At 31.6% G+C, this 288,358-nt stretch overlaps 3 protein-coding genes and 1 long non-coding RNA gene across 8 annotated transcripts; 2 read left to right on the top strand and 2 right to left on the bottom strand.

Moving 5' to 3' along the window:
- Nucleotides 1-14,966: 14,966 nt before the first annotated feature.
- Nucleotides 14,967-19,102, bottom strand: LOC134705378 (uncharacterized). The gene is made up of 3 exons (XR_010105548.1): nucleotides 19,016-19,102; nucleotides 16,890-17,139; nucleotides 14,967-15,084 (listed from the first exon to the last, which is right to left on the bottom strand). It is a non-coding gene; the product is annotated as an uncharacterized LOC134705378 (long non-coding RNA).
- A 6,357-nt stretch (nucleotides 19,103-25,459) lies between these two features.
- Nucleotides 25,460-106,243, top strand: LOC134707919 (choline transporter-like protein 2). Of its 3 annotated transcripts, none has more exons than XM_063568083.1 (23): nucleotides 25,460-25,695; nucleotides 40,008-40,056; nucleotides 47,206-47,279; nucleotides 48,147-48,225; nucleotides 49,171-49,258; nucleotides 50,989-51,096; nucleotides 54,470-54,530; nucleotides 55,706-55,853; nucleotides 57,515-57,598; nucleotides 58,848-58,960; nucleotides 59,931-60,047; nucleotides 60,683-60,782; nucleotides 63,444-63,536; nucleotides 64,712-64,856; nucleotides 67,186-67,238; nucleotides 71,329-71,505; nucleotides 90,101-90,229; nucleotides 95,929-95,998; nucleotides 97,562-97,635; nucleotides 99,031-99,101; nucleotides 100,673-100,761; nucleotides 103,056-103,140; nucleotides 105,761-106,243. In XM_063568083.1, exons 1-23 carry the CDS (start codon nucleotides 25,644-25,646, stop codon nucleotides 105,889-105,891), a joined length of 2,190 nt encoding a protein of 729 aa, XP_063424153.1. In that variant the 5' UTR covers nucleotides 25,460-25,643; the 3' UTR covers nucleotides 105,892-106,243. The 3 variants fall into 3 exon arrangements, with proteins under 3 accessions (XP_063424153.1, XP_063424154.1, XP_063424152.1); XM_063568084.1 differs by lacking the exon at nucleotides 25,460-25,695 and adding an exon at nucleotides 29,710-29,875; XM_063568082.1 differs by lacking the exon at nucleotides 25,460-25,695 and adding an exon at nucleotides 38,412-38,772.
- A 9,400-nt stretch (nucleotides 106,244-115,643) lies between these two features.
- On the bottom strand, nucleotides 115,644-158,643 carry LOC134707920 (choline transporter-like protein 2). Of its 3 annotated transcripts, none has more exons than XM_063568085.1 (23): nucleotides 158,340-158,643; nucleotides 153,278-153,326; nucleotides 152,467-152,540; nucleotides 146,158-146,236; nucleotides 145,647-145,734; nucleotides 143,341-143,442; nucleotides 138,743-138,803; nucleotides 137,468-137,615; nucleotides 131,174-131,257; nucleotides 130,890-131,002; nucleotides 130,176-130,292; nucleotides 129,326-129,425; nucleotides 128,155-128,247; nucleotides 127,731-127,872; nucleotides 127,121-127,173; nucleotides 126,338-126,514; nucleotides 124,692-124,820; nucleotides 124,028-124,097; nucleotides 121,946-122,019; nucleotides 121,247-121,317; nucleotides 119,128-119,216; nucleotides 117,376-117,460; nucleotides 115,644-116,503 (listed from the first exon to the last, which is right to left on the bottom strand). In XM_063568085.1, the coding sequence occupies exons 1-23, from the start codon at nucleotides 158,368-158,370 to the stop codon at nucleotides 116,391-116,393; spliced, it is 2,142 nt and encodes a 713-aa protein (XP_063424155.1). In that variant the 5' UTR covers nucleotides 158,371-158,643; the 3' UTR covers nucleotides 115,644-116,390. The 3 variants fall into 3 exon arrangements, with proteins under 3 accessions (XP_063424155.1, XP_063424156.1, XP_063424157.1); XM_063568086.1 differs by lacking the exon at nucleotides 158,340-158,643 and adding an exon at nucleotides 154,850-154,988 and having other exon boundaries at nucleotides 115,645-116,503; XM_063568087.1 differs by lacking the exon at nucleotides 158,340-158,643 and adding an exon at nucleotides 154,883-154,982 and having other exon boundaries at nucleotides 115,645-116,503.
- Nucleotides 158,644-164,621: 5,978 nt separating this feature from the next.
- LOC134707922 (E3 ubiquitin-protein ligase UBR4-like) lies at nucleotides 164,622-282,374 on the top strand. The gene is made up of 119 exons (XM_063568088.1): nucleotides 164,622-164,775; nucleotides 166,931-167,028; nucleotides 168,008-168,111; nucleotides 168,758-168,890; nucleotides 169,590-169,956; nucleotides 170,597-170,840; nucleotides 172,216-172,275; nucleotides 173,002-173,156; nucleotides 173,431-173,539; nucleotides 173,961-174,098; nucleotides 175,160-175,289; nucleotides 176,039-176,226; nucleotides 177,118-177,203; nucleotides 177,599-177,681; nucleotides 178,113-178,198; nucleotides 178,423-178,663; nucleotides 179,238-179,361; nucleotides 180,835-180,937; nucleotides 181,467-181,599; nucleotides 181,970-182,043; nucleotides 182,735-182,857; nucleotides 184,705-184,887; nucleotides 186,579-186,701; nucleotides 187,334-187,471; nucleotides 188,868-188,959; nucleotides 189,461-189,686; nucleotides 190,176-190,336; nucleotides 191,081-191,171; nucleotides 191,943-192,171; nucleotides 192,815-192,910; nucleotides 193,252-193,370; nucleotides 193,930-194,012; nucleotides 194,784-194,975; nucleotides 195,776-195,839; nucleotides 196,146-196,222; nucleotides 196,571-196,616; nucleotides 197,000-197,065; nucleotides 198,211-198,281; nucleotides 199,004-199,151; nucleotides 200,089-200,322; nucleotides 200,847-201,017; nucleotides 201,481-201,732; nucleotides 202,288-202,377; nucleotides 202,826-202,918; nucleotides 205,993-206,052; nucleotides 207,096-207,320; nucleotides 208,464-208,548; nucleotides 211,880-211,952; nucleotides 213,101-213,278; nucleotides 213,805-213,852; nucleotides 215,107-215,424; nucleotides 215,874-216,005; nucleotides 216,507-216,591; nucleotides 217,195-217,402; nucleotides 218,221-218,284; nucleotides 218,734-218,868; nucleotides 219,276-219,441; nucleotides 219,854-220,015; nucleotides 220,585-220,706; nucleotides 221,162-221,270; nucleotides 222,509-222,556; nucleotides 222,680-222,756; nucleotides 223,234-223,401; nucleotides 224,087-224,143; nucleotides 224,423-224,612; nucleotides 225,097-225,226; nucleotides 225,741-225,837; nucleotides 226,118-226,225; nucleotides 226,656-226,769; nucleotides 227,172-227,291; nucleotides 228,465-228,632; nucleotides 231,348-231,425; nucleotides 233,163-233,210; nucleotides 233,396-233,566; nucleotides 237,804-237,882; nucleotides 238,288-238,479; nucleotides 239,856-240,027; nucleotides 240,583-240,816; nucleotides 241,032-241,119; nucleotides 241,711-241,839; nucleotides 243,968-244,032; nucleotides 244,541-244,601; nucleotides 244,994-245,172; nucleotides 245,512-245,650; nucleotides 246,484-246,606; nucleotides 247,051-247,188; nucleotides 248,038-248,198; nucleotides 248,475-248,586; nucleotides 249,461-249,643; nucleotides 250,089-250,173; nucleotides 251,570-251,682; nucleotides 252,261-252,390; nucleotides 252,737-253,022; nucleotides 253,481-253,622; nucleotides 254,420-254,501; nucleotides 255,259-255,432; nucleotides 256,890-257,011; nucleotides 257,589-257,742; nucleotides 258,635-258,678; nucleotides 258,999-259,082; nucleotides 259,529-259,616; nucleotides 260,370-260,451; nucleotides 261,717-261,870; nucleotides 262,316-262,441; nucleotides 263,035-263,225; nucleotides 263,625-263,697; nucleotides 265,041-265,150; nucleotides 265,639-265,738; nucleotides 266,356-266,484; nucleotides 266,908-266,997; nucleotides 267,316-267,438; nucleotides 268,850-268,983; nucleotides 269,829-269,954; nucleotides 270,131-270,325; nucleotides 271,137-271,221; nucleotides 271,627-271,766; nucleotides 272,346-272,439; nucleotides 278,660-278,819; nucleotides 280,254-282,374. The coding sequence occupies exons 1-119, from the start codon at nucleotides 164,666-164,668 to the stop codon at nucleotides 280,316-280,318; spliced, it is 15,414 nt and encodes a 5,137-aa protein (XP_063424158.1). The 5' UTR covers nucleotides 164,622-164,665; the 3' UTR covers nucleotides 280,319-282,374.
- Nucleotides 282,375-288,358: the final 5,984 nt, after the last annotated feature.

Genomic DNA, 288,358 nt, shown 5'->3' on the forward strand with positions numbered 1-288,358 from the left:
AAACTGTTGGAATCAAAACTCCCAAAATCAATCCCAACCTTTCTTTTGTGGTCATAAACCTTGTGTCAAAATTTCATAGATTTCTATTAACTTAAACTAAAGTTATAGTGCGAAAACCAAGAAAATGCTTATTTGGGCCCTTTTTGGCCCCTAATTCCTGAAAATGTTGGGACCAAAACTCCAAAAATCAATCCCAACCATTTTTTAGTGGTCATAAACCTTGTGTTAAAATTTCATAGATTTCTAATCACTTTTACTAAAGTTAGAGTGCGAAAACTAAAAGTATTCGGACGTCGACAACGACGACGCCAACGTGATAGCAATATATATGACGAAATTTTTTTCAAATTTTGCGGTCATATAAAAATAATTCCAAGTTCAAATAGTAGCCTGTTAATTATGTTACAACGTATTTTGACTATTGAATTTTATTATACCCTTAGATTCTATCTAGTAATTTTTATAATTATAAAACTGACAACCACAAAAAAAAATAAACCTACTATTATGAGGTCCACTTTACCATCATATACAGGTCCCCATGTGACTTGATATGGTGTGTTTGATATGCACAAGCTTTTAACATCATCTTCATGGCTCCCGCTTGATAAACGTTGATGAAATTTCCATTTCTGAACATGAGTCTGCAGCTGTCTTAAACGGAAACATCTGTACCCACAGAGAGAACAATAAAACGGCACTGTATGAATAGGAGCGTGTTCTTTGACCACATGATATATAGCTTCACCTTTAACCCCATCAAAGTTACATCCTTTTTTGACACACTTGAATCTTGCTGTTTCTTCATTCATTTTATATCTAAAATAAAAACATAAAAAGTTCAGGCAGGATTATCTTGCTGGGTTGAAGACCCATTGGTCATAGTTTGTGATGGTTTTCTGTTCGTTGGTCTGGTTGTTGTCACATTCCCTGTTTCCTTTCTCTACTCTTAAGCTTAAATTGCATAAAATAAATACTGTAACTTGTACATACTTTGTATTTCGCAAACCTGTAGATGATTTAATAGGTAACGGAAAAAAAGTCACAGGAAAAAACACAATACATAAAATTGAGAAAGGAAATGGGGAATGTACATCATTTAGTGTACATTGTATGTTTGAGTAAAAATTATTTTTCAGAAGAATGTTTGGATGCACATGAAACAGTTGCTACATTGTATGTACATGTATGCATCTAATAATTAAACTGGAGTATTTGAATGCATAGAAAAAAGTCATAATAAACTTATATCAGACCAATTACCTTAAGTGTAAGGGGTAAATTTCCAAAACCAATAGAGAGACAATTTAACTCATTACATGTGACATAATGTATAAACTAATAAAAGTGTAATACAATATAATTATGTGGTCATGCCATATACTGAGTTTCTAACTTTGACTAAAATTAGAGAAAATTGTTGCTGTTTAACTCACATCTCCTTCACGTGCTTCATAAGAGATATTTAACAAAATTAATTACAAAAAAATGTACATGTATCACTAGTACAACAGCATGTATTTGTAATGCATATCTCAATTTCCAAAGCTAAAGAGTATAAAACTGTATTAAAATATGTTCATTTCCATATAAAATATATATATTGGGAATTTTTTTCCAAAAATATGTTTATATAAATATATGAGGTCATATGACCATTTCATCAAATAAATACATGTATGTGCAGACCATAATGACTGTTTAATACAAAATATAAATTGTAACTTTTTTTTTTGTGACTGCTTTTCTTGTGACTTTTTTTTCTACATTCCTTTAATTGTGTTTTTGTTAGGGTTCGTTGGTTGGTGAATAATTCCCCCTCCCTACCTCCTCTGTAATATTGTAATTTTCATTCTTTCATTGACAATTATACAGTTGATCATTGTTGATAGTTCACATTAGACATTGCAAATTGAAAATAAGGGTGTGATACATTGTAATATGTTTTCACATATGATTTCAACTCCAACCCCTGGCCCTTGCATGTTTATTTCCCCAATTTTATATTTTATTAAAATTGTAGTTAACTCTAAACTGTAAAATATATTTCATTTTTGGACTGATGTAATTTTTTTAATTCAATTAGACTTTTACAATGTTTTACATAGAAATGAAATGTACATACATTTGTAGCTGAGTTTAAGTTTAAGTTAAAAAGTAAGTTTCTACAAGATTCTTCAACTTTCAAGGATTTCTCTACATGTGTGTTACTGTATAAACAGTATAAATCTTTTGTTCATGTAGGATTCAGGAACGTTTATGATTGATAGATACGCACTCATGTATTTCTTTTGGCCTTATCCTTTCGAAGTGTGCTGAAAATATTTAGGTCTTGGAAAACATGATCTTTTTATTTAATATAATAGTAGACTAAGTCTAAAGGGGGTCTCATTTGGGGGGTTCTGATCCCGGATCCCGCTTACACTAAGTCTAAGATGTAAGCAATTGTCATTTTTTTGTCATTTCCTGCGTCCCGCAAGACCTCATTTCCCACTTTCCGGACACAATAATGAAGTATTTGCATCATTATAACCACAAACCATACAGTGACATTATCAATATTATACTAACTGACTTAAGTACACAAGAATATCAGCAAACTTGAATACAAATAACATTCTATGATTTTTAGATTGAAAAACTGAGGCCTGATGGGTTGGGTCCCCTAAAGTACATGAAACCTAGGACTCAGCCCGATTACATTCGTTCGTCTTGTAAGTCCATTCAATTGACGTCATGTTAACAAAATTAATTAACTTCATGACGTGTGAAAATACCGGATTAGATAAAATATAGGACTGCTAAAAACATAAACAGACAAAAGTCAAAACCCTTTTCTGTTGTAAATCAGTCAGCTTTTATATTTTTTAAAAGCCAAACAGGGTTTTGTGTAGATTAATAAGTAATCTTAAGTATTTGGCTGTATACTTTCGTATCTTTTGTAAACCTAAACTATTCAGGCTCTCTTTTCAGCAAACAATAACAAATAAAATGCTAAGACATGGTCGCCGCCATTGTTGTAATGAAGGATTTGTTAAAACGCGGAAACGTAAAGGAATGGAACGGAATGAAACCCGTAATATTTTAAAAAGCTCTGAGTTTTATTTCCATTTGGGAAAAGTATACATGTACGCTAACTTAAACACTCCAAACTTTCATTATATGTATATATCTATATATAAAACACATTAGTTTCGTGATAGTGAATCCTTAAGCGTGGGATTTTGCTGGTGTCGTTCTCCTTTTCTCTTTTAAAACTTGACATGATCTTGTGTTGCTTGATATCCTCAGAGACTCTCAGAGACAAATAATTGTCTTTAATATCTGTTACAGAAGATTCCATTGAGTGTGTTGCAAAAAGTAATATATTTGGTTAGCTTGCTTGTGAGCTGAACCGTGAAGTCATTATTAGGTCAGGTATATTACCCTCCTTTCAAAGTAGCATAGTCCAACAGACAGATCGATTGGTTTTCTGTCGGACCTGTCTATTCTTAAAGTAGGATAGTTTACCTACCATAACAATTTGACTTCACGGTCCAGCTAACAAGCGAGGTAACCAAAGATATCACCTTTGGTTACACACTCAATGGAATCTGCTGTCATTGAATATAATAAACTCATCATAAATACCAGGACTAAATTTAGTATATACGCCAGACGCGCGTTTCGTCTACAAAGACTATAAAAGATATTTACTTTTTCTTTAAATCCTGCTTTTAATTATGTTTTACTGCATCAAATGGCTCAATTTATTTGTTTTTGTTTGCGCTTTTTTTCAGTCAAAACTGATTACAGACGCACTATGATTTGTATTATGTTTTTATATGCAGTTGTGCTTTGTCATGATATATGCTTATCATGTGTTATGCTCTTCTGTCTATACTGTAGTTATTGTTTTTGGTTTTTTACTATTGTTTTGGTATTTTATTATTGTTTCGGTTTTTTATTATTGTTTTGTGTATGTATATACACTGATAATGTACGTAACATATTTAGAAGATGAAAAACATTTTCCATTAGATTATGAATTAAATTGGCATGATAGGGAACTGAGACTTTTTTATAATTTGGAAATAAACTTTCTGTTAAAGATTTGTCTGAAATGTCTAATGAAGAAAGAATGATACTTATACCAATCAACACCATCACAAGTAAATAAATTTCAGTGGGGTCCTTAATTGGACCTCATTATGAATATACATTTAATGTTTGTCACTCCCCAGTTCTAATGACTTCATAAATTTGAATTTGAATTTGAATTTGAATTTGAATTTGAATTTGAATTTGAATCTGACTGATCACTTACATGATATAATCAAAAACTTATGCAAACAATGGTGGATTAAACCTGATTTTATTTATACCAACGTCAGTACTTAGAATATAAATTTAATAAATCAGGCATTATTTTGAAGTTGATATAGAATATTTACCAGCAATGTATTGGCCGGTATCTTCCGATGAACTGTTTTTAAGAAAAAGAACGAGACGTTCTTTGACATAACTATGGGTTATCTACCATCTTATTTGCAATTAGTTGGAAAATCTATATCTCATATATATAGCTTATTCTATAGTATTTTCCCCAGTTTTAATTCAATGAGTGAAGAAAACAAATTTGATTTTATATTTTCCTGCGAAGAATGTGATATTTTACTGATCATTGTTAACTATATATTAAAGTGAAATGTATAATATTAAGTCAAACAATTATAATGTCAATATATGAACTATGTAATTTATGGCTCAACTTATAATGTTATATATATATATAAGCATACTATTTGAATTAATAATTTTAAAGAGGAGGCATGCTTTCAAAAATAGTATTATAACTATTATTAATAATCTATATTTTTTTTCTTTCAATGCTACATGTTTGTAGTGTTTAATGTCTATCGTTTTGTAATTAATATGCCTGTCTGTCTGTTTGTTTGTTTTTGTTTTTGTTTTGTATTTTAGTAACAATCTTAATGTTTTGATTTTATACTAATAAAATTCTTATTCTTATTCTTATATATGTAGGCGAATTATTTGGTATATAATTGCTGTCCTAGATTCTGTTATACGGACCACTAAAGTCAAATTCGAGGTATGAGATTATAAATGAGTCGGAGGAAGCTGTGTCTGTAGTTTCTATTATTTCCAGCTCATTATTTCTAGTTCTAAAAGATATATTGATGGAACCCAATAAAAAAAGTTTGGACTGTTAACAGAGCATGCAGAAAGAACATCATCAATATATTTGTATGTGAAATCGATTGATCAGTCTTCGGGCTTTGATTTTTTTTACAAGTGTCTGAGGGAATTCTGACTTATATACATATGAAACTATGAAGAGGTCGCTGACAAGGATAGGGGTGCATGCAATACCTTCACATAGATGTGCTGACAATTTGTAGAAAAAGTCTACCTCCAAATCAAGTTAAACAAATATGTATTCATGCAATAAGAAACTATAGCATACTGATTTTTCGCTCATCAGTGTGGTATGTTTTGAGACTTATAGACACTTGTTATTACCACAAAACTAGGTGTCCATGAGTCCGTTCGTCGTCAGCATGTCGGATATTATATCTAAAACCCTTTAACCAATTTGCATGAAACTTTGGCGAACTGTTTATATCTATTGACGTGAGCGCCCTTTCGGTTTGTTTGGATTTTGTTTTTTGTTTTTTTTAGATTTTAGATTTTACGTTTCCGAGTTATGGGGTTTTATTCATTAAAAAAGGGGGATTTCCAGTTTTTGGACAATAACTGAAAAAACTTTTTAACCAATTTGCAAGAAACTATAATATTTTTTTTTTATATCTATTGACATGACCTCCCTTTTGATTTATATAAATTTCAGAATTTATGTTTCAGAGTTATGGGTTTTATTCATTAAAAGGGGGGGGGCTCTGCAATTTCCGGACAATATCTCAAAAATGCTTTCAGTATTTTCATAAATCTTTGGTGAATTTTTTATATCTATTATTGTAAGGTCCCTATCAATTTTTATAAATTTCAGATTTAACCTTTCCAAGTTCTGGGGATTTATTCATTATAAGAAAAGGGGTTTTCACGTTTTTCGGACAATAACTCAAAAATGCTTTTAGAAGCGGTTCTCATGAAACTTTGATAAATTGTTTATATCTATTGTCACTAGCTCTGTTTGGACATCTGTATATTTTAGATTTTACGTTTCAGTGTTATGGAATTTTATTCATAAAAAGGGGTGATTTTCCCGTTTTCTGACAATATCTTTAAAGTGCTTTCAGCAGTAATCAACTTTTGTGACTGATTTATGTCTTTTAAAATATAACCTTTCATAAGTTTCTGACTTTGAAAAGTTATTGAACTAAATATTCTTTGAAAACGGACATGACGGGTGTATCGTGCGTTCACTGATGGCACAGCTGTTTATATGAGACTCTCAGTGTAACACTGCCGCATTTTGTCAGTATGTGCCTTTCCCAAGTCATGAGCCTGTAAGTCAGAGGTTGCTGTTATACATATTTGTGTTTCGTTCATTTTTTTTACATTAATAATAGAAAAAAGAAGATGTGGTATGATTGCCAATGAGACAATTTTCCACAAATGACCAAAATGACACAGAAATTAACAACTATAGGTCACCGTACGGCCTTCAACCATGAGCAAGGCCCATTCCGCAAAGTCAGCTATAAAAGGCCCCGCTAAGACAACGTAAAACAATTCAAACGAGAAAACTAACGGCCTTATTAAAGCTATAAAGGGACATAACTGAAGAACGGTAATTTAAGGATATCCAGATTAGTAACTGATCTGAGTTTTGTGTTAATAATCAAATCAAATCAAATCAAATAATTTTATTGCCATATAAATCAAAAACATGATCTGTGACAAACATAACATATATACAAAAATACAAAAATACACAATACAATATTAGAATATAAAATGTATTAGATCAAATTACTTTTTTGGGTCTCCCATCCTCAGTTCTAATGACTGTTTTATAAAGGAAACTGTATTTTTGATTTGACTGTGAGATGTGGGGTTTAGTATTTTTTTAAGTTTAAGCATGTCATCTTTAACATTATCTTTCCACTCTGAATTGGTTTTTATTAAGTTAAAATAATTGTCTCTATAAAATTTATATTTAGGGCATTTGAGAAAGAAGTGTTTTTCGTCCTCTATCTCATTACAAAATTTGCAATATCTCTGATCTCTAGGGATCTTAAGATGTCTACCCTTTTCTATTCAAAGAGTGTGTTCGCTAATTCTGAATTTTGTTAATAGTTTTCTAGAGTCAGAATGGTTATGTTTTAGGTAAAATTCTTGTTTCAAGTTAATCTTAATATTTTTGTATAGGAAAATTTTATTATTTTCATTTAAGTCCTCTATCTTTTTTCCCAATAGATTATTGAAAAAGACATTGCAATAAGATTTAATTTGCTTTTTTATGTTATTTATTGCTGTACCTGTATTTTGTACAGTTTTAATTATTTCTGGATTAATATCTAATTCTGTTAAAATATCAGTAAGGTAAGTATACCATGTATATATTCCTTCTGAGTGCATTTTTTACACATTTCAGACGCCTCTTTTAATAAGGGGTTTACATTTTGGGTTTCCAGACGGGGAAAATATAGCAAAGTTTGAGAGAGTATATACTCTTCAATGGGGAGACGACCAAGCTCTGTTCGTGTTGCTATATTTGAAGAGGATTTTCTTACCCCAAGTATATGTTTACAGAATGAAAGGTGGACTTTTTCAGTGGGACTTTTGTCAATAAAAGATAACTTATCAACTGTCTGATTAGTTTTCTTTGCTCTCTCTTTAGCTCTATAATAGGTTATAACAAGTGTCTATAAGTCTCATAACATTTTGTTAAGGCAACTTAAACAAGAGAACTGAAACGAATAATTCAGCAGTTTTTCATTTGTAAAAGGGGTTTAACTCTAGAACTGTCAAAGCAACACCACCAATATTCAATATTGTTCTGTATTTTGTTATTTTTGCATTTTATAATAGTTTCATAGCATTTGGTTGAGGCAAACTAAAGTAATAGCGATAATGAAAACTTTTGTAATTTGTCCAATTCACGATAAAGAGGCAAAACTCTTAGTATGGTATGATTAAATTGACGCCACCAAATTTAAATTTGATCTGTATTTTGTGGTTATAACTGATGATTTGGTATCAAGGACGGCGCTTCTATGTTATAGGTATATGCGTCACACGTTTTCTTTTTTTCTGTTTGATCTAGCGTAACACTGAAGAAAATCTCTGGTTTGACTACTTGGATAAATTGGATAAATATACATATAGATACCAAACGATCGTGAGTATATTTTGATTAACAGATGGTGACATTCAAACCTAATCTAAACGTAGAAATTCCAAGAGCAGAGGCTGTCTCAGGAAAGTATTTGTTCTCACTAAACTAAATGTTTCGAATGCCTCTATGTTTTTCGGGTTGTGGATTTCTTGTCCTCTTTCTTGTCGTCAACAACATAGCGGCCATCTTTCAAATATATTGATTGTTGTCTACTCCTCGCACTCTTTACTCGGCTACAGTGAGTATGTGTAACGTGCAACCTTGAGAAAACCATGTCCACCTCCTTTGGTGTCATGACGCACCTTGGCGAAGTACTTGATTTTACACGATTGGTTATTAAATCTGAAATTCTCGGCGTTTGTCGGTACACATGGGCGCTCTCCGGTCTGTATAGTCTCTGTACGATATCATACACTGTATCTGAATCAGTTTCTCGGAAAGCAGGAGCTTTGGGCAGATCAATTCCTAAATCCTTGTCGTAGTAGTTCAGCCGATTGTCATATTTCGTTTTTACGGACACTTTCTTCTTATTTGACAACATGTCCATGAATATTTTTCTTCTTTCTAAAAGTCTGTCTACCTTTTTCTCTTTTAACAGCATTACTGGAGCTCTTTCATTCCCGCTGTATAGATTTTGTAAATTACGTGAAGTGCATTGTCTATATGAATATTGAAATCCAGCCATTTTGTCGGTTGTTTTAACATACAATAACAAATATTCACAGCCAAATACACAGCTAGTTCACAGCTAAAATACACAGCTAGTTCACAGCTCAGATACACAGCTAGTTCACAGCTCAGATACACAGCTAGTTCACAGCTCAAATACACAGCTATTTCACAGCCAAATACACAACTAGTTCACAGCTAAAATACACAGTTAGTTCACAGCTCAAATATACAGCTAGTTCACATATAAAATAAACAGCTAGTTCACAGCTAAAATACACGGCTTGTTCATATTCCCTTATAAAAATGTGCTTGTCCGCGGAACTTTCTTGATGAGTAAACGATTTGTATCTACGCACAATTCTTCAATTTCATTTTAATATATATATATATTCGTTAAAAAGAAAGTTTTCCTTTATTTTCAATTATCAATAGGTTCTACAACACAATAGCCTCTCATTTACAATGTATTGCTTATCGATCCTGTGTTACTTTAAATCTATTCTTAAAGTTTGTCTTTTGTTTTAGTCAAATGTTTTGTTTGGCAGTTAATAGAGAATGACGACTGATTTACAACGTGATAGAATTTCTCCCGCTGCATAATAGTAGACATGTTTAATCCTAATTTAATTGTTTAATCGCTTTACATAAAATTTAATCACAAATTAACGAGAAGAATGTCGCAACAAAATTAATAATCATATATATTTCATAAGGATTAAATAAAATGTTATAATCCTGGTACCTTTGATAACGATTAAGGGATCGAACGTCAAGGGGCAGAAAAAGGAAGATTATACAATCCAATCAAATAGCACAACATGCTATTGGTGTTCCCTGGATGAAAGAACAGATCTTTTCTACTATCAAGTTCAAGTCATATAGTCGGTTATATTAATTTTGTTCTAATGTGAAATATACTTGCAGGAGCGGTTCAAGCCATTTCTAAAATGGGGAGGGGTGTTCCAATTCAGGATAAAAGGGGATGTTGCATCCTTATGTCCTCATTTAAAAGTATTTTGGGTCTGCCAGTGACGGGTACATTCATTAGGTTTCATGTGACTGCATGAGATCGTAAAAATGTTTCAAATAGACGCCACGTTAAGTTGGGGGGGGTCTTTTCCACACTTTTACTCCTCTTTTGCGTAAATAGCATAGTATATCGCTATTTGTGGAATGTTAAGTCCTTGGGATACCACCAGCTCACAGTGGTGAATCCAAAACTTTTCATAAGAGGGGCTTGCAGACCTAAAAAAAAAAGGGGGGGGGGGGCTCCAGTCATGCTTCAGTGAGATACCCTATATAACCAACCAAATTTTCAATCAATATATATAAAGAGATAGATACTAGCAACTTGAATTTGATCTTGATAACAAAATAGCCGTCATCTAAGCATTTCACATTATCATTTTTGGTGCCCTTTATGGTTTGCTGTTCGGTGTAGGCTAAGGTACTGTGTTAAAGACCGTACTTTGACCAGATAATGATTAACTTTTAAGATTTTTTTACAGATTGTGACTTGGATGGTCGGAGAGTTGTCTCATTGGCATCCATACCACATCTTCTTATAGGATCTAGGAGCGAAACAAAATGTATATTTTTAAACTGTTAGTTTAGCAAATAACATTATGTATCCACAAAGCGACCACGTGCAGTTGTCATTATTCGACTGATTCGGTTTTTTTTCTCTCAACTTAAAAACAGTTGGGAAATAGCTTAGTTATTTTAATTGACTTTTAGTAATTTACCGTTTTATTCAATTCAATTCAATGATTTGAAAAAGCTCAATAGAAGCGTTATCCAAATACAGCAACAATATTAAAAAAATGAAATATAGATGCATGTATTACAACAAGTCATCAGTAAATTCTATAAGAATCATAACATTCGAAGTATATTATATGAACACCATTACATTTTAAACAAAATTTTCATAATTTTACTTAAAACACACAATCACCTATAAATATAAGATATATGAGTATATGCACAAACTACTATAAAGGATAGTTATTATCTGATGAAACAGTATGGTGGTCTACAGGCACTAGACGTTCTGTCAAAAGAAATAAAATATTGGCAATGGAACTATTTTCTTCCCATTGCCGCCAATATTTTATTACTATTGGCAGAACGTCTAGTGCCTGTGGGTGGTCTCTGAACTCAAGAGCTTCTTCAGTTTTATAGAAATATCTTAGTTGAAAGACTGTACAGATTCAGTTTGACTAAAACTATATTGACCGTTAAAAGAAAAAAAAATTGATTTAAGGCAATTTGAAAGTTAGTTGACTCTTATCAGAGACGTAAATCACTGTGTCTAAACCACACCGGCAAAATTTGCTCGGACTCGATGCTATCTAACATCCGGCACAATGACGGAACACCAATAAACAAAAGAAACGTAGGTTTCTCCTTATTTTTTTATTCTTTTTATGATATCGAAGAATATATATACATATACAACTGTTTCCATTGTGAGATGCAATATTTTCTACAACCGTTCTCTATTAACGGAGAAATAAGTCAAAATGCATGTCAAAATGACGAATTGAGTGAACCTTGCCTCGAAATTGTTTCATTTCTCGTTAAATTGTTCACATTGTACGGAAAGAAAGGCACGGGAAGATAGATATTGACACAGAGATTGCAAATTTAGTTATTATGAGCATCTCAATAATTGTAACTCTGTGTATGGAACGAAAGAAATGGGTCTGTATGGAACGAAAGAAATGGGTCATGTCAAAATCGAACTGGCCGGTTTCGTCAATGTATACAACGCGGTTTCGTCATAGATTTCAAAATGCATAACCCGGTTTGGTCAAATAAAAAAAATCATAAACGCATTACATTAGAATTGATTATTTAACTTCAGCGTTCAAAAGGAGTTTTGTGGGTCGTTCGAAAACAAGTTCGTTCACCGGACAGCGGCTTATTATTTATATGAGTCTCAGATTCATATAAATAATAAGCAAATTCATACTCTTATAGCCGACACAAATATTCTAATTTTACTTTGCATTCCGAAATTTTTAACAGCATATTGAGATTAAAGCTCTCTAAATATGTTTTTTTTATATGAGTGATAGGAAAATATGTTGAACATTTTTAAACTTGAAATTAAAGTTTACGGTCTTAAAAATCGAAACACACAATTGATATGTGAATTTCGCACAAAAGAATGGACACCTTTATAAGTAATCTAATCATTCCATGTATGTTATCTTTTCTACCATCGCTAAAAATAAATCTTCTTAAGGATAACAATAAGACAAATGTATATGCATGCATAATCGGCATAGAAAATGAATGTAGGGTTACAACTACCATGCATTAAAATAAAATTTATTTATCACTATAGTACAAATTAGTATAATAGTCTCAGGTCATCGATACAATTTAATAATAATTATTTTGTTAACATTATTAAAAAAAAAACGAATCTGCACTGTCGTCATTGTGTTATGATGACCGTACACTGATGTTGGTCAATATATTTTGACAATATATACGGATAGACGGATTCAGTTTATTTCAAAGTGAGCGTATTTCCAATCTAATTGAAATGTTGATCTCTGATTACGTTATACTGCATATGAGATCTAACAACTATCAATATGTAGTTTCACTTCTGAGGATTTCACACGTGACTTTTTAAACCAATTAGAATCAATCTTAACAAATCTTTGCAGTCCATTCGATACCTAAATGTATAATATGGCTTATCTATATCATGAGGATATGTCCAGAGAACATCGAAAGATAAAGCCCGACAGTTTGTTACTCGCTTCAAAAACAAAGTCGATAAATAAAGCAGTTTTGTAGACATTGACATCGAATTAACATTACAAAATAACATTCAATTGAGATGTTTCTCTAAGTGGGAAGCTTAAACAGACATGAATAATCTTAATTTGTTCCGCTCAGCCCCCCCCCCCCTTTTTTCTCGATAAAACGAACCCGTGGCCAACTTTCAATCGCAGGGTTTTGTTACAATTTACCGAGTTTACGAACCCCGAAAAAAAACCATGGTTCCATACTACAAATGAAAGGCAGGCATTGAGTTTGGAGGAAATTATTCCAAGGGGGTGGTGTTTTTTCTCTCCAATTTCTTTAAGGGGTTTATATTTGGTTTTTTTTCAAGAACTATGACAACATTTGCTTGAATCCAAAATCAGGCAGTATCAACTGTTCAGGGTTTGCTCAGTGTGGCATTTATTATAGTTTAGAATTAAGATGGGCAGTTCAATTGATGCATATTTTTTGTGGTGGAGATTGGAGTTTCTTAAGGGCAAATTATTGTTGCAGGAAAAATGGGACACCAATATCACAGACTAGGGTGAAGATTAAGACACCATAAAGCACAAAGACTTTAGGCGTGGTGATAAGTGTGGGCCATTTTCTGCATTAACCGAGTTGTCCAATTTTAAGATACCCTATTATATTAATCTGAAAGTATAAAAATTGTAAACTAAGTTTACAATTGTGTTCCAATAAATATGAACAATATATTTGACTGAAATATTTGCATGCAACAGAGCTCTATTCTGTCATTAACTTGCATACCAAAATGTGGCTTTCAAGCCACACTGAATTCTATATATTTGAAAAACCTTAAGTAACTTTACTTTAATTGAAACATTTTAAACAAGGCTAAAAGAATATATAAAGTTACAAGTACATTTTGTACCTGAAGCGGTGACTTTCGTCTTCCACCTTCCTGAGTGTATAATATGGACCAGTGACTATCTCGAAAAGTGCTTATATTAGTGTACATGTATATATGGTTAATTTTGATGCGCTTTGAGTTCATGCACAACTCATGCCATTTGAATATATATAAATAAAATTTAAGTAATAAAGAATTGCTTTAATTTTCTATTGTACTAATTTAAATATTCAGTACGTAAAACCAAACATAATGTACAAAGCAATAAATTGTTTCAAAATATGCAGCACAAAACTATTTGTCATCAATCGTCAAGAAACATGAATATGATATGAATGTGAAACATATAACACTGATAACACAAATAAAACAATATGTTCAATAATGAAACAAAATTGATACATGTATCCGGTGACACACACCCCTACCTGCAAAAAGTTCCGTCTCAAAACCAATATATCAAACCTATGACACTTTTGAAATTTGGGCAACCTAGATGTGCATGTGGTTAATGCCTCTATACCATATATAAAGCAATGACCAAAATTTAGGATACTTAATAGGATTCAAACAAATAACAACAACAAAAAATATTAAAAAGTCAAATGAAATAAAAAAAAAATTCCCTCATTACTATGAATTGTTGTTGACAAACGATCAATCCAAATTCTTGCAAATCAAATGAAGGATGTACCTTATCCACTAATCAGTTGCACAAATATCTAAATTTCCCACTCTTACATATATATCATTTAAATAATAATAAAGAGTTAGGTCCGATCCATATTTGAATACTTTTTCAAAATATGCTTATGGTCTGAATGTACACTTACAGTCTGCCAGATTATAAGACGTTGGTCAAGTTTATTCGATACATATACATGTATATCATTAAAAGTATAAACATCACAGTTCAACATAACCGAAATCTTAAATTAATATAAAAAGTTCAATTGTAATTGAAACAAAAAATTAATGTTATTTAAAAGTTAATCTCCTGTACAGTATATCACGGAAGAAAATGGACATAAATTATATAAAAATCTGTTCCAAAAAAACTAAAAACTATAATAAAATAGTGTTAAAAAGTAGGCAAAGAATGAAAAAGTTTTTGTAGATAGTCGTCTCATTGGCAATCATACCACATCTTCTTTTTTATATTTGTTATTGTGAGAAGAGTAACTCTGGATGTAGGGTTGCTGATATTATTATTAAGGATGCAATTTTATACAAACTATTATTTGGCATATTGTTAGGTTATGAGTGCAATAGAACTTTTGACATACAAATTGAAAATGTAATTTGTAAAACAAAAGGAATTTCATTGCATGCTGCTGCAAAACAAGCATGGGTGCAAATGCAAAGGAACAGGCATGAACAAAACATGTAAATGTAAGAAATATGATTTTCCTTCCGTCAGCAAGTGTCACCAGGGACGAGAATGCTAAAATAAGATTGAAACAGACAATTAAATACAGAATTATTCAATTTCAATTGATGTAATGTTTTCCACTTTATTCCTTTAACTGTCTTATATTAATAAGAAATACTCAATAAAAGTATTTTGATGAATATGTGTCTAAAATAAACCCATATGTTCCAAATACATGTACAGTCAAGCTCGTACTAGATCATATGAGTATACTCGTACTGGACCGTACAGGTACAATCCAAATACTTATATGGTCTGGAATATATAAGCATAGGTACTTTCTCCTTGTAATTAATGATGTATGAAAAAAAGTAAAAACACAAAAATACTGAACTCCGAGGAAAATTCAAAAAGGAAAATCAAAAATCAAAAGTCCAAACACATCAAACAAATGGATAACAACTGTCATATTCCTGACTTGGTACAGGCATTTTATAATGTAGAAAATGGTGGATTGAACCTGGTTCTATAGCTAGCTAAACCTCTCACTTGTATGACAATCGCATTAAATTCCATTACATTGTCAACAATGCATGAACAAAACAAACATACTCAAAGAGTAAAAATGTCAAAAATAGGGGTACAACAATCAATATTGTGTTATCATCTTAATATCACTATAGTAAAAAACAACAAATGTAACGAAGAAGCACAAAAAGGCATACATCAAATTTAACATACTCATATTGCTTTTCTTATACGACTTAATTTATCTATGTAAAGTCTACCCGTGAAGGATAGAAGGTTTTCAGTTCTGGTGTAAAATTGTGCGCTTGAAATTCACACAGGTAATCATAAAAGTAATTTTGTCGTTCAATTGACGGCATACATAAATGCAGAGTCACGTAAAGTAGATATAACAAAAAACATACTTAACAGTAGAAGTAATAATAATAGATAAAATAATTCTGTGGTTCAAAGTATGACGGGATACATAAGTACAGTTTCACGTTAAATGTATGAAAGTATAACAGTTATTATTTTTCAGATCATTTCATTGGATGGACCTATTCTTCAATGTAGTAAATCCCCATGTATGATTGGAAATTTTGTTATGTATGGCCATGTAACATTGTGTAATTACAAATGACTTAAAAAAAAATAATTACATGTTTAGGAACATTCTTTAGATATCATAATATTGGAAAGTATTATATATATATATACCATGTATACATGGGATTTGCTCATTGTTGAAGACGGTACTGTGACCTTAGTCCTATAGTCATAATTTGTTAATTTCTGTGTCATTTTGGTCTCTTGTGGAGAGTTGTCTCATTGGCAATCATACCACATCTTCTTTTTTATATAACATACCATGATCCTATTGAAGACTAAAACAGACCAGCTGCAATATAACATTTTTATTCCATTTCCATACTTCAGGACTATGACGATCCAGCAACTTTCAGCAGCAGTACATGATGTAAATAAACTCATTCAAAATAATTAATTACAATTGCAAACTGTTTATTAAGAAGCAGTTTGACAACTGAATAACCATCTTGAGAATGATTTATGGTCAAGTTTATTTTCCATGTTTTCAGCACATCAATTCATATCTAATAATAATTTATGACAGAATTCTGTAAAACAAAAAAAGACAGAAAATTTAATTCATTCAATCATTAATGAAATTGACAGTTGATATTGTGATACATAATTTTTGGTATATATATATCAAAAATGTATTTGAGAACAAACTTAAGATATAAATGAAATAAATAGACAATAAACTAAAAGTCTATCCAGATACTTTTTTTGTCTTTATCATCATGATCATAAATTTAAAGTATTATATCATACATTATACATACAATACATGTACCATAGGCTAAGATCTGTATGTTGAAACTCTAGAGCTGGTTCACAACCTATATCTGTAGTGCCATTCTCAGATTCATCTTCAGATGCTTGTAGTGGCTTTTTCTGTGTCACTGTCTGTGTGTTTTAAGAGTTCCCTCCACCGTGTTATTTGTTTGGCCCAGTCACAAATTGAAAGAAACATTGTCAGAATCTAGGGTTTTTCAGACTGGAGTCCAAACTACTGTTTGATCAGACACTAACCTGAAATTAAAGAGTTTTATAATTGGTCTTCATTAATCCCATATAATTGTGTTACATTTTTATATGTAAATGTCCAAAAATAATTTGTTGAAAAGCTGATAATCATCCCAAAATTTGTAATTTATATTGTTGACTATGTACATGTATGACAGGCAAAAATTTCCATAACAAGTTGTACAATAAGCTGTTTATGGGAACATGACAACTCAACCTTTTCCAAAATAAATAAAATTTGTAAGTTTACATGTACATGATGTACAAGTATATGTGCAATAACAAGCCATTAATGGCGCACTGACACAACAGTGTTTATCATTCCCCTTTCTTAACTTCTCTGCATCCACCTTTGTTAAATTTACCAACCTTAGTCTTGATTTGAGTTTTCAGAATGGAGTGTATATATAGTTACAATGTACACATATGAATTGAGAGAGATTTTAACTTCTATGTAATTTTAGCTCTTGTGGAGAGTTCACAGGCACTTGTTTCTATCCATTGGAAGAACCACTATCAACGTATATTTACGTAAATATACGTTGATAGTGGTTCTTCCAATGGATAGAAACAAGTGCCTGTGGGAGAGTTGTCTCATTGGAAATCATATTTTTATAGCGAATCACTGAGCATGTCTGGAGCCCCCTCCCCATAGGTAAGTCAGCAGGACCTGCACACAAACCTGAATTTAGTTACTAAGCTATTTTTACTTGTTCTGCTTGTATTTTTTATCTATCTGATGAGTTAAGCCTTTTTCAACTGATTTATATAGATTGATCTTATGTTGTACTGTCACATGACTGTTATACCACTGTCCCAGGTTAAGGAGAGGGTTGGGATCCAGCTAACATGTTTAAACCCGCCACATAATTTGTGTATGTGCCTGTGTACTGTGTTCTAGATATTCCGGTAAGTCATTTATAAAGATAAAAACAGTATTGGGTCCAATACTGTTCCTTGTGGTTCACCAAATGTTACTGGTACAGAGGTGAAGAAAATGCCATTAATGACTACTGTTTGTATTCTGTCCTGTAAAAATGCCTGAATCCAATTAAGTGTGTTATTTTCAACACCATAGAATTCGAGTTTGTAAAGGAGGTGATGATGTGAAACTTTGTCGAAAGCTTTAGCGAAGTCCATTATGATTAAGTCAATTTGTGTGTTACTATTATTTGATTTTGATCGTGCTAGTTCGTGAATGAAGTCTATTAATTGTGTTTCACGTGACCTTGATTTTCTGAAGCCAGACTGAAGATCATATAATATGTGATGTTTTTCAAGGTGAGACATGATGTTACTTGTAATAATTAGTGGCAGATCTAGAAATTTTCATTAGTGGTGGCCCACTGACTGACCTAAGAGGGGGCCCGCTCCAGCGATCCCTATATATGCAACCAAATTTTTTCCCCAAAGGGGGGGCCCGGCCCCCTGCCCCCCTCTGATAAATATATGTTCCATTAGCTTGCAACATACATGACATATGCAGGTTAAAGATATTGGCCTGTAGTTTACGGGTTTGTATTTTTCCCCCTTTTTGAAAGCTGGGGCTACATTATCATGTTGGCATGTAATTTAGTAATACCTGCTTCAGTGATTGTTATTTTTGGCATTTTAATGGGTGGGGGCTTGTACTTTTGTCTGGGATGCTCCATGAGCTTGCAACGTATGCAGGTTAAAGATATTGGCCTGTAGTTTACAGGTTTGTATTTTTCCACCATTTTGAAGTCTGGGGCTACATTAGCATGTTTCCACTCCTGAAAATTATAGGTGTATCTCCAGTTTCAAGTGACTTTTAAAATGTTAAATTAAGTAAGAAAATTTACTTAAAAACTCTTTACAATCTCTGTGCTTCAAAATACCTGCAAACTTTGACTTTGCTCACAATTTAGCCCTTAAACTTTGTGATGAGGCAAAATATCTGTTTATTCGTTTTCCAAATCCTCTTTCATCCTTCGTCGCCATCTTCAAACATTCTTTTGAAGCCCTTTCATTAGGACGATTTTGATTAGTCAATATAAATACTTTCTAGGGTCAAAAAAAGGTTACAAAAGCGAAACTACATATTGATAGTTGTTAGATCTCATATGCAGTATAACGTAATCAGAGATCAACATTTCAATTAGATTGGCGTATTTCGAAAAACTTTAACATACCGCCGAGCGTAACGAGTCGAACAATATTTTGATTATTTTTTGCTTTACAAAATCTTTAAATACAGGAATCAATAAAGTTTTGGCAACCAAAGGTGGGGTCGGGGCGTGCAACATATACGTCATTTAGATTCGCCACTTATCTTATAACGTGTATACCGAATTAAAATATTGTAAGAAATGAGAAAACAGGGACATCCGGGAAATCAGATTATGCCAGTTGGATTATGTTTCTCATAATAAATGCCGAATATCAAGTTCTTTTTATCGATTTCTGTACATTTTTTTTCTTCAGATATATATAAAAGTTATATAGGAAAATGATAAGGCAGACAAATATAAAAATAAATCGACTTGGCCGATATCCTAATAAAAATTATTGACCTTTAATTACGATTTTTTTTCTCCATTTCTTTGCGTTTTTTTACGCCCGTCCCAATTTTGACAGGCAGTATTATTGTATACACCCGTCTAACCGTCCGTCCGTCCATCCGTCCGTTCCTCCATCTATCAGTCATTCTGTCCGTCCGTCCGTCCGTCTATCTATCCGTCTGTCCACCATAAATATGTCGCACCGTAACTTCAGGACAGCTTATCTTATTTTCTTAAAATTTAACATGATTTGTAAACCTTTTAGTGAAAATCAAATTGAATCTTTTTGAGTTACAGAACATGTAAGTGAAACAGGAATGTTTTTTTTTTTTAACATGTCGCGCCATATCTCAAAAACGAAGTATTATAACTGCATCAAACTTTATACACTTCTTAGTTATATAAATACTATAAACTTCTGTTTACTTTTTGGTGATGTTTAAAATTTTGGTTTAGAGGGATTGATTTTTTTTTGGTAAAACAAAAACAAAAAGGGGGGGGGGGCATTTAAACATGAAAAGGTCATACAAATTCCAAGCGACAACAACCCGACAATAGAGCAGAAGACAGCCGAAGGCCACGATGGGTCTTCAATGAAGCGAGAAACTCCCGCATCTGGCCCCTTAATAAATATGTATACTAGTTCAGTGGTAGTGGATTTCATAGTAAAGTGCGAATACATGTATATTTATCATATTTAATGGATAATTTTAACTATGATACAAGTTTTGGCACAAATCGCGAATTTACTATAAAGGCTCTGTCATAGGACGAGTTAAGGTTTATTCCGCATTTTTTATTATTTGTACTTTTGTTGTACTGTTTTTGTCAGCGACAACACTTTGACTTAGTCCATTTCCCGAGTCACAGGCTTGTAATTCCATGGTTTTCTTTGGTTGCTTTATACCATATGTGTTTTGAACATAAAATAGGCAGGTAGTTTTCTTGTTTGAATTGTTTTACATTTATAATTTAGGGCCCTGTTATAGCTTGCTTTCATGCGGTTTGTGTGTTTTTCTCATTGTTTAAGGCATACGGTGACCTAAACTTGATTAATTCAACATCATTTTTGTGTCTAAAAGAAAGTTGTCTCATTGTCAATGTGTATGGGATAAGTGGTTACCGTCACTTCTTCTAAATAAGACCTAGATATAAATGACGGTCATGTTTTGCAAACCAACTTTTATTCACATTGAAAATACAAAACTGTCAGATATTGTTTTCGAAACATATCTTGAAGTTTCAATTGAATTCGAACTGTAAAAAAGATGAATTTGAACTGTAAAAAAATGAATTTGAACTGTAAAAATAATGTGAAAAACATGCCTATAGGAAAATAAATGTGCTTACCAGAAACGGGGAGAAAGTTACAAATCTCATGCTATGTTATGGATGCTTAAGTGTGAAAACTTGCTTTAGTGCGCAAGGAACACAGTATATATAGTACCCGAGAAAATCTGGCAGGACTGCATGCATGATAAACTTGTGCAGAACAGTATAGACTATAGTCGGTTTGGGACTGTTCGTCAATGATTGAATGCATAGTGTATATAATTTAGTATAGTAAATTAAAATTATGGCACAATCAAAACACATACTTTTATTTTTCATCTTTACATACTACTATTATAAACAAAGAAAATATATTAATGTTACAAAATAATTAGGTACCAGCGTTTGCTATTGAGTATCTATATTCCATTTAAAATTAGTTTGAAGTTAAGGGAAATAAGGGATACGCCTTTCATTAGGAAAATGTGTATTATCATAATTAACTATGTCCAAAAGTACCTGTTTAAAATAGATTTTTAACACGCCAAGTTTACCTTACAATAAATATATATTTAAATTTTAGAAATACAATGTTCAGATCCGTGCCAAAGTTGCTTTTCATAAATTGTTTGTTAAAAAACAAACCAAACCGGGTGATATATATAGACGAAACCGGGTGATTGTGTAGTAACAACATTGACGAAACCGGTTTATTTTAATTTGACATGATCCTTTTCTTTCGTTCCATACACAGAGATACAATTTATGAGATGCTCATAATAACTTAATTTGCAATCTCCGTGTCAATATCTATCTTCCCGTACCTTTCTTTCCGTACAATGTGAACAATTTAACGAGAAATTAAACAATTTCGAGGCAAGTTTCACTCAATTCGTCATTTTGACATGCATTTTGACTTATTTCTCCGTTAGTAGAGAACGGTTGTAGAAAATATTGCATCTCCCAATAGAAAATAGTTGTATATGTATATATATTCTTCGATATCATAAAAAGAATAAAAAAATAAGGAGAAACCTACCTTTCTTTTGTCTATTAGTGTTCCGTCATTGTGCCGGATGTTAGATAGCATCGAGTCCGAGCAAATTTTGCCGGTGACCGTGTGGTTTAGACACAGTGTAAATGTATATTTAGTATAATATACATATTTTTCTGGTCGTTAGTCGTATCTTATGAGAAAAGCGCGGGAAAATTACCAACGATAAAAAAATGGGTGTGAAGACAAGTGATTCATTAATTGAAGATCCTGATGAAGATAAATTGGAGAGTGAAGGTAAATGTTGTTTGAAAGAAAATCTTACAGATAAAAACAATAAATATTCCTGTTTTTTTTGTGTGGTAAGAATCAGCCTTTTTACAGAAATCGGTGACTATTGAACTGTTGAACAGATTTGCTAGAGAGTCGAGTTCACCGAATAGAGCAGCGATGTTTTATACCAAGATTTTTTTTTATGATTTAATGATGCCTACTTTAATATGGTTCACAGCATTGCATATGTCGTTTGTTTTCTTTTGGGTGAACGTCTATTTACAAATTTTTTTTCTTCAATGCACTGCTTCTGATAGAACAAGAGTGTATGAGTGCATTCTGAAATGATTAGCTTGATCAAACTTTTCCGATGTCTTGTGCCATTTCTTCAGCATAACAGCAATAATTCATGTGATTATGAAATGATGTTTTGAATTATATGGACACTGCAAAATAGACATTTACAGCTCATGGGTGGATCTAGTCATTTTTGTCGAGCCTTCGACTTGAGTTGAAAAAGCGAGACTAAGCGATCCTACTTTCCGTCGGCGTCGGCGTCGTCGTCGGCGGCGTCCACAAATATTCACTCTGTGGTTAAAGTTTTTGAAATTTTAATAACTTTCTTAAACTATACTGGATTTCTACCAAACTTGGTCAGAAGCTTGTTTATGATCATAAGATAGTATCCAGAAGTAAATTTTGTAAAAATAAAATTCTATTTTTTCTGTATTTTACTTATAAATGGACTTAGTTTTTTCTGCGGGGCAACATTACATTCACTCTGAGGTTAAAGTTTTTAGAATTTTAATAACTTTCTTAAACTATCCTTGGTTTGTTCCAAACTTGGACAGAAACTTGTTTATGATCATAAGATAGTATCCAGAAGTAAATTTTGTAAACAAATAAATCCATTTTTTCTGTATTTTACTTTTAAATGGACTTAGTTTTTCTGCGGGAAACATAACATTCACTCTGTGGTAAAAGTTTTTAAAATTTTAATAACTTTCTTAAACTATCCTGGGTTTGTACTAAACTTGGACAAAAGCTTATTTATGATCATTAGATAGTATCCAGAAGTAAATTTTGTAAAAAGACAACTCCATTTTTTCTGTATTTTACTTTTAAATGGACTTCCAGTGAACATTACATACAGTCTGCAGTTAAAGTTTTCAAAACATTTATTAGATTCATTAATTATTCTAGATTTTTACCAAACTTGGACAGAAGCTTCTTACAATCATAAGATAGTATCAAGAGGAATATTTTTATTGATTTTTTTCCTCATTTTTGTGTAGCCTGTGATTTACAGCAAAAGTAGGCGAGACACTGGGTTCCGCGGAACCCTTACAAATTTTAATTAAAACCATATGTCTCAAAGCATTGATTGTCCAAAAAACCAGGGTGAGGTCCTTCACCAGAAACCACTGGTTTCGACACTATCTTGCATTATTATATCATACACATAAAATATTTGACACAGTTATATCCTATATATTACTGTAAAAATATAATGTTCACTTTTGAACAAAGAAAATGAGGTCAAGGTCAGAATTACTCTGCCAGATTGACCATTCATCTTATCATTATTCTCACTATCTTGAAAGAATCTTTTGAAAAAATTTTCACTGAACTATTATATAATGCTGAAGTCAAGTGAACCTGTGTAACAGCCATCATGGCGATTATACAGTGCTTGCAAAACCATATCAAATGTAATTGTCCCTTACCTAAACAGAAAACAAACAATGTGATAAAATAAATAACAGTGGAATGATGGTATATATTTCCTTGGAAAGAATTTGCATATTCTTTTACACACTGAAAATTTACTACATGATTAAACACCTTTTTAAAGGAATTTATTGGTGTATAAACTTGACCAATTCACTCACAAACACATAAAAGTCTAAAGGACTATATTTAAGACTATCAGCATAATATCAAAGATAAGTAAAAAAGGCGAGACATTTCAGCATGTGTACTCTTGTTTTTTTTTCTACCAGTAAAAAAATTAAAAAAACATTCCAGTACACAAAAAAAATCTATAAGAGTTATCTCCCCAAGTTGAAAAGTTGAATCTAAAAAACTCAAATATTTATTTTCATTTTAACAATTTTTATTGCTCAATAAAACACTTAGTTTTCTTTATATATACCAATAAATGATCTTCTATTTAACTGTAAATCTGTCTCAAAATTTGCAAATTTATTCAAAGAACTAGACTGATTGTGTACTGCTATTTGACAATGTAAGGGATGACATCAAAAGTTCAATGTAGGATACAAAACTTAATTCACATAGTTTTTTTTCGCTGACCCCCCTACCCCTCTTCTTAATTTAATTTGGGAAAAATTGATTTACCTATATGGATATATGTAAAATCGATTTTAGATTAACAAACTTGCAGCAATGTTGACCCACCCCCATGGTGGCATACTGTGAATCTACCTCACCAAATCTTTAAACAATTATTATAAGATATCAAGGAAACAGACTTGTGTCTGACATGTATTTCAAATCATAAGGAAATCTACTAAACACGATACATTGTATCCAGGCTAGCAGGATTTTACCTTCAGAAATAGAAAACTTTAAAAGCAAAATTCATTGACACCGTTTTGGGCACTAGATTAGTAAGAGGGGCAAGAGATACATGAGGGACAGTCAAACTCATAAATAAAAAATAAACTGACAACTCATTCTGCAACAGACATGCAAGACAATAATGCACTTATTCTGAACGTTCAAATGCGTTTCATACCTTTTTCTCGATTTAGTATTTTAATTTTATCATTCTTTTTGAAAAAACACACAGGTAGACATGTACATTTAACAATCATACTACATTATCTGAGAAATGAGCCTTATAGAAATTTTACATTGATCTCTGATCTTTGAAATGAGGTCAAAGTCAATTAAACGGAAGGTACCCAATCTAACAGCCATATCATGGCCATGTGCTTTAATATATATACCAAATGTATTGATTTTTATAGTTGACAATAAGGTATTAGTTTATCTCATTGTTGAAGGCCTAAACCTACTGACATTCACTTCATTTGATCTTTGTTGGATAGCTTTCTCACTCGCAATTATACTTCATTTCTTTATTTTTGATTTGAGTGGTTGTTTTTGAGATTCAGAAATTGGAAATTGATTAAAATCTATCCGAAATTATTTTTTTTAAAGATGTCCAATTATTTTTCAATTATTTTTTTTATTTTCCTTGTTTTTAATTATTAAAATTGAAACATGATAAATTACAGGTAAACCGATCACCTGTTATCAGCTATGGTTAAGATGTTTATTTCCTGAGTGGAAAGCCCAGCAAAATACACCTAACTTAGATAAGCTGAAAAATTTGGCCTTGATTGGCTTTCATGTACCTGTAAAGGCAGTGATTGATTTTAAGGTGTCGTTTTTTTAAACATGGCCTAAACTTGTAAAAAATGGGGAAAAAGGATGTAAAGGATAATTCGGTAGAATTGGAAAAAAAATCAAGTGAGTGAAAATGTTTTATCTTCATAATACATGTACATGTATGATCAATTTTATCTATTCACTTGATAATACATTAAGTATTTGAAATTGACTTATATATATACTCTTAATCCTAGATACTAACATGACCACAAAAATGAATGGTCAGTAATGGATATGTCGTTGTATGTGTCTGATCTGTATATGTTTGGTGCCTCTTCAGTAGTATGATTTTGAGGACAATATTTTGACCAAAAACTAAGTTGTAATTTTACCAACTAATGAAACTGTATGTGATGTTGTTATTATCCAATATCGATAATATATTTTCAATCTGTCCGGATTTCATCATAAAAAGTTGATTTCTAACAAAATTTTAAACATTGTAACATTGTTCCTATAACACTATTATTTGAACTTGGAATTATTTTCAATTATAGAATTTGCATAATTTCTTGTGCTTGAAATTATTTGATTCCATGTTTATTTGGTATATTAATGTCTTGAGCTGTTCATAACACTTTCCATACAATGTATTACTTGTTTAATTTGTGTTAGTCACATATTTTTACGAATTTTGTTATCAAATTTAGATTTATAGTACAAAAATTAAATTTCATAGAATTTAAGTGCCAAATTAAGATGGACCCTTTGTGTACCAAAAAATAGACATCCACCTAACACTCACATAAAACTTTAATGATCTTTCCCTACATGCATGCATATCTTTGAGGGGGTCAGAGGGGTCCTGATCCCGAAATAACGGGCTTAAAAACATGAAATCCAGAGGTCCTGAATTTAAGGAAATTTATATCCAGACATCCCAAAATTGGAAAAAAAGAATCCCGGACTCCGAAATCCTGGGAGTCCCGATAAAGGTCCGATTTGGATTGAAGTAAAATGTCACATTTACAATCATACCATATTTCCTTATTTTTCACATTGTATGCAAAATTTTCAAAGACATTCATTGAAAAGATTATTTATCCCTTTGCATGAAATATTTGCCACTAGATGTAGAATAAGCAACAAATCATTTTATATGCCCCACCTACGATAGTAGAGGGGCATTATGTTTTCTGGTCTGTGGCTCCGTTCGTTCGTTCATCCCTCCATCCGTTCGTCCGTTCGCCCTGCTTCAGGTTAAAGTTTTCGGTCTAGGTAGTTTTTGATGAAGCTGAAGTACAATCAACTTGAAACTTAGTACACTTGTTGCTTATGATATGATCTTTTTAATTTAAAAGCCCAATTAGACTTTTGACCCCAATTTTACAGTCCACTGAACATAGAAAATGAAAGATGGAGTTTCAGGTTAAAGTTTTTGGTCAAGGTAGTTTTTGATGAAACTGAAGTCCATTCAACTTGAAACTTAGTACATATGCTCCCTATAATCTTTCTAATTTTAATGCCAAACTAGATTTTGAGCCATCCATGGAACATGGAAAATGATAGTGAGTGGGACATCCATTTACTTACTCATTAGAAAAAATGACACAACTCCCTAAAAAGACATATGACCATACTACTTGCAAGTTTATAACATCCCATCCTCAAAAGGAAATTTTCTTTACTTTATGAAATATATACCAGTATGTGTTTTTGTCCATATTTATTTAAAAGAAAAAACAATGAAAGCAGTACAGAAAGTTGACATCCTGGGTCCTCCACCATAATACAAACTTGGGGAGACATGCAAATTGCTCATGCCTTTCAACTAAACATAAATTGAGATTAGCAAAATCATGTCAGATGCAATTGCACTTTCACTAAACATAGGGTCATAATTCTCACGAGTTTACTGCAAAAACACATAAGACCTTTCAACATACACGTTCAATAAATTCAGATATTATTGCAAGGCTTTTAAAAATGCAAACAATACAACTTCTTGAGTATCACAATTTCAATCACCCAATTTCTGATATCGGTACATTTGTATTTTGCTTTTCTAAAATCGCAATTTCTCAATATTTATTAATCACAATAATTAATGCACTAAATAATAAATTAATATATGAATTAAAACAGCATATAATGTTAATACTCCTTTATGTATTACACAACATCTCAAATCTTTCAATTGAATATATTTGAAGTAAAATATTACAGGTATAAATATTGATACAAATATAACAGGATCTTATCTGAAAAAAAACCATTTTGTTTGATTTAAGAAAAAAATACATATTACATGACATAAATTAGTCATTTAGGTATGCTTGGATTATGTATTGAGGACTTCGAACATTGAGGGAAATTAAGTGTGAAACAGATGTTCATATGCAGAAAATCTTTTCATGATAACAAATAAAACTACAAAACTTTTATCTCATACACAGGTCAAGAAATAATGTATATATTGCCTCTCTGTTTCTATCAAAAATATATATGACTGGATAAATATTTAAATATTCTAGATAAATATTTAGACCATGGGTACTATACTGCATGAATGAGCCATTTTTCAAGAAAATCATTATGTAAATTTGGCTTAGTCCACATTTCTTTCTGAATTGATTGACATTTGAATAATTATTATGAAATACCTCCATTTTAGTATAGACAAGGATTTTAATAATCTTTAGACAAACTGTAATAAATTATAATTGCAGAAAGCCTGCACCAAACTCTTGATTCTGGTGAACCTCTTGTAAATGGTTTGGGTGGAGGTGGTGTATATTTAGCCTCTTTTTTGGTCACTTAAAAATTTATAGTTTATAAATTTATTCCTTTAAAAAATTATACTTGAGTCTGTCTGTCTGTCTGTCAAATCAGTTTTCAAGACTTTTTTTCTTCATGCTTGAAGATATTGATTTGATATTTATGGTATTGTTTTATCAAGACAAAAGTTACAGGTCAAGTTTGCTTTTAATGATTTTAGGGTTCAGTTAAAATTTGTAAAAGCCATTGTGTTAAGATAAATGACATTTTGGATGTTTTCCTTTTCTATAGTAAATTGTTTGAAGAATTTATTGGAAGGTTTGTTGGTCTTTTTATACACCATGACAAGTTATAGATCAAGTTAGAATTTGTTCCATTAAAATGAATTTTTAACTGGTAGGGGACTATGTATTGCCATGCAATACTCACATAATGCTTGTTAATGCTATTTTGTGCATTTTTTCTTTAATCTAAATTTTTTGTGATATTTTTCTAATCATGCTACTTGCTTGAGATGGAAAATTATTGCTAGAAACTAAGCAGGCACATGGCGTTGCTAATGAAATTGACAACATCTTCATAGGTAAAATAGCGATAAATTATCATAGGTGATCTCAACTCGATTGCCTTTCCCACTTTTGCGAGAAAATCAATTTCATTGAGATGATCAACGATAATCTATTTTGGTCATCTCAATGAGATTGATTTTCTTGCTTGAGTCTTTACTGCAAAGTGAGAAAAGCAATCAATTATAGACGGCCAACAATAATTTTACCCTTATTTTACTGATAAAGACACAAGACGAAATTAACAGCAGCCATGTGTGCCCTTTGTTTCTAGCGATAATTTTTCATATCACTCTACTGTGATGAGAAAATAAATTTAGTCAGTAAGATCAAAAGAAAATTTTGTAAAATAGCAATAATAAGATGTATTATTGTTTTAAAAAAAATTGGTTTTTTTTTTTTAATTGTTAGAGATTTCTATCAATGAGAAATTAATCTCTTTGAATTTTTTTGCATTCAAAAAAAGTTCATTAAGAGCGCTGAGGCTACAACAGCTTGTATTGATGTTCTACAAATATACATGCATTTGTCAGTATACATTTTCTATTGATTTACTTTTGAAAGGTGATAATTTTTGGATGATTTGACAGAATTGTGAGATAAAACATTCATTGATCTTGTCCGTCATTATCTAAATATTTGGTCTTTTATTTGACTGACAGCTAGGAGGAGACCTGCATGTCTCGATAGATCTAAATACACAGACCTCTAGAACTTGAAAAGAATATCCCCATTGTTTTTGATATCAGTGTATTAGTGAATATTAGATAATGACAACTGATTATCTTGGGGCAGTTTTAAATAAATTTAGATAATAATACATGTACATGTGATTATATGCTTGAAACTGTACTCAAAATGGACAATGTTGTTTATATATATGGATTTTCATACATGTTTATGAATATGGAATACCTATAGGAAAGACTTAAATTGAAGATTCGTAAACATGACACAAATAGCTCCTGACGAAGGCAAGTTTTACATTCTAACTGAGGCTCACAACAAGAACAAAATGCCCTGGGAAATGATAATGTAGCTCTGTACGATTTTTTGCTATTTAGACTTTATAAGAATTACTTAAAAAAGAATGTATATAATTGTTTTCTGCCTTTTTACCAAAAATTGTCAGTTTTCTTATCGAAGGACAGTGAGTGGTTTTCGTGGGCTGTTTTCCTCCACCAGTAAAAACTGACCACCACAAAGGCATTAAAACAAAAAAATCAGAAATAAAATCTTAACAAAAAATAGAATAGGTAGGCCAATTTTTTCTCTCAGTTATTGTGACTGTGTTTCAATATTTTTCATGAATTAAATAAAGTTTATAGTACAGAAACACAAGATATAATGTAGGTTATTAATAATACACCGGTAACAGTTACAGTTGTACACATTTTCTATCAACAATGTCTGAAAGTATAAAAAATCTGAGAGCCCATCAACAGTAAGAAAATATCTGTCCCTTTCATTAATTGTATGAAAATTTTATTGTTAGAGCTTTCACACCTTCATTTTTCGAACATTTTTATGAAAATTATTTTAAGATATATCGAACAACAAATTTTAAAGAAAAACACAGGTAGCAAAGTAACTCTGTTGTTAGTGCATCAGACTTTTAACGAAAAGGTTCCTGGTTTGATTCCCATTCGGGATGAAAATTTCAGGAACTCAATTTTTGGCTCTCCCTTGACACATAATTTGCACGTATTGTCTTGAGGAAACGATGATACTCCTTCGGAAGGGGATGATAAATGGCGGACGCGTGCTAAGAGAGAGCCATATCTCTTGCACATTAAAGACGCACCCTTGTAGATTTGGAAAAAGAGTAGGCTATAATGCTGCTACAAGGCAGCACTTGTTCCCGCAAAGTGGAAAGGGATTAATAAAACTTACAAAACTTGTTTCCCAATCCACTATAAATAAATATGTTTAAACTAACTCTGTTCTTTTATTGTAAGTGGGACTATACTTGTTTGTAAACAATATATTTTACATATAATGTATATATATAGTTCTGATTGAAGTATTAAAATGAAGTTAAACTTATTTTTACTTAATATTTTTGAAATTTCAAGAATATAAATCAACTTTCAGCACGTTAGAATATAAACCATTGTAGGTTCATCAAAATAACTTTTACTGATTGTATAAACAGCATAATCAGTGACTGAAACAAGGGACATGAACCCGAGCTCAAAGAATTTTTGAATTTACAACATCCAAACAGTTTTGCTATTTATTCTATAAGGAGTTGGACTTTTTTTTTCTTTTTTTGCAGATAACAGTTAGATACAGCCTATGGTCATAAAGTTTTTTTAGACATCATAAAGTTTCCCAAACCTTTGTAGAAATTCATGAATCTTTGGCAGATGGTTTTTAAAATTAAGAAATAACGCCTGAATCAAAATTTTCGAAATATATAATGCTTTTTTCTTCATCTTTTTCTGTTTTTCACTGGAAAAAGGACTAAAGATTTGACAGTTCTTAAAATTTATAGAATTTTTATCCTGGAAAATAAAATAATGACTTTCATTTTCAGTTTCTAAATTGACTTCTTGTTTAATTGACCAATTTTGAAATTGATTTAGCACTGACCTTTTAATTATAACTTGAGGTTGAAATCTTCCTTGTCACCGCTAAAATGAAAATGTCCCTATATTAAATCTGCATAAATTTGAAGTTTTTGCTCAAAACTTAATATAATTCCACTTATTCGAAAAACAAGAAATTCTTTAACTATCGGATATGGAAAGATGTGGTGCGTAATTTTTAAAAGAAAATGTTAAAATGTAAAACAAATTGTCACTGCATAAATTTATTGTCCTCTCCTTAACTTGTTAAGGGGGGGGGGGGGCATAGAATCACTAGGCATCTGTCTGCCAGGCCTTGTTAGCGCTCTGACTTTCACAGTTTTTGACAAGTTTTATATATATGATAGGTTTATTTATATCAGCTATGTGACAGACACTTTTGAAAATCAGTGTTGATTTACAATTTTTTAAAGAGTTGAAAACATTAATTGTATGGAAATTTGAATCCTTAGTGATCATGATTTTTACACTCTATGCCACATTTTTATGAAACTTAGATTGTAGGTTTAGATTAGCAAATTGTCTCGGGTGAACTTGAAAATCAGTGCCTATCTATTAGAGTTCTGCCCCTTAGAATTATTATTTACTTGGAATATTGATATGTTAGTGCTCTCATGATAATAATTCTTGCCAGATTTTTAAGAAACTTGTAACATAGGTTTATAATTAAGCAGAAAAATTTGAAATCAGTACTTATAAATTAATTATAAAAGACTTGGGTACCTATTAGTTTTATGGAAATTTCCATTGTATGCACTCTCCCATGTACAATTTATTCCAGGTTTTATCAAATTTATTTCAAAGGTAATTATCAGCCTATGTCACTGAAAATTTCAAAAATAACAGCTGATGTAATATTTTAATGAGCTACGCCCCTTGGAAAAAAAAATCAAAACAACTTTTTAGGTCACCTGGCCCAAAGCAGTTTTTGGCTTATATCTCTGAAACAAATGCGATTATAGCAAATTTTACGATTTGTAAAAATGTTCACAGGTTTAGATCTATCTGTCCTGTAATTTTCAGAGGAATCAGATAAATGGTTGTTGGGTTGCTATCCCTGAATTAGTAATTTCAAGGAAATTTTGCAGATTTTGGTTATTATCTTGAATATTATTATAGATAAGAGATAAACTGTACACATCAATAATGTTCAGCAAAGTCAGATCTACAAATAAGTCTACATGACAAAAGTTGTCAATTGACAAAGGAGTTATTGCCCTTTATAGTCAATTTTTAACAATTTGCATAAATTTTTGTAAATTTTTACCAAATATTTTCTACTGTTATTACTTGGCCAAGTTCATTATAGATAGAGATAATTGTAGCAACAAGTATGTCACCATCACCAAAACACTATTTTGTCATGAATTTATCTGTGTCCATTGTTTAATATCATGCAACATAGACCAGGGTGATAGACACAGGCTCTTAAGAGCCTCTAGTTTGTATATCTTGTCTGGCAGAAGTCCAGTATGAGTTTTTATTATTTCTTGGATGTCCTTCATCTGTTGTCCTCATACATTCAAAACAGCTCGAAATGGGGATGCAAAACATGCAGAAAGTCATGTATAAGTATTGTCAGCCAAGCATCTGTCAATTTTGCACTTATTAGACCTTGTAAATTCCAGTCATACTAGATATGATTCGTCATCTTCAATAGCGATTTATGTATTATTGTAATTTCCTTTTCATTCAATTGACTCAAAAGAAGGATGAAAGAAATCCAGTTAATTCATGAAAAGCAACAGCTGCTTCTTTATAGTTGAGAAGTAGAATAATAATGAGATGCAGGTACGAATAATTGTATTATTGCAGTCATGTACCAAAGGTTACTATCCTGATGTGCATAATAGAGGGGCAGAAGGACTTCATTTAGGATTTGGCTTTTATTTTTTGTTCAATTTGGGATTGGACCTTTGTTTCCTTAAGAATTAGGGACTTGCCCCTTTCAGGACTCAGGAATTAATAAATGCCCTACATCATACAAGATCAGCTTGCATTTATATGAGAGTGAAAACAGTTTCTATAAGATTGCACTGAATTTTAACTATCCTAACTCACTTTTCGATTAAAGAGAGTTTTTTACAACTCTATAGTTGAACAGTGCTCTAGAGAAGGGCTGATTCAGATTACCTTTGGTGGAATTCATCAGTTGTCAAACAGTACATTATTGACACATGCTAGGGGGCTGACAAAAAGCTTCTCTGCTGGAGCATAACTATATATTGCATTGTGAGGTTGCTCAAAATTCTATAAAAAAGGGTTTCCTTGGTTCGAACATTCAAAACCATTATATTTATTTCAAAACAGTTTTTATGCTCTATTTATGAGCATTATGTTTTCTGGTCTGTGCGTTGGTTCCTTCGTCTGTCCGTTCATATCCACCTGTTCATATCATTTGTCCCACTTCAGGTTAAAGTTTTGGTTAAAGTTTTTGGTTGAGGTAGTTTTTGATGAAGTTAAAGTCCAATCAACTTGAAACTTAGTAAACATGTTCCCTATGATATGATCTTTCTAATCTCTATGCCAAATTGGAGATTTTACCTCCATTTTCTGAACATAGAAAATGATAGTGTGGATGGGGAATCTGTGTACTTTGGACAATTTCTTGTTCTTGAAAGTTTTAAAGGTCTGTAAATAGGTCCCAGTTTATCTGTATGAATGGCTATTATACATCACTGCAAGATAAACTGCTTGGCACTATGGGGCAGGGCCAATAGTATTTCATATTAAGCCAGGCCTTTCTGATAAAAAATGTGAAAAATAAATATGACCAAAAAAGAAAACTACATTTCTTTGATGAAACACATTAGTTTTTAATTGCTCAAGATACATTTTTAACCGGATTTTTGTGACAAAAATGTCGGTTATTGATTTGGGGATGTACGGCGGTTGGGCGGGTGGGCAGGCGGGCGACAATCAAATGTTGTCCGTGCATTAACTCATGAACCGTTCAACCAAAGCTTTTAAAATTTTAATATGCTGTTACTGACATTTAAATGAAGGTCAAGTTTAATAATGGCGATTTTGACTTTTACTGTTCAGGAGTTATGGTTCTTGAAAGATTGAAAAATGGTGTTTCCAGTCATGTCCGTGTATTAACTCATGAACCGTTCAACCAAATCTTTTGAAATTTTAATTTGTTGTTACTGACAACTAAATGAAGGTCAAGTTCAATAATAGCGATTTTGACTTTAACCGTTTAGGAGTTATGGTTCTTGAAAGATTGAAAAATGAAGTTTCCAGTCATGTCCATGCATTTACACATGAACTGTTTTACCAAAGCTTCCCAAATTTTAATATGTTGTTACTGATGACAAAATAGAGGTCAAGTTCAATAATGACGATTTTGACTTTTACCGTTAAGGAGTTATGGTTCTTGAAAGATTGAAAAATGGTGTGACCAGTCATTTCCATGCATTTTCTCATGAACCAGTCTACCAAAGCTTTTGAAATTTTAATATGTTGTTACTGATGACAAAATAGAGGTCAAGGTCAATAATGACGATTTTTACTTTTACCGTTCAGGAGTTATGGTTCTTGAAAGATTGTAAAATGGTGTTTCCATTCACGTTGTTGCATTTACTCATGAACCATTCAATCTAAGCTTTTCAAATTTTAATATGTTGATACTGATGACAAAATGGAGGTCAAATTTGATATTGACAATTTTCACTTTCACCATTCATCAGTTATGGTTCTTGTGATATTGCCAGGACACAAACAAATGTTAATAAATCAGGTTTGCTGTCGTTGTGACAGCCTCTTGTTATTCATGGTATACTGTAGAAGTTGGTTCACTAACTAGTAATTTTGGCCTCTAAAAATTTGATGAAAACATATGTTAACATTTCAAATTGTTTCAGGTAAACACATTCAAATTCACATCATGACATGGCTAGCCAATGGACCAGTAGTTTGACTATTAAGACCTCTCAGCCACCAAGGCCCCTTTTTTGTGGATATAGGTCAACCATAGAATGAAATTTCTTTAGGAATGTTACATTCAGACTGTCAAAAATATGAAATCAAGTATCCTAGAAAATACCATTTTGAAATTCCTGTAATCCTCAAAAACTGATACCTACAAAAATAAATGAACCCAAAGTATTCAATCATACCCAACAAAATAGATCACTTAATTATTAGGATCATTATAGCTTAATCAAAGGGAGATAATTGATCAAATGAGACAATTTATAAACACTAATGATAGACAACTTGGTGACATAATTGTTTATTTAGAAAATATAAATGAGTTAGATCGATTTTATATCCCACAGAAATATTTGTTATCTACAAGGAAGTGTTAAAAATACATTTATTATCCGTTACCTGCCAATAATTTGAATGTTTTGTATGTAAAGGTGTTATGTAGTTATATGTTCATGTATATGTATCAGCAGGTGCATTTCAAATTTTGTTTCCACCTGTTTGATGTTCATACATGTACCTGTATGGTTTTACAATCCCCATATCAGCTTAGAATGTTTAACAATACTTAGTTATACTATAACATACATTTACTGACATTAAAGAAAACTATTATGGGCAGCTGTTGTTTTTATACTGAACATTTCCAATACTGAATTTATTTTATTTTATTTTGAAGCTGAAAATATTAAAACTTTGCTTCTTATGAAAAAATGCAGCATTAAATATAAATATATATATGTAAATGAATTTAGGAGGCTTAAGAATCCGCTAAATGGCATACTATTTAGATAATTTATGGACACACCTCATATAGCATAATAATTTTGAAGCTTAACATTTATCTTTCTTAGTCTTTTAGGTAGGCTGGTCAATTTAAATGCTGGCAGTTGTTATTTTGATTCCGTGCCCGATTGATCCAAAGATTTGAACATTTGGAATCTTTTGATTTACCTCTTCCCATGCAGCTGAATATAATAAGAGAAATGACATGTTTGGGCATAGTTAATAAATAGAAAAAAGTGCTATCAACTAGGAAGTGGTTGATGTCTTCCTGGTACTGATGTAGTTTGCCATTTGAGTAAAATTATAGTACAAACATTACCAAGAATCTAAATTATAACATCTGAATAATCGGGAAAGTTACTTCCACTTGTGTACCATAATAACCAATTAGGTCAGAAACCAAAGAAGGCGAGTGGCAGAAACATATGAAAAAGGTTTAATTACAATATTATAAATATGAATTTCTGCACAAAACTTAATTAAATGTTTAAAGAGTTCATATTCATAATATTTTGACATGCTTTTATCTGAATATATACAAGAACACACTGCATTGAAGACCCATTATTGGCCTTATAAGGCTGTTATCTGCTCTTTGGATGCGTTGTTGTCTCTTTGTCATATTCTCCATTTCCATTCTCAATTTTATTAATTGATTTCTCAATTTGATTAATTGAATTCTCAATTTTATTAATTGAATTCTCAATTTTATTAATTGAAGTCTCAATTTTATTAATTGATGCACAAATGCTACAAACCGGATAGCTTTAACTCCAATCCAACCATCCATCTTGACACTCTTTAACAGTGTTGTTAAACAGTCTAATGGTTAAATCATGGAATTTCTGTCAATAACAGTCATAATTAGGTTATTGGTCTCTTGTTTTGTATAGTAATAATGTTTTAACAGATAATCTACATATTGAATAATGATATAACATAGAAAAATATGTCTTGTCCAACTATAGATCTGTCAAGTGTTAGATGATGTTATTATTCATTTATGCTTGCAAATCTCATCTAGAAGTAAGCCTGTCCTTTGAACCATATTTGTGTTATCATTTTGAATGATCATGATGATATATATATGTGTCAAGAACTCTTTTTTACTGAATGGAAAATCTGGAAATGCAGTGTCGATTTAACTTTTTACAGAAATTATATCCCTTTGCATTTGAATTTGATAAGAAAATAGCATTGTAAGCACTCTTACCCCAACATTTTTAGTTGAATTTTTATAAAACTTATATCAAAGGTATATAGATGTGTATCATCAATGTATTGGACAAGTTAAAAAATTAATGCTTATCATATACACTTAGGATTTTAAAAGCTCCTTGAAAATAAAAATTATATATTGAAAATTGCATTTTGATAGCACCCTAACTCCTATTTTTGAAGGACATTTGTTTTTACAAAAGTTAAAAAGAATCTGAAGAATGCTTTTGAGTTATTGCCCCTGGACAGATCAAATAAGTTGAATTTCCTGTTGGATGAAGAATATGCAATGGTTGTAAAAGAATAATAAATGATGCAAAAAATGCAAAAGGGTGGAAAAAAGAATTGAAGTTCAGAATCAACATGTACATATATTTATATAAACACACAAAAATGTTTTAATATGATATATTAAAGAAACGGTTAAAACGTAAGTTCAACCTTGGAGTTAAGTTTCTCTACTTCTGAAGTAAAGGTATACATGAATATTATGCTTTTTGTGTCCATTTGGTAATTTATTTTTCTTTGAGCATCTGAGTTTTTAGTTGTTGTTATTTTTTTTTTGTCTACATTTTGCCTCATTGTTAATCTTCAAAAATCTAATAAACTTGGGCTCATAATTGGTTCAAAAATTTGCAGGAGATTACAAATAAGATTGCCTGAAAATAAATTCAGTGTTCCTCTTTTTTTTTTGTAATGTCAAACAGTATGAACTAATTGAACTATGGACTCTCCAATGAGATACATCATACATAAATTCTTTTAAGGGCTAACTTTCTAAGAACTGGGATTGAAAAGTGATTAATGTGAACTAAATAAATGTTACTAATTTCCATGAATAGGAAATGTAACATATTTATAAGATCAAAAAATGTAACATATTTATCGCGTAGATTATAACGTAGAGGAAATACAGTAAACTATTGATATATATGTATTGAAGGTCTTTCAGTGAATTTGTATCTTTTTCAACAACATGTACTTATAAAAAAAATTCAGTCGACAGGAAAGAGTAGCTAACTTTTAAAAGTGTTGTGTTTTTTAATTGTCGTTTTTTATCTACTTTTTCAAAAGGAAGTCATAATTTTTGTTTGTCAACTTTAACTTCAAAATAGAGGTTATGTTTATGCTATTCAAAGTGGTGATGCTGGAAATTTATGTGTTTATTAAATGTGATGAGGCAATGATTTTAAGTTAAATTTTAACCTTTGATGATAAAGGAAGCATGGAAAACAATGCAGATGAAATTGAAATTAACAATTTAGATGTGAGAGCTTCAAATAATCTTGATAGTGTAGATGAGATAGATTCAAAAAATTTGGATGAGGCAGACCCAACACATGGTGAGAGATTTTATATCACACTTGTAAAATTTTGATTGGAAGGGGTTTTAGCGTTCAAGTGGTGGTAACTAGCTTCTACCACTGTAATCACTAGCCAGTCAACACTGATGTTGAGAGTTCGAACTCCGCTCGTGCAGGTGCACTTGACTCCAATCTAAATTGATTAGGATTGTCATTTTTCATATCAAAGGTCAATAGTTTTTTCTGGACATTCCGGCTCCTTTCACTAAAATAACAAGCGGCCACAAAATAGCCCAAAAGGGGCACTAAAAAATGGCCTTAAAACGCAAACAATTAATCAAATGATTGTACATAAAATAACTGAGCAGTACTGTATTAATAAGTTGTTTGCTGTTTATGAAAAGGAATACGCCAAAATTAAAAATGCCAAAAGCTATGCAAAAAAAAGTTGAAACTTAGTAGTTGGTTTTCGACTCTGAAGCACTTCGATCCTTCCCATACTTTTCTCCCCTCCCCCTTTTGCTGAGCCTGTAACCTTTTAAGTGGGTTGGATGCAAGACACTTATCTTACATTCCAACCTAAATTGTCTCCACTGTCATTACATTGTTCGTTGTTCAATTTTTTTTTGAAACATCAATAATATGTTCATTCCCTCAGAATTGTAAGAAACCTTGACATCTTCTGCTGTTTACAATAATAAGAAAGTATTGACATGGAGAGCAAAATTTTTTCTTTTTGTTTCTGAAATTTTTGCTGATTAATGGACAAAATAGAAAAAAGATCCATTGAGTTTTTTAACTAATCACTTGGTGATGTTTTCTGTTAACTCTTACAAAAATCTTCTCCCCTGAAACAAATCGGTCAAAATATAAAAAAAACTTGCTGCAATCATTATTGGGGTACCTTGTATGAATAATGTATCAAAAGATCCCACCGTAACCATCCATGGATAAAACTAATGAACATAGTTAGTTTTTTTCTGCTTCAGGTTAAAGTTTTTGGTCAAGTTAGTTTCTGGTGAATTGAAGTCCAATCAACTTGAAACTTAGTACACATTCTCCTTATGATATGATCAAAATTAGAGAATTGACCACAACTTTTATGTCCACTGAACATAGAAAGTGAAAAGTACGATTGGGGCAACCATGTACTATAGACACATTCTTGTTGTCTATTATTTAAAAAAAACTTTAAAAAGAGAAAATCTGACAGGGGCTGTTATTTTCAAAATGTTAGCAAAGGTATTTAAAATGATATTATTTTTTATTTGCAGGAACTCCATTAAAGTATGACCCAAACTTCAAAGGGCCAATCAAAAACAGGTATGTATAGAAGATGATTTTTTGAACACTCCTTTGGGTAGTAATTGGCAGCTTAGTACAATAGATTGTATATTTTCATTTGAGTTTCAATTGCAATCTTTTCAAAACATTTCTCTAACACCCCTTTTTGGGATACGATTGCTGTCAAGCAATCTGTAGACTTTTACCATTGGCCCTATGACACACTCCCTCACGTCATTCGTTTTATTCTAAACATTCGGCATCATCTCAGATTCTTATGATTGTCTTGCTTTAAAAGGTAAAAACAAGCAAAACAATTGAACATAAACAACTTTCCTGTAATGTTTTACTCATAATCTTCATGTGTGATATTTTCCTTGACTTATATGCGTGTTTTTAACAATACGGAAAATCAGAATTAAAAACAGTATTTATATTTAGTGTTTTTATAAATTTAGAAACACGTCAGAGGGAATTCCCAAATTTTGATAACTTGCGAGAGTTCTCTGAAAGCCGATCGATAATTCTATTTCTGTCACAAGAACTGAAGTGGAGTATTTCTATGTTTTACCGTTATGAAACTGATATTTGATACTGTACTCTCATAAAGAAATGGAGAACCATTCATCATATCATTTAATAAACGTTCTTGTTCCAAATCGCAAGTCGCGGTTTGTTTATGTATTAATGTCCATGCGTGGTCCCACTAATTAGAGACAAAAAGAAATGTAGAGACAAAAAGCGTCAAGAAGCGACAAGAAGAATAATATTAGCAACAAGAAACTATTTAGCGACAAGAAAACATTTTTTTTATTTATATTACTTATTCGAAATAAATATTAAAAAAATATGCAAAAGAAAACAATTTCAACGACAGGAAAGTTAATTTTGATAGGGGGGAAAATGAAACTTGTAAATCTAATTCAATTGCTACATTTATTTACATGATATTTTATAAGGTATCACAGGAAGTATATTTTGTCTTTTTATTTGTTTTTAAAACCATTTTTGTACAATATATAATTAACTTGCAAAATGCAGTATTTGTGCATAGTTGTCCAGAAAATACATACACAAATTAAGAACTGAAATCCAACAAGAGGAAAACATAATTAAAATGTGAATATTTTTCATCATTTTATTTAGTGTATTGTCTCATTTAACGATATTTATCATGTTTATGCATATAGATTGAAGATTAAAGGAAACTGATGACAATCTTGCGTTTTCAACAGGTGTTCACTATTCGGTACAATAATTTTATATTCTGGTGCGTGTAATTGATGAAGGTGTTAATGGATGTTATTGTTGCAATAAAACAAAGGACACGCACCTAGTTAATCTCATTTGTTGCTCTTAATTGTGTATTACCTTAGAGTGAAGCCACAGCTAATGTTGGTCCTATCAGGAAAAATTAATTGTACAGTTAGGAAGGAAATAATATTTCATGTTTTTGTTTTATTAAATCCCTCAAAAGGAAGGTGACAAATCTTTGTTTTTATTTTCATTTTATAGCGTTTACATTTCCTTTGCTCTTACACATGTTTAATTTCTACATCTATCAATATGATAATAAAAAAGTACACAATCTCTTCATCGATTTTTTTTTATTTCTTCATCTTTCAATATAATCCTAAAAAATATTTTAATGTATGTGATAACAAAATGTATTCTTGTCGCTAAATAGCTTCTTGTTGCTTTTTGTCACTTATTATTTTTCTTCTTGTCGCTTCTTGACGCTTTTTGTCGCTAATTAGTGAGACCCCACATGCGTGTAGTTTTCCTGATTTCAAGGGGTATCAGATTGAGTGATTCCCCGCTTCATTGATTAATTTGAAACTCATGGGATTCTTTCTATGTCTGTCTGCTTATGGAGGGCTATTGTTGTTGCATAATTTTAAATCACATGCATAATTTTAATTAAAATAAATGTTTCATCGTAAAAATTACCTATAACACCCCTTTAGCAGAAATGGAATCTTCCATGTTATCGTTTCGAGTTGTCTCCCTTTTCGAAGTATTCGTCAAGAAGAATTAACTCGTTAATGCCGGTAAACGTCGTATTATATTAAGAACGATCTCTATGTAAACAGAGGAGTGTGTACGGAAAGGAGTCATGCCCTCTGACCCAAAGGAACTTCAATAATTAAAAGAGTAAGAAATGGGGTTCCTCCTAAACTGGTCCGCCGTTCTATATATAGCTTCGCACCGAAGGCCAGTGTAGCGATAAGTGAACACAATAGGGGTCCAGTTTAGGGTTCCTCCTAGAATTACGGTGATAAGATACGGAAGCAAGTTAACTCGTACCACGGCATTGGAACCAAAAAATTTAACTTGTACTACTGGGAAGTCGTAACATTAAGAAAAATATATAAAAAATATGATGTTTTATGGGTTTCTGTTTGTAAACTTAATAGAAATAAAGTTGAATTACTTGAATTTTACACAGGAGTTAAATGAAAACTTAGACAAAAATAAAGAATGTTTTAAAGCATTAATGTTTTAACTGATCTTTCAAACTAGAACATAGGCGGATCCAGCCCCCCCTTTTTTTGTGGAAAAAATTTGGTTGATAATAAAGGGAATCATTGAAGCATGACTGGAGTGGGCCCCCTCTTAGGTCAGTCAGCGGGCTCCCCCTTAGGAAAAGTTCTGGATCCGCCACTGTAGAACTTAATCCAGAGGAAAGTTAAAACATTGCTTTAACTGTACCTTATTAAAATTGAACATGTTGAATATGTATATATCCAATTTAAGTTAATTAAAGCTGTAATCCATGAATGCTGTTTACAATTGTTGAAAGCCATGTGCTTTTTTTGCGGGGAAAATGCGGACCCCCTTAACAGGAATCAGTTAAATTTCATTGTTACATTTATTTATAGACAGTAAAAATAATTTTTGCAATCATTTTGACTAAACTGCTAAGATTTAATTATTCATGAAAAATTTTCTTCGGGTGAAACTGTATATACCTTAATTATCGACATCTGCCACAGTATTTTCTATCCAATATACAAGGAACATAAGCTACAAATTGGTCATTGTACTTTCAAATTATATACATTTTACAGACTTAAGAGGTATTGGGTGAAAGTAACGTATATCATGTATATTCATCATTTAACACCATTTGAATGCATTTAAATAAGTTGGTACGAGTTAGCAATGGTACGAGTTTGCATTGGTACAAGTTTTTTTTAATGGTACGAGTTTACAATGGTACAGGATAACTATAATTCGATAAAACACAATAAGTACATGGCTCATACATGTACACTTGTAACGGGGATTGGCTATTCTTTAAGTTGAGTGACTATTAAGATTGTTACATTTTGCATGTGCAGTTGAATTAGTTTAGAGAATAATACTATCCAGCTGTACCAGGGTTACCGGCCAAAAATGCTTGAGACTCGCGCATGTTCATGCTTTTTTGGAAAGATTAGAACTTGTTCTAAATCTTTACTTAGGCACCACCCTCCCTAACAACAGGACAGGTTAGCTTCTGTAACAAAATGTATTCACACTGAAATATAGTTCCCTATGGTTCTCATGTATGTGCACATAATACACATAAAAACTGAAAAAACTGGGTATATTGGAGCAGTTTATTCAAGAATGTATGTCATTAAGGTGTGTTGATGTGCAGGCTTTTTTAAAAACATTTTGATTAGGTAAGTGGGTATTGATTCAACTAGTATGATTGACAACTGTCATTATCACTAAACAATCAGAGACAAAGTAGACCTTTAATTACAATGCCCCACCTCCTAAACTGCCATTCAAATTGACCACATTACCTATCAACCTCAGTCTTACATAATTATACAGACCACTCAGTATACACCTAATTCTTAATACACAGTCAAGTATTTGACCTCATAATTGAATACACAAATGTGAATATTAGATGTTTGATATTTATAAGGATGATAGATTTATTTATTGCCTATTACTTTTGATCTACATTACATTAAGTGATACTGTAAATTATATCTGATAGATAAATGATTAATGGATATGGATTAACAAGATCTTAAAAAAATGAAATATGAATATATATATAAATATGAATAGATAAGAGGTGTTCAAGTAAGGCCTATACTTTACTTGATAAATTTCCAATAATCATCTGTAATTAATCAACAATTTAGATTAGTTCACTTTATTTTATCAGGAATTGGCTTGAAACAGTTTAAAATTTTAAAACTTTTAATTATAACAAACCATTGTTTATTAGTTTATTTCCCATCAATCATTATGTCTATTTTAGTCATTTGAATTTTTATTAGAAGTGAATATATATTTTTGCAATCGAGAAAAATCCACATTTCAATAAAATAAGTTTTTGAATTGGTTTTCGTTGAAAATGTACATTTTCAATGCCCTGTGTTGAAAAATATTTAAAAAATTGATCAAAAGGCACTTTAACACTTTTAATCTTCAATGCCATATAACCTCTGTTTCAACTTACAAAATGGCCCAAAACAACATTTTTAGATTATTTTTGTTGACACTTTGAAGTTTTTAGCTGTTGGTCTAGATTTATGTTGTGCAAGGATAGTTGGTAACATTTACTAGAAGTATTTTTGATTTGCATTATTATTTTTTTTTTAAGCATATTCAAAACTGGCAACATAATTTCTATAATATATAAACTATGTAACACTCAGAAACGTGTCCTTTCCCCCAAACGTGTCCGATTCCCCCAAACGTGTCCACATTGACGTCACTAAACTGCAAAACATGTCTAGTTAAAAATATCGCCAAAGCGTGTGATTTGTATAAACGCCCAAACGTGTCCATTTCTCAACAAACCCACAAATGTGTCTAATCCCAAAAACGTGTCCAAATCAAGCGTTATTTGGTTATTGCTATTCCATTAATGTATATACTAATTTTACCGTTTCATTAAAAATATAGATAAGGTTCTTTTTTAAACCGGCAGAAAAAACAGGGTAAAAGTGGGGCGTCATTTCGGCTATGTCGTATGTAAATTGTAAGCAAACATGTTTAGATAAACTGTACAGTTAACGAATGAAATTGTCCCTTTCTCTGCACATTAAAATTTGTATGTTCTCTCTAAATATTGTGAAACACCGACAACTGGACGATCAACAGTCTAAAATAAATGTATCAGTACAAATGTAAAAACATAAAAAGGAAGATGTGGTATGATTGCCATTGAGACAACTATCCACAAAAGACCAAAATGACAAAAAATTAACAATTATAGGTCACCGTACGGCCTTTAACAATGAGCAAAGCCCATACCGCATATAGTCAGTTATAAAAGGCCCCTATGCCCTATGTTCTCTCTAAATATATATAAAACACTTGCAACTGGACAATACACAATTATCAGTTTAAAGATAATTTAAACAGTATATAGAAAACAGTAAAATCATTAAAACATGTACGTTCTCTAAATATGCATGAAATACTTGCAACTGGAAATACGCTATCAACAGTATAAAGTTAATTTATACAGCAAATGTAAAACTGTTTCGCTCTAAATATCCATAGAGTACTTGCAACTGGACAATACGCTATCAACAGTCTAGAAAGTGAATTTATACAGCACAAATTAAATTTGTAATTACGGTTACCACTAATAACCGGCGTTGATCACATAACATTCATATTGATAAAAAGAATCTATAAAACCAATGCATGAAATATTTGGCACTGGACGTTATGTCTCTTGATCGTGTGTCTTTAGTGATGCTGGAAACCTAAACTGTATTAACAAAAACCGGATAAACAGTTTATCATTTGATGAGTTTTTGAAATACACACAAATTCAGATGGAGAACTATTAACAAAAGTTTAAAAAAAAAATGCTGCTTATCTCCCCCCAGGCAATATTCGGATAAATTTAAAACGTATCATTGGAGTTTATTAGTAAAAAATAATTTACAAAGTCACTGATTAATTCAACTCTCTAACTATGTGCAGGTTCGCTCTTAATGAGTTTGAAATACTTGCAACTGAACAATAACCATTATAAAATTGTCGTCAACGTTAGCAGCGATTTTATTTAGGAGATACATGTATTAACGCTAAAAGACATGAGAAGTTTTGGCGTTAAATATTGGACACGTTTTGGCGAATAACATTTATCGGACACGTTTGGGGGTTATGAATTCGGACACGTTTGGGGAAATCTGTACATTTCAAACACGTTTAGGGAGAAAAGACACGTTTGGGGGAATCGGACACGTTTGGGAGTGTTACATATAAACTGAAGTTAAAATAAAATTGTGCAAATTAAGAGACCCATATTATTTAATTTGAGCTCATTTTATCCTCATACTGGAAAAGCAAGTTTCCTTCTAAAGACCTGCTGTTAATGCAATTTTCAGCAATAGTGCTTTATAAATGTTAATTTTTCCCCACCATACCTTAATATGAAATAATTCAAACTACTCTTCTAATCTTTCCATGAGTGATATCCATCACTTTGATTTGCAACAGTATTCTTGGATCTATTTCTTTCCTCTTTGATCTTTTGAATTTTGGCCAAATCTCATGCATTTGTTTAATGAAAATTTGGCAGAACTGCTATACATGTGTCAATGAAAACTATGGCAATCGTATCCCTCAGAGCATTCTGCTCTTTGATTTAATCTATCACCACTGTTTTCACCCTTTTTATACTGTGGGCAATTTTGAGAATTTATAAAATTGAATTATAATATTTATGATAATAAGGTTGTGACATTCACAATATATGTACAGGTTTGCACATTTAGTTATTTCTAACTTGATTTAAAATTATTATAGACTAGGTCTCGCTAGGTGTTTATTAGTGACTTGTCTTTAATTAAGAACGAAGAGATGTGGTACATGTATATTGCCCATGAGATAACTTTATCCACCAAATTCAAATGAAGTGGATGTAAGCAATTATACGCAACAGTATGACCTTCAACAAATAGAAAAACCCATAGTGTATGGTCAGCTTTAAAAAGCCCTGACATAAACAATTCAATTGAAAAAAACTAATGCCTACAAAAAACAGTTTAGGAAAAACAGAAATGACAGACATGTCTGATTATCTTAATCTTTAAAAATTGTGCAAAGCTTTTAGATCTTTTTCTTTTTCTGATCTGTCTGTTATATACTACAGTGGATGTCCATATATATTTGATTTCTATTAATCTTGAAAATTATCCTTATAAATTACAGATCATGTACAGATATTATATGTTGTCTTTTATTCCTGATCTTCATTGGTGGTTTGGTTGTGGTAGCAATCTTTGGTGAGTCTTGTTCATTATATCAACTTTTTAAGTAGAAAAATAAGAAATATTTCCATGTTAAACATGCATAAAATTTTATTATTGTATTTTATAAGAATTAATAGATGTATACACAAGGTACTGATATATGCTTTTTTAATGCCATACAATGCATATATTTGAAAAATTAAATAGCAACTGCCAAACAAATAAAGCTAAGGAATGTGGAGCTAGGGTTCTCCATTAGGGGATGAGATATGGTGTTTCTTATGCAGCCATGGTGTGCAAGATCTGCATGGGGGATAGCCCATGTGTTAGGAAAGAAGCAGTTAGGGGTCTATGATACAGGCGCTGGATTATATTTAATAAAATTTGTCCCCAAAAATGAATGAAATTCTAGAAATAACCAGTAATAAAATTTCATCAAGGTCCAAAAACTCTGATGGATCAGAGGAGTGCCCCCATCATGCCCATTGATACCACTCGTGGAAAACCCAATGCTCCACTTGCCCATGCTGGAATATTGTTATAAAATACATCTCTTATGACATGTATGATGTTCAAGTTCTATTCTTTATCTTTTAAATTCAGAAATTTACTGCAAATGAACAGTCATGAATAAAGGAGGATAACTCTAATTCAAATTTATAATTCACCTACATGTATCTAATTACTGTTTTATTTTTAATTCACAAAATAAAAAAATGAGAGCAATCTTTTTACCATGCAGTGCCCAAAAGCACTCCCATTACTTTTTCAATGTTAAGCTTGTAGAAACTTACTGTTTAAACCCTGCTTCAACCTACTATGATAAAGAATTCCTGCTGTATAAATTTCATCTCATTGTCTTAAAAGGGGAGATAATCATTCAAGTATTTTTCTTTGCAGCGTTTAAATATGGAGATCCCAAACTGTTGTTGTATCCAGTGAACTCAAACAATGAGCTTTGTGGCTATGGAAAACAGATGTAAGTCATTGTCTTTGAAAGATGAATAGATTCCCTGTTTTTCTAAACTGTTAATAATTAATGATGCTTTTTTGTCACCTTGACAGTATCAGAAAGCAAGAATAGTGCCTGTTCTTTCTTGTATCATCCTACAGTGCAGTTCTGCCATCTTTTCATGAATCAAATGCATGCAATTTGGCCAAAATTTTGTGGCCATGGAAGGCAGATGTAAGTCATGTCCTTTGAAAGATGAATAGATTTCCTGTTTTTCTAAACTGTTAATCATTAATGATGCTTTTTTGTCACCATGACAGCATTAGAAAGCAAGACTAGGGCATGTTCTTTCTTGCATTGTCTGTGGTGTCAACAATTTGTTAAAGTTTGGGATCTACTCAGTTTGAAAGGAACCACAAGTATGCAAAATCAATTATAATTGATATGCAGTAGTATTAGTGCTAACACATGATATTTTGCTCCACAGCCTCAGTCATGGTTTATTGACATTTATACAACTCCTTAGTTTAAATGTTGAAAGTTTGTAACAAATTATTTTAAGAGTAGCCACTTATGATAAGACTTCATATGGTATGCAATTGTAGATTTTTAATGGCACATCTCATTTTTCTCAGATTGAATAAAATGTATACAAGATACTGTTAATTCAGAAATTATGGCAAAGTTTTTATTAATGCTAATTATATGACTGGGTGAGTCTTGCAATAATAAGAACCAGAATTATAATATCTGTATGCACCTTTTCCTGATATTTTTTCTGTCATTTTTGGTCATTCTGTAAAAATCACTTAATAAATGCACGCAATAATTCCTAAATTTATGATATTAATTTTTTTTGCTTAAAAAATATGTTTTGATTTTAATGGAAAGAATTACTAACAATTATTATATTGTGGCCTATTGATAATCAACTACAGGGAAATAACTCTGTAAAACATGTTTTAATTTTAGTGGCAAGAATTACCTGTTCTTCTTCGACCTTGTTTCTTGTGGTAGAATGGGGGTAGGAGTATTTGTTACAGGATGTCCCACACCTCAGGTAAGGAATAAAAGAAGGTGAGGGGTAAACATCAATGGAGACAGCAACCTTACAACATGAGAAAAAAACTTAATAGACATAGAGTTTAGCATACAGATTTAAACTATAGAGAGGTGACTTTTCTTAATTTAAAACTTTAAAGTAAAAAGAAATGGATAAATTTATTATCAAAGATCTGCATGATCTCTTGAAAATGAGTGCTTTAGGCTTTTGGTTTGATCTCCAGCCAGGTTAAACCATAGAGTTTGGAATTGTTGTTTGCTGTTATTAGTATTAGCATACAGCATTAAGGAGTAAGTGTAAAGAGTGTTCAGCTTGTAGTCAAAATAATATGTCTGGTAGGGTGACTTGTCTTCCTTCACTTACCTACAACTATAGAACATTAAAAATGTTGCTCGCCATGTGGTCCAAGAACACAGTTTTCGTTCTTAGGTTTTCGTTGTCTACGAATATAGTCCCCAGTGTAAACAGTGTATAACTTGCATGTTTTATTTGATACACTTTCCCAATTTATTTCTTGATATTAAATGCATGAAATATTAAAAGTAGGGGGATGTAATTACATGTTAAAAGAATTTGGGTGCTGAATCTTTATGTTAAGTTGTGATTTGGTCCAGTTCAAAAAGGTCAAATTTGTATCTCTTATGAAGCTGTCAAACTTAATTTTAAACCCCCCTAACACAGAATTGTCAATATTTAGAAGTTTCTATAATTTTGATATTATTTGTCTCACTGGTAGTACACTACACTGTTAAAATCTTTTTGAGAAAGAGCAGGGGTGATTTTTAACCGGATTTTTGTGACAAAAATGTCGGTTATTGATTTTGGAATGTACGTCAGGCGGGCAGGCGGCAATCAAATGATGTCCGTGTATTTACTCATGAACCGTTCAACCAAAGCTTTTTAAATTTTAATGTTGATACTGATGACAAAATGGAGGTCAAATTTGATATTGACGGTTTTCACTTTCACCATTCATCAGTTATGGTTCTTGTGATATTTGCAGGTCACAAATAAATGTTAATAATATGTTGTTACAGACAATAAAATGAAGGTCAAGTTCAATAATGACGATTTTTACTTTTACCGTTCAGGAGTTATGGTTCTTGAAAGATTGAAAAATGGCATTTCCAGCTGGTTCGTGCATTTACGCATGAACTGTTCAACCAAAGCTTCCTAAATTTTAATATGTTGTTACTGATGACAAAATGGAGGTCAAGTTCAATAATGACGATTTTTACTTTTCCGTTCAGGAGTTATGGTTCTTGAAAGATTGAAAAATGGCTTTTCCAGTCGTGTCCGTGCATTTACTCATGAACCATTCAACCTAAGCTTTTCAAATTTTAATATGTTGATACTGATGACAAAATGGAGGTCAAATTTGATATTGATGATTTTCACTTTCACCATTCATCAGTTATGGTTCTTGTGATATTTGCAGGTCACAAATAAATGTTAATAAATCCGGTTTGCTGTCGTTGTGACAGCCTCTTGTTTTAATTTGAATTTATTATCTAAAAGAAATGCACTACAAAATAACTGTGTTCTCGGGCCATGTCAGTTTTGTACAGATCAGGGTTTATCTTCATATTACATTAACATGCTCTTGTCCTGAATATGTATTTAATTTGCCACTAGAAATGAAACAGCCATCCATCATTATAAAATCCAAAAAAAAAGTTATGTTAAGTGTATATACACTTCAATGAATTAGATTGTTTTGTTTACAGATTTGTGTAACTGAATGTCCTGGAAGTAACTTTATATACAATCCGGTTGGAAGCATTAGTCAGTTCGATGAAAAATATTGTAAAGCTGAATTTGAAGGTACAAGTAAGGTAAGAAGGACTTATTTAAATGAACCAAAATGGCAAAATAAGTTCAAGCATTTCCACTGATCTATTTCATTCAAAAGATTTGTTTGTTTGCTTCATATCCTTAATCCACTCCATTGGGAGTGATTATCATGTACTTGGCAAAAGGCATTATCACTGTGCTTAAACGGCCGTGGGTAACTTAAGTTACCCACAGCCCAAGATGGCGGTCTCTAAACTTGTTGAGATGATAGTTGATAAGAAATCTACATTTTGCAACGTTTTTCATGATCTATGTAAATATTGATAAGACTTTTGAATAAAGAAATCACTCACCATCACTACAAATTTGTTAATTTTGACTTCATTTAAGCGCAAGGCCAACTTTTGAAAAAAGCATAAGATGTCCGTATCTTATAAGTCAAAAATAATCAGACTGTCCGTAACTTTATTTTCGGATGTGGGTAACTTTTTTTTCAAAATTGTAAGATTAAATATTTCAACACTTAAAGGACAATAAACACTATCAAACCCCTTAATTATTACATAGATTTATACAATAACGATATGCTTCAAACTAAACAAGAGAAAAAAAGCAAACAACATCTTCTTTTTTATATAAGAGTGTCACAGATTTTCTGTTAAATTTAAAAAAAAATATTCCCGGGATAATACGGGATCTTACAGTACGGCGAAATTTATCTAACATCCTTCTAGCTTTAAAGATTGTTCACTGATGAGTCCTTGGTCGGTGTAGCCGCGGAGAAATTGATAGCCTTTCCTTTAAATAATTTCTGAATTGTTAGCTAAAAAAGTACGGTCACTTCACTATATCTAGTGTGATGTGTTGATTGTGAGAGAAAAAAAAATGCCAATATCTAGGAATAGATTGAAGGCTATATTGTTGAACAGGATTCAGTTTATTATAGCAATAAAAGTAGTTTTAAAAGCTTCTAAAAGTTTCATTGACCTCAGGGATTCAATAAGATCGGGTATCAAATCATACATTCATGTATCTTCTTTAGAGGTTTGGACTGATATAGCTATGTATTTCTGCTAAGGATTGACCTCCGAAATTGTTCTCCTAAGGACTTTTACATATGTTCACTTTCAATTGATTGATTGATTGTTGGTTGCTTAACGTCCAGTGGAAATATTTCATGCATATTCAAGACGAGAACAAGTTCACAATAAATAATATAGGTATGCCTTGAAATAATAGAAGCCATCTGGGATGATGGTCGGGGAAATTCGGACTGCCACTGGAAAATAAGGGTATGTTGGATAGGGACAGAAATTTTGCCTAGCAACAGGCCACCTACGAACCCCTCAAAGAAATGTTGCAAGGGTTCTTAACGTGCTCTCCTTACACGAGGCATCAGATTTAACGTCCCCAATCTGACCGGGACACATCCCGCACCGCCAAACCGACGCCTCACTTCGACAAGCGTTTTACTGCCGGTCCGAAGAAGACCAAGATACCATATTTCTATTCCCCAGTCACCCTTGGGGTGTTCACTATTAATGTAATTTCTACAGTTGGAAATGGTGAGATTTATAACCTGCATGTCATGATTTATCATCTAAAACTTAAGCAGTTAACAATCTATAAAGCCAGTATCTCTTTGAAAGTTACTGACACCATGCTAAAGTTACGGACATCCCTATTGGTATTAGGAAAAAAGTTACGGACAAGTTGTTTTGAAGTTACGGACATCATAAGTGTTTTGGAAAATCGTGCTGTAATCGTTTATTTTGTAGTAACAAACCACGTTTTACATTGCAGAGTTTTCTTAAAAGATTTATATAACTTTTTAATTACTGAACATTTCTTTTGTATTCATGGTATTGTAATTATATAGGAGCAAACTTCCTAACCGAAGCCAGGCGGCTCCATCTTGGGCTGTGGGTAACTTAAGTTACCCACAGCCGTTTAAGCACAGTGATTATGGTAAGTCAATGATATTTGGTGTGCAGTCAGATTATCAGTGGCATGTCTAATTTCCATGAAAATTAGTTGGCACTCTCCTTCAGTCATGGTCTTTTGACTTCAAAACTTAAGCACAGTTTGTGATTAGGTCAGTTTCAGGGGAACCACTTATTACAAGCCAATGTATTTGGTATGCAGTTCAATTAGCATATGCATTATCGGGGCCTTTTATAGGTGACTATGCGGCATGGGCTTTGCTCATTGTTGAAGGCCATACAGTGACCTACAGTTGTTAATGTTTGTGTCATTTTGGTATTTTGTGGATAGTTGTCTCATTGGCAATCATACCACATCTTCTTTCTTATATATCTTATTTTCTAGGAAATTATTTGGCCCTGTAGCTTTTATCATGTTTCATTGGCTTCATAAGTTTACATTTTAAATAAAGTATTGCTATTTAAATGTTTAAATTTTATGATCATAATAGAAAAGAGGTGAACCTTAATGTATTGTGTCATCAGTTTATATATTATGCAGAGGTAAAGATAGTTCCAATATATTTTCATTGAAACATACATCATGGTAGAATCAAAGGGAGATAACTTTTGCCATTTAAGGTGGTACCTAACACTACAGGGAGATAACTCTGTAAAGTCAGCTAAACGTTTCAATTACTTTGTGTTGTACAAGGAATATTAAGCTTCTCAATGATCAAAATTGGTGTTTGTCAAACTGCTATATAACCAGTGTAATTTTTCTGACAAAACGGTTGGTTCAAAATTTTAGAAATTTTAATATTTTTGTTAAAGGGTCAAACAAAGTAAGTACTTTGTCAAAATTTTATGAAAATTAAACGAGCCAAATTAATTTTAGTGCAAGTGTTGGGTACCACCTTGGGGCCATTCAGAAAATATGGTTAAAGGAGAAATAACATCAGAAAGAAAACAATTGGATGGGTTGAAGTCAAATTCAGTTAGACTTTATATACATAAATTAAGTGGTACAAGAAAAGCAAAATGAGTATGTTAATTTTGATGTATGCCTTTTTGTGATTCTTCGTTACATTTGTTGTTTTTATAGTGATATTAAGATGATAACACAATAATGACTGCTGTACCCCTATTTTTGACATTTTTACTCTTTGATTATGTTTGTTTTGTTCATACATCGTTGACGATGTAATGGAATTTGATGCGACTGTCATACAAGTGAGAGGTTTAGCTAGCTATAAAACCAGGTTCAATCCACCATTTTCTACATTAGAAAATGCCTGTACCAAGTCAGGAATATGACAGTTGTTATCCATTCGTTTGATGTGTTTGGACTTTTGATTTTGCCTTTTGATTTTGGATTTTCCTTTTGAATTTTCCTCGGAGTTCGGTATTTTTGTGTTTTTACTTTTTAGAAGGGCTTTTTGAGTGTGTAATAAATCTAAAAGTAATATTTAACTTTCATTTTTCATTCCAGAATTCAAAAGAAGTTGTAAATGGTGACATATGCTCTCCTTATTATTTCAAGAGTCGACCAGGTATGTAATAGGATAAGGATGTCTTATTCATTCCTAGTTTGATCATTCAGGAAATTATTTGGTCGTGAATTTCTTCAGTTCTTTTAAAAAAAGTTTAATGTTGCCCTTGTTATTATGCCTGTTGTTTAAAAAATTTGAATGTTCAATTTATTTCTCAGTCTGCTGCTGACATGAGACACCTGCACACTTCATTCACTACAACATCCATCATGATTCAATAGTGTGAATATTCTTTTTGTTAAATTCATTGGCAGTATATTTAGTATAAAAGGATACTATTTTTAAGCTTTTAAGGATTAATAGATTACATGGTATGATCACATACAAAAGGAAAAAAAAATCCTTGTTGTAGTAATAAGGGCTCAGCCAAGAAGTCAACACCACACTATGTAGATATCACTCTGTATGTATGTCTGTCTGTCTGTCTGTCATCAATATATTGATACATATGTTAGCTATACTATATAAAATTTATTTTCAATGTCTATGGCCCTACAACCAAGTTGTCGGTGCCATATAGTTTTACCCTTGTCCGAAATGTCGAAATTCTGTCATTCTGCAACAAACCATTATAGAGTTTTTTTCTAAACGCCTTCAGATATTGGTCTGATTTTTGGTTTGTGAGTTAACCATGATGAGTTACAGATCAAGTTAAAGTTTTGTTCCGCTCTGCTAATTTTTGCTGAAATTACAGGCTTTGGGCTTCGATAAATTGTTGAAAGTCACAGATATACAGAGTTTTTTTCTAAACGCCTTCAGATATTGGCCTGATTTTTGGTTTGTGAGTTAACCATGATGAGTTACAGATCAAGTTTAAGTTTTGTTCCTCTCCAATAATTTTTGCCAAAATAAAGGGTTTACAACTCTGAAAATTGTTGAAAATCACAGTTATACAGACTTTTTTCTATAGGCCTCCACATTTTGAGCTGAGTTTTGTTAACAGTTAATTTATAATTATGAACACATCAATGTGAGACTACCATCATGTTTGTGTCCACATGTGTTATTGAAATTGCAGATTTTTCAACTTTTTCGGATGGGGCCATTTGTGTCGCTTTGACACATCTAGTTGTGATAATTTCAGGTTGAATTTGGCCATGAAAACAAGTTAGTCTTATAAATTAACAACTTCCATTGCAGTTAACAACCAATATTCATTGATTGTTCTTTTTCAGTTATAAATCGATGTGTTCCATCTTTTTTGTTTGATTTCCTTGATAAAGGCGGAAATCTTATGGATAAGGTTAAAAATGAAAGCTTAACAAATGTAACAGACAGTGCTGACAATGAATTAACAGATGAAATCATCAAAGAAGGATTAAAGTAAGTTGTAATATATCTACATACTGTAAATAAATTATAGAGTCCCCAAATCCCTTACAATTTACATCCAATTTTTAATAAACAAAATAATGCTCTCGGGTCCATAGCCAGGAATTTCCAAGGGGGTGGGGAGGGTTACATGGACATGCAAAGCAATCATACTCAACTTTAACAGTTACAATTCAGACAGAATGTCGACTTTAAGTATGCTTATTTGTTTTCAATGGCGAGTTCAACTATCCCCTTGAACCCCTCTGGTATAGGGTATGACTAATTCTGAGATAATAGGAAAAAAAAATGATATGAGGTATCCATGGATGACACAAAATCAGTACAGGCGCAGCAAAAAAAAATGTCCAGTTAACATCCAGTATTAGAAAACATGCCTTAAGGTGGTATGGGTGTCTTTCGCCATCTTGGATTGTAAAAAACAGAGAATCTAAGGTCCATATTTTCTATCAAGTTAGCAAAATTTGATGCAGGAATGCAGAAATTTAATGTGAATTTTCATTTAAAAGAACCAATTTATAAGAATATAACTTAGAAATAATAATATTTTTACAAGTGTAGATTAATTTTGGTTGTTTTTGAATATTTTCAAATCGGCATTTTAAGGGGAGATAACTCTATAACAGTGCATTTTCTGAAGGACTCTACATGAAATTTTCCTATTTTGTCATTTAGCCGGAAAAAACGTACAGTGACCCTATCTTTTCTTTTGATATTCTGAAAGCATTGTCTGAAAGCAATCTTTTCCTAATTTATTTTACAATTCTATCATTTTGTTTATTTGCAATTCACAAAATGGGGTTTTTTCCTGTATAATCCATACAAAATTTGTCATTTTGTCACAACCTGGTGTTTGAGAAAATGCACGGTGACCTATCATTTTTATAATATTTTTGATCATGTATCAATAGATACTACATTTTGGCAAAGTATGAACAAATTCTATCATTTTTATTTTAGACTCCTATACCACCTTAAACTAAAATATAAGTAAAGTGTATTGCAGAGACCTTTACCAAAACTATCAAATATATGCAGAATCGATTTTCAAGTCAAAGTCATTTGCCTTGATTACCTTAGTTTCTTAGTCAAAAGAGATTGAAACAAGATTGAAAAAACGCCTGTTATGATTAATTTAAAAAAAAAAATAGTAGGAAGTAGCACAGATTTTTAATTTGATTTTACTTTGTTAGTAAATATATTTACAACTGAATTGATATTCAATGAAAATATTGAGCTATGGTTTTTATGAGCAACAAAACAGGTCAACATGAACATAATCTTGATCATTATTGAGGTCTACTAAAATTGTACTGACTTAATTAATTTTCCAACCCCTTCTGAATTTTTCACTTCTGACAAAGTTGTTAGAAAAGCTTTAATTTTTGTCATTTTAAAATGACACTTGATTTTAAATGCAACCAAATGCATCAAAAACTATGACAGTAAAATATATTAATGAACTTTTATCTACAATATTGCAGATTGATGTACATGTATTTTTAAACCTATATTGTAAACTTCAAATTGAATTACAAAGTAAACCTTTGACACCTAAAATGTGTCAAAAAAATTGCTGACCATTGAAAGGACATATTTCCTTAAAAAAAGTATAGTTCTGTATATTGTATGTGGTTTTTTTTTATTTCTAGTGTATATGGAATATTTCTGAAGGCCAAAGAGTATGGAGAGAAAATTGTTGAAGATGTTGTCACCTCGTGGTGGATGATTATTATGTAAGACATGAATCTTAAAATGGTGCAAATTAAAATTGTTATTTGCTTCACACAAAGGTCTAAATACAAACTAAGTTTTGTTATAATAAAATCATGCAACTATTCAAAGACTTGGGGAAAGTTGCAGAGGTAAAAGTATATGGCTTAAGTTGATATTTGAGACTATTTTGAGTTGTTTATTATTGTCTACGTTATGCCTATATGCATTAGCCTTTAAAATATAATATAGTTTGAATTTCTCTATAACTTGAAGGTCATGGTTAAAAATATAGTTGTTCATATAACAGATGCTCCTAGCTAGGTTTGATTAATTAATTCTTACACTGTCAGGTATAGTTCCAGAGGCGGATTTAGGGGGGGGCCCAGGGGGCCCGGGCCCCCCCTTTTTGGGAAAAAATGTGGTTGCTTATATAGGGAATCACTGAAGCGTGACTGGAGTGGGCCCCCTCTTAGGTCAGTCAGTGGGCCCCCACTTATGAAAATTCCTGGATCCGCCACTGAGTTCAATTTTATTTTGATGGCCCACCTACAATAACTTGAATATTACAAACCAATTGTCTTCTCTCCAGGTTGTTTCTTTTCTTTCATCTCTTCTGTCTCTCTCATCCAGTTGATTAACTCTCCTTCTATCACCAGGATTAGTATGTCTGTCTTGCTGTTGAGTATTTCTTCTGTCAATTTCTTGATTTCCTAATCTTTCATCATGTTTTCTAAAGTCATATCTCTCAACTTGTCGATCATTCCTCCTGTATTCCTGTTTTTTGACATCATAACTTCCAATTTGAGGATTGTCTTTTTTGTCATCCTGATTTCTGACGTCGTACCTCTCAATTTGTCTGTCTTCTTTTCTGATGTCATATCTTTCAATTTGTCTGTCATCTTTTCTATCATCAAATTTTCTGATATCACTTCTGTCAATATGACGATCATCCCATGTTTTCTGGTCTGTGCGTTCATTTGTTTGTGTTTGTTTGGCTGTTTGTCCGGCTCCTGGTTGAAGTTTTTGGTAAAGTATTTAATGAAGTTGATGTTTAATCAACTTGAAACGTAGTACGCATGTTACCTATATAGCTATGATATGACCTTTCCAATTTTCAGGCCAAATTAGAGTTTTGACCCAGTTTCACGGTCTACTGTACTTAAAGAAATGATAGTACTAGTGGGGCATTCGTGTTCTATAATGGACACATTCTTGTTAAAAAATAACTCAAATGGCACTAAATTGCCAATTCCCTTTTTGATTTTTCAGCGGCCTGTTTATTGCCACACTGTTGTCTTTAATATGGATCTTTACGATGAGATGGTTGGCTGGTATCATGGTGTGGTTCACAGTCTTAGTATTTATAGCTCTGTTTGGATTTGGTTCGTATGCTTTTTTTTGCACACTTAAATTTTAGGTTCACCAACACACATAACATTGATGTTTCACAAAGGAGTAGGTCCGGTAAGGACTCATTTTGGCCTCAAATTTCAGTTTCATCTGACAAAAGATTTTGACCCCTTTTTAAACACTTAAGTGTCTATTTCACTTGATTCAATTAATGTATGTGTAAGATTTTAACTGATTTAGTCCTTAAAAACGATCCGATTCAAGCTCAAATATGAAAAATCTCTCAAATGTGCCAAAAAACGACACTTTTCAGATGGTTTTTGTCAAAAACGAAAGTGGCCGCATCCGTGTTCATTGACAACCTTTATATATGTTATGTATTATCATGAAATACAACTTACATTTCAATATTAAGGATGAACACGAATGCGGCCACTTTCGTTTTACACGGAAACCGTCTAAAATTTAACTAAAATGATAGAATTTTGAAGATGTCCGTAATTTAGCATGACTTAATGGTGCTACAACCCGAAACATGTGCATTGTATTGTCAAAAAACAGCCCATATTTATGTAGCAGAATCTTTTAACTGTCAAATAAATAACTAAAAGCTTACATTTTAACAATTTTGTAAAACTGTTATATTTTGGGGCCAAAAAGGGGTCTTACCGGACCTACTCCTTTAAAAAAATGAAACGGATTTTTTTTTATCAAATATAACAAAAATTTTGAAAATAGAACAGAAAAGAAAGAAAACGAAATTCTGGTCATTTAAATCTATTTTTTTCAGGATATTTCAACACTTGGTTTCTTTTTACTTATTTTACAAGCCAAACCGTTCTTCTTTATGGATAGTTATAGTTCCAAAGCCAACAACGGAATTTTAGCAATTTATGTTTTGAATCTAAAATTGAAGACTAAAAGTTAAATGATCAGGGGTATTCTCAAGATACTTATAACAATTAATGCTGACATGTTTTGCATTGTTATAATTTTTTGCAGCCACATGGTACTGTTTCTGGAACTACATTGACCTGAAGGACACAGATGCAAGTTTTACTGTACATTTTGCTGTAATCAATTTCAACTTTTCCAAGCCTAAGATGTTTCTGACATTTGGTATGTTGGAATTCTGAAAATTTTTCTTCATGATTTTCATTCAGACTTCTTCCTAGAGAATTTTGTTTGTAAAAATATCTTTATACATATGGTATTTGGCAAACTATTTTCTGAAACTTTAAACAATCTTCTTCACACTCGTTTAGTTCAGAAAGAAGAAAATTAAAACAATGACTTTAAATGACTTTTAAAATATGTAACAAAAAATGTTATTCAGTTATAATTATTGAAAACAAAGGATAAAAGGCATCTATCTTTCCATGATGCAAAATTATTATATTGGATCAAAACACACTTGAAGCAATAGAACAGTGCTTTTATTAATGTTCTTCATCTCAAAGTCGCAGTGAAGCCTTCAACACAGAGAAAAGAAAAAAACGAAGAACTCTTTTTTGGATATGTATTAGGCTAGATCTTTCCTATTATATATACCAATATTGAGTTGTTTTTTACGAATGAATTACACAGATTTAATTTAGGTTAAATAAGGTCATTGAACGATTGATTATACTGCAATGTAATATGACATAGGAAATTATCAGAAAAGAGCATAAATTCAAAGTTAAATTTAAACAAGAACAAAACATGTCCTACAGCATTGATTTTGTTTGTAGTAAAACATTTTTTTTTTGCAGGTATAATTGCAGCTATAATATTAGCCGTTGTATTACTGATATTGCTTATACTGTGTGAGAGAATCAAAATAGCCATAGCTCTAATCAAAGAAGGTAGTAGGTGAGTTATAACCATTTAATTATGATTGCAGAAGAGTTGTTTCCCCTTGGTCATGTAGGTATATTTTTTCTTCAGTATCCATATTGAGCACACATGATCCATAGTATTTGAGCTTATTGTCATTAAATCCTCAGTCCATCCAGTATTAATAGATAACTAATAAGTTCTATGTATTTCCGTCAAAAACTTTGGTTTTAGTGAACGTCATTCGTGCATTTAGGTGATTCCTGACACTTCCGTTTCAATGTTGACTGAGTGATTGGAAAAGTATATTGCTATATTTGATGAATTAATTGGCAAAATTGAATTCTCAAAATCAGCACTACTGTCATTGGGGAATTGTAGTTAAGTACCTACATAAAAACCATTATTTTTAGTTTATCCTGCACAATGACGATCACTAAGACGCTTGATAAACGTAAATAGTGCAGGGCTACAGGCTATCCACATTATCTGGTAAAGGTTCGCATAAACGACGATTTTTTTTCTAGTGAAGGACAAACTTGAAAGTGGTCGACCTATTAAGTTAATTTTTTATTATTGTGCTTTAAGTAGCTGTCAAACAACTTCTCCCTACTTGCAGATATACTTCAATTTTCCAATACATTACAAAAATATATATAATTAATAGTTCAACAGTTATTTCCACAGTATTGCTTACTAATATCTGAATGACTCTCATATTTTATAATTAGCTTGACAGAGATGAGTTATAACTGTGACAGCTAGCTAATTCCTGTTTCAACAGGTTAAAGAACTCTATGTATTTGTTATACAAATATCTCATATATACAGTATACTGCTGAACTGAACATCTTCATAATTTGTAATTAGCTTGACAGTGATGAGTTATAACTATGACCGCTAACTTTTCAGATCTATCTGTCATCTCAGTTACTTTCTGTTTGCTCATTCTTTGAATTTTTCAATAGATTAAGGAACTCTATGTATTTGTGACACTACTTTTGATATATGCAGTACTGCAGACAGGACTACTTCATGAATTGTAATTAACTTGACTGAAATGAGGTTTTAGCTTTGACTGATTATCTGATCTGTCTGCCATATACTTCCTGTTTTCTGACAGATTCTTTGAATTTTTCTACATGTTGAATCACCTCTATATTATTGACACACATATCTTCAGTACTGCTGAATAGGATGATGCCATGAAATTTGATATTATTAACTAGTAACTAGTAACATGTAAAATGCTTTTGGATTTGTCTGTCAGATACTTCGTTATACCGTTTTCTCTTATTAAGCTCATCTGGTATCAGCTTTGGCTGTCATTTGTAAACAGTCTTCCAGAGATCTTTCTCTCTAAGTTGTTCATCTACTGTGTCTTCAACTTGAGGTTGTGATATAAAACTGCTAGTTGCAGGTGCACATAATTCCAATGTAATTGACAACAACTCTGTCACCCACCCCCTAAACACAAGGAAAACATGCTGGTAATTGTCTATTATCTCACCAAAAAAATCTGACATGACAAAAGTGTTCTCAAAGTCAAGATTTTGGCTATCTATTTGTTCCAAAATTAACAGACAACTCCATATAGGAGTTACTTCCCTTGCATGATTATGTTCAGATATTACTTAAATTTGTATAATATTTTTCTTGGTCCTATAAGTGCCATGCATGCAAATAAACTCATCATAGATACCAGGACTAAATTTTGTATATACCCCAGATGCGCGTTTTGTCTACAAAAGACTCATCAGAGACGCTCAAACCCAAAAAAGTTGAAAAGGCCAAATAAAGTATGAAGTTAAAGAGCATTAAGGACCAAAATTCCTAAAAGTTTAGCCAACTATTCTTTTACTTGGCCACAGTTGTATTTTCTATTTTTCAGAGCTGTTGGTAGTATAATGATGTTTACACTGATTTTCTATTATTTAGAGCTGTTGGTAGTATGATGTTAACACAGATTTTCTATTTTTCAGAGCTGTTGGTAGTATGATGTTTACACTGATTTTCCTATTTTTCAGAGCTGTTGGTAGTATGATGTTTACATGGATTTTCTTTTTTTCAGAGCTGTTGGTAGTATGATGTTAACACAGATTTTCTATTTTTCAGAGCTGTTGGTAGTATGATGTTTACACTGATTTTCCTATTTTTCAGAGCTGTTGGTAGTATGATGTTTACACTGATTTTCTTTTTTTCCAGAGCTGTTGGTAGTATGATGTTCACACTGATTTTCCTATTTTCCAGAGCTGTTGGTAGTATGATGTTTACACGGATTTTCTTTTTTTCAGAGCTGTTAATAGTATGATGTTCACACTGATTTTCCTATTTTTCAGAGCTGTTGGTAGTATGATTGTTTACACTGATTTCCTATTTTTCAGAGCTGTTGGTAGTATGATATTTACACTGACTTTTCCTATTTTTCAGAGCTGTTAATAGTATGATGTTCACACTGATTTTCCTATTTTTCAGAGCTGTTGGTAGTATGATTGTTTACACTGATTTCCTATTTTTCAGAGCTGTTGGTAGTATGATATTTACACTGACTTTTCCTATTTTTCAGAGCTGTTGGTAGTATGATGTTTACACTGATTTTCTTTTTTTCAGAGCTGTAAATAGTATGATGTTCACACTGATTTCCTATTTTCAGAGCTGTTGGTAGTATGATGTTCACACTAATTTCCTATTTTTCAGAGCTGTTGGAAGTATGATGTTTACACTGATTTTTCCATTCTTCCCATTCATCTTAGAAATAGCAGTGATTGGTTTTTGGATAACTGTGGCTGTGTATCCTTTTCTGATTACCAAGATGTAATAGATTAAATGTCTTCATAAAGCCTTCAACAGTGAGCAAAACTGATGCTGTATATAATGCTTTAATTTTTCGTGGTGACTAATGTCTCATATCTTTTTTGAAGGAAGTTCTTCAGCATTAATCTTACATGAAAATAGCATCATAGTAGATTTCATCTTCCCAATTTAACTTTGTTAAATTGATTTTTTTTTAATTCCTAAAACCCATAGATTTTGAAATTTTATGAATGAAGCATTTTTTTGTATTTGATGTTTTAAATGATTGTAGGATGTTTGTCTGACAAGGTTCATCTGACCCTGACATAATTTGTATAGATCATTGATAATGATTTAGTTGTGCTATGCTTTAATCACAAAGTTTTTCAGCTTAAAGTTCAATTATAATTGGTAAGACAGATAAGACATACTTTTGTGGATTAGTTTAGTTCTGATACCTTGATACGTATAAGAGGCCTTGGTGGCAGGGTGGTTTTAGGTATTATATAATATATATATATATATATATAAATTTGTTTATTAAAGAGTCACATATTGATTGCCATAAAACATATACAAATGTACAACAATTATAATATTTACACATAAAACAATCAATATCCAGCCATAAATACTGATTTATGAGACACTATTCAAACTACTGTAACACTATCCTATCAACACTGAGGTGGTGATTCTGAATCCCTCATGGTGCAGGTGCACTTGGCTCAATTTTAATTTACAAGGATTGTCAGTTTTTCTAATGAAGATGGTTCTCCCCAGGTACTCTAGCTTCCTCCACCAAAAAAAACTGACTGCCATGAAATAGCACAATAGTGTTGAAAATGGCGTTAAATAGCAACCAATCTATACCTGCCAACTGTCACTATTTGCGGGGCATTTCCCCCATGGAGGCTCCCATTTGGATATTTTGAAAGCACAATTTTAAACAAAACAATTAATTTTACAATGGCTATAGGCTTGTAAAAGTATGAAGAAACCAAAAAAAAACATTAAAATGTACTTGAAGGCCCCTTGAAGGTTTTGTAGGACTAGAAGAGTGATCTTGCACTTAAAACCCCCATGGCCATTTTAAAAAGTTGGCAGGTATGCAATCAAATCAATGAATGGATATGCTTAAACCATTTGTTCTTCCTTAATACAGTATACAGCTTTTTAGCCAGCACAGGAAGAAATCAGACATTTGAATTCAACAACAAGACAGAATATCAGTTTGGTAATCATACATGGGATTACTCTAAAATTCAAAAAGCATCTTCAAAGTACTTAGGTGATCTTGGTTGTAAAGACCCATCAGTAAGTATTAGACACTCCGTTATACTGAAGTATGAGTAATAATTATATGGTTTTAGAATAGTGATAAACATTATCTTGGGACCATCAGTATATACTGTAGATTAATTTATTTTCGTGAGTACCAATGTGTGTTGATTTTTTTAAAAATTGTAATTTCATGGCTATTTTATTGTTGTAGTTTTTGTTGAGTCTGCGACTTTTGTCGCAGAAAGCTGGACATAGGGAAAGTGATACGGCGGCAGCGGCATTAGCTAACTTCTTTAAGCTTTATATTTGAGAAGGTGGAAGACCTGGATGTGCTTCATACTTTGTATAATGTTGCCTCATATTATGGTTAAGTTTTGGTGGTCAAGTCCATATCTCAGATACTATAAGCAATAGGTCTAGCATATTCGGTGTATGGAAGGACTGTAAGGTGTACATGTCCAAAGGGCAGGTGTCATCTGAACTTGACCTCATTTTCATGGTTCAGTGGTTATAGTTAAGTTTTGTGATTGGTCTGTTTTTCTTATTCTGTATGCAATAGGTCTACTATATTTGATGTATGGAATGATTGTAAGATGTACACTTCTGACCTTGACCTCATTTTCATCATTCAGTGGTCCAATTTAAGTTACGATAGTAGAGGGGCATTATGTTTTCTGGTCTGTGCCTACGTTCGTTCGTCTGTTCGTTCGTCCCACTTCAGGTTAAAGTTTTTGGTCAAGGTAGTTTTTGATGAAGTTGAAGTCCAATCCACTTGAAACTTAGTACACATGTTCCCCATGATGTGATCTTTCTAATTTTAATGCCAAATTATAGTTTTGACCCAAATTTCATGGTCAACTGAACATAGAAAATGAAAGTGCGAGTTCAGGTTAAAGTTTTTGGTCAAGGTAGTTTTTGATGAAGTTAAAGTCACATCTACTTGAAACTTAGTACGCATGTTCCCAATGATATGATCTTTGTAATTTTAATTCCAAATTAAAGTTTTGACCCCAATTTCACGGTCCATTGAACATGGAAAATTATAGTGTGAGTAGGGCATCCGTGTACTATGGACACATTCTTGTTTCTTATGCTATATTTGGTGTATTGAAATATTTTATGATCTATATGTTAGTCGTGCAGGTTTTATTTGACCTTGACCTCATTTTCAAGGTTTATTGCTCAGTGTTAATTTTTTGTTATTTGGTCTGTTTTTCTATAAGCAATAGGTCAACTATATATGTTGTATGGAAGAATTGTTAGCTGTACATGTCTGCCTGGCATGGTTCAGATGGGGCAATATGCGCAATTGTTATTCCATAGGCCGTAATGGTAACGTTTGCTTCTGTTGCTCAGCCCATATCGTAAACTTGTATATGTATGATGGCTTGTTTAGAAGCTGAGACATTTTTACATATGTGGTTAAATTTTCGGGGTACGAAGTGTGATTCATTTTTCCGTAATTTAGCAAACCCCGAGTATCCTTTTGCGATGTCGCTCCTCATGGTAAAAGATCCCAATTTTAACACAATAAGTTCTTTGAAATTTTAATACTTTGAACACATTTCATAGCTCCATGGTTTTTACACATTTATTCTGTGTTCCCTTATTTTCTAAATTAACACTAATGGTTCAGCTCAGTCATTTGTTTATCATAGAAATGTGTCAAATATCACTACACAGAGATTTTTTGTTTACACATGACTTTTGTGTTCCTCATTTCAAGGCGCATTAGGGGTATTGTCCCATCTGACCTTGACCTCATTTTCATGGTTCATTGTTCAATGTTTAAGTTTGCTGGGTAAATGTTAAGTTTATGTGACAGTTGACTTATAATAAATGAATCTTTATATTTAGGTCAATCAACATTATATCAATGATTAGTAAAAATGGCGAGACATTTCAGCGTGTGCACTCACTTGTCTTAATTAAAGTTTGTAAACATGCCTTATAATAGATAACTTACATCAGCAGCTATCATCTCACCTTGACATAATTTGTTTGATTCATAAAACAATGATAAGCTTTTGTGTTTGGTCTGTTCTTCAAATACATGATTTAATAAAAATAGGTAAGCTATATTTGGTGAATGAAAACATTTATCTTTAAAATCAATGGTCACTAAGGCTAGAAGACATTTCAGTGTATGCATTCTTGTCTTCAAGATGTATTAGTTTAACCTTGTCAATGAACCATATTGTACATGAAAAATTAACTTGTTTTAATGTTTAAAAAAAAATGTTTGGACTAAAAATGAAAAAAATGTATGATTTTCGTTGATTAAAGTAAGAAAATAAACATCTTTTCATCTTGAAATTTATTTTATGAATAATTTTAAAAAGAATTTATTTGATAACTACAGGTAAATGAAAGCAGAAGTGAGGTGTGTCAGTTTTTGAAGAACCAGGAGGAAAAGTGAGTTGTTTAAATTAAAATTTTAGTTGTTTCTTAAAAAAAACTTTGCCCTTTAACTAGCATAATGCCATTGCCTTTTTTCGATAACAATTTTGTTTTTGCATAAACCCCTTTATAGACTTTATTGAAGAATAAATATCAGTTCAGGAGAAATGAATTTTAGCTAAAATGATGGGGGAAATTTTAGAATTTGGTCTAGCATAACAATTTGAATTGTATTACATAAGCAGTTTTATAGATCTGCAGGATGCACCTACCATTACCTGACTGACATCCATTACTTGTTAAGGACGCCCTGCTTGATTTTGTGCATTTGTACAATAAAAAAAAATATTGTTTCTGATTATGAACTTTACCCAAGGTAGACAATCACGATCAACCAATTAAAATGATTGATTCTTGTTAATATTGGGATGCGTTGCAAACATGTTTAATTTTGGACTTGTTCAATGGAACAATCGAGTTGTACAAATTGTGATTAGGGCAGAATTTTCTCCTGGAAGAAGGGGATTAGAGAGCCCAAGAAGAAAATCATGGCTGATTTACAAAATTCAAAGATGTAGCATTTCCATTAACTTTTGACTTATTTTATCACAATGTCCAAGCAGGAAAGACGCTTGAAAGATGAATGAGAAAAAGTAAAGGAACAAACAGGTGGTTGAATGACTTTTGTACGACATGAGTGTTAAAAAATTAAAAGTATTTGAGTTACAATCTTTTGTAGAAAATCATCAAGCATATTTTATACGATGACTTCATTATACTTTGAAATGAAAATTAATTTCTTTATCTTAAAATCTGTTTCATTAATTTTTTTAACCAATTATAAAAATTAGAAATGAAAGGGGCTAGCCTTATCCAGTTCCCAGATTTATCGACAGTTAAGATGCATTTCATGAAAATTTCAGAAATCAGTCCCATCTTAAATTGTTAAATTGGTATGTATGAACGCATGATTCTTATTATCAAAAACTACAGTTTTGTAAGAACACTCTTGGCAGGAAAGTTGAAATCATTAAATTCAATGGTTTAATTTTAATCATTTATGATATACTTAAAATTAAAAAAAGAAGCATTTAATAAAGAAAATAAAGCCAGGTCCGTGCATTTCAGAAAAATTTCCCTCACTGATAGTGGAGAGCATCCAGGAAAAACCCTATTGTTTTAATTGTGGAAATCTGTACCCAACAACAATGCACAAGCCTATCTCTGGAAAAAGATAGTTGGACCTCACATACTATAACGAGAGAGATGACAGAATACAAAAATTCTTGAAATGAATAAAAATACTTGAATAGTATATGTATTCATATATATAATCGCAAGAAAATACTAATATACTCTCTTAAACAAATAGTTGTAAAACTCAATTCTGTCATGTTAAATAGTTATCAAAGGTACCAGGATTATAATTGAGTACGCCAGACGCGCGTTTCGTCTACATAAGACTCATCAGTGACGCTCATATCGAAATAGTTATAAACCAAACAAATACAAAGTTGAAGAGCATTGTTTAGACCTCCTGAAGTAAAAAAATGAGTTTACAACAATTATTCATAAGTCAGTTATTTAAAATCCATAAGCAGCAACTTCACAATTTATGTGAACAGTACTGGGTAGATTTCACTGTCCTTCCAAAAAAAAGCTTGTGTGTTTCTACTTCATTTTTTTTCATCTTTCTTCATGTGTACCTCAATTGTTTAGGTGTACCTATAATTGCTATTTGATAATCTGCACCGCTTAACTTGAGAATCTGCGTATCTTGAACTAGTGACGTCATACAACAATTACTTTTCCATTATGTCAACAGATATTTTCTATTGTGACGTCAAAATTTTACAATAACCTTGGTGATGTCCAGTAATGGAGGACAAAAAGCAATACAGCGTATTGTACTATATGTTTTATAAAATAGTAATTTTCCAATCTAATTTTATTTCATTTTAATCTCATTTTGAATTGACACTCAAAGAAATAGACAAATAAAAAAAAAATCTTCAGTATAACCTCTTGAAAATTAAATTGTAGTGGAAATTGAAATGGCTTCTTTTAAACAAATTTAATTGAAAGATGAATGATCTATGTTGTAGGAAACAACTCATCAAAGATACTTGGCTTATAATTTTGTACACCAGAAGCAAATTGTTAAGTCTACTTAAGACTACTGTAAATTCAGAAATTATGGCATGCATTTATATTTATGATTTTGTCATTTTAGAAGCAAATTGGGTAGATTTTTGTCATATTGAGAAATTTCCTGTTTAATTCATATACAATAATTGTAATGGGAGTTTGAATTATTGCGATTATAACCCTGTCACATTTTTTTTTCGCTTATCTGGCCCAAAGGGTGAGCTTTCCCATCACTTGGTGTCCGTCGTTGTTAACTTTTACAAAAATCCTCCTGAAACTGCTTGGCCAAATTTAACCAAACTTTACCACAATCATTACTAGGGTAGCTAGTTTAAAAATGTGTCCGTTGACCCGGCCACCCAACCAAGATGGCCACCATGGCTAAAAAAAGAACATAAGGGTACAATGCTGATTTTGGCTTATATCTTTGATACAAAAGCATTTAGAGCAAATCTGACATGGGTAAAATTGTTTATCAGGTCAAAATCTATCTACTCTGAAATTTTCAGATGAATCAGACAACGGGTTGTTTGGTTGCTGCCCCTGAATTGGTAATATCAAGAAAATTTTAACGTTTTAAGCTCACCTGGCCCACAGGGCCAAGTGAGCTTTTCTCATCACTTGGCATCTGTCGTCGTTAACTTTTACTAAAATCTTCTTCTCTGAAATGACTGGTTTAAATTTAACCAAACTTTGCCACAATCATCATTGGGGTATCTAGTTTAAAAAGTGTGTCTGGAGATCCGGTCAACCAACCAAGATGACGGCCATGGCTAAAACTAGAACATAGGGGTAAAATGCAGATTTTGGCTTATAAATCTGAAACCATAGCATTAAGAGCAAATCTGAAGGGGTAAATTTGTTAATCAAGTGAAGATCTATTTGCTCTGAAATTTTCAGATGAATCAGACAACTGGTTGTTGGGTTGCCTCTGGATTGGCAATTTTAAAGAAATTCTGTCGTTTTTGGTCATTATCTTGAATACTATCATAGATAGAGATATATACGTGAACAGCAATAATGTTCAGCAAAGTAAGATCTACAAATAAATCTCATGACAAAATGGTCAGTTAACCCCTTAAGGAGTAATTGCCCTTTATAGTCAATTTCTAACCATTTTTCGTAAATCTTAGTAATCTTTTACAAAATCTTCTCCTGAAACTACTGGGCCACATTTAAGCAAACTTGGCCACAATCATCATTGGGGTATCTAACTAAAAAAATGTGTCCCTTGACCCCCCAAACCAACCAAGATGGCCGCCATGGCTAAACACAGAACATAGGGGTAAAATGCAGTTTTTGGCTTAAACCTCAAAAACCAAAGCATTTAGAGCTAATCTGACATGTGTAAAATTGATTAATAGGTCAAAATCTATTCCTTTAGAAATTTTAGATGAATCGGACAACCCGTTGTTAGGTTGCCCCTGAATTGGTAATTTTAAGGAAATTTTGCTGCTTTTGGTTATTATCTAGAATATTATTATAGACAGTATAGACAGAGATAAACTGTAAAAAGCAATAATGTTCAGCAAAGTTAGACCTAAAAATAAGTCAACATGACCAAAATGGTCAATTGACACCCTAAGGAGTTATTGCCTTGAAAGTCATTTTTTAACATTTTTTATAAAATTTGTAAATTTTTACTAACATTTTCCATTGTAACTACTGGGCCAAGTTCATTATAAATAGATATAGTTGTAAGCAGTAAGAATGTTCAGTAAAGTAAGATCTACAAGCACATCACCATCACAAAAACACAATTTTGTCATGAATCCATGTGTGTCCTTTGTTTCATATTCACATAGACCAAGGTGAGCGACACAGGCTCTTTAGAGCCTCTAGTTTCAATTATAAAAACATGGCAATGATTTCTGAATTTACTGTTATCATTTGCCATTCAAATAAAAATTCATTTGATGATACGCGACTAATTGATTTCTAACATTTCTATTTACAGTTTTGTATTCTACTCCCAGATTTACAACCTGTTTATGCTGTTTTGGTTGGTCAACTTTTGTATAGCCCTAGGTCAGATGTCACTGGCCGGAGCATTTGCTTCTTACTATTGGGCATTCCACAAGCCTAAAGATGTTCCTACTTTCCCACTGATGGGATCTGTATGGAGAAGTTTCAGGTAAGTTCTTTTGTCAATTTTAGTCGACAGGAACTTTAAGGTTTATTTGAAATTAGTTTGCCTTAACCAAGTGTTCAGAAACTTATACACAATACTTTTTTTACCGGTACCATCAAATACAGACCAATTTCAAAATTGTGTAGTATCACTCACTGTTATTGAGTTATGTCCCCTCATAAATGGAAAAATTGCTGAATTTGCAGTGTTATACAAGTGGGTGAATATGGTATGCAAGAGCCATTAAGTGTCATTCTTGATTGTCCTTCTATCTGTCCCATTTTCTTTTCTGCACCGATAACTTGTTGACTCAATAATTTAGATTGTGTACAGTAAATAGTAAGCTGACTCAATATTTCAAATTTTGAACCAGTAATCTGTTGCTTTTTGAAATTTGAAACTTGTAGACTTTGTACTGCAGGTTGTATAACAGAATTTACTTTACACATATTTCATATTTTAAACCATTTCATTTTGTGGGTGGAAAATGACAGTATTGACATTATCTAAATTAATCTGATGACAATATCTTCATTAGCAGCGCAGGATATCTTTTTGATATGATTATAGTTCTAGTAGGTTGATGGCTTAGTCGTCTGACAGATAACAGCAAACATTTTACTTTGTATAATGGTCTTGATTTAAAGAAAGTATTGATACTGTAAATTCAGAAATTATTGCGTGCATTTATTATTGCGATTTTGTTATTTGAGACTTAAATGCGATTTTTATTTTTACGATTTCAAGAAAAATCTTGTTAAATTCGTATAAATTATTTCAAAATGCGAGTTAAACTATTGCGTTTACAACTCAGTTGCATTTTTGGCAATAATAAAAACCTCACATTCATTTCTAAATTTACAGTATTGATTTATTTTTAAAATCTTTTATCTAAGAAAAGAAGCTAAGTTATTCTGAAATAATCTTGATTTAAAATAGAAAAAAAAATATATTCAGATTTTGATTTTTGTCTTGCAAATTGAGGTGTGCTATTAATTTATTTTTTTTAAAGTTTGTGATTAGGTCAGTTTAAGGGTTAAACTACAATTAATGTCAAAACACTAATATTTCGTATGCAGTTGTATAAGGGCTGACACATTTCCATGGAGGTTAGTTGGCACTGCTTGAATCCTCAATATATTATCATGGTTTAGTTACTTTGAATTTTGCATAATTTACATTTTAGTGTATTGCCATTATCATCATTTTCATTTTACTATCAAAATTACACACAGGGGAGACCGAACTCAGTTTCTATATAATTATTTTTGCAGAAGACAAATAATTGAAAAGTAAAGTAACAAAAACATTGAACTCCTAGGAAAATTCAAAACAAAAATTCACTAATTAAATGGTAAAATGGAAAGCTTCTACACATCATAACAACTGTCATATTCCTGACTTGGTACAGGAAGGGGTTGAAAGCTGCCTGTTTGAAATTAATATTTGTGCTCTTTGAAACCTTAGAAGCGATGATTTAATAAGTAGAACTGTCAATTTAAATTTGTCTTAAAATATAATGATACAAGCGTTGATTTAATAAGTAGAACTGTCAATTTAATTTTGTCTAGAAATATAATGATACAATAGAAGACTTTTATTACATCCTTTCTTATGATATTATTTGAGAAACGAGGTTTCCCAATAGACATTTATTTATATTGATTTTGGGTTGTACAAAGGTAAAGAGGTAAATCAGCTTCAGTTTTTTCTTTACAATATTAAAGTTATGAACTACCAGTATTTCGCCAATGCTTTATAAATTTAAAAATTTTGTTACTGAGGTTAATTTTGATATTGATCATTTTCACTTCAATTTTAAGCCATCAATGAAGAAAATCTGATGAGTAAAAGCTTGAGGAATGAATTTCAAAATCAGTAGTATCTTTGACACATAGTTTTTTTGGCAGCCATTTTTTTCAAAACATCTCCACTTCAAACAGGTTTTTTTTATTGTACCAAATCACTGCAATACCAATAAAACATATATATTTAGAAAGATAAATGTCTGGACTTTAATTACATATCAATTTGTTGCGCATACAATATATTTTTCAACTTTTTCAAAGCAATTGAAGTTGGGTAAAATCCTATTTTTTTGCCGTCGCAAGGAAATCATTAGTTACGATAATTGCATTGGTGACCTCCCTAACACTTGCTGTTAATTGAAGTTTTGGTCTATGCTTATAATTGTTAAAGGGTACTTTATTGTCTTTTCCTTGATGATGCAATTACTTGAGAACTTTTCAACCAACCAATACTTTTCTAATTTTAATATTCTATTACTGATGACAAAAAAGAGGTCAAAGCTCAAAGTTGACAATTCTATATTTTTCATTCAGTAGTAATGGTCCTTGATTGTTTTGAAATTGGTTTTTAAATGATGTCCATGTAAAAATAAGTTGAACTGTTCAACCAGTACTTTTAAACTTTTGATATGCTGTTGCTGAGGATAAAATTGTTGTTATGATTTTCTGTATTGATGTTTTTCACTTGCCATTCAGGGTTATGGTCCTTCATTGATTTGAAAATGGCACTTTACCAGTAAATTTGTTTGACATCAGGAAGTTGAAAACATTCTATCAATCCTATTTAAAAACAAAATTCTAAACATACAGCAATACCTAGAGTAAAACTCAGTTTATAGGCCAGTCAATCGAGCATAAATTTGACCCTTACCTTGAAGTAATTGCAACAGAAGATTTTAAAGTTTTAATCTTGAGCAGTATATCATAAATATGCATAGAAAAAAGTCCCCTAAAAACTAACTTAAGGAAAACTGAAAATCATGATTTTAAAACTCCTATGGAGAATTGCAGTGATAAGGGAGACAACTCTGCAAAAATGGCAGAAATAGCAATAAAAATTGATACAAAATTATAACCTCAGGCTTCTATTCAACAGAATGTACTGATTCTTGATATTTTAGACTTCCTTTAGGTATAAAAAAACAACTCTATAGGTGTTTTAATTTTTTATTGAGCTACAGCCTAGATTTCATAATTCATTAATTGACCATCATTAGATTTTTCAGCAAGTCAAGGTAAAGAATCTCAAATTGAATAAAATTCATTAAGCATAAATTCTTCTTTTTGTGGTTTAAAGTTTTTTTCAACAAGGTAGATGCTTTTTTAGCTCACCAGGCCCTCAAGTGAGCTTTTCTCATCACTTGGCGTCCGTCGTCCGGCGTTAACTTTTACAAAAATCTTCTCCTCTGAAACTACTGGGCCAAATTAAACCAAACTTGGCCACAATCATCATTAATGTATCTTATTTAAAATTTGTGTTTTTTGACCCGGCCAACCAACCAAGATGGCCGCCATGGCTAAAAATAGAACATAGGGGTAAAATGCAGTTTATGGCTTATAACTCAAAAACCAAAGCATTTAGAGCAATCTGACATGGGGTAAAAATGTTTATCAGGTCAAGATCTATCTGCCCTGAAATTTTTAGATGAATCGAACAATTGGTAATTTTAAGGAGATTTTGCTGTTTTGGGTTATTATCTTGAATATTATTATAGATAGAGATAAACTGTAAATAGCAATAATGTACAGCAATTTAAGACTCAAAAATAAGTCAAAATGACCAAAACGGTCAATTGACCCCTTAAGAAGTTATTGTCCTATATAATCAATTTTTAACAATTTTCATAAAATTTGTAAATTTTTACTTACATTTTCCACTGAAACTACACGGACAAGTTCATTATAGATAGAGATAATTGTAAGCAGCAAGAATGTTCAGTAAAGAAATATGTACAAACACATCACAATCCCCTAAACACAATTTTGTCATGAACTGTCTGCTTCCTTTGTTTAATTCACATATACCTAGGTGAGCGACACAGGCTCTTTAGAGCCTCTAGTTCTATTTACATTAAGAACTTCAATATAATGCTATAGTTTAGATCTAGAATATTTTCTGTTGCAATTAGTTTGAGGTTCAAACTTAGTTTGACTGGCCTATTAAAAGAAGTCCAAGTCTGATGTCAGAAAAGGTAATAAAAGAAATGAAGGGACTTCTAGCAGATACTGACATGCCAGTCTCAGACCTGATTGAAAGATTCATCAAATATATTCTGTTCAAGGTTCTTATTTAAAGAATACTGAAACAAATAGCCTGGACTTTGAACAACTAGCAATCAATCAATCTGATATCAAATAAATAATGTTCAATTTTTAATTTTATGCCCCACCTTCGATAATAGAGGGGCATTATGTTTTCTGGTCTGTGAGTCAGTTCATTTCTCTGTCCAGCTCAGGTTAAAATTTTTGGTTAGAGTAGTTTTTGATGAAGTCCAATCAACTTGAAACTTAGTACACATTTTCCCTTTGATATGGTCTTTTTAATTTTAATGCCAAATTAGAGTTTTTACCACAATTTCATGGTCCACTGAACATAGCAAATAATAGTGCGATTGGGGAATCCATGTACTATGGACACAATCTTGTTTTGAATAATATACAGTGGAAAATTATAAATGAGTATTTTAACAGGACTTTATATATAAAAAAGAAGATGTGGTATGATTGCCAATAAGATAACTATCCACAAAAGACCAAAATGACACAGACATTAACAACTATAGGTAACCGTACGGCCTTCAACAATGAGCAAAGCCCATACCGCATAGTCAGCTATAAAAAGCCCTATAAGACAATTTAAAACAATTAAAACGAGAAAACTAACAGCCTTATTTATGTAAAAAAATAAACGAAAAGCAAATACACATAAACAGTCTACATTGATAGAAACTGAATACTTGAAAATACAGATTAATGGCATACATCTGTCAATATTGAAGATGGATTAAAATTTGATACAACAGAACAAAAAGGAAATTATATTGCTGGAGGGTTTCTGCTTTGTTATTTGATATTGATTCACAATTTTTAGAAATATCCAGTCCTTAAAAGTCATCATATCCAATGTCTAAAATTTAAAAAGTGCGTTTAGCAAGGTAAAAATTAAAAAAAATATTTACTCCGGATTTCCCTCATTTTCTCAAAAAGTACAGCAAGGACCATTTTGCTGAGAATTTTTATGCCTCAGCCACTGTGTAACTACTCACAAAAGATAACATTTTCTTTTAAGTTACATAGTGTATATGTTATTGTTTATAATAATATTATTTATATATATATGCTATATGCCCTCCAGGGGCCCTAATTTGGCAAATAAAAATATTCTAATTTCTATACTGTGGATTCATTAATATTCGTTGGATTCTAATTTTCATGGATTTCGTGGGTATAGGGGAACCACGAATTTAAATGTTCAAAGAATTACAAATTTTTTATAGGAATTGATGCCAACTTTGCCAAAACCACAAATTTAAATAACCACAAATAGGCTAGTGTTCCTCAATCCATGAAAACTGGTAACCAAGAAAATAAACAAATCCACAGTATTCTATTCATAGCTGTCAGTACATCTCCGTAAGTAAACCATTTAGGGGCCCCAACCACTTCATCAGATTGTAATTTTTGTTAACTTTATGCTTACAGGCGAGACATTTTTCTGTGTCAAAGTTTTTTTATTGCTTATTACAGCTGGTCCCGTAAGCAGGTTAGACTGTAATTGTTTGTGTGACCTTACAGTTATCTTTTGACATCATCAAATTAAAATAATTAAAGGAATAACAAATTATTTAATTGTTTTAATTTTAACATATATTTAGCTGATGATCCTATATTTGCCATATACTATTGAAAGCTGTTATATAAATCTGTTCTTTGAGCTGAATTATTTAAAGACAATTACTGCACCCAAGTCTTTAATGATCATATTACTTTATCAGTGTTAATCTGAGAAGATGGGGATAATGATTCTTTTGTATTTAAAAAGCTTGTATTGTGTCTTATTATACTGAAATAATTGCTAAAAACAATATTAGAAATATGGTTTATGACGTTGCCAGATATCATTGTCATATATATAGTTTCAAAATGAATTTCTTAACCCTTAAATGCCTTACCTAATTTTAACGTGAAAAAATATCAGAATGGAAAATAAAGTCTCTAATTTTTCGCTATTTTCAAGTTTCCTAACTGATTGTGTAAAAAATGTTTTGAATATCTTATTGTGAAGTTGTTTATAAAGAACACAGCTTTTGGCACATATTTGAAAGAAAAGAAAAACATCATTAGCACTTCCTTCAGATTTTATTCATAAGGGTATTTTTTTAGAAAAAAAAATCGTCCAATGACCCTGCCTACCAACCAATATGGCATTAATGACTAAAAATAGAACATGGGGGTAAAATGCAGTTTTTGGTTTATATCTTGGTAAATAAAGAATTAAGATCAAATATGACAGGGTTAAAAATGTTCATCAGGGTAAGTTCTAGTTATCTACCCTGAAGTTTTTTTACCACTCAGACAACAGATAGTTGGGTTGCTGCCCATGAATCAGTAATTTTAAGGAAATTTTGCAGTTTTGAGTTATTATCTTGAATATTATTAGAGATAGAGATAAACTGTAAACAGGCACCAATGTTCAGCAAAGTAAAAGCTACAAATAAGTCAACATGATCAAAAAGGATTTATTGCCCTTCATAGTCAGTTATTAATATTTTGAAATCTTTTACAAAAATCTTCGCTGAAACCAGTATTGGTAAAATGCAACTTTTGTCTTTATTTATTTGAACCGTTATGGATGGAGAAAATGAAGTGAGCAAAAGTGTTTAAAACTGCTTATTATTAACAAATTTTACCTCTTTTTTTTTTTAAATTTTGATGCCTATAATTATGTAAACATTTTTTTCTGTTATGCCTTATATGATTTAGATTTTAATAGATAGATAGACACCTTAAAATCACAAAAAGGATCAGCAAGGCAAGATCTATTAAAAAGTCAAAATGTTGTGTAAATTGTTAGTAGAGTGTCTCTCTTCATAGGAGTGATTGCCCGTAAATGAGGATTATTTTTACCCTCTTTTGCGTTTTGAGCAAAACTAAAGAAGATAAATAGAGAAACTTAAAACAGACTAAAAGATCGGTTATGAAGATCAACAAGAAGTGTTTTTGAATTGGCGGATCCAGAACTTTTTGTAGGAGGGGGCACACTGACTGACCTAAGGAGGGGCTGGCTCCAGTCACACTTCAGTGATTCCTTATATAATCAACCAAATTTTTCCCACAAAGGGGTGGGCTCAGGGCCCCCTGGATCCGTCTATGTTTTTGTCATGAAGTCTGTCCTCGTCCTCAATGTTGGAGAGTTTGATATACATAGACCAAGGTTCATGACACAAGAGCCCAGGGTTGGCAAAGTATTACCCGGGCTGGGCAATACTCCCAGAAATTGGTAATACTGGGCATTACTGGGCAATATGATTTTTTAAGCTCATTTTAACACAAAATAGTTAAGACTTGGTGTAGTTTCACAGTATTACAGCTAAATATATACTTTTTATACAGATAACCATTGAGTCCTTTCTAGAAGAATAAGAAAATCAATTTCATTTAGTTCTTCATTAATTTTATATGCAAGCAGAATGCAAGATTTGCACATTTAAGGATACCATGTTAATTACCAAGCATTGTTTTGATAATCAAATCTTTGATAAAAATGCATTTTTTTAAGTGAATTGTTATTTTAATTGTTATACATTCATATTGCTAAATAAACAACCTAAGGGGTCATGTCATTAAAATTTATAGAATTGAAAGGGCTGATTATTGTTACATAAACAAATATGTGTTGTTATCTGAATAATTACTTATTAATTAGTGACAGTACATATACATAAATTTAAATGTGTTTTTCTTACTTCTTAATAAGAGTTGTACTTATTTGAAAAAAAAGATTTTTTACTTTATATTTACAGTCTGACCAATATAGTCAAGTAAAACAAGTTATACATATCTTAAATGTATTACATTTGTGTTTGATCACTGAATCCTCTATGAAATTTAGACCAGTATTTTATATTACCCAGTATTGCCCAGTATTACCCACTAAACAGCGGATTTTCTGGGTTTTCCCAGTATTTCCCACTGGGCTGGGCAATACTCATAAAACCCGGGTTTTTGCCAACCCTGCAGGAGCCTCTAGTTTATAAACCAACAAAATTGCAAAGCGGGGGCATTAATGTTCTCAGATACATTCTTCTTTTATCTCTATTGTGATATTTTTATTGAAAAATGTCAGACAAAAACTAAGGTTCTACAACAAGTTTTTAATCCAGAAAAATTTCCAGAGAGATCTAGCTTACTATTTGTGGGGTTTGAAAAGTTGACACATATTAGACAACTGGTTACACTGACAATTCATAAGTAGCATAATAAAGGCTTTCCTGTAAGGCTTAACGGTTAAAAAGCACATGATTGGATCAATGAGGTAATTCAGGCACTGTAACAGTACACCGTAGTCGTAAAAATGATCTCTTGTAACATTCGTCAGTCTGACAATTACCACCATTACAACTTGAGGGATAAATATGATTACATGTATTGTCACTAGTAAAGTCAGCACTTTGAGAGCTTGGATTTTAAGTTTCATGTTACCTTGGACAGTTGGAGGCGGATAAATAGCACAGATATTTACTTCCGAGTCATTTCTGGTTCGTTGGTAACTTATTAAATTGATATGAACTCCAATGATAGTGCAGGCTTTTTTGATGTTGACAAATGTAGCAATGCAAAGTGGAACTTCGACCAAAAATATACCGATAAGTATCCAAAATCCTGACAGCTGACTTATCAAACCTGTTGCATTGCCGTAAAATTGTTTTGAAACACAGTTATCTGTTCCGCTTACGCCACCTATAATTGTGAAGATGAGTAACACAGATAAACATAGGATGATCGACACTTTTCCTAATTTTGTTCGTCTTCTATGAAGAACAGATTTAGTCAGAAGTAGTGATGCCTGGAATCGATCAGCCGCAACTATGCCTGTTTGTAAAATGGATGCCATTCTCATTCCTGATAACAAAACTGGAATAACAGTACACAGGATCTTGACATTTGTTTTGTAGAGAAAAATATAGTATTCTACAATAATGGCCAACGAACTTAATCCATGGAACAGATAAATAACAAATAAAAGTCTGTAAAATAAGTTTATACGCAATTCTTTTGATGTTATAAAGATTGTAAATACGGTGAAGTTTAGAATAAGGGCTAACACACCCACTCCAATATTTATTCCCATAATTGGAAATGATTGTGAATAGTTGTTATTTTCACTTATATTCTTATCATTCACTGGATCCATGTTGGAGCAAACTTTGCTATTTTGATGAGGTAAATAAAATATCTCCAAATAACATTAATCCACCATTCTGCCTCTGATGAAGGTCCTTTTTGGACCGAAACCGGTCAGGCTATGAAACATAATTACCAGGCGCTGTTAATTATGTGTACTGGTATATATTCTATATTGTTAAAAAATATCTCCTTTTAAACTTATAATAAATTGTTATAATGGCTACCTTTTTTCCAATAATTTCTAAATTAAACAGTCATTACTTAATTAATTCAGTAACTTTCACTAAACTCACTGGAGCCATGTTTGAGTTAATTTTGCAGTTTTGATAAAACAAAAAACTAAAATCTCTAGCTCATAATCTTCTTTAATGAGTTGTTGTTATGGATACCTTTTCATCCAATTAACTAATTGTTAATTAGTAAGTGTCATCTTTTATAATAACATAAATAATTGTCCTTTAACACTTATTTCTTCTGTTACTTTCTGTATATATGATCAATCACAGGTTCCATGTTAGAAATAATTTTTCTGTTTTGACAAATGATTATTCAATTTTTTTCAAATTATTTCTTGAATATAACGCTTATTTCTTCTGTTACTTTCTGTATATATATATGCAGATCACAGACTTCTATGTCTGAACAAATTTTGCTAATTTGATGAAATTACTAAAATATCTTTTTTTAAACTTATAATTGTTATTATGCATACCTTTTTACTTCAATTATTTTCCTTATTCAACACTTAGTGCATCAGTTATCTTCCATATAAATATATCAAGCACAATTCCATGTTTAAGCAAATTTTGCTGTTTTGATAATTTCTTTTAAAACTAATACTTAATTGTCATCATAAATAACTTTTTTCTCCAATTTTCATTTCTTCAGTTTTTTACTGTATATATAAGCACATATTTTTAATGGAAAATCAATGGTTTTCCTCCTTTTACAAACTAAATTAATATCTTCCAGTGGGAAAACTTCAGTCATCAATAACAGCTGCTTCTATAACAGATCTATGTTTGAAATGTTTGCTAATTTTGCCTAGTATATAAGTATAAGACAATTTAATGTCTCTTGATTGGTTATCTGGAAATGACAGTTATGTAGGTGGCTCTATAATTTTAAAGGTGTAATACCACCATTGATTTTCCCCTATTAGTCTTTGTTAATTTGCACTTTTCAAAAAATTGTGCAGAATTTATCTTTGTTTCAAATAAAGAAATACTTGGCATGAGTAAAGTTTTATTCTTTCCAGTTCTATAGAAAAAGTTTCAGATAACATTTCATTGCATATAAGAAAATAACCATCATTGGAAGTTAACCAATCAAATTTCTCCCCTTACTCTATCTGTGTACAAGGTTTAGTCACCATTTAACCTCAAGATTACAAAATTTTCTATAGAAATCACAAATAAAAAATAATGGTGTTTTGAAATACCCAAGACATATGTTTATGACACAGAAATAGTTTAACTGCAATAAAATGTAGGATTAATTACCTACAACGGTCAAATTCAAGGGAATATTTTTTTATACCTACTTTTGTATGCAACCGGATGTGACGTACCATTATTTGGTGGTATTACACCTAAAGAAGACCTTTTTGTTCAATAAACTGAATGTGACTTTTCCCCTTTGTAATACTGGTTATTTCAAGCATTTCTGTCAAGTTTTGTCATAATCAGTTCAATAGTTTGAGAAAAATCTAGTATATTGAAAGACGACATCTACAGCCATTCGAGCAAAATTTCTTCGACAAATCCAAACCAAGCCGCATCAAGATAGAATAGAGTGTGGACTAATAAATGATCAAATATCTATCTTATCTGCCTACAAACAGTGAAAATGATACAAAAGATGATTTTAGGAAGATAAAATACCACTAATAAACCTCCTTGTCTTCTTTATAAGGTCTCTTTGGGTCAATTTATACCTCTCATTTCCCTCCAAATTTCTACTTTTCAGGCCAATAAATAAAAATATTTGGGTAACTTTCACTCATTTATGGTAGAAATGTTATAAGAAATGAGTAGTTGAAGCATTTTAGCAGAATGAACAATCCATATAAAAGTTTACTGTCTCCATGGAGGTTTCAATAAGTCCTTACGTAAAAATCAAAGAGGGACATAAAAGGCTTCTCTTTTAGTGAATAACTTGTCGTTACAACATTAGAAATAATTTCATCTACTTATAACTATATATTTATTTAAGTATTACCTAGGAAAATGTTATATCATAGCAAAATATAAGAAATAAGGAGAAAAAGCCCAGCCCCCAAAAAAATAAATATATGCACTTAGTATGGCTTGTTCTGTCAACTGAATATTCATGGTACAGTCCTATTTCAAGACAATTTTCTCATAATATGTGTTTAGGAGACTCAATCCACTCAGAATATTTCATTTTTATGCCCCGCCTACGATAGTAGTAGGGGCATTATGTTTTCTGGTCTGTGCCTCCGTTCGTTCGTCCGTCTGTGCATTCATCTGTGCGTCCGTTCGTCCTATGTCAGGTTAAAGTTTTTGGTTGAGGTATTATGATTGGGAATTTCTAAAAACTACTACAAATTTAGGTTTTGGTCCACATTTCATGGTTCATTGAACATGAAAATGAGATAGTGTGAAACAGCTCTTTCTCAGGTTAAAGTTTTTGGTTGAGGTAGTTTTTATGAAGTTATAGTTGCATCCATTTGTAACTTTGCATACATAGTCATTATGATTGGAAATTTCTAAAAACTACTACAAATTTAGGTTTTGGTCCACATTTCATGGTTCATTGAACATGAAAATGAGATTGTGTGAAACAGCTTGTGTGGAAAAGAATGTCAACATTGAAAGTGAAACAAAGGTAAATCATTTGAAGACTGATTCTATCCACAAAAAATCTTTCTTATACAGGTAAAAAGGATGAGAAACATATTTTAAATCTATAAACTGAAATTAAACAGACCAATAAAAATCCAATTGCATGAGTTGGCTTAATCTATTTATATCTATATTTATGTTTACATCGCTTATGGTCATCTAAGGTCAACTTGATAGTTAATTAGTTTGTGTCTAGACTAAAATACACACAAAATGAAACTACATATTATCGACCCTATGTATGCTCTGTAAATTGTTTTCTTTAGACTTTTGATAGCTTGGATAAATGTTTTACATTGTTATGAATGAAATATGAGAATTTGAGTCAAATCGGTGACCATGAATTTGGCAGCTAGTGTCCCTTTAAGGAGTTATTGGCCCTTTATTATAAATTTTTGTAATCTTTTGCAAATATCTTCTCTTAAACAACTGAGACAAATTTAACCAAACTTGTCCTCAATCATCATTAGGGTATCTTGTTTAAAAAAATGCGTCTAATGACCCCACCTGTGAACCAAGATGGCCGACATGGCTAAAAATAGTTCAATAAATAAAACGCAGTTTTTGGCTCATATTTATGAAACCAAAGCATTTAGAGCCAATCTGACTAGGGTTAATTGTTCATTAGGTCAAATTTTATCTGCCCTGAAATTTTCAGACCATTCAGGCAACCCATTGTTTGGTTGCTGCCCCTGAATTTTTGCAGAAAATTTTGCAGCTTTTGGTTATTATCTTGAATATTATTATAGATAGAATTAAACTGTAAGCAGCAATATTGTACAAATGGTCAATTGACCTCTTAAGGATTTATTGCCCTTTATATTCAATTTTTATATTCAGTTTTTGGCTCATATTTATGAAACCAAAGCATTTAGAGCCAATCTGACTAGGGTTAATTGTTCATTAGGTCAAATTTTATCTGCCCTGAAATTTTCAGACCATTCAGGCAACCCATTGTTTGGTTGCTGCCCCTGAATTTTTGCAGAAAATTTTGCAGCTTTTGGTTATTATCTTGAATATTATTATAGATAGAATTAAACTGTAAGCAGCAATATTGTACAAATGGTCAATTGACCTCTTAAGGATTTATTGCCCTTTATATTCAATTTTCAACAATTTTCAAAAATTTTGTAAATTTTTACAAAATATTTCCCACTGTAACTTCTGGGCCTGGTTCATTATAGATAGAGATAATTGTAAGCAGCAAGAATGTTCAGTAAAGTAAGATCTACAAACACATCACCATCACCAAAACACAATTTTATCATGAATCCATCAGTGTCCTATGTTTAATATGCACATAGACCAAGGTGAGCGACACAGGCTCTTTAGAGCCTCTAGTTTTTTTAATTGACAGATTTATCCTTAATTATTGTACTTTAAGATCATAATTTGATCCTAAATAACAGCAATTTTCCACTTCTCTTTGATAAAATGATAACCCTTTAAGTAGTGATTAATGTTGGATTAATATCCAATGTCAGCTGTGATCAGCCAGTTGTTGTCCCCAGAGGGTATTCAACTGAGATGTTTAGGAAACTCGTCTTTAAAAAATCATTAAGTCAGCAATAAGACAAAAGAATAAAATTAACCAATACAAATTGATGATAATGATGATGCTTGTCTGCTAAGCCTCTAGAGGCTAATAAATGTGTATTCAGGATAGGAACATGTTACAGCTTTTACATTAATGCTAGCAAGACAAATCTTTGTTTGGCTTGCTTGCTTTGCTTGTATCAATGTTTGCTCAAGCATGGCAATTAAAATAGGCGGCGCTTGAGCTTGTAAACATCATACTTGAATTTTATTGGACGTTATGTATGAGGTTAAGGACACTTGATTCAATTTTAAAACATCACAAGATGACAAATATAAAGCGCAATTGTAGAAATGGAAGCCAAAAAATTGTATTTGTTTTTTCTCGAAGTTATGCATTTTTTATCATCCAACTTAAAAAGACTGTCGTCAAGTACTTTTAGTAAAACAAAAAAGCTTTTCAAACACACCTACTCTGATTTTGTGATTCATTACATAGGTATTTCATTTGACCCATATATTTCATCTTTTAGTACTGTGATTTTTTCATGTAATAAAGTCAACCTGATGCTTTGCTATATAAAAATGATAGAATCTGAAGCAAGATGATGTATCAAATATTCTTGCTTTGTACGTTTTCAAGAAAAAAAATTCATCTCTAACACACCCTAACAGAAAAAGGTGCACTTGATTTTCTAAAAAAAGGGACAAATTAAGTAGGGGGGAAATGACTAAATTCATCCCTTTTATTTATTATGTCAATTGTTATTGAATATTGCACACTTTGGAATAATTTTTGCTTGTTAACCTTCAAACTGATTATTCTTTGTTTATAGAGAAGGCGATAAATGCTTTCTGTTATGTTTACTATAGTAACAATTTTTTTTAAAGTGAATAGAAACAAATAAAATAACAATTTTCTTCTCAAATATGAAGTGTTTTATTGTAAAAAAACAACCATTTGCATAAGTTTTCAATTTATCTATTACATAGTAATAAGGAGAACAATTATTTAGCAAGTCAACGACATGGTTATCTATCAAGTTGGATGAAGAAAATGCATAACCTCCATTTAATTTTTTTTTTATTACAGACGGAGAACATATCAATCTATAAGTTTAGTTATTTCCGTATCTGTCCTTCCATGATGTGACTCAAGAAAAAAATCAAAAAATTGGTAACAATAGTATCGAAAATAGAAAATCGAGTGAACCTTCTTATGTTAGGGTGTGTTTGAGATGAATATTTTGTCTTAAAAATGTACAAAGCAGAACATTTGATACAACATCTCGCTTCAGAATCTATCAATTTTATATAGCAAGGCTACAGGTTGACTTTATTACATGAAAAAATCACAGTACTAAAAGATGAAATATATGGGTCAAATGAAATACCTATGTAATGAATCACAAAATCAGAGTAGGAGTGTTTGAATAGCTATTTTGTTTTACTAAAAGTACTTGATGACAGTCTTTTAAGTTGGGTGGTGTAAATGCATATCTTCGAGAAAAAACAAATACAATTTTCTTGCTTCCATTTCTACGATTGGGCTTTATATTTGTCATCCTGTGATGTTTTAAAATTTATTGTCCTAAACTTCAAACATGACGTCCAATAAAATTTAAGTATGAAATATACAAGCTGAAGCCCCGCCTATCTTAATTGACATGCATGAGCAAACATTGATACAAGCAAAGCAAGCAAGCCAAACAAAGATTTGTCTTTCTAGCATTAATGTAAAAGCTGTAATGTAATAGGTATATTTACCCTGCTTTGTACTTGGGACATAGCTACTGGTAAGGGATCATTAACGCGCTAGTTCATACTTTGGACGATAGCTAAGGGATCATTAACATGCTAGTTCATACTTTGGACGATAGCTAAGGGATCATTAACATGCTAGTTCATACTTTGGATGATAGCTAAGGGATCATTAACATGCTAGTTCATACTTTGGACGATAGCTAAGGGATCATTAACATGCTAGTTCATACTTTGGATGATAGCTAAGGGATCATTAACATGCTAGTTCATACTTTGGATGATAGCTAAGTGATCATTAACATGCTAGTTCATACTTTGGATGATAGCTAAGGGATCATTAACATGCTAGTTCATACTTTGGATGATAGCTAAGGGATCATTACCATGCTAGTTCATACTTTGGATGATAGATAAGGGATCATTAACATGCTAGTTCATACTTTGGATGATAGCTAAGTGATCATTAACATGCTAGTTCATACTTTGGACGATAGCTAAGTGATTATTAACATGCTAGTTCATACTTTGGACGATAGCTAAGTGATCATTAACATGCTAGTTCATACTTTGGACGATAGCTAAGTGATCATTAACATGCTTGTTCATACTTTGGATGATAGCTAAGTGATCATTAACATGCTAGTTCATACTTTGGACGATAGCTAAGTGATCATTAACATGCTAGTTCATACTTTGGATGATAGCTAAGTGATCATTTACGTGCTAGTTCATACTTTGGACGATAGCTAAGTGATCATTAACATGCTAGTTCATACTTTGGATGATAGCTAAGTGATCATTAACATGCTAGTTCATACTTTGGATGATAGCTAAGTGATCATTAACATGCTAGTTCATACTTTGGACGATAGCTAAGTGATCATTAACATGCTAGTTCATACTTTGGACGATAGCTAAGTGATCATTTACGTGCTAGTTCATACTTTGGACGATAGCTAAGTGATCATTAACATGCTTGTTCATACTTTGGACGATAGCTAAGTGATCATTAACATGCTAGTTCATACTTTGGACGATAGCTAAGTGATCATTAACATGCTAGTTCATACTTTGGACGATAGCTAAGTGATCATTAACGTGCTAGTTCATACTTTGGACGATAGCTAAGTGATCATTAACATGCTTGTTCATACTTTGGATGATAGCTAAGTGATCATTAACATGCTAGTTCATACTTTGGACGATAGCTAAGTGATCATTAACATGCTAGTTCATACTTTGGATGATAGCTAAGTGATCATTTACGTGCTAGTTCATACTTTGGACGATAGCTAAGTGATCATTAACATGCTTGTTCATACTTTGGACGATAGCTAAGTGATCATTAACATGCTAGTTCATACTTTGGACGATAGCTAAGTGATCATTAACATGCTAGTTCATACTTTGGACGATAGCTAAGTGATCATTAACATGCTTGTTCATACTTTGGACGATAGCTAAGTGATCATTAACATGCTAGTTCATACTTTGGACGATAGCTAAGTGATCATTAACATGCTAGTTCATACTTTGGACGATAGCTAAGTGATTATTTAACGTGCTAGTTCATAATGAAGATCAGTAACCATACCTGGACACAGATTGAAATTTATTATCAGTTCAATAACTTATATGCCTTATTTGGCAATAGGATAATTAATACAAGATAATATAATGTTTTCCATTTTGGGGTCAAAACCCTTATGACTATTCCGTGATTGACCTTGTAATTAGAGATCCATTTTTATGCCCCCTCTGTAACAGGGTAGGCATTTTAAAACTGCTACCCTGTTCCATCTGTCCAGGTTTTCCCCAAAATCAGATTCTGCTCTCAAACAAATGTTATAAAACTTAAACAAAATGCTTATTAACATCTACAAACACATCACCATCACCAAAACACAGTTTTATCACGAATCCATAGGTGTCCTATGTTTAACATGCACATAGACCAAGGTAGAGCCTATAGTTTGTTTTATTGACAGATTTATCCTTAATTATTGTACTTTAAGATCATAATTTGATCCTATATAACAGCAATTTTCCACTTTGTTTTGATAAAATGATAACTCGTTAAGTAGTGATTAATGTTGAATTAATTATCCAAAGTCAGCTGTGATTCATATTTTTCTGAATCCTCTTCAAATTTAGAGGATGATTTTCATTTGTTAAAATCTTAAATGTTTAGAAAAATCTGAAAGAGGGCCTGTTTTTAGTGGAGGGGAACTTTTATAAAAAGTATCCTTCTATATGACAAAACAGTCATTATTAGCAGAGGCTTGGACGTAACATGATGTTATCTAATTATGACAGAAAGTTACATAAAATCAAAATCTACCTTACATTTAGAGAAAACAAAATGACTAGCTGCTATAGATTTATGAATTGTTGGTGTTTGGAACTTCTTATTTACCTTAGATTAGAACTTTGCCATAGATGGAGAACCCATCAAAGATTTGAATTCTACATATATTTTTCAGCTTTTATGGTACACAGATTATTTAAATTCTGTTTGACATAAATACTTCAGAATCCATTGACAAACTGGTGATTGCAAACACATTGATGTAAAGAGTTATCTCCCGTAACCACCACCCTTATTTTAATGGGCTACTGCAGACTACAAAAAACACAACCAGAAGCTAATAATTTTGTAGTACTTATTTATGTGGTTATATTATGAACAAAAAATATAAATGTTACTGTGGATTTATTATTATTCGTTGGATACTTATTTTTATGGCTTTCGTGGGTACACTGGTGAACCACGAAATGAAATATTCTAAAATAACAAAATTTATATAGGCTTATATGCAGACATTGGCAAACCCACAAAATTAAATATTCATGAATATGCATGTTTTACGTAATCAATGGAAAGTTGGTATCCACGAAAATAAATGAATCCACAGTATTATAATATATATAGCTATGTGCTGAAATACACAATACAATAAAACTGAAAATGAAATGTGTCAAAAAGACGACAACAATCAAAGAGCAGAAAACAATCCAAGGCCACCGATGGGTATTCAACACAGCAAGAAAATCCCCACCCAGCAGTATTTGACAAAATATGTATCCGTATAAGCTTGTAAGAAGCATTTGTTATTATTCACTGCCATGAAGAAACTTTTCCTCAATTGTCTGCAGTTAACTTACATTTTACTTTTTTATGACATTTCATATATTAAAGTTTGACTTTTATTTCAGGTACCATCTAGGATCTCTAGCATTTGGATCTCTGATAATAGCCATTGTACAGATCATTAGAGTCTTACTGGAATATGTAGATGGAAAATTAAAAGGATCTGATAACCCTGTTGCTAAATTTTTGGTGAAGTAAGTTTTTAGCTCACCTGGCCCGAAGGGCCAAGTGAGCTTTTCTCACCACTTGGCGTCCGTCGTCCGTCGTCGTCGTCGTCCGTCGTCGTCCGTCGTCGTCGTCGTTAACAATTTACATTTTGAACTTCTTCTAGAGAACCACTGAATGGAATGGAACCAAACATGGCATGAATGTTCCTTATGAGGTGCTGACCAAGTGTTGTTACTTTGTAGCCGATCCATCATCCAAGATTGCCGCCAGCGGGGGACTTAGTTTAACATAGGACACTATGGGAAATGCATACAAATGACTTCTTTTAGAGAACCACTGAATGGAATAAAACCAAACATTGCATGAATGTTCCTTATGAGGTGCTGACCAAGTGTTGTTACTTTGTTGCCGATCCATCATCCAAGATGGCCGCCAGCCGGGGACTTAGTTTAACATAGGACCCTATGGGAAATGCATACAAATGACTTCTTTTAGAGAACCACTGAATGGAATAAAACCAAACATGGCATGAATGTTCCTTATGAGGTGCTGACCAAGTGTTGTTACTTTGTAGCCGATCCGTCATCCAAGATGGCCGCCAGTGGGGGACTTTTGAATGAAATTAAACATGTTCCTTTTCTTATAAATGAGGTTGTGTTGTCACTTTTAGCCAAATTTTATATTTTTTTATATGATTTCAAAAACCCAAGTAGAATCAGGTGAGCGATACAGGCTCTTGAGAGCCTCTAGTTTTCCGTTGTTGTATATCAGAAAAGTTTTAAGATAAAAAAAAACTAGCTGGTCTACTGATTGATAGTTTTATCTTAAAAACAAAGATTCTGGGTATGAAATACATTTTTTCTACTAACAAAATATTGGTGCATCTCGTTACTATAATAGTGCATGAAATTTTTGTTGTCCTGCTGGACTTCGTTTCCCATTTTCATGCGTAATAGATCGACTTTCACTTGTCACACTTTGCCCCTATTAGACCCACTTCATCTGGTCTTGACATCATTAAAATGTAATAATTAATTGGAAATGTTAAGAATTTGTGGTTAGGTTTGTTTCTCAGATACTAGAAGATGTATGTCAGCTATCTTCCTTCCCAATTATGAACCGGCCTTTTGCAATTGCGCCGATCTGCATTTCATTTGCGCCGATTTTTGTACAGGTTAATTACAGGTGAAATCAGACCTGCCAACTATCCCGATTTTCGCGGTATCATCCCGATTTTTACCCCTCAACCCCAATCCCGATATCGGGATCGTAAAATTAGTCAAAATCCCGATTTTCAACAAATATACCCGAAAAAATTATTGTTTACTGATTTTGAAGTTTTTCTGATCAATTTAAAAAAATCAATAATTTTACCTGGGGACATATTATGACAAGTTAATGACCCTACGCTAATCAACAGTCACAACAGGTGTCATGATTAGTGGTTGTATGTAATCAGATTACCAAATGGGTCGTAACAGTCCTCACAATTAATTTGTATACAAATTTGGTCAAACAGCCTTTCAATTTTAATCAATTTATCATTCAAGCACAATTTGCAACATTTGCCGTAGTTCCACAGCAAAATCATAATTAATTGAAAGATGAGAACTGTAAAGAACTCTCAAGAAAACATCGTTTATCTTGAAATTTGTTTAATTTTTGAAATCAGACATCATGTCTGTTGATTTAAAATCGACGCCATTTGTATACACTTCTACTGTGTTACTGTATAAGCCTCCGCCGGTAAGAGCACCTCTGAATACAAAGAAAGATAACTCAAATTTTATCCATTTTCTCATTGATATTGACAAGACCATGAGTAAGACTAAATCAAAATCTGTCTTCATCCTTCTTACTTTAGGACATGTAGAGGGGGAAAAAGGGGGGGGGGTCTCTACTTTGAATCTTTTATTTTTAATGCCATTTTCTCTATTCCTAAGTTATTTTGTCAATTTTATAATTTAATAGTACAAGAATCATGCAATTAAAAGAAATCAACGAAGGCCTATAAGCTCATCATTAGTATACTAAAAGAAAAAAGAAGAGAACTTAGACTATTTTAGGAGTAAAAAACAATGCTCACAGAAAAGTCGCTAAAATTGTAACCCTTAAAAAATCTTGTCGCGCACTAAATCCCCCATGGAGATTTTCAAAAGTTGGCAGGTCTGGTGAAATGATATAAGAAGATGTGGTATGAGTGCCAATGAGACAACTCTCCATCCCAGTAATGTTATTTTCATTTATCATTAAAGACCTCTTCCGTCAGCCAGTTGTACATATGTTATGAATTGTCAATAACATGTATATAACTGTTGTCTCCTGTTTTAAATCAAGAAGTAAAAACCTAAGATAAAAGCACTTTGTTTATACTAAAATGAAGAATTAAAAATATATGCACAGCATTCAAATCCATAAAAACGGAATAAATTCAAATCATAAATCTGTTTTTGCCGAGTATGTATAGAAGGCAACACATCTAACATATTCCTTTCTTATGATTTCGTCTCTTCTATATTTGGCGTAATTGTCGATAAAGAAGGCCATCTTTTCTTTGTCTGGCATACGTTCTGGTTGGGGCATTTCTAGAGTTCGCATTTTCTCACAAGGGAGCTATTATCCAAGAATTCCACATGGTGAAGTTGAAATCATCCCTTCGTTAATTTTATGGACGCCATCACGAATTTGTTGACCGTTATGGAATGTGTACTTGTACGTTGTCTACGAATGTATGAAATTTGTCATCAGAAGGAGCGGAGCATCAGACAATGTCAAACGTGAAGAAGTCATCGATTTCATTAAGGGGAAGGACTGGTTACCCGAAACATTGGGATAGCCATTTACCAATTGCAATTTGTCTTTATACTCTGTGCTAGGCCAATTAAAAGTATGAACTTACCTGTAAATCCAATTAGGAAAAAATATATAATCGGCGCAAATGAAAAAAATGAAATCTGCGCAAATGAAAGAATGAAAATTTTCAAAATCGGCGCAAATGTCATACGCCCTTATGAACTTTGACAACTAATTTTTGAAATGGTTAGAGGATACCTTTTAAAATGCAGAATTGTACAAGGCCGTAACTTGCCTTGAGGCAAGTGAGGCAATTGCCTCACTAAAATTTCGACACTGATTTTGTTTTTATTATAAATTAAAATATGATAGTCATTTGTTGTTCTGTCTCAACCTTAATTTCTTGTCATCAATTTATTTCTTTAAATCATTCCTCCTGGATATAACTCAGCATCTGAATTGGTGATGTTTCTCGATAATATTAACCTAGTAACGATAATCAGCATGGATCTCTGGTTAAAAACAGGCTCTTGCATGCAGAAGAAGGAAAAGCGATACTGAACGTAAAGAAGGAATGATTCTAATAAACTAATTTTAAGAGTCTGAGTTATGAATATAACTTGAATAGAACTAATCCACAAACGATAAGTAGACTGACAAATCAAGTACTGGGCATCGCAACTTTAGGGGGCAGTCCTGTCTGCGTATTCATTTCTCTGTTTCACCAACTTCAATCTTTCTTTTTACAGATACATATACTAGTGAAACATATAAATAATATGAAACATGCATGGATTAGTCTTTATCCATGTTTCTTTAACGTTAAAAATTGAAAGAACATCCCATATTCTAATTTGACAATATTGAGGAACGGCCGCACCTTTTTAAAAAACGGGATTTTGTCTTTACTTATTTTTGACAACTGACTTTCGTGTCTTTATATTCGGTGTTTCGGAATCGAACACCCCCATACCTTAACCTGTAACTTTATAAATTCTGGAGCTAAAATACCACCGACTATTTCCAGAAATAATTTGAAATCACGGACCTACATGTAAACGGTGCAAACTTCATTCCAATTTCCCTGTACCCATTTCATACTTACTATTATAGATAGAATCATATATACATTCTATCCCGAGTTTGATAGAAAAGCGAGTTAAATATTTTGTAACTGCTACTGTATTACGGTGCTTACATGAAAGCTTAATTCACTTTTGCAATCAAAACGGTTACTACCGATGCTGCTACCGAATAGCTGATGGAGAAGGAATCGGAAGAAGACATCAATCATAGTGTGTGTTGATGTTAGTGGGCTACTGCTAGAAAAACAGACTGCCCTGAAACGACTGAAAATTTGAAAAAAAGCATGCATGAGTGGCGAGAAATTGTGAGGTCTTGCCATGCTCCATGATCATTGCGAAAGGATGTCAACAGACCAAATATTCTGAAACGATTTGGCGAATCCGGCCACCGAAAAATTGGCAAACTCTAGTGACACGATGTTTGTTCTATGTTCTGGCGACAGACTCAAATTGATATTCGGATGATTATCTTACATATAAATTTAAATAAAAGTGTTAGTAAAAGTCTTTAAATATGAAAAATTTGTATTAAAAATGGCCAAATGTAAAATATCGTCGATCTCTCTGGAACTGCTTAGAATGCAGGATTTTGCACCATTCATTTCATAGCCTCAAAAAATATTTGGCCTCGCTTTGCTCGGCTCAATTCTTTTGCCTCACTAAAATAATATGCCTAGTTACGGCATTGTTGTATACCCTACCAAATATATACAAATATCCTGATCATTTGTTAGTAAAAATGTCTTGAATGTGTTCAAGATTGTCATTAAAAAATATTTTTATCATATTTTCTGAAGCACTGCCCAATGGCATGAGTTAACTTGATTAATTAGTCATTTTAAACATTTATGTGTGAATCAATTTTATTGTCTGTCTGTGTATTGAATAACATACCATGCTGTAGGGTATATATTTTGACACATTTTTTTTAAATCTGAAGATATTACAATTGAAAATAGATATTAGGGATGGTTCTCACTTCCAATTTCTAATGCACAGAATTTCCTATAGTTCATTAAATTTACTGACATTGGTCTGTTATACAGAGACATACTTGAGGTTTTTTTTAATGAGATGGTAGCTATTTCTGTTTAAAGTAGTATGGTTTTAAATGAAGTTTATAAAGTAATTCGAGAGATCATACAGAAGGATTTTTTTTAGGAACTTTGTCTTTTAGCTCACCTGGACAATGGTCCATGAGAGCTGTTTTAAATACCTTCATTACACGTTGTCACATTCATTTAATAAATACATTGTTATGTCTGACTCTAAGACAATTTCCCTAATTTTTTTGTATTGATGAAAACTATAATAAAGAAGTTATGAACAGCAAAAATGTCAACATAACTGAAGTCGACAGACAGTGATTCCTTCTAGGTTGTTACATTACCAATTAATACTTTATGATTATTACTCACAGAAAAAGTCGTAAATCAAATTGAAATGGACTTCTTTGTGACATTTTACATTGAATGTGACCTTGTTTTGTTTTGAGAAACATATATGGCAGTGTCAGTGACAAATGATACGAAAATGTATTGACATGAGAAATAGATACTGAAAATTCAGAAATTATTGTCATGTTTTTATTATTGCGAAAAAATGCGACAGGGTTATAAATCGCAATAATTTTAACTTGCATTTTGAATTTTTTTATAGGAATAAACACGATTTTTCTTAATATCACAGAATTTAATAAAGGTATTTTAGCCTTAATGATAAAATCGCAATTATTTCTTAATTTACAGTGTACAGCATCAGAAATAAATCATGAATACCGAATAAAATTGTGTTAACGCATGCGAAAGAATATTTTCATTTTTTCAGTACTTTGATTTTTATTGTAGATGTATGAAGTGTTGTTTCTGGTGTTTGGAGAAGTTTTTACGTTTCCTGAACAAGAACGCATATATAATGGTATATAAGTTTGTATATGTATATTATAAGTTTTGTAATTGTTCCATGGTGTATAGCCATCATGAAAGTGAAAAAGAAAATTATACTGTAAACTTTGATATTTCAAGGGTAGTTTTATTTTCCATTGTAGGATTGGAAAATAAAAGTGTGGTGAACAAATTAGTCTATTATAAAAAAAAAAAGATCAAAATGTCATTGTCTCAATACTAAATCTTACAGCAGGACCTAAAATACATGTACCATACCTGTCAACCTGTGACGATGAAAATGCAGGTCATGACCTGCATTGAAGAATCAAATCTCAGGTCATAACGCGTACAAACTTTTTCGAGCTGAATTTCAGTATTAATGGTACATTTTCTTATTATGTATATGGAAAATACCAAAACATCAATGCATGTTCACTTGGTTAAGTCATTTTATTCTAATTAATTATTATTTCATTGCACTTTTAGAGATTTTAATAAATTTGTGTAATACAGTTTTATGTTCTTTACTTTTTGTAATTATCAGATACTAGAAATTTTTTTCAATTGTAATTTAAAATGTTTGAGACTATTGGCTCACACAGCAACTCTAAACAAAGTAGGAAATTAGACTAAGATAAAATATAGTAATACAGTTAAAGGCAGTATAAATGTAAAAAATAATTTTCAACTTTTTCTTTTTAAATTGTATAAAAGTATTAAAATAATGAAAAGTTATTTTCCAAAATGTATTTGAATTCTAATTTTTTTATCATTTTATCTTTTTCACCCATAAAACGTAAATATAAGGAATAATTTCGAATGGTGACAAATTAGGGGAAGTAACTCTAACTCTATTTGTAAACAAATGTAGAGCAGTTTATTTACGACCTAAAGCTAAGGTAATTGGTGTTAATTAACAGTGTGTTTGACACCAAAGCTGTCAAGTAAAGCCATGCACTTAATGGGTCACTTAAATTGACAGTTTACATAGCTAGATGAACTTCCTGTTCATGGAAGAATTACGAATTTGCCGGTATTTCAAAAAAATATTACTTATGAAATCAATCGCAAGGCTAAGAAATACGGGTGAAATCGGGTGATTTTCGGAATTCCCGGGTGATTTCAATGACCCGGCGGGTGTCCCGGGAGATCCCTCAGAATTGTGAAAATCTCGGGTCAGTTGACTGGTATGATGTACAAGGAACTAACAGAAAAACCAGCAATCTTTATGACCCAGCCTTTGGTTATCATAGTGAAACTATATTATTATTCAGTTTGTTGTATGAAATGTCTGAATATGACTTATTACAATTTCTGCTCAAGGTTTATTTTACTTCTTTATTTACTATTCAAGATAAAAACATAATAGTTTTGTATAGATTTTCTATTCAAGGTTGTATTTTTCATATTTTTATGTGATTGTTATGAAAGACATTTTTGTTTGACACAAAGAATATAGAATTTGTGCAGTTCAACAGTAGTTCAACATAATAAATACAAAAGAAAGCATTCAAATCTCACATTGTTAAAAAAACAAATTAGGCAATTTCTATAATTTCATATACTAACTATGTGAACAAAACTCTTCTTGCAGATAGCAGCTCATGGGAAGAACTTTTGTACATCAGCTAAAAATGCCTTTATGTTGATCATGAGGAATTGTGTCAGGTAAAGTGACCATTTTATGTTTTAAAGCAATATAATTACATTAGATGTATGTTTCATTATAATACGTTATTCTGATTGGCTACACTGCAATCTTGTGTTATTCCTTAACCAATTGCATTACACAATAAAATTTATCATTCATGATGACACAAGGTCCCACAATAAAGTGCACAGGTGAATTAAATAAAAACTTGATAAAAATCGTGTTTTCATAATCCTATAGCTAAAAAATACTTGTTTGAAATTTCATAGGCATTATTAATCTTTGTGAAATTTTTCGGCCTAATTATCATGATAATAAACAGTATTTTTGTCGAGCCTGCAACTTTTGTTGCAGAAAGCTCGACTTAGGGATAGTGATCCGGCGGCGGCGGTGTTAGCTCACTTCTTAAAAGCTTTATATTTTAGAAGGTAGAAGACCTGGATGCTTCATACTTTGTATATAGATGCCTCATGTTACGAACTTTCCATCAGTCACATGTCCAATATCCTTGACCTCATTTTCATGGTTCAGTGACTACTTGGAAAAAAAGTTGACTTTTTGTAATGTTGAATTCTCTCTTATTATAAGTAATTGGATAACTATATTTGGTATGTGCGTACCTTGCAAGGTTCTCATGCCCTACAGACAGTTTTCACTTGACCTCGACCTCATTTCATGGATCAGTGAACAAGGTTAAGTTTTGGTGGTCAGGTCCATATCTCAGATACTATAAGCAATAGGTCTAGTATATTTGGTGTATGGAAGGACTGTAAGGTGTACATGTCCAACTGGCAGGTGTCATCTGACCTTGACCTCATTTTCATGGTTCAGTGGTTATAGTTAAGTTTTTGTGTTTTGGTCTGTTTTTCTTATACTATATGCAATAGGTCTACTATATTTGGTGTATTGAATGATTGTAAGATGTACATGTCTAGCTGACAGGTGTCATCTGACCTTGACCTCATTTGCATGGTTCAGTGGTCAAAGTTAAGTTTTTGAGTTTTGGTCTATTTTTCTAATACTTTATGCATTAGGTCAACTATATTTGGTGTATGGAAATATTTTATGTTCTATATGTCTGTTACGCAGGTTTTATTTGACCTTGACCTGATTTTCCCAGTCCATTGCTAAGTGTTTGTGTTTGGTCTGTCTTTCTTAATTTATAAGCAATAAGTCAACTATATTTGTTGTATTGAAGAATTGTTAGCTGTACATGTCTGTCTGGCATGGTTCATCTGACCTTGACCTCATTTTCATGGTTCATTGATCAATATTTTGTTTTCTTGGTTAATGTTGAAATTATGTGACAGTTGTAATAAAGCTTTATATTTAGGTCTATCAACATAATATCAATGATTAGTAAAGAAGGTGAGACATTTCAGTGTGTGCACTCTTGTATTATTGTTTTCCAGGGTAGTTGTCATAGATAAAGTAACAGATTTTCTACTGTTTATAGGCAAGCTTGTAATAGTTGCTGGCTCAGGTAAGTTCTCACAAGAAAATGTTTTATTTATTTATTATGAAATTTTAAGTTTGAATAGGAGTTCGGTGACCTAAAAAAAGACGTCTCAATATCAATATACAATCCATCCATATAAAACAACCTATGCTATATATCAATGCTTTTATTCACTGAAGGGCAGAAAGGACCTTTTTTGGTACCTCTGAAATGGGCCTTTATTGCATTTTTTTTACGGGAATTCTCGATATTTGTCGAGCCTTCGACTTTAGTCGAAAAAGCGAGACTAAGCGATCCTACTTTCCGTCGGCGTCGTCGTCGGCGGCGTCCACAAATATTCACTCTGTGGTTAAAGTTTTTGAAATTTTAATAACTTTCTTAAACTATACTGGATTTCTACCAAACTTGGACAGAAGCTTGTTTATGATCATAAGCTAGTATCCGGAAGTAAATTTTGTAAAAATAAAATTCCATTTTTTCCGTATTTTACTTATAAATGGACTTAGTTTTTTCTGCGGGGAAACATTACATTCACTCTGTGGTTAAAGTTTTTAGAATTTTAATAACTTTCTTAAACTATCCTTGGTCTGAACCAAATTTTGACAGAAGCTTGTTTATGATCATAAGATAGTATCCAGAAGTAAATTTTGTAAAAAAATAAATCCATTTTTTCCGTATTTTACTTTTAAATGGACTTAGTTTTTCTGCGGGGAAACATTACATTCACTCTGTGGTTAAAGTTTTTAAAATTTTAATAACTTTCTTAAACTATCCTGGGTTTGTACCAAACTTGGACAGAAGCTTATTTATGACCATAAGATAGTATCCAGAAGTAAATATTGTAAAAAGATAACTCCATTTTTTCTGTATTTTACTTTTAAATGGACTTAAATTTTCTTCCAGTTAACATTACATACAGTCGGCAGTTTAAGTTTTCAAACATTAATTACACTCATTAACTATCCTAGATTTTTACCAAACTTGGACAGAAGCTTCTTACAATCAAAAGATAGTATCAAGAGGAATTTTTTTATTTATTTTTTTCCTCATTTTTTGTTGAGCCTGCGATTTACAGCAAAAGTAGGCGAGACACTGGGTTGCGCGGAACCCTTACAAATTTTTACATAACTTTTGGTGTACTCAACCCTTATTCTCTAAGCTCAATCAGTGGAATAGCTTTAGAAACATAGAAAATAAAATTTAAAAAAAAACATTCAGAATAACTACTAGACTGAGGGTCTGTATTTTGGTTTACAGAATAAAAAATGAAGAATAGAGAAAGATAGTGATATATTAGGATGCAAAATGGTGTAGTACTTAGATGCAACTTAGAAAGAAAAATTACCTGAAAATTTAAATTGGGTGTATACTGAAAGTTTCCTGGTTACAGAAACACAGATTACTTTACAAAATTATGCTGTATTCAAGTTTTTGTGTTTAAAAATCAGTCAAAATGAACAAAGATATTCTATTAAAAACCCTACACAAGTTGAGTGTATGATTCACTGGATGTTGAACTGTTAGAAAGACTTATTTTCTGTCAAAGTTATTGCCTTTAAGCTGTGCTTATTAGTTTTTTTCATGTATATTTTTAGCTGCCTTGTCTTTTTTCTTCTTTGATGGAAGAATAGATTTTCTAAAGACGTATACACCAACTCTTAATTTCTATGTCGTTCCTATTGTGGTAAGTTAACTTATTACTTTTAAATGTACAGTGGAACCTGTGTTATTCAACACAATTGGTGGCCAGAAACAAATCACGAAACAAATGTCAGATTAAGCAGGGTGTTGGAGTATTTAGGTTTTTCTGTAAGGATAGGCATATTTTAGGACCTAAAAATGTGTTGTTAAAGTAGGATGTTGGAATAATCATGTGTCTGATAAGGCAGGTTACACTGTATTTTCATTCTGTGATGTTACAAATTTTAGAAAGTACATTTTTACTATCAGGTCCGAGAACACAATTAATTCGTAGTGCATTTCTTTTAGAACATAAATGAAAATTTAAAAAATCCCACCTGCACTTTCTCAATGAAATTTTTACAGTGTGTTGTACTACTTTTGGGACAAATGACATTAAAATTATAGAAAACTTCATTGCCTCTAACTCAAAATATGGACAATTTTGTGTTTAGGGTGTCTTGAAATCTTTTGACAGCTTCCGAAGTGCTAATTTTTAACCTTTTTCAGCTGGACCAAATCACTACTTTCCTGTAAAATTCTGGACCCAAATTTTTTTACAGTGTAATTTCACCCCCCTACTTACAATTTGAGGCATTAAACATGGAGAAATAAATTTGGAAGGGGTATAAAAATGATTGGCAAGTAACCCACTGTTGACACTAGGGACTATATTCATGAACAACGAAAATCAAGGGACGATAATTGTGGTCTCGGACCTAATAGGATAGAAGGAGTGGACAAATCTTAAATAAATTATAACACTGCTTGCAAAGTTTCTTAACAATAGAATATATATTATAGACAATATGTTAAATTCTATACTCATCTTTGCGTGTTAAATTTGGACGTTAAAATTGAATAATTTCAACTATCAACATTTTGGGCTTTGAAAATTAAAATATTGCAAAAAAATACTTTTAAAATGCCCTAATATATCATTTATTATGTACTAAAAGCAATAGAGTACTCATTTGATTTATCAGACTTAGCATAATTATTCAAAAGTCATATTTATATCAGCCTGGGCCGAAAAATTGAGGTTTTTCAATGAAAGGGGGCCTTACATGAAGATGTAATATTTTCCAGCAATTTTAAATTTGTGAAGCTTTTTGGTTATAAATAATGCTCACATATGTATTGAATGTACTTTAAATGGAAAGAAAAGTCACAAATAACATATCATATTAGTTTAAAAGGGTCTTAAGCCAAGTAAGACTGGAAAAAAAATAAGGGTCAATTTAGGCCGTGCCACATATTTACATTAAAAAATGCATATTGAGGCTATAAGAAATAAAAAATATGTGTCTTTTTTATCATTTCTATACTCATGTGACATGATACAACAAATCTAAGGACAAAAAGGCTCTTGCAATTAACTTTTCTTACAGACAGTATGGTCTGATACAAAGATTTTTGCCTTTTTAATGAAAAACTTGAATACAATTTTAGTCTCAACAGGCTTATATTTAAACTACTTGCTATCCTACAGAAGAAAAGAAAGATATTATGTGAGATGGAACAGGTACAATAGACATTGTAAAGTGCTTTGGATACAAATTTAGTGAGGTCTTTATTGTGGACTTCAAAATTTTATGTACCAACTATATTTGTGAACAACGAAAATCAAGGGACGACAATTGTTGTTTAGGACCTAATATTTTATGTCTTAATTTGATATGAAGTGTTATTTTGTTCACTGCAAAACTAAATGAAACTGGACCGTATCAACAGCTGATTCAGATTCACCCCATGAAATGATTAACAAAAAGTAATTAAGGTATTTTACAGCCAATTTTATATTTTAAAAAATGGTTCCCTATTCTCATGAGCCCCTTTATCATCAAATTCTGGATCTGCACCTGAGTATTTTTAATACTTTTATTATTTTTTAACTCTTAAAATCTTGAGTTGTGTCAGGCCTCATTATTACCTTAAGTAAAGTAGCAGGCATATATATGTGCCACGAGTTCTTTATGAGGTGTACATTGAGATGTGATATGGCCGCATATTGAACTTTAAGTTGACAACATTGGAATCATGTGTCAAAAATAGTTTATTACATTCCAACTGATTAGTTGGTTCAATCGGCATAGCCAAAAACATTCTTTTTTAAATTAAGCTAGTAATAGCAAGATTGTTTGGTATTTTTCTATCATTTTAGCTGATAACAGTCATTAATTTGTCACAGTTATTTTTCTCTCATTTTAGCTGATAGCAGTCATTTGTTACAGTTATTTTTTGATCATTTTAGCTGATAACAGTAATTTGTTATAGTTATTTTTTGTCTCATTTTAGCTGATAACAGTTGGATCATATGTTATAGCCAGTTGTTTCTTCAGTGTTTATGACATGGCAGTGGATACACTTTTCCTTTGTTTTTGTAAGTTATATTATATGTTAAATTTGATGGATCCATATTATGTGGAATGCCTATAAATATCCACTGGTTTTAATGTATCAAGGTAATTAGTACCTAATGTTTGCCATGATTATGTTTTAACAGCAATATCCTAATTTCTTATACTTGCAAAAATACTTTAATCAGCAGATTTTAGCAAATGCTGCTTACAGCATTTAATAATAATAAAGCTTAAATTGGTGACTAAGGGGTAGGATTGAAGAATGCCACCTCGAAGAAACAAAGATATTTTGTATGATTTTTTTTCTTAAGACCTTAGATGCTGATACTGTATTGTGACAATGGTTGTATCCAACATAGACGACGAAACTTGGTGAATACACTGAAAACACTAAGCTTAGTTAAGGGTATACAGTTTGGCAGTTAACAATTTATCAATTTGGCAAAATCATTTTTATTTTTTTGTTCATCAGTTCGTTAGATCCTCTGTCCTGCTTCAGGTTAAAGTATTTGGTCATTGTTGTTTTTGATGAAGTTGAAGTCCAATCAACTTTAAAATTAGAACACATGTTCCCTATGATATAATCTTTCAAATTTTAATGCCATATTAGAGTTCAATTTCACAATCCACTGAACATAAAAAATTATTTATAAATGTAACTGTAATATACAAATATTATTATAATATATAACAACAAACCAGAATAAAAAAACTATACTGATTTGTACCACTACAATATGATAGTTATTACTGTGAGGTTGAATTCTCTGTCATTTATTTATTATCAACCTAATTAGTAACTTGTCTCAGAAAAAAATTATATCTGAACATTAACCTCTTTCAGGTATAGAGATATGTTGGGTTTTTTTTCTGAGACAAGTGCTTGTAACCATCCACCAAAACTTGTGGTCATCTGATGTTCAGTACGTCTGTACTACTTTGATTTTTTATTGAGACAAGTGCTTGTAACCATCCAAAAAAACTTGTGGTCATCTGATGTTCAGTACTTCTGTACTACTTTGATTTTTTATTGAGACAAGTGCTTGTAACCATCCAAAAAAACTTGTGGTCATCTGATGTTTAGTACGTCTGTACTACTTTGATTTTTTCTGAGACAAGTGCTTGTAACCATCCACAAAGACTTGCGGTCATCTGATGTTTAGTACGTCTGTACTACTTTGATTTTTTTCTGAGACAAGTGCTTGTAACCATCCACAAAAACTTGCGGTCATCTGATGTTCAGTACGTCTGTACTACTTTGATTTTTTTATGAGACAAGTGCTTGTAACCATCCACAAAAACTTGCGTTCATCTGATGTTTAGTACGTCTGTACTACTTTGATTTTTTTCTGAGACAATTGCTTGTAACCATCCACAAAAACTTGCGGTCATCTGATGTTCAGTACGTCTGTACTACTTTGATTTTTTTATGAGACAAGTGCTTGTAACCATCCACAAAAACTTGCGGTCATCTGATGTTTAGTACGTCTGTACTACTTTGATTTTTTTCTGAGACAAGTGCTTGTAACCATCCACAAAGACTTGTGGTCATCTGATGTTCAGTACGTCTGTACTACTTTGATTTTTTCTGAGACAAGTGCTTGTAACCATCCACAAAGACTTGCGGTCATCTGATGTTTAGTACTTCAGTACTTTGATCATACTTCTTAGCCTTTCAGTAATTGATGGTTTAAATCATATATTGTTCTATAGCAGGTGTTCCATATGTAGTTCCCGATTCCCTATTTAATTTGTAATAAGACAGTTATTCCCTATTAGATTTGTAACAAAGACATGATTCCCTTATAAATTTGTATCAAAGACAGTGATTCCCTATAAAGTTTGTAACAAAGACCGGTTATATAGGTCGTTTTGTGTTATTTATGAATCTGTCTGTCTTAAATAAATGATCTGGAATTAACTAGTTTTTCTATAAAAAGAAATCAAACTCTATTATCCTTCGGTTTAAAAAATATTACTTTTGATTCAAGTCGATTTTGTGTGTCCAAATATACATCTTTGTATATATATAAAAACTAATTTTGCTGATGAAATCGTTTTTTTCTTCTTTTTTTTTTCTTGCATAGAATTATTCCTACTGATAAAACTTTTTTCATTCACAGTACAGTAGTTGGTTTCTTACGAAAATCCCAATTAACTGTAAGAAGAAATCTTGTAACCAATCTAATTAAGGATGTTTGCCACTCTGTTTCAAACTAACAAGCTATCTAAAAGACTGTTATAAATTAATAGTATAGAAATAAAATAGATGAAAAAGATGAAGGAGGTCCAGATATAAGCTGTTGAAAACAAATGATTCTCAGTAGACTTTTCTTTACATCAACTATAAAAAATAACGAGGAGTTTATAGGAAAGGGAGAGTCACACAATTAGAATTATGCAACAGATTTTACCATAGAACATTTAAATGAGATATAAAAAACAAACAACACAAGACATGAAGTGTAAAGTATTTTCTAATAAACAAAATGCTTTTCTGGTAATAGAAACAAAATGAAAAGAATCCAACGTATAAATTACGCCTTAATAACTATAGATATTTGCATCATGAAATATAAAATAATGGAAATTAGTCATCGAAAAAAATTGACTTGTTATTAATTATGTACTTTTTTTTAGTGGAAGATTTGGAAAGAAATGATGGAACTGAAGCGAAACCTTACTATATGGGAAAAGAACTGATGAAAATTTTAGGCAAGAAGAATACAAAGCCAAAAATATCGAAAAAGGAGAAAGACGAAGATTACTAATTAAATTCACCATTGCATCTTATAATCTGTGATAGGACTAATACCGTACAATCATCTATATAATTACAACAGTCACATGACTTATTAAGCGGTTACACGTTAACGCTGTCTCTATTGTACATAACTGTGTTATAGAAAATATTATATAAACAGATGTTATGCTATTCTATGAAATTTAATCACTAAGAATATTTATATATCTTTAATTTATTTATCAGTATTAAAATTATGTATATATTGTAAATTCTTAAATTAAGGTGATTGTTTAAAAAAGACATTTTTTTTCCTATGATGTATATTTCTATTAAAATGTTTCCAAGAGTTGTACGTATGAATAAATTTTGTATTTCAATCAATATTTGACCATTTTCAATACATGCATTCTCTAATTTGATGCAATAAATTTTGAATGTTTGACAGAAAGTCACATACCAAAACATGTTACATCACAAACGAAAAGTCACAATTACGTTTTTAGATTTTTTTTCTTTAAATAAGAAATTGATTATCTTTTAAAATATTTTTGTATTTTTCTTAAATGTTATATATAAAGCAGCTTTATAAACAAATGAAGAATTTGAATTTTAACTTAAATGGATTCATTGGTTCCAAGAAGTATATCTTTTGAAAATTATAAAATTTTATAAATTTTCATTAATCACAACTTATGCAACTACAACTTCACTCATCAAAATGTTAAACAATACAAACAAGAAACTTATTTCCCTTTTTTTCAAAGACACTTTGGTTTACAATAGATATCTGTTTGGTATGACACTACAACAACACATGAAAAAATGTGAAACAATTCAAACAAGAAACCTGTTTCGCCTTTATTTCATAGACTGCCTTTGGTTGAAGTAAGATATCTGGTAGATATGACTCTACAACACAAGTCTAAATGTGAACTTGAAACTTGAATGAGTTTTACTATAGAATTCTGGTTAATATGCATCATCATCATCATCATACTCTACAACTGTGTATGACTATAGATATAGATATCTGGTTGGTGTAGTTCTATAACAACACATGACAAAATGTGAAACAATTCAAACAAGAAACATATTTCATCTTTATATTTTAAAGGAATTTAAGTTTCAGTAGTTATCTAGTTGATATCACTACACCAACACATGACAAAATGTGAAACAATTTATAGGCACTTTGGTTTACAACTTATATCTGGTAGATATGACACTACAACAACACATGACAAAATGTGAAACAATTCAAACAAGAAACATATTTCATCTTATTTTAAAGGAATTTAGGTTTCAATAGTTATCTGGTTGATATCACTACACCAACACATGACAAAATGTGAAACAATTTATAGGCACTTTGGTTTACAACTTATATCTAGTAGATATGACACTACAACAACACATGACAAAATGTGAAACAATTCAAACAAGAAATGTATTTGATCACAATTCAAAGGCACTTTGGTTTACAACTTATATCTGGTAGATATGACACTACAACAACACATGATAAAATGTGAAACAATTCAAACAAGAAACGTATTTGACCACAATTCAAAGGCACTTTGGTTTACAACTTATATCTGGTAGATATGACACTACAACAACACATGACAAAATGTGAAACAATTCAAACAAGAAACGTATTTGACCGCAATTCAAAGGCACTTCGGTTTACAATTTATATCTGGTAGATATGACACTACAACAACACATGACAAAATGTGAAACAATTCAAACAAGAAACGTATTTGACCACAATTCAAAGGCACTTTGGTTTACAACTTATATCTGGTAGATATGACACTACAACAACACATGACAAAATGTGAAACAATTCAAACAAGAAACGTATTTAACCACAATTCAAAGACACTTTGGTTTACAACTTATATCTGGTAGATATGACACTACAACAACACATGACAAAATGTGAAACAATTCAAACAAGAAACGTATTTGACCACAATTCAAAGGCACTTTGGTTTACAACTTATATCTGGTAGATATGACACTACAACAACGCATGACAAAATGGATAACAATTCAAAGGCACTTTGGTTTACAACTTATATCTGGTAAATATGACACTACAACAACACATGACAAAATGTGAAACAATTCAAACAAGAAACGTATTTGACCACAATTCAAAGGCACTTTGGTTTACAACTTATATCTGGTAGATATGACACTACAACACATGACCAAATGTGAAATCATTTAAACAAGAAACATATTTCATCTTCTTTTAAAGACACCTTTGTTTACAATTTTGATATCTAGTTGATATGGGCCATATGGCACTACAACTAATTGGCAATTTTATAATTAGTATAAAATGAGGAGATGTGATATGATTGCCAATGTGACAGTATACCTTTCCACCATAGTTCAAATGACAAGAATATATATACTGTGGATTCATTATTATTCTTTGGATACCAATTTTCCTGGGTTTCATGGATACAGGTGAACCACAAATTCAAATGTTCAACCAATAGCATATCTTTTATAGGCTTTGTATTAAGAGATTGGCAAAACCATGAAATTAAATATCCACGAATATGAAAGTTTTCAGCAATCCATGAAAATTGATACCCAAGAAAAAAATGAATCTACAGTAAGCAATAATGGGTCAATTATTAAGAGATATTTTTATACCATGTACTTTATATAAACACAAAGAGATGTGGTTTTATTACCAAAGAGACCTATTAATCTTCAACCTACAGAGAGCATTTGAAATCTGATCCTTATTCTTTACTAACTTAAATTAAGAAAGATCTTTCAATTGTTGGATCGATTTATCCTGTGCTATCAATATCTAATTGTTTTAATTCTAGTTAATAACATTATAGGTCATTCATTCCCTTTTGTGTAAGGTACATTAGGTGCTTTTATACAGGAAAATTCTGTGCTTTTGTACAGGAAAATTAGATGCTTTTGTACAGGAAAATTGGGTGCTTTTGTACAGGAAAATTCTGTGCTTTTGTACAGGAAAAGTCGGTGCTTTTGTACAGGAAAATTCTGTGCTTTTGTACAGGAAAAGTCGGTGCTTTTGTACAGTGAATAATTCAGCAGCCATGTTTCTTAGCTTATATAGACAAAATTGAACCAAACTGGCTTCTAATAGTGAATTATTATTATGTACACTATTTCACTTTTATTAATAATTGAACAATAAAAACATTTTCTAAATCTTGTAGCTTATTCCCCTTTAAGACCATATGATGACCTCTAGTTGTCATGTTTTGGTTAATTTGTGTTCTTGGTTATTTTCTAGGAGAAATTTTAATAATAAATCTGGCATGATTAAAATTTCTATTTTGAAAATTTAAAAACAGTCATTTGTCATGTTTTTGATATTGTCTTGCCTTTTCAGAGAATACAGAAAATCATTAAAATGAATTATGAGTAACATTTTGGCCTTCCAGTGAATAAAGAAAATCATTAAAATGAGTTATGAGCAATATTTTCCCCTTTCATGCAGAGAATGAAGAAAATCATTAAAATAAATTATGAGCAATTTTTTCCCCATTCATGCAGTGAATGAAGAAAATCATTAAAATGAATTACGAGCAATATCTTATTTAACAATATTGTACTATATCAAAGTCATATAATGGATAATTCACTCTATCAAATTTTACAAGAACTTCTCTACCTAAATTGTAAGCCTGTGGTTCATTGACTGATTTTTTTGCAAAGATGACATCAGTAAATGTCTAAGATTAGGTCAGTCAATAATGGTTTACAGTCAAATGGTTTTAACCCTTTCCTCTATATAGCTATAATGACACCTTTTGACGCCACCCATTTTACTCCATGACGCCTGTGTAGTGCCTCAGTTGAAACATCTTGCCTGTATCATGGCACCAGTGATCAATTGTGAATGTCTTACCACATTCCTGGGTTTGTGCAGGCTTAGTACATCAATACTATAAAACCTTAAGGAATTATTTTATCAAGTCTTTTATGTATTTCTAAATGTCAGCTTCCTGAATTGAACTCTCAATAAATCAAAAAGTGAAAATAAAAAAGGAATGTCCATAAATCTTGAAAATAGATGATATTTAGCCAAGACAGTTTATTATTTTACCTTGATAAACAATCACAAGGGGAGAACAAAAATTGTGCTGAATAATATACAATTACTATAAATGTAAAGTATCTATTTTTTTTATGTAAAAATCGTCAGTGGACTCCTCATTAAAGTTATTGCACTTTTTACCTTATTTTTTGTGTTTTTGTTTTATTTCTTAAAAAATATAATAGATAGAAATTTAAGTAAGATAAAATGATCAGCAAGGCAAGTCATGTAGTTCTCTGAATTTTATGACATCTTTACACTAAATCCATTGGAGGTGAAATGATTAATAATTTAGTCTTAGATTCATGCTTTTTTTTATGCCCCACCTAGGATAGTAGAGGGGCATATGTTTTCTGGTCTGTACGTCTGTCCGTTCGTCCCACCTCAGGTTAAAGTTTTTGGTCAAGGTAGTTTTTGATGAAGTTGAAGTCCAATCAACTTTAAACTTAGTAAACATGTTCCACATGATATTATCTTTCTAATCTTAATGCCAAATTAAAGTTTTGACCCCAATTTCATGGTCCACTGAACATAGAAAATGATAGTGCGAAGTTCTGTTTAAAGTTTTTGGTCAAGATAGTTTTTGATGAAGTTAAAGTCCAATCAACTTGAAACTTAGTACACATATTCCCTATGATATGATCTTTCTAATTTAAATGCCAAATTAAAGTTTTGACCCCAATTTCAAGGTCCACTGAACATGGAAATTGATAGTGCAAGTGGGGCATCCGTGTACTATGGACACAATCTTGTTATCAGTTTAATGGCTTTGAACAAGCTGTCAGTAACTGAGAGTAGTCATAGATCTGTACTTAGTGTCTTTTTGTTGTTGGGATGTATAAGTACCCATTCACTCTGTGTTCTTGTCAAATGTATTTCTATCTGATGAGTTCAGCCTTTTTCAACTGATTTTTATAGTTTGTTCTTTTGTTGTACTATTACACAACTGTCCTAGCTTAAGGGAGAGTAAAGATCCTTCTAGCATGTTTAATACTGCCACATTCTTTATGTTTGTGTCTGTGCCAAGTCAGGAGCCTGTAATTCAGTGATTGTTGTTTGTTGCTGTATTACATATTTGTTTTTTCGTTCAATTTTTGGTTTATTAATTAGGCTGTTAGTTTTCACGTTTCAATTGTTTTCCATTTGTAATTTCAGGCCTTTTAATTTATAGCTGACTATGCATTATTGGCTTTGCTTATTGATAAAGGCTGTAAAGTGTATAAATATAGTTGTTAATTTCTGTGTTGTTTGGTCTCTTTTGGAGAGTTGTTCCATTGGCAATCTTTTTTTATAAGATCTACAATTAAAACAATTTGGAAGATCATGCAATGTTTTTGCCCATTAATAATGGCAATTTTAACCATTTGTTTTGGTATTTTGCTTTAAAAGATGAACATTATAAGTGATAAATAGACACGTTCAATCACAAAAATTATCACAAGCAAGGCATGATCTACTTACAAGTCAAATTTGCAGATATAGTTAGTTGCTGAGACAAACTCTTTTTAAAGAGTGATTGCCCTAAAATGAGTATTTTTGTGTTTTGTGAAGAAGAAAAAATAAACACATTTAAACATTAATGATCAGCAATACAAAATCAACAAAACAGAGATTTTTATGATGAATTCTAGTCTACAAAGTTTAAGAATGTCCTATGTAAAACATGCACATTGATCAAGGTGAATGTAACAGGCTATATAAAGCCTCTAGTTTGAACTAATAGAGGGATAAAAGATACCAGAGGGACAGTCAAACTCATAAATTGAAAATAAACTGACAACACCATGGCTAAAAATGAAAAAGACAAACATACAAACAATAGTAAACATGACGCACAATGGAAACCTAAAGAATAAGCAACACGAACCCAACCAAAAACTAGGGGTGATCTCAGGTGCTCCAAAAGGGTAAGCAGATCCTGCTGCACCTGTGGTACTTGTTGTGTTGTGTCTTTGATAACAAATCCGTTAAATAGTCTTATTCAAAAGGTCACATTCATGAAAAGGGAAAGGGATTGTAGTTACGTTGTAAAGAACATATTGGATATCATTTGTGAAACGGTTATTCCATAATGGTCAACCAATTCGTGATGGCTTCCATAAAATTTACAAAGGAATGATTATAACTTCACCATTTGGAACTAATGGATTAAAAGCTACCTTGAGAGCAGCAACCCTCTATTAAGAAAATCATGATAGGAAAAGCAAATCATGAGTTATAACATCCCCCCCTTGAGTATAAGCCTGCTAAAGATTTCATGGAGGATAATAAGAATTTTTCAAAGAAGTGGTAGTATGCATAACAACAAAAAGTTGAAAATAAAAAATTTAATAAGTGAATAACATTTCCTTAAATAAAATATAATCACACAAATAAAAAAAAATGATTCAAAATAACAATGCTTGGAAAAATAACATGAAAACAAGAATGTGTCCATAGTACATGGATGCCCCACTCGCACTATCATTTTCCATGTTCAGTGGACCATGAAATTTGGAGAAAATCTCTAATTTGGCATTTAAAGTAGAAACATCATCATCAGTGGAGAACATTTGAGCTAAAAAAAAATGGACAATTGAGCGCAAAAGCAGAACCCATTTGAGCGCCAAAATTTTAACCCATTTTAGCGAAAATTAAAATTGTTTAAGCCCATTGTAGTGAAATAATTTTAACCCATTTTAGTAAATAAATAATATATAATAAATCATAAAATGTTTAATAGACTCAAGACAGCACAATATAACATGTGTCCCTTACAATACAGCACTTATGTTAAAAGTCTGTTCTAGTCTGGAATTTATAACCTAAAGAACATATGTAATGGGTCTAGATATAGCCCCTGTACAATTATGTTCATAGAATTGCATTAGGAACTGTTCTTTCTCTTGATATTTTCTTGATTGCAGTGCACTTTCCTATATACTTCGATCTTTATATATGTTGTTGTTTGTAATGAGTTATCAAAAATACAGGTGAGCGGATTAATCCGGTGCTTAAATGGGTTCAATGTTGGCGCTCAAATGTCCCCTAGTATTTGATTTTTTTCGCTCAAATGTCCTGCACCCATATCATAGGGAACATGTGTACTACACTTAAAGTTGATTGGACTTCAACTACATCAAAAACTATACTTTGACCAAAAACTTTAACCTGAAGTGGGACAAGGGACGGACAAATGAACGGACAAACAGACAGATGAATGGACCCATACCAGAAAACATAATGCACCTCTTCTAGTCTTCTATCGTAGGTGGGGCATAAAAATATCATATAATATACATAAATTCATGTATCAAATCTAGTTTTGCAAAATTAATTAGAAAACTTGGTCTACAATAAATTTGTTGGACGGATGACAACTGTATCTCATAAGACTTCCTGTCTATGACAGGTGTATAAAGATAAAAATCGCTAATTAATAAGAGGAATGAAGGATATTTATTCCCACAAGTCTTATGATACTGAAATAACCAATCAATAATTTCCTTGAACTAAAGTTTCTAAGAGTCTGTGTCCCTCACCTTGTTGAAGAAAAAAAAATATTGAACAGGTCAAATAATTGTTAACTCAATTAATTTTAGGGGGAACAAATTTTTTTTCTATTGTTTCTCAATTTCAAAAGGTCATCTTTAAATGTTTTTCAATAAATGAGGACAAAACTTGGTTTAATAATTCTGAATTTTGTCAATTAAATAATAAACCAAACTTTTAACATTATTAAGCATTACTAACTAAGCATCCTGCAGGTGTTCAATTCAATTCAATTCAAAGCTTTATTTATAGTCGGCATGTCATATAACAAATAAACATAAGCTCTCTGAGCTTTTATAACCGACAAACGCATACATTTACATAACAATAATACACAATACAAATATTAAAACATAAAAGACATAGAACATACATTTCATTTCATCCAAAATGGCTATCAGAATACTGGTATTCTACTTGTATTTGTATTGTGTATTTACTTAAGTCCTGAAAACTCCATAAAAAATAAACTTTTGGACTAATTGGCAGATTGATAGACATACATGACTAAAAAACATAATGCTTGTATTATAGACAGGGCCTAATAAGGATACTTAAGTGATGGGAAAAGGACTGACCAGCTAAAAAGTGGACGGAATACTTTATTGTAGCAGTTATAAATAAACATGATTGTCAATTACAAAATATTTACGATGACTATTGAATATTTGTTACACATTTCTGAAAAATTTGAAATTATGACATAAACATTTGCAAACACTTCACTTTTCTATTTTTTTGCAAGGGTCCTTCACCTTGTTAACAAATTTCTGCCTAATATTCATTTCTATATATATTTATAATTGTTTGATTCATGTCTAATTTTGGAAGAAAAACATGTATCGCTAATGTCGCAAGTTTAAAATAGAGAAACTCTTAAATGATTATTTTCTTAAAGTTAATCCTCCCAAGTTCAGAAACATTGTTACTAAACCTGTGAAAGATTTTGAGTTGATAAATTTAGTTTTAAAGTGATTTGTCTTTGCTATAATATAAAACTTATTGGATTATAACAATGTACAATTATTAGTACCAAAGAAAGACAATTCATATAATAATATTTATCACAGATAATATATGTCTATATGTTTAAAAAAAAAAAAATGTGCCAGCACATACCAAGCTAAAATAAATTAAACAAGATGCACTCAATTAATAATTTATAAAAAATAACAATATGCAATGGGAGATAATTATCACATGTGACTGAATAATTACACTGATCATCATACAGCAATGAGTGTTTTTAAGACATTAACGATAAGTTTGCATGAAAACGAATAAAGAAACTGAAATAAACATGATACTGTAGGTCTTTATATTTTCTACATTATTCCATTAAAAGTTATTAAAAATATTATAAATAAAAACTAATCTAAGAATTCGAACATAGAAAAATATTGAAAAATATTCAACTTGCAACCAAACAAAACTGATTATTAATGTAGAGCATTGGTGAATAAATGTTTTGTTCTCTTTTTCAATTAATATTTTTCTAATTTTGAAATCTTGGATTAGTTATTTCATACTTTAAAAAAAAGGTAAATCAATTATTTTTAACTTTACTAAACTGACCAGGACAGTTTGAAAATCAGACTTGATACAGCTGTTATTTTTCTATTCTTTGCTTTGTAGATTCCTAATGCAAAATAAATGTTTATTCTATAAACCTCATTGGTTTTTTTTTATGTAATAAATGTTTTTAGCTTAAGGAGGCTCCTGGGTACAAAAATTTTAGCAAAAAATTAAACCTTTATTTTTTTCATTACAAATTTTATTTATTACACAATTAGTTGATACTTTATGATATGGTACAAAAAACAACCCACAAAAATGATTTGGTTTGGCCCAAGATGACTTTAAAACTTGAAAAAGCTCCAAATTATCTCCCTTTGGTGCAAAAATTGCCATTTTTTGGCCTTAAATTTGAAATATCCTTTTTAACTCATCGGTGACCTATATTTTTTATGATTGTTTTCAAATAAGCTGTACATAAACTAAATTATTGTAAAATTTAAGCGATTTCTTATATTAGGTTATTTTTTTATTTCGATATTTCCTCTTTTTCTCCAATTAGAGAAAAAAAGGACATTAACATTAGAATGTATGCTTTTTCCAGAGACAGATTTTAGCTTAAATTGACGGTGACCCCATTTTTTTATTTCATTTTTCTTTTAAGTATATGATAAAGTTCATTTATGAAAAAATATAGCGAAATCCTATATTAAAAAAAAAAAAATCATTTATACCCAGGTGCCCCCTTAATGTGAATTCTGAGATTAAGGAAATATATATCTTTGTTAGTGAAATTTAACCTGGCTATTGGTTGATATTAGTTTGTCCATTTTATTTGCTAATAAAAAATGTATATTGTAATTTGTTAGTTTATTATAAGCTTTATTTACATTCCTTCATTTATTTATTAAAAAATAAAAATCAAGGGGAGATAACTCAATTTTAATTAATACTGATAAGAGTTTTCTCCCATTGCTTGAAGGTTCTAAAGTTTCCACACTATTAATGGTTTCCAGTTGCATTTCTCTTTCAAAAATAATCGATCAGCAATGAGTTCTGAAATTATCTGAGACATTGCTGAAATCAAACTTTGATATAAATATTATCAAAATCTGGCAAGACTTGTATATGTGAGAGCACTTGTAAGACTGGACGGGCACCTGTTATTTCTATATCCCCAACAACGCATCGTATGGGGGTTGAAAATCAGATTTGTAACTGTCAATATAACAAAATGATTATGCTACAAATTTTGATAATTTGTTACAGATATAGACGGAAATAGACACAATGTTGTCAAGTTAGAGTTTTTGTCTAGAATTTGTCTAGTCAATTTCTCCCATAATCTATCAATGTTCATTCACTATAAACTTTTATCTAGAATCTCTGCGTGCCAAAACATTCTTCTTGCCAACAATTTTCATCAGCTGACTACTCATGTAATATGGTTTGTCTGCACTGCCATCATTCCTTTCTAAATCCTCCACTGAAATTATAAAAGGTCAGATGATATATCTGCACTTTAACAAAAACGCACACATACTTAACATAAGCCTGACTTATACAGTAAACTCCACCTTATGGGATATCGGCTTACGTTATGTATTCATTTCAAAACACCAAACCATTCTAGTTTAATGCTTATTGTATCATGTAATCAAATATAGGATATATAATATATTGGCAAATTGGACAATAATAGTCAGGAAATTTGTTCAAAACCATGCACACTCTGATATTTTCGATGTTTGATAATGGACCTTGAAGTTACACAATTACAATCTTGCAGACAAGAAAATTTAGCTATACTGATAAAAAAGGAACTATTTCTTAATAAATTGTTGTTTTTATTCATTGTCTTCAAAGTATGTGAAACAGAAAGTAGTTGTCTGACAAAAAAAACCCATTATAACTCATCATTTGATGTGGAACATTTACTTTTATTCTGTGTGTATTCATTATTATTCATTGGATACCAATTTTCATTTTTTCTTTTGTACAGGAAAACCACTAATTTAAATGTTAAACAATGAGATGTATTTACACTTGTTTGCATATTTGTCCGCCATTACGTAAAATCACACAGGTTCCTGTAAACTTTGACATCATAATTTACACGTAAAATATTTGACGTCACAATTTAAGTGATTGTTGCTTGACGTCAAAAGGTGATTCAGAGTCAATCTAAGGTCATTCAGAGACAAGATACAGCTAAGTACCAAAAGTGTAAATACGTTCATTAGGAATTCTGAATTAAGCAAACTTGTGAAATCAATTATTCACTGGATTAGGTCAGGTGGTAGCTTTTGAGTATAACTTTCTTTTTTTTGGTCCAAAATATAACACCAATATACTTACAGAAACATAAGAATAAGGTATCTACTGCCATACCATACACACTGAAAAAGGCACTTGCTATGATGTAAGCTCCAATAATTACCAACTGAAAAAGGGAAAATGTAAATGATGGCTAAAAGTTTTTGGTATAAATCACTTCTCAAACATAGATAAATTCAATGAACACATTATTATACATCTTATGAAAAATAGTTAATAATGTCAACGAAATTAATAAACCAATGCATGCTGATATACTAAGCTAAGTCCTGTATATATATAAAAAAGAAGATGTGGTATGATTGCCAAAGGGACAACTGTATGCATGTTTAGTTTTGAATCTTTAATATATTATCAACAAATAATATATTTAAGGTGGTACCTAACACTACAGGGAGATAACTCTGTAAAATCAGCAGAACATTTTAATGACGTTGTGTTGTTAAGGGAATATTAAGTTTCTGAACAATGATCAAAATAAGTGTTTGTCAAACTGCTATATAACCAGTGTAATTTTTCTGATTAAACTGTTGGCCCAAGGTGGTTTATCAGGTGCTAAAAGCGTCAATTTTGTCGATTTTTCATCCCTTCTTTTGACTCCGAAGACCCAGGGATGCTGGTTAAGGTATCCAGCTGTAGTCTACATTAAGTGGACCCTAGTGAACAAATTTACCCAACAGTTGTTAGGTGGGAGTGAATCTGATCTTGGTTCAGCAGTCTACAAAAGGTCATTTGGACCAAAAATACTGAATTTCACTATTTTTGCCGATTTATGACTTTGAATGGACCCTAAACTGGAAGCAGTTGTTTCCTTTGTGTATTTCAATAATAATAATGATCAGTAGTTATATGGCTGTGGGTTTGCACTATTTTTGCAAGTTTTATGCCTCTGAACTTCTTGTGTAAGATACAGATGTGGAGCCTAAACCTCCAGAAAACCGTGTTTTTAGCCAATTTCAATTTTCCAAGTCCGTATTTGTGCTCAAAATGATACTTAGACATGAGAAACGTGAATATGGATATAGCCTCAGGTTGACGGAACATTCATAACTTTTAAAATAAGTATCAGAAAGTGGACTTCTAAAAGTATGGAACGCCATTGAAGCCAATAACAGTTATTAGGGTACGCCCGTCATATGACGGTCACCGCATGGTAAGGGTTAATAATCTAAAAAAAAAAAACATGTTTAACCCAGCTGTAATTTTTTTGCGCCTATCCCTTGTCAGGAGCTTCTGACCTTTCTTAGACTTGTATGATCTTTAATTTTAGTTTTTTTTTTATATATTTCAGAGTTAAGTGTGTTGTCCATTATCAATGAACTAGCACATATTTTTGTTTAGGTGCCAGCTGAAGCCCTCCACCGGGTGGGGGATTTTCTCGCTGTGTTGAATGAAGATCCATTAGTGACCTTTGTCTGTTTTCAGCTCTTTTGTTGGGTTGTTGTCTCTTAGATAGACACATTCTCAATTTTAATCAATACACAGCACCTGGATAACATGGGAAAAAGTGATTGATAGAGACATGATATTTTTTTTATTTTCTATACATATCCATTTGTTGATCATACTTTTCCTTAACAGTTGTTAAATAATTTGGTGTATTTAATTTATTCTTCAGAATCATTTATTAATATTTTCCAGTGCATGTTTGTTTACATTATTTCATCACAGTTTTCCCCTTGCATTTGTGCTGTACAGTTGCTGAAGTAAAGTAAACTGCAAATTAGAATAGGGGGATTAGAATAATTCAATAGCAGTACTCTTTCAACTCACCACAATAGGAACAACATAGAAGTTGAGTGTTGGTGTGTAGGAACTCAAGAATGTTATTCTCCCATCAAAGAAAAGGAATGCAAAAGCACCTGAAAATGTTCAATGTATCTGAATCATTGTTTAGTTTTGTATATATATTATTATTTCAAAATATCCTAATGTAATCAAGAACTTGTCTCAAATAGAAATCTTTTAACAACTATCATATCACGATCACACCACATGGTGAACTTTACTAACACAAAAAATTGATGCAATCTAATTACAGTGTTTAGGGAGCTACCATCTGATTTTTATGGGGGGGGGGGGGCTAGGATGAAATTTGAAAAAAATAGGCAGGACAGGAGTTTTGAGTAAAAAAAAAAGGCAGGATGAGACACATGCAAAAAAAAAAGTCAGGATGACAATTTATGTAAAAAAGGTCAGGATAAACTAAAAAAAAAAAAAAGCAGGACCGGATAGAGTGAAAAATAAAAAGGCAGGACAGAGATTACAACTAAAAAAAAATGCAGGACAAAATTTTTCATCCTAGTCCCCCCATAAAAATCAAATGGTAGCTCCCTTAGTTATATATTTTTAAGCTGGCAAACTGATTTTCCAATCAGATGTGATCTGTTTGTGCAGTGTTTAATATTCTTAAAATTTAAAATAATAAAAAAAGTTAGCAAAATGTAGTCTAGGGTGTAAGTTTACACAATTCTTTGAATAGAAAAATGTCATGAAAGCAGATAGGTACGTCAATCAAATGATGGTCTGAGAACACAGTTATTTTGTAGTACATTTCTTTTAGACAATAAATGGAATTTAAAAAAAATACTCCCGTGCTTTCTCAATAATATTTTACTGTGTGTTGTACTTCTTTTGAGACAAATTATATCAAAATTATAGCAAACTTTATAGTTTCTAATTCAAAATGTGGACAATTTTATGTTCAGGGGGTCATAAAATTTGTTGACAAGCTTCCGAAGTGCTAAGTTTTATATACTTTTTCAGCTGGAATAAATCACTACTTGAGGGGGCTTGCGGGTCTAAATCATTATTTTTTTGTAATATAGGATTTTGCTATATCTTTCTTTAAAAGAACTTTATATTAAACTAAATAGAAAAATAAAATAAAAAAATGGGGTCATTGTTCATTTACGCTCGCAATCTGGCTGCGAAAAAGGCATACATTTTTCTGAAAGTACCTTTTTTCTGTTGAACAAATAGAAGAAATAGAGATAATATCGAAATAAAAAAAGTTGGTAATTACAGAAATTGTTCAAATTTTACAAAAGTTTAGTTTAAGTACAGCTTATTTGAAAATTATAATAAAACATATAGGTCACTGTTGAGTTAAAAATGACATTTCAATTTTAATGCCAGAAAATGGCATTTTTGCACCAAAGGGAGATAATTTTGAGCTTTCTCAATGATATTTACATTTTAAAAGTCTTCTGGGGTCAACGTGAATTGATTTGTTTGAGTGATTTTTGTACCATATATCACAATTACAACTAATAAGGGTAATAAATTAAATTAGTAATGAAAAACAAATGTTTAATTTTTTTGTGAAATTTTTATAACCATTGAGCCTCCTTTACTTTAAAATTCTTATATCAATTTTTTTTTATATTGAAATTTTATCCCCCTACTTAGGAGATAACTGTATTGTATTTTAAGCTCCGACGGCATCAATTGGGGATTTGATGGTTGCAAATTAAGTTTACTGGCAACGTCTAAGCGACCATCAAATCCCCAATTGATGCCGTTAGAGCTTAAAATACAATATTGTTATCTCCATTCTAATGAAACTGACATAAAACAATGTTAAAACATGTATTTAAATTTGGCATATGCCGTCTGCACTTGTGTGTGTGTTCCATAACATCAATTGTCAACTGATGCCATGTTATAAGTGATGTTATCCAATCAAAATGAACGTTACAAACATTGTTGCATTAGAATTGCTATTTGTGGCATAATTAAAACATTAAGAAATAAATTTGGAAGGGATATAAAAAAAATTGGCAAGTAACACACTGTCCAGACTAGGGACTATATTTGTGGACAACAATATTCAAAGGACAGTCACTGTGTTCCCAGACCTATGAATTTGGAGGCTATGAGAAAAGCTGACCTGAAGCTGCTACAACTACAAGTATTCCAATAAATAACAGGAAATCTGTAACTTTGTCTATCACTACTACCCTACAATTCAAAAAGTATAACAAAAGTTTCAATAACTTAAAAAATAATTTATATTCCCATACTTTTCCCTTATAAAGGTTTACTTTTACAAAATGTGACTTGGATGGAAAGTTTTCTCATTGGTACTCATACCACATCTTCTTATAACTACAGGAATATCATTCATAGCTGACATTTTTCGAGAGATGGACCAATTTTAGATAGCAGTTTAAATTTATCAAAACTAGCAATGTAACTGAGGAGTGAAGTCACAAATGTAAAAATCAATGTATATATGTAAAATGACAATAAGCTGAGTTGATATATTAAATTCTACAAATAATGTTTTCCTCATGAAATTGTTTTCCATATAAACCAAGAAATCAGCTGTTATATCTATTTCTGTATTTTTGATGTTACCATTGTTTGTCTATCACTACAAATCTATAATTCATAACAAAAATTGAAAATTGTCAATTTTTCAATATGTCAAAATTGTCAAACTCCATTTTATCATGAGTAACAACACTTTAAATTTAAAGTTAAAAGATTCATTCCAAGCTAGAAAGGACCATCTGTGCATTATCATTTCATTCTAAAGAAAACCCAGTTCAAATTATTTTTTCTGAATTAAAATGAATGGCCATACCTGACAATGTTCCTCAGTATAAGCATGAAAACATTTTTTGCCGAAGTGCAAAAGTTTTTACCATGTGCTGCTATCTGAAATAATCAATTTTAATGTTTCAGCTTTTATTTTCTTAAAATAATGAATTGAATAATTTTTTCTGCATTTCAATTACATAAATAGCGGAAACAATTTAAAGTTTGTCGTTGTTTTTTTCATACATCTATTAAACATAAACTTTTTTGACAGGAAAACTAGAGGATCTCAAGAGGCTGTTTTGCTCACCAATTTCTACTTTGGTTGAGGAATCGTGAAAAAATAGATTAAAATCATAACAGGTACCCTAATGAAGATTGAGGCCACATTTGGTTTCAATATTTGCCCAGTAAGGAGTAGGTTCAGTAAAACCTTTTTTTGGCCCCAAACTATATCAGTTTCACAAAATTGTGAACATGTAATCTTTTAGCTATTTACTGGAAAGTAGAATGCTTTTGCTAAATACATATGGGCTGTTTTTGACAATACGATGCACATATATCGGGTCATTGAGTCATGCTAAATTACTGTAATCTACACAATTTCAGCATTTTAGGTTAAGTTTTAGACAAATGAAAGTGGCCACATTCGTGTTCATTCATAATATTGAAATGTAAGTTGTATTTGATAATAAAACACAACATATATAAAGGTTGAGGATGAACACAGATGCAGCCACTTTCATTTTTGACAAAAACCATACGAGAAGTGACGTTTTTTTGCATATTTGATATATTTTTCATATCTAAGCTTGAATTGGAGCCTTTGTAATGACTAAATCAGTTAAAATCTTTCACATAAACTAATTGAATCAATTGAGATAGACACTCAAGTGTTTAAAAAGTGTCTAAAATCTTTCGTCAGATGAAACTGAATTTTGAGGCCTAGATCGGCCATTACCATACCAGATCTTCTCCTTTATTAAATCAAGAGTGCACACACTGAAATGTCTAGCTTTCTTTACTTATCATTGATATTATGTTGATAGTCCTAAGTATAAAGCTTTATTAAAAACTGTCACTCATATAAACTTAACATTAACCAAGATCACTATCCCAATGTCGAGCTTTCGGCTCGACAAAAATCCTGAACAGTAAATCAGTAAACAAAGTAGCAATGATTTAAGCTATAATTTCAACATCATCAAAAAGAATGTTCACTGCAATTTTAAAAATACACATGCATCATTTTTTAACATAATTCTTAGGAAAAAAATTGAGAATTTCAATTTATGTTGAAAATTGATATTTGTATGGCACTTTTTAGATGCATTTTACAGATTTATATCTCTGGTTCAAAAGTGTCTTATTTAATTTCTATAGATATATGAATGCTACAGTTATTTCTTTTTATATTCCAGTGCAAAAGAACTAGTTCTTAGGTTGCAATTTTTTTTCCCAAATAAATGAAAGACTCCCTCTCCATTTTTGTATATGTTAACTTAAATACAATAAAAAAAATATTTTAAATTAATGCAGACAGTAATCTACTATATAATAAAAAACAAGAATGTGTCCAAAGTACAAGGATGCCCCACTGGCACTATCATTTTCCATGTTCTATGGACTGTGAAATTGGGGTCAAAAGTCTAATTTAGTTTAAAAATTAGAAATATCATATCATAAGCAACAAGTGTACTAAGTTTCAAGTTGATTGGACTTCATCTTCATCAACTACCTTGACCAAAAACTTTCACCTGCGGACAAACGAACGGAAGGACGGACAAACGGAGCCACAGACCAGAAAACATAATGCCCCTCTACTATCATAGGTGGGGCATAAAAATAGTCCAGACCTTGCTGCATTGTGAATATGATAACTGTTAATAACATGAGCAACATGATAGATGAGGAGCAGGATCTGCTTACCCTTCCAGAGCACCCAAGATCATCCCAATTTTTTGGGGGGATTAGTGTTGCTCAGTCTTTAGTTTCCTATGTTGTGTACTCTTATTTGTCTGTTTGTCTTGTTTCCTTTTTAGCCATGATGTTGTTAGTTTATTATCGATCAATAAATTTGAATGTCCCTCTGGTATCTTTTGCCCCTCTTTTTTAAACCATATCTTACCATTATATAAGCATTTTTGTTTAGAAACTTCATAACCTTTTCTAAACACCAAAAACAACATTTAAGACATCTGAAATAGAAAAAAATTCAGTTGAAACTCAAAGTAAAGATTTGTAATACATGTCAAGGTAACAGCCAATGGTCATATTTATCATAATTTATAAAGTATTTTACTTGTAATTCTTTCAAATTTCTAAAATAAAACTGCTCCATCGCCATTCAAATTCTACCGGTAGTTGTTACTTGACTTCAAAAGTTATTCCACTATAGAAATATCAGTTTTAGTATCAAACAGTTTAATTGAAAATTTGTTCTACTGTAGAAATATCAGTTTATGTCAAAGTTTTAACTCAGCTTGTAACCCAGTATTTTTCAATAAAATGTAAACAAAATTGGCCAAGAAAATTTGTTCTTAAATGAATGGTCTCTGCTGTTATATCCCTTGTCATATAGCAAGTCTTTTTCAAAGGGTGTAAATTTACGTCATTTTTGCCTACATCGTTATCAAGTTCTCTTATGTATGAGCGAAAAACTACTAAATTTTTGCTGAGCGAAAATAAATCTAACATAAGAGTACTTGATAATGATTTAGGCAAAAATGAGCGAAAATTTACACCCTTTGAAAAAGACTTGCTATACGGCATGACAAGGGACTGTAACTTACTTCAAGAGGACTTTCGCTATAGGATTTTCTTTTCCTTTGATTTTATGATCTAAGTATTCCAGAACAACTCTGATCATCTGTATAATGGCAATAATAAGAGAACCAAAGGCTAGTGATCCTATATGATATCTGAAATGTATAATATTTAAATACATTATTACTGTAAACCAACTTATTTTCGCGGATACTTAATTTCGTGTTTGGTCCTATCTAGTCGACTTCGGGGCTATTTAATTTCGCTATTTTTCTAATTTACTTGAGGTCTTTAAAAAAGAAAAGATCCAAGTGATACATATTCCCAACGATTTAAATTCGCGTTATTTTTTTACTCGCGAAAGTCGCAAAAATAAATCGCTCGCGAAAATAAGTTGGTTTACAGTTTGTTGAATGATTAGTGTACAGGTCCGTAGCCAGGAATTTCCAAGGGAGAGGTATTTGGACTCATGAACTCGACTTATTTAACAGTCACAATTTAAACAGAACGTTGACTTTAACAGTGCTTATTTGTTTTCAAGGACCCCCCCTGGCTACGGGTATAGTGTACAATTAAGTAATATACAGAAAGGGAAATGAACCTTTATCAAATTTCCTTCTCGATACTATTTTATAATCATAAACAAGCTTATGTTTAAGTTTGCTAGAAATCCAGGATAGTCCAAGAAAGTTATTAAAATTTCAAAAACTTTAACCACAGAGTGATATTTTAGGATGACAACAACGGAATGTAGGATAGCTATGTCTCACTTTTGTGACATAAGTTGCAGGCTCAACAAAAAGAATAGTAGAATGAGACATTGATGGAAAATTGAATTACCAAGAATGTATACCAGTAAAATTTTTAACATCCATCCAAACTTGTAAATTGGGATAGGTGGACTGATCTCATCTTGAATTCCAAAAGAAATAGATGGTAAATCCCTAATTCCTGTGGAAATAATGTTTTCACATAGCAATATAATAAAATTCTAAGTTAACAGGCTATCTTTACTTTTACTCTTAAATTTTGGTTAAACAGAGAAGCAGCAAATAAAGTCTTTCATATTTTGCTATGCAAACAGGGGAAATAAATCTGCAATTTCATTCTTATGAGGATGATGGGGATGAAATCAACACCCTCACTCCTGCTGCACACTTAACTATCACTCATAATCTGATTTGTATGTTCAAAAGCTAAAGTCAATCATCATCAGCTTGGACTTTCCATCTCATCTCAAGGTCCTAATATAAAATAATAACTTTCACTCAAGTTAATACAGAATATGAACTTTTCATCTCAAGGTCAAACAGAATATTAACTTTCCATCTCAAGGTCATACAGAATATTAACTTTCCATCTCAAGGTCATACAGAATACTAACTTTACAACTCAAGGTCATACAGAATACCAACTTTCAATCTCAATGTCATACAGAGTACTAAATTTCCATCTCAAGGTCATACAGAATACTAACTTTCAATTTCGATGTCAAACAGAATACTAACTTTACAACTCAAGGTCATACATAATACTAACTTTACAACTCAAGGTCATACAGAATACTAACTTTACAACTCAAGGTCATACAGAATACCAACTTTCAATTTCAATGTCATACAGAATACTGACTTTCAATCTCAAGGTCATTCAAAATACTAAAAGGTACTACCTGAAAGCCCTCCACAAGGAACCTGACAGGGGGAACAATGGCAAGTCTTCTGGTTTAAAGAAGGTCCAGTAGTAGGAAGCAAATGCCCCTGCTAAGACCATCTGTCCAAGTGCTATAGAGAAGTTGATTAGCCAGAACAACATAAACAGGTTGTAAATCTGTGAGTATAATACAAAGCTAAAAAAGAAGAAAAAAGTCAGAAATTAGAATGATTATTATCAATGGCATCATATTTTAAATGTTGAAATATTTTTACAGTTTAAATTTTTGCTAATTTGATTATTTTTTAATTTACATGAAAATTAGAAATTTACACTGAGCATATGATGAATTACATAATAAGATCAAATAGAAGTGAAGTAAAATTTAACAAAAACTTAACAATTGACCAATGAAATATGGAAATGAGGTCAAGGTCAAAGTAAACAGTCTAGTTCAAGCATGTACAGTGACCTATAGTTTTCAATTTCTGTGTCATTTGGTCTCTTGTGGAGAATTATCTAATTGGCAATCATACCATGTTTCTTTTATATAGACCCAATTTTTTTTCAAGCAGTCTCTGAACCATGAAAATGTTGTCAAGGACAATGAACATAAGACAGACAGCTAGACATAATACATATAGGAAGATGTTGTTTAAGTGCCAATTCGACAACACTCCACCCAAGTAACAATTTATAAAAGTAAACCATTATAGGTCAAGGTACAGCCTTCAACACTTCAAAAAACCTTGCATAGTTTAAGTAAAAAATCTTCTTTCTATTATTTAAAATGTATTCTTACTTTTCCTCTTGATTCTTTAGAAAAGTACAAAATTCACTGCCTGTTTCATTGGCCTGAAATTAAATGAGAGTCAATAAATTAAACAAAAAAAATTGTTTATTTAAATATGATACATTAATTATGAGTTTGCCAGTCATTAAAGAAAATAAAACATTTTCCATTTTTTTTTTTTAATTTCTTCAAATGTTTCAATGAATAAATAACTGATTAATTATATATCTTAAGACTATCCAAAAAGGATTATACTTATTAATATGAGTAGAAGTTTAGAAAATCAAATATGATACACAGATTTCAATTAAACATTTTCCCATATTTTTCCACAACACCTAAGAAAACATCTGAAGCCTGAGACCAAAAGTAATTGTTTTCATTATAAGGTCAACAATACGAAAAATTGAGGCAAAAACCTATAACAATCTCAACTCTATTTCGATGAATTATCACAGAATACATGTTTTGAAATTCAACTGAAGTTGACTAGTCTTTATTTGTAAGATACCATTTCTTTGTGGATTTCATTAGTAAAATTTTCTTCAATCATCCATAAAAATGAATTAATCCACAGGACATAGAAAGATTTTGATCTTAAAGTTATATTAAAACATACTGAATTATCATCACAGACTTCGCCAAAAAGTTGTGACGTAGCACTCGTTATCTCATCAAATTTCCAAGTGCCGTTTGGATATGCATACACAGATTTATTATTAAATGCAAATGACTGAGCTCGACCTGTAGAGGCTAAATATCTGAAAACTGTTAAAGAATATACATAGGACTCCTCACTCCATTGTTAATTGAATATCTTTTTTGTATAAAATTAAAAACACAAAATCATATCAATCACTTTTCCTTTATTGAATCGAAATTGCAATGAAATTGCATAAAAGTATCAAAATATAGATTTAAAATGCTAAAATTTTATAATATAAAAGGACAAAGATATATGTTTAAATCAAAAATTAAAATAAGATAATAATTCATGCTGATTTCATATTTTAAAAAAGCTAGTGGTTTTCTGAAAAGGATACACTGCTATTGTAAGCCAGTAACCAAACACAATTAACTGCAGTACAAATGGAATCAAAGGCCAGATCAGGGTAAACATCATGGTACCAACAGCCCTGAAAATGTATATGCACAATAAAATATAGATATATGAGGGCCAGATCAGGGTAAACATCATGGTACCAACAGCCCTGAAAATGAACATGCACAATAATATATAGATATATCAAGGTCAGATCAAGGTAAACATCATGGTACCAACAGCCCTGAAAATGTATATGTACAATAATATATAGAAATATCAAAGTCAGATCAAGGTAAACAACAAGGTACCAACAGCCCTGAAAATGTATATGTACAATAATATATAGAAATATCAAGGTCAGATCAAGGTAAACAGCATGGTACCAACAGCCCTGAAAATGTATATGTACAATAATATACAGAAATATCAAGGTTAGATCAAAGTAAACATCATGGTAAAAACAGCCCTGAAAATGTATTTGAACAGCAATAGATAGAAAAAACAAAGGCTATGATGTCAAGGTAAATTTCATATTACCAACGGCCCTGCAAATGTATACCGGTATATACAATCATATATAGAAATATCATATGGAGTTCATTTCACATCAGTGAGCAGTGGCAGATTTCTCTAAGCTTGGCTATATTTACCACATAATATTAAGTTTTTTCAGGAATTATGCCCCCCTTTCAAAATTCCTGGACCCAACCCTGATGCGAGATGTCACATCAGACATAATGCTTTTAACATTAACTAAGAGGTTTGATATTAGTGATATATTCCATTTTCCTTGAGACCAGAGAAATAATAATGTTTGTCTCCTCTGACAATAAATGATGTTTCATTCAATGCATTAGAATTGAATTAGAATTGTTAGTTTTTTGGTCCTTCATAAACTCTCATTTTTGGAGAAAAGTTACAGCCTCTTGTATGGTAATCCTGTTTTCACAGTTATCTACAGACAAATTAATATTTTGGCGTCAGCAATAGATGTATTACTTGTATGCAAATTTGTCCGCCATAACGTAAAATCAAACAAGTTCCCGCAAAATTTGACAAGAAGGTGATTGTTGCTTGACATCATAAGGTTATATGGAGCATATCTAAGGTCATTTTGAGACAAAATTCAGCAAATTACCCAAAGTTTAAATAGTTATAAACTTACTTACCTACTACCTTCTTTTATGAGAGCTATAGCAATCCTTATCCTTGAGCAGAGGAAGAGTAAAATCAACAGAATTATCGTGAGTATAATTCCAGCAATAATTCCTGAAAATAAGATAAAAACTTTAATTGGAAAACAGTTAATTTTTATTTTCTGAATTGCAACAATTGTTAGTTGCACTTTGTAAATACTGCTGTTTCACAAATCACGCCACTTCTAATAAGTTTTATAATTTTCATTGAAATTTTATTTTGTTCAAATGCCTACTTGTTCCCACGGCTGCAATCAACAGTCTGATTATTCTGCCACTGTGTTAAAGTCCTACTTGTTCCCAGATATAATCTCTATATTTTTTATCTCATTGAGATATGACTGGGAAATTTTTTTGTTACCAGTAAAAATGTATATGAAAACCATCCAAATTTAATTCTGCAGAAGACCCAAAGTAAAGACAGGGGAAGTACAGAAGTTAAGTATAAGTTTTAACTAGTAACAAGTTCAAGGTATATATAAATATTGAAAATATGCCACACAGCCCTAGTTATTTTTACTTTGAAAAAAAAGTATTTATACCATCTTTCCATTCTATGATATGTTTTTTTAGAAACTTTATTATTAAACGACGTGGTTCAGTTTTATCCGTAAAAGGATTGCCGTAAAAGGATTGCAGATGGAAAATTGTATTGTCTATATTTAATATATATTATAAGTGCAATATGTAACAGCTTAATATTGTCTACAGGCTTGTCAAAAATGACAACTGACAAGTAACGGATTTATCACACAATACTTCAATGCTAAACTTCAATAAATTTCAAGTTCAAATTCATAATACTCAAATAATGTAAACTTACCAAATGCCAGCAGCATTTTCGGTTTTGAAAAGCTGAAGTTTACAACAGAAAAATTCATTGTAAAAGTTTCATTCGTGTCTTTCAACTGGAAGTAGTTCCATAAACAGTAATATGTTGCTGAAAAATAGAAATATTACATCAAACTTTATTGTCATTCAAACTTTAGCACTTAGTCTTTGAGACATTGGAATATATCTAGGAACATCCAATACAGTAATGGGGAGTACAGTTATGATTTTAAGGGAGTCTAATACACTTGTAAACAATAACTTTAAGAATCCCCTGACATAAGTTGTTAAACAACTGTTTTTCTGTGGATTTTGTTGTAAAGGTACTTAATATTCCACAAAGTTTAAACTGCAAAAGATTTCAAAGTCCAATGTTAATGTATGGAAAAGCATGCAAAATGTCATCTTTTATTTCACAAGCATTTTGATTCATTACTTATGTAGATTCAGTGTTTATTGAAAAATAATATGATAATTTTGGTTATCTTTCAACTTTAGATTGTTTTACTTGACAGGTTGATAAAAGCAAAGTATCAATATAAGTCACAACCATTTCTTAATTGTGTTGCCTAGAATAGATAAGGATTTGACGGGGATGTTCAGTCTTTTTTTCTGTTTTCTATGATTTTAAGATTATTTTTTTAAGTTATTTGTTATTTGCATCCATGCAGACCCTCAAAGAGTAATTTCCAGAAATGATACATACCATAACCAAATGCACCAACAAAGGCAAAAATGGTAAACCACACCATGATTCCAGCTATCCATCGCATTATAATTATCCATGTAAGAGACAGTATCATAGCTATCAATATTCCTCTGCAAGATAAACAATACACCATTCATACAAATAAAACATTTTGGATAGACAGAAATACACATAATTTTGTGCTAAGCGATAAAAGTATAAAAAAAAACAGAAGTTGTTATGTCCAAATAAACACCAGATTTTTTTTTTAAATTTATCAATTTTCAAGTATTAATACTTACAACAGTATCATCCACCATGTTGTTACCACATCTTCTATTATCTTTTCAGCATATTCTTTAGCTTTCAAAAATATTCCAAAGGCACTACAAGAAACAAAATAGAGTAGAATGACTAAACATCATTTTTTGTTAGTATTTACTTATATGTAATTTAAGTATTGTTTATACAAACAGAAAAGTCTTTTCAGTTTTCAAGTAATTAATTTTATGATAAATATGCTGACATCATGGATGCAATTAATTAACATACATGGACCACTTGTTATATCTTGAGGTTAATTTGTCTAACATTTGACACTTTGAAGTTACAACTGGAATCTCACTAGGAGGCACACTAATCTTGTCTTAATCAGATACATGTCACAAACAATCACTGTGGGAGAGGAAGCAGAATATGATACCAGATCTCTTTAATACTGATTACACAATAATAGTATATTATTTGAGGGTCAGAAGGTCAGTCTCCTCCCCTGGATGTTAGATGTACCCAATCTGTGTGTAAAGCCAATTGCATGGTCTTTGTATAATCAGTTTCTTGGTTCATAGCAGCCTGACTAGTTGATGGAGTTTTACAGTGCTATTATTCAATTTATTCACTGGACTTCATTTGTTTTTTAACTTTTACCATTATTATGTCACAATGTGGCTGCATTATTTTTCAACCGCTACCATACTAATTTTAGATATCTACTTCTTGCGATATGAACTATCTTGTTTATTTCACCTTTGGATCTTATTTACTTATACACAGCTGAGTTTATATTGTTTGCAAACTTGTGTAGTTTTTCATGTGAAGTTTATAACCATGTTACTGTGCTAGAGAGTATTATGTGAACAAGCAGAATCTATATATCATCAGATCTTTTGTGACCATACAGAGATTTCCACGAGTGTTATATATTGAAGTGGCTTTACATTCTACACAACTGTTCTAGGCAAGTATATTTGTTTGAACTTTTATTTCTTATAATAATTATACAGATGTATGGTGCTTGGAGTTTCTTTGCATTATTATTATCTGAAGGCAATTAAGAGACGAGCTTGAACAAATATTCACTTTTGTATTTAAATATTATTCAGAAACAGCCACTTGGAATTTTACTTACCCTGATTTTTTTTTTTTTTTTTTAATTTTTGGATTAGTATATAGTGATCAAAAAATGTTTTATTTTATTTTTATTTCTTTTTTTATATTATTTTTACTTGCTGTCTTCTTCATGCATTCTGCAAATAATTATTTAGTAGTTCATGATCTTAGATAGATAAGATATAAGATACTTTTAGTATATTTAATTCAGTTTTTGAATTATTCTAAATAAGTCAAACTGTTATTTTCTTGTTATACAGTTTACATTTATAGAATTATTACATAAGTACAGCTTTTGATATTGCCTATAACTGACACCTTTCTTCATTTCTTATATTGCATATTTCAACACTGAGGAAATGGAGACATAGACACATCCTGTATGCACTTTGGTTTCATCAGGATTACTACAAAGGATTGGACATTATCAACATGATCAAGTTCTTCATTTTACTTTGGATGTGGCATTACAGCTTGACTTACTCTGCATGGATATACTTCCACTCTTGTTTTAAACTTTACATTTATTCAACTGTACCTCAGTCGTACCTACATATTATACAGAGCATGAACATTGCCAGTATTCTTATCATATTCTACCAGCTTATGTGGTTTAAAGCACATTCAGCACTAGTTCTCACTTTTATCAAGTTCAGAATGATCCCATGTTTTCAAACAGGATTACATTACAGACATGGCAGATATTCAACTTTGAAATGAGACTTTATGCATTTCAACATTGACATAAGTGTATTTATCAGTTCCGTTATCTGTGTGGACATATTATTTCTCCAACCTTCCAATGAGATCATGTAGCACATTAGCTATTGACTAAAAGGCAGTAGTACAGCCTCATCAGTGCCCGTGCAACATTCCAGAAGTATGTTACTGATTGTAAACCAAAATTGTAAACCTACTCCGTAATTGTGATGCATCATAAAGGACAAAGTACAGCCTCATCAGTGCCCAAGCAGTCTAGAAGTATATTATAGCGAACCTTATTGTAAACCTACTCCATAACTCGGGATGTAGCTATTCCAGCAATTTGAATTCTTAAAATTGGACAACATACACTTTTTAAATAGAACTTTACATCTAAAATATGTCAAAACCAAGGATCTATACAGTTTTCCTATTTATTTTAGATATTATAGAGATTGTTTATATCGTCTTATTGATGTTAAAGATATTTATACTATGGGATATAGTGATATTTTCTGTAGAGTATAATGTATTTTAAACTTTTATTTACTCACATAATGTTAAATTGCAGATGGAAGTATACATAGCTTTATTACTACATATACCCTAGAATCTAACTATACTTTATAGCTGTGAAATTTGATACACCTCGTTAAAAAATTATTAAATATATAACTGCATATAATAACATCATATTCAATGATGAGAATTTTTAAGCCTGAAAAGTATTATTTTATAATTGCCTTAACTGAACAGAGTGGCATTTTCTTCACAAATTTGTTTAGGAAAATTTATCATGTTTGAATTTTGGATTTATAGTTCTCATGCCTGTATGGTAATGTACTAGCATAGGGATATCCCCAAGCATTCCTTGCATACAAACATCTACAATGAGACGCCATGTCTCACTCTTCGTGGAGAATCCTCGCTCCACATTCCCTAAACTAGCAGATTGTTATACAGGCAGTTTCTCCCCCACTCTGATTGAAAACTGAATGCATTTCTTATAAGGTTCAAATCTTATCAACCATCTGGTGCAGCTGTTGCATTTCAGAAACTGATACTGACACACTCTATCATTGAAGCATTCTCATCATTGATATACTGAATATAATTTTTTATAGCATTCTCGTCATTGAATATACTGAGTATCGTTTTTATAGCATTCTCATCATTGAATATACTGAGTATCGTTTTTATAGCACTCTAATCATTGAATATACTGAATATCATTTTTATAGCATTCTCATCATTGAATATACTGACTATGGTAGTATAATCATGTTTGAATCTTTAAACATATAATTTTGAATTAATCTTGTTTGGACACTGGATTACATTTTTGTACAGCATTTTTTTTTTAAATTGGAATACTGAATATCATTTTTTATAACATTTTCAAATTTGGGATTCTGAATTCTATGTTAATAGCATCACTTAATGTTTCTAATACTGGATACCATTGTTTATAAAATTCTCATGTTTATTTCCTAACAAGTATGCAGTTTTGTTAAGAAATTTTTGTCATTAACTTCTTATCTTTAAATACTAAATATCATTAGTAATACATGTAGACATTATTATGAATCAGTATGTAACATATATTTTCATTAATTTTTTTTATTTTTCTCATGACTTTATTGAAGGTGAATAATCCAAACTCCTAAATCCTTGGGGGCACTCATATGTTTCCATCTGAGTTTTTGGACCTTAATGGAATTTTATCACTGGTCATTTCTAAAATTTCATTCATCCCCAAGCATTTCGGGGACAAATTTTATCAAATTTATTCCAGTGCCAGTTTGATAGACCCCTGCTACTTCACGAGTACATGGGCTATCCCCCAGGCAGACCCTTGCACTACCTGGCTGCCGATGAGACGCCTAGTCTCATCACCTAAGTGGAGAACCCTCGCTTCACATTCCCCGGCTGGCGCATTGTCGGGCAGGCAGGTTCTTCCTTACACTGAAGGTTGCAAGCTGACTTGCTCAGGCAGGAACTCAAAATTGCGTTTGTATGCTGAGTGTTTCTCAAGGGCCAAAATTAAATGATTTTTTAATAAATATTATTATTATTCTAACTGTCTTTCTGCTTTAAGCCAGTATGATTTGCTGAGACTATGTTTTGGTTTACACACAGAAACCCCTTTTATTTGCCTTGGTTGTAGTTTGTTTTGGGAGCAGTTATTTGGTCTTTTTTGCTCATTTATGTGGGCTAGCTATCATATTGCCATGCTGACTTTATTGAGATTTGCTATATCAGGATCCCTCAACAGTTACACAAACAAAGATTACATAAACAAAAGATTACACAACCTCCTACTAAAACTACAGAAATAATATTTCCATACGAGACTACAAGAAATAATATTTCCATATGAGACCACAAGAAATATATAATAAGAGTCTACAAGAAAATACAATAGATCACTACAAGAAAATACAATATGAGACCACAAGAAAATACATATGAGATCAGGATACAAACACCTTTGAAGTTTGTATAAATATTTACTTATATGTAATTTAAGTATTGTTTATACAAACAGAAAAGTCTTTTCAGTTTTCAAGTAATTAATTTTATGATAAATATGCTGACATCATGGATGCAATTAATTAACATACATGGACCACTTGTTATATCTTGAGGTTAATTTGTCTAACATTTGACACTTTGAAGTTACAACTGGAATCTCACTAGGAGGCACACTAATCTTGTCTTAATCAGATACATGTCACAAACAATCACTGTGGGAGAGGAAGCAGAATATGATACCAGATCTCTTTAATACTGATTACACAATAATAGTATATTATTTGAGGGTCAGAAGGTCAGTCTCCTCCCCTGGATGTTAGATGTACCCAATCTGTGTGTAAAGCCAATTGCATGGTCTTTGTATAATCAGTTTCTTGGTTCATAGCAGCCTGACTAGTTGATGGAGTTTTACAGTGCTATTATTCAATTTACCTCCCACCTTCCCCTTCCTTATAACACCTTCAATATTGTTTCATGACTAGAGAAACAACTCAGCTTAAACTAGTGATATATTTTTCTTTATTTCAGTTTTCCTTAATGGAATTTTATCACTGGTCATTTCTAAAATTTCATTCATCCCCAAGCATTTCGGGGACAAATTTTATCAAATTTATTCCAGTGCCAGTTTGATAGACCCCTGCTACTTCACGAGTACATGGGCTATCCCCCAGGCAGACCCTTGCACTACCTGGCTGCCGATGAGACGCCTAGTCTCATCACCTAAGTGGAGAACCCTCGCTTCACATTCCCCGGCTGGCGCATTGTCGGGCAGGCAGGTTCTTCCTTACACTGAAGGTTGCAAGCTGACTTGCTCAGGCAGGAACTCAAAATTGCGTTTGTATGCTGAGTGTTTCTCAAGGGCCAAAATTAAATGATTTTTTAATAAATATTATTATTATTCTAACTGTCTTTCTGCTTTAAGCCAGTATGATTTGCTGAGACTATGTTTTGGTTTACACACAGAAACCCCTTTTATTTGCCTTGGTTGTAGTTTGTTTTGGGAGCAGTTATTTGGTCTTTTTTGCTCATTTATGTGGGCTAGCTATCATATTGCCATGCTGACTTTATTGAGATTTGCTATATCAGGATCCCTCAACAGTTACACAAACAAAGATTACATAAACAAAAGATTACACAACCTCCTACTAAAACTACAGAAATAATATTTCCATACGAGACTACAAGAAATAATATTTCCATATGAGACCACAAGAAATATATAATAAGAGTCTACAAGAAAATACAATAGATCACTACAAGAAAATACAATATGAGACCACAAGAAAATACATATGAGATCAGGATACAAACACCTTTGAAGTTTGTATAAACATATAGTATAAATATAGTATATATATTACTAGGCAGTGGAAAGTAAACAGTCTACCAAAACCCTCAACATAAACAATAAATGGTTATACTGAAATTTGGATTATATATAAAAAAAAACAAATGTGGTATGATTGCCAGTGAAACAACTCTCAACAAGAGACCAAAATGACACAGAAATTAAAAAAAAACTATAGTTAACCATACAGCCTTCAACAATAAGCAAAGCCGATGATGCAGAGTTAACTATAAAAGGTCCTGAAATGACACTGTAAAACAATTCGACGAAACGCGCGTCTGGCGTATAAAATTATAATCCTGGTACTTTTGATAACTATTCGAACAAGAAAAACTAAAGCCCTAATTTATGTACAAAAAATAAACAAAAAACAAATATGTAACACATAAACCAACGACATTCACTGAATTACAGGCGCCTAACTTGGGACAGCTGATACATACAGAATGTGGCGGGGTTAAACATATTAGTAGGATCATATCCTGGGACAGTGGTATAACAGTACAACATAAGAACGAACCATGAAAAAGGCTTAATTCATCAGATGGATAAAAATAAAACTATAAGCTTTAAAAATATAACCCCCAGATATTTGTGACAAGTAAGTGCAGTAATGACTTACTCCAGTCCAGATTCAATGATGTCATTGGTAAGACTGTTGCCTGAACTGTCCACAACATTGGTCAAGTTCTCTCCCTGAACCTTAGTCAGTAGATCTCCTGCATTGTCAATAAAGTCAACCAAAATGGAAGGTGTACAACGTTTAATCACTAAAATAAAGAAATAAATTTTTGCATGTAACAAAATATTTGATGTCATATATCAAAGATAAGTAATTTACTGATGACCTTAGCTTAACTGATGCAAAATTAAGGTCAGTGATAATTAAAACACGGAACAATATGAATCTAGAATTGTTTTTGAATTTTGGAAAACTGATAAGAAATGTATGATGAAAACTAACCTAATAAAAGAGGGTTAGCCACTGATATTTTAGTATAAACTAATTAACCTCTCTAAGCATGAATGCATGCTTATAATCCCTCCTTAATAGGATTAGTTTTCATCATACATTCTATGTCAAAGTTTAAGCTTTTCTCATGAAGCGTTACAATTTACACCCAAATGGGCATAAAAGATTGATTTTAGTGCCAGATCTTCTAAAATAACTACATTTAGCATCAATTTCCCATTACTAAATATTATCACTTGTAGGATAATTGTTATATGAGGCATAAAATTCAAATATATATTTTTTTTAATTTTTTTTTTTTTTTTGGGGGGGGGATGGGGGGGGGGGGCACTTTATGGGGAAAAGTTGAATTTCTTTTGCAATAAATTTTACTGTATTTTTAGCATTTGTTATGTTTATCTTTTTAATACTGGTTAATGAAATCATTACAGTGTGTACTGGCTTGTCATTATCATGTATGATAGGATTTTGACACGCCTACCAGTATAGATAATGAATACGCATGAAGATAGATGAGATCAGCACATGTAGCCTAAACTGAGAGTTGTAGATTTGTGACATAAATGAATAGATGTAGTTTTGAGAATAGAAAATAGTTACAAAAATATAGTAATTAATTAGTATCTGAGCAAGTATAACACGGATCTATCACATTTGTCACATGAAAACTTTATATGACTGTAAACAAACTTGTGGATACTTTATTTTGCATTTAGTCCTTACTAGTCCCTCTAGAGGCAATTTAATTTCGCAATTTTCAAATTTTCTTAATGTTAAGTTAAAAGAGGAACATCCAAGTTTTATATATTTGCAATGATTTATTTTTGTGTTATTTTTCTACTCATGAAAAGACGCAAAAATAAATTGCTCTTGAAAGTTAGTTTACAGTAACCTATCATGGCATAAATTTACAGAGTAACTTACCAGGTTCACTTTTAAGATAGTATGTTGGACATATCTCTTGATCTATGATATCTGACAAGCTCTGTAAACACAAAATGATCATTTCTTTATATACATTTAAAAATCTTATAGGAGCCATTCCAGCATTTAAGGGAATACGATACAGTAGCAGGGGCAGATAATAACGTTTTCAAAACTGTTCGTGTTGTTTTCGCGACGTTGGTAGCCAGAACGTTGTAATTTCGCGATGTTTCTAATAAGAACGTTAACATTTCGCGACGTTGCTTTAAAAGAAATCATATTTCGCGGAATATTCACTGACGTCATTAATTTTGGTTGCGCGAATTTCTAAAAAGTACCTGCTAAAAAAGTGACCATGCCGTTTCTAAAAGACGGAAAAATACGCCGAAAAGCAGTGAGATTTTTAAAAGGAGAAATACTTGAGATGTACAAAAATAAATCAAATACAATTTTGCATAACGAAATTGAAGAAATGGTGATAGACACAGAAGAGAGTACTGACAGTATAACATGGAAAGACGGAAGAAGAATTGTGGAGCTTTTTAGTCTGGCACTGAATAACTTTCAAAACTGCACGGCCCATAGGAATCTGCTCAACGTAGAGAAAGAAAAATTGCAAGGATTGGGGTCTATCTTACTATTCTTGCTTAAACTGTAACATGCTGAAAAACATTTTACCAATAACACAATTCGGTACAAAACGACCTGCAATAGCTAATTATGAGTATTGGTAGCTGCTAAACGTCCAGCGGCAAATATTTAATTGCACATGTATGACATCCAAATGTAATTTATATGAAACTTAAAGAAATGAGAAAACGTATGAACCCGTGATTAATGATAAAAAATTAACAACATCTATGGCGTGTAGGGTAGCCTAATCGGGTTTGGTGTTGAAATCCATACACAAAAGTCATTACTACGGCGTGTTGTACAGCTGTGCAATATTTTTCATGACGAGAACAGTTATTTTCATTTATTGATAATGAATTCGAAGTAAATAATACTATCTTGAATTGAAAAACATCAGAATCAAAATAGTTAAGTTTGTGTCTTTTTTTTTCTTTTCTTGTTTAGCATTGGCAGCCTCCAAATTTTACGGAGAATTGTCATTGTAAGACCCAATTTAACAGATTATCAATGAAATAACAAAACCGACTGCATGTGCGAGACCCTCATTGGTGGACAAGGTCGTATAACACCCCTATTCGTAAATAAAATAATAAATAAAGAGAGTGTCTCATCCTGTTCTGGACTTGAAATTGGTACATAAAAAAAATTGCCGATTTTAATTGATATTTTAAAAACATATAATATTGTATGTGTATGTAGAAAAACTGTCAATAAAAGTCCATTAAAAAGATTTCAAAACAAGAATGTGTCCTCAGTACACGAACGCCCCACTCGCACTATCATTTTCTATGTTCAGTGGACCGTGACATTGGTATAAAAACTCTAATTTGGCATTGAAATTAGAAAGATCATATCATAGGGAACATGTGTACTAAGTTTGAAGTTGATTGGACTTCAATTTCATCAAAAACTACCTTGAACAAAAACTTTAACCTGAAGCGGGACAGACGAACGAACGGACGGACGAACGAACAGACGGACAGACGAACGAACGAATAGACGGACAAACGAACGCACAGACCAGAAAACATAATGCCCCTCTACTATCGTAGGTGGGGCATAAAAATTTATTGGTGTCGTTTTTGGTTTGAATTTAAGCAAAATATTACCAATAGATGCAGAATTGTCACACGTTAGTTTGTTTAATTGGTTGTTATCTTTTTGTATATGAAACTGGATGTAATAGACCAAAACGAGAAAACGCCCGTTCACATGCTGTTAAAAGGGCTTGTAATTAAATGCTGTCTTTCGGTATTGTTCATCATATTTGTAGTTTGTTCATTGTTTTGTACTTAAATCAGGCCGTAAGTTTCCCGTTTCAGTTGTTTTGCATTTGTCATGTAGGGGCCTTTCATAGCTTACTATGCGGTATGGGTTTTACTCATTGTTGAAGGCCGTCCGATGTCCTATAGTCGTTTAGCCATTTGGTCTCTGCTTGAGATTTGCCTCATTGGTATTCATACCACGTCTTCTTATTTGTATAAGCTTGTCCCTATTGCACTTCAATGTATTGAGAGATAAAAATTGAAGTATCGGCAAATGTAGACCAATTGCAGACAGACAGATCAGAAAGTGTACTCACGTTTAAACTCGTCGTATAGTTAGACGATTGGACAGACGAACAAAGTGTTTTAAATATAGCTCTACTTCCAGACAAACAAGTACGCCAATATTCATACGTATACGCCGTAACAAAGGTTATGTACAAAAATGTAACTTATCTATTGATAAAGACATCGTTCAATATTATTCTCTTATACCCGCTGCTGTACTTCCTATGAAATATTACATTACAACTTCATTTTCGGTCGATTGAGGCAATAATGGCATGAGTTAAATTGCACAAAACAGCTTTTATTATTAAACAAGAAGTACTGCTTATATTTTAGATTTGAAAGATGATTATCTTTTGAATGTAAAAAAAAATCAAAGTACGTCGGGACCTTTTAAAGTTGACGATACAGTATCGGTTTTGTCATTGTTGAAGGTTATACTGTTGTCAATTTATGGTATCGCCTCACTTTATTTATAGTTGGCTCACATTTTGTCATGTCAATAATGTTGTCTATCCTCTGACAGTACATGAAGCAATTTAGAACTAATGTCGGACGGAGATGCATCTTTATACTTCTATCAGATTTTCTTTTTTGCCGTACATCTGACAAAGCAATCTGCTAGAATCCTTTTATATAGTCTTTTTTTTTTATTATGAAAAGGTTCCTGTCCAAATTTCGTTTCGTAAATGTTTAGCACAAATATTTTTCCATTTTATGATTAACCATCTTATAAATTTTTATGATAAGTATCAACGCTTTGAAAAACACCTGCATATACTTGACAGCGAACTCGTGTATGGCGGGAATGATTACACGACGTTGTTGCGATTTAAACTTAATTTAACGTAATTTAGCGCCATAGTGACAGACGTCATAAAAAAAATAAGGTAAATGGCTTTTATTGAAAAAACAAGCACATGGACTCCATTTTTTTTCTTCTGCAATCAATTAAGTACTGTTTCAAGAACACTCCGCCAAAATTTCAGGAAAAAATCAACGGTCAAATTTTTTCTGCACTTCCGAAAAGACGCAAAAATATGGTCAATTTCTTTATTTCGGATATAGCATCTAAATCTGGAACATGATGATTTAATATAACCTTAAACTTGTTTCAGTATGTTGATGCCATGGATCAAGGGAATATTTTACAGAAAACCCGGTTAAGTTATGACTTTTCGTTCAAAAGTATTGTTACTTTCTTTAAAAGTCATAATTTATGACATTACAGGAATTTTCTTCCAAATATGCAAATTTCGAACCAAATTATCTCAAAAAGTAAGTCATGAAGGTACTTTTTTCTTTGCATATTTGCAAAGTACACATTTAAATTGACCTTCTATCAAAATTTTAAGAAAAAATCAACGAGGGATCTCTACTGTATCGTATGCCCTTAAGGTCAAGGAACAGTAAATGGGCTATGTCGCAGATTTTGCTAAAAATTTGCATACAACCTTGGCTTGTTGAACTACAACTGAAAATCGAAAAAAATAATACATTTATCTCTTTTATTATCTGAAAAAATGCAGATTAATTTCTTTTAATATGGGTGAATATTTGTATAGAAAGCACATAAAATCGGCGAAAAACCTTCTAAAATTTGTCTTAAAATCGCCAAATCTCTAATTCTACTCCATTTTTTTATGTGCTTTCTATACAAATGTTTACCCATTTTGTAAGAATTCAATCAGGAATATTTCAAATGATAATTGAGATAAATGCATTATTTTTTCGATTTTCAGTTGAAGTTCATCGAGCCAGAGTTGTATGCAAAATTTTACTGAAATCTGTGACATAGCCCATTTACTGTACCTTAATAGCATTTTTTTTCTCCTTCTCATGCACTCATGCAAAAAGTATAAAATCTGATTGTAAAACAACAAGAAAACTTTCACAGCATTAGTAGAAATCTTACTTCAAATTTTGTATGAGTACAATGTGCTGATTGGAGGGATTTTAGAGGAGGTTGAATAATGATTGATTTTTGGTGTTTAGAAAACATTTTTATTGATGGAGGTTGGTGCCTGGAGAGAACCATTGACCTTAATTTGGCATGAAAACTGACAATCCTAGTAGTAATAGCTATTTATTCAAAACTTGAAATCAAAGGTCACCTCTCTTAGAGTATAAAATGATTGATATTCAACAAAGGATCAGACGAAGAAAAAAAATTGGTGGAAAAATTATGATATTGGTCTGTTCATTGTAACAGGTCAAAAAGTGACCTATAGCTCTTCATTTGGTCTCTGGTGAATATTTGTCCAACTGGTTATAACGTCGCATCTCCCAGCAGTCTATATAATTATAATAATTATATTATATTTGAATATTATATACATTAGTTCCACATAATAGACAGATGAGGTTACATAAAATACTCTTGGTATTTTTTTTATTTTTTTTTTAAATTACCTGAGATGCATAAGTCTTTTTGCAGTAGACAGAATTGAACTGTGTCCCATCACCTAATGGGTCATAAATAAAGTTGACATCTGGACACTGTGATACGCATATCTAAAATGAAATGTCTAAATTATCTAAAAGTTTCCAATTTTCCCTTTAATATTTCTATATTAACATAACTGCTTGTATCATATCTCGATTAATTACTGTTGAAATCCTCAAAAAGATATTGCTCAATCAAACTTACCCTGATAAATTTTAGGCTGTTTTTTTTTAAATCTGCCAGCTACCATGGTTACTTGAATAAAAATTAAGGAGAAGGTTGGGTCACACATGGTGTAAAATATGTAAATCCACACTACTCTGAAACTTCATTTTAGTAACTGATTACTAAGTCAATTGAAACTTATTTTTGACTAAAGTTATTTGAGTTTTTGGGTTTGGGTTCTCATTTTATGACAATATTATCCAAAATTATGAAAAACAAAACATTTGCTTAAACTTGTAATTTGACATATGTCCAGGTGACCCTAAAATTGAAATAAATCTTTTTCACTCCAGTGCACATTATCCTATAAAAGATTGGTAAACTTCTGTCATCCTTCTGGCTAAGAATATATTTTTTTATGCAATGAAACTTTTCCAAAAAGCACTGTAACGTTGACCTTAGACCTACTTGCACAATATTCTTCGATAGTATGGTTGGTTCCGTATTGAACTATGCATCTGAAATATGGGGTTTTCACCGTGCAAATGATATAGAGCAAATACACAACCGTTTCTGTAGATTTGTTTTAAAACTAGGTAAAAATGTTCCTTTAAGTTTTTTATGTGGTGAACTTGGTCATTTGCCTATGTATGTCTCAAGAAAACAAATTATTTTGAAATATTGGGTTCATATTATTGTAAATAAGCCACCTATTGTTTATGATGTTACCAACTTTTATTAGAAGATGCAAACAAGGGTAAAAAGAACTGGGCGTCTAGTGTTTGTGATTTGTTGTTTAATCTTGGTTTGAACTATGTTTGGACTGCACAGAATTATGTAAATATACAGTTAGATGTTATAAAAACTCGTATAAAGGACCAGTATTTACAAACTTGGTATGCATCAATAAATGATTGTGAAAACTATGTATTTATAAAAACCTCAAAACAGACTTTGTAATAGAGAATTATTTAGATTTTTTTATTAATAGTAACTTACTTACAAAATTGAGAAGTGGTACTTTGAAACTGAATTTAGAATTAGGGCGATATAAAAATATTCCTAGACATATGCGTCTATGTATATGCTGCAATATGGCTTGTATTGAAAATGAATACCACTTTATACTTGTATGTCCAGCTTACAGAACTGTGAGACAAGAACATTTGCCAAAATATTATTGTTCTTGGCCAAATAATTTTAAACTTTTTCATTTACTTCAAGCAATATCAAAATCAATCACAACTAAACTGTGTAACTATCTGAAATATGCTTGGAAAATTAGATCATGTATTGTGAATTAATTGTACCTTTATTATATTATGTATTGTTCTCTGCTATCTGTTGTTTTGTCACATTGTATATACTTGTTTATGTATTGCCATAGCATATTATTTATGCTTTCGCAAATAAAATATTCATTCATTCATTCAATATTAAATGTGGTTTTGTTCTTTACAAGTGGAATTTCAAAGCTAAGTTTGGTAAGGTTTCATATATTGTTAAAAAGATATCTTCAGGAAAAAGTCAAAAGCCTCATAAAGCTATCGTTTATAATGTAAACCATTTCATCTAAAAACAAAAATGTTGCTCTTATTTCAGTCTACTTCAGTATTTCAGTCTGCTTCAATGATTTGATATTCGATCACAAAATAAAAAGTTGTAAACTGAAGTACATTATCAATTCATTAGCAGGAAAAATTGGACATATATATTAAGATTACAGAAGGAACCAAAATTTGCTTGACTTTCAGTCAATCCTTAGAAATAGGTGCTGTGACCTTGACCTATTGACCCTAAAAAAAAACACCTTTATACAAATTCATTATGTGTCAACAATTATTATCTTGAATATGTTGGTGTCAAGAGTTGATGACCAGACAGTCAAACCCATATGGCTTTCAACATATTACAAGCTAAGTTAAGACTTTATCACAACTAGACTAAAACAAATTAAAGTAACCAATTTAAAAATTCCTTTTTATGTTCTTAGCATTTCATTTGAAATTAAAGCGAAAAGTATTTTCTATTTCCCAGAAGACTGTTAATCAATTTGTCTTTGGAATTACTTTCATGAACTGCACTGACATACTGATATATAACTTACTTGTGGTGTTGGACATCCTTTAACAAAAACTCCTACACCCATCCTGCCACAGGTTACCATGTCAAAGAAAAACAAGTAATCTTTTCCTCTGAAAAATCAATTCTGACACTAGACAAATACTTTTGATTTAACACAATATGTGCCTTAATTTATATCATAATTCAATCAATCCTAAAGGTTATTTCTTATAGACATATTTTCCTCTGTGAGGAATATTTCATACCTTTGAGTATTTTCTAAAGGATTGAATTAAAAACAAATTGTGCAATACATTACTATAATAGAAGATTAATTAGAGATCATCATCATCATCGTTATCATCAATATCATTATCATCGTCATCAGATTCATCATCAGATTCATCATTAGATTCACATGTTTTTGTTGTGATATTCGTGTCATATTTGCCACTGGAGGTAAATCACCAAATCATCATTAACATTTTTTAACACGAGCAGAAATAACTTTTCTAACTAAAACATAATAATCATTTAAGTACATGTGTACTTACTCTTGATTGCCTTTACCACACATTTCTCCATCTGAATTTACAGGATTCAGCAATAAAGAGGGATCTCCATATTTAAATGCTAGAGAAAAAGAAAAAAACCATGTTCATTAAAAAATATAATCATAACTTATTTTTATCAAAAAGTTTTCTATATAAGGAATATATATTCACAACACTGTATTTTTTTATCAGTATTCATTGAAAAGATGTATTTATATCAAACGATAAGAAATGTTAGTTTGCACTAGTAAAAATCTTGGTATTTATCATGTTTATAGATTGGTTACAAAACCAAAATGAAAGTTACGTGTGCAAAATTTAGGTGATAGCAATACATCTGAAAGACCTCAAGGTCATATCCATGTAAAAACTAAATAATAAATAAACAACAGTGCTAATTATAAGCTTTTGGCACAGGTGGCTGATACTGTGCAACACAGTTTAAATAAACTCATCATAGATATCAGGACTAAATTTTGTATAAACGCCAGATGGGCATTTTGTCTACAAAAGACTCATCAGTGACGCTCCAATCCAAAAAAATAAAAGGCCAAATAAAGTATGAAGTTGAAGAGCATTGTGAACCAAAATTCCTAAAATATTTGCCAAATACAGCTAAGGTAACCTATGCCTGAGGTAGATAAAATAGAACCAATGGAGAAAAAAAGAGAAGTGGTGTTTTCTTCAGAACACACTGTCAAGCATCTAAATATACTATCCACACTGATCTGTGTCCACAATTGTTCTTAATCAAAATATAAATTGACATGCAAAAAAATGTATTGCCAACACATTTAAATCCTATGAAGGACAACAACAATATAGATGAATGGTGTTTTAATATGTGTGTAATGTTTTTCATTGGATAAAAATGACAAATTGTCATTGTAAAAATTGCATGGCTGAAATCATCAGGGTATATTATGTATTTGCTTGGCACATACATGAGATAAACTGGGAAAGTTTGGTCAGGAGTTTAGAAATCAGATCAGCAGGTTTTTTATCAACATTTTTACAGTCGTAATTTAATTATCTAGATCTTACACATGTTACATAGATCGAATCTTTTTGTGCTTAATTTTTTCTTAAATCTTTTACCTTAATGTCAATTCAATATATTTTTAATACCTTTGAAGCCTTTATCATTTGAAAAAAATAATTGAAAAGACTCTGTTTTGGTATGTTTTTTATTTTTTTTAATTGATTGCTGACTGCTAAGGAATATAACGCTGTGTGATTTAACATTTCCTTTGAGTACAAATAGAAAATCAAAGCATAGTGTTTTATTCATGCTTCCTTCTTTTTTATTTTGTATTCTTAAAGGAAATAAGTTATTGATTTATTCTTGAGTCAATGGATGAAAAATGTATAAGCCAAAGGCATTTTAAGCACTAATAAAGCAACATTGCAAGACACTAATGGGAAGTCGGGTCACTGTTCATTTAAACTCATAATCTGCCTACGAAAGAAGCATGCATTTTTGTTAAGGTATTGTTTTTCTGTTCTAAATTAAACTAGAGGCTCTGAAGAACCTGTGTCGCTCACCTTGGTATATGTGAATATTAAACAAAAGAAGCAGATAGATTCATGACAAAATTCATACCTGTCAACTGACCCGTATTCTGCGGGTGTGACCCGAGATTTTCACAATTCTGAGGGATCACCCAGGACACCCGCCAGGTCATTGAAATAACCCAGGAATTCCGAAAATGACCCAATTTAACCCGTATTTCTTAGCCTTGAGATTGATTTCATAAGTTATATTCCTTTGAAAAACCGGCAAATTCGTAATTCTTCCATGAACAGGAAGTTCGTCTAGCTATGTAAACTGTCAAATTAAGTGACAGCTTCACTTGACAGCTTTGTTGTCAAACACACTGTTAATTAACACCTATAACCTTAGCTTTAGGTCGTAAATAAATTGCACTATTGGTTTACAAACATATTTCAACTACGAGTTACTTCCCCTTATTTGTCACCATTCAAAATTATTCCTTATATTTACTTTTTATGGGTGAAAAAGATTAAATCATAAAAATATAAAATTCAAATACATATTGAAAAATAACTTTTCATTATTTTTATACCTTTATACAATTAAAAATTTTTTTTTTACCCTTCCTTTAACTGTATTACTATGTTTTATTATACTCTAATTTCCTTGTGAATGGATAGATGTTATGTTTATAGACTACAAAGCCAGTAGTCTCAAACAATTTAAAATTACATATCAAAAATAAATTCAAGTATTTAATATTACAAAAAGTAAAAAACATAAGACTGCTACACAAATTTATCAAAATCTTTAAAAGTGCAGTAAAATAATAATTAATAGGATTTAAAATGACTTAACCAAGTGAACATGAATTGATGTTTTGGTATCTTTGATATACATTATAAGAAAATGTACCATAAATACTGAAATTCAGTTCGAAAAAGTTTGTATGCGTTATGACCTGAGATTTGATTCTTCCATGCAGGTCATGACCTGCATTTTCATCGTCACAGGTTGACAGGACATAGATGGATTCAAGACAAAATTGTGTTTTGGTGATGGTGATGTGTTTGTACATCTTACTTTACTGAACATTCTTGCTGCTTACAATTATCTCTATCTATAGTGAACTTGGCCCAGTAGTTTCAGTGGAAAATGTTAGTAAAAATTTACAAATTTTATGAAAATTGTTAAAAATTTACTATAAAGGACAATTACTCCTTAGGGGGTCAATTGACCATGTCAGTCATGTTGACTTTTTTGTAAATCTTACTTTTCTGAACATTATTGCTGTTTACAGGTTATCTCTATCTATAATAGTATTCAAGATAATAACCAAAAACAGCAAAATTTCCTTTAAATTACCAATTCAGGGGCAGCAACCCAACACCAGGTTGTCCGATAGATAGGCAGATACACTTGACCTGATTATCAATTTTACTCCATCAGATTTACTCTAAATGCTTTGGTTTTTGAGTTATAAGCCAAAAACTGCATTTTACCCCTATGTTCTATTTTTAGCCATGGCAGCCATCTTGGTTGAATGACCAGGTCACTGGAAACTTTTTAAACTAGATACCTCAATGATGATTGTGGCCAAGTTTGGATAAATTTGGCCCAGTATCTTCAAACGAGAAGATTTTTGTAAATGATTACTAAAATTTATGAAAAATGGTTAAAAATTTACTATAAAGGGCAATAACCCCTAAAGGGATCAACTGACCATTTTGGTCATCTGACTTATTTGTAAATCTTACTTTGATGAACATTATTGCTGTTTACAGGTTATCTCTATCTATAATAGTATTCAAGATAATAACCAAAAACAGCAAAATTTCCTTTAAATTACCAATTCAGGGGCAGCAACCCAACACCAGGTTGTCCGATAGATAGGCAGATACACTTGACCTGATTATCAATTTTACTCCATCAGATTTACTCTAAATGCTTTGGTTTTTGAGTTATAAGCCAAAAACTGCATTTTACCCCTATGTTCTATTTTTAGCCATGGCAGCCATCTTGGTTGAATGACCAGGTCACTGAACACTTTTTAAACTAGATACCTCAATGATGATTGTGGCCAAGTTTGGATAAATTTGGCCCAGTATCTTCAAACGAGAAGATTTTTGTAAATGATTACTAAAATTTATGAAAAATGGTTAAAAATTTACTATAAAGGGCAATAACCCCTAAAGGGATCAACTGACCATTTTGGTCATCTGACTTATTTGTAAATCTTACTTTGATGAACATTATTGCTGATTACAGTTTATCTCTATCTATAATAGTATTCAAAATAATAACCAAAAACGGTGAATTTTCCTTTAAATGACCAATTCTGGGGCAGCAACCCAACAACGGGTTGTCCGATTCATCTGAAAATTTCAGGGCAGATAGATCTTGACCTGATAAACAATTTTACCCACGTCAGATTTGCTCTAAATGCTTTGGTTACAAAGATATGAGCCAAAATATACATTTTACCCCTAAGTTCTATTTTTAGCCGTTGTGGCCATCTTTGTTGGTTGGCTGGGTCAGGCCACACATTTTTTAAACTAGATACCCCAATGATGATTTTGGTCAAGTTTGGTTAACCCTTTCCTCCACAGGCGTCAAAAGGCAACTTGAAATACTTTTACTACAAAGTGTCTGCAGTTGACTTAATAAAGTTTGTATCCAATATGAAAAGGAATATCATAGGAATATCTGACTTAAATTTATTTGATGAAATAGTTGTTTTTCACAATGCCTTAATACTTCAAAGCATAAGTTCAGCATTTTATCAAAAAAAATTCTATGCGAATCAAGTATGCAAACAAAAAAATTCAATGGAGGAAAGGGTTAAATGTGGCCCAGTAGTTTCAGAGGAGAAGATATTTGTAAAAGTTAATGATGACGGACGACGACGTCGGATGCCAAATGATGAGAAAAGCTCACCTGGCCCAAAAGGAATAAATAAATTACAGAAAATAAATTACAGAAATAGCTTATATTTTATAATAGTTTGGATTAAGGACAGTTTATTTGACAAAAATACTAAAAAATATAGGTCACCGATGAGTTAAAAATGTTATTTCAATTTTATTGCCAAAACATTGCATTTATCACCAAAGGGAGATAGTTTGGAGCTTTTTCAATGATATAATATTTCAAAAGTCATCTAAGGCCAAAACAAATTGATTTGTTGGTTTGATTTTTGTACCATATTACACAGTAACAACTAATAGTGTAATAAATAAAATCTTGAAATGAAAAAAATAATGTTTCAATTTTTGCTGAATTTTCTGTACCCTCGAGCCTCCATATGAACTGGTCTAGCAATACCGGTCATGTAAGAAGTACAAGCAGGCTTAAGGTCGTATGGTTGCCTATAATTACTTACATTCACTTCATTTTAACTTTTGTATATAGTGGTCTCATTTGCAATCATAACACAATTATCCTTATTTTTATATTGGATGCCTTTACTAGTCTTTTCAAAAACATTAATATGGGTTTTTTTCAGCCTCATAACTTTCTGATCGATGTTTAAACAGCAACATTTTCATTTTCCATTTCAGACCCAGTAGTAACCTATTATTATCTTTGCATGTGGCACAAACAGAACCCATATCAAGCAATTAATATCCTATCACCTGCTGATTGTTCAATTAAACTATAATAATTTTTTAATGAGACAGAGAGTAGAAATCTTCTAAGTTGCATAATGTCATATATATACCGGTATGCCAAATGGATTTGTTAAAACATGCATAAGATCAAAATCAGGTTTTTACCACTTTTAACAAAAAATGTTAGTATTAACACAAACCTACTAAAAAAGACGTCTGAAAGTTTTCATTTATAACATTTTGAAACAATGGGAACCAACGTATTAACCCCTGAAAACAGAATTAAAGTCGTCATGACGAAACATACAAAATATGTATGTAATCAAAGGGTGAATTTTTTCATCACAACTAAAACAATATGTTGAATAGTCATATAGATTCATCAAAACATTCTTTGTTCTATATAGGCATATTTCCTAAATCAGGAATCTGATGTACAGTAGTTGTCGTCTGTTATGTAGTTCATACAAATTTCTCCTTTCTTGTTTAATGTAGATTAGACTGTTGGTTTTCCCTTTGAATGGTTTTACATTAGTAATTTTTGGGGCCCTTTATAGCTTACTGTTCCGTGTGAGCCAAGGCTTTGTGTTGAAGGCTGTACCTTGACCTATAATGGATTACTTCTATAAATTGTTATTTGGATGGAGAGTTGTCTAATTGGCACTCATACCACATCTTCCTACATGTATATCTATATAAAAAATGTTTGTTAATTAACTTATTAAGCAATTCTATTCTATTTACCTGGCTTCTTAAACTGCAACAAATTTATTTACTACATGATAAATAACAGAAAATAGTTTATCTATTGTACAACAAAAGGGAATATAAAAAGAAGATGTGATTGTCAATGATACAACTATCCACAAAAGACCAAAATGACACAGACATTAACAACAATAGGTCACCTTACGGCCATCAACAATGAGCAAAGCCCATACAGCATAGTCAGTTATAAAAGGCCCCAATAAGAAAATGTAAAACAATTCAAACGAGAAAACTAACGGCCTTATCTATGTAAAAAAATGAACGAAAAACAAATATGTAACACATAAACAAACGACAACCACTGAATTACAGGCTCCTGACTTGGGACAGGCAAATACATAAATAATGTGGCGCAGGTTTAAACTTATTTTGAATGAAATGTAATGTATAATGAAACCTGAACCTCCTATGTGAAGATAAATCTATTATACTTACCAAAGTATGAAATTATTGCAAGTCCTCCAATAAATATAATAAACAGCAAACAACAGATGATATCTGTGCATGATCTGTAAATAAACAACAAACAACAGATGATATCTGTGCATGATCTGTTAATAAACAACAAACAACAGATGATATATGTGCATGATCTGTAAATAAACAACAAACAACAGATGATATCTGTGCATGATCTGTAAATAAACAACAAACAACAGATGATATCTGTGCATGATACGAAATAAACAAATAATTAGGTACCTTGTTATATGATAACCCTGACATTTATTCAATGAGCAACACGATAGATGCCATAATTGGAGCAGGATCTGCTTACCCTTTTGAAGCACATGATATCATAAACAGTTTTTGGTGAGGTTTGTGTTGCTGTGTTTTTAGTTTTCTCTGTAGTGTTTTGTGCATCTTCACTAGCCAAGGGTTACGATCCACTCCCGTTCTCTTCACGAGAGCGGGAGCGGATGGTAACCCTTGGCCAGCGAAGATGTGTTTTGTGAAGCAGTTCATCATTTTTGTCCTCTTAAAGTCTTTTGTATTTTGCCATGGCATTGTCAACTAAGTATCTCAACTATTTTGAATATCTGCTGGGATTTTTTGTCTTATTTTTATATTAAAATGTAATTGTTTGGAGCTAAAATAATTTAAATGAACATCATGCTGGTTTCTTTTCAAAACTTTTATAATTCTACTTGTTTCTAATTAGAGAATGATACAAATGTACATTCTTTTTCAGGAAGCATTATAAAAAAATCTATTCACATTTCAAGTACTTTGGAGTGAATTGTACCTGTTTTTAATTGGTCCTTCAAAATCAGGATCATACTGAAAGGTTTCATCTGTAAAAAAAAAATTAAAATTAAAGACTTTTTAATATATATATATATAACATTGATACAACATTTAGATAGAAATTTTGATTCATATAACAAATTAATTTGCTTTTCATCTAGAAATAGTTTTAATTTGTGAAATGGATCTGTTATCTGTCAGTCCATGAATTATAAATTGCCTCTGTTCTGGAAAAGTCACTCTTATACCATAAGTTAATATTGCTACTATTGAAATTTGTCAGAAACAATGCACTTTTCAATATTTGTACTAAATATATTCCATTTCCAAAAAAGGGGTGTTCCAACCCCTGGAACCCTCCCCCTGGATCCGCCACTGTTAAACAACACATTTTTAGATGACCCCAACCAGTTTATTGTAAGAACTATATTCAATAACTAAAAAAAACAACACACAAAAAAGGGGGGTCTATTCATCAAGCACCTTTGTTACAAACAGTCGCAGGAACAAAACAATTTTTCCTGATTGTATATGGGTCGATGTCACAGGAATCTTTGGATAGTTTACTATCAACGTAGTTATAGTCTACAAGCATGAGGTATTTCTGTTTTATGAAAATAATAATATCATAGTTATTATTATAATATATATAGGCAGCCAATTATATATACAGTTACATAGCTCTAATGTAAATACATGGTATTCTAGTATAGATTATATTCAGAGAGAAATTGAATTACCAAATTTTGACCAATCAATTGGTTCTTTATGTCAGTATGTTAAAAATAAACTATGTAAAAGTTATGTCACTTTTTGGAATAAACTGAAGTATCAAACAATTAACTCTGAAAAAGGGAAGCTTGGTACTTATTTTTCCATAAAAAAATGTTTTAAAAAAGAAAAATATTTAGAATTGCAGGACTTCAAAAAAAGGCAGTCAATTTGTAAATTAAGAATAAGTGCTCACTCTTTAAAAATTGAGACAGACAGATATTCAAAAAAGCATATAGAAAGATCTGAGCGTCTTTGTACTAATTGCTCACTTGGTAAAGTTGAAGATGAGCTTCATTTTTTATTAGAATGCCCTCTTTATGATATTCAAAGGGACGATTTTTTTCAAGACATTTCTAACAATTGTTATAATTTTATAAACTTAAATAAATCTTCTCAATTTTTATGGCTCTTGACCCAAGAAAATGTTACTCTTATGGAAAAACTGGGTTGTTATATTTGTGACTGTTTTGAATTAAGGAGATCAGACATGAACACTGACATTTAGTCAAGTAAATAATTTGAAAATAAATACATATGCATGTATAATGTAATTTTATTATTCTTTTATTCACAATATATATGTGGGTTTTAGCTTGATTCTGACCAATGCTTATATTCCAATTATATATTTATATGCCTCTATTATTGCTGTTGTTACTAATTATGTAAATCAATTGTATCTGATTTTATGCCCTTTATGGGCCCTGTAATTTGGGAAATAAAAATATTCTATTCTATTCTATTCTATTCTGTACTTCAGAGGTTTTGACCTTGATATACATGAAAAAAACTATACCACGTTTTATCAATAGTGTCAATACAAAAACACATCTGATCCATCTAGCATCCACTCATCCACTTTTATGAATTGAACTATTGAAATTGTGTGCTCAAGATTCAGTTTTTCATCATATTTTCCTGTCAGGAACAATATTTCAAAGAATTTTTAAAAATTGAAAATTTGGCGCGAAATTTTCATTCGGAACTCTTTCATTTTTTAGCTCACCTGGGCAAAGGATTTAAAAAAAATTGCAGCATACCTGTTATGTCTGGACAAAAAAAAAACAATGTGAAATCAATTCAATCAAAGATTTTTTTATATACATTCAAAGCAAAGTAACGCAAACTCTGGTGAGCTTTTTGCCATTATTGTCATCAGTTGTCTGTCGTCGTCCCTTAACTTAGTCTTTTACAAACTTCTCTGAAACCAGACCAAATTATTAACCAAACGTGACATGCTTGGCCACAATCATCAATTTTGGTATCTTGTTTTTAAAATGTGTGATCCCAAATATGTATGGCTGATATGGCTAGAGATAGAACATAGGATCATGAAATGCTGAAATGCATTTTTTTTTTGTAACTGATACCTTGAAAACCTCTATTTTTTTGGGAGGGGGAGGGGGTATCTTAGGGCCAAGAGTTCCACATGGCACCTTACCATACGGCTAATGCAACAAAAAGCATATTTCAGTTTATTCCATGGGGTACCATATGGAACTCTTTTATCTATAGAAGTGCTAACTTTTTCGTTTACACATCGATGCAATTCCTTGAAAGAACGGACTATTATTTCAAAAGCAAGTAACTCTTAGTTTGATTTAAACATTTTTGATTTCTTTTAAGCTACATGTATGTGATTAACTTTGTTATATTGTATAATGTTTTATCAAATTTTTGATGCAATGAAAATTTAAACGTTGGTTTATTTTTATAACATACAGTTATTAATAAAAATAAATTTCAGCTACATGTTTACCCTCCTATCAAAATAAAATGGTAGATCTCGTAATTCAGAACCAAATGAGAACACAGTTGAATAATTAAATATTTCGATGTGAAACATAAGTTTTAAAATTTTCAAGTACTATTGCACAAAATTATGAATTCAATGAATTTTACATGCACATGCATAAAAGCTAGAATTGCTATGGGATAATCAAGAAGGCAATCACGTACGTGCATGACGTGACATATTCCTGACTTAGTACAGGGATTTTTTAATGCAGAAAATGGTAGATTGAACCTGGTTTTATGGCTGGCTAAACCTCTCGCTTGTATGACAGTCACATAAAATTCCATTATAATGACAACGATGCGTTAACAAACAAACAGACACAATAAATACAATGTCAAGATACATGATTGATGTTTATACTAGATCGACACGCTGAACAAGATTTTTAACGTGCTTGTAGTTCACAAGGTATAGGCGTCCACAGAAAGAAATATGACCACACTCGGACACATTATTCTGAATCCGAGCCGACCAGTGCTCTTACAAGGGAAGAAACATCTGCATGGATAGGTTTATAGCAGAAACCAAAAAAATTTCATTCAGAAGAGATAGCCAGTTTTCAAGTGCGTTCAGCATAAAGAATCTTTATTATTTATATTGTAACGAATTATTCAGCTTGCTACGGTGTAAGAATGGATATTTGCCATTTGAATGGAACTGGGTTCAAACTTTAATAAATAAGGCTGATTGTTTTCTCGTTTGAATTGCCAGGTACACTTGTCATTTTGGATCGTTTACAGCTGACTATGCGGTATAGGCTTTTATATATAAGGCTATTTGTGTTCTCGTTTGAATTGCCAAAAGACGGTACGCACAGTATTGGTGAACCCTACTAGTTCCGCGTTTTTTCTTCCTAATTTGAGCATGTCTTTTAGAATAAATGAAAACTGGTATGATATGTATTGTCTAAAAGGCTATAGTTTTATAGTAATATCTTTGAAATAATAAAATTATAACATAAAATTAAATCAAATAACCCTAAAGGAAAAAAAACGTCAAAAAATATGAGCGTAACTTGTAACATGGAAATTGAGTTTTTTTAGTAATTTGAATCAGAATATCTTATTTTTGCACGCAAATTAGTGGGAAATGCTATGCGAAATTTTAGCACAATTCGCTACGACGTCGCATCCGACGTTTTGGGCATTTTTTTCAAATATGCGAGTAAGAAGATGCATTGAAATGATCAAAAGATTCATGTAAAAAGACTTATGAAATAGGGGATACAAATTACAATGGATTCTACGGTAAGAAATTTTATAGAATGCCATTATATGTAAACGAAAAAAAACCATATATTCTTAATGTGCTTTTAATACCATTTACAAATAGTACAAAAATATGGTTTGGAAGTGGAATTTTCTAATCGAATTTTAACTTTTTGCTTGTCTAGTCTATTTTGTTACCGTGTGCTAATTGCACAAATTATGTACGTTTCCGTAAAGATGTTGTACATTCGAACTTAAATTTAAATCAATTGTGTATCTTATTCTTTAATTTATGTATTGTTTTCGTAATGTGTTTTTAGAAGTCTTTCTTATATAAAAAGAATTTTGAATAAATAATGAAAGACAAAAAAATAATAAGAAAATCGAAATGTCTAGTCTGATTTGTTACCGTGCAATCTTGTAATTTTTCCGTGATTTTCAACGTAACGTTTATTTTGTCATCTTAATTTTTTTGCATAAACTACGTTCTTGTAGGCCAAAACAAATTTAACCACCACTGAAAGAATAAGATTATATAAAGAAAGAAAGGAAAAAAGAAGAAGAGAACAAAAAGCGGGATGCTAAGATTTAGATGCAAACGTTAACACAGGCTTCAATAACGTTCTCTCAACGTTCCGTCGATGAACATTTCTGACGTTACAAACGTAGCACCAATACTGTTCGTAACGTCAAGTACGCTTGTCATTTTCGGCCGTTTATAACTGACTAGTATGCGGTATGGGCTTTATGATTTGTTCATTTTTGAATCGCGCTCCTGGTCATAAGGTCAGTATTTAGTTTGACACATCTGGTCTCTATGTACTTTCTTGTTTCTACATGGTACTGTAGTTTCTCTGATTATTGTCACATTGTAAACTTTGGTTAAATTGTTTAGGCGCAGAATATGAATTCTTCAGAGCTTAGTGTTTCTTGTGATCACCCTGAATTCACTCTAAATATTTTCATATAATATTCGCTTTTATCTCGTATGCCTATTTCTTCATTGCTGCTATAGTAGTATTTGGAGATCTATTGTGATGTTTGTTGTATCTTGAAAGCCGCGTACAGTGACCTATTATAGTGTCACTCGGTCTCATGCGAAGAGTTGTCTCATTGGCAATTGCAATCATACTACATCTTCTTTTTTCTTTTTTCAAAATCTTCATGAATAAGGACGAAATATTTGCCACTTTCTTAACGTGTACAGCAAGCAAAAATTTACTCAATCAATCAAACTTTCAAGAAAGATGAAGATCAATAAAAAAACCATAATTACTTACTCTCTGGCGAAACCTTATTGGTTTTCGACATTTTTTCAATATTTCCAGTGTAGATAATAATACATCCCAATCTATCTCTAAATGTTAGACAATTCCAAGAATCATCTAGCTTATCCTTAAAATCAATACACTATAAAAATAATGTATTAATTGTTTATAATATTTAGTAAATAAACTCCTTTGGCGGAAACAGAACAATAATGACTTATTTTCCAAAGAAACCTGATTCTACAGGTAAAGTCAATCAGGATGTGATCAAATTGTGTTATGTTCGATGATTAAGGTTCAGTTGGGATACAAAGAATGATTGCTCCATTAAACCAAAATCAATACTCTATCTACCCGTATAAATTTTGTCATTTATATCCTTTTACGTATCTGAGTTATGTTTGAATCAATAAATACTAAGCTGGCAAATAATTAAGGCATTGTTATATTGAAATCAATCTACCAATTTTCAGACTGTTAATTGTCTATCGTTAAGGTGGTATGGGAGTCTAAAATAAAAATGATAGAATTTGTTCATACTTTGCCAAAATGTAGTATCTGTTGATACATGTTAAAAAATATTATAAAAATGATAGGTCACCGTGCATTTTTTCAAGCTACGGGTCGTGACAAAATGACACATTTTGTATGGATTATACAGGAAAAAACACTATTTTGTGAATAGAAACTAAACGAAATGATAGAATTGTAAAATAAATTAGGAAAATACAGCTTTCAAACAATGCTTTGATAATATCAAAAGAAAAGATAGGGTCACCGTACGTTTTTTCCGGCTAAAATACAAAGTAGGAAAATTCCATGAACAATCCAACAGAAAATGCACTGTTTTAGAGTTACCTCCCCTTAAAATGACCTTTTCAAAATATTTAAAAACAACAAAAAATAATCTACACTTGTACATATATTTATATTTATAAGTTATATTCTTATAAATTGGATCTTTTAAATGTAAAAACACATGAAATATCTGCATTCTTGCATCAAATTTTGCTAATTTGATAGAAAATATGGACCTTAGATTCTCTGTTTTTTACAATCCAAGATGGCGAAAGACACCCATACCTCCTTAAGGGTGAAAATCAGTCTGAAATCCTCACTCAGTGATCCTAGCAAACCTAGGCTTGGTTCAAGATGGCAGGTTATGGTAAAAATCATAATCACAGACAACTTAACTTTGTAAGTGAAAGTCGGTTCAGCCTAGTGCACTGGCTACATATACCTGGAAATCTTAAAGTCTGAGCTCTGTTAAGCAGAATTCAAAGCATGTCTAATGCACGAAATTCGATATTGCTTTTTGTTTTCCTGATGTTCATCATTTTCGATTTTCCCATCAAAATCAATCTAATAACTACTATAAAGACCTCTGATTCGACAAGCATATGAGAGTTATAATAATATTTAGATCATATCCCCCTTTTTATGCTATGCATTTTACAAGTTTTTGAATCATGCTTAGTTTGCATGTATATGCTTTTAGCTTCAATACCTAGCTTATCGTGCTTATATTCTGCTTATTATCACAATACTTTTAGTGCTGTATTCTGTGATGTGTAATATATTGGCAATTTGTTTGCATGGGTATTACTTGTTGTGTTGTTAAAAAGGTCTTGTTTGTCTGTATTCTGTTTGTCGACTCTAAATAAAGCTTATTGATTTGTCTATATTCTGTATTGTATTTAACTTGACAAACCTCCATCGATCCTCGCTAGTTGTAATAGTATGCTTCATCGATAAACAATTAAAGATTCTTTAATAAATAAGTACATTGATTTAAAACGTGAATATAAAACAATGAATGTTTCAATGTTAAAGTCTAAAGCATATATATCTAATATATCTATGGTCTACGTTTATAAGATAACGGATTAGTAGGTGAGGAACGTAACGGTCCAATGACCCTGTATCGCTTGTCTGGCAATTCTTCAACCTTGAAAAACTTTTAAAAGCATTAAATCAATATTAAATTTAAAACGGTAATTGATATTTTGCTTACCTGCCACTGTTAATATAGTTATTATAGCTGGGTGTTTATTATAAAGTATATTATTGCATTGTATATTTTACTAAAACAAGGATGTATTTGTGACTATCAACCTTCATGCAAAGTCAGTTGCAGTTGTCCTCTACAACATGTTTCATGTGTATTACGTTCATTTAACCGCATCATTTTCTATTTACACAGAGAAATTAAACTGTGTGCAGGCCAGTATAACATAAGGAGACGTGGTATGATTACCAACGAGACATTTATCTTCCATGTGGCCATCAGCAATTAGGGATGGCGGTATTAACGCAAAATAAAAAAGAAATTGTATTTCCTTCGTAATCGCAAGTTGGTACACGTGCTGAGTGTAAACTAGCTTGAATATGAAAAAGAAGATGTGGTATGTTGCCAATGAGACAACTCTCAACAAGAGACCAAAGGATACCGTAGTGTACGACTTCAACAATGAGCAATTAAGGCCCATACCGTATTTTCAGCTATAAAAGACCCCGAAATGACAATGTAAAACAAGAAAAACAAGAAAACTAAAGGCCTAATCTATGTACAAAAAAAGAACGAAAAACAAATATGTAACACTTAAAGAAACAACAACAACAGAATAACTCAGATCTGTACTTATTGTCTTTTTTGTTGTTGTTGTTGGATACTACTGTCCCAGATTATGGAAGGGTTTGAGGCCCGCTAACATGTTTAACCCCGCCGCATTATGTATTTGCCTGTCCCAAGTCAGAAGCCTGTAAGTTTGACAGGAGCGGACACCCTCTTATGTCAGTCAGTGGGCCCCCACTTAGGAAAATCCCTGGATCCGCCACTGCAAGGTTACGGTGTATTGCGTTCATTTAACAACATCACTTTCTATTTACACAGAATAATTAAACGATGTGCAGACAGTATAAAAATCAAACACTTCGCGAAGTAATTATTCTGTGTAAATAGAAAGTGATGTATATTCAGCATTTCATGTGTATTTTTAGTCTAGACGCAATCTAATTAATATAGTATATTATGTATGAATACTATATTAATTTTATTTTTATGTCGTGCTATTTTTTCGCCAGCAGTCTTCGGATTTCACTTCAATGGTTGATTAGATTGCGTCTAGACTAAAATACACATGAAATGCTGATACATATTATAGAGCCTTTGTACAGTTAATTGTCTATTTAAGATTTTTGATGATTTGGATAATCGTTTAAGGATGTTATTAATCAAATATGTTAGTTAATGTCAAATCTGGGAGCTTTAACTTATCAGATAAAAACCCATATAAGAATGAAATGTAGTAGCACAGTATTGAGTCGTATCATTTACTCGGCCGAGTTATATCGAATATGAAAATTAAGGTTGTGAAACATAACAGAGACTGTTGTTTTTTTCTCTCTCTCCAAAATCACCAAGTGTATCGTTTACCGTGTTAAAACTACCACGGTTATCTTGGATACTGTGTATTTCAGTTTTTGTATTTTCAGTCAAAGGGCCAAATTGTGATTAAAACCGTTGTAGGGAATTGCAATATGATCTAATGAATATGTGTAAGACGTCTCTACACCAAATCCATTGGGTGTAAGAATTGTTCTGAATAATAATTTAGTCTTAGATGTATGATATTTTGTATTAGTTGTTATTGGCTTTGAACAAGCTGCCAGTAACTGTGAATACTCTCAGATCTGTACTTATTGTCTTTTTTTTGTTGTTGTTGTAGGATACTACTGTCCCACGTTATGGAAGGGTTTGAGACCCGCATTATGCATGTGCCTGTTCTAAGTCAGAAGCCTGTTATTCAGGGTTGTCATTTGCTGCTGTGTTACATATTGTGTTTTTGAGTTGACATGAATATCAATTATGTGGTCATTTTTATAAATTTCCTGTTAACAAAACTTTGAATTTTTCGAAAAACTAAGGATTTTCTTGTCCCAGGAATAGATTACCTTAGCCGTATTTGGCACAACTGTTTGGAATTTTGGATCCTCAATGCTCTTCAACTTTGTACTTGTTTGGCTTTATAATTATTTTGATATGAGCGTCACTGATGAGTCTTGTGTAGAAGAAACGCGCGTCTGGCGTACTAAATTATAATCCTGGTACTTTTGATAACTATTAACAAGCACATACACATGCGGCGGATTCAACTATCTTATTAAAGTTATTAGCCTGCCAATATGAAAACACGCATCCTACATTATAATATTGATGACTATAGCCTGGCATCCGGGCCAATCTAGCTGCAAGGGCCAGGTGGGGAACAAATACCATGTTATCGATATACTGACAAAATTAGCCAGGATCCCAGGCTATGATGACTGTATCTAGTATATTTCATATAACAACGTCAAATGAGTCATGACACGTTGTTGTGAGTTGCCCGTTATTATAGTCGTGTTTCAAACCATGGATATAAGGGAACATCTGTCCATCCCTAAAATAATCAAAAACAATGATTTGGCATCAGCATACTTATAACCATTATGATAACCAATAAGTTTTTAAGCTGCAAGGGAGAGTTTAAAAGACAATTCCCAATCGCATTAATATTCGGACCAAATCTGAATTATGAGTTCAGAAATAGTTTGGTAACTCATTCTAAAGTTTGGCAAGCTGTAGAATATCTACAAGATTGCACTGAACTCAGTCAAAAGAGAAAAGAAAAGACAATAACACAAACAGCAACACACAGATTGAGAACTCAACATAGAAAACTGGAACACATGTTGCACGGTCGTGCTTCTCATGTAAGTATAAACCCAATGATACTTGAAGTCTTTTTCGTAACATCCGGGTAAAGGCGGCGGGATTGTAATTACGACAATTTGAAAATATCCGTCCCCATCTGTGAATCAGATATTGCAAACCGCAGAATAAACATGTTATTTTGATTGAAAAATACATTATACGAGTTTCCTATACTGTGTGTTCTTATTTTGTCATTTTTGTTAAAGGGAGACGGATTTAAATATAAGTTCTTCTGGTATTTCTCTATTGTATAATTGTATTTTGTGCACTTATTTAAAAAAAATATTGTATAAATTGACTTAGAACTCTTGGTTTATTAATTTATCCTCCTTGTGAGAGACAACTTGGCCTTCTATAAAGAAAATCTATGCAGGAGACCGTGACAAGCCCTCGAGTACCTTAGTTATGAACTTGGAGAAATTTACATGTACACTGTATGCAGCCACTGTTCAAATGTTGCTAACTAGAAATGGAAATTCCACAATTTAAAAAATTATCTATTATGCCGTAAACTGTTTTGCTGTTTCAGTCAACCGACGTTTATTGTCAATTTCTGGATGACAATGTCAGTCAATATATGATTCAGACTTCACTGTACTGTATCTGTTTTTATTTTATATATCAAGTTCGACAGGGAAGATGAGTTCAAAATAGTCTAAAATTTGAGATTATTTGAAAAATAGCTGTAGGAATTTCAGTTCCATTTCAGTAATATCTGAAAGAATATTTTGTATTAACGTTCAATAAATTTATGTATTGATAATATATTTTCGGCCTTATTTGCTGTCCTAAATACATATATGTAAGTTTTTCTAAGGCATCTTTCTATCTAATAGAAAGTAAAATCACAAAAATATTGATCTCCGAGGAAAATTCAGAACTCAAAAAGTCCCTCAATCAAATGGGCACAATCAAAAGCTCAAACACACCAAACGAATTGATAATAACTGTCATATTGCTGACTTGGTACCTATGTAGAAAACGATGAATGTTTTGTTTTTTTATTTCAGGAAAGTAAACAATAGTGTAGTAATTAAGAAATGCTCAAAGTATGAAATATTGTTAGCTTTTCAGTTTATATAAAAAAAACTTGTTTTAATATTTAGCACCCAAATCGTTAAGTTAAGACAGTAAGCTATTTGAATGCTCACAAAATTAGAAATATTTTACTTCAAACTTTATTTTTTTCTTAACTGATTAGTTTTTGGTGTTCTGAATTCAATTTGCATGATTTAAATACTAAGAACAACTGATTATAGATACTAAAATTATTCCATTTCAGTAATATCTGAAAGAATATTTTGTATTAACGTGATTTATTATTCAGCTTTAAAATTTGTTGATTTACAGTATTCAATTCTTGTTTAGAATAATGTTAACATACAAATCCTGTACTACACTTCAGCTCATTTGTTTTTGCAAGGTTGTGAATGTCATTTAAGAAAAAATTGCATGTCCTTTTAAAATACAGGCCGTTGTCAGTTACAACTTGGTAAATACCCAACTGTGTCATTAGACATATTGACAAATCTCGACCAAATCTCGTTGTATCTCGTAGATGATTTGCAGAAGAAAATAAGAAATGGCTGGAGGTTTGGAATGGTCACGCAGTGTACAGCCACTGCTGACCACCTCCCATTCAGTATTGGACAAAAATGACATCCCAGAGATAGTCAAGACTATCATTAAAAGGTGCAATTGTCTGTGCTAAATCACTGTATTTGTGATTGGAAAATGCGCACAATTTTGTTTCGTAATTTTTTGTCCTGTCTGGCTGTCAAAAAAAATAATTTCATGTCTCATATCAACATAAAAAACCTCATCATTGAATATTTACTGAAAGTTGTGAAAACTAATGATTCAATTGCTGTATGTAACTGCAAAGTAAAATGCTTGACAATTCGAAATAGTTATAACCAGGAAGATTAATGACTAATGTCTAACATTTAAAAACACGAAAAAGAAAACAAACTTGTGGTTGGGGTTGATCCTGAATCAGTGAATGTATGTTAATAACCAGTGCCAAATTAGATGCATGTTTATGACAAGAAAATAGCAATAAAGTCTAACATGATATAATACTTAACCCTTTTATATACTTGATACTGTCAGATAGACATCCTGAGCTGTATATTTTTCATTTGCAACTTCACAAGACATTTCTCTGCAGGAGCACATTTCACCAGTCCTTACTCTTAATCCTAAAATTAAGCTACATGAGAAGCAGCAAAAACCAATTTTCCCATCTTTGTTCTGACCATAACCATTGTTACAGGGTTACAAATAGTGGGGCAACATTTTGACAGTCATGACATTGTTTGTAAGATTTTTTTTTTTTTTTATCTTTTAGAGCTAGCCTATTTAAGTATTTTATTTTATCCTGAAATGCACAGATGCAGCTTTAGCTGAAATCTATATCAGATATTTTCTTAACAATTTAAGTATTTTATTTTATCCTGAAATGCACAGATGTAGCTTTAGCTGAAATCCATATCAGATATTTTCTTAACAATTGGGTGTCTTTGAATTTGTAGCACTTGAAGCATCAGATGTTTATCAAAGTTCATCCGTCAAAGGCCTCTCATTGACTTTCAGATGAATAACAGCAATAAAACTCCTTTGCTTTTGGACTTGTCAAGAGTGTGAATGCTGGGTATATGTGAATGACACAGTAACCTAAAGGCTAAAATAATGGAAAGATATTCAGAGCACAAGATGCCATCTTCAACAACAGACAAAAATGATGAATGTCTATAGCTTTAAAATAAATCAAGTTCTTGAATCGACTTGATTGTCTCAAATTTTGTGAATATTTAACAAAAACAATTGAAGATCAACTTATCAAATGTGAGCTGATATTTTGTAAATAGGCAGTCTCAAAATCAGACACTTACTCTATAAATAATGTATGGTAAGCCTAAGGTAGTTAATTATGTAGCTTATTATACTGGCAATTTCAATAATAATAATAATCTTTATTTGTCATATAAGTACATGTAACATTATACTTGTGACATAAACAAAAGTAACAACAACAATAAATTAACAGTTGAACACACACATATCTATATATATTATACAAGTAAAACTAACTAAGAGTCCCCTGTCCTCAGCTCTAAAGACTGTTTTATAAAGGAACCTGTTTTTTTCACTTGGTTTATATTAGAAGGATTCAGTAGGACTACTAGTTTTTGTGTATCAGATAGATTTGGAAACATAGGATTATCTATTGCCATGTCATTAAAAAGTTTTATACGTAAAACATTATTAATTTGACAGTGGAGGAGAAAGTGATTTTCATTTCAAAGGTTTTACAAGTTGGACATGTTCTATTGTCTCAAGGTATTTTTAGATATCTGCCCTTCTCAATGAGCAAATTATGGTCACTAATTCTAATTTTTGTAAATGTCTAGTTTCAAAATTTTGATATTTTAGATAAAATTCTTGGTCTTGTTTGACTTTAATATTTTTGTAAAGAAAAAGTTTGTTATTTTTGTTCAAACTATTTATTTTATTTTCCAGTAGTTCTGAATAAAATTTACTTGTTATATTTTTAATCCAAGTCTTTAGTTTGTTAACTTGTTCCATATTTTGACAGGACATTACTTTTTGTATATCAATATTCATTTCTTGTGTTGAATCTTATATAACAGTGAACCAAGTATAAACTCCTTGTGAATCAAGGTGTTTACTTAATGTATAGCTTTCTTTTAATAATGAGGTCAATATGATTTAGTCTGATTTTATCTCAGCATTTCTAAAAATGATCATAATAATATAACATACTAACAAATCTAAGATTTTATATATATATATGGGAAATGTCTATCTGTTTTTCAAATTTCAGTGAAACAGATATTCTTGAGCATGAAGACCAGTATGAACCATTCTACTCGTCGTTTGTGGCTTTGGCTACACATTATCTTAGCCATAGTCTTACAGCAGGTATATGTACTGAAGATTATCATGATTAAGAGTTCAGTAATTATAATATGTGTCTGGTGTTAAAAACTGGAAGCTGCCAATAGAAAAATGGGAAGATCTGGTATCATTGCCAATGAGACAACTCTCCACTAGAGGCCAAATGACAAAAGTTATCAACTATAGGTCACACGACAGCCTTTAGCAATGAACAAAACCCATAAAACATATTCAGCTGTAAAAGGTCCTGAAATAACAAATGTTAAAAAAATTCAAACAAGAAAACTCACGGCCTGGTTAATGAATGAAATACAAATATGATAACAAACAAACAACAGCCACTGATGAACAGTATGTATACAGTACAATATATACACACACCACATTGCCAGGAAAAGGGCTTCATTTTACAAGCTTTAAAAACTGGAAGTAAAACGAAGATCTGTTCAGAATTTAAATACATGTTTACCAGGATTCACTTTTAAAACCATAACCAGATGCTGTGAAGTCTGCTTTCTCAATCCAACCAGGTGTCTTTTTCATAAGTTCATGCCTTTAAACATACAAAAAATGTAACAAAAAACAATTACTTAGTGATCAGTCTAAATTATATTGAAACAAATTTGATATTCAATTGAGTTAATGAATTAATATGATTGATATTATATAGTAATAAATAATCAAAAAGTGTCAAAAATTAAAAGCATATATTCTTATTGTCAAAGATCACATGCTCAGCATAAATTTTAAGCATAAATATTTTACAACTTAAGAAGTAATCAATTGTATGTGCATGAAAACATTAGTTTAATTTTTACATCTTTACCTTGATTTAGAATTTATTCAGAGTAGCTGAACTAAAAACTGTTTTGCAAACAAAAAATAGTAACTTTAATTGATTTTAAATCTTCTGCTTAAAAAAAACTGCATTGAATACAATGGAAAACTTACTCTGTTTCAAGTGTGACAACTTTGTGTAGCACTTATATTTGATTTATTACAGTTCCCAAGACAAGCTGGAACAATTTATATGAAGCCTGTAAAGTATTGATGAAATATTTACTGGATAGGCTACAGAATTACAATGAAGGGTGTGCCATCACACAGGTAAGATTATAAAGGGACATAACTAGCAATATAACTATCAGACGGACGGACAAGGTAAACAATAAATGCCCCCTCGGCTGCAGCCATGGTTAAATTTTGAATGTTTCTGAAAGGGCTTCAAAAAGATTCAAAAACACACAAATGAAGAAAAAAAATTGTCCCAGTGTAATCGTGTCAATCATCAAGTCCCATATTAACTTCAAAATGATTTTCTTTCTGTAAAACTTTTTTGGTTATGTGGCTTCCTACACCATTTTTTGTACACTGCCCCTGTCATATAAAGACTTTTTAATTTAATTTTGCTACATCTCTATTTATCACACAGCATTAAGAAGTTAGATCAAGTGCTTGTTGGTTCAAAGTCAAAAGAATTGTTTGCAAAATAGATTCCATGTCCTGCAGATTTTTGCCATGGAACTGATAGGTTTGAATAGGACTTTACAAATAAAACATTTACGATTATATGGTAGGCAAAAAAGATCTATAATCCCAAGATTGAAATTCAATTAAAATTAACATTTTGATGGATGGTTGAAATTGTTTTATAGTAACAATAAATTTGATATGTACAGTTATACTTACTATTATACTAAGGGTATATGTATTTGTTAGGAATAGATTTTGATATTATTCATTTTATTTTTAGAAAATGCAGATGTTCCTGTTGAAGAGCTTATGCACAGGGACAACCAGTATGTCTAAAACAGATATATCCACATTCACAGCAATCCTCAAGTTTGCCAAAGTACCATCTATTGTCAGACAGGAGAGTGACGCAGGTAATTGTGTACATGACTATATACTAGATTTATTTGTCATGGGAAATGTATTTTTTGTTAATATCAAAATCAAGAACTTGATTACCCCTATAGTCAAAGCCCACACATATATTAACACTAAAGTTTGAGGTGAAAATAATGCAGTGATGTGCAGATAATAACAGGATACTTTTGTTTTTTCAAAACTTTTGTCTAAAGAACGAATTTTAAAACAAAGAATTTGATATTGACTTCTGAAATGACTGAGAAGGTTATTATAATGTTTTAGAATGTTGTTTAAAAATTACTTTGTAAATTTATTTAATTGTTCAAGGGAGATTACATTTACACAAATCAAGGGAGATAATTTGTACACAAATGTATCCATGTAGGTTGAAAGAAAATAAAAGCTGTGTATTTACTACTTACCACAATGACTTCAGATTTAGTTGGAAGCTTTACAGTGATCAGTTGTAAGACATGAGACCTATTATATTCTATCAGATAACTTTGAATAAAGTGTTAGGGCATGCTTAATACCACACATATGTGTTACTTCTTGTTCACTGTGTCATATATTTAAAACAATTATTTTGAACCAATTTTTTTTTGTTCAATGTTTTTCAAATATCAATTATACATTTATTTTGTATCTCTACTTTAAAAAAAAATAAAAGAGCAATTTCCATATTTTGCTGAAGCTCAATGTTGCATTTTTAGAAACAACTGCTGTGCAGGTAAAAGAAACCTCCAATCGTTCAAGACTTGATATTGGAACTGATATCTTTGATCAGCTTACTTCAGCATTCAATGATCTGAGTCTGGCGAAAGCTCAGAAAAATGACACAGGTGAAGAGGAACATGTTGATGCTGAAATCAAAGATGAATTTAAAGAAGAAACAAAAATGACTTTTGGAAAAAGGAACTTACACTCTTTACAACAGTTAGATGGAGGGAAGACATTAGTAGATGTTTGTAGCAGACTGACATTCCTAGGCAGATACAAGGAGAGATACAGAGATGCTATCAGTGGAGGGTCATTCATACTCCCTAACACACTGTCAGAAGCCCTTACCATGAGAAATAGGTAAGTCTGAGACTATCAGTGGAGGGTCATTCATACTCCCTAACACTCTGTCAGAAGCCCTTACCATGAGAAATAGGTAAGTCTGAGACTATCAGTGGAGGCTCATTCATACTCCCTAACACTCTGTCAGAAGCCCTTACCATGAGAAATAGGTAAGTCTGAGACTATCAGTGGAGGCTCATTCATACTCCCTAACACTCTGTCAGAAGCCCTTACCATGAGAAATAGGTAAGTCTGAGACTATCAGTGGAGGCTCATTCATACTCCCTAACACTCTGTCAGAAGCCCTTACCATGAGAAATAGGTAAGTCTGAGACTATCAGTGGAGGGTCATTCATACTCCCTAACACTCTGTCAGAAGCCCTTACCATGAGAAATAGGTAAGCTTTAGACATGTTAAATGTGTTGATGAGGTATGGTTTTCAAATGGTCTCATAAATGAAAGTTTTGTTTCCAAATTTATTATATAGGCCCTAGGAAGAACCTTTACTCAGATTAATTTTAGATATTTACACATGTAGTACAAAAGAAATAACATGGGAAATGTACTCATTTAAAAAAAAAAAACTCTGATGCAGTAATCATTTTGAATTACACAATAGATATGTTCTATGAATTGTTTATATGTTTATGCTTTCAGCTTTCTTCCATTGCTCAATGAAATCTCTATAGTATGGAGGGCTTTTTCTCTACCAATCCTGGAACCACTGACACGTCAAAGAATGGAGAATATTGTGACTGTGATGATGAGTTGTTTATATGCCTCTTTAAGTGTAGCTGTTACAAACACTGTCATAGCTATGACCAGTACCGCCCCAGTCAAACCAGCTACAGGGAAAGAAGAAGAAAATGAAAACTATGGATGTAGTATCATACAGAAAAGTGTAAGTAAAATGTTGGCAAACTGTGGGGATAGCAGGGCCGGATGTAGTATCATACAGAAAAGTGTAAGTAAAATGTTGGCAAACTGTGGGGATAGGAGGGCCGGATGTAGTATCATACAGAAAAGTGTAAGTAAAATGTTGGCAAACTGTGGGGATAGGAGGGCCGGATGTAGTATCATACAGAAAAGTGTAAGTAAAATGTTGGCAAACTGGGGATAAGAGGGCCGGATGTAGTATCATACAGAAAAGTGTAAGTAAAATGTTGGCAAACTGTGGGGATAGGAGGGCCGGATGTAGTATCATACAGAAAAGTGTAAGTAAAATGTTGGCAAACTGTGGGGATAAGAGGGCCGGATGTAGTATCATACAGAAAAGTGTAAGTAAAATGTTGGCAAACTGTGGGGATAAGAGGGCCGGATGTAGTATCATACAGAAAAGTGTAAGTAAAATGTTGGCAAACTGTGGGGATAGGAGGGCCGGATGTAGTATCATACAGAAAAGTGTAAGTAAAATGTTGGCAAACTGTGGGGATAGGAGGGCCGGATGTAGTATCATACAGAAAAGTGTAAGTAAAATGTTGGCAAACTGTGGGGATAGGAGGGCCGGATGTAGTATCATACAGAAAAGTGTAAGTAAAATGTTGGCAAACTGTGGGGATAGGAGGGCCGGATGTAGTATCATACAGAAAAGTGTAAGTAAAATGTTGGCAAACTGTGGGGATAAGAGGGCCGGATGTAGTATCATACAGAAAAGTGTAAGTAAAATGTTGGCAAACTGTGGGGATAGGAGGGCCGGATGTAGTATCATACAGAAAAGTGTAAGTAAAATGTTGGCAAACTGTGGGGATAAGAGGGCCGGATGTAGTATCATACAGAAAAGTGTAAGTAAAATGTTGGCAAACTGTGGGGATAAGAGGGCCGGATGTAGTATCATACAGAAAAGTGTAAGTAAAATGTTGGCAAACTGTGGGGATAGGAGGGCCGCAAAAAAATGAAGTAAAGACTTCTAGAGGTTGATGTACAGTCTTCAACAATATTCAAGTCGCTTTACAATTTGTCAAGCACTAACTTTCCTCTCTAGTCTAGAAAGGTTATAAATAGAGGAGGAGGAACATTTAGGGTCTTATTTGGTCTAAAGTACATCAACACAAGGGGATTTTTGCATAAAGATAAATGACATGTATTTTCTAATTTTTATTTGCTAATATCTGTAGTTATTTTCTTATAATTTTTTGCAGATTTTGCTTTCAGGACTTTCAGAAACATTGTAGGCTTCTCTTGTACAAACTTATTTATTTTAAACACTTTTGATACTGCTGTATTGTATTTTTGATTTAGATTTTAGAAAATTAATTCCTACATCTTTTTTTTTTCAGTTGGAGATATTTGGTATTGTAACCAGTGCTGTGAAAAGTTCATCTAGAGCAGGTGGTAATGTAAGTTGTTTGAAGTTATTTTTCGTGTATAAAATGCAATCAAAATGCTATGGTACTGACTTGATATCTAAATCTTGTAAGATTTATCACTTCCTTTGAGGTACACACAATATAGTGCATTGATCATAACATTCTATACATCCTATCAATGAATATTTCTTGAAATATATATATGTATGCTCCAATATTCAAGTCACAATATGATGTTATACCTGTCAAGAAAATTACATTAATTTTGTGCAAGTTGCTGGCATTGAATATATTTGTACTAGAAATATAAATGATGTTATTAAAGTAATCAAATCAAAATGAGATTACTTTCAAAACTTTCATTTGAATTTAACTATGGATTTTTTTTTAAATAAATGAATTTAGCTGAAACAATCTTGTAGCATCTTTAGAATAAGGAGTCTATGATCAGATATTGATGAGTCAAGTCAGACTCATGGAGGTGTCTTACTTAGAACTTGAATCATATGTGAAGAAGTTCAGCCTTTATAATAATGTATAAATAGTAATCATTTTGTGATGAAGTTTAAAAATAAAAAGGAAGGGATACTATTTCAATAGACCTTTAGTTTTCTTCTATTTCTTTCTGTATCTTCCTCCTGTGTTTAGGAACACATTAATTTCTAATGAAAGTTTATATTGTTTTATATTGTTCATCTAGCAAACGAGCAAACTAAATTCATTACTCATACACACTCAAATTTTGTTTTTCTTTAGGTTGCACAAAATGTGAATCTGATGGCAGCCTGGTTGTTACTGAAAGGTCTACAGAACATCATATCACTCACACCAGCTGTTATCCTTGAGAGAAAAGATTCAAAGCAGAAAGCTGATGCCAAATCCAAAGACAGTCGTCCTAATTCTGCTAAAAGGTAAGTGATATATATATACAAAGTAATTTAGATTTGCTATGAATAATATTGGTATTCTTTTTCGTTTATTAACCAACCTTGATTTATAGGCTCCTGACTTCTTTCCAAAAAACATTGATTAAAAGTTGTTAATTTACAGTAGTGATTGGAAAAATTATGTATCTTTTTGACAATACAGATATTGTATTTTTCTTTGGTCGGGTTGTTGTCCTTTTGACACATTCCCCATTTCCATTCTCAATTTTATTAATTTTTGAATATATTTATTTTTCAGTTCCTTCCAAGGTTTTGGAGCTGTATCAGTAGCCCTGGCCACCAAGGCTTTACACCTGGTGGAGGAACTAATGAATGACTTACAATTAGAGGGACTATATCAAGATATGGTAAACATTACATATTTTTTGATTTAGGATATCAATTTTCAGAGATGGGATAATTGTTGTCATAAATATGTTGTTATGAACTTGAGTTGTATTATAAAATAACTTGTATTTGCTTTAATTTGACTTCAAAGTGCTATATATGATTCAGGATATATTTTTTCCATCATGATCAGTTTAAATATAAAATTCATTATAGTATTTGTATGGCTTAGTACTGGTACATATCATATATGAAAATTTACAGAAGCATTTGTGTGCCCTTAAATTTACTGGGCATTGGTACTGCCTAGAATTTTCAAAAGCATTTATATAACTTAGAATTAAGAAGGGAAAACAACAAATTCCAATGTTTAAATAATGTAAAGTTTGTTTGCATGTTAGAAAAGTTCATAATGTTTATAAAATATTTTTTTATGTTCAGGGTGTGTCATCCTCAGGCAGTGGTTTAGATTTTCCCATAATGCAGTCAGAAACAGCTTGGAGGAGAGTTCAAAAGTTATTAAGTAATATTCCACTAGTAGACTTACTACTGAGTTTGGTTACAACTTCTTTTAAAAAGGTAAGCACCCTTTCCCCCTTCTGAAAGAAGAAAGAGATTGAAAAATTTTAAATTGTAAGATTTCTTCAAAACCTGATATAATATAAAAATGAAGATGTGGTATGATTGCCAATGAGACAACTCTCCACAGGAGACCAAATGACATAGAAATTACCAACTATAGGTCACTGTGCAGCTTTCAACAATTAGCAAAGCCCATACCGCATAGTCAGCTGTAAAAGGCTCTGAAAGGACATATGTAAAACATTTCAAATGAGAAAACTGACTACCTTAGTTATAAACAAAAAATGAATGAAAAACAAATATGTCATAAATGACAACCACTGAATAACAGAATTATGCCTTCGGACATGCACATGCATACATAATTTTGTGGAGTTAAATCATGTCAGCGTAATCTTAACCCTTCCCCTAACCTAGGACAGTGGTGTAACAGTACAACATACGAAGGAACTATATTTTATGAATGCAATGACCCCAGGTCACTTAAAATCAATATTCTATTAATGATTATATATCTTTAGAGTTTTTACTACTGTCATTTAGAAAGGTATTACCTTCATTTTATTTTATATTTGTACATTGTATTTGAATATTGGTAGACCCTAGTGCTAAATATGGGAGCATGCCCTGTAATAGCTGCAAATAGGTGTAAGCAATATTTCCTGGGCACAATGTAACAAACAATTCAAGAGTTATAAGGTGGTACCTAACGCTACAGGGAGATAACTCTGTAAAATCAGCTTAACGTTTTAATTACGTTGTGTTGTAAAGGGAATAATAAGCTTCTCAACGATCAATGATCAAAAAGTAAATACTTTGTCAAAATTTTATGAAAATTAAAGAGCCAAATTTATTTTAGTGAAAGTGTTGGGTACAACATTATTAGGGGATAAAACTAAATTATTGCTTAAGCATTTACTGGGCATGATGTTTAAACTTTTAATTTGTTACAAAAACTCAGTAATAAAAATTTGAGGCAGGACCAAATTATTAACAAGACAAATGCAAGAAGGGGACAATGTTGTTCATAATTTGTTTACATAAAAAAATATTTTCAGGCATGCCTCTTGAGAAGACTTAAGCTAGGATCAGAGACATCAGAGACAAGTTCTAGCAGTGCCTCAGATTCAATCACATTTTATGAGGATGATTTTAGCAGCTCAGAAGATAGCAGTGAAGATGAAGAAGGTATGTCTTACATGAGCCATAGGTATTGGTAAAGATTGCATGAAATACAATTGAAAACCCATGGTACTGACTTGATATCTAAATCTTCAAAGGTTTATCCCTACCTTTGATATACACAAATTTATTGAACATTGATCATAACATTCTATACATGCTATCAATGAAATTCATCAATGAAATATATGCTCAGATATTCAAGTCACAAAATGATGTTATAATAGTCAAGACAATAGGCACAGGAATCAAATATTAATGATGTCATTGCTAAAGTAATCTTTAAAAATCGGAGCAATCTTCTTTTGTCCAAAAATATAGTTAAATCAACTACAACCAATTCTTCACACAACATGTATAATGCAATATTCAGCTTTTCTTCCAACTGATGATTAATGCAATTGTTATCCTCCAGTTTTTACAAACAATTTGAGTATTGTTGTATTATCCTAGATAATTTATAGATCAGGATATAATATAGGAAAGAAAAATCTGTCGAAATCATACACTAAACTAACAATCAAAGGTTCTTCTCATGCAGTGACTGAGATTTCATGAGATATATCTTGAGCTACTTACCATATGAATGTTATGTCAGTTTTAATTTTTTACCAAATATATTGAGCTCCTTATATTTCTACATATTTACATATTCCTGTCTATAAAATGCTTTGGTTTGAGTGTTTAAGATGAGATTAAATTAATAAAAAGCTTCAGAACACACACAATTTATTAAATGTTATATACTTTTCCAGAAGATGCCTCTGAGTCAATACTTGGACATTGGATGGAGGAGACATTGAGTCCCTCTGTGACCACAGACTCACAAGCCCCACCCCCTGTACCTGCAAGGGTAGATGTTCCAACTGAGGGAAAGAGATCTAGAAAGATAAGCTCAGGGGACAGTCCTGTGTTTATACCAGACAAAAGAGAACCAGCAGGTGTAAGTATTCAAACTATTTTACTCTTCTATTTACTATGGTTAAGGATTTTGGATAAGAAGAAATATGCTTTTGTTAATCTTAAAAACCATAACAATGAAGTACATGTAGGTACTTTATGTAAATGTTTGAAATCTTTATCAAATTAATAATGTTTACTTAAGTTAGCAAGACAACTTACAGATGTATCACATGCAAATATATATAGTGGATATAACATTACAGCACATTTCAGTCAGTATGTAGCTAATGGTAATATCTGTGGTTAGCTTGCTTGTTAGCTGAACCGGGAAGTCATTGTTAGGTAAGGTAAAATTCCCTCCTTTAATAGTAGCTTAGTCCTACAGAGAGATAGATTTTTTATCTGTTGGGCTAGTCTACTATTAAAGGAGGGAAGTTTACCTTACCTAACAATGACTTCACGGTTCAGCTAACAAGCAAGCTAACCAAAGATATTACAATCAGCTACATACTGACTGAAATGTGCTGTAAAATAAAAGCTAAAACATACATTACAGACAACACATATAATGGCACATATAAAACAATAAGAATAAGGAAAAATGCAGTGAGCAGTATTTTATGCACTTTTACATTTATGCATATAGCTTTCAAATATTGAATTTTTGGGGGGTTCTTAATAAGGGTAAATCTAGAAAATTGTTTCAGACATATAACATTTTTAAAGTTGTTTTTTTTTAAGTAGGAGGAATAGGAGGAAGCAAAGCATGACAATGTAATAAAGGCATGAATAATGACTCTTACAAAACAGATTATTAATAAATTGTCATTTCCAAATGCTGCTTGGCTCAAATTATAAGCTCAACCTTAAAAAAAATCATTTTGTGATTAGATTTTTATACTGTTTAAATGAAGAGCATTTTATTTAACAGTTTGTTAACCTTGCTGCTGATTTCTTGAACTTCATCCATGTGTATTTTGTAACTACAACTGACTCAGAACTACAGAAAACATTGAAGTGAGTATGATGAAAAAGAATTAGATAGGTTCAGGGGTAAATATAATAGAGAAAGTTCAGGCATCAAGAAAAATTAAAGAAATTTTTACATTTTTCAACGATGGACAGTTTTTAATACCATCTGACAAATTTTTAATTTATTGAAGTGAAGCAAGTGGTGAATAAATTCAACAAAGATCTCATTATTCTGAAATAACATTAAATTCTGTAAAGACATAAACACTTAAGATATATATAAGAAAATTAAGAATTTTTTCCAAATATTTAGAAATGAACTGCTTCTTCGTTCACTGACCATAGCCACAACCTTTACCGTAAAAAGGAAAAAATATGATAAAAGAAAAAGTAAAACTTTATTGAAGTAGCCATTTCATTGTTATGTTTATATCCTCTAGGAATTGTTTGAATGAAGATCATATGAGTAACATATCAACTGTCATTAAAGAATTGGATAAAGAGACCATGAAAGTTGGAGCAGGTATGTTTCCTGGGCTGGCAGTAGAAACTGATCTCTAAGAATAGCTTGGGTGTTTTAGTCATTTAAAAACCCCAGACATATATGCATATAAATTGCACTTCTGTAAACATAGACAATGTTATTTCCAATAGGAACAACTTTAAATGATGAAACTGTACCACATATTATATTTTCACATTCTCAAATGGTTCAACTCTGGATATGATGAAACTTGTTTAGAGAAATAAACAAAACTGAATGGGCCTATGTTTTACTATAGAAGCCTCAAATTATTTAAACTTTTACATGCATTAATTTGTATAAAAATTACCAAAAATGCTGCACATAAATAGATAATCTTTTCCTATTTGTGTGCATTTTTTAGAGATGTAAAAAATAAAATGTTCAAGCAAGAAAATTGTTGTATTATATGTTTTTTGGTGTATTTTCAGAGAAGACTTTTGAGAATTTATCAGTTTCATTAGCTAGACTGAATCACAGTCTCATAGCCACTGGGTGTCTCAGTGAAAGATTGCAGGTAAGGAAAGGTTTAAATAACTTTAAGTTTATAGTTTTTTTAGTACTTCTATAATTTTATTCTGTGCTTTTTAGAATTTGATTTAGACAGTGTACATTTATTGTTCTTGAGTTATACTGTGGACATGTATCTCTGATCTCCTGATCACCTAATTCTATTTTTAATTAATTAATTGAATATTTCAATAGTTTTATTCCAAGTTTAAATAATGCGTTGTTTTGTAGGATGTTCTATTGGAACAATTGAATGTTAGTCCCAGTGCAGTGGACCCTTGGCCATTAACGGTCCATCCAAGAACACTAAGTGTCTTAGCAGAGGTTATACTCTTAAAACAACAAAAAGAAAGAGAATCTAAAACATTGAAAAGTCAAAGTGAGGCTGCAGTCATCACTATTTGGGTCAGGTTCATGACAACCTTGAAGAGCGCCATAATCAATTTTGATAATGTCACAGAGACTTGTGAAGGTAATTGATATAATTAGTCTTGTGACTTTTAGCTTGTAAATATTTTTTATAGTTCTTTGAAAAATATGATATAGTCAAATTAAGTGATGTTAAATCTCATGTTCTTAATTCAGTCAGTCAAGTTGGAAAAGAATAGAATTAGATGTCAAATTAAGTGATGTTAAATATCATGTTCTTAATTCAGTCAGTCAAGTTGGAAAAGAATAAAATTAGATGTCAGTATTACTCATTCAGAAACTGAAAAAAAATAGATATACAAATATTTGAAATAAAAGAAACAACTATGGAATCCTTATAATTCATGGGGTGCTAATTTTCATGGATGAATTTAAGTGCTAAAATATTCAGTAGGCTTCTCGTTGCATTGAAGACCTGTTGGTGACCTTCTGCTGTTGTCTGCTCTATGGTCGGGTTGTTGTCTCTTTGGCACATTCCCGCTTTCCATTCTCAATTTTATTGTATGCAAAATTGAAAAAAAAACACTTCCAAATAAGTAAAAATACATTCATTTTTTAAATCTGACACAAACATTTTGATTGAGAAAAATAGATTAATTGACAGTATTTTATTGTAGATGTAAATGTAGAGCACATACAGCTGCTAATCTTCCTGTTCCACAGTCTGCCATTGATGCAGAAGAAGTCCCTGTTGTTACAACTGGCACAGAATATCATAGCTATCTCAGAACTGGAATCTAGGTATCTTAACCAGAACATATGAGGGGGGATAGGAGCTTATCGGGATTCCGGGATTGGCTGTTTTTAAGCTTGGGATTTCTGGATTGACCCTTTTGGGATCTGGGAATTCTTGTTTTCGAATTACGGGACGTCGGGATTTACATAATTTAAATTCAGGACCTCGGGATTTCGTGTTTTCAAGTCCGGGATTTCCAGATGAGGACCCTTCCAATCCCCCCTCACATATCATTAGACCATTGTATAAACTTTCCAAAATTGTTTTCTTGTTTAAATAAATAGCCCAATTCAGAATATAGATCACTGTTATGATAATCAGATTTGTCCAACATTATGTGTGGGAATGCTGTAATTGTGTTTTTTAATGCAACAACGTTTGTAACGTTCATTTTGAGTGGATAATGTCACTTTTTTACATGGCATCAATTGACAATTGATGTTATGGGACGTACGCGCAAGTGCAGACGGCATATGACAGATTTTAAAATATATGTTTTAACGTTGTTTTCTGTCTGTTTCATTAGAATGGAGATAACAATGTTGTATTTTAAGCTCCGACGGCATCAATTTTGGATTTGATGGTCGCAAATACCCCTTTACTGTCTCCACTAACGCATCGCCAGTAAACTTAATTTGCGACCAGCAAATCCCCAATTGATGCTGTCTGAGCATAGAATACAATACAGTTATCTCCTAAATATTATTCACAATTTGGACATTGAATTTATGAATTTTTCTTGAAACTGATTAGTTCAGTTTGAATGTAATGAAAATTTTAGAGTAGTTGAAGTAAACACATATTTCAGGAAGCTTTGTTTTGATGTGTTTCCAAAAAAGAAATTTAAAGTGATCTTATATATCTTAAGATATTTAAAGAAATTTAAAGTGATCATATATATCTTAAGATATTTAAAGAAATTTAAAGTGATCGTATATATCTTAAGATATTTAAAGAAATTTAAAGTGATCATATATATCTTAAGATATTTAAAGAAATTTAAAGTGATCGTATATATCTTAAGATATTTAAAGAAATTTAAAGTGATCGTATATATCTTAAGATATTTAAAGAAATTTAAAGTGATCGTATATATCTTAAGATATTTAAAGAAATTTAAAGTGATCGTATATATCTTAAGATATTTAAAGAAATTTAAAGTGATCGTATATATCTTAAGATATTTAAAGAAATTTAAAGTGATCGTATATATCTTAAGATATTTAAAGAAATTTAAAGTGATCGTATATATCTTAAGATATTTAAAGAAATTTAAAGTGATCGTATATATCTTAAGATATTTAAACATTTAAAACAAGATCAACAAGACATCAATTACACATCACCAAAAATACAGAAATTTAGAGGTCAGCATATCAATGTTTTATTATTTACATCTATATTATTGGAAAATTACTAGAACACCTTATATACTGCTGTTAATCATTAAGTTTTGACTTTGGTATTGTCAATTTTAGAAAACTAGAGAAGATGATACCATTGCTTCTGTCCAGACTGGTTCTGATATTTGAGTATTTACTTCATTACTTTTACGACCCACCAGATGAACTTATAGAACAGGTAATTATGATGGAAAATAAAGCAATTTTATGGAAAAGAAACAAAATAAAGTTCTGTTTATATTGTATCAAATTTGTTTATTACAATGAAGGGAAAAAGTGACTGTTAAAAGAATTATCACTCTGCAGTTTAAGAGTTGATGTTTTGATTTAAAATTTCAAGTGTAAAAAGTCATTAATTGAGCAGTTAAAATGGTAAATATTGAATTAAATAAGATAATTGCCCATAATGCTTTAGATTATGAACCATTCAACCAAAGGTTTTCAAATTTTTCAATATGTTGTTACTGAAGACAAAATGGAGGTAAAGTTATATATTGACGATCATCACATTTATCACTTGGGAGTTAGTGGTCCTTGTGATATTAAAAAATGCCAGGACACAAATAAATGTTAGCAAATCTAGTTTGCTGTCCCTCAGACAGTCTCTTGTTTTTATATGATTTTAAAAACAGTTATATTTAGAATAGTTTTTAAAAAATGTGTGAAGTTTTTATTGTAATTTCCAACTTTGTGCGTTCTATTTTCAGGTCAGATGGAACTTGTTTACAGTTCATACAATGAAACAGGAAGGTGACAAGCCACTAGCATCTCTTTACTTTGCCTGGGATGATATAGAGAAAAGATACCGTAAAAATCTCACTGCACAGGAGGCAAATGAAGGTAAGCCTCCATCATCTCTCTCTTTTGCCCTGCTGGGCTGATATAGAGAAAAGATACCGTAAAAATCTCACTGCACAGGAGGCTAACAAAGGTCATTTTAATTGTTAAGAGGATGTAAAAGTCCAATGTGATCTGCAAAGAAATGATAAAAACCATGTATTGTTTTAATATTGTATTAACCTAACTTTAGAATAGACATAAAATAAAATCTGAATTTAAAAAATTAGGCCAAATGTTGCCCCTTTAAATATATCATTATGTCCTCGCACAAGGAAAGGTTACTGTGCGAGACCCTCATAGGTTGTCAAGACAGTAAAACCCCCCTCATCATCAAAAGTACTGTTCAATCTATCTATTGTTTTACTTTCAGTTCTGAAGCCAAGATTTTACAACATAGGACCGATAGAAATTAGAAGTCAAGATGCACCCAAAGTAGATGGATTAGTATGTTATATATTTTATTTCTCTTTAGCTAAACTCTGATGGATAGCCCCAGTTATATTTATAATGCTGATATCTTTCCTGCAATGTTTTGAAAAACCAAGTAGCAAACAAGCTCTGAATAAATGACTGAATTTTACATCCTAATTAAATAAAAAATGAAAAATAAACAATAATTTATTTTCTCTTATTTCATTTAGAAATGAGATACATGTAGGATGATTCCCATTTAAAAAAGAAAAACAATTTTTCACATCTTAAAAAAATCTAGAATTTCAACAATTTGAAAAACAAAAGATGTTGTCATGATGTTGTAGTGATGTTTCATCACCATGAAGTGACAACATATAGAATAAATTATATAATTCCTTCCACTTTATGCCTCATTGACATAACAAATCAATTTGATTAAAACCATGAATATTCCAAGTATTAAAATTTACTACAGGGGATTTTATTATTACTTACGGGATACCAATTTTCATGGAGTTCCTTGGGTATAGGTTAGCCATAAATTAAATGTTCAATGAATTACAATTTTTTTAGAGGCTTGTAAGTTTACTTTTGCAAAACATTGAAATGACCAATTATCCTCAATCTATGAAAATTGTCAAGCAAGAAAATACATAAGTCCCCTATGTGGCAGTAATAGTTTATGATATGATATTGAATAAGTCATCTTGTATAATTTCAGGCATGTAGTTTCCTGTTGGCAACATCTGACTGCATGAGTTACAACCTACTTTACGATGCCTGCATCTCACTGCTAATGGTTGGCAGCAAAGTTGACAAGACCAAGACAAAATTGACATTACTGGTTAGTTGATATTATGTATATGTTCCGGACCATATGAGTATTTGGACCATACGCGTATGGTCATGACCATATGCGTATACTCATATGGTCCGACCATACGCATATGGTCCGACCGTACGCGTATGATCGGACCATATGAGTATTATTCTCGTTTGGTTATTAACGGGCCGGACCATATGAGTATTTGGACCATATAGGTATTTTTCAAATATACAAAAGAAATAAAACAATAAACTTTATCTTAAAACAAATGTGTTTACAAAAAAATGTATTAGTTTCATTTACATTTCAAAGCTACATAAACATTAAATATTGATGCTACAGTCATTTGATCTTAGCTTTCATCGCTAATTTTATTCGTGTATGCTTTTGTATACTTCGAATGACCTTCACACGGTACCATACATGTAGCTTCTGCGATTTCTTGTTTTGGCTGCGTGCCGGGATATCGATTCGGACAGTTCAGATGTGTCTACGGTGTTTTTAAGAAACTCTAAATCTCCAATATCGTAAAATGAATACCACAGATCTAATTAAATAAAGGCAGTTGCTATTTTTTGGCACTTAAATGCTATTTACCGGTCTTATAATTAAGATTAGAATAGAAATATAGAAAAAAACAATAGAAAAAAATAAAGAAACATGCACTTTAGATATTTTAAAAATGTCTTAAAAATATCATGATCTTTAAATAAATATCATGATCCTTGCCGGTGATGTAACCTACGTTAAACAATAAACTTCCTTTTACAATATGTTCATTTGATTTTGACATCTTCTAATAATTGTACTTACAAATAGTAAGTAATATTAACTGTGTGAAACGGCTTTTCTTAATAAGTTTTTTTAATATTTAATAAAATGCCATTTTAGTGACGTAACAACCATAAGGGTCACACCTAATGAAGAGTTTGAAAGTATACGTGTTGATTACCCTGACCATACGCGTATGGTCCGACCATACGCGTATGGTCGGACCATATGAGTATATACCCATATGGTCATGACCATACGCGTATGGTCCAGATACTCATATGGTCCGGAACATATATATATTGAATATTAAACTATTCATTTTGTCTTTTCTTGGACCAAGGGAGACATTATGTTAAGGTTTTCAAAGTATTTACAAATTTAAGATTTAGGATTAGAGAAATAAAAATCGACAGCAGAAAGTTTGCTTCATCTTTAAAATTGATTAATGTTGGTACATTGTAAATTCAGAATTTATTTTACGTGCATTTATGTTTGTGATGTGATATTAATATTTATCGTCCTTCCCTTCACCCTGCTCTGTCGCTCAGTTATTCTGATATCAAGACTTCAAAACAAGACCAGACATTATCAGCGACTTCACAATGTGAAAGGAGAAGTTATCAGCGACGTCACAATGCAAGAGGAGACATTATCAAGCTTGCTTTCGTCAAGCGTGAAACTGTCTTGGGGAGAGGAAAAAAGACCATTAATAGAACGATAAACAGATAATCTGGGTTTCTACATATAGATATTGTAAAATACCAGCCACTCAACACAATGTGAAACTTTTTAGTTGTTTGCTAATCCTCACTCGCCAAAAAGGTTCACATTGTGGCTCACAGCTGATATTTTAGGATATCAATGTGTAGAAAACCGGATAATCTATACCTGCGATTTCTGGGAGTGCTGCCTGCAGATGCATGTATCAGTTATCAGAATGTGAGTTCTTATTACTGGGACACTCACATATTCCATTGCATTATATGCATATAAAAACTTAAAAAGACTTGTCAATAATTTCTGAATTTGCAGTATTTATGTACTCACTAGTGTTTAATGCTGACTAAAATTTATTTTTTGTTGAATTTCAGGACTCTGTATCAAGACATAGCCATTTTTTGATTACCTGGAGACTGCTTTCCTGTTTGCCTCCCTCCATACAGTATCTTAGACTACTAGAGACTGGTACCCTACAGATGAGTAATGGACATGTCTTACATACTCTTAGATGGACACCTAGATGTGGACAGAAAGTTTTTATAAGCTGGATAAAGGTTGGTCTTTTTAATGGAATTTGATGTGGGAAATTTTATTTTAAAATGCAGAATAATTTTTTCATTTTATGCATATTGACAGGCAAATTGATACAGTTACTTACGTAAATTCTGTATTTTCTACTTGAGTTTTTGAATGTTTCTCAAGCAAGTACCTAGGGAAACATTGTTTTCCATTATCAGGGCCAAAGTTATCCAATGGAAAATGACACATTGTATTGTTTGTGTTGCTGTTTGTATACTTTCATTTTTATCATATTTATAATTTTTGGTATTCCATTAGAACACTTTTTTGTCTCGCCTTGACTGAGTCAAAAATCGAGACATAGGTATGCTGTTGCCGGCGTCGGCATCAACAATATATTAGTTTGTGATTGGGTCTAGTTTATGGTGAACCACAAGTGGTAGGTCAATCATATTTGGTATGCAGTTATATAAGCATTGGTACATCTCATTTCTATGGAGATTATTTGGCCCTGCCCCCTCAGTCATGGTCTATTGGCTTCAAAACTTTTGCTTATTTACATGATTTATTCTGTGATTAGGTCAGTTTATGGGGAACCACAAGTTGTAGGTCAATGATATTTGGTTTGCAGTTGTGTAAGCATTGGCACATCACATTTCCATGGAGATAATTTAGGTCTGCTCCCTTAGTCATGGTCTATTGACTTTGAAATTTTGCTTATATTACATGTATTAGTTTGTGATTACATCAGTTTTGGGAGAACCACAAGTGGTAGGTCAATGATATTGGGTATGTAGTTGTGTAAGCATCAGCATACCTCATTTCCATAGAGATAATTTGGCTCTGCCCCCTTAGTCTTGGTCTAATAAAATTGACTTTGAAACTTATCTATGTTTACATGTATTTGTTTGTGATAAGATCAGTTTCAGATGAACCGCTAATGTTACTTAGTCAATGATATTTGGTATGCAAATTTATTGGCATTTGCAAGCATCATGTCCATGGAGGTTATATAGCACCACCCCCTCTTATTGACTTTGAAACTTATCTTAGTTTACATGTATTAGTTTGTGATTAGATCAGTTTAAGATGAACTGCTAATGTTACTTAGTCAATGATATTTGGTATGCTAATTTATTGGCATTTGCAAGCATCTTGTCCATGGAGATTATATAGCCCTATCCCCTCTTATTGACTTTGAAACTTTTCTATATTTTCCTAGTTAATATTTGTATTTAGGGGACGACTTATAATAAGTCAATGGTCATGATGGTATTTGGTATGCAGTTGTATAAGCATTGGCACATCTCATTTACATGGAGTCATGGTTCATTGACTGTGAATATTTTCATCACTTGTGTGAGATGTTAAAGTATTGTTATTTTGATTTCAACATTTGCATAATCAAAATTACAAAAAGGCGAGACATATCTCTGTAATAACAGTTTATTATTATTTTCTATTGCAATTCTCTCAAAAATGAAGAGAGATAGAATGAACAAAAATAGAACCATATCCTTTTCAGATAAAACATGTAAGGCAAATTTCTTTCGAAGTTATATTAATGCCAAATTAGAGATTTTGCCCCATTTTCACAGTCCACTGCACATAGAAAATGATAATTTGGCATCCTGCATCCTGGGGAAACATTCTTGTTTTATAAACAATTAAGAAATAATAAATCATCTCTAAATTCATATTAACAAAATTGTTTTAATGTTTTCAGGATTGTCTGGTTAAACAAGGATTAACAACACAACAGTCTGATGCACTGTTAACAGCTGTTAACAAATTGGCTAACACGGTGAACTTTGATATCCGTCTGGCCATGAACTTCATACAAGACCAGGTAAGGCTATGCTCATAAACTGAACACATATGTTCGTAAACTGATAATAAGATGCAAAGATAAGGTATGGTTGACAACATGACAACTTTTTAAGACTAGAAGTAAATAACTACAGGTCACTATTCAATAAGTTGTTTTTTTCTGTAAAAATAAGAAAACTGTAGAGAATACTTGCCTCATAGACAAGTTAAGCAAAAAACCCAATTTCTCATTAAAAATAAAAAAGGAAGATTTGATATGATTGCTAATGAGACAACTCTCCACAAGAGACAAAATGACACAAAAAATAACAACTATAGGTCACTGTTCATCCTTCAACAATGCACAAAGCCCATACTGCATACTCAGCTATAAAAGGACCCAAAATTAATACTATCATATTCCTTTTCAAAGTGCCTTTATTTATTTGTAGAGAACTTATGTGATGGAGAATGTTTTGCACACAACAGCACTAAATAGTGATTTATTTATCTATACCTTTGAACTTGAAAAAAACAATGGTTTTGTAAAAACAATGTTTAATAAAGATATTAACAATTTGGAAGTATAAAATTTTTACACCCTGTATTAAAGAATATAAAAGATTCAAATTATAATTAACTTTTCTTGAGACTATATGTTTTATGTTCCAGATTGCAGTATTACCATTTGTAGAAAACACTGAAGTATTACCTGTGTCAGAATTGCCCAGTTTGTTTTCTTGTCTTATGTTAGACTGTGTCATAGCTAAAATACAGGTCTCATTGGATGAAACCTTCGCTAAAGCAATGGTGAGTTATGTGTCATAGCTAAAATACAGGTCTCATTGGATGAAACCTTCGCTAAAGCAATGGTGAGTTACATGTCATAGCTAAAATACAGGTCTCTTTGGATGAAACCTTCGCTAAAGCAATGGTGAGTTACGTGTCATAGCTAAAATACAGGTCTCATTGGATGAAACCTTCGCTAAAGCAATGGTGAGTTACGTGTCATAGCTAAAATACAGGTCTCATTGGATGAAACCTTCGCTAAAGCAATGGTGAGTTACGTGTCATAGCTAAAATACAGGTCTCATTGGATGAAACCTTCGCTAAAGCAATGGTGAGTTACGTGTCATAGCTAAAATACAGGTCTCATTGGATGAAACCTTCGCTAAAGCAATGGTGAGTTATGTGTCATAGCTAAAATACAGGTCTCATTGGATGAAACCTTCGCTAAAGCAATGGTGAGTTACATGTCATAGCTAAAATACAGGTCTCATTGGATGAAACCTTCGCTAAAGCAATGGTGAGTTACGTGTCATAGCTAAAATACAGGTCTCATTGGATGAAACCTTCGCTAAAGCAATGGTGAGTTACGTGTTATAGCTAAAATACAGGTCTCATTGGATGAAACCTTTGCTAAAGCAATGGTGAGTTACGTGTCATAGCTAAAATACAGGTCTCATTGGATGAAACCTTCGCTAAAGCAATGGTGAGTTATGTGTCATATTTTTATGCCCCACCTATGATAGTAGAGGGAGATTATGTTTTCTGGTCTGTGGCTCCGTTCGTTCGTTCGTCTGTCCGTCCGTCTGTGCGTCCATTCAGGTTAAAGTTTTTGGTCAAGGTAGTTTTTAATGAAGCTGAAGTCCAATCAACTTGAAATTTAATACACTTGTTGCTTATGATATGATCTTTATAATTTTAAAGCCAAATTAGACTTTTGACCCCAATTTCACTGTCCACTGAACATAGAAAATGATAGTGGGAATTTCAGGTTAAAGTTTTTGGTCAAGGTAGTTTTTGATAAAATTGAAGTCCAATCAACTTGAAACTTAGTACATATGTTCCCTATTGTATAATCTTTCTTATTTTAATGCCAAATTAGATTATTTCCCAATTTCACGGTCCATGGAACATGGAAAAGGATAGTGTGAGTGGGGCATCCATGTACTTTGGACACATTCTTGTTTTATATGAAATAATATATTTTTTATAAAATCGGTAATTGCTTTTCTTATTTATAAGAAGAGTATAGCATATAAAAGTTAATTAGAGAAAACCATGAAAATCAATTCTGAAAATTTGTAGAATATTGAAATTTTCTTGATTGAACTGTATATTTATTCTCTTAAATGCTCATAAGACTGAATACATTATTCTTGAAAATGCTCTCAATTTACTACTAACAAAAATGTTATTTCAGGATGATATTGATCCAAACAAAACCATGGAAATTGCCCAGGATTTAATACCAGCTACATTACTACTTCTAGAGGCTTATGGTGTCTTCGCAAGGTAAATCTATTTATATTTTGAAGTTATAAAATGTGGTATAGTTCTGCAGAATATTATTTTCCTGAATTCAATTGCATTTTTTTTAACATGCTGGGTTGAATAGGAGTAACATCAATAAGTTTGCAATTCACATCAATATTACTGCTTTTTTTATAGCTATTCATGTTCATAATATTTTTATGTACATTTAACTTGGTCACAAAATCATTGTTCATGAAAAAAAGAAATTTGACATAAAAACAAGATAAGAATATAATTTTGATTTAAGGAATGACTGTAATATTTCTATCTGTTTAAAATAATCTAAAATATACGGCAGTCATTACTGAGGATTAAATTCTTCATTCCGATTGTAAAAAGCAAATTTTGAAAAAAAAGTAGGTGACCTTATGGTCACATGACAAAACTATGTCTATGAGCTGATATTCAAAACACTTAAGCAATCAGGAGATGTGTTACATTCAAATTAAATTTTAATGTCATACAATTGTTTCCCTCCAGATCCTGTATTCTGGGTAAACTGCACTGTGACGAGGATGGAGAACTTCAAGTAACAAATAAACAACAGAAGGCTTATGGTATTGTGATGAGCATCGGGTCAACGAATCATTCCACAACAATGTTACTGGCTAGGGAAATCATGGCTACTTTACCCAGGAAACTCTCACAGGCCATTGACAAATGGACTACATCTACAAAAGTTGTCTTCCCTGGAAATGCATCATGGGTAATAATAATTCAATATTATATTGTAAAATTTACTTTTAACTTGTGAAACGTAATAGTTTTATATGAATTTTGAATTATTCTTTAAATTTTGTAAGGGAAAAGAAAATGTGAAAATAGTTACAGTGGTTTCATCATTATCTGTGGGAAACATCTTTTTTTTAAATTTTAATATGTATGTACAGATAAACCATGTATTTTTAAAAATCTTGAACGATGCACAAATTTTCGAAAGGGTTGTTTACAGATCTAGACTTTGTCAAATCAACTAACTGAAATATTAATGAAAAAAAAAAAAACCTTCTTCAATCCTCCAAAATGGTTATCCATGAAAATAACTCAATTCAAAGTACCATAGGATGGTGAGCAGCAAACAAATTGCTTTGATAGTCATGAAAAATGTAAATGGATGTTTAGTCAAAAATCTATTCATTTCTTCAAACATGTAGGTCAAATATTTCTCTTAATCTCTTCCTATTTCTATTTATAGAAGGGAGATTACAGTAATGATTTGATACCAGCTGAGAGCTATATAGAAGCCATACTCAGTTCCCACATAGAGACTATGTCAGTGGAAGCTACCTTCAGTGTGGACATGTCAGTTAGACATATGCTGTCATCACTGGTCAAGTTTGCATCAGATTTAACTACGTAAGTAAACATGTCAGTAGTTTGGTGGGGTGTCCACAAAAAAAACCTCCAATAATTATATATTTGATTGGTAGGAAAACGTATTTAGACACCATTTGGCCTTTTTAACTTTTTTAGATTCAAGTGTCACTGATGAGTCTTTTGTAGATGAAACGCTCGTCTGACGTTTATACAAAATTTATTCCTGGTATCTATGATGAGTTTATTCAAACAAATTTAATTTTTATGGGTGTTAATTTTACTCAAAGGTCAGATTTGTGCAAAAGTAAATACTGTAACCTGTCTAATCTGACACCTGAGTATTCCAACATCCTGCTTTAACTGACACATTTTCATAATTTTCATAGTCCCAAAATATGCCTATCCTTGCAGAAAAAATCTGAGTATTCCGACACTTTTCTTAATCTGACATTTTTGTCTGGTCCCCCAGTGCGTCGGATTACCGGTAGGCAAGTTACACTGTATTATCAGGCATTTTTTTGTGTATTGTTGTTTGAAAAAGAATGCCATGCATGCTTTTGTGATTGTGACATTGAACTGCAAAAATACTGAATGATACCATACCCTTATCACTTATTCCTGTATGGATATTGAGTGTCCATAACATCAATAAAAAGAGTGAAAATAAACAGCAAAAATATTCAAACCAACACTATGTTTTATGTGCTTTTGACTTTACACTTTGAATAGAAGGTTCATTAAATAAAAAAAAAATGGAATAATTATTTTCTTTTGTTGTTGTAGATGGTGCCCAGACACAAACAGTAGTAAAGAAATGGTCAGAGTTATGTTTCCATTGACTGTAGAGGCCGCTGCTGTCTCCATGGATGAAATGGTAAGATATAAAGACAATGATTTAGTTGAATGAAATACAAACTCATGGGTTGTTGAGTAAAATAAATATTCACTATTCAATAAATATATTCTATGCTAGAAATACAGCTGAGCATCTGAAGTGGCACTGGTAAAAATCCTTCAAAATGAGCAAGAATGACTACTGCAAACATCTGATAAACCCTGCAGAATGATGTAAAAAATCTTTTCGAAATGTAACAATATGTATGCAAATTTAACCTTGTATAACCAAAGATAAATACACAAATTTGAATTTGTAAAACCAAAGATAAATTGACAATTTCAATCTCATGGAACCAAAAATAGATACATAACTATTTTAATTTTGTGGGACCAAAGATAAATACACAAATTTAATCATATGGAAGAAAGAAAAATACAAATATAACCTTGTAGAACCAAAACAATTGCAAGTTTCACGTTCTGAGTTTTCAAATAATTTGCCCAAGTTCTAACTGACATAATAAGATAAATACATTTTAATCTTGAAAACAGGTTACTGTTAGATGATCTTGACTGTAGGTTTTCCTGTTTGAATGGTTTTACACTAGTCATTTTTGGGTCCTTTTATAGCTTGCTGTTCAATGTGAGTCAAGGCTCCGTGATGAAGGCTTTACTTAAACCTATAATGGTTCACTTTCACAAATTGTGACTTGGATGGAGAGTTGTCTCATTGGCACTCATACCACATCTTCTTTTATCTATTGAAACTTTGGCTTTAACATTTTGATCGCATACATGTTTTTTGTAGGTTTGGATGTCTTTGGAACGTTTCCTAGGACCAGCTGATGGTGAAGAATACTTAGAGAAGACATTTTACTATTGTATCTCTGTTTGTAACAATTTGATTGTGAACTATACTGACCCTGAATTTGGACTAGAAGAAAAGGTTTTCATAGAATGCTTGAAATTTATGGAGAATCATCTGGAATCTAAGGCAGAAAGGAAGGCTTTTGAAAAATTCTTCACAGAAAAAGGAGGTAGGGTTAAAATGGAGGTATTCATAGAAGTCTTTCCCTCTTCTATGATAATTAAAGGCAACAGTAGTATACCACTGTTCAAAACTAATAAATCCATGACAAAAATAAAATTGGGGTAGAAACTAAAACCGAGGGAAACGCATTAGACTCTGGCAAAGCATATGCTCATATGTAGTTATTTATGCCCCATTTATGGGCATTATGTTTTCTGGTCTGTGGGTCCGTTCATTCGTTCGTCCATCCATCTGTCCCACTTCAGGTTAAAGTTTTTGGTAAATGTAGTTTTTGATGAAGTTGAAGTCCAATCAGCTTGGAACTTAATACACATGTTCCTTATGATATGATCTTTTTAATTTTAATGTCAAATTAGAGATTGTACCCCATTTCACGGTCCACTGAACATAGAAAATGATAGTGCAGATGGGCCATCCGTGTACTTAGGACACCTTCTTGTTTCATACAAATTGTTAATGCAACAGTTTTGATTTAGTTTAATCTATGATGAACTTAACCTTCATAAAATGAAATCTCAACAAAATTGGTTTTAGAGACAAATTCACATTGTCAACCCAATGAAATCCTTCTACAATAATTTTTGGGTGTGACTGTTATGCAGTAAATAATTATTCATTTTGAATTACAGATTTAACCACACTACTGCTTGGAGCCTCAAGGAAGAATTTATCATCACAATTTTCAACATATATATTAAAGTTTTTGAATAGATTATTGACGTTAGGTAAGATTTATACTACCATCTTGTTTTCTTAGCTTGGGTATATATGTTTTAATTTATCTAGCATTCTTTAATAGCTGACTATAACATTTTGTCTCTTGTAGAAAGTTGTTTCATTGGCAATCATACCACACTTTTCTATTGGTAATATTTTCAAAAGCATACACATAAAAATGTTGCGATTTACAGTGTCTACATATTTGAATTTATTAATTGCATGCAATCAGCTATGTTTAGTTTGCCCTTTTGGGTAAAAGTCAATGTCTTATTGTATCATGAAATTACAAAGCTGTGTTTTTAAGAAGCTGTAGTAAATAAAATATTGGATTTGATAAATGTTTCAGCTGAGAAGAATTCCACTGATACAAGCTATGAAGTTCTGTGTGGCACACTGTCTAAGCTGACAGAAGTAGATAATTTGACGCTACAGAAATGGCTGTCAAAAATGATTGTTTCTTCTCAGGTATGTCTGAAGATGTTATTAGATTATGAATTGTATAATGACATATTATTTACTTTGTCTATGTTTTAATTACTGCTGTTGTTTAACCCTTATAAAATTAATGGAAATTGGGAATGTTTCAAAGAGACAACAACCCGATGAAAAAGCAGACAACAGCCAAAAGCCACCAATGGGTCTTCAACCAGCGAGAAAATCCTACACCAGGAGGTGGTCCTCAGTTGGCCCCTGAATAAAATTGTGTACTAGTTTAGTGAAAATGGACGTCACACTAACCTCAAAACCATATAAATGATCTAAAATTTTATAACATACAAGACTAACAATAGCCAGAAGCTCCTGTCTTGGGACAGGTGAAAAATTATTTTCAAATTATTTTCTCAGAACAAAACCATCCTTATTCAGTTAAAGATTTTGTAATACATATAATGCGTTCCAATATTGAAATGATACTTTCTCTTTATATTATATGCTTAGGGAAAAATCAGTAGAAAATAGAAAATGTATGCTGCAAAAATTTCTTTTGTGAATCTTCCATAACTATATAAATGTGTTTTTGTAGAGGGAAGATGAAGAAGAGAAAACTCTAAGAGAAAACAGAATGTTATTGAGAAATATCACTATCCATATTGTCAAAGAAAAAAGGTTTGTTTCAACTCTAAAAATAAATGTAACCCAAGTTAAAAGATTATACAATATTTAGGACATTTCAATCTACTCAGTAACTTGAATATGAATCGATCTTCTGATCATAGAACTTCCATGTTCTGATCAAGCAATATCTGCCGCATTTACTCCTGTCAAAAACTATTAAGAATTGATGTCAAAGTGTTCAGACAAGAGAGATTCAGACTAAATGACAAAACATTAGAATAGCTAATGATTATCAAATGCAAAGCTTAAACTATACTTACATGAATATTTTACACATGCATTATTTATACATGTATAATATTGTTAAAAAATACCATGTCGAAATGTAATGTGTAATTTAATTAATTACTTTAGTAAAGTAATTGTAATTTAATTAATTACATTTCAAAAACAGTGTAATGTGTAATTGATGTAATTGATCATTTTTGCAATGTAATGTGTAATTTAATTAATTACATTCCGATGTAATTGACCCCAAAACTGACTCAGTTGATGATGGAAGTTTTTTAAATCCTTGAATTGCTATCCTTGCACGGTCGGTATTTACTCTGGGGTTGAGACTGACAAGCCCCATTTCATGCAATTTGTTAAAATAATTTTAGAATCCGTTTGAATGTATTATAGGGTAAAGAAAGGTGAATCCTAGCAAAAAAATTATTTATTTAGGAAATAAATAAATAAACCCGTACAAGAAAACAATACAAGGATCAGAAGGTGATGGGCTTTAATGGATCCAAATATGATTTCCTTTTTTCTTTTCAGTTCAGTGAGCGAGAAGGTTGCTCTAACTATACTGTCAGCTATGATACCCATGGGAGAAGTGATCCTCAGTAAAGAGAAGGACACGTCCGCTTTCCCTGAACTGATGAGTGTGATGCAGACATTAGCTGGAGCAGGACATGGTGTAGGACATAAATCTTTTTTCCCAGCAGCAACAGGATGGCTAGAAATATGGTAAGTTTGACAGTGGATATTAATAGATTATTGTTGGTCATCTCAACAAGAAAGATATTCTTGTTTGAGCCTGTAAGGCATATGTTAGAAAAGCAATCAAGTTGAGTTGGCCAATGATAATCTGTTTATCACTATTTAACCTATGTCAACGTTTTTTGATTTCATTGACATTGGCATGTGCACCCTTAGTTTATAGTGATAATTTTTCATGTAACACTACTGTGCTGAGAAAGGAAGTTATCAGACAGTAAGATCAAAGGTAAATTTAGTAAAATAGCATGGGTATATGTACAACACTAATTTGAATATTCAAAACGAAGTACAAAGATTCTGTAGGCTGGAATGCAGCGAAAGCACGAAATAAAATAACCACAAAAATACATTTATTCATCTATCCAAGGAAATCAGTATTAACAAAAAATAAAAGAATCACAGTATCTTGTTTCATTTATTAATGCAAGAAAAAAAAACTAATATGTATACAAAGAGGGCACCTGCAAATGAAAAGATTACAGAAATAATAATCTGTTGTTTTAATTACTTGAATTGTTGACCCCTATGCACCATTTTTTTTATCAAGACAGATGTTACTGATAATTTGATTTTAAATGTAAATATCAAATGAAAGAACTTAAAGAAGTAATATACATATATCATCAGTACTGTTCAAAGTTTTGTGTAAGTATATTTAAATAGGAAAACTATTTGTAGTTTTCAATTGTTAAAAACGTGTCTTTTTACATTAGTCAGTTTACATAGATAGAATGTTTGATAATAAAATATTCTGATTTATTTTACAGTAATCAACAATTATCAGAGAAGGAAGTCTTGGACAGTTTGACGGACAGTGGCAACAAAAGGAAGGTTAGTAAATTGATCTATTTGTCAATTTAATTTTCTCACAATTTAATGATCAGAGAGGTTTAGCTAGCTATAAAAACAGGTTATATCCACCATTTACTACATAAGAAAATGCCTGTACCAAGTCAGGAATATCACAGTTGTTATGTTTTTTGAGCTTTTGATTTTGACATTTTATTAGAGACTGTCCTTATGAATTTTACTCTGAGCTCAGTATTTTTGTGATTTTGCTTTGCATTTTAAAAATCTAGACTTAAACTGAAACACTATATTATACAACAGAATTACTGATTGTGATTTTATTTGTAGGCAATATTAGACACTATTTGCTGTTTACTGTCATACATAGGAGATATTCTTAGTGCTCTGAAAAGAAACTCAGAAAAGTAAGTTTGTCATTTGTAGCTTTTGAAATGTACTGTTTTATTGTTCAAAAAGGACAAAGGGATAAGACACAAGTTTTATTTTAACCTTAGTAACGTCTTCTCCAAATGTACTTGATTACTTAGAATATCATATCAGACTTTATACATACAAAAGGGATTTTCAAAATGTGTTGATTTATTACTTCAACAATAAGCAAACTAATAATGCAATTGTATTTATGGAAAAGTTTACAAATTTTCTAGATGTTTTGAGTCAAATGTACTGGAATCTTGACAACAAATATGTTTTATGCTGAAGCTTACATACATATATTTCCCCATCGTCATCTTCTCATTGTTGTTTTTCAGAAGTGGACTTGTACCATCAGAAGATGCTGATACTTCTGCTGTAGTGGTAAGGATTTAATTATTTGCTCATTTTGATGTATAACAGACTGGTTTTTATAAATGTTCACCATAGGGAGACTTGTTAGCATTAAATAAATATCTATGTCGAATATATGAAGTGAAGAGCTCAAAGATATTTTTTTTTGAATGACTGACTAAAATTGACTTGTTTATAAGTAATTGTTTAAATTTTTTGTAAAGATTGCATGCTGATTTGTTTTTCCATGATATTTATTGTCACGAGGAATCTAATAATTAAAAATAAAATTTGCATTATAATTATCATCTTAATTTGTATTGTACATCATCTCTTATTCTCTAGTCATTTTAGCATTACAACGTCCTGTGATCTGATTTGATTTTATTGTATGAGTTGTCCTCTCTTTATAGGAAGCAGACAGTGACTGGGCAGAAGATATAGCACAAGAAGATGAAGACTCAGCAGCAGAAGATTCTGTAAGTATTTTTTGTAAACAAGATATATAAAAAAGAAGATGTGGTATGAGTGCCAATGAGACAACTATCCACAAGAGACCAAAATGACACAGACATTAACAACTATAGGTAACCGTACGGCCTTCCACAATTAGCAAAGCCCATGCTGCATAGTCAGCTTTAAAAGGCCCCGATATGACAATGTAAAACAATTTAAACGAGAAAACTAACGGCCTTCTTTATATAAAAGAATGAACGAAAAACAAATATGTAACACATAAACAAACAACAACCACTGAATTACAGGCTCCTGACTTGGGACAGGCACATACATAAATAAAGATATGTCAATTTTGATTTAATTCAATGTCTAATGGCAAGAGTTGTAATGTTTTTTTGCAAATTAGATATATAGTTGTGGGTAAAACAGAATCAATTGAAGTACAGTCATTGGACAAAAGTGAGTTCCCAGTCAAAAAAAGTCCTATTATTTCAACTAAAATCGATAATTTTCAAAAAGTTATTACAAAGTAACTGTATAAGCGATTTTCTAAATATAGATACCAAAAGTTGTAGAAATATCTGAAGTTTTATTGTTTATTTGGTTATAATATTATTCATGCTCATTTTAATTTTCTGACGAGATAAACACAATGAAAAAAAAATCTTGAAAAGTTTGCTATCATTCTAACCAAATTAAAATCGTAAAAATTTGCATTTGTGTTTAACTTATCAGATGATGAAAACAAAACTCAAGAAAATTATGACTAAATAAACAATAAAACTTCAGAAATTTTTACATCTTTAGGTATCTATTTTATAAAAATCGCTCATACAGTTAGTTGGTAATATTTTTTCGAAAAATATCGATTTTGGTTGAAATGATAGGACATTTTTTGAGTGAGAACTCACTTTTGTCCCATGACTGTACTGAGATGATAGAGAGTTGAAAATGAATAAACTGGCTTTGTAAGAACTAAAAATGCTTGAATTAACTAAAAGAATTAATTGTTTACAGGTAGTCAGAAGAAAAAATTAAGAGAAAAAAAAGAGAAAGTAGCAACAGATACAATTAAATAGTAGACATTGATTTTTATACTTTTTGATCATCAAAATAGCTCTTGATGAACTATTTATTGTATTTATACCAATTTTCTTTTTCATAGGATGAGGAATCATTGAACAATAAGTTGTGCACTTTTACGGTGACACAGAAAGAGTTTATGAATCAACATTGGTATGTATTTAGGGGGCTAATTAAAGGGTAACATATGAATCAACATTGGTATGTATTTAGGGGGCTAATTAAAGGGTAACATATGAATCAACATTGGTATGTATTTAGGGGGCTAATTAAAGGGTAACATATGAATCAACATTGGTATGTATTTAGGGGGCTAATTAAAGGGTAACATATGAATCAACATTGGTATGTATTTAGGGGGCTAATTAAAGGGTAACATATGAATCAACATTGGTATGTATTTAGGGGGCTAAGTAAAGGGTAACATATGAATCAACATTGATATATATTTAGGGGGCTAAGTAAAGGGTAACAGTTGCAAATCAATAAAGTGTTTGTTGAAGAAAAAAATTATTACAGAGTCATATCTAGTTTTTACTGATCCCTTGAGGGTTAAAAATGCCTTTCTGGCTTTTGAAATGGAAATATTAGTTTATTTTGAAACTGCAATGCACTTTTTAAAATGTCTTAATGAATGTAATCGATAGTTGCCATTTTAAATTTGTTATGACATAAACACAAAATTCATCTTTAAAATCTAAAAAACTTAAATGCCAATCACAGAGAATAAGGAATTTATACAATGTCAAATTGATAAAGTAACATTATTCTGAAATTATAACTAAAAATAATACAATATACAATTGTATGAAAAAGATTGAACAAGAAGGGAAAATATTGCATTCCTATTACAGATATAATCTAATATTTTTTAGGTATCATTGTCACGATTGTAAGATGGTAGAAGGAGTTGGAGTTTGCACTGTTTGTGCCAAGGTTTGCCACAAAGGACATGACTTGACTTATGCTAAATTTGGATCATTCTTCTGTGACTGTGGAGCCAAGGATGACAGTACCTGTAAGGTTAGTACCAGTAATAAATACTTGGGGAAAATGGAAAAAGTTTCTTTTCAAAAAGAAGATGTGGTATGATTGCCAATGAGACAACTCTCCCCTAGAGACCTAAGGACACAGAAAATAACAACTATATGTCGACTTATGGCCTTCAACAATTAGCAAAGCCTAAACCGTATTGTCAGCTATAAAAGGCCCCCATATGACAAATGTTAATCAATTCAAACATGAAAACTAACGGCCATATTAATGTACAAAAAATAAATGAAAAACAAATACGATACACATCAACAAACAACAACCACTGAATTACAGGGTACTGACTTGGGACAGGCACATACATACAGAATGTGGCGAGTTTAAACATGTTAGCTGGATCCAACCCTCCCCTAACCTGAGGCAAAGGTTTAACAGTACAACATACAAACAAACTTTAAAAAACTTAGCATGTTCACAAACCTTTAATAATTTGAAATATGGAAATATCATATTATCAAATCAAGAAAGGATTTATGATGTAAATGATCTACACAGATTTAATGTTGCCAATTTGTTGGCAGAGGTGAAATGAGAAAAACATAATGATGCTGATTTGTTGCAAGAAGATCTAAAAATTCTTGAAAAAAACACTTTGGTTTGATTTCTGAATTTATTTGTTTTATTTAGAAAATTAAGCTGTTTTCAATAATACTTATTTGTCAAAAGATTTCCTCAAAGTTATTATTTCTTAGATTTTGTTTATTGATTATTGAAAATTATAATTGATTAATTGAAAATGTTCTTAAATAGATTGTTTTTGGATTATAATAGATACTAAAAAGATAACAATAGAATGGTTTAAAAACTTACTATATATTTCTAACTCATTTTCTTAGAACTACTATAGCAATAGCTTCATACAAAAACTTATCTGTTGTAATCGTTCAAACTCTCTGCATTTATACAGGCACTAGTGAAAAGATCATCACAAGTTGGAATGGACGCTAATGACAATATGAGTTCACAGTCTCCATTCTCCATGGACAATATCTTACCTAGTAGTCTTAGACGTCGTATGTCAGCCACAGGAATGACAGAAAAACCTACCAATATCAACAAAGTGGCAGAACAGGTCAATAAAGCTAGAGAGGCTCTCTGTAAACAAGTGGAAGGTTGTAAAGAACTGCTACTCAATCAGTTGGTAGGAAAAAAAATATTAGTTTGTTCTTAGAAAGTTGAATTTCTTTTCAAGAGAAGGTATATGTATATGACGGTCTTCAGTTGCTGATTGGTCTAAGTAGTTTGTCTACTGTATCACTAGCCTTTAAACCGTGCTTCAGATCTTTTAATCTCTATTGACCAGAATTATCAGTTTTCCTACCCAAGGTTAATAGTTCTCTACAGGTACTCTAACTTCCTCCACAAAAAAAACCCTATGAGATGCCAATTGTGCTGAAAGTGGCGTTAAACACCAACAGCAAATTGGTCAATCAATCTATCATAAGTTTAGGAGCAATGTTTCCTACTGTTAGCTGATGAAAGAAATAGAAAGAAAATCACCACACACTTAGATAATTTTAAATGTATAAAAATATTAGTCAATGAGAAAAGTCACAGAGAAAGTTATGAATTAGTATTTATATAAACTTTTTGTTTTGTATACAAGCCAGTTTAAAAAATATTATTTGTAACTGTATTTTAATCAATTCAATTTTTTTTTTATAGGAACAGTCTCAGACAGTGAAAACTGTATTGACCATGCTGGAGACTATTTTGCCAACACTGACAGAGAATTACCAGAAAGTGTCACCAATGGGTAGTACCAAGAGGGCACAGAAAGCATTACATGATCTACATAACTTACCAAAAACTACAGAAAATACAGAAAATCTTATGGTAGGTCTATACAAGTTTTATGATGTCAATGGACTCATCTTTCTTGCTATGGAATCACTTGTAGATTTTTTGGTAATAGCAGAAATCAAAATTAATTACATGATAAGATTCACATTTATTAATTCTTATAGATATCTATGATTTCTGTTTTGAAAATTAATAATGTAGATTCCTTAATTTTTCATGGAACCAATTTTCATGGATTGATGAAAAATTGTATTTTTGTGGATATTTGATTTTAAAGTGGTTTTGCAAAGTCTACATACATGCCTATCAAAAGTTTTTTCCTTATTGAACATTAAAATTTGTTGTTCCCTTCTACCCAGAAATCCACAAATATTAGTTTCCAACAAATAATTATGAATCCACAGTAATTGCAGAATAAGATTTACTCATATTGATTCTTTTTAAATATCTTGTGATTTTTAAAGAAATTTAAATAATTTTTCAATTTACATTTCAGACCGTAACCCTTGGATCCCAGGAAGGTGCGTTTGAAAATGTACGAATGAATTATAGTGGAGATCAAGGACAGACAATTCGACAGTTGATCACTGCTCACATGATCAGAAGAGTCGCCATGTGTGTATTGGCTTCTACTCAAGGAAAGAGACAACATTTAGCTGTCAGTCATGAGAAAGGAAAAATAACAATACTGCAGTTGTCAGCTTTATTAAAGCAGGCTGATTCTAGTAAAAAGAAATTAACTCTGACAGTAAGAAAATTATCAGCATTATTTATTTAGGAAATGAATTCTGACAGTTAGAAAATTATAGGCATTTTCTTTTTACATATTTTTTTTTTGGTAAAAAATTTTGTTATTTAAGATTTTTTTCATTAATTGTTTGGAAGAATATATTTTAAAATTAATTCAGATTTAACACTTTTTTTTTTTAATTTATTTATATTTAAATAAAACATGGATGAAATATTTTGCAGATTACAAGAACATTAATAAGAATTTGAAAATTTTGTATTGAAACAAAGGTATTAATTTCACTGTTTTGAAGAAATTGACTTGGACAGTAAGAAAATTATTGGCAATTAATTTTTACTTGCATATTTTTTGGTAGAATTTTTTTACTGTAAGTGTAAGAAATTATTTGTAGATGTTTTAAGATTTTTTTTTAATATTATTTCAGTTTTGATACTATTTGATCTAATTTAGAGATATTTAATAAAAACATGGATGAAATACTTTGCAGATTACAATAGTATATTTTTTTTGAATTTTAATAGAGACATGCATGTTAATTTGACTGTTTTACAGAGATTGGCCTCAGCACCAATTCCATTCACTGTGCTGTCTATAACTGGTAATCCATGTAATGAAGATTTCCTGGCTGTGTGTGGATTAAAGGTAAATGTTTAAACAAAAGCAATATTGACTTGCAAGTTAATAGTCTTTTAAAGGATATCTGCATGATAATTGAATGTGTTTTTATAGAGGAATTTGAAAACTGTTGGATTTTGCATAAGCTTATTTTCTGTGAATTTATATACCTTTGGCTTTACCAGCATATGAGTCAGAGACCTGATAAAGTTTTTAGTAGAAAAGGATGTTGAATACAGACAATTAATATTTAAAAAGAAGATGTGGTATGATTGCCAATGAGACAAATCTCCACTTTAGATCAAATGACACAGAAATTTACTGCTATTGGTCACATGTATGTATAATATAGATAAAAGTGTTGCATGTTGAATTTTAATCGAAAAATAAATATTCTTTCTTCTGCTGATGTACATTTCAAAAGTATAAAGATCTATAAATATTGGTTGGTAATATTTACAATGTAATATTTCAGGATTGCCATGTATTGACCTTTACCAGTGCTGGGTCAGTAGCTGACCACTTGGTCCTTCATCCTACACTTACTACAGGAAACTTTATAATCAAGGTTTGTAGGCTTAATAGATACGATTTATAGTCACATCTTTTGATTTGGAAAAAGGAAATATTGATGTTAACATATCATGAAACTATAACTTTGTGTGAGTGAATGGGTTGCCAGTGTTTGTTACTGAGGTCCTTGAAAAAGTTTTTTTTCACAATCTTAATGAGCATGATTTATAAAAGGTAGTCATTATCCGGGGTCGAATTTAAGCTTTTTTGTGTACTGGCCAGTCTGACCAGTGGACTGTTAATCTACTGGTCCTGCATAAATGACATTCATTTGACAAACACTAATTTAAATGATAGATGTTTACTTTTATTTCATGCTTGATTTTACATCAAAAGAGAGTCTTGATCCTGATTTTGATAAGATGTTTATAATCTCAATGATTTTTTTTTTTAACAAAATCAGGATCATGGACAGAAAAATGTCAACATTGTCTTCCATATCATCACAATCCTCACAACGACCATAGGGTGCCTGACTGGGTGGTCTAGAGGGCTGTCCAGAAATGTTTCACATTTCAATAGCCGGGACAGGATAAAAAATGCTATATCTTCAGTGTGAAACATTATGAATACTAGATCTGACAAAAAAGTTGGATGCAATTCAGATCGACTATAATTTAACCATTCACGACCTTTTTCGCAAGATTTTTATGCCCCGCCTGCAATAGAAGAGGGGCATTATGTTTTCTGGTCTGTGGCTCCGTTCCTTCGTTCGTCCGCAGGTTAAAAATTTTGGTCAAGGTAGTTTTTGATGAAGCTGAAGTCCAATAACTTGAAACTTAGTACACTTGTTGCTTATGATATGATCTTTCTAATTTTAAAGCCAAATTAGACTTTTGACCCCAATTTTACGGCCCACTGAACATAGAAAATGAAAGTGCGAGTTTCATGTTAAAGTTTTTGGTCAAGGTTTTTGATGAAGATGAAGTCCAATCCACTTGAAACTTTGTACTCTTGATGCTTATGATTATGACCTTTTTAGCTCACCTGGCCCAAAGGGCCAAGTGAGCTTTTCTAATCACTTGGCGTCCGTCATCCGTCGTCGTCGTCGTCATCCATCGTCGTTAACTTTTACAAAAATCTTCTCCTCTGAAACTACCAGGCCAGACTAAACCAAACTTGGCCACAATCATCATTGGGGTATCTAGTTTAAAAAATGTGTGGCGTGACCTGGCCAACCAACCAAGATGGCGGCCATGGCTAAATATAGAACATAGGGGTAAAATGCAGTTTTTGGCTTATAACTCAAAAACCAAAGCATTTAGAGCAAATCTGACAGTGAGTAAAGTTGTTTATCAGGTCAAGATCTATCTGCCATGAAATGATTCAGATGATTGGACAACCCGCTGTTAGGTTGCTGCCACTGAATTGGTCATTTTAAGGAAATTTTGCCGTTTTTTGTTATTATCTTGAATATTATTATAGATAGAGATAAACTGTAAACAGCAACAATGTGCAGCAAAGTAAGACCTAGAAATAAGTCAACATGATCAAAATGGTCAATTGACCCCCTAAGGAGTTATTGTCCTTTATAATCAATTTTTAACAATTTTCAAAAAATTTGTAAATTTTAACCAACATTTTCCACTGAAACTACTAGGCCAAGTTCAATATAGATAGAAATAATTGTAAGCAGCAAGAATGTTTAGTAAGTAAGATGTACAAACACATCACCATCACCAAAACACAATTTTGTCATGAATTAAAATGCCTCCTTTGTTTAATATTCACATAGACCAAGGTGAGCGACACGGGCTCTTTAGAGACTCTAGTTCGTAAATCTTAGTAATCTTTTAGAAAATTCTTCTCCTCTGAAACTACTGGGCTAAATTTATCCAAACTTGGCAACAATCATCTTTGGGATATGTAGTTTGAAAAATGTGTTTGGCGACCTGGCCATCCAACCAAGTTGGCAGCCATGACTTAAAATAGCATAGGGGTAAAATGCAGTTTTTGGCTTAAAAGTCAAAAACCAAAGAATTTAGAGTAAATCTGACATAGGGTCAAATGCTTAACAGGTCAAGATTTATCTGCTCTGAAATTTTCAGATGAATTGGACAACCCCTTGTTGGGTTGCTGACCCTGAATTGTTAGTTTTAAGGAAATGTTGCTGTTTTTGGTTATTATCTTGAATATTATAATAGATAGAGATAAACTGTAAACAGCAATAATGTTCAGCAAAGTTAGATTTACAAATAAGTCAACATGACTGAAATAGTCAATAGATCCCCTAAGGAGTTATTGTCCTTCATAGTAAATTTTTAACAATTTTCATAAAATTTGTAAATTTTTACTAACATTTTCCACTGAAACTATTGGGCCAAGTTTATTATAGGAAGAGATAATTTTAAGCAGCAAGAATGTTCAGTAAAGTAAGATGTACAAACACATCACCATCACCAAAACACAATTTTGCCATGAATCCATCTGCTTCCTTAAATTGTTTACTATTCACATAGACCAAGGTGAGCGACACAGGCTCTTTAGAGCCTCTAGTTTAATTTTAAAACCAAATTAGATTTTTGACCCAATTTCACGGTCCATGGAACATGGAAAATGATAGTGCCAGTGGGGCATCCATGTACTTTAGACACATTCTTGTTTGTATATTACGTTTCCTTTTGTCAATTTCATAAACTTTATTCCGATCTTCCTTTAGTTTTGAATGTCACTTATTTAATTTTTTTGTCCAGTGGATTAACTCTTTCCAAATTACTTCAAATAGAACTTGATTTCACAGGTAATTTTTTTGTAAACAATCTAAGATGCAATGCAATCAGTGATTTTTATAGATAAATTTCTACTGGTCTGCCGGACCACCAGCTAACATAATCTAATAGTCTGACGCAAATTCTACTGGTCTCAGACCACAGAACCAGCGCTAATTTAGACCCCTGGTCATTATGTTACTTCAGAATTATAAGTTTTAATTGGATGTTACATGTATGGAAGAAATTAATCAATGTATGTCATTACATACAGTTAGAAAGTGGAGTATGAATGTGAAAAGAATTTGTTCAAAAGTATAACAACATCATAGTAATAATAAGTATTTGTATAATTTTACAGGCTATCTGGCTGCCTGGAACACAGACAGAATTAGCTATTGTTACAGCAGATTTTGTCAAGGTAGGTGTTTTAGAGAACATTAGCTTTATTATATCCTTAATCAGTCGAAAGGAATACATTTACCATTTGTTTGAGAAAAAAGATCACTTATAAAAGTCATTGTTTATGTTATGATATTAGAATAATACATAATAGACCTTAGGTATGTTCTGTAGGAGAATTTGGATTTTTAAGTAATCCTCGGTACCAGTTTTTGTCGATTTTATGGGTAATGCGTAATCTCAAATCAAATCTTCAACAAAAGACAATTTTTGTCTCGCCTTGACGGAGTAAAAAAGCGAGACATAGGTATGCTGTTTCCGGCGACAGCGACTACGTCAACAATGTATTAGTTTGTGATTAGCTCAGTTTTATGGGGAACCACTAGTGGTATGTCAATGATAATTGGTATGCAGATGAATTACCATTGCCACATCTCATTGCCATGGAGATTATTTGGCCCCGCCCCCTCAGTCATGGTCTATTGACTTTGAATGGTTTGCTTACTTTACAGGTATTAGTTTGTGATTAGGTCAGTTTATTGAGATCCACTTGTGGTACGTCAATGATAATTGGTATGCAGATGTATTACCATTGCCACATCTCATTGCCATGGAGATTTGTTGGCTCCGCCCCCTCAGTCATGGTCTATTGACTGAATGGTTTGCTTACTTTACATGTATTACTTTGTGATTAGGTCAGTTTATGGAGATCCACTTGTGGTACATCAATGATAATTGGTATGCAGATGTATTAGCATTGTCACATCTCATTGCCATGGAGATTATTTGGCTCCGCCCCCTCAGTCATGGTCTATCGACTTTGAATGGTTTGCTTTCATTACATGTATTAGTTTGTGATTAGGTCAATTTATGGGGATCCACTTGTGGTAGGTCATTGATATTTGGTTTGCAATTGTATTAGCATTAATTGGCACAATTCATTGCCAAAATTACAAAAAGGCGAGACATATCTCTGTGATAACAGTTTATTTAAAAGTTGTATGCAGAAGTTGTGAAATTGATTGTCTTGTTGTTACAACTTTTATCAATTTGCTGTTACAGATATACAATCTTGGATCTGATGCTCTGAGTCCACAATATTTCTTCTTACTGCCAAGTGGTAAGATTAGAGACGCTACCTTTGTCACCACAGAAGATGGGTGTCACATGGTCCTCATGGCCTCTACTGGATATATTTACACCCAGGTCCTTGAAGAGACCAGCAGTGCTAAACATGGACCATTCTATATCACTAATGTGTTAGAAATCAACCATGATGATTTAAAGGTTAGTTCTATTACTTGAATGACTTTCAAATAAAGCTGTTAATTTTTTATTGCACAAAGATTTTTGGTCACAATTTTGTTGTGTGATTTTCTTCTTCTTTAGATTGTTGAAAGTTTTCAATGGATTTGATCTATATAGATATAGGAAGATGTGGTGTGAGTGCCAATGAGACAACTCTCCATCCAAATAACAATTTAAAAATTAAACCATTATAGGTTAAAGTTATTGAATTTTCAAAAAATCATTCACTATTCTCAAGAGTGATTCAAATCAGAATGTTTTAAATGAGAACATGTCCTTTTAAAATATTATCTGGTTATTTTAAAAGTGTTTTTGAAAATTAGTAAAAGTTATCTCATTTTATAAATGATGCAAAAGGGAGTATAGATATAAATAGTTATATAATAATGATTTTCCCCCACTATAAAGATGTTGTAGAGTATGTTTATATAAATGTACTTTTTGGAGACCAAAGGAAAGTGTTAGTTAGTTATATCGTCCATTTAAATTGAAATGGGATTATACAAAGGGAAGTTTGTTTTTTGGCATTGAATTTTGATGATTTATGATTGTATGCTGTTTTGTATGTACAAAATGCAATAAATTTGAGAATGGAAATGGGGAATGTGTCAAAGAGACAACAACCCAACCATAGAAAAAAACAACAGCAGAAGGTCACCAACAGGTCTTCAATGAAGCAAGAAATTCCCGCACCCGGAGGCGTCCTTCAGCTGGCCCCTAAACAAATATATACTAGTTCAGTGATAATGAACGCCATACTAATTTCCAAATTGTACACAAGAAACTAAAATTAAATTAATACAAGACTAACGAAGGCCAGAGGCTCCTGACTTGGAACAGGCGCAAAAATGTGGCGGGGTTAAACATGTTTGTGAGATCTCAACCCTCCCTCTATACCTCTAGCCAATGTAGAAAAGTAAACCCATAACACTACACACATTAAAATTCAGTTCAAGAGAAGTCTAAGTCTGATGTCAGAAGATGTAACCAAAGAAAATAACCAAAACTACTTAAAAATGTAATTGAGGTGTTGCAGTATTTTTGAAGTACCTTCCTACTGTTCTGCATCAGTTTTATTGCAATAACCCTAATTATTTTATAATGATTTACATGTACTTCTAGGAGACTAATGGTAACGTAGCAGGTGGTGGAGTGTCTGTATATTATTCTCATGCATTACAACTACTGTTCTTCAGTTATTCTCAAGGTAAATTAACAATTATTCTCATGCATTACAACTACTGTTCTTCAGTTATTCTCAAGGTAAATTAACAATTCTTCTCATGCATTACAACTACTGTTCTTCAGTTATTCTCAAGGTAAATTAACAATTATTCTCATGCATTACAACTACTGTTCTTCAGTTATTCTCAAGGTAAATTAACAATTCTTCTCATGCATTACAACTACTGTTCTTCAGTTATTCTCAAGGTAAATTAACAATTCTTCTCATGCATTACAACTACTGTTCTTCAGTTATTCTCAAGGTAAATTAACAATTATTCTCATGCATTACAACTACTGTTCTTCAGTTATTCTCAAGGTAAATTAACAATTATTCTCATGCATTACAACTACTGTTCTTCAGTTATTCTCAAGGTAAATTAACAACTATTCTCATGCATTACAACTACTGTTCTTCAGTTATTCTCAAGGTAAATTAACAATTATTCTCATGCATTACAACTACTGTTCTTCAGTTATTCTCAAGGTAAATTAACAATTATTCTCATGCATTACAACTACTGTTCTTCAGTTATTCTCAAGGTAAATTAACAATTATTCCCATGCATTACAACTACTGTTCTTCAGTTATTCTCAAGGTAAATTAACAATTATTCCCATGCATTACAACTACTGTTCTTCAGTTATTCTCAAGGTAAATTAACAATTATTCTCATGCATTACAACTACTGTTCTTCAGTTATTCTCAAGGTAAATTAACAATTATTCTAATGCATTACAACTACTGTTCTTCAGTTATTCTCAAGGTAAATTAACAATTCTTCTCATGCATTACAACTACTGTTCTTCAGTTATTCTCAAGGTAAATTAACAATTCTTCTCATGCATTACAACTACTGTTCTTCAGTTATTCTCAAGGTAAATTAACAATTCTTCTCATGCATTACAACTACTGTTCTTCAGTTATTCTCAAGGTAAATTAACAATTCTTCTCATGCATTACAACTACTGTTCTTCAATTATTCTCAAGGTAAATTAACAATTCTTCTCATGCATTACAACTACTGTTCTTCAGTTATTCTCAAGGTAAATTAACAATTCTTCTCATGCATTACAACTACTGTTCTTCAGTTATTCTCAAGGTAAATTAACAATTCTTCTCATGCATTACAACTACTGTTCTTCAGTTATTCTCAAGGTAAATTAACAATTCTTCTCATGCATTACAACTACTGTTCTTCAGTTATTCTCAAGGTAAATTAACAATTCTTCTCATGCATTACAACTACTGTTCTTCAGTTATTCTCAAGGTAAATTAACAATTCTTCTCATGCATTACAACTACTGTTCTTCAGTTATTCTCAAGGTAAATTAACAATTCTTCTCATGCATTACAACTACTGTTCTTCAGTTATTCTCAAGGTAAATTAACAATTCTTCTCATGCATTACAACTACTGTTCTTCAGTTATTCTCAAGGTAAATTAACAATTCTTCTCATGCATTACAACTACTGTTCTTCAGTTATTCTCAAGGTAAATTAACAATTATTCTCACGCATTACAACTACTGTTCTTCAGTTATTCTCAAGGTAAATTAACAATTATTCTCACGCATTGCAACTACTGTTCTTCAGTTATTCTCAAGGTTAGTTAACAATTATTCTCACGCATTACAACTACTGTTCTTCAGTTATTCTCAAGGTAAATTAACAATTGTTCTCACGCATTACAACTACTGTTCTTCAGTTATTCTCAAGGTAAATTAACAATTATTCTCACGCATTACAACTACTGTTCTTCAGTTATTCTCAAGGTAAATTAACAATTATTCTCACGCATTACAACTACTGTTCTTCAGTTATTCTCAAGGTAAATTAACAATTATTCTCACGCATTACAACTACTGTTCTTCAGTTATTCTCAAGGTAAATTATTCTCATGCATTACAACTACTGTTCTTCAGTTATTCTCAAGGTAAATTAACAATTATTCTCATGCATTACAACTACTGTTCTTCAGTTATTCTCAAGGTAAATTAACAATTATTCTCACGCATTACAACTACTGTTCTTCAGTTATTCTCAAGGTAAATTAACAATTATTCTCACACTTTACAACTACTGTTCTTCAGTTATTCTCAAGGTAAATTAACAATTATTCTCATGCATTTCAACTAATGTTCTTCAGTTATTCTCAAGGTAAATTAACAATTATTCTCACGCATTACAACTACTGTTCTTCAGTTATTCTCAAGGTAAATTAACAATTATTCTCACGCATTTCAACTACTGTTCTTCAGTTATTCTCAAGGTAAATTAACAATTATTCTCACGCATTACAACTACTGTTCTTCAGTTATTCTCAAGGTAAATTAACAATTATTCGCATGCATTACAACTACTGTTCTTCAGTTATTCTCAAGGTAAATTAACAATTATTCTCATGCATTACAACTACTGCTCTTCAGTTATTCTCAAGGTAAATTAACAATTCTTCTCATGCATTACAACTACTGTTCTTCAGTTATTCTCAAGGTAAATTAACAATTATTCTCACGCATTACAACTACTGTTCTTCAGTTATTCTCAAGGTAAATTAACAATTATTCTCACGCATTACAACTACTGTTCTTCAGTTATTCTCAAGGTAAATTAACAATTATTCTCATGCATTACAACTACTGTTCTTCAGTTATTCTCAAGGTAAATTAACATAACTTTAGTTTGGATTCATATCTTAGATTTGATCTGAAGAGAGATAATCATATTTAAGAGTGATTTTTATGAGGTTTATATATATCATACGTAAAACTTAAATGGAGCAATAATAAAGATGTATCAAAGATAAGTGTTTAACATCGGAGTAATTGAGATGTTGCTGAAAGATGCTAGCTTATTAGAGTCCTTCATTGAAAAATTGTCATCATTGATCTATCCAGGGGCGGATCCAGCCATTTTAAAAAGGGGGGTTCCTAACCCAGGACAAAGGGGGGGGGGGGGGGGGGGTCCAACTATATGTCCCCATTCAAATGCATTGATCTTCCAAAAATAAAGGGGGGGTTCCACATCTTATAATGAAATTGAGAATAGAAATGAGGAATGTGTCAAAGAGACAACAACCCTATCAAAGAGAAGAAAACAGCCGAAGGCCAACAATGGGTCTTCAACACAGTGAGAAAATCCTGGGGCATATATGCTCTATGGACATTCTTATTTTGTCTCAGTAGTTTTGCACATTTACTCATAAATTTAGTTTTTGTGTCACTGATCTAGATCTGCTACCATAAGAATTAAAACAAATTCAGGGTAAGATATTAATTTGTATGATCTTATTTTTTTCATTTTTTTTTCAGGAAAAAGCTTTGCCGCCACAGTAACAAAAGACTTGTCAGTAACATCTCTCTTGTTCCAGATTAGTCTTAAAAGGTAGGTTGTTAGTAGATAAGTTTAACATGTAAAAAAGGAGTGGTTAAAGATACCAAAGGGACCGTCAAACTCATAGATGGGAAATAAACTGATAACACCATGGCTAAAAAAGAAAAAGAGAAACAGACAAATAAACATACACAAGACACAACATAGAGAACCAAAGACCAAGCACACAAACCCCAACAAAAAAGAGGCAATGGCAGGTGCTCAAGAAGGATAAGCAGATCCTGCTACACATGTGGCACCCTTCGTGTTGCTTATGTTATAAATAGTAAATAGTCTTATTGAGTAGATCACATTTGTAAAAGGGAAGGGGATTGTAGGTACAACATAAGGAACAACTTGATATCATCTGTGAAACGGTTATTTTATAACTGTCAACCAACTCATGATAGGAGTCTGTAAAATTTACGAAGGGATTATACTTCAGCATACTGCTCCTCACAATACAAATGTTTGTTTCAGTTGCTGAATATTAGTTTGAAACTCCATAGATATTGGAGTCAATATGACTTTTGCTTTTACATTTATAATTGATTATGTGATTTTATTTGAGCTATTCTGGTAAATAAATTGTAAATGAATAAATAACAAACAATGTTTTATATCAAATGAACTACCAGTTTTATTGTTGCATTTTACACTTTGATTTAAAAAGTAGGTATGAATGTGTTTGAATTCATCATTTTAGAATCTAATGAATCTAGGTAATATTTAAAAAGTTTGGTTCAATATTTTCATAACAATTGAATCCAACCAATGAAGTAACATTATTGTAATTTAGGGGTATGCAACTTAAATTACCCATAGCCCTTTAGAATCAGAAGCGACCAAATACTGTAAACCAACTTATTTTCGCGAATACTTTATTTCGCGTCTGGTCCTATGTAGGCCACTTCGCGGCTATTTAATTTTGCGATTTTCTAATTTACTTGAGATAATTTTATAAAAATAAGAAAAGACCCAAGTGATACATATTCGCGACGATTTAAAAACGCGTTATTTTTCTTCTCGCAAGGTCTCGAAATAAGTTGGTTTACAGTAATTTCTTGATTTCTTGATTTAATCTTCCTTTTTCTTGGGCTCCTACTTTAGAAAATAAATACATTCATGTATGCTCTGCAATTATTTTCAATTTATTTCAGTAATGGGACCAGCAAAGGTAGCAACAATAGTCAGCCTTTAGTCCAATGGTCCGAGGTTCCTGGTCATGTGGGACTAATGTACTGTATGACACAGAGCACCAACAATCCTGTAGTCCTTATGATCAAACCTGATGCTATGTTGGTCCAGGAAATTAAAGTTGTTCCTGCAAAAGCCAAGGTTATTTAAAATATGTTGTCTTTAAATCATTTTAAAATACACAGATTTTGATTTTGGCTCTTGAGTAGGACTCTTGTCATTTGAAGATGTCCTCTTTTTAACATTCAGTCTTCACTTTTAACGGCAGGCTCAGCAGCCTAGCCCCGTAAAATTGCTTTCGTGCCTGTAAAAGTCATCTCTTCAGGACAACAGAATATAACATAAATCTTTCAAAAATTGGACTCCGAGTCTGTAGAAATTAAAGTTTTGTCATGAAGACTGAACATTTCATAAACTATCTATATGCTGATTAATAGGGGTTATCAATTACACAGACAAGGCATTTCTGCATTTTTACTATGGATCTTTGTGTAGAAAAAATAAATTGAAACTTTGGATAAAATCATCCTTAAGTGTTTTTAATAATAGATATGTTTACCTGCACACAATTTTTTTTTTTATTAAATATCAGTACCACATAAGAGGTTAGATACTTGTAGGCCATTATGAAGTTAATATTAACAGTTTAAGTTGTTGTATTTTGCAGATTCAAGATGTTGTGGCTATCAGACACACAGCATCCAATTCAGATCAGGTAGGAATGAGAGGTGTATAAAACAAACCAGTGGTTGACCATATTATATAATATAGGAGATGCTTTTAAATGAGTCAAACTGCCTCCCTGGTCTCATAGTTGCATATTCAATTTGAATAAGAGCAAAGATTTGTTTGTTCTGAGTCAAAATAATGTGTCCGGATAGGGTGACATGTTTTCTTGAGAATTGTTACCTTGTAGCTTGTGAAATAGGCTTGTTTAAAATCCATAAAAGAGTTTGTTATAACATTTTATATATCTGACTGGTATATTTTGTTTGTTGACGCCTGCACTGCATGTAACCTAGCCCTAAATTTGGTTAAAATGTGGACAATTTTGTCAAATTTCTCAAAAATCTAGTTCATCTATTTTGCGTATTTGGGATGTAAAAATCAAGGCTTTAAAATTAAAAAACTTTTTTGACATATATAACTCTATTTAACTTTTATTTAACTTTAACAATTTTTCTACCTTCAAACGTTGAATAATTGATGAGGGACACATATGTCTGATACCAAAATGTGTCATTTTTACTGTAATTAAAATTAGCAAAAGTAATGAATATCAAATCAATAACCTTGCTAGCTTTTAACACTCATTCTTTTAACAGCAAAAAAATACCATGATTCTACTGTAAATAATCATTCTTCAAACAGCAAAGAACCGCCATGATTCTACTGTAAATAATCATTCTTTAAACAGCAAAGAACCAACATGATTCTACTGTAAATAATCATTCTTTAAACAGCAAAGAACCGCCATGATTCTACTGTAAATAATCATTCTTTAAACAGCAAAGAACCTCCATGATTCTACTGTAAATAATCGGTCTTTAAACAGCAAAGAACCGCCATGATTCTACTGTAAATAATCATTCTTTAAACAGCAAAGAACCAACATGATTCTACTGTAAATAATCATTCTTTTAACAGCAAAGAACAACAATGATTCTACTGTAAATAATCATTCTTTTAACAGCAAAGAACAACAATGATTCTACTGTAAATAATCATTCTTTTAACAGCAAAGAACCAACATGATTCTACTGTAAATAAACATTCTTTTAACAGCAAAGAACCAACATGATTCTACTGTAAATAATCATTCTTTTAACAGCAAAGAACAACAATGATTCTACTGTAAATAATCATTCTTTTAACAGCAAAGAACAACAATGATTCTACTGTAAATAATCATTCTTTTAACAGCAAAGAACCAACATGATTCTACTGTAAATAATCATTCTTTTAACAGCAAAGAACTACCATGATTTTACTATGTGAAGATGGAAGTTTAAGAATCTACATGGCCAACACAGAGAACACTTGTTATTGGCTTTCTCCCTATCTACAACCACAAAGTCCTATAGCTGTACTCAAGCCAGCTAAGAAGAAGAAGGTTACCAGATCAGGACATACAACAGGATCTGTGTCATTCCCTGTTGATTTTTTTGAACATTGTTATCAGACAAATGACATTGAGTTTGGAGGAAACGATTTATTACAGTTGTATAATACACAGCAGATAAAACATAGGCTGACAGCTATCGGGATGTATGTGGCAAGCACAAAGGTATGGTTGTATGGTGAAAAAAATTAAGATATCATTTAGTCAGGGACAATTACAGTGTATTTATGTTCTTTTTAAAACGATATGTAATATGTACAAATAAATCTTTTTTAAAGTCCTGTTGACATTAATATCAAACCTTACAGAATATTTAACAAATTTTAGAAAGGTTAACAACAAAATAATGTACAACAAAGTTCAAACTTTCTTTCAACATGTATTTAGACTTTTACAAAACCATCAAACAAATATACCTAAAAATACAAACAATTCTTAGATTATAAATGTTCAAAAATCTTCATGGATACATTCATTGTTTAATGAACAAAAAGTAAAATGTGTAATGATCAAATATTGATTAAAAATTAGATTTTCTCAAAGAATTTTTTTAGATAGTCAGGAAAAGCTAATTAAAAAAACCTATTTAAATGTAATTATTTGTTATTTTCCAGCCTGCTGGATTTACTATAGAGATTAACAATACAAATGCCACTAATGTGATGGTTGGATTACGTGTACAGATTGGTACACAGAGTATCGAGAGAGTCCCATCTTATCTGGAGATGTTTAGTAGAACTGTCCCAGTAAGTAAACATCATGTACTGACAATTTTGAACTTTGATTTTTATGCCCCACCTACGATAGAAGAGGGGCATTATGTTTTCTGGTCTGTACGTCTGTTCATCTGTCCGTCTGTGTGTCCTTTCGTCCAGATTCAGGTTAAAGTTTTTGGTGAAGGTAGTTTTCGATGAAGCTGAAGTCCAATCAACTTGAAACTAAGTACACATGTTCCCTATGATATGTAATTTAGATCCCAAATTAAAATTTTGACCTCAATTTCACGGTCCACTGAACATGGAAAATGATAGTGCAAGTTGGGCATCTGTGTACTATGGACACATTTTTGTTATTATATGTAGTCATTCTGTGCAAGTGGTTTTTTTTAAATGACAATTTTGTTTCTATATAAGCAAATAACTGCTATGTGAAACGATCAATTTGATTATATGGTTTATAAAGAATTATTTTGCTGCTTTTGTTTCATCAATTGAGCCAATTTAAAAAAGTACAATGTTGTGTTGTAGGTAACTATGACTAAAGCTAGATGGTATGATTTGCCCTTCACAAGAGAAGAATCATTGACTGCAGATAAAAAAGTCACTCTCTTTGGTTTGTATCAGCTTTTATGTATTATTTATATAGCTTAATTTGCTTAAAGGCAAATTATATAATTATGATGTCAGAAATATGTATAAAGTGAAATACTGTAAACCAACTTATTTTTGCAACTTTGTGAGTAGCAAAATAACGTGAATTTAAAGAGTCACCAATATGTATATTTTGGATCTTTTCTGATTTAAACACCTCAAGTAAATTAGAAAATCACGAAATCAAATAGCTGCAAAGTGGTCTAGTTGGGGCCAAACCCAAAATTAAGTATCCGCGAAAATAAGTTTGTTTACAGCAAGAAAGAATGTAAGACTTGAATGTTTAACAATAAGTATTCTAGCAAGTTTGATAGAAGAGTAAGTCAGTTTTGATGAGAAAAAAAATAATTTTATCTAAATGTATTTAAATTTTGGAAATAAAATACTTCAGAGCTATTATTTATATGTTCTTCATGAAAGAAAGTTCTTCGTAATCAAAACAAAATTGAAATTTTGAATTGATCTCTTAGTTTGAATATCTAGCTGTTAAAAAAAATCATCTGATTAGTGAGATAAATAAGATCAATTTTTAAATGGTATAAAAGTTCTCTTTACTTATTACTAGTTGGAGCTAGTGCTGACTCAGGAGGTGTAACAATGATGGACTCCATTAAAGTTTATGTAAAAACAAAGGAATCCTTTGGGTGGCCTGAGGAGACAGACGAATTCCCAGAATCCTCAGTTTCTAAAGTTTTACAACAACAAGGTGTTGTCACGGTGACAGAAAGTGAAACAGTGTCATTTGCACCCCTACCACTGACATGTGCTGACAGGTTTGTAGTCATTTTTAATTTTGCAACAAATCTTACACATGTTATTTAAGTGAAGCCAGTTGAATTGATACAGTTATACTTTCATCATTTCTACAACAATAGCACTAGAAACCTCCATGAGATGTGTGAAAAGCAGCTAACCACATTGTTAATAACTTTATTGACTAACTTTTACCTTTAACTCAACTAAACTCTTTTTTCACTTTCACATTCTATTTATATCTTTGACAATGTCATAACAACTATTTTTGTAACATTACTTCAGACGTATTGCATGAACTGCTGAATTAGTACTTCACTGTTTGATTTCATATGTAATATTGTCCTGAATACACCACGCTTAATGGATACACATGTGGACCATGATAAATCACTACCTTGAGGTAATTTATGGGTTTTGTTGATTTTTAATGTGGTTTCACATGAAATTTAAAGTTTGAAACTGCTGTTTATACTATACAAACTAATATATACTGATATGTTATACAATCTTTTACAGCAGAATGTATTGAGTATGAAGGTTTAGGTAGAATCTTTGGTTAGTTTTTGCTTGTTAGGTAAACTGTGAAGTCATTATTAGGTTAATGTATATTACTCTCCTTTTGGAGTAGTCTTATCTAACAGACATATAAATTGGTTATCTATCTGACTAGTCAAATCTGAAAGAAGGGTAGTTTACCTAACCTAATAATGACTTCACAGTTCAGCTATTAAGCAAGCTAACAAAGGATATTACCTTTACCTACACACTCAATGCATTTTGCTGTAATAAGTTGGTCTTGTATCCATTTTCTACAAATATGTATTTTTCATTACAGATTACTAGGAAGTGCATTGGAAGTTTTAGATGGAGCATTTGTAAATACATCAGCCAGTGACAAGGTATTTGGAATTGTCTATAAAACACGCTGAACATATTTGACATCAGCACTTTATCAAATTACATATACAGAACTTGATGCATATAATTTTTTTTTATTAATTTATGCATAAATATTCCTTGAAATTTAAACACATCAGACCATGGTGATTTTTTTTTGAATTTACGAATTGTTAGTGTAGGTAAAACCACTTCTGAAGTTCATAGGTATTTTCACAACAAAAAAGATGGTACAAGTATATACTTAGTCCATCCAGTTCTCATCATTTGATAGCAAACGTTGCTATATATATATTTTTTCCCTTATTCTATTTTGTAATGAAGAACAAGACAATAAATCAATACATTAATATGTACTTTCTTCATGCTTTTATACTTATGATGGCTCAAAATAATTAAAATCATTTATGAAGTCCCTGTGTAAAATTTATTTATAACTTATTTATTATAGGACCCTACAAGAGAGACAGCACTGACTATAGCTACAAAGTTATTGACTCTACCAACACCACCAAGTGTACAGCAGCATACCAAGTCATTGATGGCTTCATTGTTCCCTAATACTGCTTCTTATTACAACCACAAGGTATTGTTTCACCTTTAATTTATTAGGTTTTTAAGATACTTGTATATGCCTATAGATATAGGAAGATGTGGTATGAGTGCAAATGAGACAACTCTCCATCCAAGTAACAATTTATAAAAGTAAATCATAAATTGCCTATTACATTAAATTCTCTGAAAATTGAAATGGGGTTTACATAATATGCCAACAAAAAAAGGGTGAAAAATAAACAGAAAAATGCACAAAAAGAGAATCAAGAAAAGTAGCTAAATGATTAAAGGATACAGAAATAACAGATACAGATTGGCCATTTTTATCTAATGCAAAACTGCCTTATAAAAGTACCATAAACTTTTAAATCAGACTTATATTAGATGTTAGTCAGTTTCAGTAAAGTGTTAGAAAGATGTTTGGATGTATATTTTCAGGATCAGGCCCAGTTAGTTCATGTAATGGACAGTTTGTCTAAAGAAGAGCTAGATTTGGATGTGGAAGCCTATCAGAGACTACTGGTTACTGCCAGATCTGTAGCAGTTGCAAGAGCAAGTAATCTAGTCAAATTTGCTGAAACAGGAACCAGTGCAAAGGAGGAAGGTTAGTGCTTAATTATTCTAAAGAATTATTGTTTGTAATATATTTGCTGATTCCCTAATTCTCCTTTGGATCAAAGTTCAATTTGTATGAGTTGTTTTATTAAGAAGGGATGTTAATTTTTATTGCCAGTGAAAAGAGTTAATTATCTGTATTTTAATAGGGGCCAGCTGAAGCTGCCTCCATGTGCAGGATTAGTGTTGAAGACCCAATGATGGCATTGGGCTATTTTCTGCTTTTTGGTCAGGTTGTTGTCTCTTTGACACATTCCCTATTTCCATTGTCAATTCTATATGTGTAATTTGTAAGTATTTAAGCTTTTAACAACATGTATTTCTTTGGATTTTAACATTCCTTGATTCTAAATTTATGATATATCCCTCCTGTTGTTTTACATTACTTGTATAATTTTCAGTTTTGGAAGTGACAGATTTAGAGGAAGAGAAGGAAGTGACAGCTAGCTGGTCTGTATCAGATGCTAAAGATAAACACTTTGTCACCATGTTGACTGAAGCATTCTGGAAGTTACACAGTGCTAAACCTGCTAATTCTATGCTAGCACCTGTCTGCTTACCTGGTAATTGATTTGTAGTTTTGACTTATAACTTTTCACATATACATTGAACAATAGTTATTTCTACATTTTCTTAAAAGTTATTTTGAAAAACAGATGCATTTAGATACATGATTTTGTACCTTTTAAGAGGAATTGTTTCATTAGTGACTAAGATCTACCTGGAAAATTAGGTCACTTTGACCTTTACTTTACTCTAACACAGTTTTGAAGATTTATTGTAGTTAAAATTAAAGAGGAATGATATCAGTAGATCCATCCTAATTTGTGACAAAGGTTAACTCTGAAATAAGGTTACTGTAATCAATATTTTACACATGAATATCTTGAGCCAATTTCTGCAGAAAGATTCATTTTTAAGCTAGTATATTAATTATTTTGACCATGATGTATAGTTACTTATATGCAGGCCAAAACCAACAGAGGTCTTATTGAGTTGATTAATGATGAAATGAAAAAGAATAATATTTAAAATAATGGAGGAGAGGTTTAGCTTGATAGCCCCATTTCTTAGATGAAATATTTTTTAGAAGAAAAAAAGGAGAAAATAAAGAAGCTTGTATTATTTTCAGGACTTTCCCATGTGGATGCCACAGTTAGTGCCCTTGTTGAGATAATCAATGCCTTTACTCTATGTGACCTTGATACAGCTAACCTGGCCACCAAGTTGTATGTTAGGTTCTTAATGAGTCCTGTAAGTATACTTTTAGTTTCTTCAGAACATAAATTACTTTGCAAAATTAAATATTGATAATACACTTAAACATTGATTGATGTTACATTTTAGATACTTTATTATTCTGGGGATACCAATTCCTATGGTTTTCCTGTGTACAGGTGAATATTTTCTATAGGCTTGTATGCATACTTTGGCAAAACTATGAAGTAAGATATCCATGAAAATGCAATTTTTTCTCAATTCATGAAAATAAATATTGACTAAAATAATATATTACATAGAACTATGGAAAGTCTTCCTTTCCTATGATAGTTTATTTTGTGCTTAAAGGAAACTTTTTATTTTTAATACACAATACAAGGCATATCTCACATGGTCTCTTATGTTGATTGAAGTTGATGTTGAAATAAAGAGATACATGTAAATTATCATTGAATAATACTTGACAGTAATTTTGTATTGATTATTAGGTACAGACAGTGAGTTTTGCCTGTAAACAAGCCATCATTAGATCTCTGAGACCCAGACACAGAAGGAGGCGTGTCTTTATACCATCACCACCTAGATGTAGTTCTCCAGGTAAATATTCTATCTTGATAGATTCATCTTCTGTCTGTTTATAGAGTTTGAGTGTTTCTAATTAAATCCCTTACACAATGAAGTTCTAGGAGCTTTAGGTGGTACCCAACACTTTCACTAAAATCAATTTGACTCGTTTAATTTTCATAAAATTTTGGCAAAGTATTTACTTTACCCCTTTGACAAAAATATAAAAATTTCTAAAAATTTGACCCAACCAATTTATCAGAAAAAGTATACTGGTTATATAGAAGTTTGACAAACACTCATTTTGAGAAGCTTGATATTCCCTTAACAAGGCAACGTAATTAAAACGTTTAGCTGATTTAACAGAGTTATCTCCCTGTAGTGTTGGGTCTTCATCTATCTGTTATTGGGATCACTGTATTATGAATTTGGTACAAAACCATGAAAACAAGGTCAAGGATATTGTATGTTTCATGAACAAAAGATCAAGGGTAATGAAAAACTTATTTGAGCATATGTTGGTTTTAAAAGAATACAAATTGAACCTAATTGCATATAAGAATTCACTGATATTTTTTAGCCTTATAATGTTAGATCTGCTGATCAGCAGTAGCAAGCTTTTGTCCTTCTTTCATATGGAAAGGCAATATTGCCCAGATAAGGAAAATAATGAAAAATATTATAAAAGTCAAGATTTGCACATCAGTGCTTATATGAAATAACTTACTGTTAATTCAGAAATTATTGCATGCATTTATTATTGCGATTTTGTCAATTTCAACTTAAATGCGAATTTAATTTTTACGATTTTGGAAAAAGTCATATATTCATTTAAAATATTACAAAATGCTAGTTTTAATTATTGCGTTTAAAACTCTGTCGCATTATTCGCAAAAATAAAAACCTCGCAAAAATTTCTGAATTTACAGTAAAGAAAACAAGCAGGTAGCAAAAGAATACATCATCAAATTTGATAAGTCATGGATTTTGTCACACCTGCCAACTTTCACCTGAAGAAATTGCATTGGATTTTCTCTGTAGAGGCTCCCAATTAGAAATTTCAAAACAGTAGTTTTGTCCAAAATTAAGACAAAACAATTGATTTTACCAATTAGATTATTAGAGTAAGAAGAAACAGATAAACACCATTAACATAAATTTGAAGGCCCCTTTAAAGGTTTTGTAGGACCATGAGAACCATCTTGCATTAAATAGTCTGGGTAGTGTGTTGTGTACAAGTATAGATGTTTAATTATCATTATATATTCCAGGTGGAGGTGATGATGATGATGGAGACAATGATGACAATGACAATCAAGGTGGCACACCTGTAGGACGTGTACCTGATCGTCTACAAGTATTTATGTTTATATATTTTTCATTATATATTCCAGGTGGAGGTGATGATGATGATGGAGATAATGATGACAACGACAATCAAGGGGATACACCTGTAGGACGTGTACCTGCCCCAACTCCACCTACAGAACAAGAAGCAGATGAAGCGTTTGAAGTTGTTGTAAGTAAATCTCAATACCTGAAAAGCCATAGCTTTAAAAGTTTTAAGTTCTTGATAAAACAGATCATAGGTTTGGTATTGTTCTTCCTGCCTTAGCAGAAAAGGTGTATTGAAATAAACTTGATATTTGGTAGAATTACAAGATATTATCAGGTTGCTCATTTCTCCAATGTTTTCCAGACTTCTGCTACCAGTAAAAAGACTTATGTAATGTACATGTATAGTGTTGTTTTTTAGTTTCTAATGCTGGGATTCTGAAGTGATTTTTTGGGGGTACATTGAAGTATAAAAATAGCTACTCAGAACCTATAGTGTTGGACTGGTTATGGGATATAGAATGAATTTCTTATGCTCTTATTATTAAATAAGGTTTTGTGGATACATTAAATTGTTGTCCAGCTCTAAGATGCATATGTTTAAGAAGCTACTAAGAAATGGCAGTATACTATTACAAAATTGCATGACTATTTTGTATAGGAACAGCATGAACCAATGGAGATAGAGCAGTCTATGCCAGGACGTCCTATTGGTTTAGAAGAGTTGTTATCAGGAGGTGTGAACTTCCCTCCTATGGTAGATATACCTCCTGATGCTGACGACGAGACAATGGTAGAGTTAGCTATTGCTCTTAGTCTACAAGAACAGGTGGGTATGACATACACTGGGGATTCATTATCATTCATTGGATATCAACTTTGATTGGTTTTGTGGGTTCAGGTGAACCATAGATTTGAATGGTCAATGAATTAAATAATTTCTATAGACTTTGTAAACAGATACTGGTTTAACCCAGAAATCAAATATCTGTGAAAATGCAAGTTTTCCTCAATCCACGAAAATTGATACCCAGGATAATAAATGAATCCACAGTATGTGTTATGTTTCCTTAATTTTATTTGACATTTTGATTGACTGCATGTTGGTATCACTCATGGTAGAGACATCTTTTTTACTCTCAGTGTCATTTTACTATGGATAATACTATGGATAACATTATAACATATAGGCATAAATTGCAAAGCTTGATTCAAACTTATTTGTTTGAGCTATTTTTGAAAGAAACGTTTGTATTTTTTACTTTCATTTATCAAAATCTTACCATGAATTGTGTATGCTGTCATTAAAGTGGAAAGTATGATACAGAATGTAGAGGTGGAAAATAATTAAATTCTGTTTAACATTGTAAATAAAAATGAGAAAGGAAATGGGGAATGTGTCTAATCGACAACAACCCGACCATAGAGAGAGCAGACGAAGGCCACCAATGGGTCTTTAATGTAGCGAGAAACTTGATTATGATATAATAATCAATGATTGTGGGTTTTTTCAGCCTGGAAGTGGATCTCTTGGTTTACAGGGTTTGAGATTGGCTGCTGCTCAACAAATTGTAAGTTTTTCTTATAATCATACACAATATTTTGACTCTTTACAGTCAGTCCTAAATATGTCTCGATATTTGCAACTCACTGGATATCAAGTAAACAGCAATTAGTACATTGAGAGTTTGATTTTAATTTTAGAAAATTAAGATTATTTGAAATCTACTTAATGAAAAAAGTGACATCAAGAGGCATAGTTTCTTTTAAAAGATTATCTCTGTATATGGTAACTTGTCAATGAGTTTGAAGTTTTTTTATACTGATAAATATTCATGACTTCTTAAAAGGATGATGATGAGCTTGAACAAGGACCTCTGTCAGACACAACAGCCTCAGCCCCTGGCAGTGATGATGAGAACGGTAGTAATGCTGCTACAGACGGGTCTACATTACGTACTTCCCCAGCCGAACAGGCAGGCAGTGGTGGGTCAGAGAGTGGCGGGAGTGCTCCAGAATCAATATCTGGGGATCAAAATGGTAAATATAGATATATGAAGATGTGGTATGAATGCCAATGAGACAACTTTCCAGCAAAGTCACAATTTGTAAAAGTAATCCATTATTGGTCAAAATACTGTCTTCAACGCGTAGCCTTGTCTCACACCAAACAGCAAGTTATAAAGGGGACCCCAAAAAATTACTAGTGTTAAACCATTCAAACAGGAAAAACATAGTTCACTATTAAACAGAAGGGCTCCAGAAATACCTAGCTATCAGAAAACAGTTTTACTTAAGGTTATATATACTTTTCAGACTAGCAGTATAGGGGCTTGACTATAAAATGTAAATAATACTTACTTTTCTGTAGTATTGATCTTAGTAGTATATAAAATCAACTGTTCAATTTCTATTGTAAAGTAAAAAATATCTGGTCGATAATTAGAAATTCTCAGTGTATAGTTTGAATGAAGGATCCCCTAACAAAGGATAAAACACTACATTTAATTTGATCTTCATTCAGTAAGTGGAAGAAGTAGTGTTTATGGAGACAAAGACAGAGAGACGGGTGGCAGAAGTGAGACTAGTAGTCTAGGGTTACCCAGTACATCACTACAACAAGACACAGATGCTGATTATGATGCTACTCAAAGGTGGGTCACTTTGTAGTATAGTTGTTCTCAATAAACATATTTGTAAATACTAAATTCAAAATTTCATTTTATTATCAGATTATCTGCTTATAATAATGACAAATAATTGGGAATAAACCAGTGATAGGATTGGGCATAATATAAACTTTTATTTTTGATGCATGACTGCAGCAGCACTATCTAGGAAAGGGGAATATTTTTCATTTGTTTGCAGTTCTAAGATGTATAAGATAACTTGTATACTACAATTTAAAGTGTAATTGTTATAATGAATTTCATCCTTACCTTAGAAATAATGGTCATAATTCATGAATATAACAGGAATAACTAAAAACATTGAACAGTACAACAGACAACATGAGCTATGGACACTCGTCTGTTCTGAAGATAAGGTTTCAAAGAAAAACTTCTAGGAACAACATGTAAGATAGTTTGACTTTTACAGACTAAAGTAATCGTTGGGTTTAAATGCTTGCACATGAATGTTTTTCAACAAGTTCATATTTTGTTTCAGATTGCACAGCTTGAGACTGATACTGCTAGAAAGATTGCTTCATTACTTACCAGAAATCAGAGAAGTTGGAGGTGTTAGGGCTATTCCTTATATGCAGGTTAGTCTCTCTTTAGGCCACTTTAAATTTATTTTTCTTCCCTGTAGATTTTTCCTGTTATTTTCACAGCTGTCTTTTTTTTTCAATTATTCATTTAGTTATGCAAAATGTTTTCAATATTTTGGGACGTTTAAGAATATGTCCTAAATGTTAATTTGGAAGGGCAATTGCCACTATTTGTAAAAGTGGACAGTTGGATTATGAAGCAAAACAATTTTTACATGAATTGCATACCTTGTTTACTTTAATGTTTACGTTTTTTTAAACTTATATCAACCAGGTATTACTGATGTTGACATCTGACCTTGACAGTGAAGAAGAAAAGGATAAAGCAGCACTGGACACTTTGTTGACAGCTTTGATTAAGGAACTAGATTTGTTCGGACAGGTTGGTTCAATGTAATATGTACAAGTAAACAAGTGTCTGTAGTCTTTCAAGGACTATATAAATGATGTTTATCTTGCAATTATCCAAGTATTGTACAAATAACTGGTGTACAAATAAATGTTTGCTTTATTTGTACTGTTTAAGTTATAGTGGTAGGGAAGGCTCGATTGATTGTGCAATGATTTCGGTAGAATTATTTTTTTGCACTTTTAATTTCATTTAAGACCAATGAACAAATATGGAGGAAAATTCAAACATCAAAACACAATCATAATTTGTATCCTATTATTTATTGAAAAATGATAAAACATGAATTTCAGGAAATTTTGTTTCATCATAGTGTTTGTAGGTCATTGAAATAGATTCAAATGTTCATTTTTCTAAGTTATAGCCTTTTGATTAATATGAATATTACTATGATTATTTTCAGGAGAAAGAAAATGTTGCTTGTAGGAACCAGAGCTATGAGTTTAAATTAGTACTTCTACGACTTCTGAGTGTGCTGTTATCTCGTACAAAGGCAGGAACTAAAGCATCAGGAGAGGTATTTATAGAACTGGGGTTTTGCAAGTGCACCTGATAATTTATTGACAGCTTTTTGACCAAGCTAAACTTTGGTATTATTATGAATTATATAATTATGAAACCATAATTATTTTTTTTAAAAGTCTATATATGTTTTGATTTATGTGGGAATGCATCATGTTCACCATGGTTGACTATGCTTACTTGTATAACAAATAATCATTTGCAATCCCATAGAAGAAATTCACATCGTTCAATATTTTGTTAACATTCTGTCTTTGTTCACTTTGTAGCTGAGTAGAGGTTTTCAAGAAAATCAAGATTAATTTTATAATAAAAGCATGAAAAAATAAAATATTGCACAAAGCATCTATCAGTTAAAAAAAATTGTATAGTATTATGTTTTTCTTTTCTTTTTCAGTCTTCCTCATTCATCAGTAACAACACAGCATCAGCTCTTATTTCTAGTGGTGCTATAACATACTGCCTAAACATACTGAAAAGTCTTCTACCATACTGGAAACAGTACTCTCTACAAGAGGTTAGTATGATTCATCAGTAACAACACAGCATCAGCTCTTATTTCTAGTGGTGCTATAACATACTGCCTAAACATACTGAAAAGTCTTCTACCATACTGGAAACAGTACTCTCTACAAGAGGTTAGTATGATTCATCAGTAACAACACAGCATCAGCTCTTATTTCTAGTGGTGCTATAACATACTGCCTAAACATACTGAAAAGTCTTCTACCATACTGGAAACAGTACTCTCTACAAGAGGTTAGTATGATTCATCAGTAACAACACAGCATCAGCTCTTATTTCTAGTGGTGCTATAACATACTGCCTAAACATACTGAAAAGTCTTCTACCATACTGGAAACAGTACTCTCTACAAGAGGTTAGTATGATTCATCAGTAACAACACAGCATCAGCTCTTATATCTAGTGGTGCTATAACATACTGCCTAAACATACTGAAAAGTCTTCTACCATACTGGAAACAGTACTCTCTACAGGAGGTTAGTACAGATACCAGGATTAGAATTATGTACATCAGAACCAAATTTTGTCTACAAAAGACTAAAATGTGACTCTCAAATAAAAACAAAAGTAAATTAGGCTAAATAAAGAACATAACTTTTCTTTTGGTGGCTTAACCTTAGTATTTCAATAAATTAAAAAGATCATAGTACAGAAATTAATGTTTATCTTATTACTGTAAAAGTTGAAATTTTCACCTTGATTTATTTTTGTTCATTTTGTGTTCTTGTTAATTGTAAAAAAAAAAATCATGCCTGAAATTTTAATAAACAAAAATGTTGATTTAACATGAGAACATGTCATTATACTACACTTTAAAAAATTGGGGGTATACTGTTTCATTTCTGTCTGTCCGTCCATCCGTAAGTCCTCCAATCCATGCATCTGTCAGTCCGCTGTCTGTTCCATGAATAGTTTTCGTCACATCTTTCTCAGGAACTACAATACAAGGATTTCTGAAATTTGGTTTCAAGTTTTATACAAGTCTATTACATTTGATGCGTTTTCAGATTCATCACTGAACAACTATCTGTTTACCAAACATTTGTATCATTTCAGACATGATAGCCAAGTTACAAATTTAATACTTTCTTAAAAAGTTCATGCAAAGATTTCATGAAATGTTCATGTTTATGGTATTATAACTGAGAATTATTTATGCTTACAGAGTGATGGAAGTCCTGTAACTGGATGTCTGTTGAAGCCACACCCCTCACATCCACCACCTGACATGTCACCATTCTTCCTCCGACAGTATGTCAAAGGTCATGCTAGTGATGTGTTTGAAGATTATCCACAACTTTTAACAGAGATGGTCCTGAGACTGCCATATCAGGTAAGTTGTCTCTGCTATCTATGAATTAATTTATAGATTGTCATAACCTGGCCTCACGGTCATAAAACTTTCGAGCATGATTTTTGTACTCAGACTCAAAAATCAACCAATCAAATTGCTGGATTTCATGTTTCAAGTATGATTGTTGTGCTCGGAGCACTGAGCAAAGTTTTATGCCTTCAAGGCCTGACCTCTTCAATATATCATTGTCTTATAGTGCAGATATCATCTACTTTCTTTAAAAAGAGAAATGTCAGATGCTATTGTAATGACCAATAAAGGCAACAGTAGTATACCGCTGTTCAAAACTCATTAATCCATGGACAAAAAACAAAATCAGGGTATCAAACTAAAACCGAGGGAAACGCATTATATATAAGAGGAGAACAACGACATAACACCGAAACGTAACACACACAGAAACGGACCAAGCATCAGACAAAACACCAGGAGAATAAAAAATATAACATGAAAACCAAATACATGAATTTGGGATAGACAAGTACCGTGCCACGCCTTATCTGAATATCTCAAAAATAAGAGAAAACACCAACGACTCAACGTTAAAATGCAACACACACATAAACGAACAATAATATAACAATGGCCATCTTCCTGACTTGGTAAAGGACACTTTTATGGTGAGTTGAATAACACCAGTATCACTCAGATTACAATTCTACCTTGACAGGTTAGTTTGTATTTAGCCTGTAAAATACTTATTTAGCCTTGAGAATTGAAAGGTCAGTTTCCTATTCATACAATAAATTTGGCTTCTTGCCATTTACCTTGTCCAAAATTAGGGTCACTTTATTTTTATTGTGATATTGTTTAAGTACAAAAGAACCCTATATTCTGACCAATACTTAAAACTTTGTGCATCTTGATTTAATTGTTTAAAATCTGTTAATGTTGAGTTTTAGGGGTTATCTAAGGCCTTTAAATTGCATATTTCTTTACATGGTAGTTTTTTTTTCAGATATAAAAAAAAAACTATCTGCTTGACTGTTATAGAAATAGACTATGCTTGCAGGTTATCTCTTACACTGTCTTGTTTTTAGTTTACACCAAATCTGACAAATTATTATTTAGTTGCAAAATATTTTAAATGAGACCTGAAATTTTAAATGTGCATTGAACAATGTTGAAGGTTAAAATAATCATATAAACTAGAACGAAGAAAACATCTTGGTCCCCCAAAAAAATAATTAAAAACCAGGATATAAAATTCCAAATATTAATTTATCATTGTTTATTATACTAATATCAGTTGAAATATCAAGCCACTGTTTTTTATGTTAACAATCTAGGTCATGTCCCAACAGAAAATCAATAAATATGACATTACAATGTACTCTTAGCACAAACACATAAGGTCACTGTGAAATATACAACTAGGGCAAGAAACTATCAGTTATATCAAACCAGTTTGACCATATGTTTAGTTTAAAACCAGTTTGACTAGATGTGTCCTATATATTGACAATGTAAATTTTATGACATGAGGACCTGCATGGGTTTTTTAATATCTGTATTCTTTAAACTTTTATGGCATTTTCCTTTTAACATGTTTAATAGCCATAAAAATAACGCTCATTCTGTAAAATGTTCATGAAAATGATTTTACTATATAGTCTTTTAGTTACAAGATTATTTTTCAATTATGTACAATGATCATTATATTATCAGTATTGCATTACAGTTACTAAAGTTACCTTTTCAAGTTATTTTGCACATTTATTATTTATATTTTTGCACTGCAGTATTCTCTATATTTTATTTTATTGTTTATTTTCTCTATTCTCTATTATTTTTTGTTGCTATATTACATGTATTCTCTATTCTGTAAACCCCATTCTGACCCTCATAGGTAAACTTCTATTGTATGAATGGGATAAACTGACCTTTCAATTCTCAAGGCTAAATAAGTATTTCATAGGCTAAATACAAACTTACCTGTCAAGGTAGAAATGTAATCTGAGTGATACTGGTGTTTTTCAAGTGACCATAAAGGGGAATAAAAGTGGTGGGTTGAACCTGGTTTTGTGGCATGCCAAACCTCGCACTTTAATGGCAAAGTTAAATATAACATTGAGATGACAACATAATATTACAGGACTACAATACAAATAAATAGGAGAACATATTAGACAAAGAAAAACATGATTAATAGATAACAAAAAGCATCAGGTTTAAAATTCAATACCCCAAAACGTGCCTTGTCCACACAAAAATCAACAGTGACGCCCAGATATAAAAGATCGAAAGTGAAAAAAGTGCAAAATTCCCTTAGGGTCTTGATGAAGTTTATAGAATAGTGAAAAATTGAGGAAAAAAGGGAGAATAAATTGGGCTAAAAAAGATGAATATTACAGGAAGTGCTTAAATATAAACAATAAAGAATAATAAACAAATTTATAATGAATTGACAAAAAATGCTTGAAAATTAGTATGGTTATTATACATCATTTTCAATTTGAAAGAAAGGAGTTTGAAAATTGTGTATTTATATTTATACTATATATAATTAAAATGTGAGTGGTCCCTCATGTTTGACTCAAATCAAGTGAGAGCATTTTTTGTCATACACCATTAAAACCAAGCAGCAATACAAGAACTATTTGTAGAAATAGCTTGAAATAAATTTAATATATATCTAATGTGAAAAAAAAACCATTGATGTCAGACTTTTATCTTTGAATTATTTATTTTTAGTTAAAGAAGATCTCTGAGAGTAACAACAACGTGACACAGACTAACTTTGACAGCACATGGAATAATATTCTGTCTGAGGTATACATATATAGTTTATGTTTCGGTGTACTGGTATCGGTTTTATAATTTGAATTTTATATTTTATAGCGGTACACCTAGGGCAAGGGAGACAACTCTATAAAATTACTGGTATAGCTGTGTCTACCATTTTCATAAATAAAGTCTAGGCTTTTTAGCTCACCTGACCTGAAAGGTCAAGTGAGCTTTTCTCATCACTTGGCGTCCATTGTCCGTAAACTTTTACAAAAATCTTCTCCTCTGAAACTACTGGGCCAAATTTAACCAAACTTGGCCACAATCATCCTTGGGGTGTCTAGTTCAAAAAATGTGTCCGGTGACCTGGCCATCTAACCAAGAATGCCGCCATTGCTTAAAATAGAACACAGGGGTAAAATGTATATTTTGGCTTATATCTTTGAAACCAAAACATTTAGAGCAAATCTGACAGGGGTAAAATTGTTGATCAGGTCAAGATCTATCTGCCCTGAAATTTTGAGATGAATCGGACAACCCGTTGTTAGGTTGCTGCCCCTGAATTGTTTTTTTAAGGAAATTTTGCAGTTTTTGGTTATTATCTTGAATACTATTATAGATAGAGATAAACTGTAAACAGCAATAATGTTCAGCAAAGTAAAATCTACAAATAAGTCAACATGACTAAAATTGTCAGTCAACCCCTTAAGGAGTTATTGCCCTTTATAGTCAATTTTTAACAAATTTTCGTCAGTTTTTGTAACTTGTACAAAAATCTTCTTCTCTGAAACTACATGGCCAAATTAAACCAAACTTGGCGTATAATGTATAAAAAATGTGTCCGATGACACCGCCTAACAAACAAAATGGCTGACATGGCTAAAATTAGAACAAAGTGGTAAAATGCAGTTTTTGATTTATATCTTAAAAACTAAGACATTTAGGGCAAACCTTTCTAGATTTTAATGTCCATCAGAATAAGATCTATCCCCTCAAATTTTCAGATGAATCTGACAACTCGTTATCTTGAATACTATTATAGATAGAGATAAACTATAAACAGCAATTTTGTTCAGCAAAGTAGAATCTACAAATAAGTCAACATGATAAAAATTGTAAGAGTACCCCTTAAGGAGTTATTGCCCTTTATAGTCAATTTTGAACAACTTTATGTCATTTTTGTAACTTGTACAAAAATCTGCTTTTCTAAAACTATGGGCCATAATAAACTAAACGTGGCCACAACCATTACTATGGTATCTATTTAAAAAAAGGGTCTAATGACCCCACCTACCAACCAAGATGACCGACATCAGTAAATACAGTAACAGGTGAGCGACACAGGCTCTTGAGAGCCTCTATTTTAAAGGTAACACAGATTATTTTATACCCTTTTTCACGAGTGCTTTAAAAACATTGATGAAACAAGCTATAAAAAATGCATTACTGATTTTAATAAAAAAGTCATTATTAGGTAAGGTATACTACCGTCTTTTAAGAGTAGACTAGATAACCTATTTGCCTGTAAGACTAGGCTACTTCCAAAGGAGGGTAGTACACATTACTAAATAATTACTACACGGTTCACCAAGCAAGCTAACAAAAGATATTACCTTTACCTACACACTCATTGCAATGGGCTGTAACCATTTAGAAGTGCAAGTTAAACATTCCTCACTATGCATTTGTTTCTTTTAGTCAAAGATTTAAACATTCAAATGTTCTTTTATTATATTATTTCACTTCATTGCTATATTTTATGTCTTGTTATTTATTTTACAGTACATGATGACACAGCAGACGCCATTTGTGAAAAGACAAGTCAGAAAGGTATAGTTTTTATCTTATGATGATATTTATTCAATTTTTCAACAGAATAAGTTATGGTCTACCTATAAAATTGATATCTTAAAATAACTACTCTATTTATTTTTCCGTGCCTGAATTTATGCATTATGAGTTATACGGTTGCAATCTAGAATATCATATAATGTAGTCTGATTTTGTGTTTATAGTTGTTGATGTTTATCTGTGGAACCAAGGAGAAATACAGAGAATTAAGAGACTTACATGCTGTAGAGATGCACCTTAGTAGTGTGATGAAGCTGTGTAAAGAAGGCGGTCTCCCTCTAGAACAAATGGTATCACCTGGAATCATACTACCTTATGATACACTTCTTAGTATTGTAAGTATTCCATTAAGGGGTAAGGGGTTACTGGTAGGTTAAGTGGACTCCCCCTATAATAAGTGGTATCACCTGGAATCATACTGCCTTATGATACACTTCTCAGTATTGTAAGTATTCCATTAAGGGGTAAGGGGTTACTGGTAGGTAAGGTGGTCTCCCTCTAGAACAAGTGGTATCACCTGGAATCATACTGCCTTATGATACACTTCTTAGTATTGTAAGTATTCTATTAAGGGGTAAGGGGTTACTGGTAGGTTAAGTGGACTCCTCCTATAATAAGTGGTATCACCTGGAATCATACTGCCTTATGATACACTTCTTAGTATTGTAAGTATTCCATTAAAGACAAATCCCTCTATTGTTTATGCGCATATACCAGCGCAACAGTACTATGCCGTCAGCGTTTTATGACGTCGTGGTTTCCGCAAACTCGAAACGTTAATGAGAGTTATTCCTCTTTGAGCCGATGGAGAGAGTGACAAACGTTTTGATAGGTAGATTTTCCGAAAAGAAAATGAAAATTGTTTTTATATAATAGACATATTCCAGAATTGGATATATAAATTAATTATGGGAATTAAGTGTATCTGAAACAAACAACAAAACAGCAAATAATAAAATATATGAATAAAAAAAGAGTCAACTATACAGCAAACTAACAACTGTCAAGAAACGAAACAAAAATCTGGATAGTCGACAACAAGATGGAGGGGGATAGGACCTTTATCGGAACTCTGGGATCGGGTATTTTAAGCTTGGGATTTCGGGATCCGGGAATCCTTGTTAACTTTACTTTATTTAAATTCGGGACCTCAGGATTTCGTTTTTTTTTTAAGTCCGGGATTTCAGGATTGGCCAATCATATTATAATATAAAACTAATTTCCATAACTTGCTACGTGTATGGATTTATCTGTTCTATAGAGACAATCTCTTTGGTAGCCTAGGTTTTAAATTGTATTCATATTTCCACAAATCATTAAGAAAGTACGAAAATCATCAATCATGTCATTAAAATTCAATGTATCTATAGAATTGGAAACCTTACGTACCTATATGGATATGGCAAATTGCACATACGTATTTTGAATGTGAAAGGCGATTACATTTTTACACGAATATAATATTCAGATTTCTGATAAGCACCAACAAATCAGTAACCCAACGACGCATACGTGTAAAATAAAGTCCATCTAGAGAAGTTAACATTTACGCTTCTAACATTGTAGGTTTTTGTATTCAGTGACCTCTCCCGAGTATGATCCGATTTGCCAAATTTTATATTTATGTACTAGGTGCGCAATTTATATATAAAAAAAAAACAATATAATCCTGCATGTGTTTAAAAGTTGTCGGAATGAAGAGGAATGCATATGAAACAAGAATGTGTCCTAAGTACATGGATGCCCAACTCACACTATCATTTTTCATGTTCAATGGACAGTGATATTGGGTTAAATAATCTAATTTGGCATTAACATTAGAAAGATCATATCATAAGCAACATGTTTACTGCGTTTCAAGTTGATTGGACTTCAGCTTCATCATAAAAACTACCTTGACTAAAAACTTTAACCTGAAACTTGCACTTTCATTTTCTATGTTCAGTGGACTTTGAAATTGGGGTCAAAAGTCAAATTTGGTCTTAAAATTAGAAAGATCATATCATAAGCAACAAGAACTTCAAAAATACCTTGACCAAACACTTTAACCTGAAGCGGGACAGACGGACGGACGGACGGTACAACGAACGGACGCACAGACCAGAAAACATAATGCCCCTCTACTAGTAGGTGGGGCATAAAAAAATCAATAGTTGATTTAGGAAAAAAAAGTCGGACTAGGTTCCATTCATAATCATGATATGACAACTGTATGAGTATACTTAGACTGAGTTTCTAGCAACATGACGGAATATTTTGATATGATAGATGCCTATGGATGAATGATCAAAACAAAAGTAAGTATGTTAAATGGACCCCGTTAACACTTGCACGAAATTGAATCGATCTTTTAAGAGCATCTCTCATTTACGATCTTTTTAGAACTTGTGATTTTAAATTTAGTATACATTGCAATCCTAAAATAATCGGTCATTTCGTTAAAAAAAAACTCGTAGTAAATAGAATAAGGAAATTGTACATTAGATGTGCTTTTGCATTTATTAATTAATTTTTGATTAATATGTCATAAGTCCTTTTAAAAACAAAAAAATGTCAGAATAATTTTACTTATAACGGTCATTTTGTTTGAAGATGAGGAATTTACAGAAAATAATAAAAACACTGAAACGGGTCCTGTCCAAGGTCAGAGGCTTGTAAATAAGTTGTTGTCGTTAAAGTGTTACATATTTGTTTTTCATTTATTTATTTTTTGTTCATAAATTAAGCCGTTATTTTCTCGTTTGAATTGTTTTTCATTTGTCATTTCTGGACCTTTAATAGCTTTATAGGCATTATGAGATTTGCTCATTGTTGAAGGCCGTACGATGACCTTTTATAAATAGTTCCTGTGTCAATTGGTCTCTTGTGGAAATTTGTATTATTTGCTATCATATCTTTACCTTTCAGAAAAATGACGCAAAAAAACCAACGTACATACATTTTTTTTTTATCTTCATGTTCTGTCAAATAATTTGAGTATACGGATGAAACTCTGAAAAGAATATATAAAACTGACCACGCGCAGATTTATTTTCATATCTACATAAAACATTTTGAATTGTAGATCGATTTATCTAAGCGTTTAAACTTAAACAAAGATCAGGGTTTGAATTCGTTCAATATCGTAGCGGCTACATAGGGCTACGTAGATTTTATTTTATGACTATTGAAAATGTAGCTAGCCTAGCTGCTACATAGATATTGATTGCAGTTAGCCTAGCTTCTCGTTCATAAGATCAAGATCTATGTAGAACTACGTAGCCTCTACGATATTGAACGGAACCCGGTTCATAAAAAAAACTACATCTGGAAGTGGTATTTTTAAGTCCGATCTTTCCGAGTCATATTTGCAATATCGGCTCCTCGCTCTTTATTGTTAGGGGACTTAGATTTCTATTGATTTTAAGTTATTATCATCAAAATAAAAAGGAACAACATTCTTAACCGCGAAATTAGAATTCATGATATCGAAAGCAAAGGTCTGTCTTGTCTTTCAGATATACTTTGACTGAATTATGAAATGATATAACAAATGTATTCACTATTTTAAGAAGAATTTCTGTTCAACACAGTAGCACTATAAATAACTCGAATAGAAATATTGTTCATAGAAGCATAATCGATTCGCGTGTACATTTGTTCAACGCATTGTTTTCCAACCACCGCATTTATATTACGTGTCTGTGAAACTGACTGAAAACTAAGTACTATCACGTGTAAATTAATATGCATTAATAGTAGTTGAAAACAAACAAACAACATAACAGCAAATAAAGAGAACTATGTTGTCCGTAATTTGTAAAGGACTAACGCCCAAAACCGGCGGAACGGCTTTCGACTTTATTTTAGAATTGGCGCAATGTACTCCCGCCATTTCAAATTGTTAACCCTTTTGTAGAAATATCTCTTTTTCCATTCCGGTGACCCCATCGTTTTATTTCATGATTTTATCTAGAAATAAACAACGCATATTCTGTTGAATACTCATCGAGAAATTATTGGTTAATTTTATAATAAACATCATTCTTTTATAGATAATTCACAATAAATAAAGGCGGGAAAATTATTATAGCAACTTATCGCTATTATTTTCCCCTCAGAAATTGGTAATATTATTAAAATAGTTTGTATTAACATCTTGGTTATCAGAACAAACAAGTTTTATGGGAAACCAACTTTTAAAAAAAATATTACACTGCTATTAACTAGAGGTCCCAATTTCCAAATTCCATGAAAAAGACGGCGTTCTAAATCAAAAACGAGGTCGGTGACCCCATTTTTTTATTTGCTCATTTTGAAGCTTTTACCTAACCTAAAGTAAATATAAAATATAAAGAAGATATTATTGGTAGATCTGAATAGAAGGATTTGTCTTTAAGGGGTAAGGGGTTTCTTGTAGTTTATTGATATCAGAAGCCCTTTCTTTTAACAGTGTTGTTTTTATGAGACACTGTTTTTTTTTCTTGCTTTACCACTGATGTACAACTCAAACAAAAGAGGAAGTCATAAAAATTCTGCTCATGATTAAATCTGAATTGTATTGAATATTCTAACACATTAAATATTTTGTAGATCGAGCATCTAAAAGCATGTTCAGAAGTAGCCACATCAAGACCAGTTAACTGGCAACTGTATTGTAAAGATAACCAAAGTAAGTAATTGGACCATATAATTTATATAACTTTAGCTAGAGGTATAGGGGAGGGTTGAGATCTCACAAAATATGCTTAACCCCACCTGTCCCAAGTCAGGAGCCTATGGTCTGTTGAGTCCTGTTTTGAATTTTAGTTCATTAATATATATTGGAGTTTAGTATGACATTCATTTTCTCCAGTGCACATTTTTGTTTAGGGATCAGCTGAAGCATGCCTCCTGGTACAGAAATTTCTTGGTGTGTTCAAGACCTGTTGGTGGCCTTTTAAAAACATGTCTGACTAAATTCTTCATTTTGAGGCCAAATTTATGCCCATTTTTCCTTTTCCATTATTATTTGAAAAATAAATTATGTTGGGCTAGATCTATTGTTCTACTACTTATATACATCTGTTGATTGTAGATGTGCTGTCATTCTTGATAAGAGCTAGTATAATGTTAGATGAAGGAGTAGCCCCTACCCTGCTACAGTTATTACAGTGTGCCCTGTGTGGGAGTAAGATGGCTGCAGCTGTAGCAGACGGAGGAGGAGGAGCTACAAGTTCTCCTTCTAAACAGAAGAAGGACAAAGACAAGGATAAAGATAAAAATGAAGGTAAAATAGTTTACAAGGATTCTTGGAGTGTGAAAACATTCTTATATTTTACCTTTGATATCTTCAGTTATTACATTTATGATGAATCATACCCTATTTACAAAGTTGTGAGATAGAAAGTCACAATATGTTGATGTCAACATTTCAGATTTTTCAAAATAAAGAATTGTTAAAATAGATCATACTCTAATAAACAAAAATGAAATTGCTGAGAGCACAATGAAAGTAAAGAAAATGTAGATATAAGAAGAAAGGTGGATACTGTGGATTCATTATTATTCTTTTCATACAAATTTTTGTGGGCTTTTTGGGTACTGTTGAACCACGAATTAAAATGTTCAACGAATATCCGATTTTCAAAAGGCTTTGTATACAAAGATTGGCAAAATCAGGAAATCAAATATCCAGGAAATGTTAGTTTTCAACAATCTATTAAATTGATACCCACAAAAATAAATGAATCCACAGTATATGCCTATAATAGTTATCAAAGGTACCAGGATTATAATTTAGTACGCCGGATGAGCGTTTCGTCTCCGTAAGACTCATCAGTGACACTCATATCAAAATATTTATAAAGCCAAAGAAGTACAAAGTTGAAGAACATTGAGGATCCAAAATCCCAAAAAGTTGTGCCAAATACGGCTAAGGTAATCATGTTTGGGAAAAGATAATCCTTAGTTTTTTCGAAAAATTTATAAGACAGTCCTCAACCACACCAAACAATAATTTGAGATCATTATACAGTCTTTAATAAGAAGTGTCTTTGCATTATGTCAAATTTTAAGAAAAGAGTTGGATATTTTAAAGAGATATATGTTGTTGCGTCACAAAATATTAAAACTTTGTTCTTTAGATTCTGATGCGTCACTAAATATTAAAACTTTGTTCTTTAGATTCTGTTGCATCACTAAATATTAAAACTTTGTTCTTTAGATTCTGATGCCTCACTAAATATTAAAACTTTGTTCTTTAGATTCTGTTGCGTCACAAAATATTAAAACTTTGTTCTTTAGATTCTGTTGCATCACAAAATATTAAAACTTTGTTCGTTAGATTTTGATGCGTCACTAAATATTAAAACTTTGTTCTTTAGATTCTGATGCCTCACTAAATATTAAAACTTTGTTCTTTAGATTCTGTTGCGTCACAAAATATTAAAACTTTGTTCTTTAGATTCTGTTGTGTCACAAAATATTAAAACTTTGTTCTTTAGATTCTGTTGCGTCACAAAATATTAAAACTTTGTTCTTTAGATTCTGTTGTGTCACAAAATATTAAAACTTTGTTCTTTAGATTCTGTTGCGTCACAAAATATTAAAACTTTGTTCTTTAGATTCTGTTGTGTCACAAAATATTAAAACTTTGTTCTTTAGATTCTGATGATGGACAGAAAGTGGATGAGACTTTGTGTGCAAGTCTGATACAATTACTGAACAAAGTGGTTGATCCAGACTTAATGATAAACTTTATCAGAACTTTCTTACTGGAATCTAACTCTACAAGCATCAGATGGCAGGCCCATAGTCTTGTCTTTTACATCTACAAGTAAGTCTCAATAAGTTTTAGTCATTTCTAACTAGTACATGTTTCAAGCTACAGAATTAAGCAAGCTAAAGTAACACCAGAAGGTTATATTTAGAGCAGAATCATTCAAGAAATTCTGTCATTGAGAAAAAAAAATGTTTGAGAGACAACATTTTTTTTTGTATTCAAAATAACACTACAGCTAATTTGAGTGTCATAATTTGAAAATAAAAATTCAATTCAGAATGGAGTTGATACACTACACCAGATTATATTATTGTACCACTGCATCAAGTGTGATACAATAATCTCCACTCGAGACAGTTTCATTTTCAAATTGAAAATGCTTAGAATTTAACTGCCTTCAGTTGAAAAAATAATGTTTTGACAGAGGTTTGTGATGAATTCTGGTCCTTTTTGACATGATATTACAATAAGCAATTCAGAGGAAAGAAAAAAAAAATTTACATCATAGAATATTGACCAATGAGGAACTGAGATCAAACAAGCATCGTGTTGATTGTTATTGTTTAAACATAGAAACGCTTTATTTTACTCTTCTTTGATCGATTCCAGGAACTGTACTTTGACTGAACAAGAGAACATGATGGAAATGATGTGGAGTCTATGGAAAGAACTTGCTCTGTATGGTAGAAAAGCTGCACAGTTTGTTGATTTACTGGGATATTTTGTACTCAAAACACCTCAAACATCAGAGAAGAAAACCAAAGAATACTTGGAGAAAGCTATAGCTGTCTTACGAGATGAGAACAATCTATTGGCCAACCACCCCAATGCACAGATTTATAAGTAAGATCAATGTTTTGTTATTTAATACTGATGTGGCATATACATTTCAAATTGCTTCAATAGATCATACTGTAGGTGGTTATCATTGAAAAGATCTCTCATAAAGAGTCGTAATTCAAATTAATAAAAGAATAATTGATTGGAAAAAAAACCCATGTTTTTTTACTTTTCAAAAAATGTTTTGTTTGAATATATTACACACTATTATTTTTTAGCATGTTACAAGGCTTGGTAGATTTTGATGGCTATTACCTGGAGAGTGATCCCTGCCTTGTCTGTAATAATCCTGAGGTTCCTTACACAGTAAGTCTTTGAGAATTTTAAATACACATATTATATCTTGGAATGATAGGAAAATCATGTCTAAAAATTTGTTGTAGAAACTCGGGTGCTATCAATTTGATAGATACTTGTAACTTGATGAAAATTAATGATTTAGTGCAATATTTTTTCTCTAATAAATATAGAAATTTTCAGAAGGACAAGAAAGATAATCATGATAATGGGACACACTGTAACCATTGTTTAAAGTTTTATGCTATAATTCCATATCTAATATAAATCATATAATACACAAAAGTAAAATCAAAACTATGCAAGCAAAGTATAAACATCAGGAAAAAATAGAAGATGTTTGAAGAAAAATTGATGATAATGAATTTGTTTTAGTTTTAATTAGTTTAAACAAATTGTATTACAATAACAAAAGGATCAGATACTAGTTTTTTTCAACTTCTAAAGTCTTCAAAGTGTTCTAGGTACAAAATATGGCAAGAAATATGTGTTAGTAAAATGTTGCGTGCAGACAATTCTATTTTATTTTTCAAGAATTGTTTAAATTTGTACGAAATACATGTATGTGATAAGTTTGGTTCATTTTTCATTGATTCTTAGAGTCTGAAGTTGTCTGCCATAAAAGTAGATTCAAAGTTCACAACTACCACACAGATTATAAAACTGGTCGGAAGTCACAACATTTCTAAGATAAGCTTGAGAATTAGTGACTTGAAAAGGACCAAAATGGCAAGTTTTTACTCATATATGTATATTGTTAAGATTAGATATGAATATTATTTTAGTAATCAATAATCTTATTTATAAATATAAACACATGTTAATAGATATTTTAAGTATTCTAAGTTTACATTATCTTAGTCATTAACTTTTGTACCCTTTTATATTTTGAAAGTGAACATGTTCAATATTTTGGTAATGTATAATATTTGGTAACAATTAAAAACCAATTGTTCAAAGAACCATTGATGGTCTTTCCACCAGTAAGGATTTTTTGTATGAAAATATTAAAATTTGGTTTCAAATGTCAGTTGTAGCGTCAAATGACAGCTTGTTGAACGCTTATTCCAAAAATATATGGTTTCTATGGAAAAAAAATATAGATAAGGAAGATAATTGTTTACTTCCGGTACAAATGATGTTATTTCCGGTATAGTTTGATAGTTTAATTGACACTGATTCCAAAAATATATGGTTCTACATACTTTAACACTAATTTAGAACAAAAAAAAGCTACTTCCGGTTAACAAAAGGTCACTTCCGGTTGGCTTTTACAAGTTCACATTGCTTGCAACCTATTGCAAAAAGTCCCAAGTCTTTATCATGTATACATATGAGATAAAGGCAAAGGTCAAAATCTAGAATGTGAATTTTGTCTATGACCTTGAGCTCAATTTCAAGGTCAACAACCAAGGACCTAAAATCAAAAGACCCCAGGCCTCTACTTTATATTGTTAATGAGTTATATTACCATACAACTAATATAAGATATAAAAGGGGGGAAAAGTGGCGTCAAATGTTTATGTACCCTTTTAACTAAAATTTACGTGTTAGGCCATGTCGCAACATCCATCTTGTGAAAATATTTTGTCCATATCTTATATGATTTCTGAAAATAAGAGATAACAAGCCAAAATTATATTTTTGAAAATGACCTTGACCTTTGACCTTGACCTCATTTTCATTTTTTTTGGACCAAGGAGCTCAAATCAAAAGACCCTATGCCTCTATCACTTATGGTTTTCCAGAAACAAATTAATTTAATTTATTTCAATACAAAAGGGAAAATAACTCTCATATGGAGTCTTTGTAAAGCTTCAGTGAAAATTAAACGTAACATCCTGAGGATATAACGAGCAATTTGGAAAAATAAATTTGTCGCTTTCTTTTACATTTGCGGATGAGATCAAGAAAAACAGTGTTTGGGGAGATAACTCTTACAAAGAAACGTGTTCGGTTAAACAGGGTCATTTTCAAAAGCGTATAGACTGTATGATATCATATACAAAAAAACTAAGCGACATCTTTTGAAACATTTCAACATCGCAAGAAAAAAATTAGGCGGAAGAAAAAAAAAAAAATAATCAGAACAAATTCAATAGGTCTTTCCACAAGAAAGGTGGAAAGACCTAATAATAAATAAAGATGTGAATATTTAACAAAAGGTTCAATGCCATGTTACAGATATTGAGACATATTATGCACACAAAATGACATTTTATTGAAAATTGAAATATGTATGGGTGGCAATGTTTTTCAAATGCGAAATGAGCAGATATATCTGGTTCACAATAATAAAATTTCATTTATTAGTAAAATTCTTATACAATTTTTTTTCTCATACTTATTTAATTTCTCCAATGACAATGTGGGCACGAGGGGTATGTGAGCATGCTCACTAAGGTTCTTTTATTATTAAAATAGTGATTTTCCTTCCTTAAAATCATGCAATCAAATTAATCCATTTTACCATTTTTGCCAGAGTTCAAGGATTCACAATTATAAATGCACATTGATATTTAATTTTATAGTACCCATATCTATTTGTATTGTGAACCAATATAGGCTTTTCACATTTTTAGATTCAGACAGTGGATTCAGATAAGCTTTATTTGTAACTAATATACTGTGGATTCATTTATTTTCGTGGGTATTAATTTTCGTGGATTGCTGAAAACTTGCATATTCATGGATATTTGATTTCGTGGTTTAGCCAATCTCTGTATACAAGCCTATTGAAAATATGACATTCGTTGAACATTTGAATTCATGGTTCACCTATACCCACGAAACCCACGAAAATTGGTATACAACGAATAATAATGAATCCACAGTACATGTATTTGTTTAATTGTAGGTCAGAGTAATCAACTTTTATTACAACAACAGGACTGTACAAGCTGTAGTAGAGCTTAAAAACAAGTAAGCATATGAAGTAGTATTCTCTGTGTCTCTTGGATTATAAACTGCGTCTCTTATTTTGTACAAGAATGCTTGACATGAGTGTTAATCAACACTGACTGACATGCCTGGAGTCTAACATAATTTGTCCATTTGTGTTGGCATTTCGTTCAGAGGATTCTTAGTTTTTAAGATTGCACATTGAAAATATGTGCTTATATGATGATGCATTGAAAATTAGTACTTTATGAAAAGATAGCTCATTGAAAATTTGTTTTTTCAGATAGCATATTGAAAATCTGTGCTTTTTAGAAAGCATATTGAAAATCTGTGCTTTTTAGATAGCATATTATAAATCTGTGCCTTTTAGATAGCATGTTGAAAATCTGTGCTATTTAGATAGATGATATTTTAGAATGCAAGGAATCCATAGTATTTAGCCAATTTAAAAAAGAAGGTATCATTGAGCAAGATTTTTTGGTTACTTGAATTGAATAAATAATTATTTCCTTTTTGTCTTTATCTTCAGACCTGGAATATGGCACAAAGCTAAAACAGTAGTTTTGACTTCTGGACAGACCGATGTTAAGGTAAAGAACACATTTTTGTAGATTTGAATTTTGATTCTGTAGTAAAAATATCAACTTAAATCAGACAACATTGAATAAATAAATGAATATAAAATTTCACAACACCAAATTCATTTATTTACAAATTTTTCTACTTTTGGTTAATTTTAACATGAGCTTTTTCTCCTAGATCACACCAGGTATTCTGATCTTAAACTAGCAATCCATGAAATGTTTTGACCTTGAAGCAAGTAAAATCTACCTCCGATATCCACTGATGAATTTTTTGGCTGCTTGGGAATATGATCCAGATTTTACCCTCCCACCATTACAAAGTTTTAATTATTTGCACTTCAGATCAATATTTGGAGCTGAATGATAGTTAAAGAAATAACTATTTTTGTATTTATCAGGTTGAATTCCCTATTCCAATTGTTGCCTGTAACTTGATGATAGAGTATGCCGATTTTTATGACAACCTCCAGGCAACAGCCGAGACTTTACAATGTCCACGGTGCAGTGCATCTGTCCCTGCTTCTCCTGGTGTGTGTGGTAATTGTGGAGAAAACGTGTTCCAATGCCACAAATGCAGGTTGGTACATTTTATTTTGACAGCTTTTGTGAAGTAAAGATCCCAAATGCTGAAGATATATATAGGTATTTATTTTTACTGTTTGATGGGAAAGCATTCAAACCATTACTTAGAATCAGTTGGAGTTGACCTGTTTATTTTTTTAGTGTACTTTATGGGAACTTTTTTTCCCCCTTGAAACAACACCATTGATGTTTTTGGCTGTAAAAAAAAATACTCTTAGTGATGAAACACATGTTCAAATATTGAATAATGACACATATTGTGAGAGCAAGAGATAATAATTATAAAATTATGTTGTTAAAAACAAAACCAATAATGTGTGTATTTTATTTTTAGAGCCATTAACTATGATGAGAAGGATCCTTTCCTGTGTAATGCCTGTGGTTTCTGTAAATATGCTAAGTTTGATTATACACTGACGGCCAGGCAATGTTGTGCTGTAGATCCTATAGAAAATGAAGAAGATAGAAAGAAGGTATGTACGAAAAGCAGAAGATGTGGTATAATTGCCAATGAGACAACCATCTCCTAGAGAGAAAATTGTGTAGAAGGTACTGTGGATACATTTATTGTTGTGGGTTTTATTTTTCATGGATTGCTGAAAACTTGCATATTCTATGATATATGATTTCATGGTTTTTGCCAATCTCTGTATGCAAAGCCTATTGAAAGTATGTTATTTGTTGAACATTGGAATTCGTGATTCACCTGTCAAGAAACCCAAGAAAATTGGTATTTGGAGAATAGTAATGAATCCACAGTATACATCATACAGCTGTCAACAACAAGAAAATCCACATCCGAATAGCCAGCTACTCAATACTCCAATATAACAATTGTCAAACAATTCGAAAGACAAAACTAATGGCCAGATTTATGTTCAAGACAATAAACAAAAATCAAATATGATATACAGAAACTTAACAACAAACAATGAATATGATAACATTCTTAGTTATGTCTCTTCATAACTTTATATGATGTGTAAGTGGGGGCATCATCTGTGTCCCATGAACATATTGCCAATTTATTTGATCTGTAAGACACCTGCTTAATGTACTTTGAGTTTTACAACATGTTGAATGAACTTTATTTTATTTTCATACATTTTCCAGAGCTACTGAACATAATGACTTCATACTTATGCAGCTAAACAGTGTGAACTTGTGATTTATATGAATTATGGAAGGTTGTATACCAAGCATAACAACACTTACAATTTCTTGTTAACTAACTGTTTTATCTAAAATGTGCATTTAACTACAATTTCTAACTTCCAATAACTAATGTTATACAATATTATTTCAGGCAATTACCACCATCAACACACTGCTAGAAAAAGCCGACAGAATCTATAAACAGCTTCAACAACACAGACCTGTACTGGAGAAACTTCTTATCCAAGTCACAGAACATGGGTCAGAGAGATTGGTAAGTTTTAGTCTTTCTCCAAGGTTACAAAATTATTATAATTTTTCAATTTATTATATTTTTAAAATAATGTTGAATGGGAACTCTGGGATGGATTGATTGATGGTTACTTAACATCCAGTGGCAAATATTGCTGGCATGATCAGGATGAGGAACTCTGGGAAAGAAAGCAAATATAGCTTCTTACAACACAAGATAATTTCATATAACTTTGAGATCGGAAGAATTTTAAGCAAAAAAAAGGGTTTATATTTGTTTCTAGTTGATAAACAATTGTAGTAAAATATTTCTTAGAATAAAGGGGGATATATCTCTTTGTAGTAAAATTCTATTTCTTAAGAAAGAAAAAAAAATCATTGTTTGGAGAGCTTAGCAAGTATGCAATCAGAAACATTTAAAAAAAGGAATCAGTGGTTATTTAGATAAACTCCCATCTTATTTCAGGATGATGCTCTACCACAGTCTGGTGGAGGTTCAGCTAATGTACCATCAAGCAATGTAAACAAAGCTATACAGTCCCTGGCACTCAAATACTGCAGTGAATGTAAATCTTCATTTGATGAACTCAGCAAAATCATACAGGTAACTTTCTAAATAATTACTAAGTGTTATACTTTCAGATTTGTTCTTATACTGTCAAACCTGTATGTAAAGGTCGCCCTCTGGGTAAAAAAAACTGACCTGAAAAGGAGCCTGTAATTCAGTGGTTGTCGTTTGTTTATGTGTAAAATATTTGTTTTTCAGTCATTTTTTTTACATAAATAAGGCCGTTAGTTTTCTCGCTTGAATTGTTTTACATTGTCTTATCGTGGCCTTTTATAGCTGACTATATGCGGTATGGGCTTTGCTCATTGTTGAAGGCCGTACGGTGACCTATAATTGTTAATGTTTGAGTCATTTTGATCTTCTGTGGATAGTTGTCTCATTGGCAATCATACCACATCTTTTTTTATATGAGCTTCAAATTGAGGGTACAAATGCATAGGTGTTAGTTAAGTGGGACTAGAAGTGTGTCACCTAACAAGGATAGTTTTTCACTTTCTTAGATGTGAACTTTATTACAGGTTTGACTGTACTCATGCAGGCATGTTTATACATTTCATGACCAATTTACCTCTTGGTTTATTCATCACTTGTACTTGATTTCTGACCAAGCCAATTCATATCATTAATTAAATAAAAATGTTAAAATATATGGCTTTATTCTTGATTTCTGTTTTAGTCATGACATGTTTTCATTAAACAGAATGGGTTTTCAAGGATTTTGTGGCCAATATGCTTTTAACTTTTTTTCATATAATTAGTGCCACAGTAATGAGATCTTAATGTTTAATTCTCACATCAAAAATTTTAAAATACAGCATTCACTGAATTTCTGAAAGATTTTCCTAATAGAATGCTTTATTAACCTGAAATTTAAACATTTTGCAGAAAGTACTAGCCAGTCGTAAAGAATTAGTAGAATATGATTGTCAGCAGAGAGAGGCTGTGTCTGCTGCGTCCCAGGTGTCACCTGTCACCAGCCCTAGGGATGATCCTATCATCAAGGCCAAACATGTGGCTCCTTGTAAACCAAAAATGGGAAAAGACAGGTATGTCAAAATATGTTTCATAGGCTGCATTTTTCTCTCTCTTTTCTCTTCTCCTGAGAGAAAAAATATTATATTGATATTTTAACAGATGATCATATCAATTTTTCATCCGTTTACAATGCAAACTGAATTTTGTTTTTTAGATTTGAGAAAGACAAGTAAAAGAAGTTGATAGAAAAGAAATAATAGTTAAATGATGCCAAGTAGTACTAAAATTGTTTCTTTATAGTACAATAATGTAAAGTTAAAACTATACCAAAGCCTTGTAATTTTCAGTGTGAAGGCCAGTAACTGTTATGGCTGTGCCAGCTCAGCCGTGGAACATTGTATTACACTTCTAAGAGCTCTTGTTACCAATACAAATCTCAGACAGATTCTCTGTGGACAGGTGAGGGTTTATCTCATATTTTGAAAAAGCTTTAGTTAGACATTTTTATGGAATAAATGTCATGTTATTAATGACTTTACTTGCTCAATTTGTTTAAAATTATAGTCAAAAGAATTGTTTGTAATATCAATTTCACCTCTATGTTAATGTTTTTCATATTTCCTTCCAAGCCAACCTCCATAGAATATAACCAGGCTTGCACAGACTCATGATTTCTAGAGTTATATGTTCAGGAATACATGTGGACCCAAGTTTTCAACCAGAGGGGTCCCCCTACTTGTAAAATCTTTCATATTTGTAGCTCCATAAAGGGGGAAACTGGGGCCAGTCTGATTCCCCTTTCCCATTTAATCTGCCTCTGAGGGACAGATGTGTCACATGGTCTTACTTGTATCTTCTGATCATCTGTCTCATATCCCACCATAGTCAATGCTATATGTTTGCCACTGGATATTAAGTGTCAATCCACCAATCAATGCTTTATATTAACTCATTACAGGGTATGATAAAAGAACTGATTGACTATAACTTACGTCATGGGTCATTACAAGTGAGAACCGAAGTACGATCATTACTCTGTCTCCTTACCACAATCAATCAATGCTTTATATTAACTCATTACAGGGTATGATAAAAGAACTGATTGACTATAACTTACGTCATGGGTCATTACAAGTGAGAACCGAAGTACGATCATTACTCTGTCTCCTTACCACAATCAATCAATGCTTTATATTAACTCATTACAGGGTATGATAAAAGAACTGATTGACTATAACTTACCTCATGGGTCATTACAAGTGAGGACAGAAGTACGATCATTACTCTGTCTCCTTACCACAATCAATCAATGCTTTATATTAACTCATTACAGGGTATGATAAAAGAACTGATTGACTATAACTTACGTCATGGGTCATTACAAGTGAGGACAGAAGTACGATCATTACTCTGTCTCCTTACCAAAGACAACAGACGAGGGACTGAAGAGATGAACAACCTGATTATGACCAGGATAGGCTCTGCTCTCAAGGGGTACTTGTCAAACCCAGATTTGGTAAGTTGGATTTTAAATTTAGAGAGGAAGAAAAAAAATATACTCTTGTTAGTCTCGCTATGTATAAAACAGAAGATGTGGTATGATTGCCAAGCAGACAGCTCTCCACAAGAGACCAAATAACGCAGAAATTAACAGCTATAGGTCTTGTATACTTTTATTCAGTTACATTTTATCCAATCATGTGTCCCTTTATTGTACCATGTAGTTGTTTACACTTGAGCTCTTGTCTATAATTTGAAGTTAGTTTGTTTATTTTAGTGATAGTTTTTAGCAGGACCAATACAAGATGAGAAAAAACAGTCAGTGAAAATAAATAAATATTAAATTTACAAATGAGCTCTCTTATTTGAATGAGTTTTGAATTTTAGATATTTGTTAATTTGAATGAGTTTTGAATTTTAAATGTTTGTTACTTTTATATCGTTGTTAATTTATATTTCAGGGATCGTCAGTACGACATGAGATACTACTACTAGCGACCTCTCTACAACAAGATGACAGTTGTTGGGAACAAAGGATTAGATGTGGTATGTTTTATTAACCATGTTGAATGGAAAAGTTTTTCACAATTTTTGATTTTCTTACTTATGATATAATTTTTTTGTTTAATGTTTATGAATTGCCTTGATGGCTTCTTGTAGTTTGAAAGTCTTGGGTCATGGCTTCAATCCCAGGCCGACGTTAACATTGGTACTTGCTGATCATTCACTAAGGGAGCCCTTTGTGTCAAAAGAATAAGTCCATGTTGGATGAAATGTCTTCTGCTGTGCTTATCCATTAGGCTTTACCACTTTAAAAATTTTCCATAAAATTACTTAATACTTACGCATACTTTTGTGCCTGTTAAAAGGGTGTAAAATAATTCTAAACTTCTCATCGTACAGAAATCAACCATTGGGATTGGAAGATTATATTATTATATTGTTAATCTTTGTCTTGCAATTTGCTGAATTTTCATCAATTTATTTTGCCTATTGTGTAAAGGGCAAAACATCTTCGATAAAAACAGCAACATGATTTCTCTAGGAATTGACTGAAATTTTTCATCATGTAATCAATTTAAAGAAATAAATTAGGAAAAAAAGAGATTGTTTGGACCATTGGTAATGTAAAAGGACAAAGACTCTTGAATATGGGCAGTAATAATCAGTTAAAATCTAGGTCAGAGAAAGTATCAAATTAGGTCAATCCTGAATTGAACTTGTATTAACTGTTAAACGATAACAAAGACAACAACACCCATCAATTACCGCATGGTAAGAGTTTATTCTGGTTGAGATGTTTCGCCAACAAAGGTGGCGTCTTCAGGACAATAATACATATGAAATCAAACAGTGAAGTACAAATTTTGCGGTGGTGTGGTTTGCTGAACAATAGAGGTTGTTATGATGATTTTACAGATATAAATAGAAATTGAAAGTAAAATAAGAATCTGGTATAGTTAAAAGTCATAGTTAGTCTATAAAGTTATTAACAATGTGGTTAGCTGCTATTCTTACACGTCTGTGTAGTTGTTCTTGTGGAGGTTTCTAGTGGTAATAATGTAGAAATGATAAAAATAGATCATAAAATGTCAGCTCATTTCTAAATTGGACAACACCCCTCAGGCCATCCTGTACCAATTCAACTGGCTTCACTCCAAGGAAGGTACTACTTCCAATTTTATTGGTAATAGGGTGAAGTGTATGATCGCCTCAATTTCAGGAATTGTAAATCTTGTTAGATTTGGTCATAAAAATTTACTTTGCTAATAAAGTGTCCGTAGATCAAGCTTTTCTTTATAAATATGTTATGTGGTTTATGTGGTTCATTTTTTTTTTCTGGTTCCTTCCTTTTTTCTAGTATTCCAAATTATTTTGACTTCATGTACTTATGTATGGTATGTTAATCTTCAGTGATAACTGTGTTTTGATATTTTGTCAGTGATGAGATTGTTCCTGATGGGTATGCAGATGAAGAACCCAGTAATTACAGACTGTGTCACTCTTCCATGTCTCAGGATACTACAACATCTGATGAAATCTGATAATAAAAAGGTATGTAATGTTACCAAGAATACATAACATTTTAAAGTGTATGAATCTTTTGGTGAAATCCTCTTAATTATGCTACAATATTGTTTGCCACAGATTATGGTGTTTTTACTGACATGTGACAATTTTAATATATTAAAAGAGTGGATAAAAAGCTAATAGAAGGCATTTAAGTTGTGTTTTGCTTTTAAAAAATTTAAAAAAAAATACAAATGTGAAAGAGGATATTTTTTGGGTAACATTTTTAGTTTCCAGTTTTATAATGCCAATGGTCAGTATTCAGTTAAAGATCACATTTGAACTATAAAGTATTTAATGCTTTGTCTAATGATTGATATAATTAAATAAGAAATTGCACATGAACAAAATATTTAAGTTTTATATTGTACCCCAAACATATACATATACCAATGTATTAATATAAATGTGCCCTTTATAGCTTGCTGTACAATGTTAGACCAGGAGGCTGTACTTTTACCTATAATGGTTTACTTTTATAAATTGTGACTTGGATGGCAGGTTGTCTCAATGGCACATACCATATCTACTCATATCTACTGTATGGTATATTCTATATTTAGGAGAAAATGGCTACAGAGGCAGAGCTGTTGAGACATCTCTCTGCTGATTTACATGTCAATAGTAAAAATTGGCTGACAGGAGATCCTAAACATTCCTTCCAAAACTGGAGGAAAATACTTCCCAAAAGAGGTAAGATTTGTAAAAAACTCATTTCAAAACTGGAGGAATAATCATGAATCCACAGTATATATTTATATTAATTGTGAATTATTTCTTGGAACTTTCAAATATGTCTCAACAAGTCATGAAAAAAACATAAAATTAGAAAATGACATGTATGTCGGAATGAAGATATTTATTAACTTTTCAGCAAAAAAAATTACAAAGAAAGATGACTCTATCCATCTACTTCTTTCTTTTTATTAAGAAATATTAAACTAAAAGAATTGAATATTTAACCTTGTAAAAGGAACAAATAATGTGGAAAACTAATTCAATGTAGGTGCCATGTCTTATTACAATTTATCTTTTTCAGTGACTCCAGAGAAACTTGAGGGAGAAAAGTCTGAGGCAAAGCCAGACCAGGAAGATACTAAAAAAGTCGCCAGAGCTCTTTATCTAACTGAGAAATATGTTGATAAATGGAGACAGAAAATGAGTAAGACCCCAGCTGTACACCTGAAACTGACACAAACAACATGGCTACAGCAAGCAATGTTTTCTCAGTCGTCTCGTTCTGCTAGACAGACTGCCTGTAACATTATAGAGTCCATTGCTCAGATTCCCAGTAGAAAGAAGGAGATTGTTGATATGTTAACAAAGTAAGTTTAGATTGTGTGTTGAAATGTATGCATTTTAAAATAAATCAAATATAACATTTCTAACCGGTTTCAAGAAATCTCATAAAATTGATTTATATTGGCATTGTTATAGTAAGATCTGTTGAGGAAACAATTCAATGACAATTTTATTTTCACATAGGTTAAGTAAATAAATAATATAATTTTTATTATGTATATGACTGCATATTCTAAGTTCTTTGAATACAGTTATTCTATGTCAGAAACCTATTATGTGTCAAATATTTAATTGCATTTCAAATTCGGACCTGTATCAAACACAAATATTTTGTCCATTATTGCCCCAAATGTTCAGTGTTGATCCTAAAGTCATAGCCAGCTGCGCTTAACGAGGCGCTTTATTATTTTCTGTTTTTTTATATTGCAAATGAATAAAACCAGCATAAGAATTTAATGACTGTTTTGTTTTGTTTCACCAGGTGTCTTGATGGAATTGGTAAAAGTGGTGAAAGTAGTTCAGAATTCTTAGCTTTGTACAAAAAGTTAATCCAACCAGCCCACTGGAAATATTACCTGGCTATCAAAGGTGTCATGTTACACCTGGGTGATCTTATTACAAAGGTATGTTATATTACCTGGCTATCAAAGGTGTCATGTTACACCTGGGTGACCTTATTACAAAGGTATGTTATATTACCTGGCTATCAAAGGTGTCATGTTACACCTGGGCGACCTTATTACATGGCTATGAAAGGTGTCATGTTACACCTGAGCGACTATTTCTCATAGTTGGAGTCTGTACATTTGCCTTTAATTGCTTATATCCACTTTATTTGAACTGTGGTTGTCTCATTGGTAATCATACCATATCTCCTTATTTTTATACTAATAACACATATGGATAGGGAACATTTTCATGCTTCTGAGTTTTCTAGTTGCACTTGCATGACTGTTTGACATGCACATTAAACTTGTAAATATATCTGATTGATTCTATCATTTAATGATTTACCTTGAAGATTTGTTATCATGAACTTTAAACTTAGCACACATGTTCCTGTCCATTATGATGAGGGCTTTAAAAAAAAAAAGAGGATTTTTCCCATGATCCCAAAGTATCTGAACATGGAAATGTTTCAAGTTGAAGCTGTGATTAAAGATTGTTTAACATGAAATTGAGATCACATCATATTGAAGCTTAGTAAACATGTCCATTATGATTTATTATTTTTAAATTGTGCTTTATTATGGTTTTATCCCAGATTTCAATCTTCAGTGAACATGGATTTTGTATTCACATCAATGGTCCATCTGATTTTTCCCTTTTCTATGCTATTGGGACTATTTATTTTGTACCCGTATTAGTAATTAAAAACTTTTTTTTTATGACAAAACACTGATTGATTTGTGTGTTTCAGGAAGTAGAGTTATTACAACATTTAGAAGAAACAACCCTAAGCTCTGACTTGGCTCAAGGATTTGCCCTCAAGTCTCTTACTGGTGAGTTACTTTATAAAATTAAAAAGTTTGCTCTGTGGTTGCAGTTACCAAGTACTGTTTATTGAAGTGTAAAGTTCTCACAGAGTGAAGATAGATTATATAAACAAAAACATGAGAACAGTCCAGTACTGATGTTGACTGATGCAATGATGGTTTCTGTATAAAGATACACAGAAAAATGATACAATATCGAGGATAATATTTTATTTATTTTTAGACAAGTTATAAATAATTTTATTGCATACAACACTCCTAATTACTTAGACACATATATCTTATGCATCCTCTCAGTTACATTTTTAAAAGTATCCAGCTGATCGTTGACCATCAAAAACATTTCTTTGTAACACGGCTGTTGTCAGGAAATTTTGGAAGCCTTTGTTTATTCATTTCCTTTTGTTTGGCACCAATTTTTTTATAGATTGAAGTTTATTGTTGATACTTGATTTATTGTTTTAACTAATGTGTCATATAAACCTTTAGGAAATATTATTTTTGTTGGTGTTGTAATTTTCCAGTAATTTCAAATAGTGTTTTTTTTTTTAAATACTTGACAATTAACAAATAATCAGAGGACATTTGATTTCATGGTTTTACCGAAGCCATCATACAAGCTTAATTTGTATTTCATTGAACATTTAAATTTGTGGTTCATTTAAACCTAGAGATAAGAAATAAAATTGGTACCCGACGAAAATAAATGAATCCACAGTAAAGTGTTTATTGGGAGTTACAAAACATTTTTTTGGTATTTCAGAGTTGTTAGCTCAGATTGTAGAACAAGATGTACTTAAACAACATTACAAAAACAAACTGGTAGGATATGTACTGAATGGCTACTTGTCTCTGAGGAAACTAGTGGTACAAAGAACTAAACTGATAGATGATACTCAGGATAAACTGTTAGAGTTACTGGAGGAACTCACAAGTGGTTAGTATGTCTTGTATTTTATTAAAAAAAACAAAAAAAAACACAAACTTAAAAGAAGTAGACTGTAAAAAATCTTTTATGCTTTTTTATTTAGTTCTTTTTCTAAAGTCATTTTAGTTAAATTGATATTGCTCATGCATTTGTAACATTTTTATTTTTAATAGATGCTGTAAGAAAGTCAAATTGCTAATGTTGATTCATTTATTTTCATGGGTATCAATTTTCCTTGATTTCTGAAAACTTGCATATTCATGGACATTTGATTTGGTGGTTTTGACAATGTCTGTATAGTGTATATGTTCCAGACCATATGAGTGTTTGGACCGGACTGTATACATATACTCATACGTATTTTACTTATAAATGGACTTAGTTTTTTCTGCGGGGAAACATTACAGTCACTCTGTGGTTAAAGTTTTTAGAATTTTAATAACTTTCTTAAACTATCCTTGGTTTGAACCAAATTTTGACAGAAGCTTGTTTATGATCATAAGATAGTATCCAGAAGTAAATTTTGTAAAAAAATAAATCCATTTTTTCCGTATTTTACTTTTAAATGGACTTAGTTTTTCTGCGGGGAAACATTACATTCACTCTGAGGTTAAAGTTTTTAAAATTTTAATAACTTTCTTAAACTATCCTGGGTTTGTACCAAACTTGGACAGAAGCTTATTTATGACCATAAGATAGTATCCAGAAGTAAATATTGTAAAAAGATAACTCCATTTTTTCTGTATTTTACTTTTAAATGGACTTAGACTTTCTTCCAGTTAACATTACATACAGTCGGCAGTTTAAGTTTTCAAAACATTAATTAGATTCATTAACTATCCTAGATTTTTACCAAACTTGGACAGGAGCTTCTTACAATCAAAAGATAGTATCAAGAGGATTTTTTTTATTGATTTTTTTCCTCATTTTTTGTTGAGCCTGTGATTTACATCAAAAGTAGGCGAGACACTGGGTTCCGCGGAACCCTTACAAATTTTTATCTAATAAACTTGAATAACATTTTAATATTAGTCCGACCATACACATACAGTCCGACCGTATGAGTATTTTGAAATATGCGTACAGTCCAAATACTCATACTGTCTGGAACATATACAAAGCCTATTGAAAAGATGTTATTCGTTGAACATTAGAATTCGTGGTTCACCTGTACCAACGAGAGCCACGAAAATTGGTATCCAACGTAAAATAATGAATCCACAGTATTCTACTCTTTATTTCAACATTTTTTCCCCAGTAATATGTATGTTTACTGGCAGTTTAGAACAGAGACAGTTAAAGTAATATTTGTCATCATCAAATGCCCAGTTAACAGTAACTGCCTGATGTGGGTAAAATTTTAAACAAACACATGTCAGTTAGATTGTTAAAGTTTTAAAGCCATATTTTTTTATGTGGATGTAGTAATTATGTTAGGGTCTAACTGCTTTCATTATATAAAACAGGTACAGAGTCAGAGACTAAGGAGTTTATGCAGGTCTGTGTGAAGACAGTGAAGAAATATCCTTGTGATGATTACAGATCGCCAGTCTTCATCTTTGAGAGGCTCTGTAGTATTATTTTCCCTGTAAGTCAAACCCAAATAAAAGAATAGAACCAGCTATTTGAATATCAATGTTCATTATTTTATCTGTACATGAAGTTCCATGAGCAATGCATCGACCATATTCAGTTTCAGCAATTATTTTTTTTTTACTTGGCATTAAGTTTTATCAGAAGTTATTGAGGTGTTACCACTATCAATTAGGACTTTGATGGATGCAAATCAATTTTACTGGCATTTCAGAAGAAAAGAGCTAATAAATTCAAAATTTGCCATCATCAATTGTCCTTTTTACAGGTAGCAACTACTTGATTACATTACTATATTTTCCTAGTATAAATGAAATACTCATAAAATGTTCTAAATTATAAAAAAAAAATATATGTAAACCTCTTTTGTAATTGCACAATGATGTCAATGATTTTCTGATGTCAGCTGTGGATTTAATAGCAAATCATTTTCAACGGAAATGGACTTTTTATTGATTTTGAAATTCATATTCCAACTCGAACAAGAACACAATTAAAAGTTAAAAAAGATAAGTTTTTAACATTCCAATGCCAATAAATTCAAATATTTATGATTTTTAAAAAAATTACAGGAGGAAAACGATGTAGAAGAATTTCTTCTTATACTTGAGAAGGACCCACAACAAGAAGACTTCCTGCAGGGAAGGATGCTGGGTAATCCATACAGCTGTAATGAGCCAGGTCTAGGGCCTCTGATGAGAGATGTCAAGAACAAAATCTGTCAAGGTAGGTTTTTGAAATAAAGTCTATTATGTTCAGTTATATAAACTCTAAAGGATCATGCATAATTCGGTGCATTATGTTTGCGTGCATTACCATTACAATTGCGCGCAAAAATCATTACGTTTACATGCAGGTTTTGATTACAATTGCGCACACATCTTTTTTTACTGGTAAACTCAGGTAAAATACAGGTAATAATACTTTTTTATTTATAGTTTGTTCAATTATTTACAAGTATAAGTACTCATTCCGTTAGTCTTTGTTCCTTGCTCACCAACGATGAGGTGGAAGTGGGATTTCGAGCAAGATAAGTCCATTTTATTATGCAAAACACTTAATTCTAGAAATATATACAGATGAAAATGTTAAAATGTTAAAACATGCCGAAACTCCATGTCTGTACCTTTGTGTAACTTTAAAAACTAACTTAAATTATTTACTAATTTTAAAAACGATCACTATTAGTTGAAACACTTTTCATCCTGAAATATTCACAATGAAGTACCATGTATGCCTTAGTCTTTTACTACGGAGTTTATAATGATCACTTTATAATTGGCTTTAGAGTTGAATATGAACAAAATGTAATTTGAATTAATTAATATTTTCAAAATTATTAATTGATAGTCATATTTATTATGAAAATTAAAAAAATATATAGCCAATTACAATTTGTTTATTTATTTATATTTTTACCTGAGTTTACTTGTAAAATGAATGTGTGCAAATGTAATCAAAAGCTGCACGCAAACGTAGTTCGCCCGAATATTTCAGTTTATAAGATAAAGGTTTGAAAAGAGGAAAGATATGATTTTATTACACAAATGCTGTATTAATATTAAAAGAGGAGCATCAAAATTCCAAGAAAGTTATTATTACTGTATTCTAATTACAGATTGTGAACTGGTTGCCCTCCTTGAAGATGACAATGGAATGGAGGTAAGTTATTAAATATTTCCACATCCCTCCCCCACCTTAAATACTTTTTTGCTACTTTAAAACATAAGACCAGATGATTTATAAATTAAAGCAGATTTAGATCATATATTCAACTGCAGAAACGTGTGTTGTTTCTAACAAATTCAATGTTTTATACTGTAGTACTTTCAAATTTACTGAAGAAATGGAACAATTATTTTTATAAATTACCTATTTATTTGACAGGCTATGAAAGTAAATTGTTCTCAATCCCTTGCTAAACAAACTTAATTTATTGTTTGAATCCATAAATTTACCAATGATTTAATGAATATTTACAGTTATTGGTGAATAAGAAAATCATCAGCCTTGACCTACCTGTGAAGGAGGTGTATAAGAAAGTCTGGGCTCCTGAACATGGAGAGGTAAAACTATACAAAACATTGCACCTGCTACTTTTAACATATTTGATATATCACTGGAGTCTCAACCTCTCAGATTAGACAGCAAATGTGTCCCTTTTTTGTGATTTTAGAGCTATTCCTTTAAAAGAAGTAAACAAATTGGTATTGAAATGTTTGAATATAGGTAAACTTTAAATATAATAATTCATCAAAGGCAAATTTTGTGATAATTTTTTTTTAAAAGTTTTCCTATGAACTTCTGTATCAACTGTACCTATGATACTGGGGGAAATAAAATTTCAATTTCTCAGTATTGTAACTTGCATGTATAGAAATGGCTTTATATTATTTTTATAGGGCGAACCAATGCCTGTTATCTACAGAATATGATACTGGGGGAAATAAAATTTCAATTTCTCAGTATTGTAACTTGCATGTATAGAAATGGCTTTATATTATTTTTATAGGGCGAACCAATGCCTGTTATCTACAGAATGAGAGGTCTACTAGGGGATGCTACTGAGGACATGGTTAACTCCCTTGATTCAAAAACGGGTAAGTTCATTGCCATAGCATGTATTTAATAATACATTAAATTCATAAATTATTGCTTTGTTTTTATTATTGTAGAACAGAGTTATAATTGCAATAATTTAAATTCACTTTTTTTAATATGAATTAAACAGGATTTTTCTCAGTATCGCAAAAAAATAGAATTTCATTTAAGTCTAAATTAACAAAATCTCAATAATAAATGCACACAATAATTTCTGAATTCACAGTAATTGATAATAGTAAAGGAGTTTGTACCATATTTTAATACATGGTCAATGAAAAAACCCACCAGAATGTAAGTACAATGTTCTTGGTAATAAAGTTATCAAAGTTACCAAAGAGAGGCCAAAAGTAGTAAAGGGATATTCAAACCCATTTGTCAAAAACAAACAGACAATTCCATGGCAACAAAACGCAAAACAATTAAAAAATCAACAGCATGCAAAACATAACATAGAAAACTAAATACTGTGCAACAGAAACCAAACCAATAAGAGGTGGTGATCTCATGTTCTCTGGATTAGTAAGCAGATCCTGCTCCACTTGTGGCACCCTTGTTATTAGTGTGCATATGTAGAATTTATATGCATCTGACTTCTCATAGGATAGTTATATTGTTGTAAAAATCATTGAGAAATTAGTTGAAAAAAATGATTGTGTTATGTAATGTACTATTAATTTGCATTAAAAAAGTTAAGTTGTAAAATAAAACCTTTGACAAAGTTGTAAAATATAACCATATCACTTTTACAGAGGAAGATGTTGACAAAGAGGAGGTGTACAAGATGGGTAGTGTCTTAAATGAGGGGGATGGTCTCAGAGTTATGCTGGAGAGGTATATAACATACTCATATTTGACTTGTCTGTTTCAGAGACATAAAAGCTATATATAAGAATGTTTCATTTTGTTTTCTGTTGGTAGATAGAGTGACCCATGTTCGTCCCATAGTTTGTTCACTCTGTCAATTTTGAAACGAGAGAAAAAAATGCTTTTTGAGGATACTTTATTTCAGCATTTGTCATTTGCTCAAAGTTCCTTAATTCTTACATAAAAAACTCATGAAAATTGTTAACCAACAGAAATGAGTGGGAAGTATTACAATCTCTGTATGTTCGGATTAGGAATAATGTGACTGTACAAGATAAAACGGCCAGGAAGATAGCTAAGACATTTTGACTAACATTGTAAAAGGTTGTCAACAGAAGAAATTTGGTCTCATTTTTTTTTAAATTTTTTTTTTATAGTTTTTGAAAAAGGGGGAGGGTTAAAAAAAAATATGGAATTTTGACTTGCAATTTTCAAAACTGGAAACCCTAAAAATTGACAGAAATTTGAAATACAATTAGAAAGTAAATTGATAATTAAATTTCAAAATATCTACTGTATCATTTTTTTTGCTATAAAATTGAGAATGGAAATGGGGAATGTGTCAAAGAGACAACAACCCGACCAAATAAAAAACAAGAGCAAAAGGTCACCAACAGGTCTTCAATGTAGCGAGAAATTCGCACACCCGGAGGCGTCCTTCAACTGACCCCTAAACAAATATATACTAGTCCAGTGATAATGAACGCCATACTAATTTCCAAATTGTACACAAGAAACTAAAATTAAAATAATACAAGACTAACAAAGGCCAGAGGCTCCTGACTTGGGACAGGCGCAAAAATGCGGCAGGGTTAAACATGTTTGTGAGATCTCAACCCTCCCCCTATACCTCTAACCAATGTAGAAAAGTAAACGCATAACAATACTCACATTAAAATTTAGTTCAAGAGAAGTCAGAGTCTGATGTCAGAAGATGTAACCAAAGAAAATAAACAAAATGACAATAATACATAAATAGCAACAGACTACTAGCAGTTAGCTGACATGCCAGCTCCAGACTTCAATTAAACTGACTGAAAGATTATGATTTCATCATATGAACATCAGGCACAATCCTTCCCGTTAGGGGTTTAGTATCATACCATCATAACATATATGAGAAGAACATAACCCGTGTTATATACTGATATTTAAAATAAATTTTTAGTTTCAATTGATAAAATTGTGTTATAATCAATTGAATTATTAGTAAGATGTGATTTTTTTTTCAGACTTGCTTCCATCAAAGATCTTGTTCTTGGTAAACAATTGATGACTGTTTTGTTGAAGTTATTCAGTTATGCTGTAAATGTTAAAGCCAATAGACTGGAGCTCCTAAGACCTGAAATGAATACACTGACTGTTATGCTTGGGGCACTCAACTTGGTAAGATATCCTTAAAACTTGATCTCTTGAAAAACATTGAAAATGATTTAATATTTAAATTTAATGTTAAAATAAAAAATGAAATATCTTCTTCCAGTTTGTGTCAAAATTATGAATGTTAGGTTGGAAACATAGGGATAATTTCAAGATGAATTAAAATAACAAAGAGTAAAAAAACATTTCCATGTACTATGGGAATTATAAGAGCTGTGCAAGGGGGTATTGGTTAAGGGAATTTGAGAAAAGAAATGTGTTTTAAATTATATAATTGTACCTTAGTGATCTGCTTTTATGGATTCTATCATAAAAAAAAACATTATTTTTAGAAATCATCCTTAATAACTGAACAAATGTGATATTTTCTGCTGTTTGATCAAGTTGTTGTCTCTTTGACACACTTCTCAGTTACCATTTCATGATTTAAGAGATAACTGTTTTTCTATAGGCCTTGTGGGCAGAACAAGAGAGTGGTACTAGTGCTACTAAAGGACAGACTATAACTGAACAGGTTCTACAGATCATGGAGGTTATACTTTTAGAAGCCAGCAATCAACCCGCTGAAAAGTTTAGGGTAATACATTTTACACTGTAGTTAATAACTGAGTCTGAAAATGTTTGGATAATATATTTTAGACTGTAGCTTATTACTGAATTTGAGAGCAGGTTTAAAAAAGTTTGGATAATATGAAAATAAATGACTTAGACATATTTTTAATAAAATACTGTGGATATTCATTTAGTTTTTTGATGTACCAATTTTTAGTGAATTCAGGAAAACTTGCATATCCTTGGATATTTGCATTCTTGGTTTTGGTGAAGTCTGCATACATTCCTTTAGAAAATATGTATTTTTTAGAACATTTAAATTGTGGTTCCGCTGTCCCAAAAAAATCCATGAAAATTATTATCCAACGAATATTAATGAATTCACAGTATTGCATATTTCAGCAAAGTTAACAACTGTTAAGCCACAATCCAATGTTTAACATTCGTTATGACAAAATCAAATTTTTGTTTGCAGGTATTAAATTTTCACTTTTTCTAATGTTTTTCTTGTGATGGATTCTTTAACCCCTTTTAATAGATATAAGGAACAAAATTATGATGATGAAAAATTCTCCATGAAAATAGTGTAATTATTTATGTACATACAATATTTGACAGGAGTTTTCTAAATTGTGTGGAGATAAATCCCAGTTGATGTTATTGTTAGACAGAATAAACAGTCCGTTTGTCAGGTCTAACAACAGTATTCTACAGGAACTGATGAGATTGATACCATTCATGGCATTTGGTGACGAGGAAAAGATGACAGCTCTCATCAACCACTTCAAACCATATCTGGACTTTGCTAAGTATGTATATTTTGTATTTTATGTCATACACAATAAAACTTACTAATGCAGAAGAATTCTGTGCTGAACATTTGTTTCAGGACATACAGTAAACCTTAGATAGTTATTTAAGTAATGTTATTGCAAAAGAAATAAAACTCTTCATGAGAATGTGTTGGTGTCGGTCAGGGTATTTAAATTCATCAAAGTATCTATGTATTTGCAAAAAAAATAAAAAGGAGGAACTCATTCTAGGGAAAAGTTTCATTTCTTTACAACAAATTTTTGAAACTTTGAATTTCCCTGAAAAAAAAAAAAAAAAATCTGTGCTAAAAAGAAACTAGTGATGACTACATGTACCAATGCTGAATAATGACACACATATTTAATGATCTTTATTTGTACCACTTTATTTTGTAGGTATGATGAAGAACATACACAGGATGAATCAGTCCATATTGATTGCTTCTGTGTGATTGCTGCAGGAATTGAGGTTTGTCATTTTTCACTTTTAGTTGGGGCCAAATTTCTTTTTTTTTAAAGGACTTATTTACTCAAGTATAGTTGCATTAGTAAAACAAATTATACTCTGGAACTTAGCTACAACTGACATCAGTTTTGTGAAGTTTAATGTAATGCTGTAAGAAAAATCATCACTTATGAGGGTCTGTATGGGTTCTACCATTTTAGGCCATTTATAGCTTCTTTATTTTTGTTGGTGCTCATTATTCTCTTTTCTTTATATTTTGGCACCCCATTAAGCATCAGAAAATGACAATAAGACAATTATCGTCATAATCTTACATGTACATGCATATGAATAATTTGGTGGCAGTGGCGGATCCAGGAATTTTCATAAGTGGGGGCCCACTGAGTGGCACTGACTGACCTAAGAGGGGGCCCGCTCCAGTCACGCTTCAATGATTCCCTATATAAGCAACCAAATTTTTTCCCAAAAAGGGGGGGCCCAGGCCCCCTGGGCGCCCCCCCCCCCCCTAAATCCGCCTCTGGGTGGTAGAAATTCATCCTTTCGATCTACAATTTCATATCCCATATAACAGTTTATAATGTGAGGGAAAACATAAAAATCTGTTCTGTAAACCTGATTTTTAGTTGGGTATTGCTGGAAAGGACTGAAATTGCTGCAAATCTGTTACATCAAATGTTTGAACTTGTGATGGAAAAATCAAAAGGAAAGTTTTTATACCCCCGCTTTAAAAAAGGGGGGGGGTATACTGTTTTACCTCTGTCTGTCCTTCCGTCAGTCCCTCAGTCAGTCCGTCCATCCCATGTCGCATTTTTCTCAGGAACTACGATACAAGGATTTCTGAAATTTGGTTTCAGTGTTTATCTAAGTCAGCTCTACCGTGTGATGTGTTTCAGATTGATCACTTGACATCTTCCTGTTTACCGAACACTTGCATGATTTTACACATGATAGCCAAGTTGAAAATTTTTGTCACATTTTTCTCAGGAACTACAATACAAGGATTTCTGAAATTTGGTTTCAGGATTTATATAAGTCAGCTATACAGTGTGATGCGTTTTCAGATTCATCACTCGACAACTTCCTGTTTACCGAACACTTACATATTTTTACATTATTAATATTATCCACTTGCGACAGGGGTATATTTTTACATTATTAATATTATCCACTTGCGACAGGGGTATCATCAGTGAGCAGTAGCTCGCAGTTTCACTTGTTCATTATAGCATTAAAAAATTAATCAAATTATGAAGCACTTTAAATAACATCAATGTGATTTCTATGATTTTCTCACTTATTATTCTGTTCTGAAATGTTTTTGAATAGAGTGTTGTTGATCTTTGTAGAATAATGAAAATGGAAACAAATTAAAAGATATGATACTGGACAATGGAATAGTTAAATTATGTATAGATTATATTTTACAAAACTCACCAGTTATAAAGACACTGTTGCCGTAAGTAGTTATTTAAGTAGACACTAAATGAGTTTATTAGAAATATAGACCCACATGTACTCTTAGAAAGTATTTGTATCAAGTCAATGATATGAGAACTTGATAAATGTATGAATAATCTATCTGGTGAGTGCAGATTTTAAGATTTTGAGATACTGTAAATTCAAAAATAATTAGAAAGTTTTTATTACTGCAAATATTGTGACTTGGTCAGTATCCCAATGATAGAATCTCATTCAAATATAGGATACATAGAACTGTCAACAGATTTTCCTGAAATCGCAATAATTATCTCACAATTTTGTCCTTTCTTCAAAATGCACAATAATACGCTTTTGAATTAAATAATTATAAATTTATTCTTTAAAATTATAAAGTTAATGTCAAGGAAAATGAATGCTTATAGGTTCCTTTTAGAAACCAGAAAAAACATTTGTCGGTAAAAAAAAAGACATTGAAGTCTTCTTATAAGTATTTGTTTATTGCAGGACTGATGTGGCTAACTGGAAAGATTTCCTGGAGAAACCTTCTCTGAGTTATATCTTACGGTTACTGACCGGCCTGTGTGCTGGACATACTCCTACTCAGGTGAGTTAATTAATCATAAAAAAATATCTGGGCTATATGCTCTCTTTTTATTTACTTATGGGTAGAAAGGCCACTTGTTTTGACAAGTTTTGAATATAGTCATCTCTGACAATTTACTTAATAATGAAAAATAAGTGTATTACATGCATGTTTATGACTACAATTTAAGCGTAATTTCTTTGATTTTTGGCACTCAAAATTTGATATACAACCATAATGGTCAATTCTAGGCTTTCAAAGATGTAATATGAATAAACGAAAAAGAAACCAAGAGCCAAAATTTCAATAACCAATTTGAACTGTTCAATTGGTAACATGTATTGTATTGCCAGACTATATTCATGATGCTTTAGAGATTTAACACAAACTCAAAACAATAAGCTGTATCATTCACCTAAATATTCTTATCTACACTTTCTAAATTTATAAAATACACTACTGACTTAAAGGGGATAAACAGGCCTATTTACAACTTTCCACATTCTTTCTACACTATTTTGAAGATCGTAAACATTGTCTAAGGATATTTATTCGTATTTATTATCTTTAAAAAAAATGGCATCTGATTTTATGTATATCAAATCAATGTATATAAACTGTTTGATTGTATATTTTAGTTGGTTGTGGGGTCAGAGTTGATAGCAGTATTACATAAGTTAGAACAAGCATCATCAGATCAGCATATAGGTACAGTGGCAGAAAACCTACTGGAAGCACTCTCTGGTAATGATAAAGTCTCAGAAAAGGTTAGTTATTACTTTACTGTAAAGACATAATTTCCATACAAATACTGACTATTGTCTGAAAGTCATGTTTTTGTTATAAATTATGGGGTAAATGATAGAAGCCAAAAGTTTCAAAAACACAAATCACAATTATGTGGCAATACATGCTATAATTTATGCAATACCAATTCCATTCCATTCCATTTCAAATTCAAACTAAAATTCAAATTCCAAATACCTATTTTAATTCCAATTTCAATATACAGTCATGACTGTTGTCTGCTCTATGGTCGGGTTGTTGCTTTGACATATTCCCTATTTCCTTTCTCAATTTTATTCCATCATTCCTCCATTCCCATTTTAATTTCAATTCCAGTATACAGTACAATACAATAATATTACCTATCTGTATCACTTTAGTATACAATTATTTTGTTTTTATAGATTGAGGAGGTTCGTCAGCAAACAAAAGCAGAGAAAAAAAAAAGAGCCATGGCCAAGAGAGAAAAACAGCTAGGGGCTTTAGGCATGATGGTAGGTCATCATTTGATTCTTTTCATAGATAAAGGTTAAAAAAGAGGGATTTTTTTATGAAAAAGTGTGCAAAACTGCCCCAAAAAAAAGATCACCTATTATTTTATTTTAATTATTTTGCATGTAGGAAACAAAAGGATATGCTGTCAAATTTTATGAGAAATATCCATTGGATAAATCAGTGGTTTTTTTTTAAATCACCATAACTGCTCTGTTAGTCCAAAAATTTTTTTCACTAAACTTTTTAAAAGTTTTGATTATTTGTTGGTTGTGCATATATAAATTATATTTCATCACCAGTTTTCCTCTTTATTCTAGACTAATGACAAGGGTCAAGTTACAGTTAAAGGTTCAGTGTTAAAACAGATGGATGATATAAAGGAAGAGACAGGGCTCACATGCTGTATCTGTAGAGAAGGCTATAGATGCCAGCCTCAAAAGGTATGTAGTTTTCTTCATCTAATATGGGTCTCTTCTAGGAAAGCAAGGCCTTGTATGAAAGATTGGGGGTTGGCAGGTGTATAATATACATATTTACATACTTTCTATAGACTTGTATGATGACTTTGTCTTAGGGTCATATGAACCCTCAAATTAAAAAAAAATTATGCATATGTTGTTATGCCCCACCTATGATAGTAGAGAGGCATTATGTTTTCTGGTCTGTGCGTCTGTTCTTTTGTCTCTGCGTTCATTTGTTTGTCCATCTGTCTGTTCATTCATTTATCCGTCCGTTTGTCTCGCTTCAGGTTAAAGGTTTTGGTCATGGTAGTTTTTGATGAAGTTGAAGTCCAATCAACTTGAAACTTAGTACACATGTTCCCTATGATATGATCTTTTTTTTACCCCAATTTCACGGTCCACTGAATATAGAAAATGATAGTGTGAGTGGGGCATCAATGTACTTGGGACACATTCTTGTTTATAACTAAATGGATAGTTTTCATTATAAAAATTATGCTCATGTACTTTTTTCTGAAGAAAATTCTTTAATTTGTCCACATTTTTTACTTTTTTTTAATTGCTTGCTTTCAGGAATCAATAATTCACCAAAATATTTTCTGTATGCAAGTTACCTTAGCATGACCCTTCTTGCAAAAATCAAAAAAAATTGCAGCACGCATGAATCTGTTAAATAATCTATTATCTGATTGTACATGTTGTACACATGCTCAATATCCATGTTATTTGTTGATTGTTTACTATAAGGTAACAATTGGTAAACTACTGCTTCAAAACACAGCATTTAATAAGCAGCCATATTTTCTCGTCATAACAGACAGAGAGAAAAAAAAATTGATGATTCTAGAATATGTTTGCGTAAAAAATGAAAAAAATGGTGCACAGAAGACTAAGTTTATTATATATACATGCATTGGTTCAAGAATTGGATAAACATTTTTTTTGGCCAGTCTCTCATTTCTTATGACTTTAACATCAAATCAGATATCCATGTAAATATCCATTCCCTCAATTACCAAAAAACTGGTACCCGCAAATATATAAAAATCAACTGGTACCCATGAATATATTTAAATCCACAGTACTTGAACGTTTCTCTGCTATATGTAAGATTTACAATTTTATGATGAAGTAATAAGAAAATGTCATCAGATTTGTTGTATATAACTTTTAAAAAAATATTTAAATTGTTATTTGTGTTTTATTGTTAATACAAGTTCTAGGATAAAGTCAACTGGATCATTTTCAGATCATTTAATTGTTAATTTTTCATTCATATGCACAGTTTGTTTACATTTTATAATATTAGTTATGAATTATAAAACAATAATCAATGACATTTTCTGGTCTAAAAAAGAAATTTACAAGAATGATTTTTGTGATTTTACAGGTGTTGGCCATTTATACTTTTACGAAGAGAGTAAACCTTGATGACTTTGATAACAAGCCACGTAAAGCCATAGGATATTCTACAGTGTCACACTTCAATGTCATTCATGTAGATTGTCATACAGCGGCTGTAAGGTAAGAAGTTAAAATGATTTAAAGAAATTAAAAAAACTGTAACAGATTTGTTTTGTGCTCCTTGTAAAGTTAAAAGTGTTGACAAAATGTTGAGGATTTCAAACCTTATTTCTTAGTGATAACCATAGTTTGTATGAATTTTGTTCATGGTAAATCCTGACAAGTAGATAAATATTAACTTGAAACATAACCTGACACAACTGTTGCTGTAATGGTATTCTCAATCATGAAATGGAACTGTATTTTGACAAATGGATTAAATAGATAGGATACAAATAGCAAAACTAAACATTAAAGATCCATGGGTGAAATGAAAATTTCTGTTTTAGTGTAACCACTTCTCACTATTAGTTTCAAAAAGAGAAGTCTCTTTTATCTATGATTTTGAAGTAGTGTGCGCTATGCACTTAATTTGCTTCTCGCATAATTAAGCTTAAATATCTGTAATGTGTTTTTTTAAAGAAATTCCAAATCTGAATACTGTCTAGTAATGATATATATTTTTATGCCCCACCTACGATAGTAGAGGGGCATTATGTTTTCTGGTCTGTGCGTCTGTTCGTCCGTTCGTCCGTCTGTCCCACTTCAGGTTAAAGTTTTTGGTCAAGGTAGTTTTTGATGAAGTTGAAGTCCAATCAACTTCAAACTTAGTACACATGTTCCCTATAGTTTAATCTTTCTAATTTTAATGCCAAATTAGAGTTTTTATCCCAATGTCACGGTCCACTGAACATAGAAAAATGAAAGTGTGAGTAGGGCATCCGTGTACTGTGGACACATTCTTGTTTAAAAGGCATTCCAACATAGAATACTGTTTTGTAATGATATGATATTTTTGGTTACAGACATGCCAGAGGGAGAGAAGAATGGGAGAGTGCAGCTCTACAAAATGCCAACACTAAATGCAATGGATTATTGCCCCTTTGGGGACCTCAAGTCCAAGAATCTGCATTTGCCACTTGTCTTGCAAGGTAAGATAAAAAAGATAGTTGTTCCCCTTATTCCATCAGATAAATATGTGCAATGGAAAATATATTAAGTAATATTAGAATTACTTTATTAATCACATGATTATGTTTGGTGGCTATACTCAAAAGCTTGTTTAGAACATTATCTTTATACTTAAAATATTTGAATATCATTTCAGACACAACACCTATATCCAAGACTGTACAGGAATCCGAGATCCTAGTTATCCTTACAACATACATGATGTGAAACATCTTATTCTTAAGTTTGCCCAGGAGAAGTCTTTCAGTCAGGAAAGTGGTGGTGGTGGTCGACAAAGTAACATGCATGTACTGCCAGCCATGATACATATGGCTTTATATGTTATTAATACGTAAGTTTAAAATGTGATTGTATTTTTTAAGGTTCTTACATTGATAGTTATGACATTGAACAATTTATGACAGTTATTTTGGCTTTATATGTTATCAATACTTAAGTTTAAAATGTGCTTTTATTTGTTTAAAAAAATCTTATGTGAGTAGTTTTGGTGTCAAATAAGTAATGATATTTATGCAACTTGTGGTAATCTATTTTAAGAAAGGGGATATGATATGATTGCCATCAAGTCAACTTTCCACCACAGAGTAGCGACCAAACATGCACTGACTTGAAAAAATTACCATAAGTCATAATTTAAAGGAAGCTGTAAAAGGTCCAGGAATAACAAAATGTAGAAAATATGAATTGAATGTCTGATTACAGCTAATGATTTTGAAAATTAGATAAATATGACAGACAGAAACCAATACCAGTCACTTTACTACAATCTCCTAGCTCAGGATAAACACATTAACAATTTTACACATTTCCCATTTTGAATCATAAAATTTTGTTTAACTGTTATGATCTTGGATAGTATTCTAATTATTGATATATATTTAATTAAATTTAAATTGTAATATATTCTGGCAATATAATAGTATATTGGGCTATCATTTACTAGAAACAAAGCTTTATGGGAGCTTATGTTTCTATTGATAAAATGAAAAGATGCCATAAAATTAACATAAAATTCAGAAATGTATCTGAAACATATTACCAAATCTAAAAAAGTTTACTTTAGATTGGTTTGCTGTCTATATTGTTTACATAAAGTGAGTGCCCTGTATATTATTTAAATCATGATTTTAATTTGTTTATAGGACAAGATCTGTAGGAAGAGAAGAGAAGAACTTCAACAATTTTATTACTCTGCCAAAAGAAAAATGGTTGGAAAATAGTTATGAGGTAAATAGAGTTATCTTTCTTTTGATAAAAATCAGACATTTTACTATTCATGTTTGTTACAGCTTTCTTTTATTTTGATTATCAAGAAACAAGATTATCTTGTACTGTTAAAGAGAAAAATGTAGGAACTAATATTTGAATAATTGCAACACATTTTAAGTAAAAATAATATTCTGTGAACCATATGAATCAGTTTGAATGGTTTAAAGATATAAATTTTACTTGTGTTTTTTATTTCGTTTTCATATTCAACACTTTTTCATGAAAAGAAATCTTGAAAACATCTTCTTGCTTTTAAGAAGATCTGAATCAAAGACAAGAATTTGTGAAATCCATGTAAAATAAGTATCCAACAAATAATAATGAAACCACAGTATTGTTGATGTAATGTTGTTACACTTACAGACTGAGGGAGCATTATACTGGACAGTGATGACACTACATATACATCCCTATAGTATGTGGAAAGATACTAAAGTAGAACTACTCAAAAGATTACTGGTACTGGCCCAAGCTAGATATCAATCTGCCACTGGACAGCCAAGGTTAGTTATAAAGGAGTCATTAATTCTATGCTTATATTTTGTACACCAGATATACAGTTTGTTTACAAAAGACTCATCTGTGATGCTTGAATGAATAATATTTCAGAAGTTGTTGTAAACTTGGATTATTGCTAACTGCTCAGTAATTGGGGCAGTTAGGTCACAGAATTAAATGTAATGAATGTAGGTATGGAAAATAGGATAAAATCAGTTTCTGACATGTTTGTGAAAAATATTTTGATTGCTGTGAAATTATTGAGATAGGCTTAAAAAAATTGGGCAGACTGTTAATGTCAGTCATTAATTTAACCACTTAAGCTTGTTGTAAATTTGTTTTTAATTTTAAAACTGATTAATCTATGTATTTGTTTTATTAGAAAAGGAAGTATTTGTTTTATTAGAAAAGGAAGTAAAATGGTATATCTCATGAATTTATTTCAGAGTCAAATTTTATTAAAAGTTATGAAATAATATGAAATAACAATACTTTAATTCAGAAATGTTGCGTTTCTGTTTTATTGCATATACAGCATATTCTACATTATCAAATTGTAAATGATTTTATTTGTGTTTCCACAGTTTATCCAACAAAAAAGTCCTAGAGTACAGTGTATACAAACCATACTTTGTATTCTTTGGTATTGTGGACATGGTGTATGATAAACTTTTCAAGGTAAGATCTCATTTATTAAGAGGATTCTTATTCTACTACTCAATGGACTACATAAGCAGAGCAACACATATTTTATGCCCCACCTACAATTAATAGTAGGGGGGAATTATGTTTTCTGGTCTTTGCGTCCGTTCATCTGTTCGTCCGTTCGTCTGTTTGTCCGTCCCTCTGTCCCGCTTCAGGTTAAAGTTTTTGGTCAAGGTAGTTTTTGATAAAGTTGAAGTCCAATCAACTTGAAACTTAGTATACATGTGCCCTATGATATGATCTTTCTAATTTATATGCCAAATTCGAGTTGTGACCCCAATTTTATGGTTCACTGAACATAGAAAATGATAGTGCAAATTTCAGGTTAAAGTTTTTGGTCAAGGTAGTTTTTGATAAAGTAGAAGTCCAATCAACTTGAAACTTTGTATACATGTTCCGTTTGATAAGATCATTCTAATTTTAATGCCAAATTAGAGAATTTATTCCAATTTCACGGTCCACTAAACATAGAAAATGATAGTGCGAGTGGGGCATCCGTGTACTGTGGACACACTCTTGTTTTTTCATATATTTGAAATTAGGTTGAAAAGGTATATATATATATCATTTGAGATATTGATGATGATGATATATTGGTGTTTAAAGTCCAGTAGCAATTACTACATTCATATCAGGACAAAAACATTTGAATTTGATTTGAATATGAATGCTTCCTTGTACTACATGTTACAGATTTTAAATGATTAAAGGTGGTACTACCTAACACTACAGGGAGATAACTCTGTAAAATCAGCTAAACGTTTGAGTCACGTTGTGTTGTTAATTGAATATTAAGCTTCTCAATGATAAAAATTACTGTCAGTCAAACTACTATGTAACCAGTGTAATTTTTCTGATAAAATGGTTAGTTCAAATTTTTGGAAATTTTTATATTTTTGTCAAAGGGTCAAAGTAAATACTCTGTCAAAATTTTGTGAAAATTAAAGTCATAAGAAACCTCAAATCAAAAAAAATTAATGCATATGTTTTTTATAACTCATTGGATAGTTTTCATTATAAAACTTATGTACATATACTTTTTTCTGAAGAAAATTCTTTAATGTATTCATATTTAGAAGAAGTTTACTTTATTTGAATTGCTTCCTTCCAGCAAGCAATTCCACCGACATATTTTCCGTATGCAAGGTGACCTCAGTGTGACCCATCTCGTAAAAATCCGATGACCACAATACGCATGGATGTCCTTAAAATAAACTATTACCTGAATTCAAATGTTGAACACGTGCTCAACTAACATGCTTTTTTGTTTATTTTTTGTCAATTGTTGACAAACAGGTGACAATCGTTAAACTGCGGCTTCAAAACACGAACTTTAATTACCTGCCATATTTTCACAACAACACTGACCGATTGAAAAAACTAATTGATGATTATACGAAATTTACACGAAATAAATGATAAATTCGAGCACAGAAGACTAAGTTTATGATGTTTGTATGCATTGGTTCAAGAATTGGAAGAACATTATTTTTCACCGGTCACTCGTTTCTTATGACTTTAAACGAGCCAAATTAATTTCATTGAAAGTGTTGGGTACCACCTTAAATTGTGCTAGTTCACAGTGAAGCAGTCCAATAGAAGACATGTCACCTTACATTGTCACTATATTCTGATGTATATTAGCTGACAAGTCTCTGCTCTTACTCTTGTATATGGCATGGTTTGTGGAATTGCAGCAAATATCTGTTTGTTTAAGTCTTTGATTTTAGATGGCAGGAGATCACCCCAAATGAATTTTGAAACAAATTAACCCCTGCTTTTTTATATGCTGGATAAATGAATTCTGAAGCTTTTTATCGATATTTCCTTCACAAAATTGTATAAATGGCATCAATTGACAACAAAAGTCATATACAGTGGTCATTAATGGACAAGAAATTTGTTAAAATGTTGTGAAGATTGAGTCATAATCTTTTATAACTCTACCAGTAAAATATATATTGAAAAATGATTTATTCACCCTCTGTATGAATGTCTTATGACATGTATCAAATTATTTTTGACTAAAAATGTTGGATAAATTGATTCATTATAAAGTTTTATCTATTTTTGTCTCCATTCAAATTGTGAAAAGAAAACTTTGTGTATCTAGGCTCCTATGATATGTGTAAATCTTTGAGGTGACAAAAGCTGACAAGTGGAAAGGGGTTCTTTGAAGGAAGGAGGATTTCGATGGTGTTTATGTTATCTCGATAGATCTAAAAATGTCAATATCGTGTCGTGATCACAAATACATGTACACCAATTTCTTCTGGAGAATGTTTCCTTAATTTACTTGTTGTCCACATCATAAAGAAGTTAATATTGAATGAAAGAAGAATTTATAAAGGTTGAATAGAAAGTCTTACGTAGATAGGGAAAGTGTTGTCCGATTTATAATTTATAGTAAACATGATCAAACATTTTTGAGCTTTGTGAGTCACTTTTGAATTGTTCTCAACGTCATGAAGAATGAGGAAATTATTGTTTATTTTATAAGTTAAAAAGCAAGAGTGGAGATGCATGTTCACAAACACAAGAACTATTCAGTTTTTCATTTTAAAGTGTTTTGACAATATTATCATCAAATAATAATTAAAATTGACAACAACACTTCAAAAGATCTGCAATTTTATTATCTATGTCTACATGTTTCGCCTGCAAGGCAGGCTTCATCAGGACAATTTTTATACAGAAATTGAGCCCCTGAAGTACTCTGTATAAAAATTGTCCTGATGAAGCCTGCCTTGCAGGCGAAACATGTAGACATAGATAATAAAATTGCAGATCTTTTGAAGTGTTGTTGTCAATTTTAATTATTATTTAAGGATTGCATTCACTGCATGATTTGACAACCCGGCATACCAAGGTATCCACTTCAGGGACTCTACCAAAACGATTTCACAGGCGTTGGTTCACCTCGCGGAATTTAATATTATCATCAGATAAATTCTTTGAAGTTTTACCAACATACTTTTTCTTTCATACAGATTTATAGGAGGTTCACTAAAAATTGTTACATTATTTAGTTAAACCACAGTTTCAATACACAACATGATACTTTGATAATTTAATCTTGTTTTATTACATCAAAAACGTTCTTCATAAAATAAGGTTGAAAAAAATTCTATCTAGATATTTTTTTATGGGAGATATTTAAAGTTATGCATTCACATTATTTCTACTTTGACATTTGTGTAAAATATGTTGGATTAAGTTTTATTCCACATTTATGTATATTTGATGATTTATTTATCAACCAAACTTTTTAATAGATAAAATAAGCGACAACAAAAAATAAGATAAAGCAAATGACATTGACAACAAAGGTTAAGTTGTTTTTGTATATTTCAATTTTTTTAAAGTTATTTGTTTTAATTCACCATGTAAGCAGTTGTGATATGTGTAAAATTTGAAAATCAGAAAAAAAAAATTGATGCTTCTTTATTTTCAATAAACATGGCAAGCTTAAACGAAGAACAAAAACATTCACTATTTTAATGTAACATTTTTAATTGTTACATTTGAAGTCATGAAAATATTTAATTTGATTTTCTTTTTAATTTTCATGCAAAAACTAGTTCAGAGAGACTTTTTTTCTGTAGAAGAGAAAGCAAATGGAAAAAAAAAATCTAATCCCCAAGAAAATCAAGTTTTGCTTTAAAAATCAAATGTTTTTATTTTCTTCTGTCGACTTTGTCTGTAATCTAGGTTTGTTTACATGTAAATATCCTACTTTTAATATGAGAACAGTGGTGACAGCAACATATGTTTTATGATTTGGCGAAAAATTCAATCAATTAAATATAGTTTTAACAATGTAAATGAATAAAAGTTACGTAACTCAATATCCCAGATTCAATTTTTGTCCGTCTTGTTCTATTGTGTGGAGCATGTTTGTTGTTGGAGATATTGTCAATTCTGAATGGGTAATATTTAAACAGATTTAACCGTCTGAACAGATTCACACTTTTATAATACAGATAAGCTTTAAGGTGATCTGTAGGTGTACGAGGGTAGTGTTTGTTTGCCTCCCTCCATACCTCATTATCCACGGAAACACAGGTGTATACCATTAGTTTAATTCCCCATTTTTCTATCCAGCACCTTGGAGATTATGAGGGATCTAAGTCTGTCAACAAAACCTGTTGTATGCCATACTTTTCTAAATACGACCTGTCGAGTGACGGAATCGGACGTTTCGCTTAAACAAATAGTAAAGATGTTACTTAGATAGATTTATCAAAATATTAAGGCAGATAAATATTTTACTCTGTATGTTTCTGTCATGAGAGATTATAGATAATCTAGGCTGTATAACTGTCAAGATTAACAGATCAACATTCTTACGTTTGTCACCAGAAATTTAGTCAAAAGTTATATTGTAAACTAGAAAATTTTGGATGCTTTTAGTCTATCAGTGACATGCATTTAAATTGTTGGTAGATGTTTATCTATTTGATAATGAAAAAAAGATTTTTTTATTTATTTATTTGGGGGGGGAGGGGTATAAATGATAGATTTTGGATGCTTTCAGTTTAACAAGGACTATCATTTGATTTGTTTGTTATTACTTATCTGTTAGATGATCTGTAGATGAAGGAGAGAAATAACAAAATGTACATACTATTTTTTGTATATAGAAGAGAGAGAAAAGTGATGATTAAAAAGAAAGAAGAAATTTAAATTGACAGAGTCTGCCTCAGAAATTAAATTAGAACAGTTATCTCATAAAAATGTTTAAGTTGATTTGTTCAAAATTTAAAAAAAAATATTAGAATGTTTTAATATTCAGAATACTGTAAATTCAGAAATTATTGCGAGGTTTTTATTATTGCGAAAAATGCGACTGAGTTGTAAACGCAATAATTTAAACTCGCATTTTTAAATATTTTATATGAATTTAACAGGATTTTTCTCAAAATCGTAAAAATTAAAATCGCATTTGAGCCTAAAACGACATTATCGCAATAATAAATACACGCAATAATTTCTGAATTTACAGTATATTGGACCTTGTGTTTCTCTATTTGCACTTGATTAAAAACAATATCATTTTAAAAAAACAATTATCATACTTGATGTAATGAATGCTACTAGAAGAAGAATTTTCTGTTTATACAGCTGTCATTTTAATAGAAGTTAGTGTTGTCAACCTAGAGACAGATAATGATGGAATACATGTGCTAGAGATTAAAGGCATTTGCCTCCCATGTTTAAACTTTCTCAATTTTTCACATCCAACCTGCTCTATCCAAGGAGAGGCATAAGAAATATTGCATAGTAACCCTAAATGAAATAAGGCAAAGTTGACCTTTTATTAAATATAATTAAATTATTTAAATGCTCAAATAGGCGCAAGACAGGGCCGACCGTGCAAGGGCTGTATAGCCAGTCAAGGTGGTCAAACTTCCATTTGTTGACCTAAGATGGATTTAACTATTGATATTTTTCCCCAATATAAAGTTTATCTGTTTTTGATCGTTTCATATGAAAATAGATGCCCTTTTCCCTGCCAAAATTTTTTATTTTTCCACAGCTTAAATCTTAAAAACAAGCACTTTGACCTAATTTTCTTTTTCTATGATAAAGATCTTATAGAAAATGTTGTTAACTTAATTCAACTACAAACAACCTGAAAACAGAGCTTTAACTGAAAGGTTGAAGAAATTTTAAAGTTTTTGTAAAACAACAACAGTGCATGAGCATTAAGACTTGTACTGAAGTATGATTAACATCTATCAAACAATTTCCCTCAAACTTATGCTTCTTTTGATGAGAGTTTTTGCTTCATATTGAAGGCCCTTATAAGCATATAAGCGCTGTTACTTGCCTTCTTGGTATTGGGAAGGGGGGTAATGTTATGTTATGAATTAATACACAATACTCTTTCTTTTCCTTTATCAAATAGAAGATTTATGAAAATTATATACTTCTTTTGAAACCGAGATTGAAAAATATTGTGCTTTTGTTTCTTGTTCCCCAAGGTTATCATCAACTCATGATTACAAAAAACCTTTAAAGGATTTTCTTTTTCTAAATTTAGAAAATATTAAGAAACTTAAGGTTTTAACTCCCTTAGGCAAAGTTGACCTTAGATGGATTTGACTGCTATTTTTTAAGTCCTTTTTGTTCATCTTCAACTGTTTTGATGCATGAAATTTATTAAATGTTGTTTTTATACTATTTACAGAAAGTAACAGTTCCTGCAGACAGCAATTGGAGTAGTACTTTGGCTGACTACATTCGTAATAATGATAAACCACTGATTGAAGCATGTGATAAAGTATTACGTGGATATGAAGACGAGTTATTGCCGTGTGAGTCTGTGGCTGAAGTAATGGATGTTCTAGGTAGGTCTTTCTCGTATAGGCATTAAGGCATAGGTTGTGTTGATATGATCTGATGTAAAAATTGTTGGGCTAAACGATGCAAAAATTAGATCATTTGGAATTCAAATACTGAATCTTGAAATTTTTGTATCTTTGGTGGCATTGACATTTGTACTCTTTTTGAAAAGAACAGCAATTCATTTTTATATCAATATTTGTGGAAAAAATGTCTTATCCAGATAGTATTGCATGCAATATGAAATACAGCCATAGCTATATTTGAAATATAGTTATTTTTTGTAAGCATCAATGTCTTTCAAAGACTGACGATCTTATAATAAGAGGTTTACAATAAAAAAAAGATTAAGGAGAAGGTAAATTGTTGAGACTGTAGATTCACTGAAAATTAGAAATTAGATGATAAAACTACCAATCTCATTTTTTAACCTAGAAAAAATGTCTTTTAGAAAATGTAAATTATTTTTTTTAAATATAAGCCATGCCTTCATTACAGTGTGACTGTATTGTTAATAATGCAACAAATTTTAATCAAATACAAATGTACATCTGAAAATTTTTGGGCTAAGTTAGTCTAGAGCTGATATTAGAGCTAAAATTGCATCACCAAAAATATCTTTTTGCCAGAGAACAAATAAATAAAAAATATACCTCCTGTGTGAATACCTTTTTGTATGACGGTTGTACTTACAGTATTGCTAACCATTTACAAGTCAAATAGTCAATAATTTGCGTAGTTTCTATATTTTACTGGATTAAACTGTCAATTTTTCACTGATAAACTCAAGAAAAGAATGAATTTAAACAAAAACTGCAACCAAGTTTTATTATAGTACATAAATTAGAATTTTAATTTTGCAAAGTAATGTTAGATTTTAATGCACTTATTGTATTTAAAGTCAAACTGACACTAAATTATTTTTTTATTGTGAAATATACAATGAAATTAGTTTCTCAATGTATATTTTGATGCATTATTTGTATTTAGCATTTATTAAATTGCTTTGATAATTCTTGCCTTTTTTATTTACAATGAAATTCATCTTCCATCCTCTTGATTAATTAAGATTTACAGTTGTGCGGATGGTTGAAAATCATTATGAATTTCACCATTGCAATATTGAAATAAAATTGAGAAAGGAAATGGTGAATGTGTCAAAGCGACAACAACCCGACCACAGAGCAGACAACAGCCGAAGGCCACCAATGGGTCTTCATTGTAGCAAGAATTCCCACACCCGTAGGTGTCCTTCGGCTGGCCCCTAAAAGATATATATACTAGTACAGTGATAATGGACGTCATACTAAACTCCGAATTATACACAAGAAACTAAAATTTAAAATCATACAAGACTTACAAAGGCCAGAGGCTCCTGACATAATCTATGGTATTTAATGTGTTCATGATTAAGTAATTTTTTTTATTTTATTTTGTAGGTTTGTTATCAGATATACCAGACTCGACAGCCTTTATGACAGAACTGATGAGCTCCATGCCATAAATGTAGACATTGTTTTAGTGTATGCTTCGATTAAAGACGTTTTTGAATTTACCACATGTATAAACTGTTCTGAATTTTACCGCTTATAAAACATTTTAGAATTTTTCTTCATACAAAACTGTTTATAATTTTACTACATATATAATTGTTCCACAATATTACTTAAACAAAATACCCCTCAGAATTTTACGGAAACAAAAAAAAATGTTGTTCAGAATTTTACCACACATAACAATGTTCCTTTATTTATTAACCCATAAAACAGTTCAGAATATTACCACACATTAAAACTGTTCAGATTTGTAACACATAAAAGAATTTAAAATTTAATTTGCAGTATACCCTTATGTGTAGTTTATATAATTATATAATTATTTGAACTCCATATTTTTTTTGAAATTTGAAATTATTTAACAAGCTAAAAAAATATTTTATATGGTTTACTATAAACTTATTTAGGTCAAACTATTTTTCTAATTTATTGTTGCTTTGACTGTTTTGCATTATTTAAAGAGAAAATAATAAATAGTTCGGATAAAATATGATTTAAGAAAACTAGGCAGTACTTTATGACATAGACACCTATAGATACGGAATAAGCTGCCTTTAAGTTTCAGTTTTCATAATCCTATTTACAGTTTCTTATGATTAATGAAATACAAATCAGTTTCCTGATTATTGATTTTGGAAATACATGTACTTTGGATTTATTTTTGTGGTTACACAATTACCAATTTTCCTATATTGAGGGGAAAAAATGTATTTTCTTGGATACTGGATTTTGTCTTTCATATTTAGTTTATGTACAAGCCAATAGAACACAGATGTTTAAAATCTTGCTGCTCAAGCATCAATTTTTCTTCGAATAGAATCATTTTCATATCAGTGTGGACAACCGCAATACGGACAACCGCAATACTTATGTTGGTATTCACACTGAATCATTTACCTTTAAAAAAATGTTTACCCGCTATCGCGCTATTGATAACAGTGATTAAAAAGAGTTAAGAAGAGAAAAAAGAAAGTTCAAACTTTTAAATCAACACACAAGGTTTAGCCCTCTGCTAGATATTCTCACTATTTGATTTAGGTCTTTAGAGCCCTAATAGGCGACCCCACATCTTAAATATCTATAGATGATATGACAAGTGGTCTTAACAAACGAATGTTCACCTAATCTGACCCTGTCAATTGATAACCTGAACATGTCAAGAAATGGTCTTGTCCACGCTGTTATGAAAATGATTCAAGTTTAAATATTATATTATGTGGTAAACTGTCTGTGAACATTTTTGGGGTATTGTAAATATGGTATTTTAAATATGCTTTTATGTTATTTCAGTAAACTTTAAAATTCAGAAAACAAATATAGATTTATGTCATTTTTTAAAGAATCTGCTTCCTCAACAATGTTTCACTGTGTGCTTATTGTGATAAAAGCTTGATAAAACAGAAGACTTGTTTTTATTGTATGCCTCCAGTATATAAGTAAATGAGATGTGGTAAGATTGCCAATGAGACAACTATCTATTAGAGTTGAATGAATTGGATGTAAGTAATTGGTCCAAAATGAAATTTTAACCAAATGCTTTTGTGTTTTGTAAGTTTGGGACCATCTAAAATATTTGAGGAGAAAAAATTGTTCTAAGACCACAGTGCCTCTTTAAACTAATCTTAACCTCTGAGAGTGAGGGAGAGTGTAGATTCAATATTTGTATGAAATTCCTGCCAGTATCCACACATGACTGCCATTACTAAAAAAAGAAAAGTGTTTTAGGGTTTTACAGCAAGAAAACATCATGTGACCGGGCAGTCAGTATCATTTTTTTGTGAGTGATATATTTTGTACATTGACCCTTGAACATTTATTATTACGTAATCAATAATAAGACTTGATTTACGTAACTAAGCAGTTTGCTTGGACATTCGGCCACCTAAATACTCCTACTTTTACAGCATTTAAAATGAAAATAGTTTTAAGATTTTGTTTATATTTGATATTTAAGTTACTGAGTGTGTTAACATGTAGTTTAAAAATTAAAATGGATTTTGAAAACATTATGTTACTGCAACCTTCTATACTTGATACATAGTGCTTAGTGGAATATCAAAACAATTTCATTCACAGCACATTGCTCTATAGTGTGTTCAACCTGCCATAATAACAAAAGTTCTATGAAATTTCTTAGATAAACACTTGTACCAGAGCATGCTATCAACATAGCTGCCATAGTGATACAGTATTCATCTTACCTCGATAAAGTTCTATAAGGTCACTTTGATAGTCTACACTATTGGGAAGTCAATAGTATTGAGTATAGTTCTATTAACATTGGCACATCTCATTTCCATAAAGATTATGTCTTGGACAGATTCAATTGATTTGGAAACTTTTGATAGTTTATATTCGTTATCAAACTTTCACTGGCACAACATTTTACTGTGTTAAGAATTTGTATAAATCATTTAGCCATTTGATTAGGAACTTTCCATTTAGAATTTTCCACGGAGTTCAGTATTTTTGTTATTTTACTTTTTCCTGATGTAACCCACGATGAACGTTTCACCCACCACAAGATCAAGGATTTGGTTTTAAAATATGTTGTACCGTATTCGGCCATGTATTATATGCACTTATAAGTAGTCCGCACCCCTTAGAATCGCGAAAAAAAAGGTTTAGTAAAGAAGAAAAAAGAATTTTTACACACATATACAAAAGACATCATTAAAATGGAAACCTGAACGTTTATTGATTCATGAATATCCTCATTGAATGACAAACCGGCCAGTGTGAAGTTTAGACTTTGCATAGTAATATTTAATAGACAACTTTCGAGTTCGATGCATTTCAGTCAAAAACTTTGGTTTTAGTGAATATCATTAGTGCATTTAGGGGCATCATCACTTCCATTCCAATGATGAGCTCTTTGTTAGAAAATTATAATACAATATTGAACGATTTATTCGGCAAACTAAATTCTCATAATCGACAATCAGCACTGCTGTCATTAGGGGTTGTGCTTAAGTACTTACAAAACAAAAATTATTTCTAGTTTATCCTGTACAATGACGATCACTAAGATACTTTATGAACGATGATAGTGCAGGTAAACAGGCAACCCCCTCTATCTGTTAAATGATGTCACAAAGGCGCGCCTTATTGACGACTTTTTTTCCAGTGATGGATGAATTCGAACATGGTCTATTTTTCGACTTGACTGTCAGTTTTGCTGTCCACCTTTTGGAGATCATTCAAAATGATGACCCTTTTTATAAGACCACAAAAATTGAAAAAATTTTGGTCGTATTTTGGTAAAACGTTGGCGTTGTCGGCATTGTCAGCGTTGTGGTCATCTGAAGACACTTGGTTTTCGCACTATAACTTTAGTATGAATAAATAGAAATCTATGAAATTTAAACACAAGGTTTATGACCATAAAAGGAAGGTTGGGATTGATTTTGGGAGTTTTGGTCCCAACAGTTTAGGAATGAGGGGACCACACAAGCATTTTTTCTTGGTTTTCACGCTATAACTTGAGTTAAAGTAAATAGAAATCTATGAATTTTAACATAAGGTTTATAACCAGAAAAGGAAGGTTTGGATTGATTTTGGGAGTTTTGGTCCTAACAGTATAGGTACATGTGTATTAGTGGCGAAAAAAAGGTCCCAAATAAGCATTTTTCTTGCTATTTGCACAATAACTTAAGTATAAATACAAAATCTATGAAATTTTAACACAAGGTGTTAACACAAAAGGAAGGTTGGGATTGATTTGGGGAATTTTGGTCCCAACAGTTTAGGAATAAGGGGCCAAAAGGGTCCAAAATTAAACTTAGTTTGATTTCATCAAAAAATGAATAATTGGGATTCTTTGAAATGCCAAATCTAACAGTGTATTTAGATTTTTAGTAAATTTTGGTCCTGTTTTCAAATTGGTCTACATTAAGATCCAAAAGGGTCCAAAATTAAACTTAGTTTGATTTTAACAAAAATTGAACTCTTGGGGTTCTTTGATCTGCTGAATTAAACCTGTACCTAGATTTTTGATTATGGGCCCAGTTTTCAAGTTGGTCCAAATCAGGGTCCAAAATTAAAAACTTTTTTTATTTGATTTCTTCAAAAATTAAATAAGTGGGGAATCTAACCATGTATTTAGATTTTTTATATTTGGACCCTGTTGTCAAATTGGTAAACATTGAGGTCTAAAGGATCTAGAATTGAACATAATTTGATTTCATCAAAAATTGAATTGTTGGAGTTCTATGATATGCTGAATCTAAACATGAATTTAGATTTCGGATATTGGACCTCAATGGGTAAACGGGAGGGATTGTACCTGATATTCATATGATGAAGACATAATCTTTCAATCAGTTTAATTGAGGTCTGGAGCTGGCATGTCAGTTAACTGCTAGTAGTCTGTTGTTATTTATGTATTATTGTCATTTTATTTATTTTCTTTTGTTACATCTTTTGACATCAGACTCGGACTTCTCTTGAACTGAATTTTAATGTGCGTATTGTTATTCTTTTACTTTTCTACATGGCTAGAGGTATAGGGGAGGGTTGAGATCTCTTAAACATGTTTAACCCCGCCGCAATTTTGCGCCAATCCCAAGTCAGGAGCCTCTGGCCTTTGTAAGTCTTGTATGATTTTAAATTTTAGTTTCCTGTGTATAATTCGGAGTTTAGTATGACGTCCATTATCACTGTACTATGATGCATATTTAAGGGGCCAGCTGAAGGACACCTACGGGTGCGTGAATTCTCGCTACATAGAAGACCCATTGGTTGCCTTCGGCTGTTGTTTGCTCTATGGTCGGGTGGTTGTCGCTTTGACATATTCACCATTTCCTTTCTCAATTTTAAATGTCCAATTTAATATTTTTGAGTTTAAGTTCTTAGACTACATCCATTCTGTGTCAGAAACCTATGTTGTTTCAATTATTTAACCACAATCCAAATTTAGACCTGTATCAAGCTTAAATGTTGTGTCCATACTTGCTTCAACTGTTCAGGGTTCGACCTCTGCTGTCGTATCAAGCTGCACCCTGCGGAGCATCTGGTTCAAATATCTTATCGAACTAAGTTATTCAACTAGTCAGAAACTTTAACCAACTGCTGTAGAGAACCACGGTCTTTATATTTACCAGACGAATCAAAACTGACAGTGTTACTGTTCTGTATCATATATAAAAAAAATTCCTGTGGTTTGGTACTGTGAAAAGTAAAATAAAAAAAAATACAAAACATTAGGGATAGTCCATTGTCAAATGGCAAATACGTGATAGCAAACGAATAAAAAAAAATAGCTAATATTCCTGACTTGGTACAGGTAGTTACTCTGTGTAGAAATGTTGGATTAAAAATAGTTGTATACTTAGCTAAATAAAACCTCCCACTTGTAATTGACAGTCGCATAGAACCACCCTTTTGTATTGGAAAAACAATTGGCAACAATCGGCTTGATATCTTAGTATGCGATGGTAGTCTTTCAACACCAAGAACTTTAATTCAAACTTGGACAGAAGCTTCTACAAAGCCTAAACCAAAGTATCAAGTTTACTGACTGAAAGATGTAGTTCATTTGCAGTCAACATTACATTTTAACACTGACAACAGTAGTCGCAGACAAAACATTGCCCTGAAACGAAAAAAAAACCAACACTTACGAGTATTGGGTGTTGGAAGCATATTTGCTATTTTCTGATGAATCATAACCAACAGGAGAGGAATCTAAGTTGTATCAATTTGTCTCATCAAGCTTTCAAATAAACATGATGTTTTTATTCATTTACAGTGATTACACAATTTAACTTTGAAATGTGATACATTATATCAATTGAAATAGCTGCATAAACATTTAACGCAAATGAACTTTCTTTTTAAAGCTGAAGTGGTTAACTTTTGATCTAACAGTTGTCATTAATAATTAAGACTTTTTTCTAATTTGCTAAAGCGTTGGGATATCATTATTGTCTGAAAGCAAAAAGTGTGTGTATAACATGAACATGTTTATACCATTACTGAATAATTGATGTGTATTAAGATTTTATCGTTTATAATAATAATATGTGTCGCGACATGTTGACCTACAATACACATAAAACTTAACTGATACAGTGATTTTTTTCTCTCAATATGATAGAGGGTCATGATACTTATTACTTTCCTGTCCTTAACATTCTCCATGTACAAATATGGCCGACAGCAACCGAAATACACGTAAATATCAACTGTAGTTTGCAATTACAGACAAGTAATTACAATTTGTCAAACCCAACCCCCTCCGCCTCCTCCTCCCCGAGTCTACAAAACTGTATAAATTTATGATAGACGGTAACAAAAAATCCGTCAACACTCATAAAAGGGCAACAAAAGCTGAGATTTTAACATGCTCATAAACCTATGACCGAGAGGTTAAAACGTGTTTAGATATAAGATGTGGTATGAGTGCCAATGAGCCTGACAACTCTCCATCCGAGTTACACTTTCAAAAACTTCCCCGACAAAAACTAACTTGAAGCGGTACAGACAGACGGACGGACGGACGAACGAAAGAACGAACACACAGACCAGACAAGTCATACTGCCCATAAATGGGACATAAAAATGGGTCATGCATTTTCAGGTAAACAGTGACTCGACTAATTTGAAATATCATAAAGAACTTGTAGGTCTGAACTGTCAAATAAATTATAACACACTTGTCCATATTTTGAGAGATGATAGACAAATATCAGCTAGGCATTTAAGTCTCCCTTGAACTTTAAAACGAAGCATGGATATCGTTCGAAACAAGATGCTCACACAAACACACTTGTCCTTGTCCTATAAAGCTTGCTTTTTGTAAGTTTATGTTGCAGATCGAAGTGTGGTACAATTTTTCTGTTTAACAGGGCAGGCTTTTTTTCATTTCTTGGTCTGGTAGAACATTCATAAGCTTGACAAGTCTTTTTAACACTGATTAACGTTTATGACATGTCTTGCTAGGTACCTGGACTTTGTGGTAATTAGATATCACGTGTTTTTTAGTTTCGAAATGCTATCTAGAGAAATGAACATTTGATATTTTGGAAATTTTCTAATTTATTTAGAATGAACAAAATATTATTATTTTTATTTTTGATGAATGTTCTCTTAAAAACAGACTAGAGATAAGTGATGTAGTCTGTTGGATTACTAGACCAAAGACAAATATACACATGTCACGGTATCATATGTCTCTGCTTAGACCGCTCTGATATATCAAGTCAATGCACTATTATTGTCTATATATGCACACTTCAAAAATTGCATTTACGACAACCTTCCTTCGCGATAACTGTATAAATGATGTTTAAACCCTAAAAACAATTCTAAATGTATTGTACATTTTTTTGCGATCTTTTTTAACATGTTTAATTTCGTAATCTTTTTAACTGAAGATTGTGTTTATGATCATGTTTATCTTAGAAATGAGTGTAAGATTTATGTAATATAGCCCAACCCGAATTTTCGTTCAAATTGGAGGCATCGACATGACATCTATTACGTCAAACAAATCATTTCCGATAAATTTACTATATATATGTAAAAACTGTATAAACGGTGTTTAATCCTGAACTAGAGTCTGAATATATTGTACATTGTTTGCATATTTTATACGTTTAATCTCGAAAAAAGTTTAGATCGAAGAAAGTGTTGAAAATTATGTATACATGTAGGATCATGTTAAGCTTTTAAACTAGCGTTATAGTCCAAAAATCATTATTTAAGACACATTTAATAGTAATTTTTGTCGTTGGGTTGCTGTCTTATTAATAATTGAGTATACCACATTTTGTTAACATTGGAAACATGACGTCTCGATGGCAAATTGCCAATTATAATTAAAGTACGACCAGAAAGTGTCAGTAAAGAATCAATTCAGCTCCAGAATAAACGTTGAACATTATGTGCAACAGTATTGTGATTTGTAACCTAACTTTGTACCATAAACTCATCATAGATATCAGAATTAAATTATTGTATGCTAGACACGCGTTTCGTTTACAAAA

The sequence above is a fragment of the Mytilus trossulus genome, chromosome 2, assembly GCF_036588685.1.
Source record: "Mytilus trossulus isolate FHL-02 chromosome 2, PNRI_Mtr1.1.1.hap1, whole genome shotgun sequence".
Taxonomy (NCBI): Eukaryota; Metazoa; Mollusca; class Bivalvia; order Mytilida; family Mytilidae; genus Mytilus; species Mytilus trossulus.

Bases quoted from the DNA above. Each gene is read 5' to 3' on its own strand.
- LOC134707919 (XM_063568082.1), top strand. From the start codon at position 38,655: ATGGAAAACAATGCAGATGAAATTGAAATTAACAATTTAGATGTGAGA. The intron at 38,773-40,007 runs GTGAGAGATTTT...TTTTATTTGCAG, and splicing joins TGAGGCAGACCCAACACATG to GAACTCCATTAAAGTATGAC. The intron at 95,999-97,561 runs GTATATAAGTTT...CTCTTCTTGCAG, and splicing joins ACAAGAACGCATATATAATG to ATAGCAGCTCATGGGAAGAA.
- LOC134707920 (XM_063568085.1), bottom strand. From the start codon at position 158,370: ATGTCGAAAACCAATAAGGTTTCGCCAGAGA. The intron at 146,237-152,466 runs GTAAGTATAATA...CTTTTTCTCTAG, and splicing joins TGCAATAATTTCATACTTTG to CATTTAAATATGGAGATCCC. The intron at 116,504-117,375 runs GTAAGTATATTG...TTATAATTTCAG, and splicing joins TACCTTATTCTTATGTTTCT to TGGAGGATTTAGAAAGGAAT.
- LOC134707922 (XM_063568088.1), top strand. From the start codon at position 164,666: ATGGCTGGAGGTTTGGAATGGTCACGCAGTGTACAGCCACTGCTGACC. The intron at 226,770-227,171 runs GTATTTATAGAA...TTTCTTTTTCAG, and splicing joins GAACTAAAGCATCAGGAGAG to TCTTCCTCATTCATCAGTAA. The intron at 266,485-266,907 runs GTTAGTTATTAC...TTGTTTTTATAG, and splicing joins ATGATAAAGTCTCAGAAAAG to ATTGAGGAGGTTCGTCAGCA.